General features: G+C 38.8%; 1 protein-coding gene, 1 non-coding gene and 1 pseudogene across 7 annotated transcripts; 2 read left to right on the top strand and 1 right to left on the bottom strand.

The window, feature by feature from the left end:
* Nucleotides 1–27,988: 27,988 nt before the first annotated feature.
* On the bottom strand, nucleotides 27,989–28,095 carry LOC122680955. Its single transcript, XR_006336863.1, has one exon. It is a non-coding gene; the product is annotated as a U6 spliceosomal RNA (small nuclear RNA).
* Nucleotides 28,096–33,199: 5,104 nt separating this feature from the next.
* Nucleotides 33,200–206,531, top strand: LRP6 (LDL receptor related protein 6). Of its 6 annotated transcripts, none has more exons than XM_043880586.1 (23): nucleotides 33,202–33,648; nucleotides 55,576–55,969; nucleotides 108,494–108,691; nucleotides 125,556–125,752; nucleotides 127,459–127,590; nucleotides 131,039–131,435; nucleotides 132,510–132,681; nucleotides 150,765–150,981; nucleotides 153,115–153,404; nucleotides 154,919–155,145; nucleotides 157,555–157,739; nucleotides 158,380–158,706; nucleotides 168,161–168,363; nucleotides 170,448–170,659; nucleotides 171,505–171,695; nucleotides 181,629–181,838; nucleotides 184,122–184,247; nucleotides 188,865–189,101; nucleotides 189,971–190,081; nucleotides 194,416–194,646; nucleotides 196,145–196,281; nucleotides 196,928–197,025; nucleotides 201,083–206,531. In XM_043880586.1, the coding sequence occupies exons 1-23, from the start codon at nucleotides 33,594–33,596 to the stop codon at nucleotides 201,369–201,371; spliced, it is 4,836 nt and encodes a 1,611-aa protein (XP_043736521.1). In that variant the 5' UTR covers nucleotides 33,202–33,593; the 3' UTR covers nucleotides 201,372–206,531. The 6 variants fall into 6 exon arrangements, with proteins under 6 accessions (XP_043736524.1, XP_043736521.1, XP_043736522.1 ...); XM_043880587.1 differs by having other exon boundaries at nucleotides 33,206–33,648; nucleotides 189,000–189,101; nucleotides 201,077–206,531; XM_043880585.1 differs by having other exon boundaries at nucleotides 33,206–33,648; nucleotides 201,077–206,531.
* LOC122679829 lies at nucleotides 164,866–168,136 on the top strand (annotated as a pseudogene).
* Nucleotides 206,532–206,766: the final 235 nt, after the last annotated feature.

Below are 206,766 nucleotides of genomic sequence, written 5' to 3'. Positions count from 1 at the left end.
AAGACAAATACTGTATGCTACTACTTATATATGGACCCTTAAAAAAACAGAGTTGAACTCATAGAAGCAAAGCAGAATGGTAGTGCCAGAAGTTGGGGGCATTGGGGGAACAGGGAGATGTTGGTCAAAGGGTACAAATTTCAGGGAATTCCCTGGCAATCCAGTGGTGGACTCCATGATTCCACTGCAGAGGGCATGGGTTTGATCCCTGGTCCAGAAACTATGATCTGAGCAAGCTGCGTGGTGTGACCAAAAAAGCCTGTCGGGGGTGGGGGGAACAAATTTCAAATGTAAGATGGATACATTCTGAAGATCTAATGTGTAGCATGTTGCTGCTGCTGCTGCTGCTAAGTCGCTTCAGTCATGTCCGACTCTGTGCGACCCCATAGACGGCAGCCCACCAGGCTCCTCCGTCCCTGGGATTTTCCAGGCAAGAACACTGGAGTGGGTTTCAATATCCTTCTCCAATGCACGAAAGTGAAAAGTGAAAGTGAAGTCGCTCAGTCATGTCCGACTCTTTGCCACTCCATGGACTGCAGCCCACCAGGCTCCTCCGTCCATGGGATTTTCCAGGCAAGAGTACTGGAGGGGGTTGCCATTGCCTTCTCCAATGTGTAGCATAGTGACTATAATTAATAATATTTGTACTCTTGAGGACTTCCCTGGTGGTCCAGTGGCTAAGACTCTGTGTTCCCAATGCAGGGGGCCAGGGTTGGATCCCTGGTCAAGAAACTACAGATATTATATGCCACAGTTAATAATTCCTATGCCCCAAGGAAAGAACCTACCTGGCACAATGAAGATCGAAGATCCTGAATGCTACAACTAAATTTGTACTCTTGAAATTTGCTAGGACAGTGGATCTTAAGCATCCTCACACACATTCAAAAAGGTAACTGTGAAGTGGGGAATGTGTAAATTAACTTGATCGTAGTAATATACTTTTAAAATATTTATTTGTGTACATTGGGTCTCAATTGCAGCACAGGGGATCTTTCCTTGCAGTGCAGGGACTCTCTAGTTGTGGCTTGCGGGCTCAGTAATTGCAGCCCGCAGGCTTAGTAACTCTGAGGCATGTGGAAGTTTTAGTTCCCTGTCCAGGGATGGAACCTGAGTCCCCTGCATTGTAAGGCAGACTCTTAACCACTGGACCACCAGGGAAACTCAGTTTGTAGTGATAATTTTACAATGTGTATCTATGTGAAAGCATCACATTGTACATTTTTAATATAATTTTATTTGTTAATTGTCCCTCAAGAAATCTGGGAAAGATAATGTTAATGACAGGGGTAAATGCTAGCAGGATAATATTGATATTAAATGAAATATGAAACTATATTAGGTATAATCCCGATCTTGTATATATGTTGTTTTATGGGTGTGTAAAGGCTTAAAGACAATTTACCAGATAAACCAAACTTAACAGTGATTATCCATTTTTGGGTCATTGGACTTCAGGTGATTTTGTTTCATTACATTTACCTGTATTTTACAAATTTCTATAAAAAACTAAAAATATCATGTTATAATTCAGTTCAGTCACTCAGTTGTGTCCGACTCTTTGTGACCCCATGACTGCAGCACGCCAGGCCTCCCTGTCCATCACCAGCTCCCACAGTTTACTCAAGCTCATGTCCATTGAGTCGGTGATGCCATCCATTGACCATCTCATCCTCTGTTGTCCCCTTCTCCTGCCTTCAATCTTTCCCAGCATCAGGGTCTTTTCCAGGGATTTGGCTCTTCACATCAGGTGGCCAAAGTATTGGAGTTTCAGCTACAGCATCAGTCCTTCCAATAAATATTCAGGACTGATTTCCTTTAGGATGGACTGGTTGGATCTCCTTGCAGTCCAAGGGACTCTCAAGAGTCTTCTCCAACACCACAGTTCAAAAGCATCAGTTCTTCGGTGCTCAGCTTTCTTTATGGTCCAACTCTCACATCCATACATGCTGCTGCTGCTGCTGCTAAATCGCTTCAGTCGTGTCCGACTCTGTGCGACCCCATAGACGGCAGCCCACCGGGCTCCCCCGTCACTGGGATTCTCCAGGCAAGAACACTGGAGTGGGTTGCCATTTCCTTCTCCAATGCCTGAAAGTGAAAAGTGAAAGTGAAATTGCTCAGTCATGTCCAACTCTTAGCGACCCCGTGGACTGTAGCCTACCAGGCTCCTCCGTCCATGGGATTTTCCAGGCAAGAGTACTGGAGTGGGTTGCCATGTCCTTCTCCGTCCATACATGACTATTAGAAAAACCATAGCTTTGACTAGATGGATCTTTGTCAGCAAAATAATGTCTCTGCTTTTTAATGTGTTATCTAGGTTGATCATAGCTTTTCTTCCAAGGAGCAAGCGTCTTTTAATTTCATGGCTGCAGTCACCATCTGCAGTGATTTTGGAACCCAAGAAAAGTCTGTCACTGTTTCCATTGTTTCCCCATCTATTTGCCGTGAAGTGATTGGACCGGATGTCATGATCTTAGTTTTCTGAATGTTAAATTTTAAGCCAACTTTTGGACTCTCCTCTTTCGCTTTCATCAAGAGGCTCTTTAGCTCTTCTTCACTTTCTGCCATAAGGGTGGTGTCATCTGCATATCTGAGGTTATAATGTTGTTATAATTATAACAACATAATTTAAAAATGCAGAAGTTATTTTTAAAAACATTTATAACATCACATTTATATTTTTAATACAAAAACATCTAAGCTTCCCAAAGGACAAGGATCCATAATTTATGTTTTTGGGGAGAAGAAGCATTTGCTACAATAAGCGTGAAAGCGTGTATGTGTATGTGTGTGTGTTAGTCGCTCAGTTGAGTCTGACTCATTGCAACCCCATGGACTGTAGCCCACCAGGCTTTTCTATCAATGGGATTTTCCAGGCAAGAATACTGGAGTGGGTTGCCATTCCCTTCTCTAGGGGAATCTTCCTGATCCAGGGATTGAACTTGCGTCTCCTGCATTGCAGGCAGTTTCTTTACCACTGAGCCACCAGGGAAGCCAAAAGCATATATAACCACTGCTTAAATATACAATCATGTGCCTGGAGTCTGAAAAGTCATCTCTTTCATAAAACACCTCTTTTGTAAACTACCATGGGATAGTCCAGAAATCTGTCACACCAGGGGGAACAGGCAGAGGTCATTGGCCTCAGTATAGATTATGACTAAGGACATAGGCTTTGGAGAAAATGCCAAAATGAAAAGATAAGCCTAAGGGGAAAAGATAGACAGACTTTCACTTCTATAAGCTAAGTCCCTGTAGAATCTGAGAGTCAGCCAGAGCTGGGGTGGGACAGGCAATGGCAGGTGATTGGAAGAAGGCCAAAGAGGCCATTGGCAACAGGGAGATATGGTGATAGGGCATCAGGCATCGATCCCAGGGGTGAGCTGAGGCATTTAAGGAGCCAGCACCACGGTCCCCAATTCAAGGGGCCGTGGATAAAAGTGGGAAAGCCTGGTTTCAGAGATACATTTGAAAGACCTCGCTCAGACATACCCAATTCAGCCCAGTTACCTGGATCTAATTTATGCTTCATAGGGTTATTGTGGGGATTAGATGAAATATGACAGGTGAAATATTCAGCAGAGAGCCCCCATAGTACAACTAAATCCAAGGCACATTACTGTTTATATTCATTATTGTTGTTATATTTATGATTGTTGTTGTTCTGCCTTCCTTGACTCTCATAAAATGGGCTTGGGCATATGTGAGTAAGAATCACGGTTCCTCAGGTGACACTTTGCCTAATAGACAAAGCCTAGACATTCTTCATTAAAGACCACTTGGGTGCGGACTTTCCTGGTAGTCCAGTGGTTAAAAAGCCGCCTTCTAAGGCAGGGCACCCGGGTTCAATCCTGGTCCAGGAAGATCCCATGTGCCGTGGGATCCTAAACCCACGAGCTGCAACAAGAGAAGCCACCACAGTGAGATGCCCTTGCACTGTAACTAAAGAAAGCCCATGTGAAGCTTGCAAAGACCCATTGCAGCCAATAATAATAATAAAATAAATAAAAATAAAAAATTTTAAAAATATCATCCAGGTGGCGTCCAGACAGGAACCTAGGTCAAGGGAGATTCATAGTAACATCGCTGGTTATCAATCTTCTCACGTGGAGCGTCAGCACCGTCTCTGCATCACACTCGTATACACAGCCTACAACAGGAAGCTTTACCGCCTTCATTATTGTATCTCTGGAATAGGAGGGAGCCAAAGCAGCATTCACTTTCTTCTCTTAAGCTTCAAGTTATAACGCTGACAAACATCATGCCTTTTTGCGTTAAGAAACAGAATTACACATGTAAGTTATGAATCACACCTTAATCCAGTTGATGACCTTGTATAACATTTTTTGAGGTGTTATAAATGTTTACCTTCAAATTTCCAACACTATAAGATAGAACCATAACAAAGAAAAAAAAAGGGGGGAATTTCCCCTGCCAATTTCTATGTCCTTCACTCAAAGTTAAGTAAATAAGCCCACACCTTTTGCTGTTACCTGTATCAGATTCTGCTTCCCAGTCTTGTTTTCTTAGAGGCTCAGGGTCAAATCCATGCAAGTTTGGAACCATTTTAAAATAGGACTTCTTAAACAAAATAAAATAAAACGGGACTTCTTGTTGTTTAGTCGCTAAGTTGTGCCCGACTCTTCGCAACCCTTTGGACTGTAGTCCACCAGGCTCCTCCGTCCATGGGATTCTCCAGGCAAGAGTACTGGAATGGGTTGCCATTTCCCTCTCCAGAGGATCTTCCTGACCCAGGGATCCAACCCCTGTCTCCTGTGTCTCCTGCATTGGCAGATGGATTCTTTGCCACTGAGCCACCAGGACTCAGGAAGCTAGTAATTTCTGCTTGGACCCAGTGTATGAACTTTACACCCTAGAAAAATTATAAAATCTTTAGTAATAAGTTTTCTTTTTTTTCCTTGTCCAGCATTCTTTCTACTTCTTGGGTAACACTATCTTTTTTTTTTTTTGGTGAGCTTGGGGGATCAGAGAGAGTGGGGTCAGAGAGTCAATGCCTCCTTGGCCCCATGTAGTCTTGGTGAAACTCTAACAGTACTCTGCTTATGAAACAGAAGACTTTTCAGACTCTGGATACTATATGATTGGACATTTAAGCAGTGGCTATACTCACCATGGCCTGAGATTCTCATTCAATGGGGGTAGGAGCATCATTATTTTTTAAGTTCCCCGGGCAGTCCTAGTATGCAGAAGGCAGGTTGAAATCCACTAGACAGGACAATCAAGCTGTGACAGTGGGACCCTGGGATTGCCTATCTCTCACCAACTCAAGGGACTCTCCTACCCCCTGCCCATTCTCCATCTTCTCGCTGGTGAATTTCCATCTGGCTTATCCATGTTATAAAGTGGAGAGTTGTGCTGTAAAGTTCTATGGAATTAAGATTTTTAGTTTTTAAAAAAAACTTACCAGAGTTGGTGAATCACTTGTGACATTTTTATTATTCTCAGACCCGACTTGGGTTTGTGTTAGCCTAAACAGACTCTGCAGTTCCCAAACATGGCATATTTGTGTTAACGGGAAGGTTATTCTGCCAGCTTGGCGAGAAGACTAGTGATGAGAAGCAGCAAAGGCAGTTCGGAGGCTGTTTCTAGGTTGTCATGGGACCTTCTACTAGGAAACCTCTCCTATAGTCGAGACAGACCTGAGAGGCAATAATTTTAAAACCAGCCCTGTGAGTATGTAAAAAGGCATACTCTTGGACTTATAGAGCTACATGGACACTAGAATTATGATTCAGATTCTGATGTAGGACTCCTCTTGTCCTATCTCCAAAACATATATTTTAAATTCTGTAAATCAAGATTTGGTGGTCCAGTGGCTAAGACTCCCTATGCAGGGGGCCTGGGTTCAGTCCCTGGTCAGGGAACCAGATCCCACATGCTGCATGTAACTAAAGATTGTGCATGCCGCAGCTAAGACCCAGCACAGCCAAATAATTAAATATCAATAAATCAAGACTTTAAAAGATAATGGACACATGGATTTGTTTGAGCCCGTGCTCTGGAATGCACGCACCGTGCCCAGTTTTGTTTCACAGAGATTCCCCCGTAACAAACTAGACCATGGTCTCCGCTGGGGAACATCGTTCACTATCTCCCTGGCAGCAGCCGCTGGAAATGCCTGCTTGCACATTTCATGCCCCCTGGTCCATTGGCTACCAAGGCACATGGCAGAAAGTATTTAATTCCCCATCCTGAGGTTTGCCTCCCACTTGCTTTCCCGTGGCAGAGACGCCTGTTGTAAACCTCTGAGTTCCAAAAAACCAGTGATATCTGGCCAAGCTGCCGTTTGTATTGATGAAATCTGAAGGGACCTCAGACGGTTTTCCACACCTCATGCATCCATTTACCAAGCAGTGATGGGGCCCCTTCTCTCAGGCACTGTGTGAGGAACCAGAGATTCAAATGCAAGGAATGGGGACTTCCTGGAGGGCCAGAGGTTAAGACTGCACTTCCTCTGCAGGGGGCGGGGGTTCAAGCCCTGTTCGGGGAACTCAAGATCCAGCATGCCTTGTGGTGTGGCCAGAACTCCACCCCCCCAAAATAAAAAAAACACAGTGAATGAACAATTACAACCAACTGTGCCATACATGACCCTAGAGGGAGGAACAAAGCTGTGCAGAGAGACAGTTTTCTTAGAAAATTAAAGACTTTTTTTTGAACATAGAAAGCATGTTCATGTTGGGTCTTGAAGAGTATAGGGGAGTTCCCCTAAGAGAAAAGTGAAGAGTGGTACTCTAGGCAGAAAGAATTTGATATACAAAGGCATATGAGTTAAAAAAAAAAAAAGAAAAAAAGAAAGAAAAAGCAGGGCAACTTTGAGAATAGTGAGAAATTCAGTATCACTAGAGCAATGCGTGTTGTTGTTTAGTTGCTAAGCCGTGTCCAACTCTTTTGCAACCTCATGGACTGTAGCCCACCAGGCTCCTCTGTCCATGGGATTTCCCAGGCAAGAATACTGGAGTGGGTTGCCATGCCCTCCTCCAGGGGATCTTCCCCACCCAGGGATCGAACCTGAGTCCCCTGCATCTCCTGAATTGGCAGGCAGATTCTTTACCACCGAGCCACCTGGAAAGCCCCAGAGCAATGAGTATGTGGGAATAAAATTGTACATAAGACTAGCAAGCTAGTTTTGGGGGAAGTGTTTTTGTAAGCCTTGCTTGAAAGTTTAGATTTTGTGCTATGAGTACACAGAAAAAAATAATTTCCAAGCATGACATGTTTATCTACCAGGCGTGGAAGAAAAAGACTAGAGATGAGAGACAGAAAAGCCAGCTTCAAGACTCTTTCTAGAGTTGTGATTCTCAACCAGGGGAGATTTTTGCCCCCCACCCCATCCCAGGGGACATTTGGCAGTATCTGGAGACACGTTTTATCGTGGGTAGAGGCCAATGGTACAGCTCACATTTTACAATGTACAGGGCAATAAAGAGCCCCAATAAGGAACTTTCCATTTTACACATGGAAGTGTATATACCAGCAAAGGCAATGGCAACCCACTCCAGTACTCTTGCCTGGAAAATCCCATAGACAGAGGGGTCTGGTAGGCTGCAGTCCATGGGGTCGCTAGGAGTTGGACATGACTGAGCGGCTTCGCTTTCACTTTTCACTTTCATGCATTGGAGAAGGAAATGGCAACCCACTCCAGTATTCTTGCCTGGAGAATCCCAGGGACGGGGGAGCCTGTTGGGCTGCCGTCTATGGGGTCGCACAGAGTCGGACATGACTGAAGCGACTTAGCAGCATCAACAGTCTGCTGCTACCTACATCAATCCCAATCTCCCAATTCATCCTACCCCTCCTCACCGCTCCTCGTGTCTACCTGTCTGTTCTCTTGTGTCTGTGACTTTGTTCCTGCCCTGCAAATAGGTTCATCTGTACTATTTTTCTAGATTTCACATATACGCGTTAATAATAGGTAGCTAGTGGGAAGTCCTGTATACCATAGGGAACTCAGCTTGGTGCTCTGTGATAACCTAGATGGGTGGGATGGGGGAGGTGGGAGGGAGGTCCAAGAGGGAGGGGATACATGTATACTGATAGCTGAGTTACTTCACTGTACAGCAGAAACTGGCACAATATTGTAAAGCAACTACAACCCAATTAAAAAAAAATTCCAGTGAACCAGTAAAGTTGCTCAGTCGTGTCCAGCTCTTTGCAACCTGTAGCCTACCAGGCTCCTCCATCCATGGAATTTTCCAGGCAAGAGTACTGGAGTGGGTTGCCATTTCCTTCTTCAGGGGACCTTCCCAACCCATGGATCAAACCCAGGTCTCCCACATTGCAGGCAGACACTTGACCATCTGAGCCACCAGGGAAGCCCAATTATCTAGCCCCAAATGATGACAGCGCCAAAGCTAAGAAAGCCTGATCTAGAGTTTAGTAAACAGTTTCTGCTTTTGGTGGCTTAGTTTCCATCTCCTATTCTTCTTTGGAAAAGGAACTCGATTTTCCATTCAAATGTTCTCCTTTCTCCATAAAACCACATACACTGCAAGGGAGGCTGGTGTCCATGTTCCAGTCTGCAGGAAGAGCAGAGAGAGTTCCCTGCCAGCAGTTTTTTTTTTTGTTCTTAAGGAGATGATGTAGAACTTGTAAACATCATTTTCTCTTCTGAACTCAGTCACAGGTGAAAGAGAAGCTGGGAAATGGCCATGTCCTCAGCTAAAACTGGAGCAAGTGATGGTTCTGTTAAGTGGAAAAAGGGAAGTGTGGCAACTGAGTCACACCTAGATTGATTTGATGGTTGGTCCAGGGCCATGACTTAACATAGGCCCATGCAATATAAAAATATATGAAAAAGACATTTTCTGGGAGCTTCTGGGAAAGAAGCTAGGAAAATTCAAATCAACCTAAAAATAACTTAGAGTGTGCTGATATTTTTCCTTAACCTTACTAGAGCTCTTCTTCCTAACTGCATTTTTTATTTCCCTCTGTTTCTACACTGTCCTATTTCTATCACATTCTCCCTGTCATTATGGATTGGTATTAGGCATTTTCTGTCTCCTTTTTCTCTAGCCCCGTAACTAGTCAGTCATGAATTCAAAGTTCTCTTTTCTAACATCTCTCCCCTCTCTTTTAAAAACAACTCTAACATATATTTCACAGGCTATACAATACACCCATTTGAAGTGGATAATTCTATGGTTTTTCATGTATTCACAAACATGTGCAACCATCACCATAGTCAGTTTTTAAACATTTTTATCATCACTGGATTAAACCCATGCCTTTTGACTGTCACTTCCATATATCCCCGGCACCCTCAGCCTTGTGCTGTGTGTTAAGTCGCTCAGTCGTGTCCAACTCTTTGTGACCCCATGGACTGTAGCCCACCAGGCTCTTCTGTCCATGGGATTCTCCAGGCAAGAATACCAGAGTGGGTTGCCATTTCCTTCTCCAGGGGATCTTCCTGACCTAGGGATAGAACCCGCGTCTCTTACATCTCCTGCCATTGGCAGGCATATTCTTTACCACTAGCGCCACCTGGGTCTCCTCAGCTGCTAATTTGCTTCCAGTCTCTGTAGATCTCCCTGCTCTGGAAATTTCATGTGGATGGAATCATATGTTGCACAGTTTTTGTGACTGGCTTCTTCCACTTAGTATGTTTTCAAGATTTATTCATCTTGTAGCATGTATCAATACTTTATTCTTTTTTATGGTTGAATAATACGACTGAGCGACTGAACTGAACTGAACTGAATATTCATTTATGGACAGACCATGAATTTGAGCAAACTCTGGGAGACAGTGAGTGAGGGGAGCCTGGTGTGCTGCAATCCGTGGGGTCACAAAGAATCAGATGCAGCTTAGCGACTGATCAACGACAGCAACAAACAGACAGACCACGTTTTCTTTAACCATTTGCCAGCTGATGAACATTTGGGTTGTTTCCATCTTTTGTCTGTAATGAATAATGTGACTATAGAAATTTGACCTTGGCCTTGAACTTGAGCAGGCCAAACCCATTGCCCCCTCAGTGTTTGCACTTGCTGTTCTCTCAGCCTGCAGCACGCCTGCCCTGGGTGTTTGCCTGCTTCTCCTTCCCTTCATTTGCATCTCCCCTCCAATGCCACCTCCCAGAGGGGCCTTTTGTAATCATTCTATCTACATTTTAAGTATTATCCACCATCCTTCTCTGTCTTATTTCTCTGTTTGTTTTTTCTCTGCCCTTCCTGGAAGTTATCATATTTGCCATATTTGCTTTGGATCTTTCTAAAATAAAGAATATAGACGAAGGTCCTTTCGTCCATCTTCCCCCAGTATCATTCCCTTTTCCTCCTCTACCAAAGGAAACCAACTCTGGTCTCTCTGACTTCACATATTCTTCTACTCATTTCTTCTACTCATTGTTTTTGTACTTCTATTACTTATTGTTGTTGGTTAGTCACTAAGTTGTGTCCGACTCTTTTGTGACCCCATTGACCGTAGCCCCTCCAGTCTCCTCTGTCCATGGGATTTCCCGGGCAAGAATTTTGGAGTTGCCATTTCCTTCTTCTTTTTTTTTTTTTCCACCTTTTTTTCTTTCTTTCTTTCTTTTTTTTTTTCATTTATTTTTATTAGTTGGAGGCTAATTACTTTACAATATTGTAGTGGTTTTTGTCATACATTGACATGAATCAGCCATGGATTTACATGTATTCCCTATCCCGATCCCCCCATTTCCTTCTTCAGGGGATCTTCCCGACCCAGGGATCGAAACTGAGCTTTCTGCATTGCAGGTGGATTCTTTACCACTAAGCTACCAGGGAAGACCTATTACATATATGTAGGTGTAAACATCTGCCTTCTTTACTTAAGTATTTGTATACAGTTATTTATCATAGTGCATGTATCTCTCTATAATACATATACATGAGCTTGTACATACATACTTACGTGTATACATGTATATATAGTCCATTCATTTTAATGGCTTCATGATATTTCAGCCAATGAAAATATCTCAGTTTATCTGGCCATTTATTAATGAACATTCAGGTTTCCCCTCTGTATATTGTGAACAATTCTTCAAGACAACATCTGTGCATGTCCTTTTGTACACATGTTGGAAGACTTTCTATAGGGTGTAAACCTGGGTCATGTGGGCATTGTGGGTCGCATGGTATTTCCATTTGCCCCTCAGAGCCACTCTCTCCTCCACGTGCGCTGACCTCTATGGATTGCATCAGTGAATTCCCTTTCCTTTCCGGCTTCCTGTTGGCCATTTGGCTAGTGGGCAGTATCATCAGGAAAGCAGGGTGGGTGAAGAGCAAAGTGAGATCTGAGCATTTATCCTCCTGGCTTCCCTCCTGCTGGATGTCTGTAAATGGACAGCATTCCCCTCCCTGAGGCTCCCCAAGGCCGCTGCCTCTTGGGGCCTGGATCTGGTGATACTCCTTTCTTTGTCCCTGCAGGCCTAAGGGCAGCAATGAAGTTCCCCAAACTCCCCACTGTTACTACCCTACTATTGCTTTTTAAAGTTTCCATTAACCCTATTCCTGTGTCTGTAAATAATCTTTTTTTTTTTTTGGCTGAGTGCAGCATGCAGGATCTTAGTTCCCTGACTAGGGATCGAACCCACGTCCCCTGCAGTGGAAGCACAAAGTGACCACTGGACCGCCAGAGAAGTCCCTGTAAAGAGTCCTTTCTTTAAACTCTCCGCAAAGACCCAGGCTGAGGGCACATTTTTTGTGCCAAGACGCTGACCAGTACCTATGAGATGTGCATTTTCCTCTTAACTACATGCTGATCAATCACACTAACCTTCCAATCTTGATTTCTTCCAGGGATCTGGTTGACGAAATCTTAGATATTTTCCATTTCCCCCTCTATTTCCTATGAAAGAATCTCACCTACTTCATGAACTCATGAAGGAGCTAATGCCTATGATTTCTAAGCATTGACTGTCCTTATCCCTCAGTTGGCACACTGCTTCTCAAAATGTCTTATATGATTGTTTTCCACTATGAATTATTAATTGGTTTTTCCTACGCATATGTCAAATGTCTTCAACTACACTATACTTCTCTTAAATGTAATTGACTTCAAACTCTGTTTTTTTTTTGTATTCATCTATATTACCTAAGTTCTGTGTACAAAGAGGTGCTCAGTTAGGATTTTAATGAATCAATAAATGAATTGACTGCACGAATATCACTAATCAAGAATTGGTGGGCTTCCCTGGTGGCTTGGTGGTAAAGAATCTGCCTTCCGATGCAGGAGACATGAGTTCGATCCCTGATCTGGGAAGATACCACATTCCATGGAGCAAGTAAGCCCATGCACCACGACTATTGAGCCTGTGTTCTAGAACCTGGTAGCCACAACTCCTGAAGCCGGAGTACCCTGAAGTCCATGCTCCACAACAAGAGAAGCCACTGCAATGAGAAGCCCGTGGACTGCAACTAGAGAGTAGCCTCCACTCTTCATAACCAGGGAAAGGCCTTTGCAGCAACAACGACCCAGCACAACCAAAAATAAATATATAAATAAAAGTAACTTACTTTAATGTTAAAAAAAATTGGCAGTAACATGCAATCTGGTGATTTGAAGTCCTTTCTGCAGTTCTAGAAGGATGTAATTTTCATTTTTCCTGCTTGTCTAATTTATTCTTATGTTAAATGTATCCTGTTCAATGGCTTGTGTGTCTTGGTTCTGAGAAGTATACATTTCAGAGAAATATACATAATGCCTATAAGTTTACGGTAGATATAAAACTGCCATTAAAATTTAAATATTCATATTTTCATTAAAGAAAAATTTCTTAGCAGTGAAAACGATGGTGGCACCCAGCTAGATTAATTAATAGGGATCAAGGGCTTCCATTCTCCACCCACTCCAGTGTGAAAATCTGAGGTTCCTTTATCAACTTTGAAGTATCTGCTACCATCTGCAGACATCCTAAGGGAAATTGGCACAAAATAAATAGATTCATGCTATTTTTAACTCCAGTGGGGAGAAGAAAAAGGCACGGAGAAATTAGGTTTCTCTATGTGAAAACAGGAAGAGAAATGTTTCTCAGAAGTCTGCCTAAGCAATGAGAAAAAAAATTAGTCCTTAACCTCATTCATGGTCACCCCAAATACAATGATACAATCATCTGTGTCTGACTAACATATACCCAGGACCTGAAATATCCTGGATCTTATGGCCTTCAAAATTCTTTTTTCTTTTCCTTTCCTTTGATTTGGGGCTTTAAGCTTTTTTTTTTTTTTTTTAATGAATTCCCTGAGGAGCACTTCAACTGCATTTGTAAACAAATACTTAGATTTCCTAAGAGGTCAGGATGCATTGTGTGGCAAGTAACAGAATGCTTGAGAATAACACCTTAGATCCTTGCCACTCAAAAGTGTGGTCCCTGAGGCATCACTTGGCCGTTTAATGGAACTGCAGAAGCTAGGCTCCACCCCAGTCCTACTAAATCAGAAGGTGCATTTTACCAAGACCCCAGATGACTCATATGCACATTAAAGTTTGAGAAGCACTTGCTCAGACCAAAGAGGGGTTTATTATTTCTCATAGCAGACGTCTGGAGATAGATAATTCTGGGGTTTGTGAATTCACTTGCAAAATGATGTTGCTGATAACCCACACGCTTTCCAACTTTCTGCTTTCACATCTTCCATGTGTTCTCTGTTGCCCTCCGATGTAACCCTTCATTCATTGTAGCAGAATGGGTGCTGCAGCTCCATCACGACTCGTTGAAAAGTAATCTCTCCTTGTGCTTTTTTTTTTTAAAAGAAAAAATATATTTCCCAGGAGTTCCGCACCATGCTTCTCCTTTGTCTCATTGGCCAGAGCAGAATGATCAAGTAATCACTGGTAGTGGGCAAAGCCATTAATGCGGTGGCTTAGCTCAATCATGGTTTATCCCCTGGAGATAGGGGAACTTTTCTCATCTGGATACCTGAACCCAATTGGGGTTCTCTTATCAAGGAGCATTCATCTGTGTCAGGTAAGCATCTTGTTCTTGTTGTTTCGTCACAAGTTGTCTCCAACTCTTTTGAGACCCCGTGAACCATAACATCGCCAGGGTCCTCTGTCCATGGGATCCCCAGGTGGGAATACTAGAGTGGGTTGCCACCCCCTCCTTCAGATGAACTTCCAGACCCAGGCATCGAACCCACATCTCTTGCATTGGCAGGTGGATACTTTACCACTGAGCCACCTGGGAAGCCTCTGGTAAGTACTAACCAATTATATTTCAGGGAAGCAAGCAGTATTAGTAGGCAGAAGTAACATGAGTTAATGAAGGGATGGAGGCATATGGGGAAAGTTCTAAACATGGAGCTTTTTCTTATAAATACTGCGGAGTGGTCGATAAAATCAAATCTGTATCATGTAACACATTTGAAAAACAACAACTGAATCTGGTGATCATAAAGTTACAAATAATCCTGATGATCAGTAAAGTGTGGGATGTGAGCAGGAGAAAGATTATAGGACATTAAAGAGAGAATGAAGGGTGAGGAAATAAAAATAGCTGCTGTAAACAATTTTAAAAGTTTGCAAAAGAGAGTTCCCTGTGGCCAAGTGGTTAGGATTCTGGACTTTCACTGCCATGGTCCAAGTTCAATCCTTGGGTGGGGAGCTGGGATCCTGCAAGCCATGTGGCATGGCCAAAAAAAAAAAAAAAAGTTTGCAAGGAAAGGAGAGAGGAATAGAGTGACAGTCAAAAAGTAACTGTCCATCCCTTCTATCAAGGGAAGGTGCTCTTGTCTGTCCCCTGCCCCCTCAACCCCCATAGCAGAGATCTGATAATGTGGAGAGGAGAATGAGTCAGTGAAAATGATAGAGATTGTTAGCAAAGACAGAGGTTTAGTCTTGGCTCACAGGAGACCTTGCTTGCCTCTGTGAAAGGACAGTCCTGTTGAGAAAAGAGACGTGGAGTGGATGCTAGGGCGGTGGTCCTCAAGGTGCTGTCCTCGGATTTGCAGCACCTCCTGGGAACTTAGAAGGGCAAATTCACTGGTCACACCTCAGACCTACCCACTCAGAATCTTCAGGGATGGGCTCAGCCATCTCTGTGTTAACACGCTCCACAGGTGAGTCTGATGCACGCTTGGAGTTTGAGAACCACCGTGCCAGGAAATTGTTTATACAGTATCTGCCTTCTGCATGCCTCTGCAACTGAACTATTTGAGATCTTCCTGTCGGGAAATGTTTCCCCCTTTATTCTTCACTGCTCACTCCAGCCAGGTACACCTGTGGGCCCAGGTAGACACACTCTGAGGTTCTTCTGCCCCTGAGGACGGTGTGCAGAACTCCGGATAGACTAGGGAGTCTTCCATGTAGCATCTTTGTTTCTGTTCCAGCTGGGCTGGTTACCCATGTTTCCTTTATTCTTACTCAGGCCCTTCTTGGGTTTAGAGAGAAAAGCTCACTGATTGTGTTATGTGCGTCTCGGTTCCATGAATGAGTCTCCATTGCTAAACCATGACAGTCTGTACTCCTGAGAATGGAAGGTCAAGACTCCTGAGACTTTGCCTCTGCCCACTTCTTGACTATTTGCCAAGTCAGATCACACCCCACTTATAGCCTTTTAATGTCCCTTGTGCCTATGGGACAAAGGTCACACTCTTTTTTTCTTTTTGGCCCCACCACACTACATGTGGGATCTTAGTTCCCTGAGCAGGGATTGAACCTGCACCCCCTGCAGTGGAAGCACAGATCCTAAGGTGAACCTCTTCTGTTTGGCAAGAAGTATGTGGAAGGAACTGACAAAATTTCTTACAGAGTCCTAGTACCATTTGATCTGCTCGTAGACCTTTATAACCTGCCTACCGTAAGCCAGGAACTCTATTAGGTATAGGGATAAAAAGATGCTTTACAGAGGAGTAAAATATATTCTGGAAGAGATGACCAATAACACAGGTAATTTAAATACAGTAATTTTTTTTTTTTTTTGCAGCACCAGATCCTGCAGCCTGCAGGATCTTTAGTTGTAGCATGCATACTTTTAGTTGCAGTATGTGGGATCTAGTTCCCTGACCAGGGATTGAACCCAGGCCCCCTGCATTGGGAGCGAGGAGTCTTAGCCTCTAGACCATCAGGGAAGTCCCTAAATACAGTAAAGGTAAATGCTATGACAAAAGTCTGGGTGGGGTGATGTAGAAGGACAAACAAAAGATGTTTAAGTCAAAGAAGGTTTCCTAGAAAAACTGGTTTAGTTCAGTTCAGTCTCTCAGTCGTGTCTGACTCTTTGTGACCCCGTGGACCGCAGCACACCAGGTTTCCCTGTCCATCACCAACTCCTGGAGCTTGCTCAGGCCCATGTCCATCAGGTTGGTGATGCCATCCAACCATCTCATCCTCTGTCATCCCTTCTCCTCCTGCCTTCAATCTTTCCCAGCATCAGGGTCTTTTCCAATGAATTAGTTCTTCTCATCAGGTGGCCAAAGTATTGGAGCTTCAACTTCAGCATCAGTCCTTCCAATGAGTATTCAGGACTGATTTCCTTTAGGGTGGACTGGTTTGATCTTCTTGCAGTCCAAGGGACTCTCAAGAGTCTTCTCCAACATCACAGTTCAAAAGCATCAATTTTGAAACTCGTACCTATACTTTAGAACATAATCTTGAAGGAAAAGTAGGAAGTAGCTTAGAAAAAACAAAAGGTAGAGGTATGTGTTTCTGACTAAAGGATAGCATTGTCGAAGATAGGGGGTGAAAACAAGACAGCAGAGACAGGACACAGAGATTCTCTGAAGCTGGAGTGCGGAGTGGCAGATCAGGGAGCTGATGACGGAGCTAGTGGGTGACTGGCCATCTGGCTTTCCCCAGAACTCAGTTTCAGCACAGAAAGTCCCTGCTGCCTCACTTCTGGGCAAACCAGGGTGGGTGTTCACAGTAGGATGGGAGCCAGAAAGCAGAAGATCCCGAAAAGGAATTCACACTTGATTCATCAGGATGGAACAGTCACTGGAGGCAAGAGGATATGCTTGGGAACATCTTCTGGGGGCTCAGACAGTAAAGAATCTGCCTGCAAGGCAGGAGAACTGGGTTCGACCCTGGGTCGGGAAGATCCCCTGGAGGAGGGAATGGCTACCCACTCCAGTATTCTTGCCTGGAGAATCCCATGGACAGAGGAGCCTGGCGGGCTATAGTCTGTGGGGTCACAAAGAGCCTGACATGACTGAGTGACTGTCACTTTATGGGTCTGCATTTACAAGAACGGGGCCCAAGTGGGCTAACCCTCCGCAGGGAAGGGCAAGTAAACTCAAGATTCCTGGCTTTGGCTGTCCCACACAAATGGGAAAATCAACACACACATAAAGAGACATTGTTAAAGACAAGGGATAAAAGGCAGGAAGCCAGGGAGGGAGCGTAAGACTTGAATTCTGGAGTTGGGAGTTCATTGTTTCCACTTACTCAGACCAGCTCTGTGAGCTTCAGTTTCTACATCTATGAAATGGGATAATACCTACCTCCTTGTTTTGTTTTGATGATCAAACAAGAGAGTGTGTATGAAAAGGTTTGGTAAGCTATAAAGCACTATACGAGTATTACTAATAGGACTACTATCATACTCACAATGTGTCCAACCACATCAACCCTGAGAGTGTGATTTTGGTTGTAATTGCATCGCCTTGCTTCCTGCTATTCCCCAGCACTGAGTCATCATCAACAACTCTTGTAAGTCAGCTGGCTTCAGACGGGTTGAGAGTTGATGGGGAGACTTGCTGAAGAAGAAGTAGTTCAGATTCTTTCTGTTCTTCCTCCAACCATAAACATTCAAACCTGGTAAAGTGCAATTAAAAAGGACAAGAATGGAATTCAAAAAGATACGTGCACCCCAATGTTCATAGCAGCACTACTTACAATAGCCAAGATACGGAAGCAACCCAAGTGTCCATCAACACTTGAATGGATAAAGATATGGTATATAGAATGGATGAAGATCTGTGACAATCTAGAAGGATGGGGTGGGGGGGATGGGAGGGAGGCTTGGGAAGGAGGGGACATGGGTGTACCTATGGATGATTCTTGTTGATATATGACAGAAAACCACAAAATTCTGTAAAACAATTATCCTTCAATTTAAAAAAAAGATGGGATATATATAGACAATGAAATACTACTCAGCCACTTAAAATTTTGCCATTTGCAGCAACATACATAGACTTGGAGGGCATTATGCTAAGTGAAAGCTCAGAGAAAGACAAATACTGTATATATCACTTATATATGGAATATAAAAAATACAACAGACTGGTGACTGTGACAAAAAGGAAGTAGACTCCCAGAGACAGAGAACAAACTATGGTTAGCAGTGTGGGGAGGGCAAAGGGGAGGTGCAGCATAGGGGCAGGGAAATTAGAGCTGCAAGCTTAGGTATGAAATAAACTGCAAGGATATCTTGTACAACTCAGGAAATACAGCCAAAATTTTATAATAACCATAAATAGAATGTAACCTTTAAAAATTGTGAATCATGATATTGTACACCTGTAACTTGTATAATTTTGTACAGCAACTATGCATGCTTCAGACAGGCTTCAGTCGTGTCTGACTCTTTGTGACTCTGTGGACTATAGCCCACTAATGTTCCTCTGTCCATCGGATGCTCCAGGCAAGAATACTGGAGTGGGTTGCCATGCCTTCCTCCAGGGAATCTTCCCGACCTAAAGAGATTGAACCCACGTCTCTTTATGTCTGCTGCATTGGCCAACAGGTTCTTTACCACTAGTGCCACCTGGAAAACCCACAGCAACTATACTTCAATTAAAAAAAAGAGAGAGCAAGAGTGGGGCGTGGGGAGAGAAAGGAATGGAAGAGATTTGTTCTAGATCTCCAAATACCATTCTAAGGGTTGATAGCAAGTTGACATCAAGTCAGATCACACCCTGCTTATGGCCTTTTAAATATTCCCTTGTGCCTATGGGACAAAGTTCACTTTTTTTTTTTTTTCCACACCGTGCAGTATGTGGAATACTAGTTCCCCAAGCATGGGTCCAACCCCTGCCCCCTGCAGTGGAAGCACGGGGTCTTAACTGCTGGACCATGAGGGAAGTCCCTCGTTTTTGATCTGGCCCCTATTTACCTCTCCAGGTTCTCTTTAGTCCTTCCTCCATGTACTACATTCCAACCACAAGCAACTGCTAAACACAGTGAAATCCCTCCTGGTTTCTTCTGGCTTGTGCTGTCCTTGTGCTGTCTCTCTCTCTGACTTTCCTCCTTGACTTCCAATATGGGTTCACATGCTACCTCCAGCGTGAAGTCCTCCTTGGTTTCCCCAGGCAAAGTCAAGCATCAGTGACCCTGTATGACCTTGGGTGCTCTGCTAGTACAGGGGAGGGTAGATGAGAGCATTGCACTTTCTGTCACTCTGGCTTTTACACTCAGATGAACCATTTGTGGCAAGGCACAAGAGATACCCTGGAGTGGGTTGTGAAATCTATATATAGATTATATATAGCTACAAAGATGTGGCTATATAGCCACATAAGTGGCTATATAGATTCTGGAGCCAAATGACCTGGTGGCAGGACCTTCGAACCAAACTCTTGGTCTCTCAGTATGCACATATGTAAAATGGGGATGACAGTATCAGTAATCATATCATAGGGCAGTCATGGGGATAAAGTGAATTCATGCATTAAAAAAACACAGAGGAAAAAAACACACAGAGAACAGCACCTGCCACATACTTGTTAGCTCTTGCTATTAATCTCACACTCTCTTCCTTGTGAAATGGGGATAAAACTCACTGGAGAGAGTGGATATGAGAATTACTCAGGATAAGCAGAAGTGCTTGGCTTAGAGAAGATGCTCGATAAATCTGTTACTTGCCCTTTTGGATCTTGCCATTTGTATTGTAATGTTTTATTTCAACCACTAAAATCTCTTAGCTTCTCCAGGAAAGAGAAAGCTTCATCCATCATTGTGTTCTTAGCATCTGATGCACACTAGATGCTCAAGAAATGTTTGGCCAATGAATTGATAAAAATATATGGGAAAACTCAAAAGAGCTTTAATGGCCTCTTAGCTATATCCAGAAAGGTCACAAAATAGTCATCTAATCCCTAAAAATCTGTGTCTTTATAAATCTGTGTGCAAGTCATAGTTTGAATATGTATTTTTTTGTTTTTTAAATTTTTACAATATTGTATTGGTTTTTGACATACAACAACATGCATCAGCCATAGTTATACATAGGTCCCCTCTCTCTGGGGCCACCCTCCCCTCTCCCATCCCACTCCTCCAGGTCATCACAGAGCACCAGACTGGACTCTGTGTATGATACAGCAACGTCTCACCAGTTATCCATTTTACACATGATAGTGTATATATGTTGATGTTACTTTCTCCATTTGTCTCATGCCCTCCCTCCCCCACTGTCCCTTCTCTATATCTGGGTCTCCATTCCTTCCCTGCAAATAGGTTCATCAATACCATTTTTCTAAACTCCATATATACATGTTAGTATATGATATTTGTTTTTCTCTTTCTGACTTACTTCATTCTGTATAACAGGCTCTAGGTTCATCCACTTCATTAGAACTGACTCTAATTCATTCCTTTTTATGGCTGAGTAATATTCCACTGTATATATGCACTACATCGTCTTTATCCATTCATCTGTCAATGGACGTGAAGGTTTCTTCCACGTTCTGGCTATTGTAAGTAGTGCTGCAATGAACGTTGGGGTACATGTGTCTTCTAGAATTGTGGTTTTCTTGGGTATATGCCCAGTAGTGGGGTTGCTGGGTCATATGGTAGATTTTGCATATGAGTTTTAAATTGTTTTGTGTTTGTGTTTCTTGATATCTTGTCCCTCCTTTGTCTTCTCTGTATTCATTTTGGGCAGGGTTTCTCAAGCCAGCGGTAACAATTCTTTGTTGTGGAGACTGTCCTGTGACCGTAGGTATTTAGCAACATCCCTGGCTTCTACCCACGAAATTCCGGTAGCATCTGCCACCCTCAGTTTTGACAACCTACAATGTCTCTAGGCAGTGCTGAAAGCTTGGAGGGGGAGTGGAACCTATTTCCTTTCCCTGCCATTGAGAACGACTGATCTTGGGAAACATTTTCAGATATAGCAAATTTTGGTAGCCTGATTTTTCTCTCGTTATCTCCAAGGCAAAAAGCTGGTTGATATGCCTCCAAAGGGGATAGAGTCTAACAAAGGTGAAGGAGAATTTGTCCTTCCCTGAAGACAGAATTCTTCCCGCTTCTCACTCTCAGAAATGGCACAAAGGTGGCGAGGAGGTTGGGAGCCTGTTTTATTTACTCAGATATGTGCCCCCCAAAATAGCAAGTGCATATTTCTTTCACTTCAGTTTGTGGGAAAACTGCAAGAATGAAGTGTTTTACAATTCAGATTAAAGCAAAAAAACACATCAGGCTGTCTGATTTTTCTGGGAGCCAGAAGAAGGAGAGGGGCTTCTTTCTGAAATAGTTGCAGAAAACACTTTTCAGCATCAGAAAAACTTTTTTACTGCATGAAAGAAAAATGTGTATGTTGAAAAAGAACATGAATGCTAAAAACACATTGTTCCTATAAATCCTTGACTCTGAGACACAGTTCATAATGCTGCATAACTAATAGTGCCATTTTAAAGCTATTTAAGCCGGGAAATTTGTTATCAGGTGACTCATACGTGTGGGGAAATCCAGTTCACCTGTGCCAGAGATGAAAGCAAGCGATTAGGTATTTAAATGTTGAGATTCCATTCAGTCTCATAAATGAACTGCAGTAATCTAGGATGAGGAGAAAAGAAAGGGGGGTAGTTACTCATCACGTTAAAAAATGTTCAAGGGCTCTTTGGATTTAAATAATGAAACCTTATATTTATGACACATTATATTTATAACACATTTATCTTTCAAATAGTGTAAGTACTTTTATTTCTTTTTTATTTTGAAACATCCAAAAAGTTTTAAATAAAAGTTAAGTACAATACAAAGAGGGGCTTCCCTGGTAACTCAGCTGGTAAAGAATCCACCTGCAGTGCAGAAGACCCCAGTTCGATTTCTGGGTCAGGAAGATCCCCTGGAGGAGGGATAGGTTACCCACTCCGGTGTTCCTGCCTGGAGAATCCCACGGACAGAGGAGCCTGGCGGCCTATAGTCCATGGGGTTGCAAAGAGTCAGACATGACTGAGCAACTAATACAACACAGCACAATACAAAGAACGTTTCATCCTTCACCATTTGAAAGGAAGTATGGGTCTGATGCCCCAACATCCCTGAATACTTTTTCGTGTTATTTCCTACAAATAAGGACTCTCTGCTACATAACTGCAAGGCAACCATTAAAACCAGAAAATTAACGTTGATACATGTGTGCTTGCTCAATTGAGTCCAACCCTTTGTGACCCCATGGACTGTATCCCACCAGGTTCCTCTGTCCATGGGATTTCACAGGCAAGAATACTAGAGTGGGTTGCCATTTCCTCCTCCATGGGATTTTCCCAACCCAAGGGCTGAACCAGAGTCTCCAGCATCTCCTGCATTGGTAGGTGGATTCTTTATTTTTTTTTAAAGTCTTTATTGAATTTGTTACAATATTGCTTCTGTTTTATGTTTCGTTTTTTTTGCTGTGAGACATGCAGGATCTTAGCTCCCCAACCAGGGATCGAACCTGCACCCTCTGCATTGGAAGGTGAAGTCTTAGCCACTGGACCGCCAGGGAAGTGCCCGTAGGTGGATCTTTACCACTTAAAACATGACTACTGCCTAATTCTCCACGTCCACACAAATATCACCAAATATCTCAATAAAATCTTTTCTAGCAACAAGATCTGGTTCAGAATCACACATGACGTTGAATTGTCATGTCTCTCCCGTCTCCCTGGAATAATTCCCTGGACTTTCATTCACTTTCTTGACCTTGGGACTTGTGAAGAAAATGGGCTAGTTCTTTTGTAACTTGTCCCTTAGTTTGGAGCTTTACTGGTGTTTCCCACGTATATCATATGAGTGATGCCGCTTTCTTCCCATTATATCCTGTTGGGTGGCTCACGATTTCAATTTGTCCCACCTCTAATGATGTTTCCTTTGATCCTTTGATTAAGGTGGTTGCCAGGCATATTCTGTGAATATATTCTTTTTTTTCTTGAAACCTGTAAACATCCCATTCTTCATCAAATATTGCTCTATTCATTTATTTATGTCTGTTCTTAAATTTTCTTATTTTATGAATGAGTGATAATTCCTGTCCTTTAAAAAATTAAAAAAAAAATTTTTAGCTGCACCCATGTGCCTGGAGAATCCCATGGACAGAGGAGCCTGGTGGGCTACAGTCCATGGGGTCACAAAGAGTTGGACACGACTGAATGACTAACACACTCCGCAGCATGTGGGAACTTAGTTCCTCAGCTAAGGGTTCAAACCCATGTTCTCTGCATTGGAAGCTTAGAGTGTTATTCACTGGACTACCAGGGAAATTTCCCTGTCATTTTAAATTCTGATGCTCAAATTGTTGTTGATGCCACCAGTGGAAGTCTCTTCAAGCTGGTATCCCTGTCCTTTTGACATGTTCATTTGACATCATTCCTTAAGCCCTTCCTTGCTTTCTGTCCCAACAAGATGTTCCAGACTCACACTTTCCGTGCCTCAAATGTGAGATCAGTCATTTCTCTAGGAAGCTCTGGTTCCTTTCAAAGGAAAATTGTGATTTAGATGCCAAGATCTTGACACTAACTGTGCTCATTCCTACTAGACTCTCACTGCTCCCAGGTCTGCTGTGATGGCTATAAATACGTGTCACTCGATCTCCTGCTACGGGAAGCATACCTGACTGACACTCCCAACTACTCCGGAAATCAAATTCTCCTCTTTCCCAGGTTTTGTTGTTGTTGCTTGCTGTGGGTCACAGTTGTTTGTTGAGTGACTTTCCTAAACTACTTTTGTAAAGGTCATTTTCTTTGTCTTGCGGGGTCTCTGAAGTCTCTGTCTTTTTATCCTGGTGGTCAACTGATGGGTTAACAGACTTTCTTAAACTCCTGGAGTCAAAATAAATAAATAAGTCCTCTCCAGGTCTTTGCAAATTGGCTGTGTGTTGCAGCCAATGCTTCAGTGCTTAGCCAGGCCATTTGTAACTTGGCTTTAGCCTTCTCTCTCGCTTGTGCTAAGCCTGAAGGTCAGCCAGAGGTGAAACTGTGTGGCCTTACCAGGTCTTTCCTGAGGACACGTCCTGAGCATGTGTAGAGTGTTCCCGATTCCCCTGAATATACAGAAGCTTTTCAAACTATTATTCCCCAAGTATATCAATCCTCAGTTTTTCCTCCCAGGTTTCTACATGTCCATGGTTTGTCCCATCTTTGCATGTTTTTGAAGAATCTCCTCCAGACAACCACTTCTCTTCATTAAGAGGGTCCTGAGATAGGTGGTGCAAAGGCAAGCCCTTTGCTTCAGTCCTTCAGGGAACCTCCAAACAGGTCAAAACAGGAAAAACACAGTTCCTAGGGCACAGGGTACCCTCTGGGCTCTTCAGAACAAGAAACCCACTCGGGGAACATTAGGTGCTGATTTCTAGAATGCTGGCAAGGAGGCAAGGTGGGGCAAGGGTAAAGTGGAACGTGACAAATGCCACTCCTCTACCACATTTCAGGGGCCCTTTTCCTGATTAAGCATTTGCTCAGTTGCTGTAAACCCCCAACGACCTCCTAAAGTTCTGATGAAGTTGCTTCTGACAGTTTCTGCCAGGTTTTTTCAGTGGGTCTAGAAAGAGACAGGACCCTAAGAGAATGACTCTACCATTTTCATTGACTTTGGCAGGAATACATCTCCTTTGTGTTTGTAACTCCTTTTCCAGTTGTTAGAAACGTGGCTTCCACTATCCTTAATGTGTTTACTTACTTGATCTATTCCTCTGTGCATGTGTGCAAAGTGACTTCAGTTGTGTCTGACTCTTTGCAACAGCATGGACTATAGCCCGCCAGGCTCCTCTATCCATGGGATTCTCCAGGTAAGAATACTAGAGTGGGTTGCCCTACTCTCCTCCAGGGGATCTTCCGGACCCAGGGGTTGAAACTGTATCTCTTATGTCTCCTGTTTAGGCAGGCGGGATCTTTATCACTAGCACCACCTGGGAAGCACCAATTCCTCTGTATGTACCCAGGGTTCTAACTTCACCATTATCCCCATCCCTGTGTGAACATCCTCTTCTCTGCTCTGACTCTGGTTCCCTATGGCTGGGATACCCTTTACTGCAGATGTCGTCTGCTTCTGCTGGGACTAAGTACTCTATTCACTGTTCATGTTTTAATTTTATTAGTTTTATTGGGGTTTATATAGCTGATCTTGAAATAAGAAAAACTACTACTCGAAACAAAGTATAACTCTTTTCAAATTCTCATGAATTCCTCTTAGGTATGCCCCCCAGTGCTCTTATGGTATAGCTAGGAACAAATATGATTTCCATTCAGTGACAGGAAAATACAGGAAGAAGGCCACTCACCATGGTACCCACAAAATTTATGGTAACCAGTTGTAGCAGCAACCTCTGTGGTGCTGGGGAATTCTTGGTCAGCACCCTCGTCCATGCCTGCAGCAGTTTTCCCAGATCTTCATTACTTTCCTCAAGCCCCCACTATATTCTTTCTAACTTCACTCTGAAGAGATTAACTTTGCAAAAAAAAAAAAAAAAAAGATTAACTTTGCTTTTTGTTTGTTAAGCAAATACAGGCAAACAAATGTCAACTTCTCTCAGTGTTGGTCTCCACTCTCCCTTAAACCTAGTAAGAGCCACCAGGGGCAGACTGAAGTTTTGTGGTGGCTGAGCAGATACAACTGGAGAAGGGAGAACTTTTTAAAAAAACGGATGCAAAAATAGTTACCTTTGCAAAGTTTGTAAAAACACGTGAGCATGTTAAATCTTTGCCAGGGTCCCTCCGAGGGCCTCTGGAAGACGTCTATAGAAAATGGACGTGGGAGGAGGGGAGCTGGGGCTTCAGCAGCCTTAGATAGGCACACACATTCTCCCCTGGATTCTTTTACCCAGAAGTGGCCCTCCTCCCCATCCCTCCTCCCCCTCCTCCCTCCTCCTCTTTCCCCTCCCCCTCTTTCCTTTCCCATCTTCCCCTCCCTTCCTCCTCCCTTCCCCTTCCCCCTCTCCCCTCCTCCTTCCCTCCCCATCCCCCCCCTCCTCTTTCCTCTCCCCCTCCTCCTCCCCCCACCCCTTTACCTTCCCTTCTTCCCCATCCTCCTCCTGGTCCTCCTTCCATCCCAGGGCCACCCACCGTGTCAAGCTCCAGATCTTCTGGGAAGCCTCTGATTCACTCTTTTCCTCCTTCTTTATTGAATCACCCACTTCAGGTTATAAATGTGACCCTGTTCCTCTCAAACTTAAAAACAAAGTAGCCAATCAATCCTAACAGTGTCAACCACCCTTACCCCACCACTGGCCCCCCCCCATGCCCCCAGTTTCTCCATCTCCAAATTCCTTTCTAGCCACCCAATTTGCTCCCTTGCCTTTAACAACAAAATTCTGGGAAAACCACTGGCCTCTCTCCCTGTTCCCCATTCGTTTCCCAATTCATGGCACTCTTCCTTTGGCTCTCATAACTTGGCTGAAATAGGTTTGAGTAAAGTCATCAATGACTATTTTGTTCACTTTATTAGTGATTAAAAAAAACAACAACAACCCAAGCAGTAGAATTAAAGAAGTAATGGTCCTCCTAGCATCTCAAACAGTGAACTGTCTAAAATAGAATTAAGTTTCCCATTACCTCCACTAAGTACATGCCTGGGAATGCCTACTCTAAATAATTTCATGTTTAGAAATAGTTACTTCTCCTTACTTTTTGCTTTGTTCATCCATATCTAAAGCAAACACATATACAATTACATAGGATTTGTCTCTCTCTCCTTTCCCTTTCTCCTTCCCTTCATTCCTTCTTTTCTTCAGAACATAAATCCCATCCTGTTGAATCTTCTATTCTTTCTCTACAATTAATAATATATCACAGCTACACTTACAAACCAACAGATACAAATCTACAGAATTCTTTTTGATGGTTATATAGTACCCCACACTAAAGATACACTGTTTTGTCTTTTTAAAAAATATTTATTTATTTAGCCAAGTCAGGTCTTAGTTGTAACATACTGGCTTAGTAGTTGTGATGGCGGATGGGCTTAGTTGCCCCACAGCATGTGTGATCTTAGTTCCCCGACCAGGGATCAAACCTATGTCTCCTGCATTATAAGGCAGATTTTAAACCACTGTACCATCAGGGAAGTCCCAGGATATACTGTTGTTAATTCAACTATACTCTGTCGGAGTGCATTCAGGTTCTTTTGACTAGGCTGAAGCATATAAAAGTGCCACTTTTGTAGGCTTTTTTTTTTTTTTTCCTATTACATACAATGTTATAATAAATATCTATTTGTGTGTTTCTCTATGATCTTTTCTTTCTGCCGATAAATTCCAAGAAGTGGAACTGTAGTGTTAAAGGTGTATATATTTTACTCCTAGATTGCTTCCCTAAAATGGTGACATAATGTATGTTCCCATCAACAACCTTTTGGGAAGTTATATGTCACAATGACCTCTTTTCAGTGCTTCTCTTAGCAGACTTCACAGTAAACTGTACAGTCGACCCTTGGTATCTGCAGGGGTTGATCCTAGGATCCCCCTGAACACCAAAACCTTGGTATGCTCAAGTCCATTATATAAAGTGATGTAGTATTGTCAGCCTTCCACATCCCTGGTTCTGCTTCACCGTCCTCTCCAGGGTTGGTTGAATCTGGATGCAGAACCCAGAATACAGAAGGCCAAATGGGCTTCCCTGGTGGCTCAGTCGGTAAAGAACCTGCCTGCAATGCAGACCAGGGTTCGATCCCTGGGTCAGGAAGATCCCCTGGAGAAGGAAATTGCAACCCATTCCAGTATTCTTCCCTGGAAAATTCTAATCCCATGGACAGAAGAACTTGGTGGGCTATAGTCCACGGGGTCACAAGAGTCAGGCACAACGTGGTGACTAAACCACCACTGTGTTTGCTATTGTTAATCACTTTTTATCCTGGCTTTGCTTTTTTTTTTTTTAATATGGAACACTTCACGAATCTGCGTGTCATCCTTGTGCAGGGGCCATGCTAATCTTCTCTGTATCGTTCCAATTTTAGTATATGTGCTGCCGAAGTGAGCACCTGGCATCACTTCCAACCAGCTTTCCACTTGCCTCTTTCTGTCTCTTGCCCTAACCTCTCCCATCCAACTATTAACCAGGCCTAACTCTGCTTAGCTTCCGAGATCTGCCATGGTTCTGCCAAGATTTACTTTTCTAGTCACACTAAATGTTCTGTTCTCTCCTTAGGGAAGTTTATGGTTTCAACTATATCATCTCTACACTCAGCCTGCCAATGAGTTGACCCCAAGTTGACTTCACCTGAACTGGAAAAGAATTTCCCTTCCTGAAGATGTCTTACAATCATTATCCAGAAAATTGTGGTAATAACTTCTTGATTACTATTTAATATTCTATAGTGTGTCCCCTGGATTGTGTGGTGTACACGCTCCACAATCACCATTGATAGCTGTGTTTTCCATTCCTCTCCCAAGTCTAAACTTCTATATCAAAATAGTCTCCTGGAGGGCGTGGCGAAAAAGGAGCCCTCCTGCACTGTTGGTAGAAATGTAAGTTAGTGCAGCCACTATGGAGAACAGCATGGAGGTTCTTCAAAATAAAAAAAATAGAGCTACAAAATGATCCGGCAATCCCACTCCTGGACATATATCCAGAGAAAAGCATAATTTGAAAAGATACGGGCAGCCCAATGATACGGGCAGCACTATTTACAATAGCCAAGACACGGAAACAAACTAAATGTTCAGCGGAGTAGATAAAGAAGATGTGGTACATATATACAACGGAATATTACTTAGCCGACTTTGCAACCCCATGGACCGTAGCCCACCAGGCTCCATGGAATTCTCCAGGCAAGAATACTGGAGTGGGTTCCCATTCCCTTCTCCAGGGGATCTTCCCGACCCAGGGATTGAACTCAGGTCTCCTGCAATGCAGGAAAATTCTTTACTGTCTTTACCATTAGGAAGTCCTAAAAAAAAAAAGAATGAAACAATGCCATTTGCAGCAACATGGATGGACCTAGGGATTGCCATACTGAGTGAATTAAATCAAAGACAAATATCATATGATATTGCATGACGGAGCAACTGAACTGATGGCTTATACGTGGAATCTATTAAAAAAAAAAAGAAAGAAACAGAAACAGAACTATAGATGTAGAAACCAACTTATGGTTACCAGGAGGTATGTGGGGGGATAAACTGGGAGACTGGGATGGACATATACACACTATTATATAAAATAAATAACTAATAAGAACCTACTGTATAGCACAGGGAACTCTACTCAATACTCTGTAATTGCCGATAAAGGAAAAGAATCTAAAAAAGAGTAGATATATGTATAACTGATTGACTTTGCGGTATACCTGAAACTAACATTACATTACATGTAAACCAACTATACTCCAATAAAAATTTAAGAAAAATAGAACAACACATTCTCCTGGATAGCCGCAGCTTGGTGTTTTACAAACACCGCCAGTATAAAAGGCCCATTGTTGAACTTACCAACAGCCCCTCTTGAATTGCTCCTTATGCATTTCTTTTCTTAGTAAATAAGACTGCCATTCACTGGGATGCATAATTTAGAAACCTGGAAATTCATCCTAGTCTACTTCTGTCTCTCTCAATTCACATCTGATGGGTCACCAAGTCCTGCAGTTTTGATCTCATGTTCCTGAAATCTACCACCCCTTTTCCAATTCCACTGCTGCTATCCTGACCATCTCTTTCATAGACTAAAAATAACTTCATCACTGGTCTTCCTACCTTTTTTTTTTTTTTTGCCTTGCCTCCCTTCTGTTACCCACGCTGCTGCCAGAGAAATTATTTAACATGCAAATCAATTCTCACCATGAGAAAAATCCTACAATATCCACACTGTCAAGAGGTGAAAATCTAAACTTCTTAGCATGACTTTAAAAGCTCTTTATTATCCAATACCTACTTAACGGTCTTGCCTCATTTCCTGATATTCTCTGAAAGCGCCCTAGGCTTCAGATATATGGATCTACTTTCAGATTCCCAACATGCCAAGCTCTCTCTCTAATAATTCAGTGTCTTTGCACCTGCTCTCCTTCTGCTTGGAATTCCTTGTCAGTCATGTTGGCTTGACAAACTCTGACTTAAATTTCAAGACTCAACTGCAGGGTTATTTTCCCTTCTTTATTTATTTTTTTTTTATTTTCCCTTCTTTAAATTGTTCAGTTAGCCATAAGTGCTCTGTTCTTGAGTTCCTTGTTGGTATGGTACAAACATGCACTACAGTAATTTTAACTATTTATTTATTTTTGTTTCATTAATTGGATTTTTTTTTTCATTAATTGGATTTTTTAAACCAGGTTGTAAGCTTCTAGAGAGTAGGGACTATATGATTAATCTTATCTTTGCATGCCCAGAGCTTTACTGAGACTGGCCTTGAATATTCTTAATAGGCACTTGAATGCACATGAAACAAATTATTAAGAAGAACAGCAACCTGACTGAACTTAAGCTATAGATTTTCACCTGAGTAGCTTTAAAGAAATTGCAAAAAATAAATAATACATTAAAGCAAATTTAAGAACAGAAAACTAAAGTAAATTTCCTATTATTTCACTACCCTAATCACTGTTTTAGTGCAGTTTTTGTCTTTTCTCAAACATGTGATATTAATATATATATGTTTATATTTAAATATGTATGTATATATTTATATTTTATATAGCTGTAATTAAAATCTACATGCACTTTGGGATTTCCTTGGTGGTCCAGTGGCTGAGATTCTGTGATCTCAATGCAGGGGACCCCAGTTCAATCCCTGGTTGGGAACTAGATCCCACATGCTGCAACTAAAACTTCGCATGTCACAACTAAAGATCCTACAAGCTGTACTAAGACCCTGTGCAGGCAAATAAATAAATATTTTTAAAAAATATGTGCATTTTTTATAAGTTTTCAAACTTAACGAACTGTAAACATTTTTCTAACAGTTTTATAGTCCTCCAAATTATTATTTTCCAGGACTACAAACATCTCAATTCCCTACTAAGGTTGATAGTCCAAATGAGACTTAGGTTATACCCAGTTTTCTGTTATAAATAGGAATAGATCCAGGTTTTATGAACCTGAAATTTATACAATTTTGAGTGATGTTTTCAGAAAAAGAACACAAAATTATCTTACTTTTGCAAATAGGACCATGTGAACACATTGTGTTTCACAGGGGCCTGTGAAAGTGGGAAGGGAGTCCTGAAGGTTAATTTTCATTGGCTTTGCAGTTATCACCTCCAACTAGAAATAATCCTGGACTAAACATTTTGAGCATGATTTTTTTTCCCCTTTGTTTCCTTGATGTCTAAAGGATTCCCAGTTACCAGGATCCCATTTGCCTTGCGGGAGTTGGGAAAGGAAATGGTCATTTATTGAGCACCTATTACATAGTGACCAGTTTCTTTCTTTTTTTTTTTGACCAGTTTCTATATATTTTCAAATTTAATTCCTACCACAAGCCTGAAAACGAAAATCTCCATGTTACGGATGAGAAAACTGAGGTGCAGTGCGCTTAAATAGCATCCTCAGAGTTACACATCTAGTGACTGGAAGGGTTGGATCCTTCTGGTCTTATTCCAAAGCTCATACCTTCCTGACTACATCATGGTGTCTCCACAGCCTCATAGCTTGGAGGTAATGTTTTCTGGGTTATTGTTGAAAACCGGTTCTTAGTGATTTGAGGATGACAGAATACAAAACTTGCAGAATCCTGACACGGTTCATGGAAGAAGATAATTTAGATCAGTGGTGGCTAGCCTTTCACAGGTGAATTGAGGAGAGAGATTTGGCTCTTTCTAGCCTGCCTGGAAATCCCATGGACAGAGGAGTCTGCCGGGCTACAGTCTGCGGGGTCGCAAAAGAGTCGGACACGACTGATTCGCTAAACAATCCGCTTACAGACACGCATCACATTAGTTCCATGTCTATTTCCATTCTGTGGTCGGAAGACCTGGGTTAGGTTGGGACTTGCTGTGGTCTACGTGAGTGGCCTTGGGAAAGTCATTGAGTCCCCTAGGTTCCCATTCTCCCCCTCTGATGCAATGAGGATGCCAAGTGACACAACCTGTCTTACCCTAGGGTAGTTAGGAGTGTCAGATCTGAGTGTGAGCAGCACTTAAGTGAATTTCAATGTTACTGCTAGAGTAGCTCCGGCTCCGCGCCACCTGCTCACAGGTAAGGGTGACTGACAGGTGGGTAGAATGCTGCTGATGGCTCCTTTAGGTTAACTCTCAGGGGTGCCATCCCCCTTACTTCACCCCCCACCCCCCAAGCTGCCACGTGATTCCAAGGGCTTCTGGGCGCCCAGTGCAAGGCGGCGAGCAGCCGGCCAGATGCTGTGCAAAAATCCAGAGTCTGAGATTCCAAGGAATCTTTTCCTCTTCAATCTGAGAGCGGATCGTCAAAACATGCCAGACATTTATCACTAAACGCAGTTTGCAAAATTCTAGCACCGTCCCTTTGCTCTGTTAGGTGCTGACGCATTTATCTTAGTGTTATCTGCCCGTTTAGAAATCCTTTAGTCCTTGTCGGACTTAATTTTGGGGAGCAATCTGTAGTTCTGGGAAACCGGGAGAAAATTTTAAAAATTTCAGTTTTCTGTTGGCGTTTTAATACCCTTCACCATACCCATGTTCAAAGCCGGTGGAAGCAACATTAGTTTTTATTTTCCTTAAAAAAAAAAAGAAAAAGATGCTTAAACAGATTTCCAACCCTGGGACTAAACTCATGCCTCGCATCGGGATCCAGGTGGCTCCCCGAGCGTGGACCTGCGGCTCTGCGGGCCCAGCCAGCCGTCTCCCGCCGCCCACCGTGGCCCCGGCCCAGGTGGCGGCCGGTGTGGACCGGGAGCCCCACCTGGCTGGGCCGGCGGCGGCCGCACAAAGAGCGGTGCAGGCGGCTGCCGGGCCGAGCCGCAGAAAGTAGTCCCGACCACGCCGGCTCCCGATGTTGTTCGACGTCGCTTCACGCCCTCCGCGGGGAGGGCCGAAGGGGCCGGCCCGGGAAAGAATCCCTTCGGAATGCGCCGCCGGGCGGCCTTTCCCCTCCGGCCCGCCTCTGCTGGCCCCGCCGATCTCCCGGGGTCTCCTCGCCGAGGCTGTGCGCACGGTCTCTTCTCCTTTTCTAACCTGCCCGGGAGGCGGCGCCGAGGGAGGGGAGGGCTCGCCGCGCGCAGGGAGACCTCGGCGGCTAGCCGTGACGGCGGGAGGCGTATCCCTGCGCCGCTGCGTGAGAGGAAGAGGCTGAATGAGGAGCTGCGCGGGGGAAGCGGGGCGCCGGGGGAGGAGGCGGCGGGATGGAAGCAGACGCTGGCGTCGCGCGAGCTCCGGGCGGAGCGGCGCGGTAGAGAGGGCGGCGGCGGCGGCGCGCGCGGAGCCTTGACGGGCCCCCCTTTCTTTCTTCTCTCTCTGGAAAGCTGGGAAGCATGAGCGTGCAGCCCTGCCGCTGCGGCGGCCGCCCCGGCTCCTCGCCTCCCCCTCTTCGGGCCGCCCCTCGCCGGTGAGAGAAGCGAGCGCGAGAAGGGAAGATGGGGGCTGTCCTGAGGAGCCTCCTGGCCTGCAGTTTCTGCGTGCTCCTGAGAGGTGGGAGAGAAAGCGGGGGGACGGGAAAGTTGGTGGGGTTTGCGGGGGGAAGGAGGCGGTCTTGTTCTGTTGTGTCTGCGGGGGGCAGGGGAGGCGGGGAGGCGAAGCTGGGGAAGAGGAGTCGGGAGAGGCCTGGTCGTGGGGAAGGAGGGAGCAAGGGGCCCGGGAGAAGGGGCTGCGCGCTCCGCCCGGCCACGCTGCAGCCCCCGCCTCGCTTGGCCCACCGCGTCCGGACAGAGCGTTCGTCCGGGCTTCCTGGCGGGGTGACCTCCCCCCGGAGCCCCATCCTGTCCGAGTGACTGGGGATCGGTGGGTCCCCTGCCTGCAGTCACCGGGGACGAGGGGCTTTGTATGGATCTTGGCTCTCGGAACGTTGGAGCCCAAGATGCTTCAGCGTTTGGATTTCTCCCTCCAAGCCCCCACCTTTTCCCTGTGGGTCCCGTGAACTTTTAGAGCCCTCTTACTATTTTTTCCAGGCCTTGTAACAACTAATAACTGGTTTCCGTGGAGGGTGTAATGATCGTGGGTGAGAGCACAGTTGGAAAAGGACTCCGAGGTTATAGGTCGAGTGTTTTCAGCCTTGGGGAATCGCCTGGGCTCCAGCCCATAATAAAATAGAAACGTTGCCCTTGCAACCTCTGGCATTCAGGACTTGCCCCTATTTTCGGAGCATGCAAGTGTACAGTTGGCACCAATTAGGAAAGTCATCCTTGGTGGAGAGGAGCCTGTCCTGGGACCTAAGTTATCGTATGCTGCGCTCCCCTGGAGACTGCGTGGCAAGTTGGGAAATAACATAGGCTCTTCTAGGTACTCTTCCCCGAGCATCGCCTAAATTCGATGGTCCTAGGTTTTATTTTTTAGATTGGCCTGCGAAGCTGTTACATATGCTGCGACTTTTATTTTGTGACAGTTCACTGAGGTTTTTGACTGGCCCGCAAGATTTCAACAGCTCTTCTCACATCAGTGGTGAAGTGGTGATGACTCTGATGCTATGGGGCATTTACCAGCAGAGGAATTTAGGTACCAATTGATGCAATGACTTGAAGCTTTGGTTTCAGTTAACAATTCTCAGTTGTGTTCACGGTCAGTTCTTTGCAGGTATGGGACCTCTTGGGTGTAAGGAGATTTTTAGCTGTTAATTTAATAGGCTAAATTTATGTTCAGTGTGCACACTTACTGAAGTTTCCAGAACACAATAGTAACAGTCTTGTGTTATAAATGAGCCAGATATACCATTTCTGAGTATATATTTATTGGATGAGCATGATTGACATTGTTTTGGAGGAGGAAATTTTTTCTTTAGTTACACTTCAGGATTATTCAGGGAGATCCCCTGGAGGAGGAAATGGCAACCCACTCCAGTGTTCTTGCCTGGGAAATCCCATGGACCGAGGAGCGCAAAAGAACTATTGATTTAACTGAGACACGACTGAAGTGACTAAACAGCAGCCGCAACAGCAGGATTATTAGGTCTGCCTGTTTTATTTACTTATACTTAATTACAACTCACTGTAAGCATATTCTAAACTATTTCCACGTGTAAACTTCAGAAAGCTAGTGCTTATTTCATTTTCTTGGCAGAGAATTGAATGCAGTGCTATGTACTTGAGAGGTCTAGTAAGTATATGTTTATTTTAGTATGATATAGTCCCTATTGAAGGGGGAATTTGCTATAGTTGTGAGAAACAATTTTATTTGACATAGAATATGGATATATTTTAAGACAGACGGTTAATAGAATTAACAAATAGAGTCCGCTGTTGAGTTAAATAAAGCCTTGGTGAAATTGCATTCCATTACCCAAATGCTTCTGGTTGCCCAATTGTATTTCTTGGAAGAGAAGGTTATGTTGTAAATGCCACTTGTTTAACACCAGGATGGAGCCCAGAATTGGGTTTATTCGTTATTGGAGTTAAGAGAAGTTACACTTGAAATAATATTGTGAAGTATGATATTATGTAAGAAGACCTAGAAAAGTTAATAGTTCAAATTGCCTCATTTCCACCAGCAGAGTTTCCAAAAGTGAAGCTCTTATTTTAAATATAATCTAATCATGGTTTAAGGTGACCTTTGAATTTAACATACTTAACCATGGGTATATATTTGAACTAAAACTCGTTTTACTGTGAAAGATTTTTATTCATAATTTAGGTTCTTCTCATTCCTTGATAATGTCATCCTCTGTTAAAATTGTTACTAGTTCATCTTGGACACCAAGAGAAACGTGATTAATTTGTTGTATTAAGATCACTTTTCTTCACAGAAGAGTTGGAAGTTTAACATTGGGAAGATGGGATGATGGGAGAGTGTGGGAGACCTTTGGTCCTCTGGCCCAGTTAAATCAATAGTTGAAAGCCGGGAAATAATGCTGTCATTATCTGGACTGTGTCCTCATCCCTGTCATCAGAGGACAAGGTGTGATGGAAAGATTGGGGGATTTCAGCACCCAAACCTTGAGTTTAAAGTCCGTGTTTCTGGAAGTCTGTGTCTACCCCCACCCAAAACATGTTGAAATCCTAACCCTAAATGTGACAGTGTTAGGAGGTGGGACCTCTGGGAGGTAATTAAGTCATGATGGTGCAGTCCTCTCTATATCATACTTATAAAAGGGACTCCAGAGAATTCTCTCATCCTCTGCCATGGGAGAATACACTAAAAAGACAGCAGTCTGCAGCTTGGCAGAGGCACCTCACCAAAACCTATCCATGCTGGCACCCTGATTGCAAACATTTAGCTTCCAAACTGTGAGAAATAAATTTCTGTTGTTTATAAGCCAAAAAAAAAAAGTCCGTGCTTCACTACCAAATAACCTTGTGATTCTGATCTAGTCAGTTTTTCTGGGCTCCAGTTTCTTTATCTGTAAAATGTGGGTAGTATTACCAAGCTAGTTTGCAAATTTGTTAGGCATGTTAAATGAAATACTGAATGTAAAGTGGTTTGCAAATGTTATTTTTTGTTACAATTTTCGATGGTGGACATATCCTCAAATGTCGGGGATTTGAGATTTAATTTCTATGAGATTCACAAGTTCTTAAAGATTTTGATCCTTCTGGTCTAACCACTTCATTTGTAAGTGGGGAAACTCACATTCAGAGAGATTATAACTTGATCAAAATCTTACAAGTGATTAATATTAGAGCATGGATTTATTGTTCATTCTTTCAGCAATTAGCTATGGAATACCTACTGTGTATCAGACTCTGATGGTACATTGGTGAGCAAAATCAACATGGGCCATGCTCTGATGGACCTCACCATCTAGGTTGCCATCCTTAACTTCCATCCAGTTACTGATTAGAAAAGATTGTACCTCTGATTTCCTAGAGGAAATTTTTTTATATAAGAATATAAGTTTTGGTGTGTAAATTTTATAAATACTGTGTCCCAGCATATCTTGAGAAGGTTTTGTTGTTTTGTAAGAATTCTTTGCTACTTTTTTTGTTATTGTTAATTTGTTTTGGTGGGGTGGTGGTAAATACTGTAAGCTAAAGCCGCTAGTGTTTTCCATCTCAAATTTTTATAGTTGTCGTCCTTGGAAAATTGCTTAACATCAAGTATAATGAGATCTTAGGAGGATAGAATGAATTTTGGAGTGGGAATCAGAATTTGATTCTCATTCTAAGTTTGCCAGTAGCCAGCTAGCTGTGTGACCTTGGATAGGTCATTTAATCTTCGTACACCTTCATTAGCTTCATTAGGATAATGAATCCTTCTTTTGCAGGTTCTTACTTCATGTTAACACACTAAGGGCTCTGAGAAGTTCTGAGGTAGAGACCAGTTTTAACTTTGTTGAAATTTACTGTTTCCCAAACTCACCAATGAACTTTTTTTGGTGATTTCTGTAATTTTGTAACATTCTGCTGAACCTGTGTTCCAGGAACACATGTAGAGAGAACCTGAGCTAGGTAGCCTTTTAAGCATTAGGGTGAGTCATGTGAATTGATATTTGATGACAGTTTCATATAATTAAATTTGATACTTTAATCGCTGCTTACTTACTTGGCTTTAGATTTGCTCATCTGGCTAGGAAATAATTTGACTGGTTATGAAACTTTTGGGTTTCAATTCATTGTTTTCATCAGGCCTAACAGTAATTTCCCATGGTTCAGTTTTTCAGATAATTTTTCTTTAATTGAAAATTTTCTATTTGCTGAACTGAAATACTTTTCTGTATAGTTAGTTGTATGTGCTTTGACTATCAGAAAGGTTAGTCTTTTTTTTTGAGTATCAAGGAAGGTTCTTTGAAGGAGTATATAAATGGAAAATATTCTATGTGAATTTATAAATTGAACATAATGGAAAAATAAGTAACACCAGGTTATAGTCATGTTTAGGCCATGGGTAAGTACTCTGAGAAAATTGATTTTTATCATGGACATTTTATTGCAGACTTATATTCTGAGAAGACTATAAGGAGGGGAGCTGTAGCAGAAAGCTGTGGGCTTTGCTGACAAACCAAGTCCAAGTCGTCTACCGCTTTATGGCACCCTTGGACGGGTTACTTAGCTTTAGTTCCTGCTATTAGATGGGGTAGTATCTTCCAGGATTTCTGTGAGAACTCATGGTTTGATTGCAAAGGCGTGGTCAGTAGTAGACTTTGAAGGAAGAGCTATTATTGTTAAGATGGCTAATTTAAAAGAAATATTAATGCTCAGGAAAGACAAATAAAACATGTTCTGGGCACTGTTTTAGGCCAGTAGTTTTTGAACTTGATTATTCTGCAACTGGAACTACATGAAATACTTTGATATTTTCTATTTTATTTTATATAAACAACATGGCCTCTATCTACTTAATTTATTTTTTTTTTCTATCTACTTAATTTAATTTACCTTTTAAGGGATTACAGCTTGAACCTTTTATGTGATTATTATAAATAAGAATAAATAGTTGATTATGATACTTATTTTAAAATTGCCCATATTTATGGACAAAATAAAGTATTTCTAATAGAAAATTTTGCCATTGTATTATTTGTTTATAATGATTAAAATAATTCGATTCATGGACTTTTCCCTGTAGGGTGGGTAAATACTATACTGAGCTCCTGCCTTGTATGTTTCATGCTTTATGTGAGAGTCTTTATGTTTCTTCTGTAAAAGGAGCCTCCCCTTAAAGAATAGAATTCTGCTTCATGTGAACAACTTGGAAATTTAGTCAGATACCTGGACTAGGCAACCTAAAGAATAGAATATTTGCCTTTGAGATGATTCATTTAAAACATAATTCATCATAAATACAAGGAAAACTGTTATTTGTTATTATTAGCACTTGCTTTTGTTTCTCAAGCTGTTAGTGTTATTTGTGGCAGTAGTGACTGTTCTCACAAAAGGTTTAAGTCATTCACATGAGAGACTGGAAAATTCTGAAATGTGCCTGGGCTCAATTTGGTGAAAATTGCAAGTAATTCAGTGCTAATTTTTGTTTCTGTAACACCTTGCTTGGAAGGGCCAGGAGCTTGGGGATGTGAAGTGAAATCATATTTTTAGGCAAAAAAAAAAGTGAATTTTTAAGTTGCTAATTGACTAGAAAGGTGAATGACTGACCTAACGCCTGATTGCATGTCCTCCGGACAGTAATTTTCCACACAGTGCCTTCTGTGTTCACTTGAATTCACCTGTACCTTATTATGGTTTTGAAAGTGATACCAATTACTTTTGATATGAGGAAATAAATACCATTGTAATTTTGGAGGTCAGGAGGCTCTTTAGTTATTCGCTTTCTGCCATAAGGGTGGTGTCATCTGCATATCTGAGGTTATTGATATTTCCCCCGGCAATCTTGATTCCAGCTTGTGCTTCATCCAGCCCGGCATTTTGCGTGATGTACTCTGCACATAAGTTAAATAAGCAGGGTGACAATATACAGCCTTGATGTGCTGTATGTATGTACTGGATATACTGAATATCAATAATCTCAGATATGCAGATGACACCACCCTTATGTCAGAAGGCGAAGAAGAACTAAAGAGCCTCTGGATGAAAGTGAAAGAGGAGAGTGAAAAAGTTGGCTTAAAACTCAACATTCAGAAAACTAAGATCATGGCATCTGGTCCCATCACTTCATGGCAAATAGATGGGGAAACAGTGGAAACAGTGACAGACTTTATTTTTTGGGGCTCCAAAATCACTGCAGATGGTGACTGCAGCCATGAAATTAAAAGACGCTTGCTCCTTGGAAGAAAAGTTTTGACCAATCTAGATAGCATATTAAAAAGCAGAGACGTTACTTTGTCAACAAAGGTCCGTCTAGTCAAAGCTATGGTTTTTCCAGTAGTCATTTATGGATATGAGGGTTGGACTGTAAAGAGAGCTGAGCGCCAAAAAATTGATGCTTTTGAACCATGGTGTTGGAGAAGACTCTTGAGAGTCCCTTGGACTGCAGGGAGATCCAGCCAGTCAGTCCTAAGTGAAATCAGTCCTGAATATTCATTGGAAGGACTGATGCTGAAGCTGAAATTCCCAATACTTTGGCCACCTGATGTGAAGAACTGACTCATTTGAAAAGACCCTGATGCTGGGAAGGATTGAAGGCAGAAGGAGAAGAGGAAGACAGAGGATGAGATGGTTGGATGGCATCACTGATTCAATGGGCATGAGTTTGAGTAAACTCCGGGAGTTGGTGATGGACAGGGAGGTCGAACGGGCTGCAGTACATGGGGTCATGAAGACTCAGACATGACTGAGCGACTGAACTGAACTAAATTTTAGAGTTTGCATGTATATGGTTTGTCATATTGCTGTTAAGTAAAAGCCAATGCAGATTTGGGTAAGGACTTTATTCAAAAAGATAATTGCAACAGGGAGAATGCTCTGACTGCACTGTCTGCAGGCATTTCAGAATAAAACACTAAAAGACTTTTATGGAGAAGGGTGAGCAGTCTAGCAGGAACTTTGTAGGAGTGTGAGCTGAGTGGGTGGTGGTAAGCAGATTCAAGATCAGGAAAGTGAAACTGGAGTTTCTAATTTCCTGCAGTCAGTTGATGGCTTGGAAAGAGCTGTTAGGGGACCTAACATCAGTTTGCTTAAGTTTAGAGCTAACCAAACTTTAGGGGCTTGTAGGAAAGAGAAAAGTCTGACTGAAGTTAGACTTTTTGGTTGTGCCAAGTTAGTGGCTAAGCAAGGGCAATTGTGAGCACTTGGTCAGTCCTACTGTTGTTTACAACAAAATTTGTCTGTCTTAGGAATATGTTTTAGTCCATTTAGGCTTCTATAACAAAATATAGACTGGATGGCTTATAAACAACAGAACTTCATTTATCACAGTCTGGAGGCTGATAACCCAGCAGCAGGGTCTCAGTATGGTAAGATTCTGGTGAGCACACTCTTCAGGTTGCAGATAGCTAAGACCTCTCTTTGTATCCTCTCAGGGCAGAGAGAAGAGAGCTCTCCCTGGAATCTTACAAGGGTATTGATCCTATTTATGAGGATTTCACCCTTATGACCTCCCCAGGGACCCACCTCCTGATAACATTCATTTGAGGGGGGAGTGTAGGGTTTCAGCATGTGAATTTTGAGGGGCAGAAATGTTCAGTCCACAACAAGGTAGGCTAAAGTCATTGTGAGTTTGGTCTGATTATTTATGTTCAGTTCAGTCGCTCAGTTGTGTCCGACTTACTGCGATCCCATGAACCCCAGTACGCCAGGCCTCCCTGTCCATCACCGACTGCCAGAGTCTACCCAAACCCATGTCCATTGAGTCCGTGATGCCATCCAACCCTCTCATCCTCTGTCATCCCCTTCTCCTGCCCTCAATCTTTCCCAGCATCAGGGTCTTTTCCAATGAGTCAGGTGGCCAAAGTATTGGAGTTTCAGCTTCCACATCAGTCCTTCCAGCGAACACCCAGGACTGATCTCCTTTAGGATGGACTGGTTGGATCTCCTTGCAGTCCAAGGGACTCTCAAGAGTCTTCTCCAACACCACAGTTCAAAAGCATCAATTCTTCTGTGCTCAGCTTGCTTTATAGTCCAACTCTCACATCCATACATGACTACTGGAAAAACCGCAGCCTTGACTAGACGGACCTTTGTCTCTGCTTTTTAGTATGCTGTCTAGGTTGGTCATAACGTTCCTTCCAAGGAGTAAGCGTCTTTTAATTTCATGGCTGCAGTCACCATCTGCAGTGATTTTGGAGCCCAGGAAAACAGTCAGCCACTGTTTCCACTGTTTCCCCATCTATTTGCCATGAAGTGATGGGACCGGATGCCATGATCTTACTTTTCTGAATGTTGAGTTTTAAGTCAACTTTTTCCACTCTCCTCTTTCACTTTCATCCAGAGGCTCTTTAGTTCTTCTTCACTTTCTGCCATAAGAGTGGTGTCATCTGCATATCTAAGGTTATTGATATTTCTCCTGGCAGTCTTGATGCCAGCTTGTGCTTCCTCCAGCCCAGTGTTTCTCATGATGTACTCTGCATATAAGTTAAATAAACAGGGTGACAATATACAACCTTGACGTACTCCTTTTCGTATTTGGAACCAGTCTGTTGTTCCATGCCCAGTTCTAACTGTTGCTTCCGGACCTGCATACAGGTTTTTCAAGAGGCAGGTCAGTTGGTCTGGTATTCCCATCTCTTTTAGAATTTTCCACAGTTTATTGTGATCCACACAGTTGAAGGCTTTGGCATAGTCAATAAAGCAGAAATAGATGTTTTTCTGGAACTCTTTTGCTTTTTCTATGATTATTTATGTAGGTGTAGGCATTTTAAGTTTGCTTCAGTGGGATTTTTTTTATAAGGAATTTTGGAATGAACTTTAAAAGCCTTTTGAGGCCAAGAAAGCCAATTGGATTTCACTTGCAGTACTTACAGATTTGGGTGAATTCTTCAAGTCCCCAAAATATCCTGGGGTTTCTGGGCCTGCCTGAAATTAACTTTGCTTACTTTACCTTTAAGTCTGAGAACTCTGTAAGCCAAGTACCGGATTGGTTTTCCCAAGAGGACTGTAAGCATTGCTCAATAAAATCAACCACAGCTCCTTAAAAGTGTCTGGTGGTATTAGATTAAAGGAACATGACTTTGAAACATGACATCCAGTCAAAGCCTTGGTTGCATAATAATGTTTCCAACCGGGAGGACAGACTCTTATTGAACTTATGCAAATAACTATATTGCCATGAAAATAAAAAAAACTTAGTTAATACCTGAGTTTTGTTTTTGAATGATGGAGTCAGGGAGATAAAGATCAGTGTCTTATTTCCGTTTACAGAAGTAAACTTGCATTGTAGGTTACTTACATTGTCATTGAAATACAGGTGGCATAAGAGAAAAGAGAAACAAATTGCTATTATCTAGAGAATAGGACATTAAAGCATCAGCAGTATTTTAAAACCCACAGTCACTGTTTGTCAGTTTATTCAGTCCCGAGAGATTCTTGTTCTGCTAGATCTTGGGTTAGCAGTCTCATGGATCCATTTGCTTCTTTACTAGGTTTTTGGGAATCCTGACTCAGTATAGTCTCAGTTATTTAAGTGATGCCATCAGAAGCTTGTTTCCAAGAGTACAGTCCTCTTTCAACAATACTTGTTTTGTTGTTGAAGACAAAAGCTTGGCCTGTAGCTGATTTGCAGGTGCTTTCAGAGAAGCATCAAAGTAAAACACTCTGTAATGACAAGACTTAAAATGGTGGTGATAGTTTATTATGGATAATTTCAAAACTGAAAGATCTGATGAGAGTTTGTTATAGAAAATAATGCAGTTGATAAATAAGTTTGGTTGTTTCTATGGCATGCACACCAAAATAAGTTCAGAGAAGTTTTAGGAAAAATGTAAACATAATGTGCAAACATAATGATTAATCTTATTTTTAAAAAGTAGATATTACGTTGATTCATGAGTATAAATGAATAAGAATCTTTGCAGAGAAGAAGACTTAAAAATATGTAGTAATCCTGAGACATAGTGTGTCTTGAAGCATATATTTAGAGCATATGAAGAGTAATATCAAGTTTATCAAGTAAAATTTTTTAGTTAAGTCTGGAGTAAGTCCTGAACATCTGTCTAATAAAATTCCATAAGTAAGTTGTGTGAATCCCTGATGGACAACCCTCACTGGTCTACGAAGAATATACTATATTGAAATTAAAGAAATGAAATTATGACCAAGATAACACTAAAAAAATCATAAAAGAATAAAGAGTAATGAAAACTATAATTGACACTGTACTGTTGTCTAATGTTGGAGGAAGCACCACTCAGTCTGTTGATCAACAGAAACATGTTGTGGACACTGAGACTAATCATAAATTTCTAGGAACGTCATTCAACTTTTGAAATAATCATATTGATCGATAATCATATTGATCAAATGATGATAATCATTTTACCCATTCAGATTTAATCTAGGGAGGGTAAGCATGTCTTCTAACTTGACTGTGCTTCCTATACAAAGCATAACATTGATCAAATAAACCAATTATTTTTCATGCCTCTTTTTTTACAAGGTGAAAGGATTAATCCTTTGTGAACTTCCAGGGGCCCTTTAGGAAATTCTAAAGAGTTATAGGTGCAAAATACATCATTTAGTATTTTATTTTGAAAAGACAGAATGTCAAAACCTGTCAGGAAATTTGAACATTCGATTAAATAGGGTCTTGGATCAGTGTCAAAAAATTTTTTTGAAAGTGAACATAGGAAGCAACCTTAGCTCTTTCAAAAGTGAGAAGACTTTTTAAAATAGTAAGACGTGATAAAATTAAGATCAATTACAGGAAATTCTGAAAAGACACTGGATTTTTGGTTCCAGGGAGATTGGTTACTCAGAGGCAAAGAAAAACCTTTTATAACCTCTTTAAGAGCAGATCAGTAACCCAAGAAATTTTTGTCACTTTAGTAGAAAATCAGATTTTAGTTTTATACAAGTATAATATTTGATAGTGAAGCATTTTCTGAAAATCTTACAAATAAACCTGTCAAGTCTTACCTGGCTTTGATGACAAAATTATTTTTTTTCAGGAACTTGTTATACAGCTTTGTATTCTTTGTTATACAAATTTGTATTTGTTTCTATTCAGGTTTTGTTCTATACATGTTCCTTTTTCTCATTCTGAAACACTTTTAGTCATTTTACTTTAGTATTGTTTTCTTTTTCCTTAAAAGCACATCTTGCATAACTTGTATACAGAGCTGTTCCTTTCTATCCTATTAGAGTCTCCTTTACATACAAGATTGTAACTTATAATTACAGTAACTAGTATTTTACAGAGAAAACTATGAGGTAGAGAATTGTACTACCAACATTTTGTAGTAGCCTGGCAGAGCTTATGAATATATATCTTACAACTTACAACTTCTTATAGTCATATTCTTCCAAATAGTACAACTTCTCAATGTGGCAGAAGTGAATATATTTATTAATAGACTCAAATATACATAGCTTCTTGGTGCCATGAAAATAAGAAACAGAAGCCTATATAAACTTGAAATGCTTATGCCTCAGTGTTCTGTCTTATATAGAAATGACCTAGGTATTTAATGAATATTCATGAACTAACAGTAACTTAAAGCCTTAGACTTAATGCTAAAAGATTTTGGAAATGATCTTCAAGTTGGCCTATCACAAGACATAATTACTTTCAAAATACAGTTTATCAGAATAATGACTCAACTTGGCTAAATACACATACAGATATAATGCTAGTTTATTCTGTCAATAAACCTGTAAAAGTTTAGGAAGAGAGTTTTCAAGTAGAATAAAAATGTACTTGTGTTATACTTAATGCCTGTAACTCAGAAGACATAGCTGTTTTTATTAAACCTATGATATGAAACTATGGTCTCACATACCAAAGATTTGCCTAAATGTTTTTTAATTTGGATTCTTAAAACATTTGGGTTAGTTTCTATAATTAAAGTTGTGAAACTATAAGAATTTTAATTTCCTTAACTCCTGAAAATCTCTTCTATTAGCACTTTTTGTTGTTTTTATCTTAACAGGTTTAGTCACACACCATACAATTCAAGTGTGTAATTCAGTAGTTTTTAGTTGTTTCATAGAATTGTGCCAGCACTACCACCATCAGTTCTACTCAGGATAGAACTCCCTTAAGGACTTTCATAATGTAAAATTAAACTTGGCAATACCAAGTGAAGGTAGGGAAGTAATTTTATATGTATAGACACATCATATATATAGATACATATGTATATATAATACATATGTATATATACACATATATACATGTATACATATATATAGATACATATATATCTATATATGTGTGTGTGTGTGTATGTATATATGTGTCTGTCTATATGTGTAAGATGCATACACATGTACACATCAGTTAAGTCAGTTCAGTTCAGTCGCTCAGTCATGTCCGACTCTTTGCGACGCCATGAATCACAGCATGCCAGGCTTCTTTGTCCATCACAAACTCCGGGAGTTTACTCAAACTCATGCCCATCGAGGCGGTGATGCCATCGGAGATGGCTCATCCAGACCTCAAGGAGAGGTCTCGTCCCCTTCTCCTCTTGCCCCCAATCCATCCAAGCATCAGGGTCTTTTCCAGTGAGTCAACTCTTCGCATGAGGTGGCCAAAGTATTGCAGTTTCAGCATCAGTCCTTCCAATGAACACCCAGGACTTATCTCCTTTAGGATGGACTGGTTGGATCTCCCTGCTGTCCAAGGGACTCTCAAGAGCCTTCTCCAACACCATAGTTCAAAAGCATCAATTTTTTGGCGCTCAGCTCTCTTTACAGTCCAGCCCTCATATCCATACATGACTACTGGAAAAACCATAGCTTTGACTAGATGGACCTTTGTTGACAAAGTAACGTCTCTGCTGTTTAATATACTATCTAGATTGGTCAAAACTTTTCTTCCAAGGAGCAAGTGTCTTTTAATTTCATGGCTGCAGTCACCATTTGCAGTGATTTTGGAGCCTCAAAAAATAAAGTCTGTCACTGTTTCCACTGTTTTCCCATCTATTTGCCATGAAGTGATGGGACCAGATGCCATGATCTTAGTTTTCTGAATGTTGAGTTTTAAGCCAGCTTTTTCACTCTCCTCTTTCACTTTCATCCAGAGGCTCTTTAGTTCTTCTTCGCCTTCTGACATAAGGGTGGTGTCATCTGCATATCTGAGGTTATTGATATTTCTCCCAGCAATCTTGATTCCAGCTTGTGCTTCTTCCAGCCCAGCGTTTCTCATGACGTACTCTGCATATAAGTTAAATAAGCAGGGTGACAATATACAGCCTTGACGTACTCCTTTTCCTATTGGGAACCAGTCTGTTGTTCCATGTCCAGTGCTAACTGTTGCTTTCTGACCTGCATACAGGTTTTTCAAGAGGCAGGTCAGTTGGTCTGGTATTCCCATCTCCTTCAGAATTTTCCACAGTTTATTGTGATCCACACAGTCAAAGGCTTTGGCGTAGTCAATAAAGCAGAAATAGATGTTTTTCTGGAACTCTCCTGCTTTTTCGATGGTCCAGTGGATATTGGCAATTTGATCTCTGGTTCCTCTGCCTTTTCTAAAACCAGCTTGACTACCTGGAAGTTCTCGGTTCATATATTGCTGAAGCCTGGCTTGGAGAATTTTGAGCATTACTTTACTAGCGTGTGAGATGAGTGCAATTGTGCGGTAGTTTGAGCATTCTTTGGGATTGCCTTTCTTAGGGATTGGAATGAAAACGGACCTTTTCCAGTCCTGTGGCCACTGCTGAGTTTTCCAAATTTGCTGGCATATTGAATGTAGCACTTTCACAGCATCATCTTTCAGGATTTGTAATAGCTCAACTGGAATTCCATCACATCCACTAGCTTTGTTTGTAGTGATGCTTCTTAAGGCCCACTTGACTTCACATTCCAGGATGTCTGGCTCTAGGTGAGTGATCACACCACTGTGATTATCTGAGTCATGAAGATCTTTTTTGTACATTTCTTCTGTGTATTCTTGCCACCTCTTCTTAATATCTTCTGCTTCTGTTAGGTCCATACCATTTCTGTCCTTTATTGAGCCCATTTTTGCATGAAATGTTCCCTTTGTGTATCTAATTTTCTTGAAGAGATCTCTAGTCTTTCCCATTCTGTTGTTTTCTTCTGTTTCTTTGCATTGATCGCTGAGGAAAGCCTTATCTCTCCTGGCTATTCTTTGGAACTCTGCATTCAAATGGGAATATCTTTCCTTTTCTCCTTTGCTTTTTGCTTCTCTTCTTTTCACAGCTATTTGTAAGGCCTCCTCAGACAACCATTTTGCCTTTTTGCCTTTCTTTTCCATGGGGATGGGCTTGATCCCTGTCTCCTGTACAGTGTCACGAACCTCCGGCCATAGTTTATCAGGCACTCTGTCTATCAGATCTAGTCCCTTAAATCTATTTCTCACTTCCACTGTATAATCATAAGGGATTTGATTTAGGTCATACCTGAATGGTCTAGTGGTTATCCCTACTCTCTTCAGTTTAAGTCTGAATTTGGCAATAAGGAGTTCATGATCTGAGCCACAGTCAGCTCCAGGTCTTGTTTTTGCTGACTGTATAGAGCTTCTCCATCTTTGGCTGCAAAGAATATAATCAGTCTGATTTCGGTGTTGGTCATCTGGTGATGTCCATGTGTAGAGCATTCTCTTGTGTTGTTGGAAGAGGGTGTTTGCTATGTCCAGTGCGTTCTCTTGGCAAAACTCTATTAGCCTTTGCCCTGCTTCATTCTGTACTCCAAGGCCAAGTTTGCCTGTTACTCCAGGTGTTTCTTGACTTCCTACTTTTGCATTCCAGTCCCCTGTAATGAGAAGGACATCTTTTTTGGGTGTTAGTTCCATAAGGTCTTGTAGGTCTTCATAGAACCGTTCAGCTTCAGCTTCTTCAGTGTTACTGGTTGGGGCATAGGCTTGGATTACCGTGATATTGAATGGTTTGCCTTGGAAATGAACAGAGATCATTCTGTCATTTTTGAGATTGCATCCAAGTACTGCATTTTGGACTCTTTTGTTGACTATGATGGCTACTCCATTTCTTCTAAGTGATTCCTGCCCACAGTAGTAGATATAATGGTTACCTGAGTTACATGTACACATAGGAACACTTAAATAGAGAGCTTACTACAGCTTCAGTTTAAAGTTTCAGCTCACTGATGGTTTGTATAAAAGAGCTCGTTCTCTTCCTTCCTTTATTTTTAGTTGTGTTGCTGGCAGATAGGGCACGTTGAGGTTCCAGCTCAGTCACTGTGAAGTCTACCATCTTCCCACCATGATTTGTGAAGGAGACCTTTTGGATTTTCTTTGCCCTGACATGTAATCTCATGGAAACTGTGGACGACATTTTGAGTGAGGGATGGAAGAGAGACCACAGGCTGTCTGGGTGTCTCAGAAGCTCGTTTGAGTGGATAAAAAGATCCAGTCTGTTTGCAATTTGTTTTTTTGACTCCAGGTCCGAGAGTCCCTAGTGGGTTGCTGCTGCTGCTGCTAAGTCGCTTCAGTTGTGTCCGACTGTGCAACCCCATAGAAGGCAGCCCAACAGGCTCCGCCGTCCCTGGGATTCTCCAGGCAAGAACACTGGAGTGGGTTGCCATTTCCTTCTCCAGTGCGTGAAAGTGAAAAGTGAAAGTGAAGTCGCTCAGTCGTGTCCGACTCTTAGCGACCCCATGGACTGCAGCCCACCAGGCCCCTCCGTCCATGGGATTTTCCAGGCAAGAGGACTGGAGCGGGTTGCCATTGCCTTCTCCGCCCTAGTGGGTTAAAGGGAGCCTTAAAGTCATAGTGACTATAGGGAGCTGAGGGTTGGTGTGAGAAGAGTGGATAGAGGGGTGGAGGAGATTGGGGTGTTAAAGGAGGACAGTTAAGGATTCATGGGGAACTGAAGGGAAGCTTGAGGGTGGTAAAAAGGAGAAAGAGAGAGGATGATGGAAAAGGGGAGGTTTTAGGGAGATCCATCCTGTTTCTCAAGGAGGTTATGGAAGTTCTAAATTGTCTTAGTAAAAGTTTGCCGTTTTTGAAGATACTGGCCTGAATTAGTGCTGTAATGGTGAAGCATGTCAGATAAGATGGAAGGGTGCTCAATGGAGTGAGAATTACCTATGGGATTAGATAGTTAAACCAGACATGAGACTTTGAAAGAGCTGGGAAAGAGTATTCCTTTGTGAGGACCCTAGGAAATGCCCTTCTGTCATCTCCACTGTAGGAGTTGGGAAAGAGGCCTCACAGAAGAGCTGGGAATATTCCCACTCAACAGTTGGAATGTGATGGTTGAGGTGTGTTGGCTGAGGTGTGTTGGGGTCAGAGAGTCAAAAAAATTCTTTGCTGGAAAATATTAAAGTAGCAGCTTACCATGTTGTAGCAGATAGATGGCTGTAGCACTGGTTCAGGATTTAAACTCAGGGACAGATCCCTGAATCTCTTAGCAGGAGAGGAGTTGAAATGACTCTCGCAATGTGATTATTGAGGTGGGGATGGCACGGGTCCGTAGCTGAGTCCAGTCTTTATCCAAGTCATGTCACTACACAGACGTCAAATAAAAACAAATTCCTACTTGGCAAGGAGAGATTTTATTTGAAAAGGCTTTTGCAATAAGGAGATTGCTCTGACCACAAGGTATGCAGGTATCTCAGAATCAAACACAAAAAGGGCTTTCAGTGCATAGTACCAGCAGGGTCTTTGTGGGAAAGTGGGACAAGTGGGTAGAGGTTAATGGATGACATGACCCGGGCAGTTTTAACAGGAGGGGTGTGTGTGTGTGGTCAGCTGATACTTCAGGTGAGTGCTTAGGAGAGGGTGTTCTGGATTGGCTTGCTTAAGCTCAGAGCTCGCCAAAGCTCAGGGGTTTGTGGGGAACAGAGAAGCCTGACTACTGGTCAGACCAAGTCAGGGTGTCAGCTGGGCATTTGTGTGCATTTGCCCAGTACTTAATGCAAAATCCTTCTGGGATTTTAGGAAGTATATTTTTAGATCAGGTTCTGAAAAATTCCTTTGAAATATTAGTAAATATGTTTTTTTGTATGACTGTCATACAGTGAACTGTGTTCGTAGGCATTCCCCAAATTAGTTAAAAGATATGGCTCTTCTTCCCAAGTGGCAGAGATCCTAGTTGAAGAAGGAAATAAACTTTAAAACTTTCGTTATCAAATAAATTGTAAAGACTGTAAGCGTACAACGAAGGAAATTGAGTCAATTGGAAAGATCCTTGGAATAGATAAGGTTTGAATCAGGACTTGCTTGCTTTGTGAGGTGGGAGAGGTATGAAGTGAGCAGGAACGTGAGTACACTGTGGTGATGAGGTATGATGTGCTCACAGTTGATGCGTTAAAAACTAGTGTGTACCATTCAGAGACTATGCAGGATAAGGTAGAGTCACAGGTAGAAGTCACCCATGGAGCCCAGAGGTATTGAGGCTTTTTAATTTTAGGCAAAGGAAATCAGAAACCTTTTTGAATTAGATAAAATAACAAGTATTAGAAGTAGGCTTCCTGGTGACTCAGATGGTAAAGAATCTGCCTTCAATGCAGGAGACTCAGGTTCAATCCCTGGGTTGGGAAGATCCCCTGCAGAAGGGAATGGCAACCCTCTCTAGTATTCCTGCCTGGAGAATGCTATGGACAGAGGATCCTGGCAGGACCCCTCAGGACCCCGTCCATGGGGTCACAAAGAGTCAGACATGACTGAGCAACTAACACACACACATGAAGTAGAAAAGGGAAGGGAGAGAGTGTTGAGATCTTTTACTATTGAGGTAGTTTAGCATGGGGTAATGAAGGGGTAGAGCAGGGTAGTGGTCTAAAAAGTGCAAAACAAGAGGCAGAGATAAGGACCTGCTAAAGAAGAATCAACAAGATTGTAATTGGCAGACGGCGGGAGGGGGTGGAGAGAAGGGGGAAAGGAAGGTGTCAAGGATGGCTCCATGACACAATAGAGGAATTAGGGAAATTGTGGTACCATTGACTCTTGAGGGTTTCCTGTGGGAGAAAGGTGATGAATTTAATTTTATGGCAGGGAGAGATGGCCAACTTGTATAATTTTCTTGTCCATACTCTGTTACTAAGTAAGAAAGTATAGAAGAGATTATCTGAGTTTACCTGATCATAAGCAGCTCTAGTCCAGTAATTTTCAAGTCATCTCCAGCCTGAGTTTCAGTTCTGCTCATATAACTTCTTGTTGGCCATCTCACCATCCTGTTTCTTATATCTGCAGTGGTTCCTGCCAGGTCCCTCCTATCAAAATTTTTTTTTTTAATAAAGCTAACCTTTCTATCACCAAAAGAATAATTAACCACAAAATCTTACAATATTGATGTACACTTCATTTAACCATCTGTTAGCTATTGACTGTTTTAGTCCAACTTCCCACCTTTCACTCAACTGAAACTGCTTCCTCCAAGTTTTCATAACCAGATCCAACTTGCCTTATCTGTCCTTAATTCTTGACTTTTTTGCAGCATTCAAAAATGTTGACCAACATACAAACTTCCTATGTGACCCAGCAGTCCCACTCCTAGTTGTTTATTCAAGAGAAATGGAGTGTATGACTCCACAGAAATTTGTACATGAATTGTTACAGCACCTTTACTAATAATAGCTAAAAACTGTAAACAGTCTGAATGTCTACACACTGGAAAATGGATAAACAAATTTTAGTATATACATACAATGGAATTCTGCTCAACAATAATGTTGATACATACAACAAAATGGATGAATCTCAAAAATATGCCAACAAAAGAGTAGACACTACAAGAGTCCACAGAAATCTAGATAACAGGCAAAGCTAAGCAATAGCAACAGAAAGCAGATCAGGGGTTGCTGGAGCCAGGAGTAACCGGGATGTACGGCAAAGGAACAGAGAACTTGGGGAGTGATAGAAATATTCTGTGTCCTGATTGGAGTGGTTGTTACAGTTGCATACACTTATTAAAGTTTATTGACCTGTACACTTTAAATATGTATATGTGCATTTTATTGAATATAAATGATAATGTAACTTATATACAAAAGAAATAAGATTTCACAGAATGACCAGTATATGTATACCATTCAAACGAGACGGGATATGAGAGGTTGAGATCATTGAGCTTCGTAAAAGGTCTATTTCCAGTTGGAAAAAAAATGTTGACTGTATCCCCACCTATGTAGAATGGTCTCTTTGTAATATAGAGTTAATTCTGATGATGATGCTCAACTGCCTTTTAGTTTCAAATAGAGGCATAGACTGAGAAAGGAGGAAGGGAAGGTTGTCATTTGAGAAGGTTGTCATTGATGACAATGTTGAGGAGGATGGATAGGATATAAAGAGATTTTTGAGAGGTTTTAGATGTTGGGATGTATAATATTTCCTTCACTTCCTGCTTCACTGAGATTACTTTGTGAGATGATGTGGGATGAAGGACTCAGAGCATGGAATTTGTCTTCAGGAAAGCAGAAAAAGGTTAGAATGGCACTAGAGAAAGATTGGTAGGAAGTTAATAAAGGAAAATAAGGATTTCTAAGTTCTTGTGAGGGTTCACTAAAGAGATACGTTGGTGATTATTTGAGTTAGGAAGTCTGAAGGTAAGCTCCTAATACTGAATGCATGGCATATATGCTATAACTCAGGGAAAGTGTGTGGGGATCCAGCGTATTTCTTTAGTAGATTAAAACAGTATTAGCAATCAAATTACACCTTTTAGATATCCCATGCTAAATAGATATTGGTGACAATACTGTAGAAAGTATTCAAGTATCAGAAGGATGTTTGGACAGGATGAACTCTGGGATTTCTTTTTAATAGTGTACATAGGTTTGTGCATAGTCCTTTAGAAGTCCTCAGTTGTAATCAGTGTTTCTAACTTAAATTAACTTGTCCACTCCTCCCCCCACCTCCTTTTTTTTTGGTTACTCTTAGGGTTTGTGAGGACTTAAATGACCAGAAAGGATGTTTGGATTTTGTAGACCAGATGTTTAGTAGAAATGATAACGTTTGACTTGAAAGTCATAAAAGACACTTAGCTGCCACTTAATGCCGTACGCAGGTTTTGTATAGTTTTCCAAGGAAAGTACCATAAAGGTGCCCAATAAATATCAGATTATTACCACCCTTGCATTTTAAATTGTAAATGTTTTGGGGCTATTTCTTAGCCTTATGCAGCACTTAGCAGTTTATCCTTAACTAATATGACCTTTTTCCTGATTTTTACAGTGGACGCATAGTATGAGGGACTCAGTTTTAGATAGTGCAGTGAACACAATGCCGACTGATAAATCAGTGTGATGTATTAAGGGCTGAAGTGGAGAAGGAACTGGCAACCCAATTCAGTACTCTTGCCTGGAAAATTCCATGGATGGAGGAGCCTGGTAGACTACAGTCCATGGGGTTGCAAAGAGTCGGACACGACTGAGTGACTTCACTTTCTATAGTTCCTTTTGGAGGAGGAAATGGCAACCCACTCCAGTGTTCTTGCTTGGAGAATCCCATAGACGGAGGGGCCTGGTGGGCTGCAGTCTGTGGGGTTGCAAAGAGTCGGACACGACTAAGCAATTAACACACATTAAGGGCTGAAAGGAGCCAAAAGTGAATCTGTGATGGAAATTTACTAATTTGCCAATAGCAGCTGTAGGTACACAAACAGAAAGGGCTGTCACTTTTTGAAAAAGCTATCCGCCAATTTGTTTTTAACTAAGAAAGTTGGATTTAGACTTACTTAGAAGGAAAGTTCATGTTGTGCTTACTGATGAAAATAGTGGACCTCATAAATCTGTTTGGCCAGCACAGCCCATAAACTGGCTTAAACATCACTTTTTTCTTTACTCTTTTTGAACACTTTAATTTTTCTAGGATAGGCTTTATGTATAATTTTAGTATTAAGTCTTATTCGAAGATCATTCTAATAATAATATAAAGCAGTAAAAAATAGTTGTATTAAGAACTATGTCTGCCAGACTGAACAGTTTTGTTAAGGTATACTTGATAATACAATAAATTACACATAAGTAAAGTTTAATGAATTTTGACATACGTGTACACTTCTGGAACCATCATCAGTCACTACAGTATAGTCATCACCTACAAAGGTTTCCTCATGCCCCTTTATCATTCCTCCTTCCTTTCCTTTTCCACTTTCTCTCCCCACCTTCAGATAACCACTGAACTGCTTTTTGTCATAATAGATTAATCTGAATTTTCTAAAATTTTGTATAAACAGTATGCAGTATATACTTCTCTCTGTCTGACTTCTTTCATTCTACATAACTGTTTTGAGATTCACTCAAGTTACATGAACAGATAGTTCATTTGTTTGGGAGGAGGGGGCTATGTGGTGCGGCATGTGGGGTTTTATCAGTAGTCCACCAGGGGTTGAACCCAGCCTCTCTTCACTGGAGGCTCAGAGTCTTAATTACTGAACTGCCTGGGAAGTCCCAATAGTTCATTACTTTTTATCCTGTGGATATATCACAGTTTATTCATCCATTAGTCTGTTGATGACATTTGGGTTGGTTCCAGCTTGGGTTATTACAAATAAGCTGCTATGAACATTATACATAGGTCTTTGTAGTGACATTATACTTTTACTTCTCTGATGTAAATATCTAGACATGGAATGGCTGGATCATATAGTAGGTTGTTTATTCATTCTTAAGAAACTGCCAAGCTGCTTTCCAAAAATGCTGCACCATTTTACAGGCCCACCCTCAATAAAGTATGAGTGGTCCACTGGCTCTATATCCTTGTCAAATTCTTTTTTTTTTTCCCTTGTCAAATTCTTGAAATGATCAAACTTTTTTATTTTATCTGACAGACTATTTTAATAAGAAAAGACTATCCTGGTGGAATTGATTTCCCCCTCTTGCAAGTCTGTTGTATTTAAAACGCTGCAGACATAATGCTTTGTTTGTGAAAAGATTGCGATAGTTTCCTATACATTTATTTACTCTTTGATAGTATTTGTTCACCATTGTTGATTTGAAACTCAGTTTATGGGAATCGATGCATTTTGTTCATTTTGACTTACGTACTTTTCTCTTTTCGTTCTAGCGGCCCCTTTGTTGCTTTATGCAAACAGACGGGACTTGCGATTGGTTGATGCTGCAAATGGCAAAGAGAATGCTACGATTGTAGTTGGAGGCTTGGAGGATGCAGCTGCGTTGGACTTTGTGTTTAGTCATGGCTTGATATACTGGAGTGATGTCAGCGAAGAAGCCATTAAACGAATAGAGTTCAACAAAACTGAGAGTGTACAGAATGTTGTTGTTTCTGGATTATTGTCCCCTGATGGGCTGGCATGTGATTGGCTTGGAGAAAAATTGTACTGGACAGATTCTGAAACTAATCGTATTGAAGTTTCTAATTTAGATGGATCTTTACGAAAAGTTTTATTTTGGCAAGAGTTGGATCAACCTAGAGCTATTGCCTTAGATCCTTCAAGTGGGTAAGTTTTGCATAATGTACAAAGGTTATTGTATCTCCTCCTGGCTGTTTTCTTTCCATTAGCATAGACACCCTTCACTTCCAAGAGAAAATAAACGCTGGACCTCACTTCTAGGTTCTTTGGACTTCTTTGTCAAGTAGACTTGAATGTGGGAAGTTAAGTTAGGTCATGTTCTTAAAGTAAGGTGTGTCTATAAATAGTTTTGTGTTTCTAGTATCACTTAGGGGATAGCCATGTTTATAATTCTTGTTTTATCTTCTGCATATTTTATAATTATGAGAGAATAATTAGAAGGCAGAGAAGAAGGAATGATAATAAGAGTGGTATATGATAGCGCAAATCTTCTTTTTTTCATTTATTTTTATTAGTCTCAAATCTTCTGAATCTTATACCTTTTATTATATACACCATTTTGTAATACTAGTGTTTTTTTTATTAAGCTGATTTTTTAGTATGTCAGTGTTGAATGAAAAAAATTAAGTTGTTAACTCATATCTAGTTCACTAAACATGTATTTATCATAAAGTTTATTTTCTAATAAGAGAAACTTGAAACTGGGCAAATCTTACTGTGTAGAATGTGAACTGGTCCCCAGGTGCTTCTCTCTCACTGTGTTTCAGTCCTGCCTCTATGATTCCTTGCTGTGTCTCTGTTGAACACATTGTCATGCCAGAGTCTGTCATAGCCAGGTGTAGATAATGAAATGTGAACCTGAAATGAACTATTATTAATTGGTTAAAATCTAAAGATAAGTACCTGTGAATAGCTCTTTTAGTACTTCTTCTTTGACTTTCAAGTATATTGGAATGCTTTAAAAACTCATTTATAGGAGGGAGTGGATTAATATTATGTAATAAGTTAAAATTTGGGAAAAAATGAAAGAAAAGTTTATGTATGTTCTTTTGTCTCGATATCAGATCCTTTTGGTGACAAAGTCTTAAGACAGTGCCGTATTACAGGAAAATGAAAAGCTTTGTCTGACTATAAAAGATAACATGGGCAATAGTGAGTGAAATTTTAGAGTGAGAAGTTCTAGAAAGCATATATATATACTTGATATAATATATAAAAATGTATTTTTAGAGAAGCACTAAGAGGTGTTTGCTAAAGTCAGATGTTCTTTTAATAAAGCATCAGAAAATATTATAATGACCCTAGTGGTAGGAAACAGGGTTGTGTGTTCCAAGGAGTAGGTCATAGATGTTGAATGTATGGTAAACTGTCCTGATTGAAGAATCTGGTTCTTGAGAACGTGCAAGGTGTTTTTGAGAAATGCAGTCTGTTTTGCCAGCAAAGTTTAAGTCTCAGGGAGTGATGAAATGTCTCTGAGGCTACTGCTTTGTAGAACATATAGGGTTTTGTTGCCTTCCGTGCTTATTAGGAAGTAATACTTTGATGAAAAGATAAATAGTTCTCCCCCTCTCCTTTTTGACAGATTCAATCTTATAACTCTAAGGATGATGGAAATTTTCCCAAATATCTATTAAATGGTTAGTATGTTCAGAGCTCTGCTTTTTTGTGTTCTTGGGGAGAGATGGGGAATATCTTTAAGGAGTTACTATTTAAGGAGAGAAAACTTAGGAGAGAACTTTTCCTTCTTCAGAGCATGTTTATTTGCATTATGTAGTGTGTATGTGGAGAGGGAAAGTGTTAAATTAGAAGAGCCACAAATCTCTTAAGGATAGTACATAGTTACGGGAGGTGAATTTACAGGCAACTCTTTTGACTATTCAGGATCTAATAATTTAATAACTAAATGAGTCATTCTCATTTTGTCCCTTAAAACTTGAGCTTTACTTCTTGCTGGTAGGTCTGATAAGTGTCTTAGGAAGTAAGTTTCCCATGTGATGAAAAAGTACATTAGTGTTCATGTGGCTTAAATATTTACTAATGTTTGAATCTCGAATTTGCCAGACTTAGCAAGTAAAGGATATTGTTGGAAGAATCAATAATAATGTACTTTGAAGGTGACAGTACTGTTATTTAAGCTTCTGAGGGACATTCACTGAAGAATATTTTTCCTGAGGCCTGCATGGGGTTTTGGTCAAACACTCAAATACCTTTCATTATTTGTGATGTCTGCAGTTAGTGTTGCATGTGTGTGAGTATGCATGTGTAAATTCACTTTTTGAACTCTTTTATCAGTTCTCCGAAAGTTTCTTTTAATTTTTGGAAAGTTATTTCGTGTTGTATGACTGTTTTTTACATTGTGCAACTGGAAGCAGATAAAATTCAGCCAGATGGTGTCATTTCATACTTAGCATGATGAGGCGTGTTTAAAATTATATTTTAAACTTCTGCATTTAAAAATATATTTTATCGAACAGTTTTTTCAGTATTGATCTTAGATTTGTGTTAACACTTTTAGTTTTAATGGAATAGTAATTTTGGATTGAATTATATCACTCATATCAATTGTAGCAAACAGGAGAGATGATTTCCAGATTTATTTTTTAGGGAAAAAATGAAGTTTGCTTACCAGAGAAAGTACATGAAAACAGAACTGAGGAAAATGGTGGCTGTATCAGAGTTCCGGGATCCTAGGTTATGAGGTTCAGAAGAGCTGACTGAGCGCTCTCACATCAGCTTATGTAAAAGGAAAGCTCTTGAATGACTGGCATTGTTTAAGCCCTGGGAACTGGTGCAGACATCTGTGTGCTTTCAGATGTATGGAGTTCTTTGTGCAGTCAGTTCATTTAGCCTAGACTGAAGGAAGATTTTTATTTCCCTCTCTAAATTTGGCTTCTATTAGCCTGAGATTTTTTTTTTTCTTCTTTGAGTGACTGGCAGTGTAGAATTCCGAATAAGGAACGGGAAAAACATGTGTATGGAAATGGTTCCAGAAGTGAACAATCGTAGTTACAGAAAGCAGTATCCTTGCTTTATGATGAGAGGTGATTCCTATGTGTCTGCTCCTGATGGTAGAGCTCCTGAATCTAATCCACAGCAACTGTTCTAATCTTAGAGATGTTGAGGAGCTGCAGAACTAGTTCAGTGGAAGGAGAATGATTTATAATTTCCCTGTCAGTTAAGTACGTGTAGTTGTCATAACTTGAGTATGTTTAAAAGTATTTTCTATACTGGTATATCCCAGATGACTAAAATAGTTGCTGCCACATAGTAGATGTTCAGTAAATGTTTCTTTTATAATCCTATTAATTGTCCTTGAGAGGGACATTTGTTTTCTAAGCAATGTAAACTTTTTAATGTGGTCTTGTGAATTCTAAGTCAGTTTGGCTTTGATTGCAGTTGTTAATTTGAAACATGGTTAAGATTTTTAGTCTTTTCATTAGAAGTTATCAAGATCATATTTTAAAGATACACTTATTGGAGCATGTTTCATGTCACATCTAGGTTTGTTAATTACCAAGCAAGTTCCTTTGTTTTCTTGGATATCAGTTTCCTCATTTCTAAATTGAGTTCCTTTCAGTTTTGAACTTTAAAAGCCAGACATTTAAAAAAAGTACTCTTATCTCATTTTTATTTTTTTATTTTTACTTTTTTCTCTGTCTCATTTTAAAGACATTATTTAAGCTTTAAAAGCCAGATTTTAAAGAAAGTACTCTATCTCATCTTAAAAATTGTCTTTTACGGTTACACATTCAGTCTAATTTAGGTATTTTATACTTATAATTGTGTTTCTCAGAACAGATTCTTTAGATTTTGTTTCCACTGCCCTTATTGCACATGCTGTCACATTCAGCCTCCTTTTTTTTAGGGCTGTTTCACCTCTAAAACTAGCTTAAACCTTTTTTCCAGTTCCACTCGATATAAACTGAAAAGTACTTAAAAATATCAAAGGATATGTTTCGTATGAAGAATGGAAAATGTGGCCCGTTACTTTCAGGCGGGTTATATATATATTCAGATATGCTTGGAGATAGGTGTTTTTGAAATTATCTAAAAAGCGTGTGTTGGAAAGCCACTAGTCCAGGAAACCTGTATTAATAGGTTTACTTTACTAGCTTCTGGGATAGAAATCAAGGCCCATGGAAGTTAAAAATTTTTTTTTAAGAATTAATAAATAAACGTGTGTATTTAATTCTATGTATTCTCAAATGTTAGTATCTATCTTTCCTCTTACGAGTGTCTTAACTCTCATCCAGCTTTTAATCCTTTATATCTAGTGATACATATCACATCTCATTGAGTTTCGATTGTGTGGTTTACTATTTTTATGTTCTGTATCTCCAGGCCTACTTTTACTGAGGGAATATTAAAAGGGAGTATGTGCAGTATGACTAAATGACTCTAAGGAGCCTAGTCTTTTAATAGCTTTCTTTGCCTTTTATCAATAAATAAAAGCTTTCCTTGCTTGCACAGTGACCTTTCGATTTATCCTAGCAAAGAGGAGAATGATATTTTATGAGAGTAATGAATATAGGATACCTTTAGCTGAGTTCTCTGCATTTTGGTGCTGTTATTTATCCTTGCTATATTTCAGTGTGACTGGCTCTTTAGAAATTTTAGCAAATTAGTTTGATCACACCTGATATTTGTGTTATTGAATCTTTAAGATTTTGGAAGTAGGAGTATGTGACAGCTAATTTGTGAAGTAGAAATGAAATGATTGTTTTTAGTATTTTTTTGGTAGCATTTGCTATTCATAACATACTCCTTTTAGAAATTCTTCTCAAGATTTTCTGATTTTTATACTGTTGGCTTTCCTACCTCTTGGACCACCCTTTTCCTTTCTTAATGACTCTTAAGTTTAAAAGTATATCGTTTATTCTTTCCCTAAGATCATATACATTCCCACAGCTTTTGCATAGAAACAGATAGCGATATCCATAATGCTCCATATCCTGAAGCACTGGTTCTGTGTTTGAAAGCTCTTGGTCTGTCTGAACTCTTAATAACATACAATTTTGAAAGGTGTCCTCTTGGTCAGTTGGGGAAGCCTGTTTTCTGCCAATTAAATCCTGGGAGTGGTAGGGAATTTTAAGGATCTTCTTGATAAATGACCTTTACTTTTTGGCTGAACAAACCTAGTCCTTTGGCTAAAATAAGAGAAAGTCAGATTCTTGGTTGATATTTTCCAATTCCACGTTTGGTCCTTTTTTTTTTTTTTCCATGAAAAGTGTCTTGCTGAAGCTATGGTTTTTTTTTTTTTTTCCTCTTTTTTTGCACATTGAATTACTTAAAAAATGCAACCTGGTTGTTTTATTTAAAAGAGGATTTTATAAATTCTGTGTTTCAGATTTACTCACTGTACTGAATTCTTATTTTTCTGCATCCCACTTAATCCAGTTGGTTTTAGCTTCCTTCTGCTTGCAGTATGTTCTTTAATATTTCAGCAGAAGTCTGTTAATGGTAAGCTCCTGGAGTTTATCTGCAAATATATTTATTTTGTCCTCATTCTTGGAAAGATAATTATTTGATTATAGAATTCTTTGTGATTGTTATTTTCACTGAGTCCTTCGAGGGTATTATGACTTTAATTGTTGCTGTGAGAAGTCTGTTTTCTAGTTATTGTTCCTTTGTAATTAATTTTTTTCTGGTTACTTAAAAGCAGCCTGTAGCATTCCTAAATTTTTGGTGCTTTGCAGCTTTGTTCACTTTGTGTCCAGATGTGGCTGTGTTTTATTTATCCTGCTGAGAACCCTTGTTTCTAGAATATAATCATCATTGTTCTTTATTCTAGAAAGTTATCCATCATTTTCTTACTTTTCCTTTATTCTCTTTAGTCTTCTTTGGAACTCCTGTTTGATGTATGTGGACCATCTGATTTTCTGCTCCATGCCCCTTAATCTTGCTTTCATATATTCTCTCACTCTTTCTCTCTGGGCTTCTGGTTATTTTTTGCACCTGCCTTCCAGATAATTCTTTGTTCAGCTGTGCCTAATTTTGCAGCTTAGTATCAGTGAGTGTATTTTGCTTTTGTAGAATTTCTTTATGCCCTTCATTTAAGACTTATTATGAGATCATGTTACCCTACATAAAAGAAGAAATATTGTATCAATATATTAGACTTACAAAATGTTACAAAAATAGTCCATAGTTCTTGTATAACTTTTATCTGCATGCACAGTCCTTCAGTCTTGTCTAACTCTCTGTGACCTTCATGGGCTGTAGCCCGTCAGCCTGTAGCTCCTCTGTCCTTGGGATTTTCCTGGCAGGAGTACTGGAATGCGTGTCATTTCTTCTCCAGGGGACCATCCTGATCCAGGGATCGAACTTGAATCTCCCGTGGCTTCTGCATTGACAGGTGGATTCTTTATCCCTGAGCCACATCACTTTAGTTCAGTTCAGTTCAGTTCAGTTGCTCAGTCGTGTCCGACTCTTTGCGACCCCATGAATCGCAGCATGCCAGGGCTCCCTGTCCATCACCAACTCCCAGAGTTAACTCAGACTCATGTCCATCGAGTTGGTGATGCCATCCAGCCATCTCATCCTCTGTCATCCCCTTCTCCTCCTGCTCCCAATCCCTCCCAGCATCAGGGTCTTTTCCAGTGAGTCAGCTCTTTGCATGAAGTGGCCAAAGTACTGGAGTTTCAGCTTCAGCATCAGTCCTTCCAATGAACACCCAGGACTGATCTCCTTTAGGATGGACTGCTTGGATCTCCTTGCAGTCCAAGGGACTCTCAAGGGTCTTCTCCAACACCACAGTTCAAAAGCATCAATTCTTCGGCACTCAGCTTTCTTCACAGTCCCACTCTCACATCCATACATGACCACTGGAAAAACTATAGCCTTGACTAGACGGACCTTTGTTGGCAAAGTAATGTCTCTGCATTTTAATATGCTATCTAGGTTGGTCATAACTTTCCTTCCAAGGAGTAAGCGTCTTTTAATTTCATGGCTGCAGTCACCATCTGCAGTAATTTTGGAGCCCCCCAAAATAAAGTCTGCCACTGTTTCCAGTGTTTCCCCATCTATTTGCCATGAAGTGATGGGACCAGATGCCATGATCTTAGTTTTCTGAATGTTGAGCTTTAAGCCAACTTTTTCACTCTCCACGTTCACTTTCATCAAGAGACTTTTTAGTTCCTCTTCACTTTCTGCCATAAGGGTGGTGTCATCTGCATATCTGAGGTTACGGATATTTCTCCTGGCAATCTTGATTCCAGCTGGTGCTTCTTCCAGTCCAGCATTTCTCATGATGTACTCTGCATATAAGTTAAATAAGCAGGGTCACAATATACAGCCTTGACATACTCCTTTTCCTATTTGGAACCAGTCTGTTGTTCCATGTCCAGTTCTAGATGTTGCTTCCTGACCTGCATACAGGTTTTTCAGGAGACAGGTCAGGTGGTCTGGTATTCTCATCTGTTTCAGAACTTTTCACAGTTTGTTGTGATCCACACAGTCAAAGTCTTTGGTATAGTCAATAAAGCAGAAATAGATGTTTTTCTGGAACTCTCTTGCTTTTTTGATGATCCAGTGGATGTTGGCAATTTGATCTCTGGTTCCTCTGCCTTTTCTAAAACCAGCTTGAACGTCTAGAAGTTGATGGTTCATGTATTGCTGAAGCCTGGCTTGGAGAATTTTGAGCATTACTTTACTAGCGTGTGAGATGAGTGCAATTGTGCGGTAGTGTGAGCATTCTTTGGGATTGCCTTTCTTTGGGATTGGAATGAAAACTGACAGCGAGAGGGCATCAGAGGGCAGACACACTGAAACCATAATCACAGAAAACTAGCCAATCTGATCACAGGACCACAGCCTTGTCTAACTCAATGAAACTAAGCCATGCCGTGTGGGACCACCCAAGATGGACGGGTCATGGTGGAGAGGTCTGACAGAATGTGGCCCACTGGAGAAGGGAATGGCAAACCACTTCAGTATTCTTGCCTTGAGAACCCCATGAGCAGTATGAAAAGGCAAAATGATAGGATACTGAAAGAGGAACTCCCCAGGTTGGGAGGTGGCCAATGTGCTACTGGAGATCAGTGGAGAAATAACTGCAGAAAGAATGAAGGGATGGATGGAGCCAAAGCAAAAACGGTTGTGGATGTGACTGGTGATAGAAGCAAGGTCCGATGCTGTAAAGAGCAATATTGCATAGGAACCTGGAATGTTAGGTCCATGAATCAAGGCAAATTGGAAGTGGTCAAACAGGAGATGGCAAGAGTGAACATCAACATTCTAGGAATAAACGAACTAAAATGGACTGAGCCGCTTAGGAAACCCATAATCTCTACCTTGCTTCCCTTAATATTATATTTTATGTAATCATAGAAGAGTTATCTAGATCAGGAAATTAATGTTGATACGATATGGTTAACTAATCTCTAGACCATACTTGAATTTCTCTAATTTTCCCACGAGGGTCCTTTTTGTGGTCGAGGGTCCCATGTTGCATTTAGTTGTTATTTCCTTAGTGTTTTCTAATCTGGGACATTTTACCTGTCTTTGTCTTCATCACCATGACCTTTTGAAGGTTACTGGCCAATCAGTTTGCAGAATGTCCCTCATTGAGGATTTGTCTGAGGTTTTCCTATGATCAATTATATGTTTTTGGCATAGCAGAGGTCATGTTCTCCCTTCAGGGCATTGTATCAGCAGATATGTGATGTGGCTACTGGTGATGTATCATTTGATCACTTGCTTATGGCTTTCTCTGCCAGGTTCTGTGTGTGTGTGTTTACATTCCCCCCCCCCCCCCCCCCCCTTATAATAACTGTCTGAAACTGGGCCACTGTCTTGCTTCTTACCATACAGCTACAGCCTGCATCCTCAGTCATTTCTAACTCTTTGTGACCCCATGACCCGTAGCCCGCCAGGCTCCCCTGTCCATGGAATTTTCTAGGGAAGGATACTGGAGTGGGTTGTCATTTCCTCCTCCAAGGGATCTTCCCGACCCAGACATCGAACCCACATCTCCAAAGTCTCCTGCATTGGTAGGCAGATTCTTTAGTACTGAGCCACCTGAGAAGTCCACTTCTTACATTACTTTTAAGCAACCTTTGTTGGTTTTTGCCTGCAACAATTAATACTGTGGTTTTCTGCCAAATGGTGATACTTGTAGTTCCATTGTTCCTCTTAAACATGCATTATTAGTTAGAATTCCACCTTAAGGAAGAACTGTCCTGTCTTTCCTACTTAGGCATTTATCCAATAATTTATGAGTATGGACTCAGGGGCATTTGTTTATTCTATAAGTTATAATCCATTACTGTCATTAATTCTTGCTCAGGTTGTCCTAGATTTTGCCATTGGGAGTTCCTTCTGGTTTGCTTCTGTGTTCTTTTGACAGGCCCTCATCGTTTTTAAACACTTATTTACTATTTGCAAAGCACAAGATGTTCCACATTCACCTTGTCCTTTTGCTTCACCCTTAGACTCAACCCTTTCTCCAAGGAGCTCTGTCTCCATTATTGGAAAATGGTGTTGAGAAACTAAGATCTGGGAGCTGGGTGTGTTCACACTGGATTTTCACTGCAGTGATTAGTTGAGAGATACATGTATGTATACCTGTGTATACATGTGTGTATGTATATATACACCTAGTTCATGTGTGTATATCTGTATCTACATATTAAAAAAATAAGCTTGTGTTTATCTCCAGTTCCAGCCCACCACTTACAAAATTATGTTACAGTCTTCTCCCCTTTCTCCCCAACACCTTTTTTATTCCAGTTTATGATAGTGAGAAACAGGGTTCTCATTGTCCACAATATATTTTCTTATTTCCTCAATCCTAGTGTACAAATTTCAGAATTGCTAACCTGTACTCTTGTGAGAAACAGATTTTTTGTCTGGAATATACTACTGTGAAAATCCTGTCAGTCAGAATGCTGTCTTCCAAATGTATTTAGGTAATTTTTCTTTACCATCAGTTACAGTGTGGCATTTGTAATATATTACTGTTTGTGTTCCGTTTGGAATATCTGCCTATATCCTGGTTGATTTTAATTATCAGTTTATTTTTGGATTGTGTGAAGCAATAGCCATGTTTCCTACAGTTAGAAATTACAGAAAAAGCTTTGCTCAGTAGTGTTCCTCCTCCTGATCCTTCTGTGATGGTCCCATTTCTCCTTTCTTTCCAGCTTGTCCCTCCCCATTTACCCCCTAGGATATCTTATTATTATTTATTTCTAGTTTTATCTAATTGAATTCCTTTTTGCACAGATGAGCTGATACATATAAATTTTTTAATATTTTTTTTACATGAAAGAGGAACATACTAAAGATGCTCTCTTGCACTTTTTTTTTAACTAATTGTATCCTGAATATCACTCCATATCACTTCGTAGAGATCTTCCTTGTGGTTTTTTTTTTTTTTGGCGATTGCCTAGTATTCCATTGTGTGATTATAGCATAATGTATTCAGCTACTCTCCTGTTTTGTTAGCTGAGGTGTTTTAAAGCAAATCCACACAGTGACATCTCACTCTGAAAAGTGGATATTTTCCTCCATAACCACAATACCATCTTCTTCCATGCACCCCAAATGAACAAGTCTTTAATGTTACAGATGACTCAGTCCATATTCTGATATCTGTCATAGCCTCAGAAATGCTATTTTATAGCTGGTATACTTGAATTAGGATTTAAAACAAGGTTCACAGATTGCACTTGATGATGTCTCTTAAATTTCTCTGGAATAGTCCCTCCCTATCTGTTTTTTTCTCATGCTTTTATTGAGGAGAGTCTATAGTTGTCTTGTAGAATGTTACGGATTTGGGGTTTTCTAAGAAATACTTGGGCTGTTTGATTTATTTCTACTCCTTTACGTTTCTTGTAAAAATTAAAACTTATGATAGGAGACTTGGTTAGCAAATTCAGTGTCTTGGCACAAGTGCTTCATAGATAGGTAGCATTGAGTACTTTGTATTTATCACATCAGAAAGTGCATAGTATTTTGTTCTACCTATAGCGATGTTAAGATGGCTCAATAGATGATGAAAGCTTGTATTTTTATTATAATATTGAGCTTTTCCTTCTATATCCTTCAAGTAATCTGTGGAATGATCCTTTTGTACAATGCCAATGTCCAGTTCCTCATCTACTGGTTATTTTAACATCCATTGATGATCACCTCTTGTTTTGTTAAGATGTCTGTTACTTTTTTATGATGTCTGTCCCATGTGTTTTAGTCTATCTTTTATGTGTTTTGGAAATTTAAAATAGTTACAGTCTCTATTCAGATTATTCAGTTGTCTGAAAGTTCTTAGAAATCCACTTGTTTGTTATATTTCCTGATTCTTACGGTGAACTGTTTCCTTAGGTGTTTTATAGTTTTAAATGGTGAGTTGATATTCAGAGGGGTTGTTTGTGTGACTCCTGAGTGGCTTCAGGTAGGGGTCATGAAAAACAAACCTCTCTTCCTCCGGAGAGAGGTTTGTTTTTGCCACGCACACTACAGGTGTTTCCAGGGACCACTTTATTTTTAAACTGAAGTATAACTTATGTGTACTAATGCACAGGTTTTCTGAGCTGTTTTGACATATGTATATACCTGTGTTACCACCCCGTTCAAGCAGAGGTGATTTTTTGTATTTAATTTTGGAGTTAGGAGTTTCCGTACTGTGTAGATAGAATAAATTCAGATGCTTAAACCTATGTGAGGACATTGTGATTACAAAGCTTTTGGTAGATTTTCCCACCTTTTCAGAGCTTAGGCAAAGGCAGAAAATTTCTTCGCCTCCTTCTACCAGTGGCAGGTTTTTCTACTTGACTGTTCCCTGAAGATCTGTGCTTTGTGCGAAAATCTTACTTATAACACAGTGCTTCTTGTGTGTCAGGGCCTTATTTTCCTGCTTTGCCTTTGAAACAGGAGTTTCTGCGTTGAGAGTATCCTTCCGGGTGGCTGGAGCATCAAGCGTGTGCTGCTTTGTCGTTGTTATTGTTTAGTTGCTAAGTACTTCTTTTTACTTCCCTGTTAACTTTTGGCTCTTTAGAAATTTGATTTCCCCTGCTTTCATACCTTAGTTGTACATTTAAAGTACTGTTTATGTATTTTTATTTTGTGTATGTGTATATATATATACACACACACACATATATGTATCAAGTCCATTTGACCTGCTTTTATAACACACCATAAGCTACTTAGTAACTGAGTAGCTTATAACAACAGAGATTTTGCTGCTTGTAGTTCTGGAGGCTGGAAAGTCCAAAGTCAGGGTGCCAGCCTGGTCCCCTTCTGGTGAGGGCCCTCCTCCTGGTTCATGCACCTTCTTTCTGCGTCCTCACATGGTGGAAGAGCCTAGGGGATCTCTCTTTTACAAAGGCACTAATCCCGCTCCTGATAGCTCTACCCTTACAACTAAGCACCTCCCAGAGGCCCCACATTCTAATAGTATCATCTTTGAGGATTTCAACATAGGAATTTTGAAGAAACATAAACATTCAGACCATAGCAATGTATTAATCAAAAGACTCACCACTGATTCTAGAAAAAGAAGGTTTTCTGGTTATGTTGTTAACAAACTACCAGAAATAGAAACTCGTAACTTTTATATTTTTAAATATTACCTTTTCTTCTTGGGAATATATGTGCCTGATAGTTGGGCATTATTCATACTTAGTAATATCTGTGCTAATGACTTCTTTTAATTATAGGTAGGATTATATAAGTAACTTCAAGGATCATGGAGTGATTTATGACCTAATATAGATCTGGTTCACTTAGTTTTTATGACTCAATTCTAAATGTTGTCTTAATTAGCCACCTTTGTAATTACATCTTGTAAAGGATGAAAATTTATCCCTTCTGTTTAGCTTTATTGAAAGTGAACATTTCTAAGTATTTTTGTTAGGGGAAGCTGGATTCAGATTAAGTATACATACTAGATTAGGAGTTTGTGAATATTTTGGAAAATTTATTGTTTTTTCCTTATGTAATTTAGAAGTTACATTCTTGGGATTGTAATAAATTTGTATAAAATGGCTGCTATCTAGTCTGATTGACATTTGAGGTATTTTTTTATTGGCATAAGAAATCTTGGTATCTTGAAAGGTCAGTGTTTACTTACATTAGTTATTTCCTAATTAAACCCTATCTTCTACCCTTCACTCCATTTAAAAATTATTTTCCAGAAAGAATTGCAAATGGGTATCATGCCACATATAGCAATAAAATTACATTTGTGTGGAAACTAGTGAACATAACAACCTAGTACTGGTTTTCATGATTTTTGATGAATAGCAGATGTCCATACTACTGCAAAGTGGAGTTGTAACCACATATATTTAATTCTTTTTATTTTTTTATTCTTTTTTAATTTAATTCTTTAGTATCAAGTAAACACATTTATATTCTCTTAATTCAAAGCCAAGATAGAACCCATAAGCCAAAATAAGAGGCCAAATAGGCTACATAATTGGAAAGTTAGTGATAATTGTGGCTGAAGAAAGATTTCTCTTATATGGATGAGCCTGTAACTTGGCTTTTAGGAAGCCATGGGAGATATTTATCAAACACTTACGCATTTCCTGGAGAATACTTTAAGTGTCCTTTTGGCTTTTAAATATGCTGATAAAAAAGTGTTTGTGGAATATATTACACAGCTAATTAAATTTAGCAGCTTTACTGTTAAGTGCTTTTAGGTAACCCTAGGTTACTAAGCCAGGTTAACTATCCAAACAAAAACAAAACAAGCAAAACCAAACTGACTAGTTAATATGTGTACCCCAATTATTTTTTATTTTTGGAAAGAGTCCAAAATAAAATGAGGTAGCCCAGGAGTTTACCTAATAGTCTGATTTTTAGGCACCTGGGTTAAAAGTGGAGGTTTTCAGGCCCCAGTGTTAAATATTATCCATTCTAATAGTAGAAACTGTTTATATCATATCCTCTAGATAATCTGGAGAATTGTTTTTTCTTCTTCTTCAGGAATTTTCTTTTTTCTCTGCATCATGAAGTCTCTACTCTGCTAGCAGTCTTGATGTTCTCCACTCTACTAGCTGCTCTTCAGATAAAAAGTTTGTGCCTTTCTATTACTGGCTGGTGCCCACCCCCCTTTAAGAAGTAATTGTCTTAGAAGAAGTAGCCTCTAAATATTGTTCTTTATTAAATCTAATGCCTTTATTAAATCTATTATCTATGACATTCAAGCTTTTAGAAGGTGCCCTTTACCATATCAACCTAATTTCTTCATATTGTTTTATGCAGCTTAATAGCTAGAGCGAGAGTCTGTATTCATGTTACATATTTTAGTCCTGGAAATGACATTCCTTTAACTCTCCAATGCAGGTACAACTCTTGATGACTTATTTGGCATTCAGTACCCCCATGATGCTTTCTGTTGGCAGCTCTCTTCAACCTGTGTGAAGTTTCTGGGAATTTTGAATCAGAATCATCTTGAAAAACAACAAACTTGTAAAGGGTTCAATTTTGTTTTTAATTATATACTATATAATAAATTAATGTGAAAAATCATAAAGTTAAAATTAACTGGTAAATTTTAAATCTCTTTTGTATAGTTTACTTGGAATTTTTCTAGATTATATAATCTTTCTGATACATAGAATAAACCTTAAGTTTCTTCCAGTACCTAGAATACTTGAGTCTATTATATTTATAGGGATATTGTATATGCCATGTCTGGATTACATATATTTGAAAGCAGAGCATACTAGTCTTGTGTTACGCTTGTACTAAGGGATATAAATTGATATTCATTTGACAGTGTTAAAATGTTGTAACTCAACTTTGTCCCCTTACCTGGACCAGATAATGCTCTTAGGTAATCAAACTCAAAATACAGAGTAATAAATCCTCTGTATCTACTTTGGATAGAGAGGATACTTTGATTTTGGAGGAAAATACCAGTGGGTCCCCCCCTCCCCCCTGCCGCCCAAGGATTTTTCTCCTCCCCTCATATTGAATGATGAGTTTGGGTTTACAGAAATGAAATTCCTGGGGACGAGATAAGCTGTTGTAGCTGTCCAACATCATATACCTGTGCAAGGGGCTTGAGTACAGGGTTCAGTAGCTTCCATTCATTTGAATCAGCTGCAGTGCTTCATCTCCAAGTGCCCTGAATGCCGCTTTCCTGGCTCACTAGGGCCCATTGCCATTTTTTCCCTGCACTCCCTGGAGAAGGACAAAGTCTGATAAAGCAGATTCTGAGGCTGAAACCCAGGAAAAGCTGTATTGAGGAGAAGACCCATCAGAGAGCCTCATTCTGCAGAAAGGTCACTGCATTGACTGGAGACATTTTAGGAATAACATATAATCTCTTCAGTCTCTTTCTTATTCTTTCCTTTGGATACATAATTTAGCTGCCTTTGGAGAGAAATGCACAGAATGAAGATTTGGTACCAGTCTTACCACCAAAAATGAGTGCCAGGGTTTATGGAACAGTAAACTGAAGCAGAAACAGCTTTGCCTTTTTTTTTTGTTTTAATAGACTTTTATTTTTATAGCTGTTTTAGGTTCACAGCAGAATTGAGTGGGACAAATATTTCTAGTTCCTTCCTTTTGTACCTTACATTACTGCTGTCATTTGTTTCACACACATACACACATACATATAAAATTATCAAATACATTGTTGCTATTGTTATTTTGAACAAATTTTTATCTGTTTGATCAATTAAGAATAAGAAAAATGAAAAGTTTTTTTAATATTCATTTCTTCTCTAATACGCTTCCTTTTTTAAAGATGTAGATCTGAGTTTCTTACCTGTATCATTTTCCTTCTCTCTGAAAGAATATCTTTTCTTACAAAGTAGGTCTCTAGGTAATGAATTCCTTAAAGTTTTGTTTTTCTGAGAAAGTCTTTATTTCTCTCTTACTTTTGAAGGATAATTTTGCAGGGTAGAGAGTTCTAGATTGGTAGGTTTTCCCCTCTCAATTCATTTTTTCTGCTTGCTCTTCTCTGAGCTTCTTGGGTCTGTGATTTGGTATCTGATACTAATTTGGGAAAATTCTAAGTTATTAGAATTTTCTTCAAATTAGAATATGTTTCAAATAGTTCTTTTTCTTTTCTTCCTAGAATTCCCATTATGCATATGGTATGAAAGTGAAAGGTGAAAGTTGCCTAGTCAGGTCCAACTCTTTGTGACTCCATGGACTATACAGTCCATGGAATTCTCCAGGCCAGAATACTGGAGTGGGTAGCTGTTCCCTTCTCCAGGGGATCTTCCCAACCCAGGGATCGAACCCAGATCTCCCGCATTGCAGGTGGATTCTTTACCAGCTGAGCCACCAGGGAAGCCCTGCATATGGCATACCTTTTGTGGTTGTCCCACAGTTCTTGAATATTGTGTTCTATTCCCCCCAGCCCCCTCAGTCTTTTTCTTCTTTCTTTGCTTTTTAGTTTGGAAGTTTCTGTGGACATTTCACAAAAGCAGAGATTCCTTCTTCAGCTCTGTCCAGTCTACTAATGAGTCCATTGGAGACACTTTGTTTCTGTTACAATGTTTTTGATGTCCAGTGATTCTTTGAGTCTTTCTTAGAATTTCTTAGATTCTTTCTTAAGCTCTGTCCAGTCTACTAATGAGCCCATTGAAGACACTTTGTTTCTGTTACAATGTTTTTGATGTCCAGTGATTCTTTTTGGGTCTTTCTTAGAATTTCTTAGAATCTTTCTGGTTATATTATACATCTGTTCTTGCATGTTGCCTGTTTTTTCCATTTGAGTCCTTAGCATATTAATCATGGTTGTTTGTAATTCCTGGTCTTTTAATTCCAGTATTACTGCCATATCTAAGTCTGGTTCTGATGCTTGCTCTGTCTGTTCAATTTTTTTCCCCCCTTTTAGTAAGACTTAAAATTTTTTTGTTGAAAACTGAACGTTATATAGTGGGCAAAAAGAATTGCAGTAAATAAGTATTTAGTAATGTGTTGAAGTGTTAGGAGAGGGAATGTGTTCTATAGTTCTGTGAGTAGGTCTCAGTCTTTTAGCGAGTCTTTTTAGTTGCTGGGCTGGTAGCACCACAAATACATCTCAGGTGTTTTCCACCCCCTTAGGAGCAGGGGGATAGCTGGACGGGGCTGAGTTTGGTTTCCCCTTCTCTCAGGTTTGGAAGGCTCTGATGAAGCACCCGATAGGTTAGGATAGTCTCTCTTGAGGACAGGCCTTGTTAAGAAGAATAGCATACTCTGATGTAGTTCAAAAGTTATTATTTTTGTCTTTGCCATTGCTGGAAGGGTGAGAGTTTTTTTTCCCTTTGATCTTCACAGTGAGCATCTGGTAGAGTTACTGTAGAAAGAACTCTCGAAAGTGTGAGGTTCACCGCATGACTGGTTCTCTGGAGTTTTTAGCTTTGAGATTTGTTTATACCAAGCCTCTAGCAATTCATCAGTTAACAGTTTAGATTTCACTACCTTGGTTCTGGTTCCCATGTAGGTTTCTGCTTTTGGGTTTCTGCTCTGCTAAATTATTAGTCTCTGTATCTGCTTGTCTCTCCAGTTTTTGGATCAGCAGTTTGTTGTGTAACCCAGTTCTCTGATGGATCTAAGAATTGTTGACTTTTTTTTCAGTTTGTTCAGGGTTTTGCTTGTCATTAGGATGGAGTAATGAGTTCTAAGCTTCTTACATGCTGTACGAGAAATTGAAAGTTAGGACTTTGCTTTTTTGTATTAAAAATCCAAAGACATAAGTCTTAAATAATACAGTATTTATTAACTGGAAGAATGTTACATAATATAATCTAGAGTCTTAATTTTTATAGATGAGTTTCAGACATGTTCAGAAGTTTTAATTTGGATTGGGGCAGGCATCCAAGGAATAGAACCTATATGCTTTTATATCTTATTTATATTCTTAGTCTTGGTCTAGTTCCCTAAGCCATTGATAATGGGTCTGATGATAACTTTGGTTTGTTACATACTGTTTATCTACAGTAAACATACTTTTTAGAGTAGACTGACTTTGTTTAAGAATCCTTACAGTGAGACTGAACTAAGGAAGTGAACCCATATCATCTCAGTTTATATGTAGGAAAACCTAAGTGGAAATGAAAGCAGTGAAATGAATTCATAACTGTCTTTTAAAGTTTTCATTAATTTATTAATGATAGAGGCTTAAGTGAAACTCTCAGAACTTGGTTGTAAAATAAGATATGAAATCTGTTTTCTTACAACTCTGTAACATTTTCATTTGAAGCCTAATCATGAGCAGACAACTGTTTGTAATCTGAAAGTTAAGTTTTCTGAAATATCTCCTCCAAGAGTGAAAACAGTGGTATATGAATGGAGATAAGCCTGCAACATGAAGACCCTATACTCTGTTTAGTAGAATTAAAGAGGACTCTGGAAATTTGTGTGTTTGCCTGAAGAATAAGTAGTAAAATTGTAAGCTGTTGTATGTATATAGAAGATGAGAAGCATCATCAAAGAGCACACTGTTAATTCGTCAGAACTCTACAGCAGAAAGTGAACCTTGATGTATGCAAATTGAAAAGAAAAAAAAAAACCTTGTAGATGTTAGGAGGATCCCAGGCTAAAATGCAGATGGAGCCAAACAAATCTAATTCTGTTAGACATGTATGAAAAAAATCTGAGTAGAATGGGGGAGGAAAGGGAGTCACCTAAGTAACTTTGGAAATGCACGGGACCTGTTAGACTGAAGGCAAAAGGAACTGAACCTAAGTAGTGTCCTCAGGTTGAATATGTTTCTTCCCACAGAGGAACAGTTAACAATTCTGATTCTATACTAGAATTCACCAAGTCAGGAAGATAGGTGGTCGGTGGTGGGAATAAGGTTTCTCAGTGTTGGAGTCGGAGGTTACAGACAAGCAAGGGAAGGAGGCTACTGTGATCCATGTGGTCATGGATTAGAATTGGAGACATTAGCATGAGCTCATATTTAACAATGTTGATACAAGTATATATCATATATGAGTTTGATTCATTAGCCTCAGAGCAATCAAAAGCAAAAATTTCATTCCTAGAATGAATGTTTTTTTATAGTCAAGGTGGGAGTAGTTGAAAAGTATATTGTAGCTAATATTTTAGGTGTTTGCCTCAATAAGTATTGTGGGATTTTTCACATCTTACAGAATTAGAGAGTCCTAAATCCAGACCTAAGTGTTGCCAGTACTATTGCCATATTCTTGAATGATCTCTTGGAGATTTGTATAGATACAAATACAAATCCCTTGATCACAATTATGATTGTATGTTGCAGTATTTGTAATTTTATATAAATCATTGTTAAATACATGTGATATGCTCCTTCCTTCTCTCTCTCTCATTCCTAGGGGGAAACACAGCAACGGTGTTTGAATGGAGCTAATACTTACATGTAATTTTCAGTTAAACAGTTTGTGGAAAGATTGTAGAATGGCCATTTCCCAGTCATTCTGGGAGGCTGAGATAAATGGCTATAACATGCATATAAAGATTTGGGAAAATTCAGGTTCAGTTTTTTCTTTTGATGAAAGGAGGGGTTTGATTGAATGAAACGACTGGGGAAATATTTCTTTAAAACCTTGGAGTGTCTTTATAATTTTTATGCTTAGCTAATGGCATGAATACTTAACCACATTTTTGGGAAGAATGATTTAAAATATTTTATCTTGGTGTTGGACTGTGTCAGCTATAATTTTGGGTTCAGAAAATAGTCACAATATGATTGAAATTTAATGGATGGTTTTTCCAAATTAACCAAGGAGCATTTTGCCAAATGCTTTATAGATTTATCCTAGGAATATTGCTTAGTGTTTTCTAGAGTTGTGTATACTACTATTACTATGTTTTACTATGTATTTTCTGATGTTGCAAAAATACATATATAAGGAAAGATAATACTGTGGTTTCATTCTCTTACTACAGCGCAGATTCTGATTTAGTAGTTTTGGATGGAGCCTGAGATTTTGCTGAGGCTGTTGGTCTGTGGACCACATTTACAAGGCGTTAGAGCAAGGGGTGGGCAAATGTTTTCTATAAAGGCCCAGTTAGTAAACGTTTTAGTCTTTTGGGCCACACACAGTCTCTGTTGCATCTTCCTCTTTTCTTTCTCTTTTTCTTAACAACCGTTTAAAAATATAAAAACCATTCTTAGCTCATGGGGCCACACAAAAAGAAGTGGGTTAGATTTGAACCCTTGGCCATAGTTTGGCTATTCTTGTTTTAGAGAAAGGGCATATGCATTTACCTTGATAGAAATAAAAGTTCTAGCATTGGTGTTTGTCATGAGTTTTCAGCATTTCATATGATTATACAGTTTTTCTTTGACCTACTATTGAGGTGAATTATTGCTGATGGTTCGGAAGCTCTTTATTGTTTACAAAAGTTTCTCTTATTTTAATAGGGATATAATGTTACATATAATAAAATTCTCATTTTTATTGTATGGTATTAGGAATTGTAACGAATGAATATAGTTGTGTACTGTTCAATATGAACAAAGCTGGACCCTAGTTAAAATTGTAAGGACAGATTTTAATCAGTAATCCGGCATTGCGTTATGGAAGGGACTGCAGCGGGAATGGGACTGGACTTTGATTTGCACAGCAGTGACTTGGGATTTTAAAGGAAGAATGATTCAATTGAGAAGGGATTATTGGGGTTCAGTGGAGTCAGGGAAGTGATAAATAACAAAAAACTGGAAGAGGAGCTTTTTGTTATTGGTTCATGTGAAACTACCTGGATTGGTTAATTGCTGCTCATCAAAAGCTCTCCCCATCCCACACATCCTGCCAGACAGAAGCTCAGGTGTTTGCCTGAACAGACAGTAAATTCTTGTGGCAGCTTTGAGTGTTTCCAGGCAGGTGCTTTAAGAGGAGCTGGGGCATCCTAGGGATGCAGCCATGTAACTGTGTTAGCGTTTTATGCAAGTTTTCATCGGCCATAAAGACATAAGCCTTAACAGGCAGAGTTGAGAAAGGACTCGGAGCCGGCTAGAGTTTAGAGTCTTTGTCATATCACTGCCACAGTCAAGATGTAGAAATGTTCGAACATCATCCCGCACCTCCGCTCCCCCCCCAAATTTCCATGTGCTCTTTTGTACTTAACCTTCTTGTCCCATCCTCAGCTCTTGGCAATTACTGATTTGTTCTCTGTTCCTGTTATTCTGTCATTTCCAGACTGCCATGTAAATGAAATGATGTAAATGAAATGATACAGATTTTTGAGACTGGCTTCTTTGACTCAGCATAATACATTTGAGATTCATCTATGTTGTTGTGAGTAGCCATAGTTTTTGTTGTTGTTGTAGCTGAGTAGTATCCTGTGGTATTGATCTATTAGTTTGTCCATTAATCAGTTCAAGGATTTTTGAGTTGTTTCCAGTTTTGGTAATTACAAATCCATTGTAAACATTCACATACAGGTTTTTGTGTGAACATTAGTTTTCATGTCTCTTCCCCCTCTTGGGTAATGGCTAGAAGTCAGATTGTTGGATTCTGTGGTAACTGTGAATAACTTCATAAGAAATTGAAAATTTCCTGAAGTGATTATATTGTATTTTATTCCCACTAGCAGTCTTTGAAAGTTTCAGTTGTTCTGCATCCTCATTGGCATTTGTAATGTCAATTTCCTTTGTGAAGTGAAAGTCGCTCAGTCATGTCCAACTCTTTGTGTCTCCATGGACTATACACTCTATGGAATTCTCCAGTCCATAATAATGGAGTGGATAGCTTTTCCCTTCTCCAGGGGGTCTTCCCAACCCAGGCATTGAACCCAGGTCTCCCACATTGCAGACGAATTCTTTACCAGCTGAGCCACAAGGGAAGCCCAAGAATGCTGGAGTGGGTAGCCTATCTCTTCTCCAGCAGATCTTCCTGACCCAGGAATCAAATCGGGGTCTCCTGCATTGCAGGTGGATTCTTTACCAACTGAGCTATTCTTATATGTATTTTGTGATCTCATTGTTGTTTTAATTTGTATTTCTCTAATAGCTAATGATGGTGAGCTTGTCTTTATATGTTTAATGTTACTTGTATATCTTTGCTAGCAAGAATAACAAGGAGAGATAAGAAAGCCTTCCTCAGTGATCAATGCAAACAAATAGAGGAAAACAATAGAATGGGAAAGACTAGAGATATCCTCAAAAAATTAGAGATACCAAGGGAACATTTCATGCCAAGATGGGCACAATCAAGGACAGAAATGGTATGGACCTAACAGAAGCAGAAGATATTAAAAGAGGTGGCAAGAATACACACAACAACTATACAAAAATGATCTTCATGCCCAGATAATCACGATGGTGTGATCACTCACCTAGAGCCAGACATCCTGGAGTACGAAGTTGAGTGGGCCTTAGGAAGCATCACTGCAAACAAAGCTAGTGGAGGTGGTGGAATTCCAGTTGAGCTATTTCAAATTCTAAAAGATGATGCTGTGAAAGTGCTGCACTCTATATGCCAGCAAATTTGGAAAACTCAGCAGTAGCCACAGGACTGGAAAAGGTCAGTTTTCATTCCAATCCCAAAGAAAGGCAGTGCCAAAGAATGCTCAGACTACCGCACAATTGCACTCATCTCACACGCTAGTAAAGTAATGCTCAAAATTCTCCAAGCCGGGCTTCAACAGTATGAGAAGTGTGAACTTCCAGATGTTCAAGCTGGTTTTAGAAAAGGCAGAGGAACCAGATTGCCCAATTTGATTGGGATCAAATTGCCAACATCCATTGGATCATCGAAAAAGCAAGAGGGTTACAGAAAAGCATCTACTTCTGCTTTATTGACTGTGCCAAAGCCTTTGACTGTGTGGGTCACAACAAAATGTGGAAAATTCTTCAAGAGATGGGAATACCAGACCACCTGACCGGCCACTTGAGAAATCTGTATGTAGGTCAGGAAGCAACAGTTAGAACTGGGCATGGAACAACAGACTGGTTCTAAATCGGGAAAGGAGTACCTCAAGGCCGTATATTGCCACTCTGCTTATTTAACTTATATGCAGAGGACATCATGAGAAACTCAGGGCTGGAGAGAAGCATGAGCTGGAATCAAGGTTGGCGGGAGAAATACCAATAACCTCAGATATGCAGATGACATCACCCTTATGGCAGAAAGCGAAGAAGAACTAAAGAGCCTCTTGATGAAAGTGAACGAGGAGAGTGAAAAAGTTGGCTTAAAGCTCAACATTCAGAAAATTAAGATCATGGCATCTGGTCCCATCACTTCATGGGAAATAGATGGGGAAACAGTGGAGACAGTAACAAACTTTATTTTTTGGGGCTCCAAAGTCGCTGCAAATGGTGACTGCAGCCATGAAATTAAAAGCCGCTTACTCCTTGGAAGGAAGGTTATGACCAACCTAGACAGCATATTATAAAGCAGAGACATTACTTTGCCAATCAAGGTCTGTCTAGTCAAGGCTATGGTTTTTCTAGTGGTCATGTATGGATGTGAGAGTTGGACCAAAAGAAGGCTGAGTCCCGAAGAATTGATGCTTTTGAACTGTGGTGTTGGAGAAGACTCTTGAGAGTCCCTTGGACGGCAAGGAGATCCAACCAGTCAGTCCGTCCTAAAGTAAATCAGTCCTGGGTGTTCATTGGAAGGACTGATGATGCTGAAGCTGAAACTCCAATACTTTGGCCACCTGATGTGAAAAGCTGGCTTATTGGAAAAGACCCTGATGCTGGGAAAGATTGAAGGCGGGAGGAGAAGGGGACGACAGATGATGAGGTGGTTGGATGGCATCACGATCTCAATGGACATGAGTTTGAGTAAATTCTGGGAGTTGGTGATAGACAGGGAGGCCTATTGTGCTGCAGTCCATGGGGTCGCAAAGAGTCAGACACGACTGAGCAACTGAACTGAACTGTATATCTTTGGTGAAATATCTGTCAGATGTTTTGCTAAGTTTTATATTATTTTTCTTAATTATTGTTGAGTTTTGATAGTTGTTGATCCATAGTCTGGATACACATCCTTTATCAGATACATTTGATAAATCTTTTCTCCTAGTCTGTGGCTTGTCTTTTTACTGTCTTAATAGCATCTTTGCAAGAGCATACATTTTATATTTTGATTATCAGGGTGTTTGTTTGTTTGTTTTTTTTTCCTTTTAGGGATTGCTTTTGGCTTCCAGTACCAAGTCTTAGAGGCTTTCCAGGTGACACTAGTGGTAAAGAATCTGCCTGCTAATGCAGGATACGTGGGTTTGATCCTGAGTTGAGGAGATCCCCTGGAGGAGGAAATGGCAACCTACTCCAGTATTCTTGCCTGGGAAATCCCTTGGATAGAGGAGCTTAGTAGGCTGTAGTCCACGGGGTTGCAAAGAGTCAGACATGACTGAGCACGCACATGCAGACACACACACACACACCCCCAGTCTTGGAAACCTTTGCCTAATCTAGGGTCACAACAGTTTTCTCCTGTGTTTTCTTCTAGAAGTTTTAGATTTTGCATTTAACTCTATGACCCATTTTGACTTAACTTTTGTATATGATTTGTGGTACGATTGAAGTACATCTTTTGCCATGTGAATATCCAGTTGTTCTAGCATCATTTGTTGAAAAGACTGTCTTCCATTAAACTGTCTTTGTATCTTTATTGGAAACCAAATATGTGAGTCTATTTCTGGACTCTGCTCATTTGATCTTTGCATCCATTGTTTTGTCAATAGCATGCTCTCTTGAATACTGTAGTCAAGACAGTAAGTCTTGAAAGCAGTTATTATGAGTTCTCCAAGATTGTTTTCATCTTCAGAATTGTTGTGGCAACTCTAGTCTTTGATATTTTGAATGAATATTAGTATCAGCTTGTCAAACTCTAATTAAATCTTGCTGGGATTTTGATTGTAAATCCTAATTAGTTTTGGGAGAATTGACATATTCACCACCACCATCCATGAACATGGATGTCTTTATTTAGGTCTTTGATTTTTTTATCACTATTTTGTAGTTTTCAGCACATAGATCATACACAATGTTACATTTTTGCTAAAAAAATTTTATGTTTTATGATTCTACTGTAAATGATATTGTTTAGAAATTTTAATTTCCAATTGTTCATTGCTTTTGTATAGAATAAATTGATTTTTAAATTAACTTTTCTATTATGAGATCTTGCTCAACTCACATACTGAGTCTAGAGATTTGAAACTTTTTATAGGGGTTTCCCTGATGGCTTAGTGGTAAAGAATCCATCTACCAGTGCAGGGGATCAGGTTCAATCCCTGGGTTGGGAAGATCCCCTTGAGGAGATGGCAACCCATTCCAATGTTCTTGCCTGGGAAGTTCCATGGACAAAGGAGCCTGGCAGGCTTCAGTCCACGGGGTCACAAAAGAGTTGGACACAACTTAGTGAGTAAACGACGACAGTTACCCTTCTTGTATATTAGGTTGATTTGCTAAAATTTTGTTGAGCCTTTTTGTGTTTGTCTTCATGACAAATTCTCGTTTATAGGTTTTTTTTCTCCTGTAAAGTAATTTTCAGATTTGGAGATCAGGGTAATGCTGACTTCATAAAATACATTGGATATTTGTTTTTCCCTCCTGTTTTGGGGCAAATTTGTGTCAAATTGGTATTATTTAGTCTTGAAATCTGTGGTGGAATTCACCAATTCAGCCATCTAGACTGTCTTTGAGTTTTCTTTACTGTTAGACTTTAAATTATGAAGCTCTTTTCTTTAATAGGCATATTAAATGTTCATAGGAGAGTTTTCATAGTTTGTGTCTTCAGTTTGTCAGACTTGGGGTAATTAAGTTGTAACTGATAGCTGTTTAATGTTTATATGGTGTGTTGTATAGTTCTTTTGTTCCTGACATTAGTAGGAATGTTGCTTTTTTTTCTTGGTTAGTTCAAGTTTTATCAAGTTTACTGATAGTTTCAAATGCCTTGGTTTTTTGTTTTATTGATTTTCTTTTTCTGTTTTCAATTGCATTGATTTATGTTATCTTTATTTCCTTCCTTATGCTTCAATTCTAATTTTTTTCTAGTTCCTTAAGGTAGAAGACTAGGTCATTGATTGAGAAACTTTATTCTTTTATAATATAATCATTTAATCTTTTCTTTGTTTTTTTACTTTGAACGTGTTTAGTTGCACCATATTATTTTGATATGTGTTTCTGGTTTCATTAAATTATAAATATTTTCTAATTTCCTTTATTTTGATTCTGAGAAGTTGGAGGAAGTCCCCCAAGCCACTCTCACTTTTGATACCAGATACAAATTTGGAGTCCTCAAGACTATTCTTAGGTTCAGTAATTCATTGGAGAATTAGAATAACTCATAGAATCACTTGAAATTGTAATATGCGTGTTCTGGTTTATTTCAATGAAAGGATTCAAATAAGTCACCCAGGGGAACAGAGCCTCCAGTTGCCTTCTCTCAGTGGAGTTGTGTGACCTCACGCAGAGTAATGCATAGGAGAGAAGCTCACCTGAGGCTTCTAGTGCAGTTTTTCTTGGGGCAGACTGCTTGCTTGACTGACCTTTTCGTCTCCTCCAGCCCCTCCAAGAGAGTGAGCTGATACTGAGTGGCCCAAAGCACCCAGCATGAATCACGTTGTTAGCATAGACTGTCTGTGCTGGCCCAGGGCTCCAGGTGAGCCAAAGCACTCTTACCGGGCAGGACAGTCCAGCAGTGTAGACGTTACCTGCCAGTAGCTGTGGGCCAAAGACAAGGTTAATAATTTACTGCCTACATGTGTTCAGAAGAGTATAGTAGTTAAGTTTGAAATTTTAATGTTTCTGTAGATAATCTTTCTCTTACCGAGATCAATTCTACATAATTGTGGCCAGAGAATATACTTGAATGAATTTAATTCTTTTTAGTTGTATGCCTCATGTCTTTGAATATTCCGTATGTGCTTGAGAAGACTGTTTATTCTGCTGTTTTGGGGTGTCTTCCTCTCCTGTACACTGACATATTTTTAAGTTATTTGGTCCTTCAAATTTTTATAGAATTTACCAGTAAATATTTGGGCTTTGTTTTCCCTGTTTCTCCCCCTCTGGAAAAGATGAACCTCCCTCTTAGTAGGCTCTATGCTGCGGCTGCTGCTAAGTCGCTTCAGTGTCTGACTCTGTGTGACCCCATAGATGGCAGCCCACCAGGCTCCCCCGTCCCTGGGATTCTCCAGGCAAGAACACTGGAGTGGGTTGCCATGTCCTTCTCCAATGCATGAAAGTTAAAGTGAAGCCACTCAGTCGTGTCCGACTCTTCACGATCCCATGGACTGCAGCCTCCCAGGCTCCTCTGTCCATGGGATTTTCCAGGCAAGAGTACTGGAGTGGGGTGCCATCGCCTTCTCCAAGTAGGCTCTATTCAGGTTTTTAAAACTTTTATTTTGACACAGTTTTTTTAAGCACATTTTTTCCCTTTCACTTTTCTCTGTGGTGCTTTTCCTTTTTTGTTTTTGTTTTTTCTTAAACTTTAAGGATTTCTTCTCCCTTCTTTATTTTTCTTACACTTTCTTTGGCTTAGTTGTTTTTATCCTTTCAGCTTTTACAGTTTAAACATCGTCAGTGCTGTATTAAGGCTTCCTGGGTGGCTCAGTGGTAAAGAATCTGCCTACCAATGCAGGAGTCGCAGGAGACATGGGTTCGATCCCTGGCTCCTCTGGAGGAGTAAACAGCGACTTACTCCAGTATTCTTGCTGGAATAATCCAATGGACAGAGGACCCTGACGGGCTGCAGTCCATGAAGTCACAAAGAGTTGTACACGACTGAGCAGCTGAGCACACACGAGTGCTGTTTTACCTGTACCTCATGGGTTTTATTGTCTGCATCTGATAATTTAGTATCTTGTTATCGTTCCCATTAAGATTTATCTCTTTGAACTCTGTTATTTTAGAAATGTGATTTTAAATTTTCTGACATACATGAATTTTTTCCCCTTAGTTATTATTTCTTGCTTAATTACATTGCAGTCATCCTGTGTGACGTATATCAGTCATCTAATTTTTAGGATTTGCGTTATGGCCCAGTGTGTGGTTAGACTTTTAAAATAGTCCATGTGTGCTTGAAAAGATTGTACTACAGTTTTTGACTGCAGTGTTCTGGGTGTATTCATTAAGTCAAGCATGTTTGTTGTGTTGAATTGTGTTGAAATCGTCTGACTGGTTTATGATTGATTTATCTGTTGCTGAGAGAAATGTGTTAAAAATCTTGATCTGACTATTTCTATCTGTAGATCTGCCTATTTTGCTTTTTAAAAGTGTGCTTTGAGGCTGTTTTGAAGTGTAGGTAGAGTAGGTAGTATCTTCTTATGTACTACATACTATTATTTAGTGGCTGACTTTATTACTAATGCATTTTGACTTAAGGTCTATTTTGTTTAGTTCTGTTAACTACATGTAGTTTCTTTCAGTTCATTTTGCCTGATAAATAGTTACCTGCTTTTAAATTTTCTGTGCCTTTGTTTTCTTGGTATTTCTTTATTATGTAGCTTGTGGTTTGATTTTTAAGTTCATTACAGTTTGTCTTCTGCTGAAGCTTTTAGTCCATTTATGCTTATTATAGTTACTAATGTATTTGGGTTAATGTCTGATATGTTATTTTGAGCTTTCTGTTTGTCCTGTCCATTTCTGTTTCTTTTTCTGTTCTTCCGTGGCTTCTTTCATATTGATTACATTTTGTCATTCAGTATTCCCCCTCTACTCTCTTGCCAATTGTACGCATTCTGTTCTTTTTGAAGATACTCTGGGAATTATTCACTTATATACTTATGAACTATGGTGTTGGAGAAGACTCTTGAGAGTTCCTTGGACTGCAAGGAGATCCAACTAGTCCATCCTAAAGGAGATCAGTCCTGGGTGTTCATTGGAAGGACTGATGCTGAAGCTGAAACTCCAATACTTTGGCCACCTCATGAGAAGTGTTGATGCATTGGAAAAGACCCTGATGCTGGGAGGGATTGGGGGCAGGAGGAGAAGGGGACGACAGAGGATGAGATGGCTGGATGGCATCACCGACTCGATGGGCATGAGTTTGAGTAAACTCCGAGAGTTGGTGATGGACAGGGAGGCCTGGCATGCTGCGATTCATGGGGTCGCAAAGAGTCGGACAGGACTGAGCGACTGAACTGAACTGATACTTATGAATTCTTAGTACACTTGATCTCAGTTGTTCACCTTCCTGTCTTATATAATGTCATTAGCATGCATTTAAGTTCTGCTTTCATGTTTATAACTCACTAGACATTGTTAACATTTAGATTTATCATGTCATCTTGCACATTAGGCCTTCAGTTGAGATAATTTTTCTGAATCTTTAGAATTTACATTAGTAAAGGTGTGTTGGTGGCTGGCTTTCTTCAGGTTTTGTCTGTCTGATATGCCCTCACTCCAAGTCAGTAGATTATTATTTTTTTTACCATGTTGATGGCAGCATTCTACTGTCTATTGGCATTCTTCGTTATTGTTGAAATAGTTTGTAATTTTTCTTTTAAAAAATAATCTGTTCTTACAGATTACAGTTTCATATAGTTTGTCTAGATTTTTATTTCTTATTTTGCTGCTTGGAATTTGTTGGGTTTCTTGATTCTGTGGGCTGATGTCTTTCATTAACTGTTAGAAATTCTCTTCAAATACTGCCTTTCTCCCATTATTTTCTTTTAGAACTCTTAAGTAGACGTATGTTTTCCTTACTCTTCCATGTATTTTTTTATGATGACCTGTCTTTTACAAATCCACTTTTTTCCCATTTGTATTTAGCACTAAAGAGATTATCCAGAATTATCTTCATCTTCATTAATTATCTCTCTATACAGTAATGTATTCCTACCATTTCCCTCCCCATCAACCCGTGTGTGTGTGTGTGTGCGTGCGTGTGTGCGAGTGCACGCATGCTTGACAACACCTGAGTGCATGTCACACAACCAGTGCTTCAAAAGTTGAATGAATTGGGCTACGAACTTTTGCCTCATCAGCCATATTCATGTGACCTCTTGCCAACCGACTACCACTTCAAGCACGTCGACAGCTTTTTGCAGGAAAAGTGCTTCCACAGTCAGCAGGAGGCAGAAAGTGCTTTCCAAGAGTTCATTGAATCCCAAAGCACAAATTTTTATGCTGCAGGAATAAACAAACTTACTTATTATCGGCAAGATTGTGTTGACTGTAATGGTTCCTATTTTGGTTAATTAAGATGTGTTTGACCCTGGTAATGATTGTTTAAAATTTATGATCTGAAACTGCAGTTATGTTTGTACTAACCTCATAAACCATTCACATATTTCATATATACAAGAAGATAAAAATAACATAATGAGCACTGTGCCTACTATATCAGCTAAGCAATAGAACATTACCAGTGCAGTTTGCTCCCTGTACTGGTTGCCTCCTGTATATCATTCATCACTTCCTTGTTTTGGGGAATATGAAGTAGAGTGAGACTATAAATAGCTGCTCCAACCAAGAGCTTTTAAAATACATACTATTTTTTATTTTTAATTTGAATTTTTTAATTTGAATAAATTCGAGACTTGGATTAGAAATTAATTCCTAATCTAGTGCCATTTTCCTTTTCTCAGTTAATTTCATTTAAGGAAAAAGTTTATTCTGTTAGCTTTCAGATGATTTTACCCTTTTTCTCTTTCACCTGCTTTTCACCTCTGGTAGATTAATGAATTGCCTAATCAAACATATTGTTCGTCTTTTTAAGTAATATTTGTGTAGAGTTTATTAACTAATTTTTCACGCAGTACTTTATAAATATTTTGCAACTATTTAAAATAATAATCTTTTTACTTAGTTCCTTTTCTAACTGGAGAATAAATCTAAAATACATGTTTTTGGTGGGTTTTATTTTTATTTTTTAGATAAATATTTCTGTTGTGTTTTCGGTGGTTTGATGTTTATTCTCTGGACTTGCTTGACCTCAAGGTGAAGTTGGAGGTAACTCTTAGCGCTAGGTAGTAGCCAGGTAGCTCTAAAACTGACATGTATCAGACAGCTGTAGATCCTCTCGATGCTGTTTCTCTGATTCTTGGGTTCTTGGGCAGAAACTGTTTCTGATCTAGTCAAAGAATTTTGATGATGCCTTCACACATACATAAAAGAAGGGGTTAGCTTTGGGGCATATCAAATTCAGAATTACCAAATGTTTTTTGAACAATGCAGTTTTGTTTAAGGTGTGGCAACTTTTTATTTATTTAAAATTATTTTATATTGGAGCATAGTTGACTTAACAATGTTGGGTTATTTCAGGTGTGCAGCGAAGTGATTCATTTACATGTATGCGTGTGTCTATTCTTTTTGAAGTTCTTTTCCCATTTAGGTTATAACAAAATATTGAGCAGAGTTTCCTGTGCTATACAGTAGGTCCTTGCTGGTTATTTGTTTTAAGAATAGCTGTGGTACATACACACCATGGAATATTACTCAGCCGTTAAAAAGAATTCATTTGAATCAGTCCTAATGAGATGGATGAAACTGGAGCCCATTATACAGAGTGAAGTAAGCCAGAAAGATAAAGAACATTACAGCATACTAACACATATATATGGAATTTAGAAAGATGGTAACGATAACCCTATATGCAAAACAGAAAAAGAGACACAGAAATACAGAACAGACTTTTGAACTCTGTGGGAGAGGGTGAGGGTGGGATGTTTCAAAAGAACAGCATGTATACTATCTATGGTGAAACAGATCACCAGCCCAGGTGGGATGCATGAGACAAGTGCTCGGGCCTGGTGCACTGGGAAGACCCAGAGGAATCGGGTGGAGAGGGAGGGGGGAGGGGGGATCGGGATGGGGAATACGTCTAAATCTAAGGCTGATTCATATCAATGTATGACAAAACCCACCAAAAAAAAAAAAAAAAAAGAATAGCAGTATGTACATGTCAGTCCTAAAGTCCCAATCTGTTTCTCCCCCCTGGTAACCATAAGTTTGTTCTTAAGTCTGTTTTCTGTTTTGTGACTAAGTTCATTTGTATTATTTTTTAGTTTTAGATTCCACATATAAGCAATAGCATATGCTATTTGTCTTTCTCTGACTTGCTTCACTTAGTATAATAATCTTCAAGTTCATCTATGTTGCTGCAAATGGCATTATTTCATTCTTTCTTATGGCTGAGTAGTATTCCATTGTATATATGTACCAAATCTTCTTTATCTAGTCCTCTGTTGATGGATAAATTTAGGTTGCTTCCATCTTTTAGGTGTTGTAATGAGTGCTGAAATGAACACTGGGGGCACATGTATCTTCTCAGACTGTGTTTTTCTCTGGATGTATGCCCAAGAATGGGATTGCTGGATCATATGATAGCTCTGTTTTCTGTTTTTAAGAAACTTTTTGGGAACCTCCATAGTTTTCATATCTTATAAGTAGAAAGAGACCATGTTGTGTGTAATATTGAATGAATTAGCAAATTTAAACCTCCAGTGAAGAATTGCCAGTGTATATATAAAGAACTGGATACCAAAAGCTTGAAAAGTTTTAGAAGAAATTTGAAAACTCATTTTTTATCCTCACAGATATTTGTATATTTATTCTTAGTAGAATTTAAACAGTAATTGTGAACTTTCAAAATCCCAGTTCTTAAATTATAAAACTTCTGAAAGAAACATGGAAAGCTATTGTGTGGGAAGGAATTTGGTATTTTGTTTCCCGTTAATAGTCTTCCACAGCTTGAGTTGAGCACCATCTGGGGCTAGTTATTAGCTAATATTCAGGGTCAGCTGGTTAATGAATTAAACATATCAACGCCACCTATCTGAGAACAGGGCGCTATGGATAAACAGGCGGATGGGAAAGCCAGATTCCTCTTCACTGTTTCCAAACCCGTCTGAGTGTACTAACATTGCTTTGGAAGCTTTTAGACAATATTGATGCCTGGCCCCCAACTCAGACCAATTTAATCAGAATCTCTGATGGAGGAACCCAAGTTAGTCTGTATTTTTAATGAGTTTTTCAGGTCATTCTCAAATGCTACCAGAGTTTAAAAATTTATGCATTAGGTATATCGTGCTGTTGCTGCTATTGTTGTTGGTAGTGGTATTCGTGTTACTGTTATTTTTATTACTGTTGTGTCTGTGTGGGGAAGGGGGTGCATAATCTAAGAAATACGGTGCTCAAGATAACTTGTATTAGCATGTTTGGGCTTCTGTAACAATATACCATAACTGGTGGCTTATAAACAACAGAAGTTTATTTCTCACGGTTCTGGGGGCTGGGAAGTCCAGGGTCAAGGGGCTGGCAGGGTTGGTGTCAGGTGAGAGTCGGCTTCCTAGTCGGCTTGTTTGTTTTTTTTTTTTCACTCTGACTGCACATAGTAGAGGGGGCAGGGGAACTTGATGGGGCCTTTTAAATAAAAGTATTAATTCCATTCATGAGGGCTTCACCCCAGAGGCCATACCTCCTAATAACCGTTACCTTGAGAGTTCGGATTTTAACATGTGGTTGTAAAGGGTGGGGGGACATTAAGGCCATAGCATGACTGTTATATGTTATATGTACATATAAGAACTGTTAAATGTACAGTTCTGGTTTCTGAATATTCAAGAACTGATTATCTCATGGTCATTATATATTGGTGATTATTGGATTTTGGGAGTTATAAACATGTAGATAAAGCAAACAGTTCAGTTAAATTTTGTTTTTTGCCTTATTGTTGCATTATTTATGGTGACATATATACCATGTTTTAATGTTAAGTTGGCTTTTCCAAATTGTTGCTTTTTCATCAGTTTTCATTAAGCTGTTGTTTCAGGGTACAGATGGAAGGTTTCTCTAATTTAAACAGAGAAAGTTTTTTTAAAGAAGATACTGGGTCACTCATAGAATTCCCTAAATGGTAGTAAGAACCAGGCTTGGAATCCGCATCCAGGAGCTATGTATCATAGCACATACCTGGTGTGGTGAAGGCTCCACTGTTGGATGGCATACTCACCACTCTTTATACTCTCTCTCTGACCTGAGGCAACAGGTACGCCTTAAACTGATGCCAGTGTTCCCCTGAAAAATTGGATAAAAGAAGGATGGTGGTGGTGGTTTAGTCGCTCAGTTGTGTCCGACTCTTGAGACCTCATGGACTGTAGCCCACCAGGCTCCTCTGTCCATGGGATTCTCCAGGCAAGAATACTGGAGGGGGTTGCCATTTCCTTCTCCAGGGGATCTTCCCAACCCAGGAATCGAACCCAGGTCTCCTGCATTGCAGGCAGATTCTTTACCAACTGAAATAGGAGGGAAGCCCCTGGATGAGTTAGCTGAATGAGTTAGCTTGAACTGGCTTTAACTAGTCTTTGCTCTTGGCCACAGCCTCACCAGAATGGGTGGCTGTGGTCCCTGGTGCTCCTGCAGCTGTTTCCTCCTCCTGTCCTGGGTTTGTCTGACAGGTCAACCCAGATCTCATGCACCTGTCCCAATTGCAAGGAAGGTTTGGAAGGCAAGTAGCTGGTGTTTTCAGTTTCTTTAGTTGCAGTTAGTGGTTCTGCCTCATAAGGTGAGGATTCTTCTGCCATAGGAGGGTAGTTTAGATGCTGACTATCCACGCTAGCACATTTTGTAAGTGAATGGTCGTAGGATTTGTCTGTATGTGTCCCATGCCTTGAATATTGTCTTTATTTTCCTTTCTAATGTTGAAAGAATGAATTGAGTGTGATGATAGATATAAAGAAATAAGAATTTAATAGAAATATAAAATTTGGAAGTGGACTAGGCCTTAGGAATTATCTAAGCCAATCTAAAGAATAGACTACTGATTATAAAAGTAATAACATTCAGTGAGAAATCATCTTTACTCATATTATTGAAACCAGTTTCTGCCCCCAGTAGTCCTCATAAAGAAGCTGCTGGATAAAGGAGTGAACAGCACCCTTGTAGTATCACCAGTGACGCATCGTGTGGCCTTTGTCCTGCAGCACCAGTGCACGGTGCAGTCTAGTGAAAGTAGGTCAGTTCAGTTCAGTCCCTCAGTCACGTCTGACTCTGTGCGACCCCACGGACTGCAGCACGCCAGGCTCCCCTGTCCATCTCCAACTCCCGGAGCTTGCTCAAACATGTCCGTTGAGTCGGTGATGCCATCCAACCATCTCATCCTCTGTCATCCGTCCCCTTCTCCTCCTGCCTTCAGTGTTTTCCAGCATCAGGGCACAGTACAGTTCAGTAAAAGCAGGTCAGGGGAGCTAGAAATGTAACTGAGCACTCAAGGGCAAGGGCAAGATTCTCCCAGAAACTTAATTGTGGGATTTCTATAATACATCAGACATGTAGTTGAAGTCCTCACAGGGCATGACTGAAATAATTTTACCTTTGTTCTCTTCACCAGGCCATTAAAAAAGCAGTCAGTGAAGCTATATGTATAGTTTTTAGGTTTGAGCAATGAGATATTTCAATACACTCTCTGAGGTGACCTAGTAACAAAATGTGCACAGAGACGAGACTAATTACATAGATTTATTAGGTATAACTAGTTATAAATTTAGAGAAGTAATGTGTGTAATACAGCTGTGTAGGTGTTGCTTTGGGAATCTGTACAGTGGAGACAGTAATCAGTTACTCAGGAGGCTATTTCAGGTTGTGCTTTCGAGGTGAGCAGTTGTTGGCCAGGAGGGACAAGGTGTGGAAATGGCTAATAGCTTTTAGTCAGTAGGAACGTTATGTACCAGACTTTTGTCATGCCATTCATTATACATTCAAGGAATAACAAACAGCTTGTTGTTCCTGGAGCATAGTAGAGGAATAATGGTGTTCATTAAAATAAAATCCTACCTGTATTTTTCAAGAATATCATCTCTAATGAGACCCACATACAAGATGGTCCAAGAGCTGAGGAGTGCAGACCATTATTAGACATTGGAGTGCTGATATAAGTATGCTTGCCGTTATATTAGATGGCTTTAGGATAGGGGATACAGTTATGAATGAAACAGAGCCCTGGAGTATAGAGGGGTAGGAAATGTGAAAACCATCCTAATACCATACGTGTTTGAAATGTACACAGCGCTGGAGGAGTACAGAGGAGGGTGTGCTTGAGGAACTCATGAAATGCTCTCACTTAGGTGTGGTGATATTTGAACTGTCCTGAAGAATCAGGATATTTGTGAGTGTCTAGGAGGAGGAGGGTTACATTCCAGACGTTAATGTATCATTTTTATTATTTTTAAAGGAGCTCAAAATGCATCCCCTTGTTTTCTTCAGAAAGAGGAGTGTGGATAACAGCAGTTTGGTAGAATTGCTGTAGTTAACATTTTCTTTGATAAGAGTAGGGAATTAAATTGATTTGGTCTGTTATTTAAATCAGATTTATAAGCTTTATTTTCCAGTAGTGTTACATCGATGTTATTTCTGAATTAAATATATTATTTGTATTGTGTCCCCTCACTCTTAAATTTGTCAGCCAGACTGGGTGCCTGAGGATCATTTGTCTCCAGGGTAATCAGTTTATACATGCAGAATTCCATTATGATGCATACATATTTTCAGAGCAAGGATTGTGTTTAATAGAACCCATATTCTTTCCTGTGCCTCAGTAATAGAATCTTTTTAAAAAAAAAAAATCTTAAAAAAAATACTTTATATTCTCTGTAAAAATTTCACTGAAAAGAGATAGCTACCTAACCAAAGTATAACTGAACTGCTTCAGGGATGAAGACGAAGGCTGTGTGAATTCTGCATGGCCCTTTTATTTTCCCTCTCATTAGGTCAGAATTTTTTTCACTGGCTTTAGTCCCCGTGTGATTAATTATGGATGTGATTTTAGAAATTTTCTCAAAACAGATTTTATAGTAGGAGAATGTTCTTGAGGCCCTCATGGCTCTTTATAGTTAGATTTTTACCTTATATCTATTACATTGTGTCCTTAAAAGGTGGCCTAACTCTTACACTTTGGAGTTCACTTGGTTTTGTATACAACTCTTAATTGTTTCTTTTGCCTTGTTAATACTATAGTTCAACTTCAATGACTTAACTACTTTTTATTTTATTTGCTTTTTCAGTCCAGCCCTTCCTTAATTTTTGCACTTTTTGTTGTTTGTTACTCTTTCTGCTTGTTCTTTGAATATATTAATAGAAGGAAGAACAGTGAGGTCAGTGTGCTTATTTCATCTTTATTTGAACTTGATACGTTGCCTCCTAATCTCTGTCTATATTGCATATTTGTTGAATGACACCAATATGGACTGCCAGCCTACTCTGTCCTTTATCTTTCTTCTCTCACATGGATCCATCCCTCAACTTTTATCTTCATCAGTTCTCATTTGAAATATTTGAGAAGTTCTGTGCCTTCTCTTTCTCTAGTTGCCTCTCCCTCTAGCTAGGACCTCAATGTAATCAGCAGTGATTTTGTAAAAGGATAATTTTACCAATAGTTTTCCCTTGCTTGTTTTTGTATTACCATGTCAGGCATGATGCCAATAAGCTAATAGATGCTCAATACATTAAAAAAAATTAATACCTCAGTAACTTATAAAATTGTCTTTTTCTGCCGCTGTTCCTCTTTCCCTTTCTCTATTAAGTTTGTAATGAGTTTCTAACTTAAAAGTTAATCAAATTACATCTGGAAGTGTTTAGTATTTATAGATGAAATGTATTACTTTAAATTTGAAACATTTGAACAAATGAAAATACCAGCAAGCTTCATTTAAAAATTCTAAATTTTTATCAAATTTTCACTTGACAAATGCCTCAGTTTCATTTGTTGTAGTTGAAGCCTTTATATGAATGTGATCTGTGAAGTAACATGACACGATATATTTCTTAGTGTTAAGTAATAGAAGTATTATTTATTAGTTTTAATGAGCAGTGGCGTGCAGATAATTTTATTTATTGCTAAAATTTTTCTTGAGCTGAGTAGTTCATTGTGGCAACTTTTCATTATGTCATAAACTAAACACTGAGTTCTTATAAATTTAGTGCTTCTTTAGACAAGCTTAGTGACAGTTGTGAGACCTCTGTAAATTATACAAGGACAATAGTGCTTACTTGCTGTCTGCATTTTGGTTGTGTGCAAATTGCTTAGGGTCTGCCTCTGTGAGTTCTTCATAGTGTATCTACAAACCATAGTAAGTGTTAACATTCTGACATAGCAAAACAAGCTATAGGAACACATGCTTTGTCTGGACAAGCTGGGAAAAGCTTCTGTAGGGAAGAAGTTACCTTTGCGTAACTCTAAAAATAGTCTGTTTCCTGTTTGTGTTTTAAGCAACATTTTTGAGATAAAATTTATGTATAAAATATATATATATTAATATTTAAAGCTTGATGAGTTTTCTTATATGTGTGTATCTACCATTATCCCCTTAAAAAAAATACAACAAACAAAACTGTTTTATCATATCAGTCCCGAAAACTGCCAGAGTCTGTTTCAAGTGAATGCCTACTTCTACTGCCACAACTACTGGTCTGACTTCTATCACTGTAGGTTAGTTTTGCTGAATCTAGAACTTGATATAATGGAGTCCTTGTGTAGGTACTCTTTTGAGACTGAATTCTTTTGTTTACCATAATTTTAAAAAGACATCCTTATTGTTGATTATGTCTTTTACATTGCCGAGTAGTGTTCTGTTGTATGAATATGCCAGAGTTGGTTTATCATCCTCTTGATGGGCATTTGTGTTATTTCCAGTTTTTGGTTATTATGAATAAAACTTCTCTGAACTTATATGTAGAGATCATTGTGTGGATATGTTTTAATTTCTTTTGAGTAAATACCTAAAACTAGAATTACTGGTTCATAGGGTTAAGTGTGCATTTAACTTTCTAAGAAACTGCCAAACTAGTTTTCAAAGTTTATACTAGTTGCGTATGAGAGTTTCATTTGCTCCGTCCTTCCCAACATTTGGAATTTTTGGTCTTTTTAATGTTAGCCATTTTAGTGGTTGTGAAGTGGAACCTTATTCTACTTCCGTGATGGTTGAGATTGAGCATCTTTTTATGTGCCAGCTGGCCATTCATGCATCTTCTTGTGTGAAGTATTTAGTGAAGTCTTCTACCCATTAAAAAAGAGTAAAATTTGTATACGTTAAATTTATGCTCTCTGGTGGCTGTTCCTGAATTTAGACAAATGTATACATTTGGGTGTTGATCCCCATTGGTTCAGAATCCCCCTGCCAATGCAAGAGATGCTGGTTCCATCCCTGGGTCGGGAAGATGCCCTGGAGTAGGCAGTGGCAACCCACTCCAGTATTCTTGCCTGGAAAATTCCATGGACAGAGAGGGACCTGGTGGGCTACCGTCCATGGGTCTCAGAGTCGGACACAGCTGAGGGCACACACACATACATTCGGGTAATTACTGACATAATTAAAATAGAGAGTAATTCATGAGCTCCCCGAATTTTTTCTTTTTGTCATCAACCTTTTCCTCTACCTGCAGCTCTAGGCAACCACTGATTTGTTTTCTGACTCTACACAGTTTTGTTTTTTCTAGAAAGTAACATAAATGGAATCATGCATCTTCTAGTGTTTGACTCCAGCTACTCTCTCTTTTGAAGTTTATATATGTTGTTGTGTGTGTTGGTGGTTCTTTTCCCTAAAACTATAAACATTTATTATAACACAGATACAGAAAATGTACACATCATATTAAGAGAGCAAATTAAGTTTATAAATGTGATCACACCAATGTGAGCAGCATATAGGTAAAAAACAGTACAATGCCAGCATTCTTGAAGTGCCTCCCATGTTCCATTCCTTCCCCAGAAGTAACCATTATTTTGACTTCTAACAGCTAAAATGGTTTTCCTTATTTCTTTTTTAATTTTATTTTTATTACAGTGGTTTTCTTTTCATTGCTTAGAGTATTGTTCGAATGAGTCACAGTTTGTCTATCCCCATTTGAAGAACATTGTGTAATTTTTGGTGACTGAATACATCTGCTATAAATATTATACAGATTTTTGTGTGAATACATATTTAATTTCTCTTGAAAAGAGGAATGGGGTTACTAGATCTTATGGGAATGTTTACTTAACATAGGAAACAGTTTTCCAAAGTGGACGTACCATTTTGCATTAACACTAGCGGTGTATAAGAGTTTCAGTTGCTCTGCATCTTTGCTAGTACTTTGTATTGTCTATTTTTTTTTAAAGTTTATCCATCTTGATAGATACATAGTGATATCTCATTATAGTTTAAATTTTCATTTTTGAGATGAATAATTATGTTGACTCCTTTTTTTGTGTGATTCTTTGCCATTTGTATGTCTTGTTGATCTGTCTGTCCAGATCTTTTGCTCAGTTTTTACTTTGGTTGGTTGTCTCCTATTGAACTTTAGGGATTCTTCATACATTGTAAACGTCCTTTGTCAGATATATGTAATGTACTGCAACAGATTGAATGCAGAAAGCTCAGACTTTGTTACTGGCAACAAATTGAAGTGACAAGGTCATTTCATCTATTTCCACAAAAGTGTCTGCCTGATACCTAAGTTTTATTAATCATGGTTTATCATTATTTTTTTTAAAGTGAGAAATTGCATTCCATGAAAACATCTATCTCAGTTGACAAGGTGCTTTTTCTCAAGACAGCCATTCTACTTTCATGTACAGCAGAAGTCCTTTCTCTGTAGATTGCATTTTGTCACACAGAATATTAAATGCATAGTCAAAGGTGAAGACTTAATGGAATTAATAATTGTCTACCTTACCAATGTCAGTATTCATTGAGACTGGCTTTTCTTTTGTATATGGTGAAGAATAAATTCAGTGACTGTTGGTACAGTTAATTGTTTCCCCCTGAAGTTTTACCCGCCACTGCTTTTTCATCAGAGCAAATATCCGCACAGGTAGGCACTTCAGGGAGCTTCCCACGTGGCTCAGTGGTGAAGACTCTGCCTGCCAGTGCAGCAGACGTGGGGCCAGTTCCTGGGTCGGCAACATCCCCTGGAAAAGGAAATAGCAACCCACTCTACTATTCTTGCCCGGGAAATCTGGAAAACTCAGCAGTGGCCACAGGACTGGTAAAGGTCAGTTTTCATTCCAATCCTAAAGAAGGGCAATGCTAAGGAATGTTCAGACTGCCACACAATTACACTGATTTCACATGCTAGCAAAGTAATACTCAGAATTCTCCAAGCTAGGCTTCACCAGTATGTGAACGAAGAACTCCCAGATGTTTAAGCTGGATTTAGAAAACATAGAGGAACCAGAGATCAAATTGCTAACATCTGTTGGATCATAGAAAAAGCAAGAGAATTCCAGAAAAGCTTCTGCTTCAGTGATGTTAAAACCTTTGATTGTGTGGATCACAACAAACTGTGAAAAGTTCTTAAAGAGATGGGAATACCAGACCACCTTACCTGCCTCCAGAGAAACCTGTATGTAGATCACGAAGCAGCAGTTAGAATCGGACGTGGAATAATGGACTGGTTGAAAATTGGGAAAGGAGTACGTCAAGGCTGTATGTTGTCACCCTGCTTATTTAATTTATATGCAGAGTACATCATGAGAAATGCTGGGCTGGGTGAAGCACAAGCTGGAATCAAGATTTCTGGGAGAAATATCAATAACCTCAGATATGCAGATGACACCACCTTTATAGCAGAAAGTGAGGAGGAACTCTTGATGAAAGTGAAAGAGGAGAGTGAAAAAGCTGGCTTAAAACTCAACATTCACAAAACTAAGATCGTGTTATCCAGTCCCATCACTTCATGGCAAATAGATGGGGAAACTGGAAACAGTGACATACTTTCTTTTCTTGGGCTACAAAATCACTGCAGATGGTGACTGCAGCCATGAAATTAAAAGACGCTTACTCCTTGGAAGAAACGCTATGACCAACCACAACAGCATATTAAAAAGTAGAGACATTACTTTGCCCACAAAGGCCCGTCTAGTCAAAGCTATGGTTTTTCCAGTAGTCATATATGAAGGTGAGAGTTGGACCATAAAGAAGGCTGCTTGCTGAAGAATTTACGCTTTTGAATTGTGTTGGAGAAGACTCTTGAGAGTTGCTTGGACTGCAAAGAGATCAAACTAGTCAATCTTAAAGGAAATCAACCCTGAATATTCATTGGAAGGACTGATGCTGAAATTCCAATACCTTGGCCACTTGATGCAAAGAGCTGACTCATTTGAAAAGACCTTGATGCTGGGAAAGATTGAAGGCAGGAAGAGAAGGGGACAACAGAGGATGAGATGGCTGGAAGGCGTCATTGACTAAATGGATATGAGTGTGAGCAAGCTCCGGGAGGTGGTGAAGCCCGGTGTGCTGCAGTCCATGGGGTCGCAAAGAGTCGGATACAACTGAGCGACTGAACAACAACAATAAAGACAGTTCATTCAGGGCAGTCTGTGCAATTCAACAGAGTTATTCAACACTTTGAATATTTCCACATTACTAATGTTTATTGATCTGTACATTCACATAGAGGATATTTGATGATTAGTTGGTACTGACACCTGATGAACAAACAAAACATAAGTCTGGCCATCTCCTTAGATTTAGTCTTACGTAAGGTGGGGCTTTCCTGGTGGCTCAGTTGGTAAGGAATCTGCCTGCAATGGAGGAGACCCCGGTTTGACCCCTGGGTCAGGAAGATCCCTTGGAGAATGAAATGGCAACCCACTCTAGTATTCTTGGTTGGAAAATCCCCTGTATGGAGGACAAAGGAGGCTGGTGGGCTACAGTCCATGGGGTCGCAAGAGTCATACATAACTTGCCGACTACACCACCACCACCACCACCAAGGTGAAAGCACAGTTTTCTTAGATGACCTTCTGTGTGTGTGTTTGCAGCTAAATTTTAAGTTTTGTTTTACTGTATCTTTGGAAATTGGTGGTGCTATGATTTCTTTTATCAACTTTTCTTGTGGGAGGAATTCAGTGATGTTGACTGGAGAAAGCTTTATTAGTCTCCCAGTTTTCGTGTCTTCCTTCACCTGGAAAGCTGTAATAAGCATTGTTTGGCTTTTAATGAAGTCATGTTTACATTTGACCTAGGCAGTTCATTTTTCTTTAAACTCCTAGTGATTGGTCTCAAAATAATGCCTCAATTTATTTGGAACCATAATACTATTCACAGTAAAATAGCATGTGTAAGGCAGTGGAAAGAGGGCTTTTGTAATACGTTTTTCCGTTTACCACTTTGCTCAGGGTCTTGGAGTAGATTTCATCCCTGACCTCAGACTTTTCATTTTATGTTGTAGCAATATTGGAATGCATGTAGTTCCTCTCACATACAATTTGTGCTTCACTGTATGTTTTTTCCTTCTAATTTCTTATAATCCATCCTGCTTCTCCTTCAAGGCTCAGCTCAGGTGTCATTACCTCTTGATTGGCCTCGTGGCCGCTCTTCTGTTGCTGTCAGAGTAGAGAGGTCACACTTAGCTGTCTTATAGCCCTATGATATTTGAAAACTGTCTAGTCTGAGAACTCCTTGAATGCCAGGACCATCCCTCAAGAGGTGTTTGTCACTTGGTAGGTGCTCATCCCTTACCATTGTACAGTGGAAGTGACAAATAGATTTAAGTGACTAGACCTGATAGAGAGCCTGATGAACTATGGACTGAGGTTCGAGACATTGTACAGGAGACAGCGATCAAGACCATCCCCAAGAAAAAGAAATGCAGAAAAGCAAAATGGCTGTCTGAGAATGTCTCACAAATAGCTGTGAAAAGAAGTGAAGTGAAAAGCAAAGGAGAAAAGGAACGATACACCCATTTGAATTCAGAATTCCAAAGAATAGCAAGTAGAGATAAGAAAGCCTTCCTCGGTGATCTGTGCAAAGAAATAGAGGAAAACAATAGAATGGGAAAGACTAAACATCTCTTCAAGAAAATTAGAGATACCAAGGGAACATTTCATGCAAAGATGGGTTCAGTAAAGGACAGAGGTGGCAAGAATACACAGAACAACTATGCAAAAAGATCTTCACAACCGAGTTAATCATGATGGTGTGATCACTCACCTAGAGCCAGACATCCTGGAATGTGAAGTCAAGTGGGCCTTAAGAAGCATCACTACGAACAAAGCCAGTGGAGGTGATGTAATTCCAGTTGAGCTATTTCAAATCCTGAAAGATGATGCTGTGAAAGTGCTGCACTCAATATGCCAGCAAATTTGGAAAACTCAGCAGTGGCCACAGGACTGAAAAAGGTCAGTTTTCATTCCAGTCGCCAAGAAAGGCAATGCCAAAGAATGCTCAAACTACTGTGCAATTGCACTCATCTCACACGCTAGTAAAGTAATGCTCAAAAGTCTCCAAGCCAGGCTTCAACAGTACGTGAACCGTGAATTTCCAGATGTTCAAGCTGGTTTTAGAAAAGGCAGAGGAACCAGAGATCAAATTGCCAACATCCATTGGATTATTAAAAAAGCAAGAGAGTTCCAGAAAAACATCTATTTCTGCTTTATTGACTATGCCAAAGCCTTTGACTCTGTGGATCACCGCAAACTGTGGAAAATTCTTCAAGAGATGGGAATACCAGACCACCCACCTGCCTCTTGAGAAATCTGTATGCAGGTCAGGAAGCAACAGTTAAAACTGGGCATGGAACAACAGACTGGTTCCAAATAGGAAAAGGAGTAGTCAAGGCTGTATATTGTCAACCTGCTTATTTAACTTATATGCAGAGTACATCATGAGAAACTCTGGACTGGAAGAAGCACAAGCTGGAATCAAGATTGCTGGGAGAAGTATCAGTAACCTCAGATATGCAGATGACACCACCCTTATGGCAGAAAGTGAAGAAGAACTAAAGAGTCTCTTGATGAAAGTGAAAGAGGAGAGTGAAAAAGTTGGCTTAAAGCTTAACATTAGGATAACTAAGATCATGGTATCTGGTCCCATCACTTCATGGCAAATAAATGGGGAAACAGTGGCTGACTTTAATTTTTTGGGCTCCAAAATCACTGCAAATGGTGACTGCAGCCATGAAATTAAAAGACGCTTACTCCTTGGAAGGGAAGTTATGACCAACATAGACAGCATATTAAAAAGCAGAGACATTACTTTGTCAACAAAGGTCCGTCTAGTCAAGGCTATGGTTTTTCCAGTGGTCATGTATGAATGTGAGAGTTGGACTATAAAGAAAGCTGAGCGCCGGAGAATTGATGCTTTTGAACTGTGGTGTTGGAGAAGACTCTTGAGATTTTCTTGGACTGCAAAGAGATCCAACCAGTCCATCCTAAAGGAGATCAGTCCTGGGTGTTCATTGGAAGGACTGATGTTGAAGCTGAAACTCCAATACTTTGGCCACCTGGTGGGAAGAACTGACTCATTTGGAAAGACCCTGATGCTGGGAAAGATGGAAGGCAGAAGGAGAAGGGGATGACAGAGGATGCGATGGTTGGATGGCATCACCGACTCAATGGACATGAGTTTGAGTAAACTCCAGGAGCTGGTGATGGACAGTGAGACCTGGCGTGTTGCAGTCCATGAGGTTGCAAGGAGTTGGACACGACTGAGTGACTGCACTGAACTGAACTGTACTGAGTGCTCAGTGTTAATCCCGCTGCATTGAACTGAACTGATGAAAATGAAACAAAGATTAATTTTTTAAAAAAGCTTTTTGTATGGAGACAAACACTAAAGTTGCAACACTGGGCTTCCCTGGTGGCTCAGTGGTAAAGAATACATCTGCCAATGCACAGGACATGGGTTCCATCCCTGGTCCGGGAAGATGCCACATGCCTCAGAACAGCTAAACCTGTGCTCTTGAGCCCAGGAACTACAGTTACTGAGCCTCTGTGCTGTAGCTGCTGAAGCTCTCATTCCTTAGAGCTTGTGCTCTGTAACAAGAGAAACCACAACAGTGAGAGGCTGGTGCACCGCAACTAGAGAAAAGCCTGGGAAGCCTAGCAGGGGAGACCAAAATAAGTTATTAAAAAAAAAAAATCTCTTAAAAAAAGGGGGGGGAACACCATGCAAAGCCAAAACTACATAAAACAGTCTTACCAATTAGGATATAAATTACAGTTCTTTTGTGACTTTAAAATTTTTCATCAGAATATTAAATATTGTTACTGTCTGATGTAAATGTATAGGGAGGTAGAAAAACAGTAAAACTAGTACGTCTTTACATACTATAATTTAAAATATTAGAAATATCATTAAAAATAGTTTGAGCAGAGAATGCTACTCTCTTCTCACTGTATAACTTACTATACAGAGCAAGCATCTTTTCTATGCCCTGGTGAATTGTAATATACCTCTCTGTGTTTGGATCAAGCTTTCAAAATATTTAATCTTTTGTGTTTTCAGTGTTGTGAGTTATCTGAGAGAGTTCCTTCAGTGTGGAGTTAGTTTTGGTGGCATCACTCTGGGATGTGTTTATCCTTTTGGGCACAACCACTTTGCTCTTTTATGTTGGTAAGCTGGCTTTGACTGAGTTCTCCTGGCTGCGTATCTGTCTAGCATCTTGAGTGACAGTGGTGTCAACATTCCCATCGTGAACTGTTCCTTCTCTAGCTCCATTTATATTCAGTTCAGATTTCATTTCCTATATTTATCACTTTTCGTTTCTTTGCTGCACTTTCCTCTTCCTTGGCCAGTTTCCTTTTGATGATGTTTTCACAGACTGTCATAGGTTTATCAGCACAAAGAGACAGCAGGAGTGTACACTTTGCTGTCTGTGAGCTGAATAGCAGTTCAGTGGAGACCAGTCATAGGCTTTGAAAGAGGAGTGGGATTGATGACAGATCAGGAAACACATCTGTCATGTACACGGTGAGTTGTGGAGCTGGTAGTGAAATTTGTGGTTATCATGATAACTGAAATTTGACCGTGTTGTGTGTGTGTGGGGTGATGTTATTTAACTGAAATTAATCTATGGTGGAACCTTAGTCACTTGCAAAGCAGTGACTGCCTGTTCAAAATTAAAGGCAGGGTACTGTAATGAACCTCCATGAGGGATCCTGGTGTTTGCTTATGCTTCATTTATGGTAAATCTGCTTCTGCGTTGTTACATGCTATATACAATGCTGAACTAAAGAAAGTTTGAGAAATTGTGTAGTTTGGTACATATAGAGTTTAAATTTCAATTTTTTTTTGAAGAAAGCTTCTATATTATTTTGCCATTTTTATGTTGTTGTCCATATACATAAGACTACTTCTTAGCCAAAGCACTTAATTTATGGGGATAATAACTGATTGGGAAAAGATAAACATAGATATTCAGTTTATCTTCCCACCTGCCTCTTTTTCCTACACCTTATCGAGATCCAGAACAGTCAAAACTCTCACAGGTAAAAGTGAAAAAAATTAGATCAGCACAAGCAACAACAGCAAAAATCAGCAAGTGGGACTACATCATACTAAAGTTTCTGCACAGTGAAGGAAATAGTCCCCCTGCCAAGCCCTACAGAGTGGGAGAAAATATTTGTAAGCCATATATTAGATAAGGGTTAGTATCCAAAATATAGTAAGAACTTATACAACTTAAACCAGTCCATTTAAAAAAATGGGCAGAGGAACTAAATAGATATTTTTCAAAAGAAAATAAACCTCAATGGCCAGTAGCTACATGAAAAGGTGCTCGGTATTGCTAATCATTAGGGAAATGCAAGGCAAAACCACAATGAGATATCACCTCTCACCTGTTAGAAAGTTTATTATCAAGAAGACAAAAGGTAAGTGATGCTGAGGATGTGGAGATAAGGGAATTCTTGTACACTGTTGTTAGGCATGTAAATTGGTTTAGTTCCTATGGAAACCAGTATGGAAGTCTTTAAAAAATTAAAAATGCAACTGCCTTATGATTCAGCAATTCTACTTCTGGATATACAGTTGAGCTTATTATTATTTTTAATTTATCTTGTTTGTGTTGGGTCTTTGTTGCTGCATGCAGGCTTTCTCTAGTTTTGGCAAGTGGGGGCTATTCTTCCTCTTGGTGTTCGGGGTTCTCGTTGCTATGGCTTCTTTTGTTGTGGAGTACGGGCCCTAGGTGCACAGGCTCAGTCGCTGCAGCGTACAGACTGTAGGGTGCTCGGGCTTAGTTGCTCCATGGCATGTGGAATCTTCCTGGACCAGGATCGAACCCTTGACCCCTGCATTGGCAGGTGGATTCTTACCACTGTACCACCAGGGCAGTCCTATAGTTGAGTTTGAACAATGTGGGTTAGGGGTGCCGACCCTCTGTACAGTTGAAAATCCACTTGTAACTTACGGTCTTCCCTTTGTATGTACATGGTAGCTCTGTATCTGAGGTGCTACATTGTGGATTTAACCTGCCATGGATTTTGTGGTTGTCCCTGTTGCTGCTGTTCAGTCACCCGGATGTGTCTGATGCTTTGGGACCCCGTGGACTGCAGCCCGCTAGGCCTCCCTGTCCCTCACCAGGTCCCGAAGTTTGCCCACGTTCATTAGAGTCTGTTGCAGTGATGGTGCCATCCAGCCATCTCATCCTCTGACGCCCTCCTCTCCTTCTGCCTTCAGTCTTCCTCAGCGTCTGGGGCTTTTCCAATGAGTTGTCTGTTCTCATCAGATGACCAAAATACTGGAGCTTCAGCGTCAGTCCTTCCAACAAGTATTCATGGTTGATTTCTCTTAAAATTGACTGGATTGTGTGGTACTCTAGTATTTTATTGTTGAAAAGAAAATTTGTGTGTGGACCTGTGCAGTTTCAATTTCTGTTGTTCACAGCTTAGCTGTATACCCAAAGGAAATGAAAACAGGAATTGAAGAGATGTATGTACTCCTCAATTCATTGTTAGGTTATTCACAATAGCTAAGATACAGAAACAACCTACATGTTCTTCAGTAGATGAATGGGTAAAGAAGTTGCAGTATATATGCACAATGGAATATTAACCATTGAGAAAAAATAATCTGCCATGTGTGGAAACATAGGTGGGCCTGGAGGGCATTATGCTAAGTGAGATAAGTCGGTCAGGGAAAGACAAATATTATATAGCATCACTTACATGTGGAATCTAAAAGAGCCAAACTTACAAAAACAACGTAGACTGGTGGTTAGCAGAAGCTGGGAGTTGGAGCAGTTGGGAATATGTTGTTTAAGGGTACAGACCTAGAACTATTAGATAAATAAGTCCTTGAGATCTAATGCACAATGTAGTTATTATAGTCAACAATACTATATTATAAACAACGAGATCTTAATTGTTCCCACTGAGGAAAAGAAAGTAATTATGTGGAATGGTAAATGTGTTAGCTAACGCTATGGTAGTCATATTTCAGTATATAAGTATCAAGCCAACATGTTGTACATCTTAAACTCACATGATGTTATGTGTCAGTTATATTTCAGTTTAAAGAAGGACAAAACATTTAGGATAGGAAGACTTTGGACCTGGATTGTATAGTAATAAAAGAACAAATAATACATGGGTTGATTTAGTATTTTGTCATTGACTGGTTGCTTTCTTTTTAAAACTCGTACGGTGAGAGAGCTGAATTCTTAGGATAATTGCATTCTATCTTTCTTATGTTTGACTTTATGAGATATAAACGAAGATGAGCTGTTAGCTAGAACATTACTAAAATATTTACTGATAGAATGACCTTTGAACAGTTGGCTCTGAGACATGAAATTAGCATGTCAAAGTACATGAAGAAATACTGCCCCCAGATTCAGTCTGTGATCATGGGAAATCGCTAGTCAGTTTCTCTGCCAGCTTATTCTTCTAATGTGTTGTTTTCTTTTCTGCTGGCTGTGGTAGACAAGAGTTCTTTCATGTAATAGCATTATTAAGAAAGAGGTATTTGTATGCCTCTGCAAAAGGAATACTTTACCAAATCAGCAAATGGAAAAATTTTTTCCTCATTTACTTAAAATTTTTTTTTTCTTAATCCAGAAATTGCCTAAAACATAAATGTGTAAGTTAGAGGTAATAAACATTAAGCAAATGATCAAATATAGTTGTAATGCTATGAATGTAAGGTACTCTGAGAGCTCATATGGGACTGTGTGACCTGATTTGTGATTTAAAGAAGGCCTGTTACAGAAAACGTGATTTCAGTTGAGCTCTGAAAGAGAAGATAATAGGTAAAGGGAAAGCCCTGTACTGCCAGGGAGTCTGGTACCTGGCGTATAATGAATAAGGGCGTGTGTGTGTCTGTCTGACTCTTTGCAACCTCATGGACTATAGCCCACCATGCTTGTCTGTCGATAGAATTTTCCAGGCAAGAATACTGGAGTGGGTTGCCATTTCCTACTCCAGGGAATCTTTGCCACCCAGGGACCAAAGCTGCATCTCCTTCATCTCATGCATTGACAGGTGTATTCTTTACCACTGTGTCACCTGGGAAGCCCATATGAAGTGTAGAATGGTGTTAATTAAAGCTGAAGAGATGGGTAGGAGCCAGATAGTATGAAGATTGTGTTAATAACTTTGCTATTCTTTCTAAAAGTGAAACCATGAACAAGAGATTTATGATGTAAAAAACAATAGCTAGAGCATAGATAGAGCTTATAAGTGCTTTGCATATATTGACTGCTTTAATTCTGGCTGAAACCATTTGACATGCATCTGTTTTTAATCCTTCTGTTATAAGGAATATGAGGTTCAGAAAGGTGAAGTAACTTGCTCAAAATCATGTGTCTGGGAGTGGCAGGACTGAGCACCCTAGCTCTGGAATCTCTGCTTTATATCACCGCTACACTATCTTTTATAATCCAACTTTTCCACACTTAAAGGACTTGTAGTTATAAATTATATGATTGATAATTAAAGAGTTCAAACAAAAGAACAGTTCTCTGTTAAACAGTGATAACTCAAATATGACATCATACTGCTTGGTGGTATATGGCTGAACATCTTTTACTTTAATAGCTGTGTATTTATTTTAATGTGTATTAATATTTACCTCTTTTAAGGCATCCCTGTTTTGACAAGAGACCTAGAAACATTCTTTAGTTCCTGCTCTTCATTCCTCCTCAAGCCAAGTCCTGTCAGTTTTTTCTTCCCAAATACCTGTTGGCTTTACCCTCTACAATTACTTTTTTGAATGGAATCTTTAATCCATTTATATTTTATTGTTGTTATTTACTTGTATGTAGTTATGTCTGTCATTTTGTTTTCCTTCAGTTCATTTGCTCAGTCGTGTCTGACTCTTTGCGACCCCATGGACTTCAACACAACAGGCTTCCCTGTCCATCACCAACTCCCGGAGTTTACTCATACTCACGTCCATTGAGTCAGTGATGCCATCCAACCATCACATCCTCTGTCATCTCCTTCTCCTTCCACCTTCAATCTTTCCCAACATCAGGGTCTTTTCAAATGAGTCAGTTCTTCCCATCAGGTGGCCAAAGTACTGGAATTTCAGCTTCAACATCAGTCCTTCCAGTGAACACCCAGGACTGATCTCCTTTAGGATGGACTGGTTGGATCTCCTTGCTGTCCAAGGGACTCTTCAAGAGTCTTCTCCAACACCACAGTTCAAAAGCATCAATTCTTCGGCGCTCAGCTTTCTTTATAGTTCAACTCTTATATCCATACATGACTATTGGAAAAACCGTAGCCTTGACTAGATGGACCTTTCTTGGCAAAGTGCTGTCTCTGCTTTTTATTTTATTTTATTTTTATTTTTTTTTTTAAAAATTTGAAGCCGGGCCTCATGGGCCTCAGGTCTCACAAATGGACCAGGAGCCACGTCCTTAACCCGGGCCCCCCCTTAGAATCCCCTGGAGCACTTCCTACACACCACACTGATGCTCCCACGAGACCAGAGAACCTCTGCTTTTTAATATGCTGTCTATGTTGGTCATAACTTTCCTTCCAAGGTGTAAGTGTCTTTTAATTTCATGGCTGCAGTCACCATCTGCAGTGATTTTGGAGCCCCAAAAAATAAAGTCTGTCATTGTCTCTACTGTTTCCCCATCTATTTGCCATGAAGTGATGGTCGGACAGATACCATGATCTTAGTTTTCTGAATGTTGAGCTTTAAGCCAACTTTTTCACTCTCCTCTTTCACTTTCATTAAGAGGCTCTTTGGTTCTTCGCTTTCTGCTGTAAGGGTGGTGTCATCTGCATATCTGAGGTTATTGATATTTCTCCCGGCAATCTTGATTCCAGCTTGTCCTTCTTCCAGCCCAGAGTTTCTCATGATATACTCTGCATATAAGTTAAATAAGCAGGTTGACAATATACAGCCTTGACTACTCCTTTTCCTATTTGGAACCAGTCTGTTGTTCCACGTCCAGTTCTAACTGTTGCTTCCTGACCTGCATACAGATTTCTCAAGAGGCCGGTCAAGTGGTCTGGTAGGTATTTCCATCTCTTGAAGAACTTTCCACAGTTTGTGGTGGTCCACACAGTCAAAGGCTTTGGCATAGCCAGTAAAGCAGAAGTAGATGTTTCTTTGGAACTCTCTTGCTTTTTCAGTGATCCAGTGGATGTTGGCAGTTAGATCTCTGGTTCCTCTGCCTTTTCTAAAACAACCTTTTCTTGAACACTTGTTCACAGTTCACATAATGTTGAAGCCTGGCTGGGAGAATTTTGAACGTTACTTTACTAACGTGTCAGATGAGTGCAGTTGTGCGGTAGTTTGAGCATTCTTTGGGATTGCCTTTCTTTGGGATTGGAATGAAAACTGACTTTTTCCCGTCCTGTGGCCACTGCTGAGTTTTCTAACTTTGCTGGCATATTGAGTGCAGCACTTTCACAGCATCATCTTTCAGGATTGACACTGAGACAGTGTAAATACCCTTTCTCCCTAAAAGCTTTGATCACATGGTTTTCTTGTCCTGGATGATGCTGGACTTGAATCAGTTATTACCATCATGGAAGGAAAAAGATGATTAAAATTTTAGTAACAATTTCTAGGAATTTCAGTTTTAGTGTTTCTGAGAGCGCTTTCTTTATCCAGTAGTGATGATTGTAAGATACTTGGTAGTTAACCTGCTTATGTCATGGGTTTACTTTTCATATGTTTTTTTAGGTTCATGTACTGGACAGATTGGGGAGAAGTACCAAAGATAGAACGTGCTGGAATGGATGGTTCAGATCGCTTCGTCATAATAAACACTGAAATTTACTGGCCAAATGGACTGACTTTGGATTATGAGGAACGGAAGCTTTATTGGGCAGATGCAAAACTTAATTTCATTCACAGATCAAATCTGGATGGAACGAATCGGTAAGATTGCCTTATAAATTTATTTTTAAACTTTAAGTCAGCCCCATGACAGAGTAATCAAATTATAAAGCCTAATTTTATCAAGAAGTTGTTAACATATTTCTGGCTTAAGTGTCAACGGGGAAGAAGAATAGATGTTTAGTTTACTTTCTAAAAAGGGAATGACATTTCTCATCTGTCTTGGTGGCATTTAGAATTTATGGACTGTATTTGCTCCTCCTTTACTCTGAGCTAATTTAGTTCTTCAGTGGTTCTCAATCAGGGATAGTACTTCCACTCTCTTCCAGAGTGTTTCGAAATGTGCGGGGAATTTTGGTTGACACAGAGACTGGGAGTATTGCTAGTATTTTAGTTCCCTGGCGGGCCAGGGATACTAAACATTCTGTAATGTGCTAGACTCCTAATAAGACAAAGAGTTCATCCTTCAGAACTGCCCACAGAGCTTACAAGCTGTTTGTGGAAGCTTATTTGATAAACCTGTAAACCAGGACAGGGTTGGCCAATTTTTCCTGTGAAGAGCCAGGTCATTATATGCTTTGTGGGCCATATCTCTGTTGCAACTATTTACCTCTGCTGTTGTGGTGTGAAAGAAGGTATATGGAATACTTAAGGGTATGGGCATGGTTTTGTTCCTGGAAAACATTTTTGAGCCAGTGGACTCTGGTTTGCTGACCTCTAGATCAGGAGAAAACCTCCTGCATGTTTGCTGTATCCTGGTATCCACAGAAGACAAAGATATAATGTGTAAACATGGAATTCCTACTCAGATGATGTTCAGATTTTTTAATTTAATTAATTAAGTTTTTTATTGAAGAGTAGTTGATTTACAAGGTTGTTATGTTCATATTTTTAAGGACCCTTGATGTCCTTGTGTTTGGAAGATTATTTGGGTTTCTAGTGGTCTCATTCTAAGACCCCAGCAGAAACAGAAAGCCTTAGATAATTGAAAGAATTTGTCAAAGTGAAAAGATCTGTTGCCGTAGATAGTTGCACTATTTTTATTTTTTTCTTGTGATGAGAACCTTTAAGACTTACTGTTTTAGTAACTTTGGAATGTTACAAGGCTATGGTTTTTCCAGTGGTCATGTATGGATGTGAGAGTTGGACTATAAAGAAAGCTGAGCGCTGAAGAATTGATGCTTTTGAACTGTGGTGTTGGAGAAGACTCTTGAGAGTCCCTTGGACAGCAAGGATATCCACCCAGTCCATCCTAAAGGAGATCAGTCCTGGGTGTTCATTGGAAGGACTGATGTTGAAGCTGAAACTTCAATACTTTGGCCACCTGATACGACGAGCTGACTCATTTGAAAAGACCCTGATGCTGAAAAAGATTGAGGGCAGGAGGAGAAAGGGACGACAGAGGATGTGATGGTTGGATGGCATCACTGACTCAATGGACATGGGTTTGGGTGGACTCTCTGAGTTGGTGATGGACAGGGAGGCCTGGCGTGCTGCGGTTCATGGGGTCGCAAAGGGTCGGACATGACTGAGTGACTGAAGTGAACTGAACTTTGAAATATGTAAGACAGTATTATTAACTATACTTGCAATGCTGTGGATTACATTCTCAGGACTCAACTTTTTTTTTAAATACCTAGAAGTTTGTTTCATTTGTTTGTTGTTTAGATTCGACATATAAGTGAGATCATACAGTATTCCTGTTTCTCTTATTTCACTTAGCGTGATGCCCTCAAAGTCTATTCATGTTGTCACAACTCGCAATGCTTCATTCTTTTGTATGGCTGTTGTACGTATATAGCATATCTTCTTTATCCATCTCATCATCAGTGACACTCGGGTTGTTTCCTTTTCAGTTCCTGTTGTGAATTAGGTTGAGTGAACATAGGGATGCATGTATCTTTTCAAGTTAGCAGGGTATGCCGTGGTTGTTAACTAGACTTGTTGTAATCATTATACAGTTATATACAAGTATCAAATTATTATGCTGTAAACCTGAAACTAATGTTGTATGTCAATTATACCTTAATTAAGAACAAAAGAAAATTAGAAAAATCAAAATTACATGGGGGATTAAACAAGATTCTCCTAAACAACCTGTGGTTGAAGGAAGCTGTCAAAGGAAATTAAAAAATATCTGGAGACAAATGAAAATAGAAATACAACATACCAAAACTTATGCGTTTCTAAGTGAGAAGTTCATAGTGATAAATGCTTACGTTTGAAACAAGAAAAGTCTCAAATAAACAACCTGACTTTAAACCTCAAAGAGCTAGATAAAGAAGGACAAACTAAGCCCACAGTTGCTAGAAAGAAGGGAATAACAAATCAGTGTGGAAATAAATGAAATAAAGATTAAAAATACAGTAGGAAAGATCAGTGAAAAAGCAAGAGTTGGTTTTTTGAAGAGAAACAAAATACACAAACCTTTAGCTCAACTTAATAAGAAAGAGGAGACAAAATCAGAAAGAGGAGACATTACAACTTAAATACAAAGGATCATAAGGGACTACTGTCAACAATATGTGCCATCAAATTGAACAGCTTAGAAGAAAGGGATCATGATTGAATCATGAAGAAATAGAATATTTGAACAAACCAATTATTTATAAGGAGATTAAATCAGTAATCAAAAACCTCCCCAAAACAAGTAGAGGACCAGAAGGCTTCACTGGCAAATTCTACCAAACATTTGAAAAAGAATTATTACCAGTCTTTCTCAAAGGCTCCTGAAAAACAGAAGAGGAGGGAATTCTTAAAAACTCATTTTATGTGGCTAGCATTACCTTGATACCAAAACCAAACAAGAAACCTACAAGAAAAGAAAACTACAGGCCAATATTCGTAATGAATATAGCTGCAGAAGTTCTCAACTCAGAACTAGCAAACTGAATTCAGCAGCACATTAAAAGGATCATACTCCACGCTCAAGTGGATACAAGGATTGTTCAGTATATGCAAATTACTGTGATTCAGCACATTAACAAAATGAAGAATAAGAATCATGTGATCATCTCAATAGTTACAGAAAAAGCATTTGATAAAACTCAACATCCATTCATGATTCTCAGCAAAGTGGGTATGGAGGGAACATACCTCAACAGTGAAAGCTATGTATGACAAACCCACAACTAATAATATATTCAAAAGTGGAAAACTGTAAGTTTTTCATCTAAGGTCAGAGTAAGATAAGGATATTTACTCTTGCCATTTTTAATCAGCATGGTTAGAGGTTCTAACCAAAGTAATTAGGCAAGGAAAAGAAAGAAAATGCATCTCAGGAAAAAGGAAGAAGTAAAACTATTTGCAGATGGTCTCATGTTATACATATGAAATCCTGGAAACTCCACCACAAAACTGTTCTAAGTAATAAACAGATTCAGTTACATTGCTGGATACAAAATCAATATACAAAAATCACCTGTATTTCTGTATGTTAATAACAAACTGTCAGAGAAATTAAGAAAATAATCTTATTTATTGTATCATACAAAAAAAATACCTAATAAGTGTAACCAAGGAAGTAAAAGACCTATGCACTGAGAACTATGATGCTGATGAGAGATATTGAAGAAGACACAAATAAATTGAAAGATAGTTCATGCTCACAGACTAGAAAAATTAATTTATTAAAACATTCATACTATGGAAATCCATCTACAAATGTAGTGCAGTCCATATCAAAGTTCTAGTGCACTTTTCACAGAAGTAGAACAAATAATTCTAAAATTTGTGTGGAACTGCAAAAAACACAAATAGCCAAAGGAATCTTGAGAAAGAATAAAGCTGGAGGCATTTACACTTTCTAACTTCAAACTATATTTGTAAACTGTATTACTCAAAGTGGTATGGTATTGGCATAAAGACAGACACTAGATCAGCAGGATGGAGTAGAGAGCCCAGAAACAAACCCATGCGTATTTGGTCAATCAGTTTATGACAGAGGAGCCAAGAATGTTCAGTGGGGAAACTACTGTCTTTGGTACAGTTACTGTAGTATCTTCATTACAGTTACTGTAGTACCTTCAGCAAATAGTGTTAAAAACTGGATATCCACACCCGAAAGGATGAAACTAGATCCCTGTCTTATACCACACACAAAATCAACTAAAAATGAATTAAAGACTTCAGTATAAGATCTGAGACCATAAAATTTTGTAGAGAAGAAACAGGAGATAATCTTCTTGACATTGTTATTGGTTATGATTTTGTGAGCATGTGTTTGAAACCTCAAGCAAACAGTATGGTGCCTCCTCAAAAAATTAAAAATATTACTTCCATATGATCCAGTAATCCCACTTTTGGAATTCTTATCCAGAGGAAATTGAAAACAATCTTGAAGCAATCTCTGCACTTCCATGTTCATAGTGGCATTATTCACAGTATCTAGTACATGAAACAATCAAAATGTCTTGTCAGTGGATGAATGGGTAAAGAAGATGTGGTATATACGCATTCAGTAGAATATTGTTCAGCCGTGAGAAGAAAGGACATCTTGCTGTTTGTGGTCATGTGCATGACTCTGAGGCCATAAAGCTCAGTGAAATGAGCCAGATAAAGGAAGGGAAATATTGTGTGGTTTCACATGTATGTGGAATCTTAAAAAATGTCACAAACTCATAGAAACAAAAGAAAACTGGCTGTCAAGGAGTTGGAGGGAATAGATGTTCCCATTTAAAAAACCCTAAAAAGGAAACCCCTGTCAGTGTGTGAGATACGATAAATAGCTGGGTGAGTATTCTTGCATGTGTGTATCATATCATCACTGTGTACAGTTTATCATTCAGATTTGTTTGTTGATTATACCTGGTAAACCTGGGAAGAAAAAGGAATGAAAAACAGAATAATGTTTTCAGGTAGAAAACTCGCCAGAAAAATCTGATTATAGAACAGATCAAGTGAAAGGCGCTCAGTTCAGTTCAGTTGCTCAGTCGTGTCCAACTCTGCGACACCATGGACTGCAGCATGCAAGCCTTCCCTGTCCATCACCAACTCCCAGAGCCTACTCAGATTCATGTCCATTGAGTCGATGATGCAATCCAACCATTTCATCCTCCATTGTCCCCTTCTCCTCCTGCCTTCAATATTTCCCAGCATCAAAGTCTTATCAGATGACTCAGTTCTTTGCATCAGGTGGCCAAATTATTGGAGCTTCAGCTTCAGCATCAGTCCTTCTAATGAATATTCAGGATTGATTTCCTTCAGGATTGACTGGTTGGATATCCCTGCAGTCAAGGGACTCTCAGGAGTCTTCTCCAGCACCACAGTTGGAAAGCATCAATTCTTTGGAGCTCAGCTTTCTTCATAATCCAACTCTCACATCCATATATGACCACTGGAAAAACCATAGCCTTGACTAGAGGGACCTTTGGTGGCAAAGTAATGTCTCTCCTTTTTAATATGCTGTCTAGGTTGATCATAGCTTTTCTTTCAAGAAGCAAGCATCTTTTAATTTCATGGCTACAGTCACCATGCAGTGATTTTGGAGCTCTAAAAAAGAAAGTCTCTGTTTCCATTGTTTCCCCGTCTGTTTGCCATGCAGTGATGGAACCGGAAGCCTTGATCTTAATTTTTTGAGTGTTGAGTTTTAAGCCAACTTTTTCATTCTCCTCTTTCATTTTCATCAGGAGGGTCTTTAGTTCCTCTTCGTTTTCTGCCATGAGGGTGGTGTCATCTGCATATCTGAGGTTATTGATATTTCTCCCAGCAACCTTGATTCCAGTGTGCTTCATCCAGCCCAACGTTTCTCATGATGTACTCTGTATATAAGTTAAATAAGCAGGGTGACAATATACAATCTTGACGTACTCTTTTTCCTATTTGGAACCAGTCTGTTGTTCCAAAGGTGCTCAGTCGTGTCCAACTCTTTGCGACCTCACGGACTAAACAGTCCATGGAATTCTCCAGGCCAGAATACTGAGTAGGTAGCAGTTCCCTTCTCCAGGGGATCTTCCCAACCCAGGTATTGAACCCAGGTCTCCCACATTGCTGGTGGATTCTTTAGAAGCTGAGCCACCAGGGAAACCAAAGAATACTGGAATGGATAGCCTGTCCCTTCTCCAGCAGATCTTCCCGGCCCAGGAATTGAACCGGGGTCTCCTGCATTGCAGACGGATTCTTTACCAACTGTGCTACCAGGGAAGCCCAGAACAGATCAAACCTCCACTTTAAAATGCACTATCACTAATTGAGACACCAATATTACATATCAAAGACCAACAGAAATTAAAATGAGTAAGTTCAGAGATGAGATTCCAGAACTGAGGAAAGAATTATAAATAAAAGAAAAAACTAATTTCAGAAAAGCCAACTAAACTAGAAGGGACACAAGAGTGATTAAACCGAAAAGATTTTAAATTGAAGTTGAAAAGGGGGAAAAATTAAGGACTAAAAAGAAATGTAAAAAGATAAAAAGAATTTGAGAGAAAGTGACAAAAATAGGCAAAGAAGAAAAAACACCTAGATAAAAAACCCTGTTAGGAAGATAACCTAAGCAAAGTAAGAGAACAAATATGAGAAACTGTAATTCAGGAAAAGTTTCTTAAAAGGAGATTCGAATCTACAGATTGGTAAGAGAACATTATGTACTTGGTAATACAAGTTAAAGCAAACAGCACCAAGATATATTTTAGTAAAGTTACCCTGTAGAAAAAGGAGAATATTTTCTGGGCCTTTAAGAGTAAAATAAATGATTTTTTAAATGGAAAAGAAAATTAGATTCACATTAGGCTTTCTCACAGCAACACTCCCTGTCAGAATTAAGTGAAATAGTATTTTTAAAAGATATTCAGAGAGAGTGTGAGCCAATGATTTTTTCCTCCCAGCAAAATTGACTTTCCTTATACAAAGCTATAGATGGACTGTTATGAACATGAAAGAAATCAAGAAATACTATTTCCCTGAGTCATTGTGAAAATGGACTAGTGGCTGAGCTTTAGATAATCACAGTGATGAGCAAGATAACAAAATAAGGCTTGGTGAAGCGCAGTAAACATATAATTAACTTGTATGAAAATTAAAGGATGATTAAAATGCAGAGTAAGGTATGTAATGACTGTATGTTTAGATAACGTAAATAAAGCACCATTCTGAAAAATTGGAATGAAGGGACTTCCCTCGCCATCCATTGGTTAATTAAGGTGCCACAGCTTCTACTGCAGGGGATATGAGTTCGGTTCTTGGTTGGGACACTAAGATCCTGTAGGCTTTGCAGCATAGCTGAAAAAGAAAAAATGGAGTAAAATAAAAATCAGAGTGAGAGTTACAGGTACTATATACAGAGATTTTCTTTAACTCTTTATGGTGATTACATTGGTGTATTGGTATTAATATTTTTAATTTTGCATCAAATAAGTGAGCAATTTTTGGATATATTAATTTAGTTGCCCATGAATATGTAGAACTCTCCGTATGGAAGAAAAGATGTATAGATGTAGTATTATGGAGTTTAAGAGAAATTGATAATTCTGAGTTTTAATTGAGAATACTGGTGTGAGCTCATTAGTCATTGTAAGTTATAAAAATACACACAAATATGTATGTTTATTTCTTATGACCACTGATGAGGACTGGGGGGAAAAAAAACCACCCAGATTGTATTCTTGGAAAACTGTTCCACCTTAAAAGAAATCATATCTTTCAGGTTAACCCTAAGTCTCTTACAGGAAATATCCAAGTTGAGCTGGGACATTATGTCATAGTGGATAGCATGGAAGCTATTAATAGGCTATTGCGTCATTTCATAAAGCCCAGAGAAATAACTTGAAAAGCCTCTCTCTGGTCAGAGATTGATTGAAACCCACCAAGTTTGTTTAAATCCTTGAGTTCATACTGATTTTCTTTCTTTTTTTTTTTTTTTTTTAAGAAAAGGAAGTAAGTTACTTTCAGAGGATGAAAGGGAACCAACCAATTCATTAGCTTGGTAATAAAGAGAAAGAATCAAGCAATTTACCCCCCCTTTTCTATAGGAATCTACCAGTAGCTAACAAATTAGTAGATACAAAAAAGCTATTCCAGCTAGTAAATGAGAAATGATTAGAATATCAGCATTTTATTACTTTGTGAACTGTTCAATCTAGGCATTGAACATCAGTGGCTGCTTCATCATAATAAGGAAAAGAACAGACCCTGTTTGCCACCTGATGGAAGAAAAGAGTGTCAGCCCCTTTTATCTTGCCAAAAGGATCAATTCATTAGAAGTCTGATCAGCCTTGGAATTTGCAGGAAATTTGCGGGAAAAGTAGAGGACAGGGAAACCTTGACCTGCACTGTGGGTATGCGTCAGCAGATTCAGACATATAGGTCAAATAATATGGGTTGTTGAATAGATAAACTGCAAAGATGATAAGGGAACTTAGAGATTAAAACGGACATAGAAAAGAAATTTACGTTACTAAAGGGGAAAGGAGGGATAAATTAGGAGTTTGGGATTAAAATATGCATACTACTGTATATAAAATAAATACCTAACAAGGACTTACTATATAGCACAGGGAACTGTATTCAGTATTTTGTAATAACTTACAGTGGGAAAGAATCTTGAAAAGAGCATATATACATATATCTTACATATATATATAATTGAATCACTTTGCTATACACTTGAAACTAGCAAGACATTGTAAATCAGCTGTATTAATATTTCAATTAAAAAGAGAGACTGAAAAGAGGGTGGGTGAAGGCATGAATAGGCACAGAGGATTTAAATTTAGGACAGTGAAAAAACTTGTAGTATAATGATAGGTATATGTGTCCAGACCCATAGAATGTACACCACCACCAAGACTGATCTTTAAACTGTTGACTTCAGGTACTGTGACTTTGCACTTGATTTCAGGGCTTCCTGTAAAGCCAGAGTAGTTGAAACAATGAGGTACTAAATCTGAGCATAGATAGATGTCAGTGGAACAGAATAGGGTTCAGAAGATAGTGTACTTGTATATGGTTAGTTGACTTTGTGACATAGATATCTTGGATGTAAATACACACTTTTAATCGGCCTTGACAGACACTGAAGAAAAATAATAAACTTTAAAAACTGGGAGGAATATAAAAGCTCTCTCTGTGAAAAATTTTAAATTCCTAATGACCAGAGTCAGGTTTTCAAGTTATGGTTATTAAAGTTATGAAGGTTATTAAAGAACGCTTTGGTTTTTCAGTGTTCCTGTTCAGCTGCAGTTGGAAATGTGAGGGATGGTTGGAGGCAAGTGTAGAGAACTGACTAAGAGCCAGATCACACAGGGTCTAGTATTCTAAAATGAGGCATTTGAATTTTAGCCTGTAGGTGTTGAGAGTCATTGGAGGTCTTCAAGTTGCAGATTGACATGGATGGATTTGTCTTTTAGAAATACTTTTGGTAGTTGTGTAGAGAATGAAAACTAATGATTTCATTTCCTTAAGTCTTCCGGTTAGTCATCATCATTCTCCAGAAAAGTACAATCTCGTCACTATAATTTACATGATCTCATTTATTTACCTTGTTTTAGACAATATTCTTACCACTTCCGCCCTTGTCTGCTATGCCCCAATCCTGTCAGACCGCTTGTGGGTCCCTGATGGTGTTTATGATGGCTCCTAGGTTTCTGCTTTGAATGGCTTATTCAATGGAAATGCCATTCAGTGAGATAGAAGATTCAGGAAAGGAGGATAGATTCTTTTTCCTTCCTTCCTTTTTTTTTTTTGATGTAGAAAGAGAATGAGATTGAATTCAAATTTGGACATGTTTGCATTTGCATTTGAGTTGCTAATGGAAAACTATGGTGATGAAGTCTGGGGCGCTTTGGATGTATGAGCCTGCAGCTCGGCAGAGTAGTCTCTGAGGGAGACTTAGATTTATAGCCATTATCAAGTTAATGGTTGTTAAAGCCATGGACTGTAAACATAGGGGTATTTTGCATCAGTGCTAGAGACTTAGGCAGAGATAACCACATACCAGATATGTTGAAGAATTTCTTCAAGACTGAGGGATGTCCCAGTCTGAGCTGCTCCTGATCAGCCATCCCTGTTTGCCTGGCTTCCAGGAACACCCTCAGACCCAGGCAGATCAGCATGGTTGGTCATCTACTGATCTTGTGAAGAATCTGCTTCCCACAGAAGCAAATTGAAGAGATTTACCCACATAAACAGTAATAACCACAATTATAGAGATGGAGAGCTGAAGGTGAGGCTGGTGAGAGGGAGGTGGGATAGGGTAGAAGATGGGCCTCACCTGGATTCTCTTAGCACCTCTGGGAAATACTGAATATACCAGACACTAAAGGACACGCACCTTATGGCAACCCAGCTTGACATGATTGAACATGTTAGGCAAAGATCAGAGGTGTAGTTAAGGCTGGCTGTGAATGAGTTCAGTGGTGCCAGAGAATAAGCAGGATCATGATATCAGCAGAGTTCTTGGTGTTAGCAGAACACTGCAATTCAGTGAGTAATGAACCACACTCTCAGGAGAAATACAGAATTAGGTTCCCGCTAGACTGTGGTCAAAAAATTTGTGTCAGCCGATGATTATATAATTTTTAAAATATATGTTTATGTTTAAAGATGCTTTATTTAATATATAATGTTGGCAATATGGGTTTTTTAATTATAGCACATTCAGTGAAGTGGTTTATAGCCTTTAAAATGAATATAAAAATATGAAACCAGTATTTAATAATATGATGAAAATCTTTACAATACATTATGAAATGAAGACAGGTCATTATGATGCGCTAAATACTGGGCATTTACAGAAATTCATTTTTTGTTAAAAAAAAGAAAAAGTTACAGTCAGATGTTGTTTAAATAAGATGACAGGATGCATTGGAGTCATTCAGAATACATAAATTAACCATTTTTCCTCAGGGCATATTAATCATTATTAACATGCAACAGTGATGGGTGGTAAATGCTCTTTATTCATGGTTTGGTGCAGCACGTCAATTGTTAGGCTCAGCTGTTTTGTTTTGTCCTGTTGGGGGCTGTGATTTAGAGCCAATGAATTTTTACCAAATTATTAATTGTAAATTCCATTGGTTAGTTGGTTTCCTTTTCTATCTTGGTTGGTTTCATATTCTGCCTTAGCTCTTTATAACAGAAACCAGTTTTCCATGCCTTGACCATTGGAAATCGCTTGTATTTGTGTATATACATGTACACATTGTACATGTGCACCTAATAAAGGAATGGAAAGATACACTTTGTATTTCTATTTCCAGTTTTTTTTTCTAGTGAACATATATGTATTCCTCATGTAATTAGGAGAAAATGATTACTTTGGAAAAAGTAATACCAGATTTTGCCAGTGTGGTTTACGGTTTCCTTTATGCTTCTCTTTTGCCTCTACTCCAGAAGATACATTAATAACTTTACTTCAATCTGTTTTGCCTATAATCTTCTTGAATACAGTTTAGTTTGGTCTTCCTTCACATGAGGCTCAGTTAAGTATTAAGATCCTAGTCAAGTCAATTGTGCACCGTTAAATTCAGTTATTTCTCTTATTATTGAGCTGTAAGAATTTTATGTATTCTAGATATGAGTTCTTCATTGGATATATTATTTAGAAATAAAAGTTCAATCTATTAGCTTTTTTTGGTTGTTGTTAAAAGTGTTTTTGAAGTACTGAGAACTCTTTGCTTAAACCAAAGTCACAAGGATTGATGCTTTTCTCTTCTAAGAGTTTTACTGTTTTAATTCCTTACATTTAGATCTGTGATCCACTTTATGTATGATGTCTTACGCTCTTTTATTAATTCATTTCCAAATATTTGTTTTTTTTTATGGTGTTATGAGCAAATTATTTAATAAATTTCAGTTTTGCCATTTTTCTCAGCACCATTTATTAAAGAAACTGCTTTTTCTCCGTTGGCTCTTCTTGGTTCCCTTGCTAAATATTAGTTGGCTGTATCACTTTTTGTATTTTTCACTGCTAGTCTGTAGAAATTTATTTCTGTATATTGATCGTGTATGCTGCAACCTTGTTGAATTAAGTATGTCTGAGGCTTTTTTTTTCTTTTAAATTCTTTAGTGTTCTCTGCATACAGAATCATGTCATCTGTGAATAATGACAGTTTTATTTCTTCCTTTCCCATCTGGTTGCCTTTTAGTCTTAATTCATAATACTCACTAGACCCTCTGCTGAATAGAAGACATTCTTGCTTTGTTCCTGATCTTTGGGGAAAAGCAGTGATTTCTTTTTTTTTTTTTTTGGCCATTGAACAGGATCTTGGAGAATACTCTTTGTATGATTTCAGTCTTTTAAAATGAATTGATACTTGTCCTAATGTTCAAAGTTCCATATCCTTGATGATTTTCTGTTTAGTTGTCCTACCTTTTAATGAGAATAGGATTTTGAGATCTCAGACTGTTACTGTTGTCTTATTTTTTCCTTCAGTTCTGTCAGGTTTTGCTTCATTTGTTTGGGGCTGTTTTTAATTGTGTATGTTTATAATTGCTATATCTTCATGATGATTTGATTGTCATTATAAAACATGCTGCTTTATCTCTAGTAATATTTTTTTGTCTGAAAGTATGTTTTGTCTGGTAGACCACTCATCTCACTTAGGGCTACTGTTGGCTTTCAGTAAATTTGGGTCTTTGGGTATGTGTGTCTCTTGTAGACAGTATACAGTTGAATCTTGTTTAGTTTTACCCAGTTTAACAACCTTTGCCTTTTATAAACATATATGCACACACATATAATATGTATAATAATATATAAGATGTTTTCTGTAACATCTTGCAGAAAAACCCAAATGAAGTTTTTGGTTAACCCAATATGTTAATTATTTCTTAATAAAACAGAAAAATCATGAAAAAAAAATTCTTTCTCTTCACCAGCTGTTTCTGTTTCCTTATCTGTTCCGTTTATTCACTCTTGTGTCATTTCTAGTTTATAATTCATTGAAGTGGCTTCTGACTCTTTCATTAGTTCTTTCACCTCAATTTGAGGTTTTAAATTTTAATTTTTGTTATTCTTTTATCACTAGTATACTACTTTAAAGCATTTAAAGTATTTTTGCAATAGGTTGTAAAATAAACTATTTGTTCTAGAGCCAGTTTTTCTGGCATATTTGTATTGTCTTTAGGGATGTTATTTTCTTTATTCTTTTTTGTTTTTAATATTAACTTTTTATTTTATTTCTTTGGCCACGTCTGTGGCCTGTGGGATGTCAGTTCCCTGACCAGTGATTGAACCTGTTCCCCCTCCACTGGATGTGCAGAGTCTTAACCACTGGGCCTCCAGGGAAGTCCCTTTAATATTAACTTTTAAAATGAGACTTGATCTTATTATATTTTTATATTTTTACATGAAATTGTTTTTCCGGAACTTGTTGAAGAAGTTAGAATTTATCATAACTTTCACTTCACAGAAGTCTTGAGTGTGTGTGTTTGAAAAGTTGGCAGCTTGCTTTGTGAGAACTCCTGGCTCTGTTCCCTTCTGCCACTTTCTTCTGCACCTTATTTTCCATTATTTCTCTTGCACTGTCATCCTCACTTTCATTCTCTTCCCAGTGGTGTATGGTCAGATTGGGGCCTTTGTCTGGAAGGGAGCTCTGTTGGGTCAGTGAGAGTTGCTTGTTAGTATGCCAGTCCCTTCCATACCATGCGTCCAGTCTTTGTATTCACTCCCTCTCCGAGTGGCCAGAGCCATTCCTTGTCAGCTGCTATTCGCAGATTGTTTTGTGAAGCTTTCCATTGCTATCTGTTTGTGTGTTCTCCTGGGCCTGGATCTGCCAAATGCCCTATTTTTTTCCTTCTGCACTTCTCTTGCAGAAGTGCTGATGCTAATCAGATCTTACAGCTGTTGGTAGTTTTCCTTTCTGTGTCTAGGGTTTTGTGGTAATACCTTCTTACCTGTCTTCGTTGTAGGTGTGGTCCATGAGGTTTTGGTTTCCCCTCCTAGTTGTTCTGTTTTCCTGTCAAAGACTTGTAGAGATTTTTTCAAATACTATGCTGCTCCCACTGTTGTCATATTTTTAGGTGTTATGAAAACCTCACTGTGATGTGGAGAGACTCTCCTCTAAGGTTAGGTTCAGATGTCAGAATTTATCATAGTAGCGCTTTGGTGTGATTAAGTAGATTTGTTTCCGACACAGATGGGGAGTTCTGAGTCAGGGGCAGAGGACAACTTTCTGGGAGGAGGTCCAGAAACAGAAAGTGAATACAAGTGCACAAGTGTTTTATAAAGGGCAAGTCTGGTTGGTGCAGAATTTGAAAGAGGCACCTGTCAGCCGTGGAATCTGAAATAGATAGCAAGTGCACACCTGTACTTGGGATACTGGCGAGAATGAACTCTTAAGAAAATGATGGACAGGTGGAGGAGACGATGCTTAGAGGTTGCCAGCACCGCAGCACAACATCACTTGGGGTCTTGGTTTCTTTCTTTTGGTGCCCATTGTAGTGATCCACTTGTTAATTCCTGTTACGGTTGAGGCGCACTACTGAAGAACCGGGCTTCAATCTTGCCTGCCACGTTTGTTCTCAGTATCCATGATCAACTCCTTTTCACTTGAATTTCCAGGGGAGTAATCCCAACCAGAGGGAAGACAGGTGAAGACAGTGTACACTAATCTGTACTTTCAGGAACAGATTACCATTGGCTAGACAAATTACCAAAGAATATGACAATGAGTGATAGCCATCTTAGCTGTGCTTTTTGTTAATTTCATATTTCATTAAAAATGTTTCATTTTATCAGGCATTCACTGAGTGATAAATCTAACTAATTCATACATACTGTATTGTGTGAGATCCTGGGAATATAAATAAGCCAAAGTCTAGTATTTACTTGATTCTAGTAAGCTTTTTATTGACTCAAAAACTAGCGCATGAAATGTTTACTAAAATTGTAAAATATTATCCCTGTATCAGAAATACTAAAATACTGAAAACAGACATCCTAAAGTTGAGGAGCCATTTATGAAATGTTTATTAAGTACCAAGCATAATGCCTAAATGCTTTTTCATATATTATGATTTAATCTTCACAGTAATTCAGGTTAGATTATCATTTTTTAATAACAGGTGAGGAAAACAGAATTTGTGGAAATAAGTTACTGTAAGTGCAGGGGGACATTTGAACTCAGTTCTGTCTCATTTCTTGTTGTTCAGTTGCCGGGTCAAGTCCAACTCTTTACAACCCAGCAGACCACAGCACGCCAGGCTCATTTCTTATCAGTACATAAATGCTTTCAGTCAGGTTGTAAAATGCGTATATCTTTTAGAGAAGGATTTTGGCTATTGCTATCTGTTTATTCTTCTGTGTTAAGTTCATTAGAGTGAATTTTAATTTTTTATTTAAATACAAAGGACTTAGACTTTTTTTCCTCCCCAAAGTCTTTCAGAGAACTGATTATGTAATTTCTGATACTTTAAGATGTCTAATGAAAGCCTAAGTAATTTCATCTTTAGTATTACTTATATTTCTCAATCATGTTACTTTACTTTCTTGGCAGCTTCTTAGAACTCTCTCTGTTTATGTTTTACCTTAATGAATTTTGGGATACTTAGGTGTAAAATATGCAGGCCTATTTAAATTTGAACTTGAACTATGATATCACTCAAATAGTAATAGTCATTTTAGTAAACGTTATAAAGCTGTTCATTTAAAAAGTGAAAGAAACCACTTTGGAAGTAGACATTGTGACAGTTGTTATTGGGAAATGAGAGAGAAAGTAATATGCTAGGGAAGTCAGAATTAAGAAAAATGAGAGGAGAAAATTGTGGTGATGGGTGGCATAGTTGTGAGGCTTTAAAATAGAAAGTTTGTGAAACTAAGCATTCTAATCTTGAATAAAGTTATTTAAAAATCTGGCTCAAATTTTAAGCACCTTAGGCTAGAACCATTCCATGTATTTTGCTAATTCTGCTTAGATGAAAATGATCTTACTGCTCTTTAATTTAGTATAGGTGGTCTGTTAGGTATTAGAGATCATCAGATAACCTTACGGACCTAAAAGTTGGATTGTCTTTGAGTGTGTTATCCTTTATTTCTCTTTAATTGCTTACATTTTCCTCTTTCTCTCCTCGCTGAGTGATTTATGAAAATATTAAGATTTGGTATTATGAAAATATCAAAGCATTTATTTTCTTGATTTATTACTGTGGCTTAAATGTAATTTATTCATTATTCAAGAATTTTCTTATTTACTACTCATATAACTCTCCACGAGACTGCAAAGTTCTGTGTCTTGAGTACTGGTCAGGCTCTCTACCTCTCCTTCCATATAGTTAGGATTGCTTGTAAATTTGGGGATCTGCTTTGTCTCTTGAACACATTCTGCCAGTGGTTGGGCTTCCTCTTTGCCCCCTGGCTTGTGGAGATGAAGTAACCATACAGCAGAAAGCCAGCTAAGATGATCATTTGCTGAAGCTAATCTGGGGTTTGCAGAGAGAGCTCTCCCAGAATGACTTTCTAGCCTCATGTGCATGTTTTTACTTTTCATTTATGAAAGCCGTAAAAAGTGACCAAAGAAACAGGCTCAGATTCTTTGTTCCTCCACATGAAGAAGGGAGAAACGTACTGCTAATTAAAACTACTTCCCAGTGACAATCTACACCCTGGGATTTTTCATTTTGCTGGCCTTTCTCCTTCTGATGACATGAATTATGTGGAGGGACGTGAGATGGGAATTGACAGCAGCGCTAGTACATTAGCGTTCCCTTTGTCTGCTCGCTTGGAGTGTACCTGGCGCCTGATGCCAAGTTAGAAACCATTCTTGGTTGGGGAATTTGGACACCATGATTTCAAATAAGTTTGAATTTACTCTGTGACTATTTTTCATAGGTATATTTGACCTTAAGGTACGTGTTATCCAGGATTTATATGTGTTAATGTGGACTACAAGACCATTTCAATGGGAGTGATAAAGTTTTGATTAAAAAAGAAAATTTAGAAATGTTTGCGCTTTTCTCTTTGGGTTACTAGGCAGGCGGTGGTTAAAGGTTCCCTTCCACATCCTTTTGCCCTGACGTTATTTGAGGACACATTGTACTGGACTGACTGGAATACACATTCCATTTTGGCTTGCAACAAGTACACTGGCGAGGGACTGCGTGAAATCCATTCTAACATCTTCTCTCCCATGGATATACATGTCTTCAGCCAACAGAGGCAGCCAAATGGTAAGTGATCTTGATTTTTAAATTGCAAGTTGGAATAGCTTTGTAGCATTCTGATGTCTGGCTTTAGTGAGGGGGGGCAAGAAGAGAGAGGATGTATTCAGAGTGGGAAGGAATAAAAAATTGGGAAAATGTCAAAATTCAAGGTAGACAATAGTCTAAACCATTTGTAGCTTAGTATCTATCACTGCACAGCACCTCAGCGCTTTGTTTTAGTCTAGGGTTATGAAGGTAGAGAAGAGAGACAAAAAAAGAAATTGAAGATAGCTCATATGTTAAGATTCTGTGCAAATACATTTCGTATTCATATTATTTCTCACTAATGAGTGATTTCATCCATTGTATGTTTAGAAACAGACACTCTCCTTGAATGGAAACCTTCATTATTAATTAATGTAATTATTAATGTAACTGGTCATTTACATACCTCAGGTTGCTTCAGTAAAGTACTTGCTTACCCCTTTTCTGTGTATATCTCCCCCTCCTTTTTCTCCTGTTTCTGGTCACCCTTCATAATGATTTGGACTGTGACAGCTGACAACAGTTTCTTGCAAGAGAATGTTAAGTGTTTGGCACTTGTGTGTAAATAAATGTCTGACATGTGTCTGAGTGTATTTCAGATTGTATTCCAGAGCCAAAAATGCAGGGCTTTTGGATTATGCATTACTTTGTATTAGCTCCTTCCATTTACGGGGAAATAGTCAAATATTGAATATGTCATATTGGAATTCAGTGATCATGAGTTCATAAAAATGTTTTAAAATGTTTGTGTTACTCTTTTGTAAAAAAAAAAAAAAAGAACGTTTAGTCACTTGTATAAATGTTTTACTCTCGGCTTTTTAATGGCACTGTTGATCCTTTATGTTTTACTTGTTTGAGAATTTGCAGTTATCTATGATACTGCCTTTTGTCTTTGATATTTTTTGTTTCCATGTTGATTTTTCTCTATGAGTATTGTTTATATCCATCCTCTTCTATTGTTTCTTCAGATTTTCTAATTAATCTCTGCTTCTCAGTTTCCCCTTTTAAAATCCATCATGCCTACCTTTTCCATGTAAATCTTTCCACAGTGTGGCTCTTCTTGACTCTCAGTGCCTCCACCACAGACATTCCCTTCTCTGTGCTTCTTCAGCTTTTATTGTTGTTAGTCAAATCTTTAATCTTCAGTTACTCTGATCACCTTACTGTCTCACACAGTGTGCAGCCTCCAAGCTTTCATTCATGTGGTTTTACCACACTTGAATGTTGTTCCTATCTGTCCTTCCTGTCTTTCAAGGCTTCTGCCATGTCCTGTATCTACCATGAAGCTTTTCTTCAGTTCTTCAATCCTTTAGTGATTTACTTCCCATTTGCCTCTATACTTATTTACAGTCTGAATGTGCACGATCTCAATTTCATTGTTCTGTACTGTTTTCCATTATTACTGTTCATGAATTTTGGCTTACTGGCTAGATTGCAAGCTTTTTTGGGGCAGGGGCAGCCTCCTTTACTTCTTGTGTATTCCTCTTTGGATACAGAATGCTAAGTAGATTTTTCACTGTTTAATTCCCTTCCTTGCAGATGGTCTGGTCGTCAAGCACCCAGATGACATTTGGTAATAATTTGGTTTATCAGAGGTGCTCATGTATGGTCGTTAACCTTTGTGTACCTAGAGTGGGGGAGGTCATCCATAATCGTTGGTATTAATCAGTGTGCTTTACATTTGACAGCTACAAATCCATGTGGAATTGATAATGGTGGTTGTTCCCACTTGTGTTTGATGTCTCCAGTCAAGCCTTTTTATCAGTGTGCTTGCCCAACTGGGGTCACACTCCTGGAGAATGGAAAAACCTGCAAAGATGGTAAGAAGTTGGTTGCCACGAAGGAAGAATTTTAGATAGCAATTGGGATTCTATATGATTTATTTCATTTGTCTGTAATAAGCTCTGCAAGTTACAGTGCTTTGGGAGACTAGTCACTTAATCCCTCAGTCTTCACAGTTGCTTATATAATGGGAGTGTTTTGTGTTTTATGGCATCTCTTGAATATTATTTTATAAATTATTTTAGTATTTTAGCTGAATTTTTAACATGCAGTTTTTTTTTGTTTGTTTTGTTTTTTTTTCACTTATTTTTATAACATGCACTTTTTTTGGGGAAAAATAGGTGTCATTTCTCTTCTCTGTCAGATCTCAAAGTCATGAATATCACAGTTGATTCTTGCAGAAATGAATATTCTCATAAAGAATATATTTTTAACAGGTAGCATTTGTAAATAAAGAACCTCTGCAAGGAAAAGATGTTTATTAAACTTTTAATTATAAAGACTATCATGGGATAGATACATTTTCTGAAAAATGATTGAATGATATTTTTAATTACCTTTTAACAACAGAGAAGTGCCTTCAGAAGAAGAAAAGAATTCCTTATTGTTCTGCTCAAAGCAGCCTGTTGCTATACTTAACCAGCACACTGCCTCTTCTCCTTACTCTCAGTTCCCTGTAGAGAGAGGGCATGTTGGAGAAATGCTCTGATTTAGGACATTTCAAGGTAACATTGGTTTGGGAGAATGCCAGTTCTCTTTTTCTTTTTAATGAGAATGTTGTTCTTCATTCTTAACCCTGTGGATCACCATCTGGTTCTCTAGCCACCAGCACGACCTGGTAAGAAAATTGTTACATTTAGCAGTGGCTTCTTTATCTAACTCTGAAAAGTAGAAGCCTTTATTTAGGAGTGGGTTAGAGTTCCTGGAAGGGGGATCAGGGAGTCAGAGAGATGGGATTGAGTTGGTGTACAGGATATTTGTCATGACTTGGCATTGATAAATTATCCTCCTAGTCAGAGGTGAAACTGGCTGATTCTTGTGAGAGGTTTCCATGGCAAACAATAATTTGGTTTCAATTTAAAACAAAAGGTTTTTGTGATGTTGCTTTTATGTTAAAAAATGTAGCCTGACTTTAAAATAGAGGATTTATTTTAGCCATAGTGGTCTGCTTATAGCCTTCAGTTCAGTTCAGTCGCTCAGTCATGTCCGACGACTCTCTGTGACCCCATGAACTGCAGCACGCCAGGCCTCCCTGTCCATCACCAACTCCCGGAGTCCACCCAAACCCATGTCCATTGAGTCAGTGATGCCATCCAACCATCTCACATCCTCTGTCGTCCCCTTCTCCTCCTGCCCTCAATGCCTCCCAGCATCAGGGTCTTTTCCAATGAGTCAACTCTTCGCAAGAGGTGACCAAAGTATTGGAGTTTCAGCTTCAACATCAGTCCTTCCAATGAACACCCAGGACTGATCTCCTCTAGGATGGACTGGTTGGATCTCCTTGCAGTCCAAGGGACTCTCAACAGTCTTCTCCAACACCACAGTTCAAAAACATCAATTCTTTGGCGTTCAGCTTTCATTATAGTCCAACTCTCACATCCATACATGACCACTGGAAAAACCATAGCCTTGACTAGATGGACCTTTGTTGACAAAGTAATGTCTCTGCTTTTTAATAAGCTGTCTAGGTTGACAGCCTTAGAGCAGTGCAAATGTACCTGTTTAACGAGCATTTTAATTTCAGATATACATTTGGCATGTAGTAGCCTTAAGTTCGGAGAAGGCAATGGCACCCCACTCCAGTACTCTTGCTTGGAAAATCCCATGGATGGAGAAGCCTGGTGGGTTGCAGTCCATGGGGTCGCTAAGAGTCGGCCACGACTGAGCGACTTCACTTTCACTTTTCACTTCCATGCATTGGAGGGGGAAATGGCAACCCACTCCAGTGTTCTTGGCCTGGAGAATCCCCGGGACGGGCGCCTGATGGGCTGCCGTCTATGGGGTCGCACAGAGTCGGACACGACTGAAGCGACTTAGCAGCAGCAGCAGCAGCCTTAAGTTAACTATTTTGTTTCGATCACCTTGCCAAAATAACAGCTTCACTTCTAAGACTTCTTTGTTTGAAGAGTTTGTGGCTGGCTCCTTTTGGTAGGTAGCGGAGGCAGTGAACTGTATAAAGTTACTCCTGCTTGGTGCCCACTGTGGCATTTAGGGCTGTATTCTCCCCAAGGTAGGGTTTATTTATAATTAATCCATGAGTCAAAAAGCTGATGCTGAGAGCTTCTTCTCTCCTCAGTTTTTTCTACTATAATTCCAGATTAATGCTTGAAGTTTAATATCAGTATTTTCTTTCAGACTCATTTCTTTGGTTGGGAATCTTTTTTCACTCTTTCAGATGTCAACTTGCTTGCTATCTTTTTATTAGCTTTTATATAATGTTAGATGATTTTTTGCTAGTGGTTTACTTGAGCATTTAAAATCAAAACAAACAAGATTGAGTTAATGTTCTCATTCTCAGCTGTATTTTTATTGATTGCTGTTTCGGGTTTAAAACACTTCATAAATACATCTGATTTAAAACTCAGTGAAATAAAAATTTAAGAGTTTATTAGAAAATAATGTATCAGCTAGTATTTATTGAGTACTTATATATTTGGTACATTTCTGAGTTTTGTGTTTATTTCCTTTAAGACTGTCAGCAACCCTATGAGATATCGGTGAAGATGTCAGGCTTAGAGAGATGAGGTGTTTTGCCTGACTTTGTGTAACTGCTTGAATCCGGTTCTGTTACGCGCACAGCTCTCTCCTTTACCCACGGGGTCACATTTATTTGGTTACCTCCCCTCTCACATTCCCTCTCTTTTCTGCTGCTGTTTCCTCCTCCATAGCCTCTTTTGTCCCCAGTTCTGTCAGACGTTGCCCTATAGTTCTTTTTGTTAAAACAACTTGACTGAGGTAATTTACATATCATAAAAGTTAGCCTTTTCAAGTGTACAGTTCAGTGATTTTTAGTCAATTTACAAAGTTGTGTAACCATCACAATCCATCCAGTTTTAGAATATTCTCATTAATCACAAAAGATCCTTGTCCTGGATTCCTTACCTTTTTAAACATCCTTCTTGAACAAAGGACCTATATCCTATACTTCCTCTAATGTTTAGCTACTTAGCTTCTTAGTCATTACTTAGTTATATTCATTTCATCTTTAAGTGGCTGTTCTTAATTCCAGGGGCTATATAATGAATGAAGCCAGAGAGAGAATCAGAAGTTGATTTGGAGAGTTCAGCCATTACAGAGCATGACCTCTTAGTCCAGCTACTCCTGTTTTACTGCATTACTTTCTGTTCTACCCTAAATAGACCCTAGTATCCTTTTCTACTCCTTGCTTTTCAGTTCCTGAAAAAGTTCTGCATTCTTTATTTAGAGACTAAATTTGGCCTGTGGGTTTCCATTTTTTCTTCATTGTTTTTCACTTTGTCGTTCTAGGTGCCACTGAATTACTGCTTTTAGCCCGAAGGACAGACTTGAGACGCATTTCTTTGGATACACCAGATTTTACTGACATTGTTCTACAGTTAGAAGACATCCGCCATGCCATTGCCATAGATTATGACCCCGTGGAAGGCTATATCTACTGGACTGATGATGAAGTGAGGGCCATCCGCCGCTCCTTCATAGATGGATCTGGCAGTCAGTTTGTGGTCACTGCTCAAATTGCCCATCCTGATGGTATTGCTGTTGATTGGGTTGCCCGAAATCTCTATTGGACAGACACTGGCACTGATCGGATAGAAGTGACGAGGCTCAACGGGACCATGAGGAAGATCTTGATTTCAGAGGACTTAGAGGAACCCCGGGCTATTGTGCTAGATCCCATGGTTGGGTAAGAGGCTCTGCTGACAGAAAATTTTGCCAGGGGTTTCTATTTCTGCAGGTACCCAAAACATTGACAAAAACAACATGAAGTATACGTTGCTTTCCAATAAATAGTTCTTTAATGACTGTACATTTTTAGAATATAGTGATTGGAATAAAACCTCAAGTTAATGACTTGCTAGTTTTTTTCCTTGAATGTTTTGAATACGTTTTCTTTCTAAATTAAGTCCATACTTGCTGACTTTGGGTGTTGGCTGCAGATTTTGCCGAGGTTGCATCATGACCATGAAAAATATGGACAGAACTTGTTTTCAGAACTGTTTCTGTTCCCCTAGAAAATTTAATTTCGTCTCATTTTCAGTACTTCTAGGATGATTTGGTAAAGAATATGTTTCTTTTTAAATGTACCTAAATATATGAACGGCCTGATTTCTAAAACTTGGTCAGGACATGCAGCTATATGCCTGGTCTGTCTTCCTTTCTTTTTTTTTGGCTATTACACCCTGACCATGATCCAGGGAAACACAGCTTTCTACATACTCATCAACATTAATTGTTATTATGAGAGTCATCCTGAGGGTGAACATAATGACAAATTATTACACTTCAGTGCATACCAATGCCTTTGAGCCCCTTAAACTCTCAGGAGCCACAAGAATCAGCGGTACGAGAAGAGTTAGTTATTTGGGGAAATCTCTTTTCCATCTGAATATTACTACTGGGATAACCTTTTTCTGTCAGATGATAAGCTAGCAAGAGAGAGAAGATTGTTGCTGGTAAGGAACACAAAATATCTTGGGGGGAAAAAAATCTAAACATAGAGTCTCATTATTGGAAGGCATTTTTCATTATCACTCCTAGAAAACACTGTTTCATCTGAAAAAAATTTTTTACAAGCTTATACACTGCAATTATAAATGTCTTAAATGGACTTTTTGTATGTTTTAAGTCTTAACCTGTTTTTCCTTCTGTAGGTGTTAACTGGTAACCAATGTAAAAGAGGGTTGGGTCTCACCTTTAGGATATCTGAAATTTACAGTTCATTATCCGTTTGTAGCTCATACTCTGTATACTTCTGTAGGTACATGTATTGGACTGACTGGGGAGAAATCCCGAAAATTGAGCGAGCAGCTTTGGATGGTTCTGATCGAGTAGTGTTGGTTAACACTTCTCTTGGTTGGCCCAATGGTTTAGCCTTGGATTATGATGAAGGCAAAATATACTGGGGAGATGCCAAAACAGACAAAATTGAGGTTTGTTTCTTGCTTTTTCACTTTAAAACCACTTTTATAACGGTTTTTGAGTTGATGGTGATATGATCCAGATATACTTGTCTCTTCAATGGGATGCCAGAGGCGTCTTGTATTTTAATCAACCTTTAGGATTCTAGGAATTAACATCTTTTCTTCCAACTCACCACAAGATTTCTGAGTTAATCTTGCATGAGAAATAGGTGTTCATCTATTTCTATTCTTAAAAGCTTATGTGAATGATTTTTCTCATTATGGGTAAAACCACTGCCTGAATTTCCTAGGGGCAGTTTGCACAAATCATATGTTAAATAAGCTTGATACTGGAAGAGCTGGTAATCATTGTCAGGAAAACAGAGCATACATACATACTTTTTGTTGGTATTGGGAAAGGTGGTGGTATATATTAACTATTAAGATGGTTACATGCAAACAGTTTTTCAATTGATTTATGAGCTGTGTGGGAGAAAAATTAATTAGCCAGGGCTTGAGAGAAAATATTTAAATCATAGAACTAAGTTGGGGCAGTCAGAATAGAATTATGGTGGAAACAGCCACCATATGTGAATATTTTATTACTTTGTTTTGTAAAGGGTGAAAATCCCTGATAATGGATGTGAAGTCTGAATTCTACAACTTTAAATTGGGCTCTGCCAGAGGTCTTGTGGGTCACGCAGTTAAAACAGAGTTTTGATCACAGTATTTCTTTGGAGATCACATGATTTCTCATATAAGGAGTAGGTTTGAATGGCTCTTCAGAGCCATGGCACGCATCTTGTAATAGATAATTTGGGCTATAGAGCAGTTACTTTAGAAAGGTAATTCTTGGGAGTGACAGGGACTCTCAGGGAATAACGAGATAAAGGGTCTTGTTTCAGATTGGAATCTTGGAATAGAAAAAAACCCCATTAGTATTCCACTGGGCTTAAATCCTGAAAACCATGTTCTGCTCTTGCAGCTGGTTTCCATTAATAGAAAACTTTGCATAGACTTGACTATACAAATGTCTTCCCTGTTGTTAGTGTTTCACTGCCCCCACCCTCGCTAAATCCACGTTAGTGTTGGAATTTTTAGCAGCTGGAGTGCAGTGCTGTTGAGACAGAGTTTGTGAGTTTACTTTTCAGACAGGCCGTGAGCATCACTGGGGTACAGATCACACACCATTCCCCTCCAGTTCACGAATTGCGAATTGTTGATCCGCCCTGGACTCTCCATGAATGTATATGTGTTACTACTCTTAGAAAAACAGTTGTGGCCCGTGTGTCCCAGAGGACTGTCTGCACATAAGGCAGGAGCACATAGTTTATATCAGAGAAGAGAACGTGATTTTTTATTTCATAGGGATTTAAAAAATTCTGTATTTGATCTTATCTTTCTTAGCTTGTTATGACCGTTTAGATCGTAAATAAAACATTGGTTTCTTTCTAGGAATTTTTCAAGTCTTATCTACATTAGGTCACTTTATTTAGAGAAATTTATTAGGAATCACAAGAAGTCGAGGAGAGATTTGGGTAGAGAAATGGGAATTTATGGAGGTTCTGAATGACAGTGTTTAAGAATAAAAATGCACAATATAGAATATTCTACAGGATTTATTTTCTTATTTTGTAGGAAATGCAGTAGGTCTAAAAATTAGGGTTAATTCTGGCCTCTTGAGCTGTGTGTACGTATTAATATATGTGATGTCATTTGCTTTCTCACTTCTTTTTTCTTTCTTGACTTGTACCGTCATCCTTAAACTTTCCTTTCAGATCTGCTTCTCTTCTTCCAGGTTTCAGTCAGTTCAGTTTAGTTGCTCAGTCGTGTCAGAGTCTTTGTGACCCCACGGACTGCAGCACGCCAGGCCTCCCTGTCCATCATCATCTCCCGGAGTTTACTCAAACTCATGTCCGTCGAGTCGGTGATGCCATCCACCCATCTCATCCTCTGTCATCCCCTTCTCCTCCTGCTCTCAATCTTTCCCAGCATCAGGGTCTTTTCCAGTGAGTTAGCTCTTCACATCAGGCGGCCAAAGTATTGGAGTTTCAGCTTCAGCATCAGTTCTTCCAATGAATATCCAGGACTGGTTTCTTTAGGATGAGCTGTTTGGACCTCCTTGCAGTCCAAGGGACTCTTAAGAGTCTTCTCCAACCCCACAGTTCAAAAGCATCAATTCTTTGGCACTCACCTTTCTTCCAGGTTTATTGGAACACAACTGCTATTTGTTCTTTGTTCTCTTTTTGACAGATTGTTTAGGGTTGGTGATATATCTGCTTCTACCAAATCCTACACACAAAGACCTCCCCTTGTTTTTTCCCCTGGAGATTCTGATGAAGTTTCCCAAATTGAGCATTCAAAGCATTTGTAATTTGAATTATAATTATAGTATAAAAAAATTTTTTTTTTTTTAACAGATTCATCTGGGAAATAGAGCTGCTACTGTAATCTAAAACTGCTGATATATGACAAGCTAAGGAAGGAGCACAGCTCTCCATCTAAATCAGTCTTGCATAAGGGAGGAAGAAAAACTGTTAGGTTCCTACTCTGAGACAAGTAGTGATTATAGGAGCAGCTGTGACCCCAGCTTGTCTTCTTGCCTTACTTGATAGTAGGTCGACCAAAACTTTTGGGAAGATACATAATTTAAAAAATGCTCTCTTTTCTTACCCTTAGTGCTCATCTGACCTAGTCTAGGTCACATGCTCCTTGCTAGTCCCCTTCTCTTTAGAAAGCTTCCCCGCTTCTTTTGTCATGCCCAAGAATGAAAGGTGCTTTTTCCTGGGACTATAAGAAAATACTAAATTACAGTTGTAGTGGCCCTGTCTCTTCTGGAAGACTTCAAGTTTACCTGGGTTGTATGTTTCCAGTACATTTGGGAATTAAAAATAGGGGTTTGGTAAATGGTCACGTAGCACTGTAAGGCATAGTAAGCTCTTGTGTTTTGAGTGGATCTTATGCGAAGAGCTCAAAGTGTTCATTCGGTTATGTGCTCTGCTCCCTCAGTGGAGATTACTTAGATCAGGTTCTCGCTCACTTCTTTTGATAAGTGGTGATGTAACCAGGTGCTGGATATGTTGGGGAGCTAGGTCTGAGGATTGGGGGAAACCAGAGAAAATTAATAGGGAGCTTTGGGTTTCAGACTTCATTTTTGTTGTCCAGAGTTGCAAGAAAAAATAAATAGGTTTACCTGAGATTTACAACCAACTTCCACAGAGAGCAATGCTGTATAGTGAAGTGCTAATGATGTCTTATTTTTTTTTTTTAAAGATGATCATCGTATTGACTGGTGCTTTAATATAAGAATGTTTCTGTGAGTGTATGTCTGATTTTCATATCTGTGAACTGATAGGGACCACTTAACTGTAGGTACTTGTTTATGTTTCTTCATTATCCTGAAATCATTTCATCACCTTTTACACACAAGCTTCTAGTTTACTTGTCTGCACTGGAGTCCCCTCTACCCTCCACTCAGGTGTTAAAATAATAAATACTAAAATACTTTCTGATAATAAATACTAACGCATTAGCCGGAAAGGTTGTTTCTTTTTTCTGGTAGGTGACATTAAACAAGCCTTTATTTCTGTTTTATAAGGCCTTACAGTAGGCAGAAGCACATGGTGTCTTAACAATATTCTCATGTTTCTTGATCCACTCTCACCGCCAAAAGCATTAAGCATTTGTAGCACTATTGGCCTGCAGTATTGCTTACCAATAGTTAAGACATATCATAGATAATTTATAAGTTTAAAATATTTAAATAAAGCTAAGAATATACTGTTAGCTTGTATTTTCTTGAGGATGATTTTTACATACCAGTTTAACTTGACATTATTAATGTGATTTTAATCACTGGTTTTATTGAAAATAGTAATACTATCATAGAGATTTTAGTATTAAAATCTCTGAGATTTTCTCACAATTTATTTTCTTAGTATATACTTGTTATTTGTTTTTTTTCCCCTTTTTATTTCAGAGCATATGCTGACAAATGCAGCAAGAGCTAGTGGAGATAAAGATTTTCTGATCTTTGTCAAAGACATATAGAATTTTTTTCAAATCTCTTTTATTGTAAATTTCCCTATTTTAGAGAATACAGCGTCCGTAGATAGTTTCTCCAAAATCTAGGTATTCCTGGCACAGTTCTGTTGGGAAAGAGAAACAGAAATTATTAGAACTTTGAGTACCAAGGAATTTTTGAATAAAGAGGGTATTATTGTGTAGGATGTGTACTGAAAACTTGGCCTTTGGTGAATGTTCTGTTTCATAGTCTAAGCCTGAAATTGCAGGGCTACATTTTCCTCTCATGACAGCTTCCTCTGTTTAATCAGTACTCTTATAAAGAAATCTGTTTCCCAAGTATTGAGATTTCTTTTTAAAGTAATTTCTTTGTCTGGCATCTTTAGCCTGAGTATTATGAAAGTCTGTTGAAACACACAAGGACCCATTTATGATGGTTTTCCTTATTGTTTGTTTCTAAGATTAATTCCTCCTTAAGAAATTATTATTGGGGTAATCATCTCATCTGTTGAGGTAAAGCACTCCTGAGTATATGACAAGTACCAACAAGTTCTTCCTTTTAAATCTTTGCCAGTTTATAACACTGTCTCGTAAAATTGATTTTACTTTTAGTTTTAGAGAAAGGTTCAAGATAATGAACTTAAATAATCTGAATCTTTGCCCATTCCTACTACTTTACCACAGTATATGTATGTGAATATATATATTTTTCCCCCTGTGTATTCTTGACATATTATAACAGAAAAATACTGATAAATTCCACTGTTAGATTCCTCAGCTCAACAGAACACCTGGATCTGGGGCCTGTATTCATTGAGTTGTAAACATGATGCTCTCCCATTATATTTCTTATTTCTGTTTGGGATGTATCTTAACGATTATATACATCTTTAAGCTCCTGTATGAAAGTTGATGTACAGTTCTAACAACATTTTTAAACTTGTTACTGCAATCTGCAGTAGGCAGAGTAGTACATCATCCAATTATAAGCTCTGTCATCTCATTATCCACTCTACTTTGGCTCTAAAAGAATTATTGCACGTATTTATGATGAGAGAAACTTGCTTGATGATAGGTGTAATCATACTTTTCCTGAACTGCCACAACAAACCCGTGAGCCTCACCAGGCAAGATGCATTTACCTCACTTTGGAGTTATAATAATTTTATCTGTGTAAATTAGGATAATCTGATACACATTGGTACTTAGAAAGCATTTTAGTGACCAAGTTTGAACTTGCACTTGTATCATTTTTTAAGTATTATCGTATTATACGTTTCCATCTCATGTTTTAGTATTAAGCCATTTAATATGTAGGGAGCTGTTTTTAGTTACAGTCTGATTATTTTAGAAGTACCTGTTTTGTTCCTTTGGTTTTTCTACCCCCGAAGTAGGAGTGCTGACTTTCTGTGTCCTACTTTCTTGAGAAGAGAAGTCAACCTCTTTACAATTTATAACAGTTTTTAGTTCTTATGGAGGTAATCTCTAGATCTTTATTGAATCATTTTGTGATATTGAATCTAGTTCTCATGATTTTGCCATTTAACTGGGTGACTATAGATAATTCACATAATTGCTGATTTTTGTATTTTGACCATTGAGATCATTTGAACCTGATGATCTTGACGTTCCTTCCAGCTTTAATGTTTTCTGATGCTTTTTATACTAATTGCATATCATAGAGTATCATGGGATGCATATCATGCATATCATGGGAGAATTGCTAAGAAGGAATGTATATCACAGATGACATGACTGTGGTTTTTTTTTTCCTTTAAATTTTTCCTTATATACTGTGCCTGTAATTCCTCTCATCTAAAGAAAACTTGGCATATTGGAGGTTCAGTATCTTTGTAACTCAGTTTTACTGATATTAACTTCTGGTAAGCTATTCATTTAGGTTTTGCATTGACCTCTATGCAGACTACTTCATTATTAACATATGTGATGGGTTTAAATAAATGTTGAAAGCTGTTGTTTGAAGCTTGCCAAACATGTAGATGTTAATAGAGTCTATGTAAAACATTTTTCAGGCGGTTATTTCCCTGTAGCTTGGAAGCTATTATATATACTTTTAAAGGGGTCACAGAGATTTTATTTTTATTGTTATTAGATTTGGAAAGGGTAAACAGTCATATAAATGGCAAGGACCACAATTTTGGGACTTCTTGGGAGGGAATTTGCAAAACATTGAACGGTGTTAACAATGACAAGTATTTTCACCTTATCACCAGCTATTTAAGGATTCTGTGTAATAGCCATTCCTAAAGTTATCCATACTGAGCAAAGGATTCACCTTCAGTCTTTTTTTCCCCCACTTTAAATGTAGTTTTCAGTTTTAAAATGTTAAGAATGTTATAATGCAGGCCCTGTTAATTTTTTGGTTGAACTCTTGGGTTCCCAAACTCTTCATTCATTGTACTGTGATTGTTTTTGATAGATATGATCTAAAATAATAATCTCAGGGAAGGAGTTAGAATCCCTTTTATTGTGCTGAGATTTTAAGTAGACTAGTGTTTTGTCATTTCATTTATTATTTTGAGCTTCTGAAATCTGCCAGGCTTGTTATTAAGTAGGATTGAAATTAGAGGCTTTGCTATTAATCTAGTCCTGTTCAGAGTTATTTAGTTTTGTTGTTCATTCATTTTGATTTTGGATTGATTTATGACTTGGCTTTTATGTCTGGTTGAGATTTATAATACTATTTTTGTGTTAGTTACAGTGTTATTCTTAAAATATGGGGGCAAAAACCCCAAACTCTTCTGGGTCACAGTGGATTTCATTAGTCTGCAGATAGTAAGGAAACGGTATTTCATGTGTTTTCAGAGTATCATTATCTTTGGGGGAAAAAGCCATGTTCAGACAGTTCAGATGTTATCATCAGATGGTTTCTGGATAGTTCCCTGTACTCAAGCAAATATGTATTTTTTCTAACCCAGGTTTTGTTTCTTAAAATGGAGCAGTGCTTGGTGCTTTCTGCTTAGCTTTTTTTATTTGCCAAAGGTCATAGAACTTTCTACTTAGAAAGAAAACAATGGAATTCAAGTTTCCTGTACGGTACTTCTTGTGTTGAGTTCTGCTGCCTCTTTCTTTTTGAAGTAATTTCAGACTTCAACAAAAAATTGGCAAGAGTAGTAAAACTTTCACCCAGATTTGTTTTATGTACTCAGAGAATAGTGATCACCAGGAAATGAACACTTATACCATTTCCATTATTCCTATTATATTAATTGGAATTCTCTCATAAGGAAGAGATGTCCCCTTTCCTGTTTATTCAATTATTCATGTATATTTGTACATATATATTTTTATATATATGAACCCATGGATGTTCAGTTTATTCCACAGGTTACCTTGCATTGTCATCATTATATTGTTGCAAAGATTATCCCAGAATTGGCAATAGGAGTACCATCAAGGTGATTCCATATTCTTTTCACATGTGTCCTTTTTTTTTTAAAATTGTGGTGAAAAACACATAACATAAAAGCTACCACCTTAACCATTTTAAAACATACAGTGGTGTTAATTATATGTGCATTATTGTTCAAGATCTTGCGAACTTTTTTATCTTGCAAAACTGAATCTCCATTCCTATTGAACAGCTCCTGGCAAACACCATTTTACTTTCTGATTCTCAGGATTTGATCACTTTAGATAACTCGTCTAAGTGGAATTATGCGGTATTACCTTTTTGTGACTGGCTGTATCTCACGTAGCATAATGTCCTCAAGGTTCATCCATGTTTGTGTCATGTGATAGGATTCCCATCTTTTTTTAGGCTGAATAATATTCCATTTTATGCATATACTACATTTTCTCTAACCATTCATCGTTTGATGGGCATTTAATTTGGTTCCACCTCTGGGCTATTGTGAATAACTGTACCACAATGAATATGAGGTGCAAATACCTCTTTGGGATCCCATTTTTCAGTCTGTACCAGAAATAGGATTTCTGGATCATATGGGAATTTAATTTTACTTTTGTAAGGAGTCCCCATCATTTTAAAAACACTTTTTGGAACAACAGTATAGTCCAGCTTTCTCTTTTATTTCCCATGCCAAGGAGCCATGGTTTTTTTTAATGAAGAATAGTATTTAAAACCAGAATCCAGACATGAGGCATGCTCATTGGTACTGGAGTAATTTGCCTTAATTACTAAGATGTTAGAGTCAATTTTCCATGCTAAGACTCCAAATAGAGTGTACATAAGTTGTTCTTGAGCGAGAGGAAAGGGATCAGTTTTCCCTTGTCAATGTGCTGATGGTTCTCCCAGTAGGGTCATTAAAGGTTCTAGGACAGTGGGGTTCTCAGAGGTGTCTCATGAAGCAGTTGAGTAAATTGACTAAGGTGGGGTTGGTTTTCGATACCTTCAGTTGAAAATCTGTTCTCAATTTTATAGTTTTGCTGAGTAATTCTTGTTTTAGAATGCTTTGGTCACAATAACAATTTGTAGCTCTTGTCTGTAAAAGAGCGTAGTAACTGCAAATGTTTGGTATTCTAAACATGACTCCTTGTAAAAATACTATAAAACTACCTAGTGCAAATGTGACACTTTCTTTTTCCGTATTGAAAATCGCTTGTATTTACTCAGACATAAAATGTCTTGAAGTAGGTTAAAGTCTTTAAATGCAGCACTGAATTTGCTCTTACTGCTCTCTTAAACAGATGCAGAGTATCCCTCTGTTTCCCCTACTGGGTGCAAAGCATTTCTCTTCACTTCTCACTCCAGGGAGATTCTGCATAACTGAAATGTTATTGCCATCAATATATACTGTCTTCTGTTTTCCAAAAAGGCCATTTCTGTGAAATTATACTTTATACCCTATGGAGTATATGAATCAGTCCCAATGATACCTATTTGTCATATATATATATATAATTATATATTAATATATTAATTATATGTTAATATATGCAATATATAATTGCTTATATATGTAATATATAAACTAATAATTCACTGCTTGTTTTGAATATTGGCTGGGTTTTTATAAAAAGAATGGTTTGTTTGAATTTTCTTTTGGAACTTGATAGTATTCCCAGTTCATTTCATGATGGGTGCCTGATTGTCCTGTTGTCATCTATTTCTTAAACATGTCTAGTCAAGAGAAGTTGCATAGCAGCAAGTTTGGTAGCGGACTGGCTGCATTCCAAGATGGGTAATCCTGTGTTGACATTTAATGAGCTGACGAAACTGCTCAAAAACGGATGTCATGTCTACAGAAGGTTTGCCATTACCTCCTATCTGTGAAGATAATGTTCTGGTTAACCCACATCTGTTTCTTGTTGTAGTCCGTGTTCTAAGTGTGGTTTGTAATATTTGAGAATGCCTCAGAATGTTAAATCCGTACCACAATGCGGTTGAAGCAGCTGAAACCACTGGAGACTCTGGTTCAGATTTGGAGGTAGATTTTAGGAGTGACAGAAGCCTAATTTCAGTTTAATTAAACCACTCTGAGGTAATACGATGAAGCACAACCTCAAGAGTTGCCAGAAGATTTAATTAGTGTTGGCTCAACTTTTAAAGCATAAGGGTAATCTTTTGGAATCGGCTAAAATGGTGCATTTGTTCTGGGTTCACAGTGTACAAGCAGTCTTTTACCGGGATTTGGGTTGTTACTTTAAACATAAAGAGGCTTAAAATGGTATTTACAAACCTAGTAACCTGTCCAAAACTGTTATTCCTTGGGTATGAGAATGTAATAGTAATTTTCTTTGAGACAAAGCAACATGTTCTTGTTTTACTGTGTTGCTTTTGCCTAGAAGAGAGATTGTGTGGTTGATAAAAGAGATGTTTAGGGTAGAAGCCAATTTGCTAAGAAGTGTCAACTCTGCAAAAGTAATGGAAGGAAACAGATTTCACAAAGTAATCCTTAGACTCTGTCTAAGGGGAAATACATAGTTCTTCAGCTGTGAGGTCCCACAGCCACGTCTTGTTTAAACTTTGGATCCCTTAATCTCTTCAGACTATTCTTATAAATTGCTTCCTACATCGTGTGAATAACAAAAATGATAGCATTTTTTTAATAACTATTATCATTATTCACATGCCCTTGGACTATTATCTTACCTCCATTTTTTTTTCTTTTCTTTTTTTTTTTTTTACTTATGGAAAATTTCGGGCACATAGTAAAGGTAAAGTGGAGTAAAGATACTCGGGAACCACCCAGCTTCTCCTGGTGAGAGCTCCAGGCTCTCCCCATCTCCTTGGTGATGGCAGATATAAATGTAATGGCAGGTTCAGTTCAGTTCAGTTGCTCAGTTGTGTCCGACTCTTTGCGACCCCATGAACTGCAGCACACCAGGCCTCCCTGTCCATCACCAACCGCCGGAGGCTACCCAAACCCATGTCCATGGAGTCGGTGATGCCATGCAACCATCTCATCCTCTCTCGTCCCCTTCTCCTCCTGCCCTCAATCTTTCCCAGCATCAGGGTCTTTTCCAGTGAGTCAGCTCGTCGCATCAGGTGGCCGAAGTATTGGAGTTTCAGCTTCAACATCAGTCCTTCCAATGAACACCCAGGACTGATCTCCTTTAGGATGGACTGGTTAGATCTCCTTGCAGTCCAAGGGACTCTCAAGAGTCTTCTCTAATACCACAGTTCAAAAGAATCAATTCTTCTGTGCTCAGCTTTCTTTATAGTCCAGCTCTCACATCCATACATGACCACTGGAAAAACCATAGCCTTGACTGGACGGACCTTTGTTGACAAAGTGATGTCTCTGCTCTTTAATATGCTGTCTGGGTTGGTCATAACTTTCCTTCCACGGAGTAAACGTCTTTTAATTTCACGGCTGCAATCACCATCTGCAGTAATCTTATTAATATAAATGTGGTTTTAATACTTGTATTTTGAGATAACCAAAAAGAAATGAAATCAGGCCTTTGTCCTTATTCTTAACAAATCTCGACTGGTACTTTGAAATGTAAACTTGCAAATGTGATAAAAGATGAAACAAGTAGAGTTTTGTTCATTCTTTTCATGAGAAACCACTTTTTGAAGTAATTTTAACCTGTATTAGAATTTAGTTTAGCTGGGGAGGGAAGAAAGCTCAAATGGAAAACATTTGTGGTTCTACCGAGCCTGTGAGTCTAGGGCAGCCTCGAAGGTGGCAGGCAGGTTTGAGAGGGGATGGAGGTCCAATGTAAAACAGGATTAAATTAACTTTGTTGTGGGCTGTATAGTCACCACCATTAAATTCTAATCCTGCACAGCCCACTGTGGTAGTCAGTGGCCACATATGTCCACAGAGCACCTACAGTGCAGTTACTCTGAATTGAGATGCTTAAAGGTTAAATGCATACTGAGAAGACTGTAAATCTTAGTATTAAAATCTCAGCAATACAGTTCTAAAGATTACATTTTGAAGTAAAAATATTTTGGATATTTTTGAATAAATTAAGTATATCTATTTTTAAACTTAAAAAACATCTGGCTTCTAGAAAATTTTAAATTACACAGGACTCACATTTGTGACTTGTGTTATACTTTGTTCGGACAGCACTATTTTAGACTCAACTCTGTTGTAAAAAGCTGCAGCAGTCAAGAATGGGAAGATAGTTAAGGGGACAGGTGTTCTTACAAAGTTACATGGAAAGTGTCTTTAGCATATCTTAGTTACGTCGTTGAATTTGAAATTGAGATGCTACATCTAGCTTTAAGTGTGTACTGTATTTACTCCACTACCCCCCCCCCCCCAAAAAAAAAAAAGACTTTTAGTTTTGCCTTTCAAGTGAGAGAAGAAGGAATAGCTAGCTAGAGGATACTAATGTTCCAGTGTGCAAAGCTATATAGAATCCTTAGCTGTGCCTTTTAGGGAACTGTATTTGAGTCCTTGGACTCTGCTATTCTAAAGATTATCATTTGTTGTTGTTTTGCCAGATGTTGCTAAAAGTTACCTTACCATTTAATAAGCATGTCCTTTGCATGTTTTTTTTTCTTTTTTCTGAGTCCCTTGCTTGCACTTAGAGCAGCATTAACACTGATCTAAGCCCCGGTTTTGTCAGGGGATCAGTGTAAAGGTCAGCAAAGCACTCCTAACCTGCAGTCCTTATGTGCAATTCTGAAATCTAAAAAGCTCTCTAAACTGAAAGTTGTTTTTGTTAATTCAGTTGGTAACGACCCTGACTTGAAGTGATGTAAGACTAATTGTAGTCTCTGTTTATGCCCCTTTGTGGGAATATGTGTATGTCTTTCAGCAAAAATATTATCATGCTTGGCAATGAAGTGTTGCCCCGGACCCAGGTAGAGGAGATATGCAGTATGCATTGTGTTAACCTTTCTATATTTCAAGAAAAAAGTCTGAATTCTGAAACAGGGCTAATTAACCCCAAGGCTTTCAGAAAAGGGATTTTTTTGGACCTCTATTATCTGTGGTTTCCTAGGTGGCAGAGTGGTAAAGAATCTGCCTGCCAATACAGGAGACTTGGGTTTGATCCCTGGGTGGGGACGAGCCCCTGGAGAAGGAAACGACAACCCACTCCAGTTTTGTTGCCTGGGAAATCCCATTGACAGGGGAGCCTGGTGGGCTGCAGTCCATGGAATCGCAGAGAGTCAGACCCGCACACACAGACACATTATCATCCCACGAAAACTGAAAATATTTTGTCAACTATAATACTTAATTTTGGGGGAGGGGGCTGAGCTGGGTCTTTGTTGCTGCGCAGGCTTTTCTCTAGTTGTGATGAGCGTGGCCTACTCTCCAGGTGCGGTGCGCAGGCCTCTCACTGTGGTGCCTTCTCTTGTGGAGCATGGGCTCTAGGGCGCACCGGCTTCAGTAGTTGGGGCGCATGGACTCAGTGGTTGGGGCTCCCGGGCTCTAGAGCGCAGGCTCCAAAGTTGGGGTGCATGGGCTTAGTGGCTCTGTGGCATGTGGGGTTCTGGGCCAGGGATTGAACCCTTGTCTCCTGCACTGGCAAGCAAATTCTTTACTATTGAGCCACTAGGAATGCCCTGTTAACCATAAGTCTGCGCTTGAGATAGTTCTCTTCAGCACAGTCAGGACACAGTGATAGAGGTACATGAGGTCTTCCTGACACACAGCTGTGTTATGTCAGACTCCTTAAAGTGGCTTTCATAAGTTTCTTGTTATCTATAGTTTTTCTTACCTGGAATTTCATATCTGGCTATCAGGTAATATCTACCTGAAGCTGTCTCTTTGAGTCCCTTTTGTATTCTTTTTACCTCGGAGCTCTTCTTTTAGTCAAACAAGACATTCTGGACTGCGTCTTAACGTGTGTTACTTTTTCTATTCTGAAAAATCATTTTCTTTTTCTCTTTGTCAAAATTCTTCTAATTCTTGAAGGTGGATTTGAATTGCTACTTCTTGTTCAAGTTTTTTCTGATCAGCTGTAGACCAGAGAAGGGTGTATGTGTGTGGTTTTAATATAAATGTAGATTACCTCCTCAATTGGATTGTAACCCTTAGCTAGAAGGGGCCCTGTTGTAAACTTCTCAGCATTCATCATGTTTTTCATGTGATTTGCATTTAGTAAGTATGGTCATTGATCCTGGGGATTGAAGTGAGGGTCTGATAGAACAGCGAAAGTATATTCCAATTAAGTTGTCCAACTGTTTGCTCCTTTGTGCTTACTATTTTAGTTAATATGCATCTAAGTTGCATAAGCAAACAGTAAAAATGGGTGTTAGAAATGAGAATAAGGCTGCAGCCTTGCAGTTTCCCACTAGTTGCCAGGATACAGAAAGTCTGTGTTGCTTTTATTCTGTTTAAAAGTGTGTGATGGTTTGGTTTTTTATTTCCACATATCCTTTTATATTTATTTATTAATTTTTATTTTGAAGTGCTATATTTTGCTAAATTAAATGTAGTCATTTAAGTGTAGCTATTTACTTTTAGGGACTAAAGCATTTTACTAAAAACGAAGGGGAAAAACAGCATTTAGTAAACATCTACTACACATCTGATACTGTGATAATAAGTAAACATTCTTTATTCATTAAATAATTTAGCATGATATGTTCTCCTGTTTTTTGTGTGAGAAATTGCCTTATCTAATGAGTGATAGAGTTTATATTTAAAATCCAAATATGTTGAATTCTGCCAGAATATTGTTAGATAATCATAAGAGATGTTCTGTTTTGTTGCATTTGGCTGAGTCATGAGGCATGCGGGGGATCTTAGTTCCCCAACCAAGTATTGAACCTGTGCCCCCTGAAGTGGAAGCATAGTCCTAACCTCTGGATCACCAGTGAATTTCCCCATAAGAGATTTTTAGAGAGCAAAAGAATGAAGAGTAAATACTAAAGAGAAAATGCTGGGTTTTGTGAACCAGGAGAATCTTTTGGAATTGTTTCTTTGTTATATTTCTCACTGTGATTTTCAGTTTTATTATTTGCCTGTTATCTGAATTCATATTTAATCAGCTATCTTGTGTTTAAATTGTTAATTTATCAAAATAAACCATCAGGAATGTTGCAGGACACATAACTGAAAAAGGAGAGTTGGTTAATACTGTAGTATTTTTGAAGTAGAAATTTAGGTTTTATTTTTAAAAACAAGTTCAGTATTGGGCAACTGGTGTATGCATTTAGATCAGCAAGTAAATTTTAACAGGAAGGTCAGTATTTGAGCGTAGTAATCAGCAAAATTAGTGTTATTAAAAGTAAAATAGCTCATGCAAGACAATACTGAGTCTAGGAATAAAGTAAAATCAAACATGTCTTAATGTACTGTACACTTATAAGAAACTACTACTTGAGGGTTCTATAATAAAGACCATTCAGCAGTCTGTGTTAGATGCTATCTAATAGGATGATGAACTCCTGCCCCTAATGAAGGAGGTAGGTTTCCTGTTCCGTATATGACATTTTGGGTGAGGTAACAGTACCTTTTCTGGGAGATGCCTTTGGAAATATTGCAGCAGAGACTAATGAGACCTTAGACCAGAGCTTGCCATATTTGTAATTTTTCTGCAGAAGGTAATAGTAAAGGCATAAGACTTGATAGGCTTGTTAAATGATGTTTTACAGAGAACAACTCAGGAAATCTTGGAAAATACCCAGCCAGGTTTGAAAAAGGAAAGAGGAACCAGTGAAATGAAGAGATAGAAAGCAGTCTTTGTATAGGAAAAGAAGTAACATACGATCCCTGCCATGAAAACACAGTGTAAAGGTTTCAGTCAGTCAAAAGAGGCAAACGTTAAGAAAAGCTGAGAAAAACAAGGAAGTAGTCACTGATCGTTTTCAGTAGCTACTTTGAGTCACAGGTTGTCAGCTGGTGGTAGGAAGTGAAGGGACTGAGTGGTGTTAGGTGGAGGCAGCAGTTACAGATCACTGTCAAAGAATAAAAGCAGAATCTTTCAGCTTTTAAACGTCTTTCTAAGATGGTGGAAACTGTTGTGTTAAAGGCAAAAAAAAAGGACTTTATAGAGAGGGAGAAATTGGAGCTACTGGTAAGGAAGGAAATAGTATTGGGAGGAAATTCTTGCAAGGAGAGTAGAGGAAGATACCAGAGTCAAGAGATAATCTCCATATTATGATGAAAGCAAAAAGACCAAGTTTTAAAATAAGCTTCTCCTACCTACAGTAAAGATTATTCTAAATTACGTTTTTTAGTATCTTAATAGGGCTTCCCTGGTGGCTCAGCGGTGAGGAGTCTGCCTGCCATTGCAGGAGACACGGTTCGATCCCTGGGTTGGGAAGATCCCCTGGAGAAGGAAATGGCAGTCCACTCCAGTATTCTTGCCTGGATAATCCCATGGACGGAGGAACCTGGCAGGGTCGCAAAGAGTCAGACACAACCTAGTGACTAAACAACAAAAAATATGCTAATATACTTTATTAAAATCTATAAAATTTCACATATACTTCTTTTAAATACACATGCATAAGCCTTCCTTCAAAATGCTAGTCTTTTTTTAAATTAGATCCTATATAGGAAAGATTTTCACCCTGATCAGAGTTTCCAGGCAGTAAGTAGTAAAATGGGGCCAGAAATTCTTTCTTGGAGCTCTGGTTATAGGAGGGAATCAGGAATATGTTCATTCTCCAAAAGTAGACGGTAGTGTGCATTTTTATATGAATTTAAAATTTGAGCAAGGATAATATTTATTCATGCACATGGCCAAACTAGGGTCTGAGGTTGAGAATAGTTTTCATTTCCATTTTGAAGAAGGTTTCTTGAGTGTCTTAGGAAACAGCTTTCCTTTTAAAAATTGTTTTAAAAATATTTATTGAGTTCTTCATCAGACTCTAATCATAGCTATGAACGATGTAATAGGAAGTAGATGAATTAGGTTCCTGGCTATCTTGAGATGACTTTCTAGTTAGATAAGTAAACAGATTATCAGCCTGTGTTCTTTCTTCAGTAAAGTGACCACTTAAGTCATTTTACTTTTTTTAAACACCAGAGTAACTTCAAGATAAACCATAGACATAATGAAATATATCTAGGAATGGTCTGTTGCAGGAAAATGTGAATATAAAAAAAATCTAAACTCATGTCTCAAATTAAGGAGAAATTATTAACCTTAAAAAGTGTTTAATATTAGGGGTTGGAGTAGTAGTTAATTATTTTGAACTATGTTTTTTTACTTTTAGAAACATTCTGTTTAAAGACAGATTTATTCAGTTGGATTAATAGAAGTCCTGTTGTATCAGATACAAACATTTAACTAACATAATCTCTCTTCCATCGAATATAAATCAATGTTTGCAGTTGAAGATATAACGATATAGCACGATTTTGCTCAGTTTTTAAATATTTTATTTCAAAGAGTTGGCTGTTTTGGAAAGGTCAGCAAGTATTTTAAAATTTTTAGAGAGGAGAGAGAAAGATAGTATTTGCTTGTCATTCCATCTAGGCATCATATAATTGATTTACATGGAATATAATTTATGGATAAAAAATTAGTACTTGCCTAAGATTATACCTGATACTTCTTTTTAGGTGAGTGGGTGGCAGATGTTTATATGTACAGGTTTTTAGCCACAGAATGACATTTCTGAAGGCTGATTTGCCTGGCACCCAGACTACTTTTTAAAATAAAATATTTATTTATTTGGCTGCACTGAGTTTTAGTTGTTTCTAACGGGATTTTTAGTTGAAGCATGTGGAATTTAGTTCCCTGACCAGGGATTGAACCCAGGTCGCCTTTATTTGGGAGATCGTAATCTTAGCCAGAGGACCACCAGGGAGATCCCCCAGGCCACTTTATTTATTTATTTTTATTTCATTTTTATTTTATTTTATTTTTCCCCCGAGGCTACTTTAAATGGTAGAAATGTTCCCATTTGGGAACTTGAAAGTTGGTGCTTTGGAAGACTTCCTGTCTTTTAGAACAGAAGATTAGTACGTGTTTCTGCAGTGTCAGAGACAGGTTAGACGCCTTTCCCACTTCTAGAGAAATTGCTTCTGTTGTAATGAAAGTGTCAGGGTGAATTTAATCATGTTACTGTAGATACAGCCTAGTTATTCGAACCTTAGTTGTGGAGAGAGTATCTAGAGTGTCAGCCACCTGACAGTTTTGTGATTAGAACCTTAGAGGACTGAGAGATTATTGAGAATCCTGTTACGTGTAGTTTAAAAAAAATCTTCGAACAGTGAAATAAAAAACATACTAAGTAGGAGGAGTCCTAAAAAAGACACCAATTCTATTTACAAGCTGTGTGACCTTATTTGAATCTGTTTCCTTAGATATTAAAAAAGCAAAACTTTCAGGATAAAATAAAATGTGTCATAAAACAAAATATATACTGGTATAATGTGTGCAAAGGTACACTAATTTGAAGACAGATGGACGAGCAAACTTAAGGTGATAATATTGTACTTTTTATTTGGTGATTTAATATAGGAGATGCATACTAAATCTAATGTCAGAATTTTTAGAAGGAAGGTTAATAAGAGAATGGAGAAATAGAAGTTAAATATGAGCCTATATTGAGTCTTTGAAATCATTCTTATTAAATCAGCATGTTGTTATTTTGTGAAAGCATTGTTATAGAAATAACTAAGATCTCTTGGATTTTGATGAAAGCATGGTTGGTTTTTGTCGTTCTTTACATATATATGAAGAATAAGTACACATCTTTTCCTCTTCCTTCTCTTTAAACTTAAAACTTGAAGGTTATGAATACCGATGGGACTGGGAGACGAGTGCTCGTGGAAGACAAAATCCCCCACATATTTGGGTTTACCTTGTTGGGTGACTATGTCTACTGGACTGACTGGCAGAGGCGGAGCATCGAAAGAGTGCACAAACGCAGTGCAGAGCGGGAGGTCATCATAGATCAGCTCCCTGACCTCATGGGCCTGAAGGCCACAAATGTTCACCGAGTCATTGGTAGGTAATTCCACAGTGCTCTTAGAGGATGAACCAGGAATGAGAAAAGATATAGTTAGCAGCTTATAAAGTCAGCAGTGTAAATTGTTGATGTTTTGACAGGATATAAAAATCGTCTGTTAAGCCTTCTGTAATGAGAGATGGACCTTTTTTTTTTTTCTCTTTTAAGGAGATTATTTAATTTGTTGAAGCTCACAAAATTAATATATTCTTTGTGGTACCAAGTACATTTTACATTTTTCTTAAAAAATTGCTGCCTTTTACTTCATAGCCCATGGTGTTTCATAGTGGCTAAGTCAAGGAAGACAGTGAACAGTTTTTAGACAATTACCTTCTTTCCAAGGGTATATCAGTCAACTTCCTTCCACTTCCCACGGTCAAACCCAGATAAACGTCCCAGGAGAAAATACTCCAAATCACTTTCTTGTGGTTCCTGACACCTCCAGACCAGTTTTCAGCGTATCGCCAAGTTTATTGATACTTGTGGATGACCCAGTGCTGGGTACCATCTAGGTATCCATGAATAATTTTTGAATCAAGAAGTTTCTTTAAAGGTGTTTACCCAGGGACAAATGAGAACTCAAGTCATCGGATCGATTGGCAGGGATGAACCTTTAAATGTGGGTTCAATACTGGCTGCATAGTTTGAATTGAAGGGCTAAACTTAACACCCATACACTCTGTCAGAAGAAGAACTTCTATCGTATGAATAATGCAGTTTGCTTAAAGCTTCCTTTGGGTACACAGGAAAGTAATTTTGTCATACGTTTATTCCCAGTTGATCAGCACAAGAGTTTTGACCTGCTCTGTTTTCAGTTCAGTCGCTCAGTCGTGTCCGAATCTCTGCGACCCCATGAACCGCAGCATGCCAGGCCTCCCTGTCCATCACCAACTCCTGGAGTTTACTCAAACTCATGTCCATTGAGTCGGTGATGCCATCCAGCCGTCTCATCTTCTGTCGTCCCCTTCTCCCCCCGCCTTCAATCTTTCCCAGCATCAGGTCTTTTCCAATGAGTCAGCTTGTCGCATCAAGTGGCCAAAGTATTGGAGTTTCAGCTTCAACATCAGTCCTTCCAATGAACACCCAGGACTGAATGAACACTTCTTTAGGATGGACTGGTTGGATCTCCTTGCAGTCCAGGGGACACTCAAGAGTCTTCGCCAACACCACAGTTCAAAAGCATCAATTCTTCGGCACTCAGCTTTCTTTATAGTCCAGCTCTCACATCCATACATGACCACTGGAAAAACCATAGCGTTGACTGGACAGACCTTTGTTGACAAAGTGTTGTCTCTGCGTTTTAATATGCTTTCTAGGTTGGTCATTACTTTCCTTCCAAGGAGTAAGCATCTTTTAATTTCAAGGCTGCAATCACCATCTGCAGTGATTTTGGAGCCCAGAAAAATAAAGCCAGCCACTGTTTCTACTGTTTCCCCATCTATTTGCCCTGAAGTGATGGGACCAGATGCCATAATCTTAGTTTTCTGAATGTTGAGCTTTAAGCCAACTTTTTCACTCTCCTTTTTCACTTTCATCAAGAGGCCCTTTAGTTCTTCTTCCCTTTCTGCCATAAGTGTGGTGTCATCTGCATATCTGAGGTTATTGATATTTCTCCCGGCAATCTTGATTACAGCTTGTGCTTCCTCCAGCCCATTGTTTCTCATGATGTACTCTGCATATAAGTTAAATAAGCAGGGTGACAATATACAGCCTTGACGTACTCCTTTTCCTATTTGGAACTATTCTGTTGTTCCATGTCCAGTTCCAACTGTTGCTTCGTGACCTGCTCCATTTTCAGCTTGGGCCAATTCACCACTCCTGGGACATCACCATACTGCCACCAACTTAGTCAGACACCCAGTCAGCCTGGTGCAGCTCCAGTCAGAACTCCTGGACTGGAACCATCCTGCTCAGCCTCTGGCGTAGCTGGGACTGCAGGTCTGCATCAGTGTTCCTGGCCTTTTATTCCCTGTTAATCCTCATAATGCTTGTTTGTGAGATTAGAACTGAAACTTTAGATTTGGGGACAAATATAATCCTAGTTCTCTGTCAAGGAGATGCCTAGTCATTTAAATTGAAAATGTGTTGATTATGTCGATTGTGTGTCCTTTTATAATGAATTTGTATTTTAGGTTCCAACCCCTGCGCTGAGGATAATGGGGGATGTAGCCATCTCTGCCTCTATAGACCCCAGGGCCTTCGCTGTGCCTGCCCCATTGGCTTTGAACTCATCAGTGACATGAAGACCTGCATTGTCCCAGAGGCTTTCCTTCTGTTTTCACGAAGAGCTGACATCAGGAGAATTTCTTTGGAAACTAATAATAATAACGTGGCCATTCCACTCACTGGTGTCAAAGAAGCTTCTGCTTTGGATTTTGACGTGACAGACAACCGGATTTACTGGACTGACATATCACTCAAGGTTAGCCAAAGAATTGGGATATTAAAACTGGGGACTAGTGGGGAGAGCTTCAAGATTTTCTGAGTCTTCATGCTGTTATCAGCTTCCTTCATTACTTAATGGGCAAGAGTTCAACCAAAAACCCTTAACATTTTAAAGGAAGCCAAGGAGAAGGCCCATTCAGTATTTTGTTAAGTATCTCTAGTGTTTTTAGTGCAAGATAGTTTGAGTATTCTAAATCTGCAAGACATAATCTTCCTCTGTTTCATTCTATTAGAATACATAAGTGACATTTTCCTCAGCTAGAGAGTAAGCACCTGTATTCTTCACATAAATGGCTTATAGAGACTTGACTCTTAGTTTATTAAAAAAAATTTTTTTTGACACCTGACTGAGGTAGAAAATGCCAATTATGAGTTATAGCATACCTTCTCTCCCCTGCCCCTCCCATCCCTAGAATAAATATTGACAAGCTTACTGAGTCAGTAAGGAGGAGCTCTTGACCAGAAAATCTAGAGCATAATTCTTCCTTCTTCCAGATTCTTTTGGACCTGTTTTAGATAGCTTATGTAAAACTTTGTCTAATATGCAAAAATCGTATTAGAGCCAGAGTTAGACTGTAATGGTGGTCAGTAAAATCTGTTAAATGAGTGAGTAAATAAATGCTTTATTGTGTGGGCTTGTGAGTTTCCTCATCTTGAGAGCAGAGAGAATGCCTATCTTGCAGTGCTTTTGTGAGCATTAAATGAGAAAATATATGTACACCAAACACTTAGGATGGCACTTTCCATGAAGTAGGAGCTATTATTAGTAGCTTGAATTATGACTGTTTTAATTTTTAGGGGATTCATAGCTACAGTGGTCATGATATGATTAGTGTCAGATGCATTTTATAAGGTATCAGGTTGTTGAGCTCTTCCTCAGTTGATGCAGTGACTTTGCATACTCTCAAGCACCTTTAGGAAGCTGTGTGTTTGTTAGTCGCTCAGTCGTGTCTGACTCTTTGCAACCCCATAGACTGTAGCCCGCCAGGCTCCTCTGTCCATGGGATTCTCCAGGCAAGAATACTGGAGTGAGTTGCTATTCCCTTCTTCAGGGGATCTTCCCAACCCAGAGACCGAACCTGGGCCCCTTGCAATGCAGGCAGATTCTTTACCATCTGCGCCACCAGGTTGGAAGTCAGGAAACTGAAAGTCAGGCAACTGACTGACTACTGGTTAAAAGTCTACAATACTCTGGTCACATCTTTTTCACTTGATTACTAATAAGTTTTACAAAAATAGTCACTCCACTGTTTTCCTAGAATAAATTTCTGATTATTAAGACTTTGAAAAATTTCTCCCGGAATTGACAGTGAAACTTGAGGTTGCAGTTGTTTTCATTGGAGGTTGACGTCATTTTTTTTTTAACTGTGCTCATAAAATATGTGAAATTGTATTGAGAAACTGTGCCTTTGGCTCTTCTGTATCTTCCCTTAAAACCTTAGGGTTTTGTATCTAAGCCCTGTGACATGGTTGTTAATCTTATTTCTGCAGACCATCAGCAGAGCCTTTATGAATGGCAGTGCCCTGGAACACGTGGTAGAATTTGGCTTAGATTATCCAGAAGGCATGGCTGTAGACTGGCTTGGGAAGAACTTGTACTGGGCAGACACGGGAACCAATCGAATTGAGGTGTCAAAGTTGGATGGGCAGCACCGACAAGTTTTGGTGTGGAAAGACCTAGATAGTCCCAGAGCTCTTGCGTTGGACCCCGCTGAAGGGTAAGCAGCTTGTCATATGCATTCTTTGCAACTGTATTGTGCGTGGCCTAGTTATGGATTATATTCTTGATGTCTTTAAATCATGCTTATTAGGAAGCTGACAGGTAAATCATAGATAGGTTTTATCTTAAAATCATTAGTTGAGATTTCACTGATTTAGAATTAATAATTAGCTGAATTTTACTTTTGTCATTATTAGCATTGGGTGACTAAAAATTAGTGAAATGGGTTAGTAATGAAATATTAATGATTGTATTTATATGCTAAGTACACAGCCTTTTGAAAGGTGTCATGAAGTCTATTTGCTTGCACTCTCTCCCAAGTTATACCAGATTCTAAACCTGTGAAAGTAAACCCACTGAGATAATGTGTGCTAAGAAATAACTACATTAAAAAGCTCTACTTTAGAATGTTCATTAATTCAAAAATGGATAATTACTTATTATTATAAACTTGGAGAAACTTTGATATTAAACTGAACTTTCTGATAAATTTATTTACAACGTGACATGTTTTTCAAGGATAGATGATCCTTCTTACATGATTTAGCAAGTTTTAAAAAAAGATCTGTATAGTCAAGGCTACGGTCTTCCCAGTGGTCATGTATGGTTGTGAGAGCTGGACTATAAAGAAGGCAAAATGCCAGAGAATTGATGCCTTCAAACTGTGGTGCTGGAGAAGACTCCTGAAAGTCCCTTGGAGAGCAAGGAGATCAAACCAGTCAATCTTAAGGGAAATCAACCCTGAATACTCATTGGAAGGACTGATGCTGAAGCTGAAGCTCCAGTATTTTGGTCATCTGATGTGAAGAGCTGACTCATTGGAAAAGTCTCTGATGCTGGGAAAAACTGTGGGCAGAGGGAGAGGAGGGTGTCAGAGGATGAGATGGCTGGATGGCATCACTGATGCACTGAACATGAACTTGGGCAAACTCTGGGAAATGGTAAGGGACTGGGAGGCCTGGTGTGCTGCAGTCCATGGGGTCACAAAGAATCGGACACAACTGGACGACTGAACAACAACAACAACAAAAACCCATCATGTAAGAAAGCTGAATTTTGAAGAATAACTCCATTTTAAAAAGCAGAAGTTAACCTTGTAAACATAAGAGCACATTGACCATGGCCATATTGAAAAGTTGTTTCCCTGAATCAGTCAGTTCCATGGTTAGCTTGCTGGCCATGTAGTTAGAAAGTCATACCAAAGGCACCGTCTCTATGCTGACATGTTGTGATTGGTCTATGGTGATTTTTACTCTAGGTATTAGTTACCAGACAGATAAATTTAGTAGTTGGGATGAAGGACTCTAGTTTACGTGGCTGCTAGCAACTGTGATATTTCTCCCACAGTTGTTTTCTCTTTGGCTCTTGGGATGTACTCGTGCCTGTTAGCTGACAAGTACAAATGCAAACAAAGCCCAAGGCAACTTGAGTTTTCAGAAAAGTGTGTTTATACATTGCTACCAAGTCAACCATCAGCTCATGGACTGATGAGTGAATGTCTCGTTTGGGTAGTTGATGAGACGTGGCATGCGGAGAGCTTTCCTAGACCCAGTATTCAAAGTGTCTTGAAACTAGCACTGCTGGTTCAGTCCAAAAGGCATTTGGCTGAGAATTACCTTCTAGTTCTAGCTCTGCCATATGACTGGCTTGAAGACATTAGACAGATCAGTTACACTTCTTGTAGGGCCTTGTCCTCCTCATCTGCAAAAGTCTGTACTGTGCGGCTGCTCTCCAGTTAACGTGAAAAACCCGAAAGAGTACATTCACAGGGACTGTAGTAGTAGTGTTCATTGCTCAGCTGACACACTGAGGGGTGTGTGTGATTCGGTGGTATGTTACCTCGGACCGTGTGACCAAATGCATTTCAAACTGTCCTTTTAAACTTCAGTTCACAGTTGTTAAGTTGTCCCTTTGATGTACTGCTGCAACTTGGTTTTTGGGAGAGTGATTTATACAAATCAGAAAGTAAGTTTTAAAAATTTAGAAACTCCAATTACTTGTCTTCAGAAATACACGTATTTTGTTCTGAAGTGAGTCAAATTCTGAGACCAGCGCTTTAATCCTTTGCTATCTTCTTCTTGAATATTAGTTTTATAAATGCAAGTGCTGCAGTAAGGAAACCATGGGTTTGTTTCCAATTCCTAGGTTTTGGATGGAACAGATTCATTGGAAACACTAAGGAAAGCTGACTCATTTCCTTTTTAGGATATGAGAAAAAATATTTAGTTGAGACTGCCAATGTAATTGAAAAAAATTAATAGCTATGATTTTGCTTTGCCAATTTCCTTGATTTAGTGTATATTTTCTTTAAATTTACTTAGTTACTATAACTTTCAGTACATGAATATGATCCTTTCTCTCAAATAATCAGAAGTGAAATGTTAAATATCCATTGATTTGAATTTAGATTCATGTATTGGACTGAATGGGGTGGAAAACCTAAGATAGACAGAGCTGCCATGGATGGAAGTGAACGTACTACACTAGTTCCAAATGTGGGACGAGCAAACGGCCTAACTATTGATTATGCTAAAAGGAGGCTTTATTGGACAGACCTGGACACCAACTTAATAGAGTCTTCAAATATGCTTGGTAAGCTGTATTCTTTTTTTTGTTCAGAGATATAGTATATAATCCTTTCTGTGCAGAAATCAGTGGCTGCTGTTTACCATAGGTTAGACATGATACTGTTTATAAAACTTCATATGAATGTCTAGGTTCATCCTCTGTCTCACATTGTATCCTATTTATTAATAGTGGGTCAAGTGCTTGGATTCATATCTCTTTAATAGGTGGAATTTCATTACTGTTGGGCTTATAATGGAATTTATAATTCCCTGGATATTTCTGAAGTGACTTTTTGTAGCAGTAAAATACAATATATACATTTCCATCTTTTTATGGAAGGAAAAAGAGTTGAACTGTAGACCTTTATGGAGGGAAAATGAGACCACAATCAAAATAGACCATCTACAGGAGTTTAAACAAACTCAGTGATTTTTTAGAACAAAAAAATATTAGTTTGAGGTATGGGTTCAGACTGCAGATGGATTGATTTCAGAAGACTTGTCTGGTTTAAGCATTGCTTTTGAAGGAATTCTTCTACTTTAAATTGCTTACAAAAGTAATGTTTTAAATGTTACCTTTTCTTTTTCTTTGCCAACAAGACTCTCACTTTCTCACATATTACATCTTTCTTCATCTCCCCTGTCTGCTGCCTTTCTGAAAATAGGACTCAACCGTGAAGTTATAGCAGATGACTTGCCTCATCCTTTTGGCTTAACTCAGTACCAAGATTACATCTACTGGACGGACTGGAGCCGACGCAGCATTGAGCGTGCCAACAAAACCAGTGGCCAAAACCGCACCATCATTCAGGGCCACTTGGATTATGTGATGGACATCCTCGTGTTTCACTCCTCACGGCAGGCAGGATGGAACGAGTGTGCTTCCAGCAACGGGCACTGCTCCCACCTCTGCTTGGCTGTGCCAGTCGGAGGTTTCGTTTGTGGATGCCCTGCCCACTACTCTCTGAATGCTGACAACAGGACTTGCAGTGGTAAGCTGCATTCCCCCCCTCAATGCAAACTAAAGTTAGAAGAAGCAGACTTTTGAAAACACTGTAGTTCATATTCTTTGTAGAGTGAGAAGTTGTCAAAGTCCAGAGTTGATCATTTGTTTGTATAAAAGGGAAGGACTAAAAGTGAAAAAGTGCAAGTGTTTGTTACTTTTGTTCGGTGATAACTGGTTGATGTTATGAAAAAATTGATATTATAGGAAAAGTAAGTATTTTATCCTTGGGGATTAAATATGAATAGCAAATTTTGCATAGCTTCTTTGAGAGAACATGCACGTGTGCTAGACATAATTCATATTTATTCATGGTGAAGGAAAGAGCAGTACAAATAGTACAACAAAGAGACTCTACAAAATACAATCTCCTTGTCCTTCGAAATTCGCAGAATAGGCTAAAGATGAAATATGTAAGTGTGCAAGAGGCCAGGCTTATGAGTAAATGTAGCCAATATGAAACAATAGTAAGTAGATGGGGAGGCAAGTTAGAGAGCACAGGCTCTGAACACACTGAGTGGTTGCCACCTTATTCTAGCTAATGGTACCAGGTCGTCTCATCTAGCCATGAGTCTGGGGACACACACACAAAGACACACACACACACACACACACACACACACAGTCTGTCGTCTCATCTAGCCACGAGTCTGGGTACACACGCACAAAGACACACACACACACACACACAGAGTCTGTCGTCTCATCTAGCCACGAGTCTGGGTACACACGCACAAAGACACACACACACACACACACACACACAGAGTCTGTCTCATCTAGCCACGAGTCTGGGTACACACGCACAAAGACACACACACACACACACAGTCTGTCGTCTCATCTAGCCACGAGTCTGGGTACACACGCACAAAGACACACACACACACACGCACAAAGACACACATACACACACACACACACACAGTCTGCTTGGAACACCAGGCCACGAATCTGGGTTCACCACGCACAAAGACACACACAAACACACTCTCTCTCTCTGCTTGGAACACCAGGACACAGTGTATAACAAAACATTGTTGGCTTGGGGAATCCTGATTTGTGACTCACGTGTATGTGAAGGTCCACGTCTTTTGAATACATGAGAACAAATTAGAAATTGGTAGATACAATAAAGAAATAGAGAATTAGATCAGGAAATGTAGATTCATAGGAGAAAGGTAGGGTATGGTTCACTATGTTAGAAGGTAACAACTGCTGTAGGACATTGGATATAAATGAATGACTGAAATTACTGTATTCTGTGCCTGAAAGTATAGGAGTCACCTAGGCAAGGATTTAGTGTTCTCACACAAGGCTGAGTTCTGAAAAAGAAGGAACTTCAGTTTATAGGTGAATGATCTGCAGTCTCTGTCACACATTAGTTTGTGTTTTACTAAAGCAAGTCACAGATTTTTTAAGCCTTTTAATTTTTCTTATTTGGACAGTGGGAATAGTAATAGTAATTACCTTGTAGGATTGCTATGAAAATTGAGTAAAGTGTAGCATGATTTGATTGCTGTGGAGAATGGATTTGAGGAGGAAAATAAGTGGAAGCAGGTCGGTCAGTCAGACTGCTGTGATAATGCAGGTCAGTTTGAACTGGGGTGATGGAAGTTGTGCAGAGATGTTGATGGATTCAAGGTGTATTTTGAATGGATTGTATATGAAGAAAGAGAAGAGGGAGGAAGCAGGATGATGCCTAGATTTTTTATTTGAGCAGTTGATAATAAATGGGAAAGATTAATTTTCAAGAAGAATTAAGAAGTACTTTTAGTCAGGTTTATATTGATTTTCCTGTGGGAAATAGAAACATTAAATTGGATAGAGGAATCTCCAGCTCAGAGAAGAAGTGAAGTTAGAGGCATAAATTTTAGAAATGCCAGCATGTATTTAAAATGGGCACTTAGGGAGAATATATATACCTGGGGGTCAGCAAACTTTTTCTTTAATGAGACAGAGAGTGAATATTTAGGCTTTGTGAAGCCTGTAGTCTCTGACACACCTCTTCAGCCCTGTCCACTGCGATGTGAAAGCAGCCACAGATGATATGTTTTTAAAGTTGGATCAATTCTGATAAACTTGGTTACAAAAACAGGCAGCAGGCCAGATGTACCCTGTGGGCCATAGTTTGCCAGTTCCTGGTCTGGAGAAAAGAAGGGGTCTGGTAACCTCAGGAGCTCTGGTTGAGGAGGGAAAGTTCTCAGTAGACATTGCAGAGCAGCAGCCAGAGAGGCCAAAGAATAGGACCCAGAAGGCGGGAGAGAAGATTGTTTCAGAGTAGGTCTGTGTTGTGAGTGCTGCTGAGAGGTTGAGTAAGGGAAGCCTAAATTATCCACTGGATATTTGGGTGAGGTGGTTGTTAGTAATCCTGAAAGAAAGTAATTTCAGGAAAGTAATAGCAAAAGATGGAAATAGATCAACAAGTGAATGGAGCCCAGAAAGGGGATGATAGTGTGTGTGTCATGTAGATTTTTTTTTTTTAAGGAGTTTGACTTTGGAAGGAGAAAATAGGGGTAAGAAGTGATGGAGGATGGAGATAGAAGAATATGGAAAGGCCTTTTGAGGTCATTGTTTGGGATGTTTATACCAGAATGTTCTAGTTGGTAAATGAAGGTTATGAGAAATCACTGCTGAGTGTCCCTGGCTTCTGTCTTGGGCCATTTCTGAGATGATCGGCAGTGTTTCCAGAGGCTTCCTGTCCTTGTATTCTTTTTTTATAATGTGTATTATTTAATATTTGCGCAGAGATGTATTAAATCCCAAAGAAGATTACAAGAGAAGTTTAACACAAAGTACTTACCCTCAGAAAGTTTTCTAACGTTGTGTTGTTTACTCCTGGACCTGTGTTTCAAAAGCTAAATCAGATCATGGCCTTTCTCTGCTCAAAATCTTCTGTTTCACAAGGAGTAAAAACCTCATTCTTCTAATGACCTACAAGTTCCTGCATGATCTGTTCCTTCACAGCCTCCCCACTCCCTTGCTTCTCTGACTTCAGCTTTTACTGTTCTCTCTCTCTCTCCATGGCAGCCACACTAGCCTCAATGCTCTTTTCACATGTGCCAGCCCTACTTCAGGACTGTGGTACTGCATAGTTCCTCTACTGGGAATGTTTTCCTGCGAATATTTGCATGCATATACTTCACCTTCATGTCTTGACTTAATCGTGACCTCCCCAGAGATACCTAATCTGACCTATTTAAAGTTGCAAGTCCTCCTTCACCCAGTCTCGCGTTGCCAGTGCCCTTACGTACAGTTCTTTTCCCATGACTCTTAATCACTCTCCGGTATACGGTGTAATTCATTACTTATATACTATGGCGTCTTTATTATGTTTATTACTTACTGTCTGTTTATTGGAATATAAATTCCATGAAGCAGTTTTTTTTCCTGTTTTTTAACTGATGTATATCTAAGGTGCCTAAAGTAGTTTTCGGGTAAATAGTAGTCATTCAAGAAATTGTTCAGTAGAAGAACGAAGAAGCAAGACAGGATTTGGAAAAACAGGTGCTTTTCCATTCAGCAGCTTTGTGACCTGGGAACAATTACTTAACCTTTCTTTAAAAATTAGTTAACTATTCTGTTTGCTCACCTGTAAAGTGGAATTATTTGGGGGACTAGAAGACATCTAGTATGATGTGTGGCATGCTGGAGGTTCTAAGTAAATGCTTGTTTCTTTTTTTCCCCCAGTTCTTGGAAATAATTTTATTTTCTTTCAAAATCATGGCTATAGGGCTCTCCTTACTGATGTCATCTCATGCTTGTTTCTTCATTTGTTTACTCATGTATTCTTTCAGTGAATTTTTACTGACCAGCTAATCCACACTGGGCATTATTTGAGCCAATGAAAACTGTATCGGTGAATGAAACAGATATTAATCCCTGCCCTTGTGGAGGTTACATTCCATCAGGATAGATATTGAACCAAATAAGTAAACTATATCATGAGGTAGATGGAGATGAGTGTTATGGAGAAAATTATGAGCAGGAAAGGGTGAGTAGGAGGATCTTGATGTTAAATAGGATCATGAGAGAAGTCCTGGCATAAAAGTGATACTGTGTCAGGAACTGAGGGAGGTGAGGAAATGAGCTGTGCTGGCTCTCTGGGAGAAGACCTGTCAAGCAGAGGGGAACAGCAAATACAGAGGCCCTGCGGGAAACATGTCTGGCATGTTGGACAAACACCTGGGGGCCAGTGTCTCTGGAACAGAGTGTAAAGAAATTAAGTCAGAGAGGAAGCAGGAGGCCACATTGTGTAATCCTGTGTTCAGTACTGAAGCAGTTGGCCTCTTTGGCAGCTTTGTGCAGGTTGAGAAAAGGTGTTTCCTCTGGGCACATGCAGCTGCCCAGGTTCTTGACTTGGCTACCCAGGTGTGGCCTGGATTTCAGTCCCTACTCGAGACCTTTGGCATAGCTCAGAGATGTCACAGTCCAATGTGGGTCTGGGCTTGTCACTTACAGTGTTCTTACTCCAGAGTGGAACCTTTCTTTAAGCATCAGGCGAACACTTGTGTCTTCAGAGGAGAGCTAAAAAGCTCCTGCCTGCTTACACCTCCTCCTCCAGCTCCTGCATGTGGGAGTGCAGCACTGAGGCAGCCCGACAGGACCGTTTGGAAACCCTTTTGCAGGAGATGAGGGGTTGGTGGTTACAGGCGACATAAATCAGCGTGGGTTTAGGCTTACAAAACTGCATATTCTTCGTCCCTTTTGTAAATAACTCGAAACATCAGCTTCCTCCTGGAAATATTTAGCCACCTGAAATTAATGGCATCCATAGACTTTTTGAAATGAGTATTTATTTGGAGCCATATTTGGCTTTGTCATCATCTATGTTTCTAGAACACCTAATTGTGAAAGCTTATTAAAGGTTAAAATTTGACTCAGAAAGAAAGAAAAAAAAACAGTACAAAGTGAAACATAACTAGGAACCAAGTATATATTTGATTGATTATTTCCCAGGCAGGAAAATTTGGCAGCTAAAACTGTGGGGTCTTTCTTCTGAGTTTCATTGTATGTCTTAATATGCTCTCTTGTTGGAAGCTTACTATTCAGGACCTTTTTTTTTTCCTTTTTTTTTTTTTTCTATTTTCTTGATTTACAAGGAAGTAGTACTGCCAAAGAATAATTCTTTTTTTTTTTTAAATGGGAGACTTGTTACCTATTCTGTTGTGACATGTATTCTTACTACGTAAGGTGTTGGTCCTACTAAAATTGCTAAAAGCTGTTAAATCAGTGTGCTGTGGAGTCTACATAATGGAGAGTTCAGTGGAGTCATTGAAATATTTTCTAAATCTTCCAAGCTAGTAATGGACTTTCAGCCAGTGGGGAGCTTAAAGCAGAATTTCAGAGTTGTGAATACCAAGTTTCTTTGTGAGAAGCCATGATTTCTTCAAGATTTAAGCTGATGTACATTTGGGTGTAGGTGTAACATCAGGGAACCACAAGTAAGGGCACTGTGAAGAATGGGATTTAGGGAGAGATAAAGCAAGGAGTTCTGTTTTGTCCATTTATGTTTATATCACTGATAAGGACAAAATTCTGCTGGATTTAGGTGATGACTGAGCAACAAGAGAAGAGAGTATAATTTGGGGATTTTTTTCATTTATTTTAATGAAGATTTTAAAAATGACTGTTAGACTTTGAAGTTTTTGGTGGCTTTGTCAGATGGTGTTCTTTTCTAGATACTCTCCTCCATTAAAGATGACTGCATAGTAATCAGAGGCCTAGTCCCTGGGACAGGGAAATGTCTCGGCTGCATTTCCCTGTTTTCATAGGCGTCAGGCATCAACTTAGCATGTGACTTTTTTTTTTTAATGGTTCCCTCTCCTTGCAACCATTCCATCCCCACAATGTAAAACAAAGCCTGTATCTACAACCCATGAGGGTTTGTTTCATTCCTACTAACACCACATTTATTATTGCCACTACTGATAATAAGAAACAATAGCTATTTTTACTTGACTTTCATATAATGCCTTATAGTTTTTATGTTTAGGTATTGTACAATTGGGGCTTCCCTGGTGGCTCAGTAGTAAAGAATCCTACTTCCAATGCAGGAGATGTGGGTCCAATCCCTGGAACAGGAAGATCCTCTGGAGAAGGAAATTGCAACCCACTCCAGTATTCTTGCCTGGAGAATCCCATGGGGAGGAACCTGGCGGGCTACAGTCCTTGAGGTTGTAAAAGAGGCATAACTTCGTGACTAAACAACAACATTGTACAATTGACATAATACCTTTTTATTTTTACTTATGTTATAAAATTCTTGTAGCAACTCAGTGAGCAGGATAGCATAACTATAACCTAGTTGAGTAAATTTTGACCCAAGAAGGTTGAAGGTTGTAGTTAAGATCAAGTGACTAAATCATATGAGAACTGAGACTAAAACCAATCTTGAAGTCTCTTTTCTGACCTATGGAGACCCAGACTTCCTTTCACCCACAAAGATAGGTGATGGAGGAGTTAGGATTATTTACTTGGTAGACAGGGGAATTTTGTTTGTCAAATGCTTCATTGAGCCCGCCTCCACCTCCGCCGCGGCTCGTGGTCGTCCTGCCATGGCACTGTCGCGGGGGCTGCCCCGGGAGCTGGCTGAGGCCGTGGCCGGGGGCCGGGTCCTGGTGGTGGGGGTGGGCGGCGTCGGCTGCGAGCTCCTCAAAAACCTCGTGCTCACTGGCTTCTCCCACATCGACCTGATTGATGTGGATACTATGGATGTCAGCAACCTCAACAGGCAGTTTTTGTTTCAAAAGAAACATGCTGGAAGATCAAAGGCCCAGGTTGCCAAAGAGAGTGTACTGCAGTTTTACCCGAAAGCTAATATCATAGCCTACCATGACAGCATCATGAACCCTGACTATAATGTGGAATTTTTCGACAATTTATATTGGTTATGAATGCTTTAGATAACAGAGCTGCCTGCAACCATGTTAATAGAATGTGTCTAGCAGCTGATGTCCCTCTTATTGAGAGTGGAACTGCTGGTTATCTTGGGCAAGTAACCACTATCAAAAAGGGTGTGACCGAGTGTTACGAATGTCATCCCAAACCAACCCAGAGAACTTTTTTCCTGGCTGTACAATTCGTAACACACCTTCAGAACCTATTCATTGCGTTGTCTGGGCGAAATATTTGTTCAACCAGTTGTTTGGAGAAGAAGATGCTGATCAAGAAGTATCTCCTGACAGAGCTGACCCTGAAGCTTCCTGGGAACCAATGGAAGCTGAAGTCAGAGCCAGAGCATCTAGTGAAGATGGTGACATTAAACATATTTCCACCAAGGAATGGGCTAAATCAACTGGATATGATCCAGTTAAACTTTTTACCAAGCTTTTTAAAGATGATATCAGGTATCGATTGACGATGGACAAACTATGGCGGAAAAGGAAACCTCCAGTTCCATTGGATTGGGCTGAAGTGCAAACTCAAGGAGAAGAAACCAGTGCATCAGATCAACAAAATGAACCCCAGTTAGGTCTGAAAGACCAGCAGGTTCTAGATGTCAAGAGCTATGCATGTCTTTTTTCAAAGAGCATTGAGACTTTGAGAGTTCATTTAGCAGAAAAGGGGGATGGAGCTGAGCTCATATGGGACAAGAATGTCCCATCTGCAATGGATTTTGTCACCTCTGCTGCAAATCTCAGGATGCATATTTTCAGTATGAATATCAAGAGCAGATTCGATATCAAATCAATGGCAGGGAACATTATTCCTGCTATCGCTACTACTAATGCAGTAATTGCTGGGTTGATAGTATTGGAAGGACTGAAGATTTTATCAGGAAAAATAGACCAGTGTAGAACAATTTTTTTGAATAAACAACCAAACCCAAGAAAGAAGCTTCTTGTGCCTTATGTGCTGGATGCTCCCAACCCTAACTGTTATGTATGTGCCAGCAAGCCAGAGGTGACTGTGCGGCTGAATGTTCATAAAGTGACTGTTCTCACCTTACAAGATAAGATTGTGAAAGAAAAATTTGCTATGGTAGCACCTGATGTCCAAATTGAAGATGGAAAAGGAACAATCCTAATATCTTCAGAAGAGGGAGAGACAGAAGCTAATAATCACAAGAAATTGTCAGAATTTGGAATTAGAAATGGGAGCCGACTTCAAGCAGATGACTTCCTTCAGGACTACACTTTATTGATCTACATCCTTCATAGTGAAGACCTAGGAAAGGATGTTGAATTTGAAGTTGTTGGTGATGCCCCAGAAAAAGTGGGGCCCAAGCAAGCTGAAGATGCTTCCAAAAGCATAACCAATGGCAGCGACGACGGAGCTCAGCCTTCTACATCCACAGCACAAGAGCAAGATGATGTGCTCATAGTTGATTCGGATGAAGAAGGTCCCTCAAATAATGCTGATATCAGTGTAGACGAAAGAAGTTGCAAGAGGAAGCTAGGTGAGAGAGTGTCAGTGCAAAAAGGTCACGCATAGAGCAGGCAGAGGAGCCTGATGAGGTTATAGCATTAGATTGAACACAAGTGCCTCTGAACGGAACCTCTTACTCCATTAAGGCCTTCTGGGCAGAACCAGGTTATTTGTTATGTCCTTTGTTCCAAAGGGAAAAAATTGACACCAGTGACTTGAAGATGATTCTGCTCCCTTTGAAAGCATTCATTTTCTAGAACGATTAGAAACATTGCAGTGTGCTGTACTGAAAGTAGGAATATAGTTTTAAAACCCTTTGAACAAAGTATGTGCATAACCAGTCCATGAGATGAAACAACACAATGCATGTTGCCTTTTTAATGTAAATACCCTTAGGTATCATTTAACAGTTTTAAAATATTGTGGTTTAGTAAAGTTGATACCTAGTTATAAATATTATGCCTTTATTTCTGGTTAGAAGAAGAATTATTTTTAGCCTCGATCTAACCATTTTCATACTCTTAACTTACTGAAACAGATTCAAAGAAGTATCAAGTGCTATGCATTGAAACTTGTTTTTAAATGTTAACTGGCACTATGTATATTAATGTAAAACAGTTGTTAATTTACTCAAGTTTTCAGCTTATACTGCCTGGTATGTCTGTGTAAGAATTTTTGTGTATTGTTACAGTTTCAGGTCATTTATATTTGATGTTTTGTAAAACTCAAATACAACTATACATGCAGACCAAATAAATGACATCTGCATATTTGTTTAAAAAAAAAAATGCTTCATTGAAATAGGTGTCCTGTGATGATGCTACTGTGGACAAGACAGAGAAAAACTGGCTCATTGGCTGTGTCATGGCGTAAATTCATAACTGGTTTAGTAACCAGAGTGTGATCAGTGTTTCCTTTAAGAGTTCTGGAGGCATTCCAAAGGGCTTTGTCTCATATATGTCTTCAGCATACATGTCTGTTTTTTGTGAGATACAGACAACAGGCCGATCAAATCTTTCAGTGATCCGAGACTTAGGATAACTGTTTCATATTTGCTTTTTTCTCTCTTTAAGCTCCAACTACTTTCCTACTCTTCAGTCAGAAGAGTGCCATCAACCGCATGGTGATTGATGAACAGCAGAGCCCTGACATCATCCTTCCTATCCACAGCCTTCGGAATGTCCGGGCCATTGACTATGACCCCCTGGACAAGCAACTCTATTGGATTGACTCACGACAAAACATGATCCGAAAAGCACAAGAAGATGGCAGCCAGGTAATCCAGGGCTCAGTTCAAAATCCAGTTCTTCTGTGTAGTTATTGGACCAACCAACCATCCTATTTTACTTATGTCATGACTCTGCTTGTGTGTATGTGTGTGTGTGTGTAAAACTGGAATTCTGAACCTGGCAGCTTTTTTTCTCTCCTAAATGATCTTTGAGTAAACAGTTGTTTGCTAATGCCATTGAAATGAAGATTGTATTGTATTAAAATAATTTCTGCTCATATATTAGAATGACTTTGTCAGTGCCACCCATATCCATTTATATTCCATTATATTTTTTGTTTCATTTACATGGAGCGTTGGAAACTTTGAAAGCAAATAGACTGTTGGTTCTAATCTCAGCTCTGTCACTCACTAGGATTCTTATGAATTTTTAGGTGAAAAGAACGTAAAGCACATAGCCCATTACCTATTACACAGTAGGTACTCTATAAATAATAGTTCTTTTACTAGTAACTATTATTTAAAAGTTTTAGAGAATGGGAAACATAAAACACAATCTCAGTAAAATTAAAAGCATCTAAGATATGTTGTTATTAATCTAATGGTTTTTGGTTTTGTTTTTGTTTTGTAAATATTACTTGGTGTCTGTGGCATAGCAATGAAAATATTATCAACACATCTTATCTGTGCTTACGTTCTAATCATGAGTCACACACCACTGTCCATAATTCTTTGCTTTCTTTCTGTGTCCAAGCAGTATTATACCAGGATCACTGTAAATAATTATTTGTCATCTTCCTTGTAGCACTAATATTAAGTTAGATTTTTAATGTATGAAAATTAGATTGCTAGGTTTTTTTTATATCTTATCTGACAAAAATAAGCAAGGAGATAATGTATTTAGGTCTGCTGAGAGATCATTTAAGGTATAGTTTTAGCTGTGTATTACAGATGCACTGTACACTGTGTAGGCCAGGACTGATTGGCTGATAACTAGTTGATAGAGATTGTAACTGTTGTCTAGAGCCAAGGACGTAGCAAATAAATGAGACAGCCTCATTTAAGGAGTGTTACCTTGGAGATGCTGAGTAAATAAAATACCATTCATTCAGATAAAACAGATGAACAATGCCTGTTTTTTGCTGGGGTGTTTTTTTTTAATAATTGTTTTGAGGGGTTAGATTTGAGGATTAGAGGACATGACTGATAGATGTGGTTTGTAGCCCTGTTGTCTCTAGAACAGAGATTCTCAACTTCTGCACTATTGATACTTTTGGCTGGATAATTCTGTGTGGGGTAGGTCTGACCTTTACATCATATTTTAGCAAGGCTAAAGAATGTTTAGCAAGGCTTCCCCGACAGTTCAGCAGGTGAAGAATCCACCTGCAATGCAGGAGACACGGATTCCATCCCTGGGTCGGGTAGATCCCCTGGTGAAGAAAATGGCAACCCGTTCTAGTATTCTTGCCTGAAAAATCCCATGGGCTGAGGAGCCTGGCAGGCTACAGTCCAAAGGATTGCAAAGAGCTGGACATGAGTGACTAGCGTGTGTGCACTGGCCTCTGCCCTTTTAAAAGTCAGTTATACTCCCTTACGTTTAACAGTCAAAAATGTCTCCAGACATTGACCGGTGTCCCTGGTAGGTGGTGGTTCAGTTGAAAAGTCGTGTCCGACTCTTGCGACCCCGTAGACTAGACTGTAGCCGGCCAGGCTCCTCTGTCTATGGGATTCTCCAGACAGGAATACTGGAGTGGGTTGCCATTTCCTTCTCCAGGGGCACTTGCAAATGCAGAATTGCTCCTGGTTGAGCACCACTGCTTTAGAGCTATTTCTGGAGTGTTCTTCTAGCCACAGCTGTCTCTAGTTTATAGGAAGCAGCTGCCACCTTCTCATTCCCATCTCTGATCAATGCACTGTCATGTTCTTAGAGCAACTAAAACAGCCTCTGTCTCTCTTCTACTTTATGTCATAATAACCAAGGGAACATTTGAAATGTTCACTAAGAAATGTCCCTTGAGACTTGGGAGTTCCACTCAGGTGTGTGACCACATACGTGTAAGTATTGTGGGTAATCCCAGGGCTGTCTGGCTTGGAGTCTCATGTTCTGTGTATGTTTCTTTTTTTCTCCTTAGGGCTTTACTGTGGTTGTGAGCTCAGTTCCGAATCAGAACCTAGAAATCCAGCCCTATGACCTCAGCATTGATATTTATAGCCGCTACATCTATTGGACTTGTGAGGCCACCAATGTCATTAATGTAACGAGATTAGATGGGAGATCAATTGGAGTGGTGTTAAAGGGCGAGCAAGACAGACCTCGAGCCATTGTGGTAAACCCAGAAAAAGGGTATGTTACCAACAGGGAATCTCAAACCCTCATCAGCTTTCCTATTTATCCCATTTATATTCTTGCTTTCTCTGTTTTTCTGCCTAGAATGTCCTTCCTTAGTCACTACTGCTTTGTCTGTCGTTTCTACCCATACCTCCAGAACTGTTGGAACTAAGTCGTCCTCCACTAATTTCCCCTTGATCTCCCCTGTGCCACCCTCCTCCAAATGTGACGTCCTCCTCTCTTAAATGCCCACTAGTCTATATCTGTGCCTCTTTAGTCCTTTCCAGTTTACCTTATACTTGATTATTTTCAGGCTTATATTTTCTCGGCTTTAGGTTCCTTTATGTAAGAACTAGTATGTCTTTAATACAGAGCTTTGCATTCAATTAATAGTACTTAATTTAATATGAATGAATGATAAGGAATTCAGCAAGGAAAGTAGCTTACTTCAGAAGAGCTACAGGAAAGAGATGAACTGAAGAAGTTAAATATAAGAAATAATTCATATATGACTTTATTTTCAGTTATGAAATGGACTAGAAAAGAAATTTAAAAGTTTGTGTCCAAATCTGATTACTGCTGTTATCTTTTATTTATCATATTATTCCAAAAGCAAAAGTGTGCCTCTGTCTAACATTTTGTTTTATTAATTCCTGGAAGTTAACTCCCTAAGAAATTCTGTGCAACCTTTGTTACTGTTTTTGAAATTAAGAAATGTATTCCATGATCTTTAAAATATACTCTAAAACCTTAAAAAATTACACTTAGTACTATTTTACTTCCTTTTATCTTAACAGAAATATTCTCATTTTGTGTGGTTTCTTATTTTAGTAAACTTAGAGTTTCCTCTTTCTTTCCAGGTATATGTATTTTACCAATCTTCAGGAAAGGTCTCCCAAAATTGAACGAGCTGCTTTAGATGGAACAGAACGGGAAGTCCTCTTTTTCAGTGGTTTAAGTAAACCAATTGCTTTAGCTCTTGATAGCAGATTAGGCAAACTCTTCTGGGCTGATTCAGATCTCCGGCGAATTGAAAGCAGTGATCTCTCAGGTACCCAAGAAATATTATTTCTGTTTCAATAATTGAGATGATTCACTGATAGCATTTGTATTTTCCTTCTGTTGTATTGTACACATTTCTTTACAGTTTTATTCACTAAGAGTAGTCAGCAGCAAGTAGGTTGGGAAGCACTTTTTCTTTAACCATCAACATGATTTTTCCATTTGTTATCTAAAAACTTGCCAATTTTCTTGATTTGGGCTCTGTAAATAGTACGTTTCTAATGCACCTCTTCTCTTTTTCTAATTCTTCCACTCTACTTTACTTCTCATCATCTCTGGCCTGAATTCTAGACTATGATTAGTCTCCTCCCTGTTGATTTTTCCTCCCTGGAAGTTTACACACTGTTCCTGAATTAATTTTCCAAAGCATGGTTTCTAATCATGTCACTGCCATACTGAAAAACCCTCCAGGGTAGTCTCATAACCCAAAGAAAAAAGTCTGGTTGAATGCTTAAGTTGGTATTTGTCTTTCACAAACTCATCGTTAAATGCAAATGATCTTAACATTCCTGGTGTGTTTTAATGAAATTAAATAATTTGTTGATCTTCAAATGTACTTTTTCATTTCTCTGTAATCCTCTGTTTACAATCACAGTTGTTCCCATACCCCAGTTTCTGAAGTCCAAATACTCTGTGTGGCCTTAACGGTGATCAAGGAAATGAAATTAAAATAATACACTATATGAGAGCCATAAAATATAAAGTTGATTATTCCTAGCATTGTCCAGAAAGGTAACAAGTGGCATGCTCTCATATACTTTTGTGAAGTGAAATTAGTAGAACCTTTTCAGAGGGAAATGTGCTGGTGCACTTCCGTTTCAGAGAGCTGTCTTACAGACAACGGGTGTGTTTGCTGAGCATTCTTTGTAATATGTACAAAAAAATACATCTGAGTATATTAAGTGTGTGAAATATTATTCAATAGATGAGGTGTGTAGTGACATAGAAGGATGATTTTTTAAAATTAAGTTGTGTAATGTTATTAAGATTTAGTTTTATTTAAGCACAGTTTTATTAAACATAGGCAAAACACTCTCTGACATAAATCACAGCAAGATCCTCTATGACCCACCTCCCAGAATATTGGAAATAAAAGCAAAAATAAACAAATGAAACTTAAAAGCTTTTGCACAACAAAGGAAACTATAAGCAAGGTGAAAAGACAGCCTTCAGAATGGGCGAAAATAATAGCAAATGAAGAAACAGACAAAGGATTAATCTCAAAAATATACAAGCAACTCCTGCAGCTCAATTCCAGAAAAATAAATGACCCAATCAAAAAATGGGCCAAAGATCTAAACAGACATTTCTCCAAAGAAGACTTACAGATGGCTAACAGACACATGAAAAGATGCTCAACATCATTCATTATCAGAGAAATGCAAATCAAAACCTCAATGAGATACCATTACACGCCAGTCAGAATGGCTGCTATCCAAAAGTCTACAAGCAATAAATGCTGGAGAGGGTGTGGAGAAAAGGGAACCCTCTTACACTGTTGGTGGGAATGCAAACTAGTACAGCCACTATGGAGAACAGTGTGGAGATTCCTTAAAAAACTGGAAATAGAACTGCCATATGACCCAGCAATCCCACTCCTGGGCATACACACTGAGGAAACCAGATCTGAAAGAGACACATGCACCCCAATGTTCATCGCAGCACTGTTTATAATTGCCAGGACATGGAAGCAACCTAGATGCCCATCAGCAGACAAATGGATAAGGAAGCTGTGGTACATATACATAATGGAATATTACTCAGCCATTAAAAAGAATTCATTTGAATCAGTTCTAATGAGATGGATGAAACTGGAGCCCATTATACAGAGTGAAGTAAGCCAGAAAGATAAAGACCAATACGGTATACTAACGCATATATATGGAATTTAAAAAGATGGTAACGATAACCCTATATGCAAAACAGAAAAAGAGACACAGATGTACAGAACAGACTTTTGTACTCTGTGGGAGAAGGCGAGGGTGGGATGTTCTGAGAGAACAGCATTGAAACAAGTATACTATCAAAGGTGAAACATCACCAGCCCAGGTTGGATGCATGAGACAAGTGCTCAGAGCTGGTGCACTGGGAAGACCCAGAGGGATGGGATGGAGAGGGAGGTGGGAGGGGGGATCGGGATGGGGAACACATGTAAATCCATGGCTGTTTCGTGTCGGTGTATGATAAAAACCACTACAATATTGTAAAGTAATTAGCCTCCAACTAATATAAATGGAAAAAAAAGTAAAATTTAAAACTATATTATACACACACACACACATGCATATGCACACACACTGTATACACTGGCAGATTGCCTCCAAAAATGCAATATATCCTATACAGAGACATACATGTGTATACATATACACATTACACATATAATATATGTATATACTATTGTAAACATATATGTTTGTGTATTCCTTGAAAAATATTCAAGCAAATATATCTTGAGAAAGGTTTAAAAGTTTAGCATGCTAATGTGTTAAGAGTATTTCTGAATCATTTAAAGTTTTATATATTTCAATGTATTTGTAATTTTTCAAAAACTAAACAAGTTCTCTCTTCAGGTTCAAAAGACTCCCTTCCATTATGTCTTCTTTGATTCCAAACTGTCATGCACACACCTTGCATAGTATATTCTTTCCTTTAACTGATCACCTGTATCTCTTATATCCCATCTCATTTGTTTAATAGTTACTTATATCCATGTTTTAGCCCTTACTAATATGTCAGTGGATTTTTTTCCCCTACTTTTCCTTTTCTCTTTTTTCTTCAGTTAGGATTATTATAATTTTTTTTAATAGAGGTGATGCATGTTCTTTAGACAGTTTAGAAAATAAAAAAGAAAATCCAAAACACTAACATTATTGATACTTTAATGAATTAGCTTTTTTTTTTTCTAAATTTTTTTTTTCATTTCTCCACTCTTAATTATGACATGGTTCTAACATATAGAAAGTACAGAGTTTCTGCCATCCAACTTAGTCAAATCTTAGTGTTTGACCATACTTGCTTTTGAACCTCCTTTCCTCCTCTCTTGAAAAAAGACATAGGGAGAATTTGAAGCTCTTGTGTCTCCTTCCCCAATTCTGTTTTCCTTCCTTTTTCTTAAGAGGCAACTTTTGATGTGTTTTTTTGCCGTGCATGGTTTGCTCTGTGTGTCTGTATTTTTTACTGTGTATACTGATACAAATTTAAGCTTTTTTACTTTTTAAATTTAATATAGTCTCATGTATTTCTTTGTCACCTGCCTTTTTCAGATATATCAGTTTTGAGATGATCCCTATTGATCCACAAATCTATGTTAGTTATTTTGCTAAATAGTGGTTTCGTTGTATGATCATTCTACAGTTTCTCTATTTCTATTCTGCTGTCTAAACTGCTGTTTCCAATTTTTTGCCATTAAAAGCAGTAGTCTAAACCTAGTAGTGGGATTGCTATGTAATGTGGTATGTATATATTCAACTTGAATATGTCTGTTCACACTGCTCTCCAACGTGATTGTATCGGTTTAAAATCCTCTCTAGAAGTATATGAGTTTCTCCTTTAGTAGTTGGTACTGTTAGACTTCTGAATTTTTACCAATCCAATAGTTTTAAAGGTATATCTGATTATTAATAAAATACAAATTTTTCTGTTTGATATTGAAATTAATTTATTGGGCACTCATGTTTCTTCTGTGAATTGCAGTTCTTAGTTTTTGTCAATTTTTCTATTACTGATTTCTAGAAATTCTTTATTCAGTGTATTAATGCATTATTAAATTACATACATATTCAGGGAGAATTGTTGTGGTTAAAGAATTCAGTCTTTTCATTTATGACTGTGGTGTATCTTTCCATTTAAAAGTCATCTGTAGTGATTTTTGATACATGTTTATACTTGCCTCTATAGAGAAAGATATGTTTTATATAAATCTTTGCTTGTGATTTACTTTTTCACTCTCCCAGTGATGTCTTTAGATGAAAATAAGTTATATTTTTAGCGTTGCACAGCTTATTAATTTTTCCCTGTATGATTTGTGCGTTTTATGTTACGTTTAAGAAATCTTTGCCTACTGCTTAGTTACAAAGATATTTTCTTTTGTTTTTTCCTAACTTTTTTTTTGTTTAACTTGTCTTATTTTAGATCTCTAATCCATTTGGAATTTATTCTTGTGTACCATGTGAGACAGGGGTTTAATTCTGTTTTCTGTGTGACTGATTCAGGACCATCTCTTTTGAGAAGACCATTCTTCCCCTACTCTTCTTTCCTGTTACATTTGTTGTAAATAAAGTAATTATATTTGTGTGAGTTTATTTCTGGACCCTAATGTTCCCTTGGTCACCTTGTCTTTATATTGTCTTAATTTATAGCAGATTTGTCTAGCAGTGTATGTCCTTAGTATTTCTTACCTTGATTAGTATTACCTTAATATTTCTTGCCAAAGATTATCTTGGCAGTTGTTGACATTTTGCATTTCCATATACATTTTAGAATCAGCCTCTTGAGTTTCCACCAAAAACAAAAAACCTAGTAGAATTCTGAGTGGCCTTGCTTTAAGTTTATAGCAGTTTAGGAAAAATTGTTATCTTTATAATATTAGTCTTCTAAACCATGAACATGGTATATATCTCCATGTATTTAAAACTTAATTTCCCTTAGTGTTTTGTAATTTTCTCTGTCGAGGTTGCCTGTCTTTCATTGTAGTTATTCTTTGGTATTTAATGCTTTTGAATGCTAGTGATAAATTAGGAGTATTCTAAATATTTAATATTTCATTTTCTGGCTGTGGCTGAAATACAGAAATACAGTTTTTCTTTTCCTCTCCTACACCTGTACATTGAGTTTGTTCCCAACCACCTTGCTAAATTATTAATAGAATTTTCTGTGTTATGGAATCATTTGTCTACAAATGAGGAAAGTTGTTTTTTTTCTTTTTCAGTCCTTTTCTCCTTGTTGCCTCACTACATTGACTGGGGACTACTCCCCGCCCCAGTACAATATTGAACAAAATAATAGAGTCCCTAGGTATTTTTGTTTAATTTTGTATTTGCTTTCCATGATTTGAGGATAAAGCATCCAATACTTCATTATTAGGTTTTTGCTAAGGTTTTTCTGTAGGTAACTTTTAAAAATCAGATTAAGGAAGTTCTGTTCTTGGCAGAGGAACCAGGGATCAAATTGCCAACATCTGTTGGATCATAGAAAAAACAAGAGAGTTCCAGAAAAACATCTGCTTTATTGACTACACCAAAGCCTGTAACTGTGAATCACAACAAACTGGAAAATTCTTCAAGAGATGGGAATACCAGACCACCTTACCTGCCACTTGAGAAATCTGTATGCAGGTCAAGAGGCAACAGTTAGAACTGGACATGGAACAACAGACTGGTTCCAAATTGGGAAAGGAGTATGTCAAGACTGTGTATTGTGACCCTGTTTATGTAATTTATGTGCAGAGTACATCATGTGAAATGATGGGCTGGATGAAGCACAAGCTGGAATCAAGATTGCCAGGAGGAATATCAATAGCCTCAGAGATGGAGATGACACCCCGTATGCCAGAAAGTGAAGAAAAACTGAAGAGCCTCTTGATGAAAGTGAAAGAGGAAAGTGAAATGGCTTAAAGCTCAACATTCAGAAAACTAAGATCATGGCATCTGGTCCCGTCACTTCATGGCAAATAGATGGGGAGACAACGGAAATAGTGACAGACTTTATTTTTCTGGGCTCCAAAATCACTTCAGATGGTGACTGCAGCCATGAAACATGCTTACTTCTTGGAAGAAAAGTTATGACCAACCTAGACAACTTACTAAAAAGCGGGGACATTATTTTGCCAACAAAGGTTCGTCTGGTCAAAGCTATGATTTTTCCAGTAGTCATGTATAAATGTGAGAGTTGGGCTATAAAGAAAGCTGAGTGCTGAAGAATTGATGCTTTTGAACTGTAGTATTGGAGAAGACTCTAGAGAGTCCCTTGCAATGAGATCCAACCAGTCCATCCTAAAGAAAATCAGTTCTAAATGTTCATTGGAAGGACTGAAGCTGAAACTCCAATACTTTGGCCACGTGATGCGAAGAGCTGACTCTTTGGAAAAGACCCTGATGCTGGGAAAGGTTGAGGGCAGGAGGAGAAGGGGATGACAGAGGACAAGGTGGTTGGATAGCATCCCCGACTCTATGGACATGAGTTTGAGCAAGCTCCGGGAGTTGGTGATGGAGAGGGAAGCCTGGCACGCTGCAGTTCATGGGGTCACAAAGAGTTGGACACGACTGAGCGACTGAACTGAACTCTTGTTAGTTTGGTGGAATAAATCAAACTTGGCATGATACATTATCCTTTTTTTATATTGCTGAATTTGATTTGGTAATGTTTTATTTAAGATGTTTACATCTGTGTTCATGAGAAAGATTACCCCATGGTTTTCCTTTCTTACCAATATAATGCACTTGTTGGAGTTTTGCCATCAAAGTTACATTGGCTTAATAAGAAACATTTCCTTTTTTCCTGTTTTCTGAAAAAGGTTGATTTAATGTTGGTAGGGTTTTCTTCTTTTTTTTCCCCCCTTCCTTTTATATACTCACAGATAATCCTATACTTTTGTCATGGGTTATCTTTCTGCTTAGAGTCGTTTATACTAGAGTAGATTTAGTATATGCTTTAGTTTGCTGAATAAGTATGTCTTTTCATTGCTGGTTCTGGTGTATTTTAACTGCTCTTAGAGTAGATCTTGGGTCCTCTAGCAACACTGTTGACCTCTCCTCATTTTCTCCAGTTGTTCAGTTGAGGCCATCCTTACACTACCACCAACTCATCTTTTTTTTTTTTTTTTTTTTACCATTCTTTCTGCTGCTGTTTTAAATTTAATTTTAATTTTTATCAAAATAATACATGTAAATGTGGAAATCAAGTGGTTCCACTTGACCTGTAAAAAAAAAATCCAAGTTTACTTCTCTGCTCCTTCCTCCTGTTAGTTCCTACTCTTAGAGGCATCTCTGATGGTTCAATCAAGAGTCATTTTAAAATAACTGATTTAAAACAGCTGCTTCTTGATGTTTAAATTTTAGACATCACAATTTGACTTTTTTTGATGGAAGATGAGGGTTTGCTGTCTTAAATGATATATCACTAAAATACCCATATGAACTTTTCTATCATCCACCCAGCTAAATTATCCCATCCAACTTAAAAACTATGATTTTTTAAAAAAAATTAAACCATAATTTTTAAGTTCATAATTATTTGTTATTTATGCATATGGAAATATAACCATCACCTTCATTTCTTTCTGCAGCTTTTTTCCTCTCTGAAATTATTTTTGTCTAATTTACATATTGTTTCAATATATGCAGATTCAGCAACCAATCTATGTTTTTTTTTTCCCTGTGTCACTGGAGTCATACCTCTTTATCATTCTGTTTCAGTCAGTCTGGATTGGCTTGCTCTAGGCCAGCCTCCTTTCACTGTTATCCTGGACATGTACTTGCTGGTCTTCTTGGTGCTGAACCTGCTGTTTGCTAGTTTCTATTTGTTTGGTTCATTCCTTTTCCTGAGAGATCACATCCTCTACTAGCTACTTGAAAGGAAGTTCATAGGAGATTAATCTAGGTCTGTTGCTTGTCTCTTATCCAGCTTGTAAATTTTATATTGCTTTTCTACTCTCATGTCCTATTTTTCCTTATGCTTACTTATGCCTTCATTGTTTACTATCATTTTAGTAGATTTTTAGGAGGGAGTGTAAGTAGACTTGTGTTTAACTCACCATGGATCGGAATGTTGACTTACTGCCTTCTCATATGTATCTCCCCACCTTTCTCCATTTATTAAGCTTAGCTTTATGCTTGGCTCTTTCCTGGAACTTCCCCTGATGTTTCCAAAGTATTAAGCTAGTATCTTTCTTTGACTGAACTCATCAACTAAGAACCAGGGAAAAGTTCTATAGATATTTGAAGGATGATTAGGAGGAAGAGGAATGGATATATGTTTTCTTTTTTTTTTTCCATTTATTTTTATTAGTTGGAGGCTAATTACAATATAGTAGTGGTTTTTGCCATACATTGACATGAATCAGCCATGGATTTACATGTGTTCCCCATCCCGATTTCCCCTCCCACCTCACTCCCCATCGCATCCCTCTGGGTCTTCCCAGTGCACCAGCCCTGAGCACTTGTCTCATGCATCCAACCTGGGCTGGTGGTCTGTTTCCCCTTGATAATATACTGTTTCAATGCTATTCTCTCAGAACATCCCACCCTTGCCTTCTCCCACAGAGTCTAAAAGTCTGTTCTGTACATCTGTGTCTCTTTTTCTGTTTTGCATATTGGGTTATTGTTGCCATCTTTTTAAATTCCATATATATGCATTAGTATACTGTATTGGTCTTTATCTTTCTGGCTTACTTCACTCTGTATAAGGGGCTCTAGTTTCATCCATCTCATTAGAACTGATTCAAATGAATTCTTTTTGATGGCTGAGTAATATTCCATTATGTATATGTATCACAGCTTCCTTATCCATTTGTCTGCTGATGGGCATCTAGGTTGCTTCCATGTCCTGGCAATTATAAACAGTGCTGCGATGAACATTGGGGTGCATGTGTCTCTTTCAGATCTGGTTTCCTCAGTGTGTATGCCCAGGAGTGGGATTGCTGGGTCATATGGCAGTTCTATTTCCAGTTTTTTAAGGAATCTCCACACTATTCTCCATAGTGGCTGTACTAGTTTGCATTCCCACCAACAGTGTAAGAGGGTTCCCTTTTCTCCACACCCTCTCCAGCATTTATTGCTTGTAGACTTTTGGATAGCAGCCATCCTGACTGGCGTGTAATGGTACCTCATTGAGGTTTTGATTTGCATTTCCCTGATAATGAGTGATGTTGAGCATCTTTTCATGTGTTTGTTAGCCATCTGTATGTCTTAAGAGAACATAGGCAAAACACTCTCCGACATAAATCACAGCAGGATCCTCTATGAACCACCTCCCAGAATATTGGAAATAAAAGCAAAAATACACAAATGGGACCTAATTAAACTTAAAAGCTTTTGCACAATGAAAGAAACTATAAGCAAGGTGAAAAGACAGCCCTCAGAATGGGAGAAAATAATAGCAAACGAAGCAACAGACAAAGGATTAATCTCAAAAATATACAAGCAGCTCCTGCAGCTCAATTCCAGGAAAATAAATGACGCAATCAAAAAATGGGCCAAAGAACTAAACAGACATTTCTCCAAAGAAGATATATGGATATATGTTTTCTATTTGAATGAGGGCGAAGCAGTTGGGGTGGTGAGGAGTGGGGCACAGATTTCAACATATGGTGTGAAAAAACTTTCTCATAGTTCAGTAACAGAGTTGGTTGCCTTTCCAGAAGCTGGATGGCTTTGTGTCTGGGGTATTTTAGAAATACTTATTTTGAGGCGAAGCTTAAACCAGGTAATGTATGAGTCTTTCCCAGTGTTCTGAGTGGCTGAGTGAGTGAGGATGTTGTTCTCCACAGATGCCTTGAGTGTGCTCACCAGGTGTGGGTGGCCAACAACACAGAGTGCTCTGCCCACCACCACTGCTTCATATAGAGAAGCACTGTTTTGTATGTTTTATGTATTAGAGAGCCTCATAAAATTTAATTGGAAAAAAATGGACTGGTTTAAAAATTTTTGAAAATGCTTCTGAAGTTCTTTTCTACGTTCCTGTGAACCCAGTATTTACTGTGTGTTGGACACTTATTTGCTCTTGATTGCACTTAAATGTCTAGTCTGTTATCTGGTATGTATATATCTTTTCATCTCAGAAAGATTTTTGAGTTTTCTGCTAGAGAGCTTATCATATTTTCCTTCTCAGTACTTCTAGAATCCTAATGGGTTTTCAGTCAATAGCTCTTGAATTTTTGACTTGACCACATGAATCATTTCTGTTGAACATTCTCCTTTCCAAGGGGCCAACCGAATAGTGTTAGAAGACACCAACATTCTACAGCCTGTGGGACTGACTGTGTTTGAAAACTGGCTATACTGGATCGATAAGCAGCAGCAAATGATTGAAAAAATTGACATGACAGGTCGAGAGGGTAGAACCAAAGTCCAGGCTCGAATTGCCCAGCTTAGCGACATTCACGCAGTAAAGGAGCTGAATCTTCAGGAGTATAGTAAGTACTGATGGTGTATTGCTAGTCACAAGATTCATGTTTGTTATTAGACGTGACAAAAATTAAGATGTTGTGTGTCTTCTATTTTAAGATTTTCATATACTTTCTAGTTTTGCCATTTTTAAAAAGTCTCCATGTTTTTAAAACCTTAGACTCACCTGGAAATTTTTTTATTTTAAACATGTTTTCCCTATAAAACAAGAGTTAGAGAAAGGAATGGTGTGTCTCATTTTCAAAAATCTCCCCACCCAGGAACAGCAAGGACTTGCTCTTCATGTTTTCTCTTTCTCTCCTTCAGCGTTTTAAGAATACTGGTGTAAAGCCTGTATTAATATTTCTTTTGTTTCACAGACATCCTCATGGTTTCAACAGAAGCAGAAGTTAACATTTATATAATGATGAATAGAGTTATCATGAAAATAAACCTATTCTTTGGCAAAAACAAAGCAAACTAAAAATTAGCGTATAAACTTAGAGAAGACTATGCTTAATAAATGCTTGTTTTTTTTCCCCCTTTTAGTTAAGTTTGTCAACTCACAGCCTAGGAAAGTGGCCATAAATTATTGAAAACTTGAAAATGACTAGTCATCTTGGCTTAGTTAATATGTGTTAATATAATACTATTAACTCTATAGTATTAATATTAGAGTTAGTATTAATATTTTAGTATCAACATTATTATAATTTTTGTATATATAAATATATTATTTATATATATCTTTATTATAGTGTTTAGTATCAACATTATTAATAAGTTAATATTAATAGTAATTAACACTGTTAACTCTGTTAACATAATACTGTTATATCTGTCATCAGATGTACCCTCCCAGCCATCACTACTGTAGATCTTACACAATTATATCAGGAACGCAGATGTTAAAATGGAGGACTAATGAGAGAAGTATTCACCCCTGAACTTCTCAGGACAGTGTTTTCAAATCAAATTGGAATATTTAAGAAAGAAATAGGAATGAGAACACCATAGGTTGTTCAAGTCTCTCTTGTGTTGTCACTGTTCATGAACTTAGAAGTTAATTAGAGGTATCTGAGATTTAATAGTTAGAATTGTCATTGTATGTTATAACATGTAATTCATGCTGAGTACTTAATAGAAATAAGGTAGACGTGATGTAATGGCTAAGTATTCAGTTGATACATGAGCTTTTTATGGCAGAAAATCTATGGATATTTTCAGAATTTCAGGGGGAGTGTCTCTTTTTATAGTTCAACACTTAAATATGGTTTATATTTAGAAAAACTTTATTTTTCAAAATTTCTAAAAACATTAAAGAAAAGGAGATTGTTTATCAAGAGTGTCTTGGAATTAAAAGGTTGAGAAACACTTCTGTGTAGGTTGTCCATTCTGATACAAGGACTGATGTCTGCTTTGGGACATCTATATAGTATTACACATCTGCTCTTTTGTGCATAGCTGACTCCCTCCCTCTTGTCAACACACGCTGAAGCAGGACTGATGTCTTACTGACAAGAGTCAGATAATAAATGGGTGGCCACATTTGATGTTGGTATTCTGGGATGATAGCTGTCAAGTTGCTTTTGACGTGAGCTAAGTAGAAAAGTCAAAGCAATGATTTCATTAAATATAACTTATGAGACAGACTTTGAAATGTGCCTGACAGTGTATTTATTTAATTTAACCCAAATAGGAAGAAATCAAGCATTTGTAACATTGCAAGTTCTTTTGCGGTTGACCAAGCAAATAATTTTGATGGTCTCTGAGTGGTTGAATTCATGTGAACTTAGTTTTTCTTCTAACAGCTCTTAATTTTTAGCAGATTCCTCCTTAGAATACACTTTTTGAGTAAAATCATCATGTCTCTCAAAAAGGTAGAATTTCTGAGTTAAAAATCTTTAGAAGAATTTTTATATTTTAAAGAAAATAAGATCCAGGTTTCAGCGTTCTCCCCAGCAATTTTTTTACTTTGAGTAATCAGCTTTTCTTATTCACAAAAATTACCATGAGCTATACTATTACCTTACTTTATTTTAAAATATTTTATATATAAATATGTAAAGACAGTGGCTACATATAAATATTTTGTGTCTTAAATTGTCCTTGTTTACTTGTAGATTGTATAGAGATGGTGTGAGTAATTATATTCAGTGGAAATAAAGTCCAAAGGAATTTTGCATTTGATTTTCTTGGTAACTCATAAATGATTGATTTTGGCTGGGCTTTTCTTCCTCCCTCCCTCCCTTGCTATTCTTTTCCCTTTCTTTTCTCTCTCTCATTCTCTTCTCTTTCCTCTTTGCTTGCAGGACAGCACCCTTGTGCTCAGGATAATGGAGGCTGTTCACACATCTGTCTTGTGAAGGGAGATGGTACCACAAGGTGTTCTTGCCCCATGCACTTGGTTCTTCTTCAAGATGAGCTGTTATGTGGAGGTAAATATGTTGTTATTTTCTTCTAAAAGTGTAATGCCAATCACATGTTCCAGAACTTAGTCTAGCATTCTTTGACAGTGAAATTGCTTTCTCCTAACTTGATTGGTCCCTGGCATTTCATACATCTGCACTATCCTAGGCTTTGGGGTATTCTAAGATTGAATTCACCATGACAAGAGATAGGTGTAACCTGACCCTGATCCTAAGGCAGAAGAGCCCTTTTGGGGGGAAACTTGTAACTATAAATGAGTGTATTTCTCAATAATAAAGTAGTTTTTCCACCCTCAAAGGGTAACAAGAATTAATTCCACCTCCTGTAATCTTTATCCACTGAATTTTGTCAGTTTATGTGTCATTGTTGCGAATGTATTCAGTGGAAAGAATAGTCTTCTGTTCAGATCTATCAGCCGTTGCCTATTGTTTCTCTTACTTTTTCTAGCCAATAAAAAAGAAAAAAAAATTTTTTTTAAGATATTGCTGAGTAGTAGTAATGTTGTAGTGAAATTGGCTCAGTTGCTCATGGGACCACAACAAAGATGTATCCCTTTGTTAAAGCATAGTATGGTAGCATCAAATGCATTGTAATATTTATTCTTTTAATTTGGAAATTCTCCTGCTGGGGTTAGTTCTATGTGAATTCAACCAAAGGAAAAAGACTGTTTTCTACAGTGGTGGGGATTTAAAAACAATTTCTAATGATAGGAAAATGATTTAATAAAATAACTGAGCTTATGTAGCTGTTAAAAATTATGATCATAAACTGATGTAAAAATGTAGCCCAAAGTTGGCTCAAGTGGGAAAAAAATATTAAAATGGTGTTTTAATTATGTGATGAGAACTACATAAAAAATAAACCTCTGTGAAAAAAAGATTGAGAGGGTTTACACTCAAAATGTAAAAATTATTGATAAGGTGTTATTATAAGAATACTTTATTCTTCTAACTTGCAAGTTTAAAAAAAAAAAAAATAACATGTATTGAGTAGTGGCTATGAGGATCTCTGGACCGCAGGAGATGTAAAGATCTTTGACACAGAGAATGCAGTTTAGTTGGGGAGATCAGCTTTGTGCACAGGGAAAGTTAAGCTCTGGTTCTTAAAGTATCTGTCCCAATAGCAGGCATTAAACAATGATGTAAATATATTTAATGCACTGATCTGTACATTTAAAAATGGTTAAAATGGTAAACTTATTACATGTATTTTGTGTGTGCTTAATTGCTCAGTTGTGTTCAACTCTTTATGACCCTTTGGATTGTAGCCTGCCAAGCTCTCCTGTCCATGAGATTTTTTTCAAGCAAGAATACTGGGATGGGTAGCCATTTCCTCCTCCAGATGATATTCCTGATTCAGGGATCAAACCCTGGTCTCCTGCATTGCAGGCAGATTCTTTACCCGCTGAGCCATAAGGGAAGCCCCCAAAACAGAATCTAGTTGCTTAAAGTGTGTGTTAGTTGCTGAGTTGTGTCCCACTCTTTCTGACCACAAGGACCATAGGCCACCAGGCTCCTCTGTCCATGGGATTTCCCAGGCAAGAATACTGGAGTGGGTAGCCATTCCCTTTTCCAGGGGATCTTCCTGACCCAGGGATTGAACCTGGGTCTCCCGCATTGCCGGCAGATTCTTTACTATCTGAGCCAGCAGGGCCATAATTTTAAAAAAAAAGCAAGTGTTTCCATATCAGAATACTTGATTATTGCTCCAATAAGGCAAATCTTAGAAAAATATGGTTTTATGTAGACACAGATAAAACTCAATCAGTGATATCACCTTTCATTTAGAAAGTGTCTTTTAAAAGACCAGTATTTTTTTTCATATTTAGTGATTCTTTTTAATGTATGTTTTAACTGAATAGTCAGTAGGCTTTAACAGATGTGTACAGTGGTGTTACCAGCACCCATTTCAAGTGAAAGAAAGTGAAAGTCGCTCAGTCGTGTCTGACTCTTTGCAACTCCATGGACTATACAGTCCATTGAATTCTCCAGGCCAGAATACTGGGGTGTGTAGCCTGTCCCTTCTCCAGTGGATCTTCCCAAACCAGGAATCAAACTAAGGTCTCCTGTATTACAGGTGGATTCTCTACCAACTGAGCTCTCAGGGAAGCCCACCCAGATCAAAATATACAGTATTGTCATTAAGAATAGTTCCCTGTGTCTTGGCAGCCAGTTCTCTTCCTGGAGTAATTTTCATCTCCATGGTTTAGCTTTACTTGTTTTTGAACTTTACATAAGGAATCATGATGTATGTACTCTATGTCTGGATTCTCTTGCTTACTGTAATATTTTGAGATTCATCCTTATAGTGAGTGGAGTGCCAGAGTCTGTGGTTTTCTTTTTATTGCTGTGTGGTGTGTTTCATTGTATCAATACAAATAAGCCACAGTTTTATTTTTCTTGTGTTCAGGGACATTTTAAATGTTTTCAGTTTTTGTTATTAAGAGTGAAACTGCAGTGAATTATGGATTCATTAAATCTTGAATTTATACACAAGATTTTTCTTGTGATTTAATGTTGATTTTACATGCATGCATGCCAGTCGTCTCAGTCATATCTGACTCTTTGCGACCCCATGAACTGTGTAGCCTGCTAGGTTCCTCTGTCTGGGATTCTCCAGGCAAGAATACTGGAGTGGGTTGCCATGCCCTCCTCCAGGGAAACTTACTGACCCAGGGATCAGAACTACATCTCTTATGCCTCCTACATTGGCAGACAGGTTCTTAACCACTAATGCCAGCTGGGAAGCTCAGATTTTTCAGTGAAGGCAAATGAGAAATACACAATCTGAATTTCTCTGCTTGACCTTCTCAAGATGTGTTTTCATTTGAGCCTGTGTTACCTCCCCATCATCTCATTTTGTACTTCTGAATGTGTTTTCAAACTGGTCTTACCATGTTTTTACATTTTTAAAAATGTTTGAAGGGAGCTTTTGTTTGTGTAGATTATATTTATCTATGTGGTAGGATTTGAAACCAAGAACTTTGAAAAATATTTGTTAAAAATAATAATAATAAAGCATTACATGTTCTCAAGTTAAAACTGTTAAGAAAATTGATGGTATTTTCTAAAGCAAAATAATTTTATTGAGAAATATAGCATTGTTTTTACATTTTTAAAAATCTTTTTAGTGTTGAATTGGATTCTCTTGTCTACTTCTGCATTCAGTCTCTTGTATGTAGTATGTAGTATGTAGCTTCATTGAACTGTATGAAGAATTTTGGCCTCAAAGATAACGTAGTTGGAAAATGGAGGGCTATAATTAAATAACCTTTTCAAATAGTTATATATATGCATATTGAATTCTACACCAAATCTTGACATATGATAGTTTTCTATAGGGTTAGTTGCATTGTGGAACTTGAAAACATATCAGTTCACTTTTTTCATAATCTGTTATATTGAAATCCATTAATTATTTTGTACCGGGAATGGGTATTTTATCCATGCATTATTTTGTAACCTTATGCATTTTGGTCATTTGGAAATACTAGAATTCCATTCAGAAATTCCCAGATCATCAGGTTTTGATGCATTTCATTATACAGTATCAAAACAATCACATTAACATTACCACCAATCTCATCGTTAAGAATATTTAAGTACTAGGAATCCGTCAAGCTAACAGTGTTGGATACAGGTCTTCCAAAATTACGATTTCTGATAGAAAGTTCCAGTGTTGTATAATTTGCCACAAAAGTACATTATGGTTTGCTATTGTTTGAATTCACTGGTTCATTTTTTAAAAACTTCCCACAAAATGCCCAAGTGCAAATATCAATAGTTTATACGCCACTTGTTCTTTCACATTAAAAGGGTGTCACGTTTTGGGTTGTGTTTACAGCACAGAATGTTTTTCCCTTTGGGAACCTTCATGCTGAGGTTTGCAGCCTGAGCTTTGTGCATGTTTTCCATTTTGTCAAACAGCATTGAGGAGATGTGTACTCAGAGAATTGATTTTAATGTAATTACTAGTTTTTACTGATTCATCAAGAACATTCTTGAATGAAACTGCCCCACCCCCACTGCCATGTGTACGTATGGTATGTGACTATGTAGAATGTGGTGACTGCTGGTACAGTTTGGGGCCCTTGCCCCGAGTCTGCTGAGGTGCCAAGCATTTTACCTTCCGTGGCATCAGTGTAAGTGTAGTGAGAAAGGCCAGTGATATGTTAGTATTGTAAAATAATGTCTGTCAGTTCCCTGGAAAGAGGTCGCAGGTCAGGAACCCCCAGGGGTTCGTAGATCATTCTTTGAGAACCTCAGGGCTGGAATATTTACAAATTCTAAGATAACTTTAAAATATTTGAGGTGGATGATTATAATGGTAATTTCTGGGTTATATGTGAGATTATAACAGATTGCAAATTCAGTACTCCTACTTAAACTGTAATATATAAGAAAACTTCTTTCTGCCTTGTAGTTTTATAAGTTAGTGAATCTCAGTGAAGTAGTGTAAAAATTGTATCTCTTTTCTGATTCAGTAAGATAATTTATAGATTTTATCTGTTATAAAGTGTTTTTGTGTATGTTAATCATTAAATGGGCTTCACTCAGGTGTAAATGTCAGTACCTCTGTGTGACTATGCTTGTGTTTTTCATTCCCCTCCCCCTATTCATTTGAAGAACCCCCAACATGTTCTCCTCAGCAGTTTACTTGTTTCACGGGAGAAATTGACTGTATCCCTGTGGCTTGGCGGTGTGATGGGTTTACTGAGTGTGAAGACCACAGTGATGAACTCAATTGTCCTGTGTGCTCAGAGTCCCAGTTCCAGTGCGCCAGTGGACAGTGTATCGATGGTGCCCTGCGGTGCAACGGAGATGCGAACTGCCAGGATAAGTCAGACGAGAAGAACTGTGAAGGTATCTGCAATTCCTAGGCCTGCTTACAGATTTCCTTTTTCAATTAAGTTGTTTGAAATTCCCAGTTTTGCTTTGGCTCATTTAGTGGTAGATTTGGGGTTTTTCAAGTGTGTTTGACTTTATTATTTCTAAACTAGTAGCATGTTCTAAATTGTCTTAATTCACTTAATGTGTATAAGATTTATACACCTTAATAAGCTTTGCAGTTGAGAAATGACACCAAAAGATTAGTCCTTGAGTATGTAAAAATGGTCCTTGTTTGTAGCGAGCTCTGAATGGGGCTTCCCTGGTAGCTCAGCGGGTAAAGAACCGGCCAGTGAAGGAGACTTGGGTTTGATCCCTGGGTCGGGAAGATCCGCTGGAGAAGGGAATAGCTACCCAATCCAGTATTCTTGCCTGGGGAATTCCATGGACAGTGGAGCATGGTGGGGTATAGTCCATGGGGTCGCAAAAAGTTGGACATGACTGAATGACTAAGCAAACACACGTGACACTTATTAATAACATAAAGTAATTTCATGTTTTCTTCTCATCCACTAACTTTTAACAGAGTGTAAAACAACCACAACAAAAATATTCTCTGGAAATTTTTAGTGTCTAGAAATGCATGTAGAATTCTTTAATTCTTAACAGAATTGTTAGTGAAAGATGGAATTTAATATAAAGGACAAAAATAGGAAGTTTCCTGCTAGATTGCTTTTTCTTCTCTTTTCTATCTCTCAGTTGAAATCCCCAGAGAATTATTTGTAAGTTTTCTCTAAAAGTCTGATTTATTTTTCACTTGTGCCTGGAAAGTTCTCTTTGACTTCTGCCAGACTTGACATGATGGTGAAACTAAGAAAACTATTTACATTTTTTTTTCCCCACAGTACTCTGTTTAATTGATCAATTCCGCTGTGCCAATGGTCAGTGCATTGGAAAACACAAGAAATGTGATCATAATTTGGATTGCAGTGACAAATCAGATGAACTGGATTGTTGTAAGTATGATGAAAACCTTGTATTATTCTTAAGGGAGAATTTTATTTTTAAAAATAACTTTATTAGTCTTGAAAGTGTGAAAGTGAAGCTTGCTCAGTCATGCCCGACTCTTGGTGACCCCGTGTACTATACAGTCCATGGAATTCTCCAGGCCAGAACACTGGAGTGGGTAGCCTTTCCCTTCTCCAGGGGATCTTGCGACCCAGGGATCGAACCCAGGTCTCCCACATTGCAGGCGGATAAGGGAGAATTTTTAATGTTCTTTTCCTTTTCTTTCTGTGTGAGGTTCACTTACGACCAGTGCTTTCTTACTAAGAAGCAAGTTATTGATATTAAGTTAGTTATTTGTACCTGAGATTTCTTACATTTTACATTTAATAATTTCTTAAAGATAGTTTTCTTATGTTCAGAAATCTTCACAGAAACATTTAGCAAAGCATCAGAAGAATATTATTTTGCGAAAGCTAAGGTTAGGAAACTATCAGTTTCGACATGTGGAAATTAGTGGTCTAAACTTAAGAGTTTCTGAACATTTGTTGTTTAGTCACTTAAGTTGTATCTGACTTTTTTGCAACCCCATGAACTGTAGCACACCAGGCTCCTCTTTCCATGAGATTTCCCAGGCAGGAATACTGGAGTGGGTTGCCATTGCCTTCTCCAGGGTATCTTCTCAACCCAAGAACTGAACCTGCGTCTCCTGCATTGGCAGGTGGGTTCTTTACCACTGGGCTACCTGGGAAGCCCCTTCTGCACGTTAACACATGTGTAAAATTTCCTGTTTTTTTCTCCTGCATAATTTTCTACCAGTCTCTCAGTGACTTTAAGAGCTTCCTTAAAACACAGCGTGAGAATACTTGAGCCACCACATATATATCCCTGAGCCTAGAGACCTTAGGCTAAATAGCCTGTTGTTTCTTCAAGGTACACAACTACTGACTAATGTTCTAACATGAAATGTATCCCCAGTTGACAAATACTCCATTTGTCAAATATTGACAAATGGCATTCAGCACAAGCTCGGTCTCCCCTGTTGAAACTGATTTTGTGGAATTTAGACAGAGCTCATTTTAAAACTCTTCTAATCATAACAAAGACTTCAAGCTGATGTTTTTACAAAACTCAAATGGGATCCTCACTGAGACTATTGGGATCCGTTTCCATTTATTCAGCAAACCTGTGCTGAACACTTGCTATGTGCTGAGGGTACCTCGCCCTTGTGCCAGGTTTCTCAAGAGTCCTCTGTGATCAGAGGAGGGCAGGAAGGGGGATTTTCAGGCTAGGCAGAGGTAGATTTGAATTTTAACTCCGCCAGTAAATTATTTGCTCTTGTTAGACCTCAAGTTCTCCATCTTTAAAATGAAGATAATATTTAGTATGGTGATAGTGAGAGGATTAAATGATTTAATGTATATGATACAGCTTAAATCAGAGTAGGTGTTATTGATATAAAGGAGTGTGATGAGTAATGATAAATGTGCTGTAATAGAGATCTGTACAAGGAGTAGCACAAAGAAGAGAATGGTCAGATCTTTAGAAATGAAGATGGGATTCATCAAGGAAAGCATCTTAGAAAAATGCGTAAGGTTGGGTGGGTGTTGATCGGTGAATAGCATTACTTATGCAGTTAAGTGGAGAGATTGCATTCTAGGTAGAGGGACTCTCTTGTCCTGCCCAAAACCAGAGTGAAATGGGCACCGTTGAGAAATTACCCGTAAACTGGACTGCTGTAACACAGGCTGCTGTCCTGAGGGGGGTCGGCAGAAGCTGATACACATAAAGGTGAGATCACAAAGGACTTTGCTTTCCCTCTGAAGAGTCTGTAGACATATTCCAGAATAATGTCGTTGTTACTGTGTTAGTCACTCAGTCGTGTCTGACTCTTTGCGACCCCGTGGATGGTCGCCCGCCAGGCTCCTCTGTCCATGGAATTCTCTAGGCAAGAATACTGGAGTGGGTTGCTGTTCCCTTCTCCAGGGGATCTTCCCAACCCAGGGACCGAACCTGGGTGTCCCGCATTGCAGGCAGATTCTTTACCGTCTGAGCCACAAGGGAAGCCCCCAGAATAATGGAGAGCTATTAAAAACCTGAAGTGGAGGACTGGCATGGCTATGTAATTGTGAAAGTAGTAAAGTAGATGGATTGGAGGTGCTAAGATGATAGACAAAGAAATCTGTTAGCTTGGTTGTTTTCAAATGTTTTGACCACATGGAGAAGAATACAAAGATGTGGATGTACACGTAAAGAAATGAGAGTCATGCAACAGTACTTACCTGTATTGTGTGGAATGCATTCTGAAGTTTTCTGTTTCAAAATGCTGGTTTCAACACATTAAATTGTTTTTACCAACTAAAGACTTGCGACCTGTACTTTTAAAATGCTTCAGAGACTTATAGTTCAGCAGAAGATGGTGGGTGTCTAAATCAAGGGAGGGAGCGGATAGATTTCAAAGTTATTTCAGAAGTAGAATGAAAAGGGTTTAGTAACCTAGCCTAGAGGTGATAAGTTTAGGTTGAATTAGCAGGTTACCTCATTGAATGACTGCACTCATAAACGAGATTATATGGCAGAGACTTAAAACCAAAATATCATTGTGTATCATGACTGTGGATATTGTGTTCAGCTGATGTAGGTTTTTAATTATTTTTTAATATAAATTTAAATGCTTATAATTTGCCACAGGTGCCATTATTTATTCATGATCTGCCTTGTCCCTGGAATCTAGGAAATGTTGACAAATGGTGGTGACTGTGAGATCAGTTTGGATTACGTGGCACTGAAGCTGCCCCCTTGGGTGTCCCACTGAAGCTGTTCAGAAAGCTGTTAATAACGCTTGTGGGTCTGTAGCTCGAGAGAGAGAGATGGGCTTTTCAGTTTATTCTTGATAATTACAGCTGAGGCAGTAGATGAAATCTCTGAGGGAGAGGAAGCAGAGAAGGAAGATAGCAGGAGGTAAACAGAACTCTAGGAAGCACCTGTACTTGAAGCAGAGGGAAGAGAATGAAGCCAACAAGAGGAAACAGAACAAATAATCAGAGATGGTCAAACTAAGAGAGTGGTATCCTGGAAGGAAAGGATCAGACATTTTTGAGGGGAAAACAGGAGCCAGCAGTACTGAATGTGCAGAGTTGTCAGTGAGATGGAGAGTGTATTGACTATGGCATATAGGAGAACTTTAACCTTTATCAGACTAGTTTCATTGTGGTAGTAAGGACAGAAGTCTACTTTCAATGAGTTAAAATGTGACCCAGAGACAAAAAGGCAGTGAGTGTAAAGTATTCTTTCTTGAAAGTTGGTGTTAGAAGAAATGCCAAAGCCCTGGGGAAAAAAAAAATGAGAAAGATGGGCTGGTTGCCTCTCTTCCTCAGAGCCCATAGGTGATAATATGTGACCCACAGCCCCTCCATGGTATGTAACTTGGTGATGTTGTTTTCTTTCAATTCTTAGATTTAATCACAAGATGAGTTTAGCTATGTTGCTGGGAGATTTTGAGGTGACATGGAACAAAAGAAAGGTTTTAAGAGATATGCAGTTGTGAAATACAGTCTGACTATTCACAATGGAAGGATTTTCTTTCTCAATAGAAGAGTAATGCTCTGCATTTGATGAGCCCTTTGCTGTATTTCCCCCTATCTCTCATGTTGATGCCCTGCTTTTAAAGTCTCAGATAGCTTGGGGATCCCATGAAGGTTGCTGCCATGGTCCTCTCATGCTCCGACTCTTCTCTCTGAGTCCTCAGCTACTCCAGTACCAGAGACCTTACGTTCCTTGCCCTCAGGCAACTAGACTCACCCTTAAGGCAGCAGCATGTTGGGCCTGAGAGCTGATGCTCATCGGTAGCTTCTAATTTCTCTTCACCAGGCATAAATGTCACTTTTCAGACCTAAAATCAAGCTCAGAGCTGATTTTGGCTTCTTTACCATTCCAGGTAAAACATTTTGACCCTAAACTTTTCTTAGACATCTCCAAATAATATTGATTTTTATGATATACAGAATGAAGTAGGATAGATTTTGTCTATATGTGTTTTTAAACTTCTTAATGATGTTTTAATCTATAATTCACTTAACATTTTTGTTATCAATTTACAGTTATACTTTCCAGTGTATTGTCCTATGTCTGTTTTCACCTAGGAGTCATTCATTTTGATTCCTAACAATGACATTTATATGTCTACGTATCCATGGGGCATGGGGTGTATGTATTCATAAAAAGGCAAAACGTGTATGAGTTGTCTCCATTAGGCTCACATTCTGCTTGCACACCCTCTTTCCATTACTGTTTTGAATCTGCAGCTGTTTTTCCATTATGTAACTGTACTGCATTCCCATTTTAGATCCAACTGAGGAGCCAGCACCACAGGCCACCAATACAGTGGGTTCTGTTATTGGAGTAATTGTTACCATCTTTGTGTCTGGAACCATATACTTTATCTGCCAGAGGATGTTGTGTCCACGGATGAAGGGTGATGGGGAAACCATGACTAACGACTATGTAGTTCATGGACCAGCTTCCGTGCCCCTTGGTTACGTGCCACACCCCAGTTCTTTGTCAGGATCTCTTCCAGGTGAGCCAGGACTGACCCACTGAGAATCAAGTCTTGGCAAGATTGCCAAGCTTCCATTATGAAAACAGAATACTGCCTACAGTCTACTTCAACATAGACTATCTTGGGTTTAAACAGTTACAAGGACAAATGTTTGCTTACTTTTAGCACCTTCTTTTTACACAGAAGACCTTAGGTATGGTTTGGTAGAAGTTGGCAAAGGATACAAAATGAATACATGTACATACAAGCATTTACATTAATATATCATACAGTTATTGCATGCACACTTCATTTCTGGGCTTCCCAGGTGGTGCTGGTGGTAAAGAACCTGCCTGCCAGTGCAGGAGACACAGGAGACATGGGTTCGATCCCTGGGTTGGGATGATCTAGAGGAAAACATGGCAATGCACTCCAGTATTCTTGCTTAGAAAATTCCATGGACAGAGGAACCTGGCGGGCTACAGTCCATGGGGTCACAAAGAGACTGAAGTGACCTAGCACGCATGCACACTGCATTTCTAGATGTGCTCTACTAAAGTTAATCAACTTGCCATTTGTTGAAAAGAATCATAAACCACAGTTCTTTTGGTTCACTACCAAGAGACCTGTACTACGGAGCCCAGAAATTACAGGAGGCTGAAAAAACAGATGAGGTTTCCTTTTCTGCAGATTTAGAAATGCCTGATTGATAGCAGGGAGGAATACATCATCTTATGTTTTCTTTAACTTACATGAAGACTGTGGGAGGAGGGTTTATTCAGGCATGGCCAGGGTGCCAGATGTTCTGTCCTTGGGGAAGACTTCCTCTAGGGAAGTACAGCTTTCTTTTCAAAGTGTTTTGGTACCCTTAATGAAAAGAAGCCTTTTTTGTAATGAATATGGAAAAAGAGATACCAGGCTGAAAAACCTGTGAAAATAACTTACTCTGGATGTTAGCTGTAAGGAAATAGATGGTTTTTAAATTGTTAATGATTCCCTGTTGCCATACCTAGTTTGTTAAAGGTGGAATTTGGGAAGTCACTTGTGAAAAATAGAATTTCTTCTTTAGCATTGTGATTGTGATTACAACGACATTTGCATCCAGTAGATAAATAATTTCCCATACGTTGAATTTATGCTCTTAACAATTGGTTTACTTTTCTTTTGAGCAGATCTATTGCTTTGTCTAGCCTGCTTTGCACTTCTGCTCTTCACAGTTCTTTTTTTCTCAGGTCCTCTAAGAGACTGAAAACCTCTTGTCTTGAAGAGCTCTGCTTCCCCTCTGGCGAGTAGGAAGGGCCAGGAGCTATTCTTGGCCTTGTGTTATAGGCCAGCTCTCAATGGAAGTGCCCACTTCTAGAGAACATTTGTTTGCCTTTTCCATTAAGTGTTTTCATTATTATTGGGAAAAGAGGGCATAAATTGTTTGAAAATGGAGCTATTTGACTATTGATATTTGTAATTTTTAGGACTGAATAAAATGATTTCATGCCTTCTATAGATCTTACTCAACTTCAGTATTTATCCTTCATTTTAGGAATGTCTCGTGGTAAATCAATGATCAGTTCCCTCAGTATCATGGGGGGGAGCAGTGGACCCCCTTATGACCGAGCCCACGTCACAGGAGCATCGTCAAGTAGTTCATCAAGCACCAAAGGCACTTACTTCCCTGCAGTAAGCAGCCTGTTTTCCTCTGTTCACTTTGAATGCTGAGATAAATAAGATCTTAGATGTTTAACTTATTTATTAAATATGGGTACTTAGTGATGGTAGTTATAAAAAGGTTTTAATATAGAATCTCGACATACAAGGCCCAAAGGATTTACCACCACCATGTGAGCACTTAGAATATGCTCAACTTAACTGACTGTGTAGCAACCAGCATGTTTGAAAGTATTGGATGTTAATTTCATATACCAGGTGAAAGTAGAACTATTGAATAGTACCTCCTGAGAGGCTCAGGACTGTCATTCTATGACCTCCCAAAAGAAGGAAGTACATGTGGTAATTTCTCCTAAGTAAGTAATCTTTCTCTAAACATTTATAGTTTTAAAAATTAGAACTCAGTTGCGCTACACTTAAACCAGTAACTTGTAGGTTGCAGATTTCCTTCTCATCACCTTGTGTTACTTACCTCTAAGTGTGTCTTGAGGGATGGAGAACCACAGTCCTAAAGTACTGTTTTAGGTTAATTCTTTGAAAAAGAGGAAATGAAGAGGAATATGAACAGAGATGAAGGAAGAGAAGTTGAGAAAAGGCTAATAGTCTCTGTCTGGATAGACTGTTCTTATTTCAGTCATTTGATTTTCTTTCCTTTTAGATTTTGAACCCTCCGCCATCCCCAGCCACAGAGCGATCACATTACACCATGGAATTCGGTTATTCTTCAAACAGCCCTTCCACTCACAGGTCCTACAGGTAATACACATCCTCCTCCAGTGTAAGTCCACCTGTTTATTAGAAGGAAGTGTTTGTGTTGTGACTTTGCTGTGGCCCTGGCTGAGTAGCTGGTGGTCACCAAGAGAGAACAGGTATCTTAGAAGAGGCATCTTGTCTGGGTAATGCTGGTATTGCCTCTACCACAAACCCTTTTCTTTCAGGGCATTAGACTTCCTTTAATTAACATATCATTGATGCACAATATTACGTAAGTTGCAGTTATGTAATGTAGTGATTCACAATTTTTAGAGGTTTTTTCCCATCTGTAATTATTACATAATATTGGCTATAGTTCTACGTTGTACAGTATATCCTTGTAGCTTATTTTATACCTAATAGTTCATACTTCCTTCCCCTGCCCTTTGATTTCTCCTTCCCACTTTCCTCTTTCCAGTGGTGGTCACTAGTTTGTTCTCTATGTCTGTAGGCCTGCTTCTCTTTTTGTTATTTTCACTGGTTTGTTGTATTTTTTGGATTCCACGTATAATTGATATCACACAGTATATGGCTTTCTCTGAGTTATTTCACTTAGTGTATCCTCCAAGTCCATCTATGTTGTTGCAAATGGCAAAATTGCACTCTTTTTCATGGCTGAGTGTAGTCCATTGTGTGTGTGTGTATGTGTGTATATATACACTACATCTTCTTTATTCATGTGTTGATGGACACTTAGGCTGTGTCCATATCTTGGCAATTGTAAATAATACTGCTGGAAATATTGGGGGGTATGTATCTTCTCAAATTAGTGTTTTCAGTTTTCTGGATATATACCCCAGAGTGGAATTGTCAGGTCATATGATAGTTCTGTTTCAGTTTTTTGAGAAACAATGGCTGCATCAGTTTGCATTCCCACTAACAGTGTAAAAGGATTCCCTTTTCTCCATATCCTGCCAGCACTTGTTGTTTGTGTTTTTTTTGGTGATAGTCGTTCTGACTGGTGTGAGGTGATAACTCACTGTGGTTTTGATTTGCACTTTGCTGATAAATAGCCACATCAAGCATCTTTTCATGTGCCTATTGGCCATCTGCATTTCCTCTTCGGAAAAATGTCTGTTCAGGCCTTCAGGGAACTCTACATTTTTTAAAGAGAGCCGCAAGTTTTTTTGTGGCTGGCTTTTCTAGTATTAAGATAGAGCCTCCAGGTTTTGGCAGTATTCTAAGGAAAAGTTACCCCCAAAGTGACTTGATTTCAGAGTATGTTACTGCTGAGGTTAGGTTTGATTGATCGTCTCCAGTAGAATGTTGGTATGAGACGGAGGTCCGGAAAATTAGGAGAGCTCTAAAATAGCAGGAGTATTAAGGGCACAGAATTTGAGAGAAGCTGAAAGAAGCTGAAGTTCAGCTTTTGCTTACATATGTTGTTATTACAATCTGGAGTGAAAGGTTTCTCATATAGTTGCATGGAATAAATCATGACTCAGTAAAATAAACTGGAGTGTGTTCCAGAAGGGGGGAGATATTATGCCTTTGTGCTGATTTGTGACTCTGTGAAGCAGAGTGAGCAGGTTCCGTCCTAGTGTGTCATCCTTACTCTTTGGTCTGATTGGACAGGCCAACAGAAAGTAAAAAACCTAGATTCTCTTCAGACCCTTAGTGCCGGTGTTTATTGGCATCACTCAAGTGGCCATTGTCTTCTTGATAAGGTGTTTCCTGGTATTCCAGTTGATTGCCCTGATGTATATATAATCTTATAGAAGTGTAGAAATGAAGTGGAAACTGTTTATACAGTATCTCATTCAGAATCCTCATGTCACTTCATGGATAAGATAGGTTTGACTCTGAACTGATTGATTTTTATGTTTTACTTAAAGTGTTGCTTTCCCTACCCCAGGTTTGTTCTAAAAAGTTAAAATAGAAAGGCAGAAACCTGAAAATTGGAAAAAAAAAAAAAAAAAAGGAAAGAGCTAAAATTTTACTTTTAAACAATTTCTTTAAATTAAACACTGTTTGATTCAGGTAAACATAATTGCATCAAAACCAGTTCTTTTTATGAAAACTTTGAAACTTTGTCTTGGGCTATAGCTGATTAGCAGTGTTATGTTGTGATGGTGTCGTGTGCACGGCAGAGTGACTCGGCCATGCACACACCTGTTCCCACCCTCCCCCAAACTTCCCTCCCATCCAGCTGCCACGGGACGTCGAGCAGAGTTCCCTGGGCTATACAGGAGATTCTTGGTTAACCATTTTAAATATAGCAGCGTGTGCACGTCCATGTCAAACTCCTCATCTGTACCTCCCTCCCATGGTCTATGTTGTATTTCTCCAACCCCCTACCTCTGCCAGCAACTCTAAGTTCGTTCTCTATGTCTGTCTGTCTCTGAAAAACAGTTCTTATTTAACTGTTTCCCACATCTCAAATTAAGCCCAGTTAATTTACTTCAGAGTAAAACTTTTTATCATTTCAATTTTCTTGGGGGTGGGGGAAACTTTGCAAAACTTGATACATTTTGTTAATCTATTTCCTTTTTCTCCGCTGGTGTTTGTTTTTTTTTTTTTCCTCCTCTCCTGTGGAAATGGAAGTATTGGGCCTTTTAAATGTTGAGCCAAGAAATTTCACCAAGGCTCACCACCTGAATGGACAGAAAGATAAGACCTAAAAAATACTGTGACATCATGTCAACACTGGTAGTAAAAGTGCTTGAGAACCTGCTTCGCAGGTCATGTAACTTTTGGTCTTTTATAGCCATTTCTTTTGATACGGAGGGCTTGCCTCAAATGGCATGTATCCTGAGGTGTGTTACCTGGCACATCGTTAGATGTTGTATAAATTGTTGCTTCAGTTTTACACTTGCTCTTGCCCCACTGTTGGCAGTCATTTTATTTGATGAGAAAGCATATAAATAAATCCTGATTGGGATAAATATGAAATAAGATCAGCTTTACTATACTTAGACTATAAAATGGTATAAGAAGTTATAGTAGAAATGATGGGAAAATCAACACTTTTTAAGTCAGCTCTTAGTTTTACTAGTACATTTCTCTTTCCAGTGTGCTTTTTTCTTTAGTTAGCCATGCTACAAACTTAACAGTTATAGATTGCTTGAAAAGGTAGTTTAAAGGGTGTACAAAAATAAATTCGGTCTCTGAAATACATTTTAGAAAACTCACTGGTTCTGTATGGATACCTGGAATTTGTCATTTTGGTGTTCAGTTAGAGTTGCTCTTATGACAACATGCTTGTCTACATACAGTATAGGAAATTGACACTCCTTCCCCCAAATCACGGTAATTTCCCTGTACTGATAGTATTAGTAATGGGATAGATATGTTCCTTACGCCGTCTACCAAACTTCAGCCTGGCTTGTACAGTATTTGTACAAGAGAGAATGAAGTAAAGAGAGTAATGAAGTCTTCGGTCATCATTAAATTATTCATTAGGTAAATCATAGAGCGCTTGAGGAATGTTCAGGGAATACTAACATGTTTGAGTAATGTAAAATCATAAAGACACATTCTCACGGATCATGGAAAGGCAGAAATTGATGTCCACTATACAGACTAAATGCAAAATGAGAGATTTTTCCAAAGATGACCGTTAAATACAACTTTGAATAGTTCCTTCTTATTGATACAATGTTACTTAAAGATGTTTTTTAGTCACTAAATCTAGTCTGACTCTTTATGATCCCATGGACTGCAGTCCGCCAGGCTCCTCTGTCCATGGGATTTCCCACACAGGAATACTAGAGTGTGTTGCTGTTTCCTCCTCCAGGGGATCTTCCCAACCCAGGGATCGAACTCGCATCTCCTGCATTGCAGGCGGATTCTTTACTGTGGAGACACCAGGGAAGCCCAGCTTAAGTACATAAGCATACATCCAGAGGTTAGAATGGGTTCATCATTCACAAGATGATGTTGTCTTCCTACTTCAGCCTGCCATTGAAAATTGCCTCTTGGTTGGTGCCAGTTTAGATTGTCATAGTTGGTTGTCTTCCAGGTCAGGTTCACATTGAATGCCTCTGTGTTTGGATAGAGAAACCACTCCTCTGTAAAACTAACTCCTCCTCTCCCGCTTTCTTCCCCGTGTCAGCTACAGGCCGTACAGCTACCGGCACTTTGCGCCCCCCACCACGCCCTGCAGCACAGACGTGTGTGACAGTGACTATGCTCCCAGCCGCAGGATGACCGCAGCGGCGACGGCCAAGGGCTACACGAGTGACTTGAACTATGACTCAGAGCCTGTGCCCCCACCTCCCACGCCCCGAAGCCAGTACTTGTCAGCCGAAGAGAACTATGAAAGCTGCCCGCCCTCTCCGTACACGGAGAGGAGCTACTCCCATCACCTCTACCCCCCGCCACCTTCTCCGTGTACAGACTCCTCCTGAGGGGGGGCCCTCCTCCTCTGACTGCCTCCAACACAGAAGTGTAAATACGACTCCGGTTGAGATCTGGAGGGGGGGAGGGAGCTACCAGTGAAGGACGAGGCAGGCCGTGTACAGTTAAAATTATAAATGGGGGAGGGGAAACTGGAGATATTTGTACAGAAGGAAAAGATATTTATATATTTTCTTAAAATAGCAGATTTGCTGCTTGTGCCATAAAAATTTGTATAAATAATAAATTTGTACTAAAAGTTTTATTTTTGCAAACTAAATACACAAAGCATGCCTTAAACCCAGTGAAGTGACTGAGTACAAAGGAAACAGGAATTTAAAAAAACGGCATCATTGACCAGGAATGTCTGGGGCTTTATTGATACCAAAAATTTTTTTTTTTAAAAAGCAAAAGAAATTAAAGTCCATCTCAGCAGCAGACCATATATACTCGGAAGGAGCCCAATGGCCTTCACATTAACTACCATTTGAATGCCAACAAGTTTAAGAAATGAAAGGCAAAAGAAAAGAATACTAATTTTGGACAAAAGGCTTTGTTTTCTCTAGGGGTCCAATAATTTTAGCGAGGAAGATAGATATTTCTAAAAATTCATTCGGGGTGCTGCTGTTGTGGGAGAGATGAGCTGTCTGGTAAGATGCTATGGGGCCGTTTTGTTTGCAAGTCTTCTGTCCCTATCTTAAAAGTCACCCGTCTGTCACGGGTGATTTCACCTTGCTTCCTCCGTTAGCAGCATTATATTTTGCCAAGGTACCATAATTTATTCACCATAAAATCTGGGGATTGATTAAATACAATTTGCTAAATAAAAGTTTCGTTTTAATATTTCTACTAACTCCATTCCCCAGTCAGCTTAGCTCTTCAGTTGGACTGCTGTGTCCGCATAAGGATCAAAGGTTAGACAAGTTACTGTTCCTCTTTATTCCAAGATTGTTTTAATGCTCAATACAGTGTCTTTTTACAGCACACATAGAAAGTGTTTAAGAGTTACAAATTTAACCATTAAGTTTTTGTTGTAAATTAATCATATATCCTTGCAGTACTTTCAGCATATAATATCACAGTATGAAATCATTTTTATATATATTTTTTCCTAGTAAAACATTTAAAATATGTTCTGGTTAGAGACAATCTATTTTAAAAGAGGATTTATTTTGTTATCGTTAGGTTTTCCCTTATTAGTTGTTGGTGACATTTTCATGTTCTTTAGGCTGATTTTTCTCAGAATGATCTCTACACACATAACTTCTTTCTAATGTGTGGCGTGAGTTGAATACAGTATCTTTCTGTTAACCTAATGTGAATATTAGATTGTTTTCAAATTATCCATGAATTACTCTTATAATCACCTCTTATATATTTTTACGTGTCTTCTCTCTCACTCCATTATGGATTAAGGTGATTTAACAAATTTAACAATATGGCTTACATGAGAAGGAAAACTATGAACTTTTCAGCTGTTGGAACTTGAGTCGAGGGGGATAATGGAAGGCTCTTCCATGCTCTGCCTGTCCCGTGTGATACTGGGGCTGCTGCTGCTTCCGCTGTCGGGGCTGACCTGTGAAACGATGCTGGCACTGCTCTGCCATCTTGCCAGAAGTCAGTTTCCTGCTTTTTTACATGTTTCCAGCGTTTGTCTGCTAAAGTTGAATGTGTTTTTAAACTAATGTATTTTTACCTTAACCGATGTTGGTCAGTTACTTAATGAATGATGATTTTTTTTTTTTTTCTAATTCTGTTTTGCTGAGGCCACCCTGTCTAGATTTCAGGGCCCGAGAGAAAACAATGGAAGAAAGGATTTATAATTTTGGTGGAGGTGAACTAACTTTTTAATCAATTAAAAATACCTAAGTAGTCTTTTTAAAAAATTAAAAAATGCAGTTTCAGAATATCACATCGGTTATTGGGGTACCTTATATGAATCTGGTGCACTTGATTTTGCATATAAATAAATGGTAATCCCATCAGTGTCTTGCATTTCAGTCAGACGAGCGTTAACTCTTCCTGTTGACGGAACAAAGTGCTCAAGTTCTAACAGAATGGAAATTGAAGTTGCATTATGTGACACACAGAGGCACTTGATGCTCACATGAAGATGGAAAGGTTGGCAATAACTGGGTATCAAAATATGAGAATTCTCGATGTTTACATTTTTTAATGTGCATCTTTATCTGGTGGGCTTCCCATGTGGAAACTTGCACTATAATGAACTAAGAAGAATATTGCCTTGTTAAATCTCAGTTCAAGTGCTTGTACTGCGATGGCAATGGCCTCTTCTTGCAAAATACTAATTTGTGTGCCAATTTGTTTGAAATTATTTGAAGGCAGTTCAGCTTAGTCTCAGAATCCTCTTTCTCAATATTTGGGATGGAGTCTTAACATTTTGGGGAATATTTGAAAGGTACAGTTTGAGAAAATGGTCAAAATTCAGGATGGATTTATTGGTCCTCAGGTTGTATGGACAGTTAAGCTTTAAAGTAGACCATCTTGTTTATTAAACACAAGATCTTTAATTGGAAGATAAAAAATTAACATGTGAGCACAAATCAGGGGAGAAAGAAAACAATTTTGAATTTGTATTATTTTGAATTTTTGAATTTGGATTATTGCTAGATGTATTAGCCATGCTGAGGGGCAATGAATAAAATTTCATTATATTCCTTAAATTTAGTAGTATTTGCTGTGATTGTTATCTTGAAGTGAGCCCACTTAGTGATGTGATTAAAATAACCTGAGAATTGAACTTTAGCATAGCATACTTTGTGTGCACTACAGTAAGATTTTCTTCATTGAAGTGGTCTTTTGTACTTCTAAATGTTTATAACCTTGAACTTGGCTCCTGCAGAGCTCTGGTTTTTTGAACACTGGCCCAAAGAATTTTGCTGCTTATATCAGATAATGGCATATTCACAATTAACAAAACGGTTAAGGCATAGAATTTTCTCAATAGTGATTTTTCTTTTGGGAAATTTTATTATGCATCTGACACTTGCTATAAATCTAGCATATCATAAGATATTACATGTTTAGCAGAAAATTATCATTATTTTAATTTTAATACAAAAATACTATGATGTACCATCAAAAGATATCTGACCCTTTAGTCAGTTTGAGAACAGCTGTTCTGAAGGACTCATACGTATTTAGAAATGAAGACTTTACAGTACATTTTTATCTAATATAGACCATTAATTGGGATGGGGCTTTGAGCAGAGGATTGACTTTGTTCATCATTTTAAAATATTCCAAAGTCCATAATTTGTGTAAGACCAACTCATTTGATACTAAGATAAAGAAATAGCCACTGTATACATTAGGTTGCAGTCAGTTTGGCAGGGAAATTTTTTTTTGTTTTGCCATAAAGGCTCATTAATGAGTAATACTGCCAGTAGGTTTAATAGCTGTGTCTTATCTAACCTATTAATGAACTGTGTATATTTATGTGACCTGATGTCAATAATCATAGTATAGAGACCATTTTTGGTACAGGAAAGGCCTGCCTTCAGCAAGCAAGCCTAGCTTTCTGCGATAGGCCTGCTGCTGTTGTTTTGTGCCTAGACTAGATTCTTAAAAAGTATAGCTTTTAAAATTGCTTTATCTCTTGCAGGGGAAAACTTGTTAGTTTCATTGATTTTGCATGTCATAAAAGCAGCATGATGGTTATTACTATAACACATCTAACAAGATTCAGAAAAAAAAAAAAACAAAAACACCTTGGCCTATTTTACCTCCCAAGTGTGTCATACTTTCAGTATGTGCAGTGCTTCATTCTGAATAGTGGCACGAGCAGTATGCCTGGAGTGTGGATGTGAATTTGGGATTATCAGATGGCTGACAAATGTTTGAGCATCAATAGATGAGACTACAGACTAAGTGTAGACATGGACCAAGTCTTAAAGAAGTTCATAATCAAGCACTGTTTAATATATATTCTCAGAATTCTTAAACTTAAGAAATTTAGTTTTGTTTGGTACTCCTTTCCTTATTTTACACCTAAAGTGAACCCAGAGAAATAACAGATAATTTTACAAAGTACTGTAGCATATGTATAGCTTACGACTTCTGGAATTGCATCATTTTACAATAGGGCTCCAACTTTAGCTTTTGAAATTCTCAAAAGTTTTAAAGGATTTTGGACCCTAACGCATAACATGATTTTAAAGTTGTGAATCCATATACTTGGGATATTTGACTGGATTCTGCCTCTTTTTCAACTAATACTATACCTGAATGGAGAGGGAGGAAGATTCTTCAGTTTATCTAGATGATTTAGAATGAAATTACTGACCTCATCCTTCTTCAGTTCAGGTAGACTTTATTATTGTTCTTTTTTTTTTTTTTAATAGCCATTCTCAAACCATTTTTAAGTTACTGCTGAAAAAAAAAATCGTCATGACTTTGCAGATACAATTATAAAGAAAGTAATGTCTTATACTCAGAAGTGGAATACAGACCTAATTAAAAAATAACTTTTAATTTTCCCATTATTTTGGGTTTGTCCAAAAGTTAACACCAAAGAATTATACAGTCTGCTTTGCTTAACTGTCCATTCTTTAAGAAATAATTTTTTTAAAATCACATATAAGCAGGGCAGGGGTATAGATATATAGAAAGATATATATATATATATATAGAGAGAGAGAGAGAGAGATCTCTATATGTATCTCACTAAATACTAATGCCTAAGAAAGAATATTAAAAGGAAAATAAAACAAGTCTGATTAAGGTTACATGAAATTGAGTATCTAGGATTAGTTGAGAACATTTTAATGAGAGTAAAGAGGATACTGAGATGCTTAAGCTGGACTAGCCTTATTTGCAAGTGAAGGATCTGGTGCTGCTTTCAGATGTTTTATCCTCTGTGTTTTTAAATTTTTTAAGCTTTAATCTTCGTCATTGTCTTAAAGTCAGCTGGTGTTTCTTGTTCATGGACTTTGGTACGATGGTGCTTTGCAAGGATGTAATTATATTTTAATGACCAACATTTGGTCAGCCCTTGTCCACTATTCACTTCCCCCTTTTTGTAAAATAAGTGCTTTAATTTTAAACTGTATAAAAAATACCTTGTATAAATCCCCTTTTTGATTATTACAATAAGTTGAGTTGTAACAAATGAAATGTTGATTTTTATAATAAAACAGTGGAAAATAAAAGTGTCATTTTTTTTCAGCAAGAAATTAAAACGGTTGTGCTTTGCTATGATAAATGAATGCTGTGTTTCAGACAGAACAGAACTCACCTTTATTGTTTGCATTTCAAATAAAATACAACTTTGGAAGAGAGGTTTGAGAAAGGCTTTGCTTTGTGCAGTGTTGACAATACCTGGAATTGGGAACAAAATGAGGAAGATTTGAGTTGGCCTATCCTCTGCACAGCCCAGCCAATCTA

The sequence above is a fragment of the Cervus elaphus genome, chromosome 22, assembly GCF_910594005.1.
Source record: "Cervus elaphus chromosome 22, mCerEla1.1, whole genome shotgun sequence".
In the NCBI taxonomy this organism is placed as follows: domain Eukaryota; kingdom Metazoa; phylum Chordata; class Mammalia; order Artiodactyla; family Cervidae; genus Cervus; species Cervus elaphus.
This window is presented reverse-complemented; position numbering and strand designations above follow the sequence as displayed.

What these genes read in the sequence shown, in the direction of transcription:
- LRP6 (XM_043880585.1), top strand. Translation starts at nt 33,594, where the DNA reads ATGGGGGCTGTCCTGAGGAGCCTCCTGGCCTGCAGTTTCTGCGTGCTC. An exon ending in GCGTTGGACCCCGCTGAAGG is followed by an intron (nt 155,146 to 157,554) that starts GTAAGCAGCTTG and finishes ATTTGAATTTAG; the next exon opens with ATTCATGTATTGGACTGAAT. An exon ending in ATCAGATGAACTGGATTGTT is followed by an intron (nt 190,082 to 194,415) that starts GTAAGTATGATG and finishes TTCCCATTTTAG; the next exon opens with ATCCAACTGAGGAGCCAGCA.